The sequence below is a fragment of the Rhinoraja longicauda genome, chromosome 26 (assembly GCF_053455715.1).
Source record: "Rhinoraja longicauda isolate Sanriku21f chromosome 26, sRhiLon1.1, whole genome shotgun sequence".
Taxonomy (NCBI): domain Eukaryota; kingdom Metazoa; phylum Chordata; class Chondrichthyes; order Rajiformes; family Arhynchobatidae; genus Rhinoraja; species Rhinoraja longicauda.
The window spans coordinates 18,494,883-18,745,231 of NC_135978.1; the positions used below are offsets into that span (position 1 = coordinate 18,494,883).

Consider the following 250,349-nt stretch of genomic DNA (forward strand, 5'->3'; position numbering starts at 1 on the left):
GGAAGATTGAGGAGATACCCTATCAAACATCTTCAGGTGTACGGTAGAGAGCATACTGATTGGTTACAACTTGTGTAAGAAGGATCTGCAGATGCTGGTTTAAACCAAAGATAGACACAGAAAGCTGGAGTAACTCAGCAGGGACAGGCAGCATCTCTGGGGAGAAGGAATGGGTGACGTTTCGGCTTGAGACCCTTCTTCAGATGTATGAGTTACTCCAGCTTTTTGTGCCTATCTTTGGTTACAACTTGGCCTGGTTCGGTAACTCAGACACTGAAGAAGGAAGGAGGCTGCAGAAAGTGGTGTACATTGACCAGTCTATCATGTGCAGTGACCTCCCCACCGTCAAAGGGATCTATCATATGCCTTCTTTACCACTTTATTATGGTCTGGTGATAATTTATTGTGTTATTGATTATTGTCCAATTATTTGTTGTGTTAATGTCTGTAAAGTTCCAGCAAGAAATAATTTCATCGTTCTGTTCCCAGTGCATATGACAATTAAATGCTCTTTATTCTTGACTCGAGAGAAGAGAGCATGGCCTGGATTCAGGTAGATGATAAATGTCACCTTCTTGAGACTCATGTAGATACCTTTGATGGTGGGCAGGGCTGTGCCCGTGATGGACCAATCTATGCAGCCTCTTGCATTTTTGTGCTTTGGGTTTGCCTCACCCTTCTCCCCTCTCTCATCAAAAGCAAAAGATACAAAAGCTTGCAAGAAACATAGACACAAAATGCTGCAGCACTCAGTGGGACAGGCAGCTTCTGTGGATAGAAGGAATCGGTAACATTTCGGGTCGAGTCTGCAGAGGGGTCTCGACCCGAAACGTCACCCATTCCTTCTATCTAGAGATGCTGCCTGCCTGAGTTACTCCAGCATTTTGTGTCTATCTTCGGTGTAAACCAGCATCTGCAGTTCCTTCCGATCAGGGCCGTCTTAACGCATGGGCCTGATGGGCACTTGCCCGGGGGCCCACGAACATAGGGGCCCATGCTGATCTGTGTATGTTAAGTGACTTGCAATAAATAAATACTACTTTAAAAATGTAGGTTCAATAAGTGCTTTTTTCGCAATATTTTCGGTCACTAAGTGCTTCTCACAGCGATCTGTAAGTGCTTTTCGCAACAATGTAGCACCCTAAGTCCATCGCTAAGTGCTTTTCGGTAAGTGCTTTTCACCGGCACGACAGTGGGGGGCTGGTAGGGAAAGGGGGGTGGGGGAGAGTAACGGTAGGGGCCCCAGTACACTGCTTTGCCCGGGGGCCCATAATGCTGTAAAAACGGCCCTGCTTCCGATACAAAAGATTGTAAGCGCGTACCACCAGATTCGCACACCTGACAGTTTTTCCCTGGTGTTATCAGACTCTTGAACATATAAGGATGTATTCCAATCCCCCACTTGTTGTGGATCTTTCACTCTTTCTGTTGAATCTTTGCTGTATTCCCTGTGCAGCTCTAACACTATATTCTGCATGGTTTGGTTGTAATCATGCATGGATGATTTAGACAATAGACAATAGACAATAGACAATAGGTGCAGGAGTAGGCCATTCAGCCCTTCGAGCCAGCACCGCCATTCAATGCGATCATGGCTGATCACTATCAATCAGTACCCCGTTCCTGCCTTCTCCCCATACCCCCTCACTCCGCTATCCTTAAGAGCTCTATCCAGCTCTCTCTTGAAAGCATCCAACGAACTGGCCTCCACTGCCTTCTGAGGCAGAGAATTCCACACCTTCACCACCCTCTGACTGAAAAAGTTCTTCCTCATCTCCGTTCTAAATGGCCTACCCCTTATTCTCAAACTGTGGCCCCTTGTTCTGGACTCCCCCAACATTGGGAACATGTTATCTGCCTCTAATGTGTCCAATCCCCTAATTATCTTATATGTTTCAATAAGATCCCCCCTCATCCTTCTAAATTCCAGTGTATACAAGCCCAATCGCTCCAGCCTTTCAACATACGACAGTCCTGCCATTCCGGGAATTAATCTAGTGAACCTACGCTGCACGCCCTCCATAGCAAGAATATCCTTCCTCAAATTTGGAGACCAAAACTGCACACAGTACTCCAGGTGCGGTCTCACCAGGGCCCGGTACAACTGTAGAAGGACCTCTTTGCTCCTATACTCAACTCCTCTTGTTACGAAGGCCAACATTCCATTGGCTTTCTTCACTGCCTGCTGAACCTGCATGCTTCCTTTCATTGACTGATGCACTAGGACACCCAGATCTCGTTGAACTCCCCCTCCTCCTAACTTGACACCATTCAGATAATAATCTGCCTTTCTATTCTTACTTCCAAAGTGAATAACCTCACACTTATCTACATTAAACTGCATCTGCCATGTATCCGCCCACTCACACAACCTGTCCAGGTCACCCTGCAGCCTTATTGCATCTTCCTCACAATTCACACTACCCCCCAACTTAGTATCATCTGCAAATTTGCTAATGGTACTTTTAATCCCTCCGTCTAAGTCATTAATGTATATTACCTCGATAGCTCACAAAACAAAGATTTTTCACTGTATTTTGTGAAAAATTATAAACCAATCTCAATACAATTACCCAAGACCTTTATCATTGTGGTAAAACGTACCAATATAGTAGAAAGTGAATTAGATCATCTTTCAATATCTTGGAATTGGTCAAGGAAGGTAATAAACTGTACAAAGAAATTTACTTGTGAAATGAAAGCTTCTGCTATCTTTTGGATTGGCACCTTTTGAGTTTGCATATGTGACCATATCAGTTTCCCCCAGGTGCTCTGATTTCCTCCCACATGTCAATGTAGACAGGTAGATTAATTGGTGTAAATGTCCTCCAGTCTGTATACGAGCGATAGAATCTAAAGATAGTCTCCTGAGATGCTGCCTGGCCTGCTGAGTTACTCCAGCATTTTGTGTCTACCTTCACTTTGAACCAGCATCTGCAGTTATCTTCCTACATAGAATCTAAAGGAGTTAATGGGAATATGGCGAGAATAAAGAATGGGATTAATGTGGGATTAGTGTAAATGGGCGGCTGATGGTTGTCGTGGGCTGAAGGGCCTCTTTCTGTGCTAGATGACTCTATGACGTTTCTAAGGACATTTAGCATGTGTCCAAATCTCTTATCAATTTCTACAGATGCACCATTAAAAACATCTCCCGGTGGCCGAGCACTTCAACTCCCCCTCCCATTCCCAGTCTGACCTTTCTGTCATGGGCCTCCTCCAGTGCCATAGTGAGGCCCACTGGAAATTGGAGAAACTGCACCTCATATTTCGCCTGGGCAGCTTGCAGCCCAGTGGTATGAACATCGACTTCTCCAACTTTACATAGTTCCTCTGTCCCTCTCTTCCCCTCCCCCTTCCCAGATCTCCCTCTATCTTCCTGTCTCCACCTATATCCTTCCTTTGTCCCGCCCCCCTGACATCAATCTGAAGAAGGGTCTCGACCCGAAATGTCACCCATTCCTTCTCTCCTAAGATGCTGCCTGACCTGCTGAGTTACTCTAGCATTTTGTGAATAAATACCTTCGATTTGTACCAGCATCGGCAGTTATTTTCTTATATTAAAAACATCCTATCAGGATACACCGCAACTTGATTTGACAACTGCTCCACCTAAAGAGGCAAAAAAATTGCAGGAGTTGTAGACATAGTCCAGTCCATCACAAAAACTAGCCTTCCCCACATACTATCATAACTCACCCCACCAACGCACTCCCATATCGACTCCGTCTTCACTTCACGCTGCCTTGGGGAAGCAGCCAACATAATCAAGGACCACTAAGACTAATTCACATCTTGGTCATTCCTCTTTACTTCATTCCCATCAGGCAAAGATGCATAACTTAAAACACGATCCACCAGGTTCAGGAACAGATTCTTCCCCACTGTTATCAGACTTTTGAAAAGACTTCCCAAAAGTAGGGTTGTAGTCCAGATCTCCCAGTCTCTTGTTGTGGCCCTTGTACCTTTTTGTCACCTGCACCTTCTGCAGCTGTAACACTATATTCTGCATTCTGTTTCCTTTATCTGTATACACTACCCATTGTACTCGGGTATAGTTTGATTGTGAAAATGTGTAGTATGATTTGCCTGGTCGGCGCACAAAACGTTTTTCACTGTATCTTGGTACACGTGACAATAATCAGCCAGTTATTGCAGAGACCACAAAACGAGAAACAAACTCTTTCAATTCCAGCTGCTTCACTCCGTGCGGACAACAATTTTTTAATTTATAAGCATGAGAAATTAGATTAATCAGACAACAGCCAGTAGAATTCAGTCAACCTGGAGTCTGCGTGGGATTGTATAAGAAAGAACTGCAGATGCTGGTTTAAATCGAAGGTACACACAAAATGCTGGAGTAACTCAGCGGGACAGGCAGCATCTCTGGAGAAGTCTGAAGAAGGGTTTCGACCCGAAATGTCACCCATTCCTTCTCTCCAGAGATACTGCCTGTCCCGCTGAGTTACTCCAGCATTTTGTGTCTGCATGGGATTGATGGTTTAAAAGAGGGATAGTGAGATGATAAATGTACATGAACTCCCTAAAGGCATTTAATAAAGAACCACATGTACCTTATTGTGTTGTGTACAATAATGGGTTTGTGCTGGATTTCTGCAGTGCTAGTTTACACGCAGTTAACCAGCAGAGGGAGTCGAGAGCAGAAAAATAATCAAGACTGTTACATGAGGTGACCGAGCATTATCACAAAGACGATGATTACAATGACAGCATTGTAAATCTTGTAGTTGGAGAGACAGTGGTCTTGTAAGCATGTAATTGGCTAGGGGTTAGAAATTTGTGTGGTGTTGTTTCACAGACTGCAGGGAAGTCTTCAGCTGTGTGCTGTAGAGGTCAGGAACAAGAACTCTGCCTTTTTAATGAATTTTAGTAGCCAGGTCTTGGGTCTCGGGGGCATAATTTGAAGACGGAACACAGTAGGAAACCTTAAAAAGGTTGTAAACAGTGAAGTGGCGAAAGACTTGTGAAGTGCTCGATCAGACTGGGGTTAGGCAGATTTAATTTAACTGGAGAATTGGACAATACATTTTGGGGAGGGGGGGGGAGAAATAAAAAGAGGCAATATAAAATAAATGGAACAATTTTAAAAGGTTAACAGGAACAGAGAGACCCGAGGGTGTGTGTAGACAAATGTTGACTCTGGCTGGACAAGTTGAGAAGGCTGTTAAAAAAGGTATTGGAGAGAGATATTACTGAGAAATTGATTCCTGCCTCAAGAAATGTTCCAAAGCAGCATTGTAGCAGTTTCTGAATTAGGGTCCCGACCCAAAATGTCACCCATACATGGCCTCCAGAGATGCTGAATTACTCCATCACTTTGTGTCCTGCAGCACAGTAGTAAGCTTGTTCATACTGGTTCACAAATAAATGCAGTACTCCATTGGAAACATGTAAACAGTTCTCAAAGTGAAAGGATAGGAGGTAAAGTGCTGGGAAGGGGAGAGAGGGAGGATGGGGGGGGGGGGGGGGGTGGGGAAGGAGGAGAAAGAGTCACATGACATAGTTCGGTTAACTCATGCAGTGCACAGCAGATCCCAGAAGGACAATTGTCGGATTAAAACAGTGGAAAATTGGCCTTTCCTCATAATGAGCAGATTTGGAAAGCACCGCTGATGGCTGAATACACCACGGGGTCCTTAAACCAGTCTTGTCTCTGTTCAAAGCCAAACAGAATTTGCCAAATAGGATGCTGTGCCGTCAGCCACTTGTTGCAGGCAGTCATTCAACGCCCATCATTAAATGATAAGACATCAAACGGAAAGACCGTGCTGAATCAGAACTGCTAAACAATGCTCCCTTGCCCAATTAAACGCCCCAGATAATGTCTGGCATTGAAACATAACTTCAGTGAATCTGTAACTGGTTTTAAATGAATAAATATTCTTGGTGTGGAGGAGAGAATAGTATTGGCCACACTCGTGAGAATAAGCTCCTTGCTCAGTTGATCAAATGATAAGCTTAATTGGAACTTTGCATCCAACGAATACCAAACAGTACAAGGCAGTTAATCTGCAGTAAGGGACAGAAAGTGCTGGAGTAGCTCAGCGGGTCTGGCAGCATTCCTGAGGAAAACATGGATAGGTGACGTTTAAGATCATATCCCTTGAAGTAGAGGCCTGACCAGAAATATCACCTATCCATGTTCTCTGAGGGTTCTTCAAGGGTCCCAACCCGAAACGTCATCTATCCATGTTCTCTAGAGATGCTGCCTGACCCGCTGAGTTACTCAGCACTTTGTGCCCTTTTGTCTAAACCAGTTTCTTTGTTTCTACAGTTTATTTGCAGTGATTGATGATGGTTGTGAGTGCAGTCATATTGGCACAGGGGGAGAGGGTCAGCCCAGTGTGTGGACCAAGCGCAGGCTCGGCAATCGTTTCATTGAACACCTCCGCTCAGTCTGCCTAGGCCCTAGTGATCTCACGGTTCCTAAACACTTTAAATCCCCCTCCCATTCCCATACTGATCTTTCTGTCTGTTTTGTAATCAATCCATTACAAAGTATTAGGTGGACCACAAAGCATTTATTGAAACCCATGCAGAGTGAACAATACATAATATAAGAAAATAACTGCAGATGCTGGTACAAATCGATTTATTCACAAAATGCTGGAGTAACTCAGCAGGTCAGGCAGCATCTCGGGAGAGAAGGAATGGGTGACGTTTCGGGTCGAGACCCTTCTTCATTCCACATTCCACATTTTCTAATTTCTGAAGAAGGGTCTCGACCCAAAACGTCACCCATTCCTTCTCTCCCGAGATGCTGCCTGACCTGCTGAGTTACTCCAGCATTTTGTGAACAATACATAATGTTGCACTCCTCGTATCAGCTTACAGACTACCAAAACTAAAGGGACGAGCAGGCTGTTATCAGTGGCTGCCATCCTAGTCAAGTCCCGGACTGGACTATATGGTGGAATGTGTATCATGCATAAGATATGTGGCGAAGGCCATATTGACAGAGATAAATGTGGTTGATCTACACTGTCCTGGGTGTCCTCCACTGTCAGAGTGAGGCCCAACGCAAATTGGAGGAACAGCACCTTATATTTTGCTTGGGCAGCTTACAACCCAATGGTATATTGACTTCTCTAACTTCAAGTAACCCTTGCTTTCCCTCTCCCTCTATCACTTCCTCATCCTTGTTCTTCGACTAATTTCACTGTCCTCCTGATTACATTTTACTGATTATATGCCTTGTTGTCATCTTCCCCTCCACTAACAATTTCATTCCACATTTTCCTTGTTTGTCGTCCTCTTTGATCTCGTGTTTACACACCTTACCCTTCCATATCTCTATGTCTCCCTCTCCCCTCTCTCTCAATCTGAAGAAGGGTCTCGACACGAAACGTCACCCCTTCCTTCTCTCCAGAAATGCTGCCTGTTCCGCTGAGTTACTCCAGCATTTTGTGTCTATCTTCTGTGTAGGCTGAGCAGATCATCACTGACAATAATTCCATGTTAAAGAAAGTCAGAATTACTTACTGAGGACTATTAATTTGACAACTTAGTGAGAAGTTCTGGAATGGTAGAACACTGACAGTACAGAAGGAGATCGTTCGGCCCATTGCCCCTGTGCCAGTCAAGAAGCAGCACCTCAGCCTAATCCCATCTTCCAGCCGTGGCTCTGCAGATCACAATTCTTCAAGTTTATGCACCTCAATTAAGCCCCCTTATCCTTGCCTGATCCAAAGAAAACTATTCCAGTATTTCCCATCTACCCCCCAGTGCTCAATTTTCCAGTCTTGGCAAGATCCTCATCAAACATCTCTGCACCCGCTCTGCTATAATAAATACCTGGGAGTCCACATCAAAGAGGATCTGACTTGGACAACACACATTGCCGCACTGGTGGGTAAGGCAAAGCTGCGCCTTTACCACCTTAGACAGCTGAGGAAATTCAGAGTGTCTCTGAGGATCCTTCATTGCTTCTACTCTGGGGCTGTAGAGAGCATCCAGTCCGGCAACATCACAGTCTGGTTTGGGAACAGCTCTGCCCAGGAGAGGAAGGCACTGCAGAGAGTAGTGTGTTTGGCAGAACGCACTATGGGAACTACACTCGCCCCCCTGCAGGACCTATACATCAGGAGGTGCAGATCAAGAGCAAGCAAGATTATGAGGGACCCCTACCACCCCAGCAACGGACTGTTCCAGCTGCTACGGTCAGGCAAGCGCCTCCGCTGTCACGCTGTGAAAACGGAGAGGACGAGACGGCATTTCTTCCCACAGGCCATCAGGACTGTTAACTATTATAACTCCAGGGACTACATTTTCTTTTCTGTATTAATTTAAATTTATATGCTGTAATTGTAACTTTTTTTTGCACAATCCGCAGGCATTGCCACTTTCATTTCACTGCACATCATGTATGTGTATGTGACAAATAGACTTGATTTGACTTGACTTGATCTTTGCTGATCCGGTGGTGACCGGCCCTGACACACAGCATTCAAGACATGGCCTAACTAGTGTTTTATACCAAATAAGCTTTCTACGCATATTGGTGACACTGCAGCTAATAAAGTAGCCTACTTGGTTTTGCAAACTGTTTCTGACTTGCCCTGCTAGCATTAACAATGGATCTCCACTCCAAAGGCCATCCCTTCCTCCACACCACTGGATATCCTCCCATTTATAGCGCGATCCCTTGTTGTTGTGTACCTCTCTGGTTAGAAATTATATTTCATTCACAGAAACTCCATAACTCTGGCACACCTGGGACTTTGGACCTCCTAATATTATTCTACTAGTGTCATTTTTTAGATGTTACAAAAGAGAATAGTATTTACAGTGAACCTGTAGGAAGATGGATCTCAACCCGAAACGTCACCCATTCCGTCTCTCCAGCGATGCTGCCTGTCCCGCTGAGTTACTCCAGCATTTTTTGTCTATTTACAGTGAAGCTGATAGGTTTAAAGGGAAGGCGGGAAAGGTTTCCTTCTCCTGAGATGACTTCTGTCTGTAGTCAGTAATCAATGGCTGTTTCTCCCTCCCATTGCAATTTCAGCTGGTAGTTGGGGCCAATTAGGTAGATAGTAGTACGATGATTCAGTTGCCTGAGAACAGCTGGGAAAAAACCCATCCCTGAATCTGGAGGAGTGCGTTTTCACACTTCTGTACCTTTTTGCCCGATGGGAGAGGGGAGAAAAGGGAGTGGCCAGGGTGCGACTTGTCCTTGATTGTGCTGCTGGCCTTGCAGACGCAACGTGAGGTATAAGTGGAGTGTGAGGAGGGAGGGAGGTTGGTTTGTGTGATGGTCGGCGCTGCGTCCACAGTTCTTTGCAATTTCTTGAATACTTAAATACTTTCATAGTTTAAGCCAAAATGATTTTGGTCTGGAATTTCACATTTTATCCTTTCTCAAGACATGGGAAAGGACACGTTGTCTGAAATACCAGCAAACAATTTATGGCAATTATATTCATTGATAGACCTCAGTTCCATTAACCTCTCCTCAGGCAAACCACACGAGGCTCTGGCCTTTCAAACTGACAGGGAATGAGATTCCACAGTGGAAAGAAACAGAATTGTATTATATAAACTTATTTTACATCCTCAATACATCACAAAATATTTTACACCTGACTGAGCACTTTGACGTTTGGGGAACATTGCCTCTGCAAACAGTAAGATCGCATAAACAGTAGGGAGATAAATGACAAGATAATTGTGGTTTGGCTGAGGGATAAATATAAATCCAAATGAGGCAGGTCTCTGCGTCAATGGATATTTTTAAGGCAGAGATAGATAGATTCATGATTAGTACAGGGGTTCAGAGGTTATGGGGAGAAGGCAGGAGAATGGGGTTAGGAGGGAGAGATAGGTCAGCCATGATTGAATGGCAGAGTAGACTTGATGGGCCGAATGGCCTAATTCTACTGCTATTCCTTATAACCTTATATGGTGTCACGGAATCTTCTACATCCACCCGAAATTAGTGGAAAGGGTGTCGGGTAAAATATTTGTCAACACTACGATATGACGCAAATGTCGGGAATGTAGAAAGAATGTTTGCACAGTTCCTGTTTTGTACATATTTTTTACTCTGAATAAAGCTTATTTTGATTTTTTTTTTTTTAAATACATCCACCCGGGAAGCCTGTGCCCAACAGTTCTGCTTCTAAATCTTTACTCTCCATGCACCTGTCTAAATGTCTTTTAAATATTGTATTTGTACCTGCCTCCACTGCTTCCTCTGGCACCTCGTGCATATACACAGCACCCTCTTGTGTATAAATCATTCCCCTCGTGTCACTTTTAAATCTTTCCCCTCTCACCTCACATCTATGCCCTCTAGGCTCTCGTAGCCAGGCAAAATCGCTGTGACCATTTACCTTGTTAATTAACCCTTCATGAGAGTGAAGATTTAGAGGGATGTGGGCCAAATGCAGGCAAATGGGACTAGTTCAGGTAGACTTCTTGGTCGACATGGATGAGTTAGGCCAATGAGCCTGTTTCAGTTCTGCGTAATTTAGGGATTTTAATTAGGTTTTCTCGAGATTGAGTGCTTTGTGAACCAGAGTCTGGTATTTACATAGTGCGCTGAACAATGCCCCCATCTCAATGAGTTCCGGGTCCTCCACGATCTAGAGCTTTTCTTCCGTCACTTCCGCGCCTTTTTCTATGGGAAGAGGTCCTCACCACCCAGTGATGACCCCTTCTCCCGTCTCCACCGGTCCCCTGCTCTTGGACACCCCTGAACGGCCTTCTACCCTCTCTAGACCTTTTTATTTCTAACTGCCGGTGTGACATCAACCGTCTCAAATTTTCCACTCCCCTTACCTACACTAACCTCACTCAGGAAGAGGGGTCTCGACCTGAAACTTCACCCATTCCTTCTCTCCAGAGATGCTGCCTGTCCCGCTGACTTACTCTGGCCTTTTGTGTCTATCTTCAGTTTAAACCAGCACCTGCAGTTCCTTTCTGCACAATGCATTTTTAGTTGTCTATGCCTGGCCTATTTGTTCATTCTTGCAATGTGCTGCAAAGATTACACGGTGCCAACATATTTGGATACAAGCCTTGGAAACAATTTTGTGTTTCTCTGTTATGCTTGCCCGTAGAGCAGAGAATCAGCCTTGCGATTGGATACCGGAATGATTGAATGAGTCATTACAGGTCATTAGCACTGGCCTCACCAGTGGATGGATAAACCTCCACAGCAACACTCTACGGGTCAGGAGGTATGTTCCTGTGTAATCCTGAACCATGTTGTGCCTCAACCAACACCTACAGATTGATTGACTTTTCGTTCATTTATTAAGTATTTGTGCGATCTTGTGTTTACAAGTTGGCCACTTCACACAATGGGAGTAATTGACCGGCTATGAACACTTTATGACAGAAGTCTGAAAAGATGATGATCTGGGTCTGTTTGACAGTCATCTCCAAGGATGTGAACTCAGGGGACCTGAGCTATAGGGAGAGGTTAAGTAGGCGAGGTCTTTATTCCTTGGGACGCAGGAGGATGATGGGTGATCTTATAGGGGGTTTACAAGATCATGAGGGTATTAGATAGGGTGTTTACCCAGAGTAGGGGAATCAAGAACCAAAAGGACATAGGTTTAAGGTGAGAATGGAAAGATTTAATAGGAATCCGAGGGGCAACTATTTTATTTACACAAAGGGTGGTGTGTGTATGGAACAAGCTGCCAGATGAGGTAGTTGAAGCAGGTGCTATCACAATGTTTGAAAGATGTTTGAACAGGTACATGGATCAGATGGGTTTAGACGGATATGGACTAAACACAGACAGGTGAGACTAGTGTAGATGGGGCGTGTTGGTGGGTGTGGCCAAGCTGGGCGGAAGGGCCCGTTTCCACGCTTTATGACTTTGTGTGATTCCCCCCCAAGGCCTATGGCTTCCTCCCACATCCCAAACGCAGGTTAATCGACAGCTGTAAACTGTCCCGTGTGTAGATTGATTGTAAAACTGATGAAATGTGGGGAAAATAGGCAACAGGGAAAATTGATGGAATACTCAGAGAGCTGACATAGGCTTGATGGGCCAAATAGCCTCCTTCTCTGTTGTAAGTCAGAATACTTCCATATCGCATTAAAATTGACTTCAGTCATTGAATGTTAAATAGCAACAGATAATTAGGTTTAAATAGTAACAGAGTTAGATTTAGCTTAGGGCTAACGGAATCAAGGGATATGGGGAGAAAGCAGGAATGGGGTATTGATTGTGGATGAAAAAAACAACTGATTGTGGATGGAAAAAAAAAGATCAGTCTGAAGAAGGGTCTCGACCCGAAATGTCACCCATTCCTTCTCTCCTGAGATGCTGCCTGACCTGCTGAGTTACTCCAGCATGGATGATCAGCCATGATGAAATATGGTATGGGGAGAAGGCAGGAACGGGGTACTGATTGAGAGTGATCAGCCATGATCGCATTGAATGGCGGTGCTGGCTCGAAGGGCTGAATGGCCTACTCCTGCACCTATTGTCTATTGTCTATTGATCATATTGAATGGCGTTGCTGGCTCGAAGGGCTGAAAGGCCTACCCCTGCACCTATTGTCGATGTTTCCATGCTTCTATAATTCTGTTGTTAGTTAGTTGAACATTCTACTTCTAGTTAAGGAATTGAATACAAAAAAACGTTTATATTGATCGCACAAGTTAAAAATATTTAATCAAAAATCATGCAAAACCAGACCCACACATATCAATACATTGATCTTCACCAAAAAGTTGAAAAGAAAATAACGCCCTGGTCTCATCTTCGTCTCTAGTTTAAAGAAACCAGGATTTCACATATAAACGACCCAACAGAATTCATTTAAACAAAGTTCCATAGTTGGCACAAATTAAGGTGGGAATTAAGAACCAAACCCAATTAGAAAAATTAGATATGTAATAACAGGCACACCCATAATATGAGAGCCTGCAAATAAGATGTCAGCCTGGCCTTTGAGAGAGTATCTGTTCACAACATTGTTCAGAGAGGGTGAACCTCCTGTTGAACCCATACCAGACGTATTGCATATAATTTTGATCTCTCTGCCCAAGAATCTAGTTTCCATTTAGCAAACGCACCAAAGATTCACTTGACTGCTTCCAGGAGTGGTTCGTTTGTTCTGTGAGTAGAGAATGAGTAACCTGGAACTATATTTCTTTAGAATTGAAACAAAATAATCTTAAGAGAGCTCAACAGGCTGGATAGGGGGAGGGAGACTATATCCTGGATAGGGGGAGGGAATACGTTCAGGCCCAGGAGTCAGTCTCCAAACAAGGGAGAGGCCATTTGGGACCGAACCAAGGAGAAATTTCTTCAGAGGGTGGTGACTCTTCAGAATTCTTACATTGGGAGACAATGGAGGCTCACTATTTAAAACTTAGAGCAAATTCAGCAGGAACAGGATTATTTTACTTGCTCGAGTCAGAGTAACGTCTGAGCAAAGATTGAAATACCTTCCACAGAATGTTGCCTTGCATTCCCTTCAGAGACAGCAAGAGGGAGCTGCACATGAAAACACAGTCCGTTACAAGCAGCAAGAGCAAGTTGTTCTTTTGTCCCAACTGTCTATCAAAACCTCCCTAGCCTGTGTCCACCTATTACCTGCCACGCTTTGCCCAGTTTCTCCACTCCTCCAGCTTTCTTCCCACTCCCCTGCAATCAGTCTGAAGAAGGGTCCTAACCCATAGCAGCACCTATCCATGTTCTCCGAGAGGCTGCCTGACCCGCTGAGTTACTCCAGCACTCTGTGTCCGTTGGTGTAAACCCACAGAGGCTGAGACAAGCCCACCTCAATCGCCACAGTGCGTACATGGCAAGGTTAAGCTGCCACACCTGCGACTGATCATTTTGGGAGCTTTGCGAGCCAGTTTTGACGGAGCGGTTCAGCACCTGAAACATTAACTGTTTCTCTTTCCACAATGCTTTGTTTTCTGAATTTTCTGCTTTTATTGTAAATTAGTACATTGACAACATCCACTGGCAGTACACAGTACTGCACAAAACACCTTTTATTCCCCCTATAGCTAACAAACAAAAACATTTCCCAGAGGAAAACTGTAAATTTTTGTTTTAGTCAAGATGAAGACGTTCAGACTTGTCCAACTGCTTCACGCGTTTCAGACCTGCAACTAACCTGCACAATTGCCATTACAGAGACGACAACCAGCTTTGGGGAGACACAGCCCCAAAGCAAGCTGCACCTTCGGCCAGCTGCACGCAAGGTAAACCAGAAGTTCACACAGTTATTGGAGTTCTTTTGCGAGTTAGGCAAAAGAGCAAAACGTACAAAGTATTGGGAACTCTGGGAAAAGTATCTGTTCATTAACAAGTTTGTGACGAAAACAAAGTTTAAACAGCATCAATGATTTCGGTTTTCACAGAGTGCGAGTAATCCTGCAGAGGGAGTGTTGGCTGCAGTGTCCAATCGGTTTGAGTCTCTTGAGAAGCAAGCAGCTTCTTCTCTCCAAATGCCACTTGAATACCTGGAAGCAAAAAGGATATCACTGCAGCTTAAAGTCATGGAGTCATACTGCATGAAAACATCGGCCCAACTTGCCCACAAGTGTTGTAACAGAGTGGAACTATTTCGATACGAACCCCATTAAAGGAGGTCCCCAGGTTACTACAGGGTTCTGTTCCCGAGAACTGCTCCTGGCTTAGAAATGAACAGGAACAGTGTTTGGGAGATGTTCACAGTAACAGCCGTGACAGGAGAGCAGTCAGGTGCCGTCAGCCAGACTCATTGACTCAGTGAGTGAATGAGCGAGTCTGCTCATTCCTCCCAGCTTTGCTCAGCTCCACCAAGCTCTCCATCGTTGTGGCTCTGTGGAGCGGTGGAGAGAGAAGTCAAGTGGAACTGTCTCTTTCCCACCAGGCAGAAGATGCCTGCAGCATCCATCAAAACCATCCCCATCCATCCCAGTAGTCTCCCAAACGCTTGATCATAGGGACTGGGTGCCAATAAATCTGGCACTCGTAGATCAGGGAGGGCCTTTATATTTGGACATGTTGAGATCACAACTGGCGTACAGATCTGGTCTCTTTGCCTAGAGCAAGGATTTGCATGCCACAGGGGAGGGGTACAGGAAAGATTATCTAGACTGTTTCCAGGGAGAGTGGGTTTGCTGTGCATTGAGTGGTGTGGGACCATAAATATTTTAGCTGTTCCAAGGAGAGATCACATTGAGCATAAAAATCTTAAAAGAGCTTAACAGTTTTGTTTTGTTTAGAGCTACAGTGAGGAAACAGGCCCTTCGGCCCACCGAGTCCGCACTGTCCAGCAATCCCACGACATTAACACTATCCTACACATGCTAGGGACAATTTACACTAATACCAAGCCAATTAACCTACAAACCTGTACGTCTTTGGAGTGTGGGAGGAAACCAAAGATCTCGGAGAGAACCCAAGCGGTCACGGGAAGAACTTACAAACGATTCCGTGCAGATAGCACCTGTAGTGGGGATTGAACCCGGTCTCCACCCCTACTCCACTGGAGTCAGGGATGATATTTGCCTGGCTGAGGAACACTAGATCAGGGCTTAGCATCAAGATAAAGGGTAGGCCATTTAGGGCTAAAATGAGGATTAATTTGGGGATGAAGGTACTGTACATCTACATTCCCAGCCATGCATCCCTTCAGCCGGATCGTCTCGACACGAAACGTCGCCCATTCCTTCTCTCCTGCCTGTCCCGCTGAGTTACTCCAGCTTTTTGTGTCTATTTTCGGTTTAAACCAGCAGCTGCAGTTCCTTTCTACACAGATACAACCTTGGTCATTCCTATTCAGTCAGAGAGTTGTGAACCTGTGGAATTCTCTGCCTCAGAAGGCAGTGGAGGCCAATTCTCTGAATGCACTCGAGAGAGCTAGATAGAGCTCTTAAGGATAGCGGAGTCAGGGGGTATGGGGAGAAGGCAGGAACGGGGTACTGATTGAGAATGATCAGCCATGATCACATTGAATGGCGGTGCTGGCTCGAAGGGCCGAATGGCCTCCTCCTGCACCTATTGTCTATTCCTCCACAGGGAGTAAGAAAAGAACTCCCTCTACTCCAGTGTCAGCTTAACAAGATCACAACTGGGAATTAAACAAAAACTAGGCTTGATTTTAATATGCCCCGAATGTTGAAATAGCAGTGGCAGAGGGGAACCCATTGCTCAGCCTGACTGACACAACTTACCAACTGTTCTGACTTTGGGTTTGATTGTGGTTTGAATTTTCTTGTTGTGTAATTGATTCACTCCACAGAATCTGTTCACTCCACACAACTGGTTGCCGAGTCTGACAGGTGTGCGGTTGATCATGCCGCCCGTGCTTGTCGACCGCCTGATCTTTGAAGATGGTGGGCAGTTGTTCGTAGAGGGGACGTTCGCGGTCAGGGTGCAGCCGTCGCTCGAGCTGATCAAGCTGGACGTCCCGTTGGCGTTCTTAAAGCTCTCTTCGTCAGTGGTCTCGTGGATGGTGTACATGACCGAGGTGCTGGCGTCAAACAGCTGGTGTATGACCTGCAACAGCAGAGACAGGGTTAACTATTCTGTCACTGAGGGGGGGAGGAGAATAAAAAGTTCAGTGTATTTTGAGAGAACGGGTAGGGATGGCAGTACTGTTCTTTTTGGGCCTTCTGTAGAAGTATTCTGTGTTCTGATCCGCTTGCTGGACGGACCCGGACATTCGGTGGGCTGGCCGGCCGTCGTGTCCATTTTCAGCTTTTGCCTGAGAAAAGAATAATGAAATTATTTTTATACAGATGAGTCAACTGGACTGACAAAGAACGTGCAAGTACAATATTAGTTGAGAGCAACTGCTTAACATTAACAATTTATCCATCCGAAATTTTCAATGTGTTACAACAGGGGGGCACAGTGGGTGCAGGGGGAGAGTTGCTGCCTTACAGCGCCAGAGACCCGGGTTCCATCCTGACCTCGGGTGCTGTCTGTGCGGAGTTTATACGTTCTCCCTCTGTCCACATTGGGTTATTTTGGGTGCTCCGGTTTCCTCCCACATTCCAGACACGCGCAGGTTTGCAGGTTAATTTTCTTCTGTAAATTGCCCCTAGTGTGTGGGATCGAACTAGTGTACGGGTGATTGATGGTCGGCGTGGACTCTGGGCCGGCTTCCGCGCTTTAGCTCCAAACAGGGCTGGAGCCAGAAATCTGCGCAGCCATTAATAATCATTGATCCATCTCTCCCTCATGATGAGGTTAGGCTCTGGGGTTACATTCAAAGGGAATATGTCAGATGTTCAGGCCCCCTTCGGACCAGAGGACTGGGCGCATCTTTGCACCCAAGGAATACGGGATCCAGGCCTCAAAGCAGAGCTGTGTGTTGGTGGAAATCTCGCAGCACTGGTGTTGCCAAGGGATGCCTGGACAGTCATCCAACCCGAGGGATCGCCAGCCCGTCTATCACCACCCCCACATCTCAATCCCACTGCCGCCCACGGCTACTGCCAAGGACAAGATTCCCGACCTTCCTCCACTGGTTTGACACCCCCCCCCCATACCAATCCCCAGCTACTGCTCCCCAACTGGCCCACGTATCCTTCTCCGTCCCAACTCTTGCCCTCTGCTTGCCCCCTCCACAGCCCGCACAACGCAAGGAAACCAGCAAACCACACAAAGTGCTGGAGTAACTCAACAGGTCAGGCAGTATCTGTGGAGAACGTGGATAGATGACGTTTCATGTCGGGAGCCTTTTTCAGTCGAAGGGCCGAAGGTTCACCTCTCCATGTTCTTCAGAGATGCTGCCTGACCCGCTGCGTTACTCCAGCACAGTGAGTCAACTTTTTTTGTGAACCAGCATCTGCAATTCCTTTTTTTCTATGAAGAAACCAGCAAGTTGGTCACAAACTTGGCCACAGTTTAAGAATAAGGGGGAGGCCATTTAGAACGGAGATGAGGAAAAACTTTTTCAGTCAGAGAGTTGTAAATCTGTGGAATTCTCTGCCTCAGAAGGCAGTGGAGGCCAATTCTCTGAATGCATTCAAGACAGAGCTAGATAGAGCTCTTAAAGATAGCGGAGTCAGGGGGTATGGGGAGAAGGCAGGAACGGGGTACTGATTGAGAATGATCAGCCATGATCACATTGAATGGCGGTGCTGGCTCGAAGGGCCGAATGGCCTCCTCCTGCACCTATTGTCTATTGTCTAAAAGCAGCTGACCAATAATAGGTTGTAGAATGTAGAGGTCCACTCTGTTTAATCATTAGCCGATATGGCCGCCGTCGCCCAACCGCGTTCAAACTCCAACTGCCAAACCCTTTGTTCTCCTGGCACACGACGGCCCGCCCCCCCGACCGCGTGATTGGTCGGCCCAGATCACGCCCGGTCCACGCGAGAGTTCCAGCCCGACAAACGAGGTTTCGACACCAAAGTGGCTCGGCCCACCACATCACCCCCCCCCCCCCCCCCCCCCCAGAACCAGAGTAATGGAGGCGGTCAGGCTGACGAGTCAGGCGGCCTGATCGCGTGTACGCATCTCCTGTGTTCAAGGTCGCAGCTGGCAGAGCTTAGGGCGGGTGCGGTCGTGACGGTGGACGGTGGGGCTGTGCCACCTGCACCGACCGGTTGGTCAATGTCCAAGTGTGGCGGCTTAAGATGGTCCACGGAGACAGTCTCGTGCCAGTCGCCTGTGTTGATGACAAAAGACGTGGTGCCGTGTTGCACTACCTGGTCCCTCGTAAGGGCTTTGCAGTGCCACACGGTGGGAATCGCAGCAAAGGAAGACGTACTGGCAGTCCTGGACGTACGTGGTGGTGAGTCCCTGAGTCCGTGGCGGGACGTTGGGACTGGAGAGAGCGTGCCCACCTTCTCACGGAGGCGCGTCAGCATGGCCGTGGCCGGTTCCTGATGTCCACGTGCCGCCGGGATGAATCCCCCTGGGACCGTAAGCAGGCCGCACTACACCAGCTTGGCCGAGGAAGTTACCAGTTTCTCCTTCAGGGCAGTGCGTATGCCCAGCAGAACCCACGGCATCTCGTCCATCCAGTCCAGGCCCGTGAGCCGTGCCTTTAGGGATGCTTTCAGGTGCCGGTGTAAATGCTCCACGTGACCATTTGCTTGCGGGTTCTGGGCCTTCAGCTTAGTGCCAAGCAGCCGGGCCATTGCTGACCACAACTCGGCGGTGAACTGCGCACCTCTGTCGGAGATGTCCACCGGCACACCAAAGCGGGCGATCCAGTGGGCAGCGAGAGCACGTGCACACGTCGCAGTGGAGGTATCCGAGCGGGACGGCTTCCGGTCATCTTATGAATCGGTCCATGATGGTGAAAAAGTGGGTGACGCATCTGGATGGAGGCAGCGGTCCAACGATGTTGACATGGATGTGGTCGAAATGCTGGTGCGGCAGGGCCACATTCTGCAGCGGCGCCTTGATGTGTCGCTGAATCTTTGAGGTTTGACAGGGGATGCACGCTCTGGCCCAGTTGCTGACCTATTTGCGCAACCCGTGCCACCTGAGCTTGGCTGTCATCAGTGCCTTTGTTGCCCGGATGGAAGGGTGAGCCAAACCATGAACCATGTCGAAAATCCGGCAGCGCCAGGCCACGGGGACGATGGGTCTTGGCTGTCCAGTAGACACGTCGCAAAGGAGCATGGTGTCAGCGGGCCCGAATCACACATCCTCCAACAACAGGCCTAAGATGGAGGTGCAGTCGGTGAGCATCTCCTCATGCTCTCGCTGGGTGGCTGCCACGGCCGTGTAGTCGACACCCGGGGCCAAGGCTTGGATGGCATTGATGGCGGTGCGGGACAATGCATCAGCGACCCGCTTGCACTTGCCTGCGATGTGCTGGACGCAAACCGTGTACTCGGGGATGTACGCCAAGTGACGCTGCTGCCAGGATGACCAGGGATCGGGCACTTTGGCAAAGGCAAACGTGAGTGGCTTGTGGTCGGTGAAAGCTGTGAAATCCCTGCCCTCGAGGAAGTAGCGGAAATGCCGGATGGCCAAGTAGAGCACAAGGAGCTCCCGGTCAAAAGCGCTGTATTTCTGCTCAGGTGACGACTGAAAAAGACGGGGTGCTGCCAGCTTCCATTTATCAGTTGTTCCAGCACTTGGCCCATGGCTGTGCCAGATGTGTCAACAGTGAGAGCTGTTGGCGCGTTGTCCCACGGATGTACCAACATCGTCGCCTTTGCCAGCGCCTCTTTGGCGTTGTTGAACGCGGATGTGGCTGCATCGTCCCAAACGAGCTCTTTCGGCTTGTTGGCCAGGGCCTTGAACAGCGGTTGCATGATCCTGGCGGCTGCTGGCACCAAACGGTGAGAGAAATTGACCATGCCGACAAACTCCTGGAGTCCCTTCATCGTAGAGGGTTTGGGAACCTTGGTCGGGAGCGAGCTGGTTGATGTGGTGGCCGAGGAAGCTGATGGAAGTGAGGCCAAACTGACACTTGGCGAGGTTGATGGCCAGGCCATGCTCATTGAGCCGCTGGCAGTGCAGCCAGAGGAGTGCGTGGTGTTCCTGGCAAGACCGGCTGGCGACGAGGATGTCGTCGAGTTAGATGGACAGGAAGTACAGCCCGTGGCCCACCGTGTCCATGAGCCGTTGGAAAGCCGGGGCAGCGTTCTTGAGGCCAAAAGGCATCCGTAGGAACTCAGAGAGCCCAAACGGGGTGATGAGAGCCGTCGTGGGGACGTCATCCGGATGGACCGGAATCTGATGGTAGCCACGTACAGGTCGATTTTAGAAAAAACCTTGGCGCCGTCCGGATTGGCCGTGAAGTCCTGGAAGTAAGGGACAGGGTACCGGTAGGCCGTTGTGACGTCGGTGGTCCCCACAGGGTCTCCAGCTCCCAGACGCTTTGGGGACCATTAGAAGCGGAGATGCCCACGGGCTGTCCGGGGTCGGTGAAATCGTCGTCCACGAGGAGCAGGCGGATGTCCTCAGGCATCTGCTCGAGAAAAACCTGATCGAGACGGAGGCAGGTATTGTATCTGTCCATCAAGGCTGGCTGTCCTGTCGTGGCGGCTGAGACCGAAAGTGCGCCTGAGGAGCGTTTTGAGGCCCTCGTATTTGCCACCGGCTGGTGGCTGTCGAAGGTAATCGATTATGCGCCCAGCGGTGTCCTGGTCCAGCGCACTGACCACATAGTAGTATTTGGTGGCATTGGCGGTGGGCCATGGAACTGGGCTGTTGAAACCACATGTGTGGCTGTGATGTCCAGAAAGTGGGCAGTTTGATCGAAACTGAGTGCTGCTGGTCTGGGTTGTCGGCTGCAGACATGATACAATCCAAAATAAGCCGTTTTGGATCGTCGGAGTCACCACTGTGGAGGTCCGCGCGTTGTGTAAACACTGTTTAATCATTAACTGATACGGCCGCCATCACTCACCCGCGCATGCCCGAGTTTCAACTCCAACTGCCAAACCCTTTGTTCTCCTGCACACGACGGCCCGCCCCCCCCCCCCCCCCCGACCGCGTGATTGGTCGGCCCAGATCACGTCCGGTCCACGCGAGAGTTCCAGTCCGACAAACGAGGGTTCGACACCAAAGTGGCTCGGCTCCACCACAAGGTGCTGCAAACACTCAGCAGGTCAGGCAGCGTCCAAAAAAAAAAGAGTTTTAGGGCTAGGGTTAAGCCGAAACATTAGATCTTTTTCCCCTCTCCACAGATGCTGTCTAGCCTGCTGAGTATACCTAGCATTTTCTCACTTTATTTCATACTGCCAACATTTGCAGCATTTTGCTTTTCAGCTGTTTCCTCTTCTTCTTATCGAGTCCACAAGATTAGAAATTGTTCAGTCAGAGCTGAACACACTTCTCAGCATCTGCATACAATGCGCCTTGCGCTTCTTGTGTTTCTTGTGAATGGTGGTGGAAAGATTGGTGGAAACTGGGCCCCGCGACGTGAACGCTCTTTCCTTGACCGCTTTCAGCTGTTGACCAATAAAATTAGAGCCCAACTTGCCCATGACGCCATATTGAATGACTGAGAGTCTCCACTGCTTTCTTTTAGAAGGAATGCCGACCACAAGCAAAATTGGTTGGCGCAAAATTTAAACTTGACCAAGGTCAGCTTACTGACGTCAGTGGGAGGGTCAGACACAGTCTTTGGACTCCTGGGACACGGGGCAGTGAGTGTGCACGGGTGCCTGGTCATACAAGAGAACGTGCATATGTTGGGATGGCATTCTCTAATTGTGTGAAAGAGGATCTCAAGATAATTTGGAACAGGAATGGATATCAGGATGCAACTTTAAAAAAAGCAAAATCTACAAAAAGGATTAGCTGAGCCAAACACCACGGGTGCAGAAAGTGAAACAGAACTGGCTGGAATTAAACTGGGGAAGTCTAAAAGAGCATCACCATATCCAAATCCAGAAAGTACAATAGACCAGGTCAGTGAGCTTCGGTGAAAAACAGTTACCTGGAATTAGAATGCTAAAGCAATAACAAAGCTAAATATATAGTTCAGTGCAGTTTAGTTTAGTTTAGAGATACAAAGAGGAAACAGGCCCTTCGGCCCACCGAGTCTGCACCGACCAGCAATTCCCACACACTAACACTACCCTACATGCACGAGGTACAGGTTACATTTATACCAAGCCATATTGTCTACACACCTGTATGTCTTTGGAGTGTGGGAGGAAACTGGAGTTTCTCAGAGAAAAACCACACGGTCTCAGGGAGAACGTACAAACTCGTTACAGACAGCACCCGTGGTCAGGATCGAACCCGGGTCTCTGAGCAGCAACTCCACCACAGCCCCACCTTGCCGATTAGCATCACACAAGAGATTTAGAGATGCTGGAGAATGAATCTGTGGGGCAGCCTTCAGGCCCTTGGTTCATGTTGACCAAGTTGGCAGTCTGGTCCCATTTGCCAGCATTTGCAGTATGGTCATACCTTCTTTACCAATGTAGCTACCAGGCTTGGCACCACACAGCTGAGGCAGTGGTAAAAGCAGGACAGTTGCGGGAGGAAATCTCATCCATTACACTGGATGTGAGATTGCAATTGTCAGGGTTGTTGTGGGCTGAAAATAAATGTTGGGTTACTCGCCTGTTCCATGAAATGCAGGTGGCAAAGAGAAGGGGAACAATCAAGTAAACCACGGAAAGGGGAAGGCGGAACTGGCAGCAAAACAAGTGAAACTGACTGGATTAGGATACGAGCAGAAAGCAGCACTAACGAGTCAATGCAAGAGGCAGAATAGGGAAGAGAATCAAGCAGGTCTAGTCTCAAGAAAGAACATTCCACGTCTCCCACAAAGTTGTTGGCATTGCTTGGTCCCAGACAACTCCCACAGCAACACCTTTTATCTGCATCGTGTATGACCAAGTTCACCTTTTGGCTCCAGAGTGAAAACATGTACGATCAGGTAGAAGGAATCTCAGTCGGGCTCTGTTTGAGAAAGGCAGAAAGGGATTTCCACCTATTCTGACGCAGAACAGAGGTGAAGGGGTATTTTCTGTACAGGCCACTGAATATAATCCAAGATTGTCCAACCTATCCTTATAGCTAATGCTCTCGAATCCAGGCAGCATTCTGGTAAACCTCTTCTGCACCCTCTCAAAACCTCCACATCCTGATTATAATGGGGTAACCAGAACTGTACACAATGCTCTAATTGTGGCTTGACCAAAGTTTTATAAAACTGCAACATGACCTCTCGACACTTATGTGCAGGAAGGAACTGCAGATGCTGGTTTAAACCGAAGATAGACACAAACAACTGGAACTCCCCGCCAAAGTGCGCTATGGCAACACCTTCACCAGAAGGATTGCAGTGATCCATGAAGACAGTTCACCATCACTTTCTCAAAACGCAGTAAGGGGAAGGGAACTAAAGGCTACCTTGTTTGTGATGCCCAGATCACAAAATACAAATAATTACAAAAATACTCCTAGGACTCTCATGCTATTCTAACTCCAGGAAGCCTCAGATATTTTATAGCCACCAAACAGTAGAATGATAAATAATAAATCTGCACCCAGCAAGCTCCCGAAGGAAGCATTTTAAATACAGCAGAAATACAACAGACACTGGTCGAGACAGAAAGACAAAATGGGACTTGCCAAGTAGAAAACTTTAACAAGGGCAGAGATAAACTTTACAACAAAAGGGAAGCGAGAAATAGAAATTAACTTTTCATTCCCAGCGGTGAATCATGGACCAGAGGACATAGGTTTAAGGTGAAGGGGCAAAGAGTTAACAGGAATTTGAGAGGGTAACTTTTTCACACAAAGGGTGGTGGGTGTATGGATCAAGCTGCCAGAGGAGGTAGTTGAGACTGGGACTGGGACTATCCCAACATTAAGAAACAGTTAGACAGGTACATGGATAGGACACGTTTGGAGGGATATGCACCAAACGCAGGCAGGGGAACTAGTGTAGCTGGGACATGTTGGTCGGTGTGGGCAAGTTGGGCAGAAGGGCCCGTTTCCACACTGTATGACTCTATTTTCATTTGTTTCGAATCTTTACATTTCTAACAGCAACACTTTTGGGAAATCATAAAAATTACCACCTGAGACAAAAAATTACAACTTCCCAATTTGGCCAAAGAAACCTGTCATTGCAAAACAATGAAATGGTCACCTCGGTTCAAAGGCCGACTTCTCAGCCTCAACTGTACTTCAGCAGGTCACCACTCAGGGGGAAATTAAATGGTAATGTTACTAAGCAGTATCATCCCACTTAAGTTAGACACAAAATGCTGGAGTAACTCAGCGGGTCAGGCAGCATCTCTGGAGAAAAGGAATGGGGGATGTTTGGGGTCGAGACCCTTCATCATCAGACTGAGGTTTCCCACTTACATCTATAAACATGGGGTCAAATTTACAGAAATTGGGGTGAGGGGGGAGTCAGGTGAATTTGCAGCCAAAATAAACATTTAGAAAGTAGGAGGGTTAATTAAAACCTTGTAAAAATGGTCTCCACAACTTCACATTGCAAAGGCATTTTGAGCCACAATGCACTGAAAAAGGAGGGGTTTAAGTAAAACATTCTGTTTTTCCTGACGGGAGACATGAAACAAGTGTTGTCCTGGGACTTCCCAGTTCTGCTCCAAACATGTGCTGCTGGAGCAACGTTTACAACCCGCTTCTGGTGGGGACTCAGCGGCAGTGCGGCACCCCCTCAGTGTTGGGGAGCATCTTTGCCTCAAGTCTTGGGGCTGGGACTGTCGTCTCTGGCCCACCACTGTCACTGGCCCCTCACTGAAACTTCGGGGTGGCACAAACACAAGCTCGCTCGCCCCCACCCACCCACCCCCAGGGAAGGTAGACTCAGATAGAGCAGGCCACGCCGGCGCAAGGCAGGGAAGGCAGGGTCTCTCCCGTGTAGCGTGGAAACCGCACAGCCGTGGGAAGAGCTTCCCACCGGGCTCCAAGCAAAAGAGTCGGACCAAAGGTGTGTGGGGCGCTACCTGTGGGGCGGCTCCTTGTCCTCCTCCTCCTCCTCCTCCCCTTCCTCCTCCTGCTGCCACCGCTTCTTCCTCAGGTGATGCAACAACAGCACTGCCGACATTTCCCAGCTCCCAGGCTGAACAATATCACCAGCCCACCCACCGTCTCTCGTCACTTCTGGTGCACGTCGGCGCGGCCACTGACTGCCTGCCTGCCTGCCTGACTGACTGACTGACTGCGAACTCAGCTGCTATTGGGGAAGAGAAAAAAAACCGAGATGAGGATTTAATTTTCGTTCCACAGGAATGAAATTATCACCACTGACGATCGATGTCACAATTGCAAAGAAAGAAGAATTGACTTAGGTCGCTGTTGCATTTGAAAACCTTCCACGAAACAAAAAGGGGCATCTTTGCAAATTTTTTTTTGCCAAAACAAAATAGTGAATTGCAAAAATTCAATGGGCTCCCAGTTGCAATATTTGCATTGATTCTGATGTTGGATTAATAAGCTGGAGTTCTGAAAGTGGCGGTCACCGCGAAGTAAATAAGTTTGCGGTGGCCGAGTAACGATGGGGGAGCAAACAGGACCTCCCATGGACGGGCTCGTAATGCACTTTTGCCATTTGCAGCAGTTAACTTTTGCAAATCTAGTTTACTTTTGCGTAACACCGGCAAAGGAGAGGCAAATGAAGAATGGATCGCGAGGAAAGAGGGAACATGGGGATTGGGAGAGTTGTAGCCTCCGGACGAGGGAGAGACACGGGAAGGGTCAGGATGCACATCCTTTCCCAACTAGCCCACTGGGCAGATGGTGCTTAGAAGCACCAACACAACTACCAGCCTTGGAGGGCATCTACAACACACGATGCCTCAGAAAAGCCACCAGCATCCACTAAGACTCTTCACACCCCTGAAACAGTCTGTTCGAACTTCTACCATCAGGCAGACAATACAAGGCCTTCTACGCCCGCACCTCCAGACTCAGGAACAGCTTCATCCCCAGGGCCATAGCTGCTATGAACCGGTCCTACTGAGCCGGATGGTCACATCACACAGTGAACCGGCACAGATCTACTTGCACTTTATTCTGTTTTAAAACTGTTCTAATTTGTTTCATTGGGTTGTTTAAATTAATACTGACTAGCTAATTAATTTATTGCATCGTATGGAAGGCGCATTCCCAATCTCGTTGTACCCCTGTACAATGACAATAAAGATATATTGTATTGTATTGTAAGTCCAGAGTGGTCGGACACGCTAACGATAAGTATGCATGGAGGCCAATGCCTACGTAAGGAGGGCCGGCTTTCTTTGTTACTGAAAACTAAAATGTTTTCTCTATTCCAAAAAAAGCAAAAGACTGGAGGAGTCTATAGACTTCTTCAAGACTTCAGACCGAAGAAGGATCCCGACCTGAAACGTGGTCTGTCCATCCCCTGCACTTTTGCAGCCTGAGTCGCTGAGTTCCTCTAGCATTTTTTTTCCTCAAGATTCCAGCATCCACAGTCTTTTGTGTCGCCATGTTTTCTCTATTTCTCTGTTCTGTAAATTTGACCCGGACCAGAAGCATTCACTCGTTTTCCCTTTCCCCAGATGCTACTGGACCTGCTGAGTGTTTCCATCTCTTTCTGTTTTTATTTTATTACGGCACCTAATGTTTTTTCATATGCGCCAGTGACCCAGATCTTGATCTTGGATGCTGCCTATGTGCAGTTTGCATGTTGTCCGCTATTACTTCTCAAATGGTGATCCGTAACTCGCTGGAATTTAGAAGATTGAGGGGGGATCTTATAGAAACTTACAAAATTCTTAAGGGGTTGGACAGGCTAGATGCAGGAAGATTGTTCCCGATGTTGGGGAAGTCCAGAACAAGGGGTCACAGTTTAAGGATAAGGGGGAAGTCTTTTAGGACCGAGATGAGAAAGTTTTTTTTCACACAGAGTGGTGAATCTGTGGAATTCTCTGCCACAGAAGGTAGTTGAGGCCAGTTCATTGGCTATATTTAAGAGGGAGTTAGATGTGGCCCTTGTGGCTAAAGGGATCAGGGGGATGGAGACAAGGCAGGTACGGGATACTGAGTTGGATGATCAGCCATGATCATATTGAGTGGCAGTGCAGGCTCGAAGGGCCGAATGGCCTACTCCTGCACCTATTTTCTATGTTTCCATGTAACCTAACTTGCGAGTTCACCATAATTCACCCTGTTTCCGTAGTTTAAAGATTGCAAGTAATTAAGAGTAAACTACTGGCCATGGATATATTCTTCTCTCCCTCAAACTGAACGTAAAATGTAATTTCTGAAGAAGGGCCCTGACCCAAAATGTCACCAATCCATGTTCTCCAGACGAGAATGATTCCAGGAATTAGTGGGTTAGCATATGATGAGCGTTTGACAGCCCTGGGCCTGTACTTGCTGGAGTTTAGAAGGTTGAGGGGGGACTTCATTGAAACTTACAGAATAGTGAAAGGCATAGATAGTTGGCATGGAAAGGATGTTTCCACTGGTGGGAGAGACTAGGACCAGAGGTCATATCCTCCGAATTAAAGGATGCTCTTTTAGAACGAAGCTGAGGAGGAACTTCTTTAGTCAGAGGGTAATTAATCTGTGGAACTCATTGCCACAGAGGGCTGTGGAGGCCAAGTCAGTGGATATTTTTAAGGCAGAGATAGACAAATTCTTGATTAGAACGGGTGTCAAGGGTTATGGGGAGAAGGTAGGAAAATGGGATTAGGAGGCAGAGATCAGTCATGATTGAATGGCTGACTAGACTCGATGGGTCAAATGGTTTATTTCTACTCCTAGAACTTGTGACCTGCTAAGTCACTCCACTACTTTGAGTCCACCTTTTGTAAACCAGCATCTGCAGTTCCTTGTTTCTAAAAAAAAATTGAATTTTGATGGCTGATATCAAGGGCACCTTTATTATGAGATCATCAAGTAATCCTATATCTCTGAACAATATCACTTCTAGCAAACCTGCTCTCTTGTTGATTCCAGAACGTGCTCTTTTAAAAAATGATCCAGGAAATAGTACGCATTCTGCATCTAAACTCCCTTTTTACCTTCCCGGCGTGTGTTTGGATTAAAAAATCCCCCATGATTATTGTCAACCCTCTTTCCACCATTTCTCGTCCTGCCACATGAATAGTATAAGGGGTCTTGTACATCACATCTACTAATGACCAAATGCTTTTATTATTTCTCGCCTCCAACCAAACTGTTTCTACATCCTGGTTTCTTGAATAAGTACATCCTTCTCCATTGTGTTAAGACAATCATTAATAAACTCTGCTCCCTGACCTTTCTCCAGCTTCCTGTCCTTGATAAATGCTGTGTACCCTAATGTATTCAGGAAACAATCTACGTCACCTTGCAGCTATATCTCCACAATGGTGACCCGGTGAGATGTCCAATTGCACTCAGATTAATCTCCAATGCCATATGGAAAGGGGGCGTGGCTGTGTTCTGCAGCTGCGGCTCACCGGCAGTCTCTCTGTCTTTTTTTGTTTTTTTGTCTATTGTCATCGTTTAATGTACGTTTTGTTCTATTTTTAACTCTGTATATGTGGGGGGGTGGTGGGGGGGTTGGGGGAAACCTTTTTTTCTAATCTCTTCCTCAACGGAGATGCGACGTTTACCGTGTCGTATCTCCGTTCGCGCTATGGCCTAACATCGTGGAGTCGGCGGCCTCCAGCTGGGATCGACCTTGAAGACTCCGGTCGCAGGGCCTGGACTTACCATCTCGGAGGCTTCGGCCGTGGGCCCTGCAGACCACAACATCGGGAGCTCGCAGGTCCCTGGCTGGCGACCGGCTTTTGGGAGCTCCAGCCGTAGCAGCTTCGACCGCCCGGAGCGCGAGGTACGATCGACCCACTCGCAGGCCCTTCATCGCCCTGTGTGGCCCGGCCGCAGCACTTTCCATCGCCCGGTGGGGGCTCAGGACCTTCATCGGCCTGCTTGGCTCGGCCTTGGGACTTTCCATCGCCCGGTGGGGGCTCAGGACTTTCATCGGCCTGCTCGGCTCGGTCCTGGGACTTTCCATCGCCCAGTGGGGGCTTCAAAAAGTTGGGAGCCTCGATCACCTCGTGGCACCACGGGAGAAGAATGAGGAGGAGATAAGACTTTTCTTTGCCTTCCATCACAGTGAGGGTGTGCCTAGAGCAATCACTGTGATGGCTGTTTGTGTAAAAATTGTATCTGTGTGTCCTGTGCTTTTTGTTGTCTACTGCCGGACCCTGACGTGAGAGGACGCTGGCGTTGTTTATTCGCCGCTTTTCCGTTAGGATAGTTTGTCTGTTTGTTTTTATGTTATGATTGTCTTTGTAAAGCGCTTTGAGCACACGATAAGGCGCTATATAAAATAAATGATTATTATTATTATTATTATATGCATTCAGGTACAAAGCCGTTGGTTTTGTCCTTTTTATTATTAAATTCAGCTTTGCTGATTTAATCCTAGATTTTTACTCTTACTATCCAACCTGTCAAACATGTTAAAGTCTTTCTTTCTGGCCTCATCGCTACTTTTTAATTTGCTGCCTTGCCCATACCAATGCAGTTAGATACTGCATTACAGTGGTAATAGGATACTTGGGAGAAAGCTGTCCATTACGGGAATGCGATTGTAGAGCAAACCTGTGAGACAAAACATTAGGCCAACTGGGAAAAGTTAGATTTAGCTCTTAAGGCTAAAGGGATATGGGGAAAAAGCAGGAACGTGGTATTGATTTTAGATGATCAGCCATGTTCATATCAAATAGTAGTGCTGGCTCAAAGGGCCAAATGGCCTATTCCTGCACATATTAACTATGCTTTTATGAACAGACCCTATGAAATAACCCCTCGTGAGGGAAGAGCCAAGTTTAATGACAGATACCGCAAATTAATGGTTCCTTCGGCCCAGAATCTGCCCCAATCATCCAAACTAATCCGATTTTGTTCACCCCTCCCCAGTTTCAATCACTCACAATGGGGGAAATTTAGTGTACAATTAATCTGCCAATCTGCATGTCTTTGGAGACGTGGGAGGAAACCCATGAGCTCACAGGGGAAACATGCAAGCTCCACACAGACAGCACCAAGATTGAACCCGAGTCATTGGAGCTATGAGGCAGCAACTCTACTAGCAATACCACTGTTGCTGCCCATTTTGAATAGTCTACATTCAGAGAATCACATTGAAGGCGTTACCATATTTAGAGCATGGCAGTCCTCGAAAACAAGCAGTTGTGCCATTGTTCAGACAATTTTACAGATAAACTGGAAGGCAAGAAGTTCAGTGTGGAGGGTTGAGTTAAATTATTTTAATTAAATCAGATGATGGTGCTGCAGTGGAAGTGGTTTCTGCTGTTCACAGTTACTGATCAGGCTGAATCAAGATCATATTAGGCTGGATCCCTTGAAGGAGTGATGTACTTCACTGTTGGGTGATTCAAGTGTATTTTTTAGAGATACAGCGCGGAAACAGGCCCTTCGGCCCACCGTGTCCGCACCGAGCAGCTTTGCCTGTATATTAGAACTATAAGTGGGAGCATTGATCAAAAATACATTCATTTATATTCAGGAAGGCAAGATGCAAGACAGAGTGAGAACAGAGATGCTTAAGATGAAAGTAACATAGAAAATAATATGGTTGTCCAAGATGTTTAGTGATATATTGGAATCAGTGCACAATCATAACTGGATAAAATTTATAGTTTAAAGAAATAAGTAAAATGAATGTTTGGCTATATCTTTATATATTAGGTATTTATATCTGTCTATGAGTAGTCAATTCTACAACTCAATACATGTAAATAGTTACTGCTAACATATTACGATAATTGTCAATAATTGATAATCCACATTGGTTTATTACTTAAGGGGTGGCTGTCCAGGAGTACCTTTATGAACTGTGGATACCATATGGTTTCACCGTTGACATATTGTTATACCAGTCACTACTATGAGTTGAATATTAACTACCTTATAATGAAAAATGTTTTGTTGGTCACTCTTTACTTGGTGTTCGCCTCGGTGAACGAGAGGCTGGGGATTGTGCCCTTCCCGACATCCAAAAGTCGGCCCTTCAACCCAGAGTCCGCACCAAACAGGCCCTTCAACCCAGAGTCTGCACCAAACAGCGATCCCCGCACACTAACATTATCCTACACACACTACGGACAATTGACAATTATACCAATCCAATTAATCTACAAACCTGGAGTGTGGAAAGAAACTGGAGATCTGGGAGAAAGTCAGGATCGAACTAGGGTCTCTGGCGCTGTAAGGCAGCAACTCTACTGCTACGCCACCGAGGAGCCCCAATCCTGATATATCTCTAATTGCTGAAGCAACTTAACCAAGGCTGCAGTGGTTCAAAGAAGATGGTTCATCATCAACTTCTCAAAGGTAATTAGGCGTGGGCAATCTTGTCAGTACAACAGATTCTAAAATGATTTCTGGTTTTTAACAGGAAGAATAGTGCACAATTGAATTTCTTCACAGCTCAATAAAATCAATTTATTGTCCCAGCAAAGACTGCAGGGTGGGAGCTGCTTTACATCCTCGTCATCTGTAAGATTTGAGAAGTTTTCCCTCATTCTGAAAGCAACACCAAACCAAAGAGCTGCAGTTTGGACATTTTAAACGGGAGACTGGGGCTGATAGCGGAGAAAGGCTGCGGTCAGTTTACCAAGGGATGTCACAATCTGTGGGTCCTAAAATGGCCGCGGGACCTCGTGACCAGCCACAAGAGCAAAAACCTTACAGCCCAGTCTCTAGGTTTCTGCAAAACCACGGCCAGAACAATGGATGGGTATTGGCTACGCAGAAACCTGCGAAACCAGGTCGAAGTCCAGACACTGGGGCGCTGACATCAGCATACTCACAATGCCCCAAGCCGACCTACACAGTTAATCTCGTTAAGGGGGCACAATAGCCCATAGAAAACTACCTGGTAGGTGATGGGAAACCAGTTAAACCCATCACCTCGCAACGAAATACCAATTAACACCGTCTGGCCATCCCCGGTACCCCCGGACATAAGCGCAGATCAGAGAGAAAACTCATACATATCTTTTAAACAAAGAGATCCCAAGATCTGGCGGGAGATAGGACGGGTCAGATTAGTATAACTGGCCACGACTTTTGGGTTTTAAACTCATGCAAGAAACTGAAGTCAAACGGATGCAGGAGGAAGAAAAGACAGGCAAGAAGAAGCGAAGTGCAAGAGAGAGGAACCGGCACGCAACTCGAGAAGAAATACTGCAAGAAAACCTGCAAGGAACGCAAGAAACGGAAGAAACTCAGGGGACAAGCACGACCGTCACGGAAAGCAGCGGAGAAGCAGCACGAACAGCCAGTAACCCCAGTAATAGCCCCATGGTGAGCATGTACTCCGAACCTGCACATCCTGGACATAGTTTAGTGTAGAGGGTAGGGTGGTTTGAATAAACGTGGATGTGTAAATGAATGTGTGTTGGTCAATTTTGCGATGTGTCGTACGTTCCCCATCTTACAGTCGTGTATATGTCTTGTAGAACTGTACGTTTTAGAATTCAGAGTAAAAGGTATTCATGTATATGTCTTGTAGAACTGTGCACTTTATGATTCATAGTCAAAAGTATTCATGTAATTCGGTATGTGTCTTATAGATATGTCTTATAGAACTGTGAAGAGCATTTATGTACAATAGTCCCAAGCGCTCAATAAAAGCCTTTTCCATTTAAACCCTGGTCTTCAAATCTGGTCTGGTTGAATTTTTCTGCACTATCAACGCTCCTGCATCTAAGTCCAGTGTCTAGAACTGTAGGGGGTGAGTGGGTCGAACCACTCACGGGGAACCAGTTTGTGCGGCCTGGTCAAGGGATCAGAGCAAGGCACGGGAACCTTAGGTCGGACGAAAGCTCGGCGCAGAAACCCCTTACACATCCACCCTGGGTAGTTATACGGAACTGGCAAAATTTGCAGCAAAGCGTTAACTATGGGACTCTGAAGCGCTAATTGCCACTTTTGATTGTTGTAGTAGACATACGAAAGAAGTTACGACTGCATCTCAACTAATCCATTGTTTCCTTGGGCAGCCTTCCACATTCCAGTCTATAAATGGTCTCAAATGATTCCATTCACTATCCTGTGTAGGAAAATAACTGCAGATGCTGGTAAAAATCGAAGGTATCACAAAATGTTGGAGTAACTCAGCAGGTCAGGCAGCATCTAGGAGAGAGGGAATGGGTGACATTTCAGGTCGAGACCCTTCTTCAGACTCAAAGGACTTCTTCAGTCTGAAGAAGGGTCTCGACCCGAAACGTCACCCATTCCCTCTCTCCTAGATGCTGCCATTCACTATCCTTGCTGATTTTAATTTCTACTTTACCACTTTTTCACATTTAAAATTTGCATCCTGGTGTTTAAGAGCCTGACAGATTTTATCCTATCCATTCCTCGAACATTCTTCTGAGCTGAGCCTTTCCATTGCTGTCCTCGCCACCAATCCCATCTCCTCTTCCTCCTTCCTAGTTATCTGAACTCTTCCCAGGATTCAGGCTTCTTGTGCATCTCTGCTGTCATTTGCCACACTAATAACAGCCATCCTTTCAGTCCAGAATAATGGAACGTTTAGAACATAGGAAGCCGTTCAGCCCATTGTGTCTTGTGTCAGTGAAGAGATTTTCAGCCGAATTCTTTATTGCTATTTCATTGAAATACATTACAACATGGAGACAGGCCCTTTGACCCACCAAGTCCACTGATCCCCATTCACAATGTTTCTGTTATCCCACTTTTGCATCCATTCCCGACCTACTCCGGACAATTTACAATGGCCAATTGACCTTCAAACTTGCATGCCTGTGGGATGTGGAAGGAAACCAAACAAGGGGAGGAAATCCACAGAAAGTGCAAACACCACACAGACAGCACCTAAGGTCAAAATCAAACCCATGTCTCTCACATTGAGGCAGTAGCTCTATCAGCTGCTCCAGTGGGCTGCCCACAGATCCTGATACCAAGTAATCAGCGATCATCGTTATCTTCATAGGTTGGTCTATTTTCCCCAAGATCATGGTTTAAGCCTATTACAAACATGCCCAATTTTCTTATATTTTCCAAAAATTCCTCATCAGTCAGTATAACGCCATTAATGCTAAGAGGCTACTTTGTTATCCGATTCCAATTTGCCAGTTATTGCTGACTTCATTAGGAAATGTGTGAACTGTGTTCCCTAACCAAAAGCCTTGAATGACGCAGGAGGTCCACAATCTGAGATCCAGATCTCGAGCAGTCAAGTCTGGTACTGCAGGGTCATATAGGAACTCCAAGTAGGCCCTTGATAAGGCCATCAGAAAATTAAAGAGGTACATTAAGTCTAAACTGGAAGATCAGTCAGACATTTGTCAGCTGTGGCAGGACTTGCACATCATTACTTCCAACAAAGTGAAACCCAGGAGAACACTTGTTCTCCCTTCAAGTACCTTCTCGGGTCCCCATAGTCGACGACATTGCAATCAGTCACCAAGGTCAACGTCAGAAGGTCCTTCGCAAGAGTGAACCGTTGGAAAGTATCCTTCCCCACATGTGCTTAAAATCTGCATGGACCAGCTGGTTGGAGTTTTTGTGGATGTCTTCAACCTCTCAAAGCACTCCATCATGAACGTTAATGCCATAGTAGTTCTGGAGGCATGTCACCTTACCCTTGGGCACTGCTACTACTGATGTCCTTCTAAAGCAGATGGGAACCACGGACCATTATTAAGGTCACATTTCAGAAGGACCTCAATAATATCAGTACCCAAGAGCAAGGTGACATACCATCCAATGGCACAAATGTCGGTAATGAAGTGCTTTGAGAGGTTAGTAATGAAGCATATCACCTCCTGGTTTAGTAAGGACTTGAACTCACTACAATTCGCCTATCATTACAACAGACCAACAGGGAGGCAATCTCACTGCTCTTCCTCTGCACTGGATGACTTGGACAATAAGAATACATATGTCAGGCTGTTCGTCAGAAAGATTGAGGCCACGTCAATGGCTATTTTTAAGGCAGAGATGGATAGATTCTTGATTAGTATGTGTGTCCGCAGTTATGAGAAGGCAGGAGAATGGGGTTAAGAGGGATAGATCAGCCATGAGTGAATGGTGCAGTAGACTTGATTGACCGAATGGCCTAATTCTGCTTCTATCACTTATGAACTTATTACAGTTGCGTGTTCAACACCATCAGCGCTTCCAAAGTGAACAAATGCAGAGAACTTGATCTCTGCTTGTTCCTATGTAATTGGATCCTCTACTTCCTCATCGGCAGACTACAATCAGTACAAATTGAAAACACTTGCTTCTCGATAACTGTCAACACAGGTGCATCTCCAGGCTGTGTGCTCAGTCCCCTGCTCTATTCTCACAAAAAAAAAGCCCAACATCTTCAGTTCCTCAGAAGATTGAAGAGATTTGATATGTCAACAAATATTCTATCAAACTTCTACAGGTGTACGGCAGAGCATACTGACTGCATCACATCCTGGTTTGGCAACTCAAAACACTGGGAATGAAGGAGGCAGACCATTGCCTGGTCCATCACAGGTACCTTTAAATAGTCAGTTGTGCAGCAGAGAAATGAGCTCTTTGGCCAACCTGCCTATGAATTGAAATGAATACATTTTATTAGCCAAGTATGTATACATACAAGGAATTTGCCTTGGTACTTTGCTCGCAAGTAACAACACGATATACAGTAGACAATTAAAAATAAGACATTATAATTTAAACATGTGAAGAATGAAATAAAATACCAGAGCAAAAGGAGCTACAGACTTTTGGCTGTTGAGTAGAGCTACTGCTCGTGGAAAAAAGCTGTTTTTATGTCTGGCTGTGGCGGCTTTTGACAGTCCGGAGTCATCTTCCAGAGGGAAGTGCTTCAAAGAGTCAACCTTTATGTACATTTCCACTAATCCAGTTTGCCCATATTAGGTCCATATCCTTCAGCCTTGCCTATTCAAGTGACTAAATGTCTCTTAAATGCAGTGATTGAATCCAACTGCTCCACCAACTCTAGCAGAGGTGCAGATATCAACCACTTAAAATTTCCACCTTAAAACTCACCCCTACCCCCAAATCTCATGAAAAACATTCTGACCACGTACCCGATTTTATATACCTCTATGTCACCCTTCAGCGTCCTTCATTTTAATGAAACAGTCCCCATAATCAAGACCACCATACCAGGTGAATCTCCTCTGCACTTTCTACAGCATAACGACATCCATCCTAACTGCACACAATATTCTAAGTGCAGCCAAACCAGAGTTCTAAAATAAATTGCAACATAACAGTTCAACTTTTAGATTTTATGCTCCAACTTTGAATTTAAACAAACCAGTCTATACCCTCGTTGCCAATATCAGGGAAAAAACGGGTTAAACTCAAAGTCCCTGTGATCATCAATATTCCTTAGCATCTTACCATTCACAGCACATTTTCTACCCTGTATATTACTTTCCAAGACGCATCATCTCACACTTGTCAGGATTAATTTCCTGTTAATGGTAGGAGCCAAGGTTCTTGATACTCTACTTACCTGGTTTATTTCTGCTGCCCGTCAACATTAACTATCCTCCACGCTTCTGGTACCTCACCAGTGACTAATGAAGATGCAAAAGTCTCCAGAGCTATCTCCCCCCACCCACCTCCCTTGCTTCCCATAGCTATATCCTGATATATCTCATCTTGCCCATGGCATTCATCAACACTTGTGCATTCCATGACATCTAACACCTCCTCTTAATTGTGTGAGAACATTAATTAGAGGTGTTGAGAGATATCTAGGTGCTTCCTGTAGAAGTAGAAAAATGTTCAAGAGCACAGATATCTTGCAGTGCACAAGGATTTGGTATCCTTCCTCAAGGAAAGATACACTTTCCAGAGAGGCAGCACAAAGGTTCACTTGACAGATAATTGGAAAGTGTGTTGTTTTAGGAGAGGTAGACACAAAATGCCAAGTAACTCAGCAGGACAGTTAGCATCTCTGGAGATGTCTGAAGAAGGGTCTCGACCCGAAACATCACCCATTACTTCTCTCCAGAGATGCTGCCTGCCCCACAGAGTTAATCCAGCATTTTGCATCTACCTTCAATTTAAACCAACATCTGCAGTTCTTTCCTACACATTTTGTTTTAGAAGAGTATCGGCTCATCTTGCCGACTCAAATGTAAAATATTGCAGCAATCTCAGCAATGTGGTATTGTTAGGGGACTTAACAATGCAGCTGATGCGAGAATGTTTTATCAGGTGAGCACTCTACAATTAGAGAACATAGCCTCAGGATAAATGGATTGATTGCTTAAGATTCAGATGAAATATCTCCACAGGACAATGGATCTTTAGAATAGTGCCCTAGAGGGCCACAAATATAAAATCATGAGTATATTCAAGGCTGAGATATAGATTTCTGGACAATAGGGGAAATTGAGGATTAGAGATCAGAAAGCAAAGTGAAATAAGCACCAAAGACCAGAATTAGCTATGATCTTGCTGAATAGCAGAAGCAGCAGCAGCTTTAACCAGCTGCTTGTGGCAAGAATCAGGCACAAAACAAAAGCAAACAATTTTAGAGAGGATTTAAATTTATGAGTTGCTTTGCATCACCAACAATTTATCAGATAATGTATTTGAAAGAGGGGAAAAAAATCACAGGATGCAAGTATTGCATATGCCAACTTCAGATTCTCTGTAGGTGTACATTTATTTGCACTTACAATGAAATGCATGGTAGCAGAATAATCTTCAGTGGAAGTTTAAAAAACACTTTGTTGGAGAAATAATGCTTGTAATTTAATGACAATTTTACATCTGCTATGACGATTGAGTTTTAAAAATAGATAGCAAACAGACATAGCTGCAACCAACACTAAGCAGCCACGAGTGTTGGAGGATGCAACAGGCTGAAGTTTTCCTCATTCCATACATATCAATACAATCAATTATTTGCTTCGGCTCTTCACAAAGTCCTCGCCTTTCTTTATGGAAGCCTTCAGTTCGCCCATAGCTTCTGCTACAAGCTTTTCTTCAAAGGCAGATAGTTTACCCAGCCCAAGGTTCTTCTCTATGCCACTTTTCTAAGGAAAAATAAAAGTGAAACACACCAACTTCAGACATTTTCTGAAAGACAATTTAGAGCACACTAATAATCTGGGTACAAATGTAGGCGAGAGACCAGAAGTGGAGAATTCCAAGTTACAAGGTCACAGCCTTATTTCTAAAGAAACCGACCTCAGCTCAAACATCTTGATCCCATTATTGCCGCGATAAGGATGGTGGAATTTTGAAAATAGAGAAAGGCGAGGAAGCTTCAAAGTTATAATGACTGATTTAATCTCTGCATAAGAGGGCACAGCTGAACTCAACTGCAATTCCCTGCAGTGACAGCACACATCACCCGCTTTCACATGAGACACAACTCTTGGGAAAGGTCGGTGGCAGACTGTTCCTCTCCAAGAGCCAACATCTTCAATCTGGTGGAGTGCAAGAAATTTGCAGGCTTAAAATTGTCAAAAGGCAATCCTCCATTATAGAATTGACTTTTTACACAGTTGCTTTGCTTTCAGCTCAATGTGTATCATTAGGAACACCAATGGAATCAGTATAGACAAGGGTTATAGCTTTATTTTGAAATGCTGAGAGCTAAACACAAAGTGCTCAAGGAACTTAGCCAGTCAGGCAGTATTAGTGGAGGAAAAGGGCACGGTCAAGACTGCTCTTCAGACTGATTGTACTGGGCGGGAGAGGGGGAAGGGAAAAGAGTGCAGGGAGAGGTTGGGGCAAGATAAACCGGACCCACTGAGTTATTCAAGTCGTTTATTTTTGTTTGTAAGTCACGTCTGCAGTTCTTGCGTCTTTTAAGGATTAGCCACTTGCAACTTATAATTGGGGAGGAAACATTTGAAAGCTGAACAATCTGCCCAGATTTACAACTCACCCCAAGTAGTAAAGGCGTAGCAAAGTATGGAGATTCAGTTTCTTCAGACCGGACAAATGCACATTCCACCACTCCTTCTTTACCGTTCATAGCATCCAAGAGTGAAAAGACAAATCTGGCGCCAGCATAAGCCATTGAGAGGGTGGCAGAACCTAAATAGCCAGACAGAAAAGACAGAAACTGCATTGAATATCTACAATGCATATTAATTTAACAGGGATTTTTGGCAAGAACTGAACACAAATCCATTTCCTGGTTAAATATAGAACAAGAATGGAAAAAAAAATTCATACAGTAACAGCATTAGTAAATCAAATTTCACAAGCTAAAGGAAATCCTCCACAGTCCCTTGTGAGAGGGTGCTTCTGTTGGTTATATAACAGGTGGAGATTTGAAGGACAGCATGTTGGACAGCTACTCTAAATCTACCAATGAAGCCATTTGACATGCACTTCTCACAATCCCAACTACTAATGTTTCAAATCTTCAGCCCAACTCATCCATACTGACCAAGTTGCCTAACAAGTTACCCAGCAGTTGACCAATGCAACCTGGCCCAAATTCCTCCAAGCCTTTCCTATTCACATACCTGTCCAAGTGGCTTCAGCAACCATCTCCAACCAGGTTGCCACTTTCACAGAACTATGTACTTGGACCCCAAGGTCTGTTCTCGACATCACCCCCCATGTCCCAAATTCTGCACTGCTGTCTTATCAAAATGCAGCAACTTGCATTTAATCAACTTGCTTTTCTAAGCCCATTGGCCCAGTTGATTAAGATCCTGTAACAATCCAAGATAACCTTTTTCAATGTCCACTATGCCACCAATTTTAATGTCATCTGCAAAATTACAAACACACCAGCCACATTAACATCCAAATCCTTAAATAACAATCAACTGCAGACACAGCACTGATTCCTATGGCATACCAGCTATTACTGGCCTCCAGTCTGACAAAACAACCCTCTATCACCACTTTGTTTCCTACGATAAGGAGAGAAAAGACAAAAGGTGTAGAACCAGGCAAACTATTAACCATACAAGTAGGGAGCAATGTTATAGAGTCCTCAGTAAACTAATTGGAATTCAGTTCAGTAAACTAATTAAAGAAGAAACTCTGAGTGATGGTCAGTTTCAGGAACAAGAAAAATATGGAGATGAATGAAAAACTTGACGTGGATTCTAACTATTGCAGAAAGCTAAAAAGGATAAAAGTATCAGAGACAGCTCAATCAATGGACTCAATCACGTTGGCAAGTTTTTTCTCTAACCTCCCAACATGGGTGAGAAGTTAAGCAAATGGATAGCAGTCAAATATATAAATACATTTTGCAATATTGATCAAGTCTTCAGTATTATTAATTGCAATATCCAAATAGATATGACAACCAATAATTGAAAACTTGATCACCATTGTAAACTGCACAAGCTACTGAATTAATGCTTGCATGGAACCCAATACGATTGACATTTGTTCAAGTAGTCTTGCATGTAATTCAGCTGTATTCAAACATGGACGCCCACGGTCACGCAGAGGTAGAGTTGCTGCCTTACAGCGCTTGCGGCACTAGAGACTCGGGTTTGATCCCAACTACGGTACGTTCTCCCCGTGACTTGCGTGGGTTTTCTCCAAGATATTTGGTTTCCTCCCACACTCGAAAGACATACAGGTCTGTAAGTTAATTGGCTTGGCAAATGTAAAAATTGTCCCTGGTGTGTGTGGGAGTGTTAATATGCGGAGATCGCTGGTCGGCACAGATCCGGTGGGCCGAAGGGCCTGTTTCCATGCTGTATCTCAAAACTAAACAACCCAATAACAAAGATAGCCTGATCAAAAAAAGTAGAAACTGAGAAATTATGAACTAACTCCTACAGTGGCCAGCAGGCAGAGGATTTAAAAAAATAAAAATGGTAAATATACCTGCTCCAGCCTTGGCCTTGACCACTTCTGTGCCAGCCTCTTGAATTCTTTCTGTCAATGCCTGCAACTTATCCTGAGGGATTTCCACTTTAGGATTGCACTGAAATCAAAACAGAAACCAAAGTTGGCATTCAAATGCTCATTTTTAGATGCACAGGGCCAATTGTAAATAACCCATTAAATATATGTTTAACTGTATAAAAAAAAAAAAAAACCCCAGCAAAACATATTTATCTGTCTTCAGATGGTCAGCAATACATTTTCTTGGTTCATCATTTAAAAATTTAAAAATCCTACATTACAGGATACAGCAGAGCTACTAATATGAGAGAAGGGGTTCACACAATCAATACATGCAATAGAGAATGGAGGAAAATGTCTTCACCAAAATAAGAGTGTTCTGAAATTCACTGCTTTAGTGTGTAGTGGAGCCAGGTAATCTTATCTATTTAAAAGGCTACCTGGACAAATACCTGAAGCATTGCAACTTGTGAGTAATGGCAAGAGCTGGGAAACATGTTAGGCATTTGACTGGCAGACGCAATAGGTCAAATAGCTTCGTCCTGATGTGACAATTCTACAATTCTAAATGGCAAATTTGCTAATAACTGTGCAAATGTTAAATTTTCCTACTCAACCACATTCTCCTGTCTTCCCCCTGTAACCTTTGACACCATTACTAATCAAGAACATATCAATCTCTGCTTTAAAAATATGCAGTAACTCAGTCACCACTGCTGTCCCTAGCAATGGATTCAACAGATTCACCACCCTCTGACTAATGAAATGTCCCTTCTGGATTTTGGACAATCCTCAATGATGTAGCTTTCAAAAGTGGTGAAATTGAAATGTAGTAATTCCTATTTACAGAACAACGGCACACCAAGTACTAAACCATCTACTGTTTTGTCTTTGTCAAGCCTATGTACCTGAGAGATCAGAGGGATGATGGTCTTTCCAGCATGGCCTCCAATCACTGGTACAGACACACGCGCAGGGTCAAGGCCCTGCAAAACAAATAGAATGCAAAGTTCCATGAAAGAGGCAGGAACAATTGTCCAGCAACTGTTAAGTCTTGTAGTCAGGAGTACATTGGCTGCATTGAACGTAATGTGCACTTCTTGGTGAATGTCCACTTTCATCCAATTCTTCCAATCTGCAAGGAAAATCTCAGTATTCTTAATTGTCTTCTTTACAAAGAATTGAACCACCAAGAAAGCATCCTGTAACTTGGTAAACAGCTAATAATAGGAAAAGATGTACATAGTTAATTCATAACTAACAGCACACGTTTTGATTTTTGGCTGACGTCAATACATTTAAAAAAAGCTGAGCAAGAGATATCAGCAAGGGGAGGAGCCAGCGCTGCCGTCGCAGCTGCGGCTTGCCTGCAGTCCGTCTGTCTTTTGTGTTTTTTGTTGTTTTTGTCTGAATTGTAGTTTTAATATGGTGTAGGGTTGTATGTTATGTTTTGCGGGGGGGGGTGGGAGGGAACGGGAACTGTAACATTCTCTCTCCAGAACGGAGACGCGACCTTTGTTTCTGTGTCGTGTCTCCGTTCCCGTTGCGGCCTACCACCGGCCATGCACCTGGGACCACCTGGGGCTCTGGTTCGCAGAGCCCGCGGTCCGGACTCACCACCTGCGGCGCTGGCTGCATGCGGATCCTGCGGGAACGGCTGCGACTCGTCTCCGGAGGCTCCGGCGCGGGCTGCGTGGACGTCGGAAGCCCGCAGGCCCCTGGATGGGGGCCGACATCGGGAGCTCCGGCAGCGGCAGAGGCAACGTGTTCGCCCGCCCCGAATCGCGGGGCTTGGGTCGGCCCGCCGCGGACCTTTCACCGTCCGGCGCGGCCTGAAATAGGCCGTGGACCTTTCACCGCCCAGCGGGGGCTTCAATATCGGGAGCCCCGACCGCCCCGACGTGGCAACTCCAACAGCCTGACCGCGGGACAAGACGGCAGGGAAGAGAAAATGACATTCTGGCCTTCCATCACAGTGAGGAGGGACTGGAGGAGACTCACTGTGATGGATGTTTCTTTTTGTTTGGTGTTAGTTGTGATTGTATGTGTTATTGCATTTTTATTGATTAATCTTATTGGTCTTATTGTTCAACTGCGGGTAATGTTTCATTTTACTACACATTTATGTGTATGTAACAAATAAACGACTATTGACTATTGATCAGACAGACAAAGCTTACCAGCCCCTTAAATAATACAAACTAGCCCTTTGTCTCCAAATATTCAAAATTACATTCCTTTCAGTCAGGGCTAACTTGCCATTTTTGGAACCCAAAATGTTTTGGGGACTTGACTGCAAAAAAAAACTATGCTGTCTTCCTTGTACATTAGTCATTAACTTTGAATCCAGTCCACATTTAGAAATTGATTTATTGGAAAAAAAGATTTTCAAATTTTTCATTCCGGTTGCTATTTTTTAAATCCAGAAGATTTCTAAATTTGGTTCTCACTTCAAACGTGGTGCATTCTACCCACACAAGGTGGGTTTATTTTCAACTGTGTAAAAGTCAGTTTTTGGATCAGATTTAGATAAGACTAATGCCAAAAAATATCATTTCGCACAATTCACTGACTTAGAATATAACAGCTTATTTATTATGCAAGCAACTTCAGTTAAAATTAGATACTTATCCGAAACCAATTCCAACATGGATCACAAAACCAATAACTAATGAAATGGAAGAGTCTATAACAAAAGTAAAATAGAATAAGAAACCAAGGGGTTAAATAAGAGTTCTCATTTTGATTAGGAAAAGAAAACCAATGTATTCAGGTCCCCCCAAACACTGCAGCAAAACATTTGATACATGACACTGCATCAGTTCACCACCAGTAGTTTATGTACCCCAAACATTATTCAACTGCAAGATGGACTAGTACTAGGTCTTTTCAAAGATTGTCTTTCCCAAAAGAATTTGTGCAAGGGAAAAAGACAAAAGTAACACTGATTCATGTCAAAGGATTAAAATAGCCACAAATAGGGCTCTGACCAGGGTGCAGACCATTCAATTTCATGTTTACCTTAAGATTAGCAACAAAGGTGTTGGCTCTGACCACATCCAATGTTGACACACCAAAGATTTTGTTCGGGTTATATACTCCAAGTTTCTTGAAGATCTCTGTTGCAATTGGTATTGTGGAGTTCACCTTGGGAAAAAAAATAGATGATTTAATATCAGAACAAGAGAGAATATCAAAACAAACTGTCCTGTACAAATTCTGTACAATTTTGCACTTCCTTAGAAGGACCTGTGTACTTTGTAGATTGACATTTATTCTGAAATGTTTTCTTTCTGTAATACCATTAAAGACCAAACTACAATTCAATTGGTATAAAAACTCGTCACTCAAAAAAAAAAGCTTACAAGGTCCAGTCGTGCAAGTGCAACTCAAAGGATTTTTGAGGCAACCATTTCTTGCTCATCCAGTGATAAGAAGCTTATTAGGCCAATCCTAGGATGCAAAGGTTGCCCAATCACATATGACTAAACACATTGTGTGCATTCTTTGGTTTAGAAAGGCTATCTTACTTAAATTTACATGATCCAAAAGGGGGAACGTCAATGTAGATGTTTACATTTTTCTACTAATGGGAGCATTTCAATCCAAGGGGAGGGGGGTGGGGCAGGAGGGGGCGGGAAGAGAAGGGGGGTTGAGGGGATGGAGTGAGGGGGAGGGGAGGAGGAGAGGCTGCTGCACCATTGCAGGAGAGGTTTGGGCCCCAATGGGTCCACTTGATCTAGTCAATGCTATTTATCAATAGCCAGTGTCCGGTATTTTTCAAAACAAGGCAAAACAGTTTTTAAAAAGCCCTTTTGACATAGAAACATAGAAAATAAGTGCATGAGTAGCCATTTGGCCCTTTGAACCACTGCCACTTTAGGCAGCATTTTGCAATATCATTGGATGAGGCACGACATAAAACAGTTTTCCACAGCATATTTAACCAACTTCGGACCAAGAGCAGACAAGTTGACCCCTTCCGCCTGTTCCACCAATACGCAAGACTATTTGCTACCTCAAAATATTTCCTCTCTCGATTCTGTTAATATCCTGAAATCAATTTCTGTTTTTAAATGTAACCATCACAGCCTTCTGAGGTAGCAAATGACAAAGACTTCCAGCTCCGTAGATGACGATGCACAAATATAAGTGTCAAATTGTTACTTGTGTAGGACAGGCATTACCAGCTTATAGAACTCACTTACAGGGTTGGCGATGACGCAAATCATTGCCTCCGGACAATGCCGGGCACAAGCTTCTGTTAGATCTGCAACTATTGAAGCATTTGTGGTAAACAGATCATCTCGAGTCATGCCTGAAATCAGAAGTAATTTAAATGTTTATACTACATCTGCACCATAGCACTCTTATAATCATAAATACAAGCTGTAAATAAATCCCTCCATGTTCCCTAGCTCCACAAATGAACGTATTTTTTCATATTTGAGTGATAATGTACCCCACTTATTGGAAACTTATGTTTTAACTGTGTGCAAGCCTAATTAATACAAGCAAAACAGCAGCATTGGCATGAGAAAAATGTGTGTTTATATTTTAAATCAAGATATGCTTCTTCAATAAAAACAATAAACTTTTAACCACCAATTATAGGTAACCCAATCAAATATGCTTTCCATCTCAGTTATCTGCAATGATTTGCTGGGACTGCTCTTGTTTGTGATATAGATTGAAACAACTTAAATCACTAAACTTGGACTCAAATGTAGATTGGTTGGTTGGCAGGTTTCCCAACACCACCAAAATTAGAGGAGTTAAGAGTGCTTTATTGTCATGTGTCCCAGATAGAATAATGAAATTCGTACTTGCTGCAGCACAACAGAATATGTAAACATAGTACACTGTAAACTATATGATAAACGAGAAAAAAAATTCAATGTGTATATATATATATATATATACACACACACACACACACACCTTATACACACAAACATATATAACATTATATATAAATACATATATATAATATATATACACACACACAAAAAACAGACAATAGTAGTGCAATAATAAGTCTATTGAAGTTCAGAGCTTATTTGAGGTGTAGTGTCTTCTTCTACTTCTTATGAACGCCCTGGAGGGCGTTACATAATTTCTGCTGCCTCAAACGCAAGAAGATGTAGTGTTTAATAGCCTGATGGCTGTAGGGAAGAAGCTGTTTCTGAGCCTGGACTTTAAGAGTTTTCAGGCTCCTGTACCTTCTTCCCGATGACAGGGGTGAAATGAGTGTGTGGCCAGGATGGTGTGGGTCTCTGATGATGCTGGCTGCCTTTGAGACAGCGACTCTGATAAATCCCTTCGATGGTGGGGAGGTCAGAGCCGATGATGGACTGGGCAGTGTTCACAACTTTTTGCAGTCTTTTCCGCTCCCGGGCGTTCTAGTTGCCGAACCAGGCCATGATGTAACCAGTCAGTCAATGTGCTCTCTACTGTACACCTGTAGAAGTTCAAGAGAATCCTCTCTGACATACTGAATCTCTGTAATCTTCTCAGGAAGTAGAGGCATTGATGTGCTATATTTATAATTGCATCAGTGTGCTGGGTCCAGGAAAGATCTTCGGAAATATGCACGCCCAGGAGGAGGAGAAGTGGAAACACAAGTAGACAGAGTGGTAACAATGGGTGGTATGCTTGCCTTCATTAGTCAGTGCATTGAGTAGAAGAGTCAGGGAGTCACATTGTAGCCTTATAGAACTTTGGTTAGTCTACCTGTGCCGTTCTGCTTGCCCCATTACAGGAAGGTTCCAGAGGCTCTTGAGAGGGTGCAGCAGAGACTTACCAAAATGCTGCCTGGATTGGAGGGTATAAGCTATCATGAGAAGTTGGGCAAACTTGAATTGTTTTCTCTGATGCGTCAGAGGCTAAGGAGAGATCTGATGAAAATATTTACAATTATGAGAGGCATAAATAGGGTAGAAAATGAGAACTTTTTTCCAGGGTGGTAATGTTAAAGATCAGATGGTATAGCTTTAAGATGAGAGGGGCAAAGTCTAAAGGAGATGTGCAGGGCAAATCCCCCCCCATAAGAGAGAATGGCAGATGCCTTGAAGACGATGCCAGGAATGATGGCGGAGGCAGATTTGAAAGGGGCAGTTTAAGAGGTTTTTAGATAGGCACATGAAAATGTAGAGAATGGATGACATACAGGAAGAGGAAGGTATCACAAAATGCTGGAGTAACTCAGGTCAGGCAGATCGAGGAGAGAGGGAATGGTGACGTTTCGGGTCGAGACCCTTCTTCAGACTGTCTGAAGAAGGGTCTCGACCCGAAACGTCACCCATTCCCTCTCTCCTAGATGTTGCCTGACCTGCTGAGTTACTCCAGCATTTTGTGATACCTTCGATTTGTACCAGCATCTGCAGTTACTTTCCTACAGGAAGAGATTAGTTTAACTTGCATCATGTTTAGCATGGACATAGTGGGTGTGCAGAGTACGGCCTGTCCCTGTGCTGTTCCTTTAGATGAAACAGGAACTGATGAAAATTACATTACTTGGGTTGAGGTTGCAATGCAAGTTAAAACTAAATAAAGGATTCTTTAGAAGAATAGATTTCTTTCTTACAGCAAAAGTTTTTTAAAAAATCAATAAAATGTAAGTTAGTGCCTTTACGAAAGAACATTTGATTAGTACGGATGTCAGGGGTTATGGGGAGAAGGTAGGAGAATGGGAGATAGATCAGCCATGATTGAATGGCGGAGTAAACTTGTGGGCCTAATTCTGCCCCTATCACTTATGACGTTATGAACATAACACCAGAAACAAATCAGGAATAAATCATTCTGCGACTCACACGCACGGTGTAATTCATCAAGATTATACCTAATTTATTCAAGAACTATTTCTGTTCTCAACACCGTAGATCCTCAATTCTCTTAATATCTGAAACCTCTCAATGTTGGCCTGAACACTCAAGTGAACCTTCACTGTTGCTTTCCAAAGAGAATGCCAAAGCTCCATTTCCTATTCAAAGAAATTTCCGCTCATGTGTCCTGGATGACAGTCCCCTAGCTCGAGACACCCCGACCAAATGGAAACAACTTCACATATTTCAACAAGATCACAAACTTGAGAGCACAAACCTAACCTGCTGAATGCCCCCTCATTCTACAACAGCACCATCTCAGAAGCAAGTTTAGCAAAACTTTACTGCACTCTTCAATTGAAAGTACATCCTTTCCTCAAAGGGATCTACAGACAATATTCCAGATTTGATCTCACCAAACTCTATATGAATTGAGCAAGATGTCTCTACTCTTGCATCCCTGTTCACTTTTAATAAAAGTCTTCATAATTGAGTAAAGCTTTTGATAAGGTCCCTCATAGTAGACTGATCCAGAAGACCAAGATGCATGGGATTCACAGCGACTTGGTCTTATGAATGCAGAACTGGCTTATTCATGGAAGATAGGAGGGTTATGGTGGAAGGAAGCTATTCTGGCTGGAGCTGGAGGTTTGTACATCAAAATTGGAGGCTTTGCAGACACTGAGGAAGACGATAAAAATGATTTTAAAGTATCCCCACACTCAAAATAGTAATTGAAAATTACTCAGTTATGATGAAGGTCCTTCACTCTAAAAGGTTGGCCATTTGCTTCTCCCACAGATGCTTGCTGCCTAACCTGTTGAGTGATAATATTCTGCTTTAAATTTATGATTTCTAGTGTTTTGATTTTCCCTCTCCCTCCCTAACAGAATGCTGTGTGACCCATATAATTACATCTTTGCTTTTAACAAGCCATTTCAAAGCAGGGACATATTGTCAAGGTTTGAAGCGTCTTTTCAAGCAAGTTGAGATTTACTCAATGACGTATTACTCCAGGATTTAAGTACATACCAGGTTTCCTCGGTACTCCAGCAGGAATAACCACCAATTCGCTTCCTTTTAAAGCATCAGGCAGCTGCTCAGCACCCATATAGCCTGGGCAAAAACAACATTTCTGTTACAATAGGGAGAAACAAATTTACAAAGACTTGCAATTACATTGAATAAGTTATAGTCATTAAACTCTGCAAGGTACTCCACAATACGTTGTCTTTGAAATATAACTACCAATACATTGTAGGAAATACGCCAGGCAATTTGCATTGGCAAGTCTCTCAAACAGTAAAAAAAAAAAAACTACGATGCATAAAATTAGTACAGGCCATCCTCAAGCTATGGATGAGTTCTATTTCAACACAATTTAGGGGAAAAAAAACCCAAAAGCACTTGATATGGAAGCATTATTTACACAGTACTGCAATGAATGGTATTGATCAGGACCAATTAATATGAACATTTATACGTTGGCTACCCGTGCCTAGATATAATGGTAGAGTCAGGATGTCCCATGCTAAGTGGCTGGTTTCACTGGGCTGGAATTGTCAATGGATGGTATGGTTAAAGAGCATCATTCCACAAGTATCAATAGAAACAATTGCTTGTTAATTTTCAAAGCAACTTGGATAGAGTGGATGTGGAGGGGACATTTCCACTAATGGGAGAGTCTAGGACTAGAGGTCATAGCCTCAGGATTAAAGGAAGGGGACGAGGAGGAATTTCTTTAGTCAGAGGGTGGTGAATCTGTGGAATTCTTTGCCACAGAAGGCTGTGATTGGCCAAGTCAATATATTTTTAAAACAGAGATAGATAGATTCTTGTATGAGCGTCAGGGGTTATGGGGAGAAGACAGGAGGGAATGGGGGTAGGAAGGATAGATAGATTAGCCATGATTGAATGGAGGAGACTTGATGGGCTGAATGGCCTATTACTGCTCCTATCACTTATGGACCTCTTTTCAAGCTGTACTCACCAGTTACTTTTGCCCTCGTCTCAATGTGACCGAGATCTGCTGCGACACCAGGCGTGTGAGCAATGTCATACAGCGAGAGCTCACTTACAAGAGGACTGTTCTTCAGCAGCAGAGAGAGAGGCTGTCCAATGCCACCTGATGCACCCAATACTGTCACCCTGGCATTGCTCTGCACAAAAGAAAAAGTGAAAGATTACAAGTATGATTGCAAAAGTCCTTAGTAGGGATGAACTAGAAAATAAACTATTCTATTTGTAAGCTGGATTGCTATTTTCTAATGCAATTTATTTAAAATCACTTCTTCCAACCATTCAACCTACAATTAACCTGGTTAATATTAAGATTGCAGAAGTGTTGATTTTCCCATCATTCCTCCAAATTTAATCTTGAAGTCACAGCTATATCTCACTTTCTAACAAAAGTCTTCAGTCTGAAGAAGGGTCTCGACCTAAAACGTCACCCATTCCTTCAAAGCAGAGATGTTGCCTGTCCCGCTGAGTTACTCCAACATTTTGTGTCTATCTTCGATTTAAACCAGCATCTGCAGTTCTTTCCCACACCTCTCACTTTCCAACTTTAGGTTTTCTTCAAGGGTCATTGGTCAACCCATTACACTTCCTGCAGACTAGTATTCAACCCTCTTGCAATCTTTTCCTTTACTCATCTCAGTGCCAATGAAAATAGCAACATAAACAGTTACTGGCAATACTTCAACAGTCCATGTTGCTACTTGGTATCCTTATGAAATTCCTCTGAAACATCCCAGAATGTATAAAGAAACACTAAAGCAAAATGAAAATCTAGCTACGTTTAGGTTGATTGACTGCATACAAATTAAAAATGGTTGCAGTGTACAAATTGATATATTCAAGAATGCCACAAAAACATTACATGGAAGCAAGTCACTTGTTCAGAAGTGTTAACACTATGAGCTACTGTCCATGCCCCACTCAACTTTTTCGCTTCATTTGCTACAACTATAATTTTAACTTGCTCCAAAACTTGGTGACCTCAGTTTCAATATCTAACTTCAGTAGTGCGTTCCATTTTCAACCCCACACCCACCTGAATACCAGGCGAGATTGCAGCAAACTGGACATTTCCTTCCTGGAGGGCACAGCCTACAGCATTTAAATGTAAACGATACTAGTTCTATTATGTATCTCAACCTTAGACTCTAAATTGCCAATAGGCTTAATACAATATTGCTAGTTATTAATGGATTTACATAATTAGATACAGAAAGTGAAACAATACTTCACTCCAGTTGGCTCCTCTGTGCAAGATGGAACACAGCGCAGCAAAGTGTATGGTCATGTACTTTGGAAGAATTAAAAAAGGTCTAGACTGTTTCGGAGGTGCAAAGGGACTGGACTGGTGCAGGATTCTCAAAAGGTTAATTTGCAGGTTGGATTGGTGGTAAGGAAGGCAAATGCGTTGCTAGCATTCATGGAGGGGAATATAAACACAAGGATGTAACGCTGAGGATTTATATAGCACTGGTAAGGACACATTGTGAGCAGTTTTAAGCCCTATATCCGAGGACGGATGTATTGGCATTGGAGAGGGTCCAGAGGAGGTTTATGAGAATGATCCCTGGGATGGTTGGGCTAATATTTGAGGAGCGTTTGATGGCATTGAGCCTGTGCTCGCTGCAGTTTATGAAGATGAGGGGCGGGGTGGGGGAAAATCAGAGGCCACAGCCTCAGAATAAAAGGACAAAACTTTAGAATGGAGATGAGGAGGAATTTCTTTAGTCAGAGGGTGGTGAATAGTGGAATTCATTGCCACAGACAATTGGGGATTTTTAAAGCGGACCTGGTTGGTTCTTGATTGGTAATGGCATCAAAGGTTACAGGGAGAAGGCAGGAGAATGAGGTTGAAAGTGAAAAAATAGACCAGCTATGATCAAATGGCAGAGTAGTTTTGATGGGCCGAATAGCATAATTCTGCTCCTATGCCATACGAATGTTACAGAAGGCGAAGAAAAAAGAGACAATGTATTAAATATTTAAAAAATCAAAATGCTTGAAATACTCAGCAGGTCTGGCAGCATCTTTGACAAGAGAAGAGTTAACATTTCAGGCCAAAAGACCTTTTGTCAAGAATGCAGAGGAGGCAGCCATGCCTGACTAGTCCAAGGTATTTTGGGGCAGGTGTGGGAGCAAGGGCAGCAAAAACCTTACCAATATCACAGATGGACAACTGATGCTAGCAGAAAATAGCTAGTTCTCATTCCAACTCTGACAAATCAGTCTGCAGCCTCCTGTACTGTTACATTCAATTAGATTGAATAGGAACCTAAGGAGCAACTTTTTAACTCTAAAGGTGATGTGTATATAGAACAAGCTGCCTGAGGTGGTAATTGAGGCAGGTACTATTGCAGCATTTGAAAGCACTTGAACATGGATAGGAAGGATTTAGAGGGATATGGGTTGATGGGCCCATTTCTGTATTGTATGACTCTATGACCCAAATGTCAACTTTCCACTGCTCCCTGCCCGACTGCTGAGTTCTCCCAACTTCTCTCCATTTTGTGTTAACTTAATTTCCCCATCTGTATCAGTTGTCTGTGTGATATTGGCTCAGCGTTTCAATTTTTGCCAGGCAAGTCTAGCACCTACAAGTCTTTGTCTCTCTTCTTTTGTCCACTCCCAACTTCCATTCACCAGATAATCTTGATTAGTTTATCCCCATGATCAACCCAGTTTTACAGAGAGACATCCCTCCTTAACTTAACAGCCTTAAATGCCTTCTTCCCCAAACTTGACAAAAGGTCTTCGACCTGAAACGTTCATTTTCCCAAGGATGCAACCTGACCTGCTGAGATTTTCCAAATATTATTTTATGACAAGATGGTCCGAGTCGATACAAGACAAAGAATTAAAGAGATAGGTGACGTGACCAAAGCTGGTCAAAAAGGCGTTTTAAGAATGCCATTTCATGATTACAAGATGCTGTCAGCCACCAAACTAATATAGAAACCATACAACTAACCTTCACAATGCAAACTCCCATAAATAGCAGAATGATTAAAAATAGAACCATGGCTGGGAAAGTATTATGGTGGAGATCATAAAATGTCAAAAGAAAAACCACCAATGATAAGACAAAAAGTGTGATTGTACAAAAAACAACTAAGAGAAGTGCATATGTGGGGAAACGTAAAACTGCATCAGTGGTTACAATTGTCAAGTTGGAGGCAAAAATAACATTTCAGATTAATGACGACCTATAGCATGCTGGCAGTAAAAGCATAGGTATACAAAATAACATTTCCAACAATAGGCACTCTGTTAATGCCATTCCAATAACCTTCGACAACTAGCATTACTTTTGTAGGTCAAGGAACACTTTGGTTAAGGTCATATCAGTCCTATTGTGAGAGAGATCCAAAGTGATCTTCTATCTGCTAATGTTTGACATGGAGCACAATGAACAGAATTTTATCGAAAGGCATTTTAAAACTAAAGTCAGATGACAAAATGATGGTACCTTACACAATTAAGAGGCTTGTGTTTCAGAGTACAATAATTCCTGATTTTGACTTTTTTTTAAAATAACAAATCGCATTGTCAGCCAATATTACTGCATCAATGAATTCCAGCCATGCCTGCCTGGAGTCCAGGTTAATACACAAATTTATATTATTAAATTGGATGCTGGTCCAAAAGATAATCGTGGCAAAAATGCAGTGCATTGTATTGTATCCCAAAACTAGCACATTCAATAGACAATAGGTGCAGGAGTAGGCCATTCGGTCCTTCGAGCCAGCACCGCCATTCAATGTGATCATGGCTAATCGTTCACAATCAGTACCCCGTTCTTGCCTTCTCCCCATACCCCCTGACTCCTATCTAGGTCTATCTAGCTCTCTCTTGAAAGTATCCAGAGAATTGGCCTCCACTGCCTTCTGAGGCAGAGAATTCCACAGATTTACAACTCTCTGACTGAAAAAGTTTTCCCTCATCTCCGTTCTGAATGGCCTACCCCTTATTCTTAAAACTGTGGCCTCTGGTTCTGGACTCCCCCAACATTAGGAACATGTTTCCAGCCTCTAACGTGTCAAATCCCTTAATAATCTTATATGTTTCAATAAGATCCCCTCTCATCCTTCTAAATTCCACCGTATACAAGCCTAGTCGATCCAGTCTTTCAACATACGACAGTCCCGCCATTTCTTTTGTGCAGGAACTGTAGATGCTGATTTAAACTGAAAATAGACACAAAAAGCTGGAGTAACTCAGCTAGTCCATCGGCATCTCTGGAGAAAATGAATAGTTGACATTTCGGGTCAAGTCCCTTCTTCAGGCCGAGTCAAGGAGAGATACAGCAAATTATTTTCACAGATAAGTAAAATTTCTCTAGTTTTTCCTTGGTGTTGAATGTAGATCACATATGCTGCTCCTACTTAGTTGCAAAAGACAATGTAGATAAACATTGCTCTGAGAGACAACTCATTTTGACAAACAATTACTACATTTCAAATGTATTATATAATTCTGTTAAAACTGTAGTAAATACACCCTGATAATGGTGTAATATGCAGCAATTTAAAAAAAAATTACAAACTGACATCAGACTCAATCTTAAAAGTCACAAGCATCTGGCTCAATGTAATGTTATCTGCAACAAGTGTTTGCCATTGCTTCTTTTAGCACCGGAACGTGGCTCACTGGCCACTCCACACCACTGGCCACTGTTCAACAGTATTACTATTAAACTCTGCAGCTCTCCTGAGAGTCTATCCTGCCTCCCATTGACACATGTTAAAAGTAAAAGGCAATGGAGTAAATGCAGATATGCTACACCAGTTGGATAAAATCCAAGGGGGGAAACGCAGTTTTAATGCCCTGGCTGTGTAGATGACAGTAGGTAGGTGAAAAATCGATTATTGCCATTTCCAAAAATTATTTGCAGAGCGCACATTAGATCCTGTGTTTAACTGTGCAATACCAGATGAAACATCAAGGACAGACTATAGATCCCAATTAGGCCGTGAATGGTATCTGAGACAGTAACCCGCTACGTTTAACTGCACTGCCGAGCAACATCAACTTGCCTGCGGCCGGGGAGCCTAAGTGGTAGTGAGGCAAGAGGGTCTAGCAGGGACTCCATTATGCAAACGCACAGATTCTCGACCCTCCCCCATCACCGATCGGTGACCCCCCGCCCGCCCCCGCCCCCGCCCGCGCCCGCAGTCTTGATGCAGAGCCCGAACGCGGGGGGGACGGGGACTAAACTACCAACCGACCACGCCAATCGGTGTAGCTCTGCCTTGTACCTGTGAGGAGCTGGAGAAACTCCTGCTGAGCCCGGCAGCAACAGGCCTAACAACACGGGACAACATCTCAGGCCGATCTCCGAACCGATGTGACTCAAACGACCTCCAGCAGCCAAAGGACTAAAGCGAGGACGGGCCCGCATCCTAACTTGCTCTCCTTGCGCAAAGCGACCAATCCGTTTCCTCCGCTTCCCCTTTCCCTCTCGCTGACTGGCTGGCTGGCGCCCCCGCGACGTCACGAAGGCCTTGCCCGTGCATCACGTTAGGGTGCGGCGCAGAGCATGCGCATTCCGCAGTTAGTCGGCGGCGCTGCACTCAAGAAGGGAGAGCGTCTGCGCCTGCGCCTCCGCCTCCGCCTCAACCCCCACCCCACCCCCATCGACGTCACTTCATGGATACCATTCAACAAGAACTGTAACTAAGGAAGCCCTGGGCTGTTCAATGTGGATCAAGCTGGAGTGTTGGAAGGATTTAATAGGCACCAACCCAAGACTTGTTGATAACCCTTGTCATGATAAATATTATATTTTGTGATGCAACAGAGCTCTACAATATGCTGAATCAAAGCACAAGGTATTCCAGGCTGACAGAACCAATTTATCTCTATTTAATTGGTGAGTAAAAAGAGCAAAGTTTAAATAAAGGGAGATAATATAATAATATTATAATAATTTATTTGTCATTCGAACATATCAGTATACATCTGAACGAAATGTCGTTCCTCACCTGCGCCTGAGGTGCAAGGTGCAAAGTGGTTGATATTGATGTAAGGTGCTAGTGCAGCGCGCGTGTGTTGGATGATAAAGAGAGAGGAGGCCCACCTTCCTGGATTTTCTCAGTTTCTCTGGTGCCACCATTTCTCTTCTGATGACAACGCCTTCCACGCCAGTGCTTCTGAGATGTCTCTCTTCTTACTTTATCGTAGCTTTGAATCAGTGAAATGCAATGGTGGGGATAGGTGACAGCAGTCGGTGGGCAGCCATCCTCTTGGGGAGAGCTGGGAGATGGTCGTGGAGAAGGGTGCTGTGGTGGGAGAAATGGGGAATAGGGGTGGAAAGGAAGAGGGGAGGTGAGTGTGGAGGGGAGAGAAGGAGAAAGAAAGGACCGGAATGGCGGGACTGTCATATGTTGAAAGACTGGAGCGACTAGGCTTGTATACACTGGAATTTAGAAGGATGAGAGGGGATCTTACCGAAACATATAAGATTATTAAGGGGTTGGACACGTTAGAGGCAGGAAACATGTTCCCAATGTTGGGGGAGTCCAGAACCAGGGGCCACAGTTTAAGAATAAGGGGTAGGCCATTTAGAACAGAGATGAGGAAAAACTTTTTCAGTCAGAGAGTTGTAAATCTGTGGAATTCTCTGCCTCAGAAGGTAGTGGAGGCCAATTCTCTGAATGCATTCAAGAGAGAGCTAGATAGAGCTCTTAAGAATAGCGGAGCCAGCGGGTATGGGGAGAAGGCAGGAACAGGGTACTGATTGAGAATGATCAGCCATGATCACATTGAATGGTGGTGCTGGCTCGAAGGGCTGAATGGCCTACTCCTGCACCTATTGTCTATTGTTTATTGTCTAAATAAGGGGGAAAAGGAAGGGTGGTCCAGATGGAAGAGGTAAAGTGAGGGAGGTGGAAAAGAATTCTATGTCAAGTCAAGTCAAGTCAATTTTATTTGTATAGCACATTTAAAAACAACCCACGTTGACCAAAGTGCTGCACAACTACACGTGCAGCAGAATCTGGTCTCCATCTAACTAAGACTACCCTACCATTGTAATTAGACTACACTCTGTCAAGACAACAAGGTAACTGAAGTATAATAGCCATCTCACTTCAGAAATGGAGAGGAAGCAAGTCTGCGTGCAATGTGGTGGGACTGCCTGAGAAGAACAGGAATCCCTGAAGAAACTTCAGAAGAATTTGCAGATGGGAGAAAAAAAGATTCTCTTTAATTTGAAAGATAAAATGATCACAGAGTAGTTAACTGTGCTAAATGCTCATCGGTGGGAAGTAAAAGTTTTGTTCTAAAGTCTCTAGTGTCACTATCACGTTAAGGTACAGCATTGCAAAGTTAAACATGCAACATTGCAAAAAGCATGCTCAGGTAGTTTGGTATCATTTATAGAAATCAACAGACTTCCTGATACTCCTAGCTAGTCTGAATGATTTATGAAATATTTCATAATGCAAGAAAAGCAATATGATTGATTATTACAAAAATCAGTCTATATTTTCAGGACCCAGATGTAACACCAAGAATGCATTGAGACCTGCAAGTCCAAATTTCCAGCACTGATTCCTTTGGTAACCTGAATAGTACCATTTATCAGGACTATAGTTCTGTGCGCTAGCTAATCCAATTTCCATACTGTTATGTCATGAGTTCTTGCCATGTGTAGCAAGTTTTTATGTGGCATATTTTTCAATGCCAACAACCTCTTTTGTTAGATGTCACTTTCCATTTTACAGAATTTCCTGTGGCATTTCTGACCATTACTTTTTATTAGAAACCTGCTGTGTGCTGCCAGGACCCCAGCCTGGATCACTCAACCTGATATATGCTCTATGTAATTCTGCTATGACTCAGGACAAATCTATATACTAAAACTTGTTTGTTTGTTTGTTCCTGAACTGCAGCCAAAATGGTACACGATAGCGCGACAATTTTAGGCCCACCTTACTCACCGTCGTCCCTTTGGTGCTAATGGAAGAGGTTTCATTGAAAACGATGTTATATTTTTAAAATTATTCACATTTTAAAGTTTAAATCTATCTCCTAAGGAGGGAGGGAGGGGGGAGAGGGAAGAAGGGGGGGAGGAGGAAGGAGTGGAGGGGAGGGGGAGGGGGAGGGGAGGAGAGAGGGAGGGGCGAAGAGGGGGGAGGTTGGGTGGGGAGGAGGGAGGGAGGGGGGGAGGGGGAGGTTGGGAGGGGGAGTTTGGGAGGGGGGAGGGAGGGAAGGGGGAGAGGGGAGGGGGGAGGAGAGGGTGCTGCATCAATGCAGGAGAGGTTTGGGCCTAATGGGTCAACTTGGTCTAGGTGCTTTATAAATATTGTGCATCTTAAGTTTTAAATATTATTAAAATGGTTCTTCTGAGAGTGCTCTGGTAACTATTAAAGACAATGTCACTCAGAATGTTACCAGAAGTGAATTTGGCCAAAGCATTAATGTTGAAGTTATTTGGGTGAGCTAAATCTCAGAAAAGCAGCATAAGAGTACACACAAATTGTGTGTCATAATGTTGATCTTCTGCTTATAACTGCCACTTAACTGCTTTCTATCTTCCACTTTTGTATGAAAAAATTGGTGGTCACAATTTTTGTCCACTGAAATTCTTTTCTGACATTGTAGAGATGTATTTTAAGGCAGTGTATCGTCCAGCTCACAATGATCAATCTCCAAGAAGGTTTACTGATATTAACCATGAAGCCCAGCGTGTGCATACACTTGCCTTAAAAAAAACAATAAAATGATTTCCCTATTGGTATTTTAAAAAAATACAAATTGCCAGCCACAAAAATAGTAACTTATATTAGGGTGCTTTAATGCTAAAATTGAGTAATGAGTGTGATATTTGATAGCATACACTGCAAATATTAAATATTGGACATTTTAAGAAGTAACTAAAAATCTCAAGCATCCTTTAAACATCTAATACAACGTAACACATTCTATCCTTATTGTAATATAAATTCATTTTCAATACAGTTTTAAAAAAAATCTATATTTACAGATGTACGGACCAAATATCAATATGATGAAAGTCACGTGATAACAGCCAAGAGAGCAAAAAGGGTAATATTTTATATTTATGTTTGATAATAGAGGAAATAAGTTAAATTTATATAAAGTCTATCCTCATGAGTTCTCAAATTGCTTTAAAAGCAATTGAAAAAGTATAGTGAATATTTATATTGGGAACCATTTGGCCCAATGCAAGATCCCATGTACAGTGAATGCCAGGTTGGACTGAAATGTTGGTCTTATATTTGATCGAAATCCCTGTAGTTGCAGTGTGTAAAAAGTACTCTTTCATTCACTTGAGTAGGCAGGTGAACCCCAGTTTAACATATCACACAAAATGCATGGATTGAGATGCATACAGTGCATTTTTGAACATGCATACAGTGCATTGTGCACTACAATGCAGTGCATTTTTGAAGCTTCCAATGACCAATGTTTTCAAAGCCTGGGATGGTTGATTTCTGATTCAAAAGGAAAAGTGCTACAGCAGAACCAAGCTGAAATTGAATAGAATTTGACATATCATCACCAAGGTCCATAATATGTCACACCGAAGCATGAAGTTGCACAGTTCAACAAAAGCATAAGGAAATACAATGTTGTATTGATATTCAGATGGTCTGCGGCTTTTTCCCTGAGAAACATAGAAACATAGAAAATAGGTGCAAGAGGAGGCCCTTTGAGCCAGCACTGCCATTCATTGTGATCATGGCTGATCATCCACAATCAGTAACCTGTGCCCAACTTCTCCCCATATCCCTTGGTTCCACTGGCCCCCAGAACTCTAACTCTCTCTTAAATCCATCCAGTGATTTGGCCTCCACTGCCTTCTGTGGCAGAGAATTCCACAAATTCACAACTCTCTGAGTGAAAAAGTTCCTTCTCACCTCAGTTTTAAATGGCCTCCCCTTTATTCTAAGACTGTGGCCCCTGGTTCTGGACTCCCCCAACATTGGGAACATTTTTCCTGCATCTAGCTTGTCCAGTCCTTTTGTAATATTATATGTCTCTATAAGATCCCCCCTCATCCTTCTAAACTCCAGTGAATACAAACAAGCCTAGTCTTTTCAATCTTTCCTCAGTCAGGCCCGCCATCCCAGGGATCAATCTCGTGAACCTACGCTGCACTGCCTCAATTACAGAAGACCTAAGAATTGTAGTCTGAGGAAGACAATTTAGGTCTCAGAGAAATTTCTTAACTCATGAGGATATGAATCATTGGAATGCTATGCCACAATTGATGTTTTGTCAATGAGTCTGTTCGCCATTGAGATCAGTGGATTTCTGTTTGTTAATAAAGTAATTAAGTTTCCTGGAGAGTGGATGGGAAGCTGCCATTGATGTAGCTGAACCACAATCATTGAATAATAGAGCAGGCTCAAATTGCCATATTTGCCACTCCTGATTTTATTTCTTTCAGCCTAGTTCCAGTTTAAGTGTTGGAAATAGGTTAACTCAGGCAGTTCTGGCCAGTGAACTATAAGCAATATAATTTTCAGTAACTAAACAGAATTAAAATTGATGTACACTTGATGAGATCTCGCCTAGGAGGAAGGCAAGAGTGGACATTTCTGGAGCTTTTCTAATGATCTTTGTATCCTCTCAGGCTACGGGAAGAGGACTGGAGAGTGGTCAATTTTGTTCCTTTATTTATAAAGGGCAATAAGAACAAAGGCTAGTGGCAGGGAAATTATTGGAGAAGGTTCTTGGGGAACAGATTAATTCACATCTGGAAAAGCATAGGCTTATCAGGGATCGTCAGTATGGCTATGTGCAGGGGAGGTCATGTAGGACAAAACTTGCTAGAAATTTTTGAGGAGGTGACGTTGATGAGGATAGGGCACTGGATGTTACCCGTATGGAGTTCCAAAATATTAATTTGTGGCTATCATGTGGCAGAAGACAGAAAGGTGGAGGAGTGGTATTCTGATTGGAGATTTGTGGCCAGTGTGCAGGGATCAGTGCTGGGGTCTCTGTTGTTTTTGATTATATATAAATGATTTGAATGAAAATATAGGTGGGCTGATTAGTAACATTTGGAGTTGACACAAAAATTGGAACAGTTCCACAAAGGGTAGTGGGTGCATGGAACAAGCTGCCAGAGGAGGTAATTGATGCTGGGATTATCCCAACATTTAAGAAACAGTTAGACAGGTACATGGATAGGATGTTTGGAGGGATATGGACCAAGCGCAGGCAGGTGGGACCAGTGTAGCTGGGACATGTTGACCAGTGTGGGCAAGTTGGGCCGAAGGGCCTGTTTCCACACTGTATCACTCTATGACTCTGAATTGGAGAAAGCATGCAGCAAGATATAGACAAGTTGTGAAAATGGGCAGAGAAATGGCAAATGAAATTGAATCTGGATAACTGTGAGATATTGCACTTTGTGTGGTCATATATAAGAGGAAAGTATACTGTAAATGATAGGACCTTAGAAGCATGGGTGTATGGAGGGATCCTGGGGTACAACAGCAAGTGGCAACACAGTAGATAGAGTGGTAGAGAAGGCATATAGCATACTTGCCTTCTTCAGTTGTTGGGGCATTCTGTACAAAAGTAGGGAAATGATGTTGCAGCTGTACACAACTTTGCTTTGGCCACATTTGGAGTATGGTGTGCAATATGGACTATTGTGTCACTGTATTACAGGAAGAATGTGGAGGCTTTGGAGAAGGTGCAGAAGAGGGTTTTTTGAATCTTGTGAGGATTATTTATGATTCGTGAATGAGCTTATTAGATATAAGGAGAGGCTGGATAAGCATGGAATGTTCTTTTCTAGAGTGTCAGAGGATGAGGAGAGACCTGTTAGAAGTACCGGAGGTCCCCAGGTTATATAATCAGTTCCTGAGAACTGTATGTAATCTGAATTTTCTTTAAAGCAGAAACAATTTCCCTCCAAATTGCAATTTGAAATCTCCATCTTTGACAGCCCTAGGGGTAGGTTAGCGTATGTGTGAGGAGTTGATATCAACAAGTGAACTGTGATAAATGTTTGTCTGAATGCAGCCCAGGTGGATTGATGGGGTGAACTGATTTGCTAATCAGCAAGAAAACTCTTGGCAGTCTAATAACAGATAGTGTGACGTAGTTCGGGGTTCATAATGTTTGAACTTACCAAAGGGAGAGTTTGGAGAAGGCATTGGCTTTCTCAGTGGATGATCTCTGCTTTGTAACCAGGCGATGTGACTAGACTACAGTCTCTGAGAGGAGAGTCTTAGCTTAATTTTCACAATCCAATCTTTTGTAATCTAGTGGCCCACTATATATAAAATTACAATAGGCATGGATAGGGTAGACAGCCAGAATCTTTATCCCAAGGTGGTGATGTCAAGTGCGAGAGAGCCTGGCTTGAAAGTGAGAGGGGGGAAAGTTGAAAGGAGAGTTACAAGGCACATTTTTTTGCACAGTAAGTGGTAGTTGCCTGGAACATGTTGCCTGGGGAGGTTGTTGAAGCAAAGAGAATACAATTGTTTCAGAGGCATTTAGACAGGCATATGGAGAGGCAGGAAATGGGGGGATGTAAACCATGTGCAAGTATATGTTTAGTTTTAATTACCATTGTGGTAAGTACAGACATAGTGGATCTGTTCCTGTGCTGGATAGTCACAAAATGCTGGGTTCCTTTGCTACACTGTTCTGCATTTTCTTTGTATGATTAAACCGACAATACAAAATAAAATCTATTAAATATTACCAGTTAGCACCTAACAACAAAGATATAGATGATTTTTTAAAAAATGTTTCCTTTATAATTCTTGTCGTCTAGTCTGAAATGGCAAGCCGGTTAGAACCCAAAACAAGTTTTTGCTAAAGGCTTTGTGCCAAAACTAAATGTTCAATTCTTAGAATGATAAAGCATACTGATTAATTAAATATTATACTCTTCCAATTATGCTTTTTATTTGTTAATTTGCAGGACAAGTATGGAAATTATTTGTTGCCAGATAATGTAGAGCTTGAGTGTGTTAAGTATTGTGTGGTTTATGATGAGCACACAACCTCACTGAACGCATCAGGTAAAGATACGCTTAGAAATTATAGTTATGACAATATACTTAACAGCATAGTAATAATAAAAGATTACACATTCATTTTGAGCATTTGTGAAAAATTTCGTAATAATTTAAAATCAATTGAATAGAACTGCTGGCTTGGCCATTATTGCCACTACATTACAGAATTGTAGAATTATTTTGGTACAGAAAGAGGCTATTCACCATATTGAGTCCATGAAAGTTTGCTTGTATCGCTAAACCATTTGCTATTATGATTACATCATTCACTATTTCTCACTTGAGTGGCCTAACTAGAAGATCAGCGTCATTCCACTCTTCTGAAGATTGCAAAATGTCCACCAAGAACCTTACCCACATCTTCTACGTAGGTTATCTTTTTAACCCTGAATGATGCTCGATCAATACTTGGTTATCCTACTTCTGTTTGTGAACTTACAAAGCCTTACTGGATTTCCTTTGACTTTACTATTCAGAACCTCTTACTTTCTCTTTCAATTTCACTCTTGCACATTTGGTACTCTTCCCAGCCTTCTGCCGTATCGAGGTCTTGTGTCATCTAAGCAGCCATTTCCAGTCCATTTTTCCTAAATCATTCTCAATCTAGTAAAATTGACCTGGGCCCAATTTGGATCTTTTACTACTATTTTATCTTTTTTTCTACAACAGTCTGAATCTCCCAGAAGTATGATCACTTCCACAAAAATGCTCTCTCACTGATAGTCCTTCCCCTGGCCAGCATCACAAGAAGGCAAGTTTCATCTTGTATATTGTAAATATTCCCCTTGCTTGAGAATCTCCATCAATGAAATGTTCCCTTTGGATCTTGTGTGTTTCATTAATCCCACCCCTCATTCTTCTGAATACCAAAGAATGAAGATCTAGCTTCATTCCTTAAAGCTAAATTTGTTCTTTGAAGATGCATAATTTCACACCAATGTGTGTTAACTTTCATCTGCCGTTTGACTGTGCAGTATGTCACCCTTTTACAGTGCTCTTCCAACATTTGACAATCCTTCTCTCGATTTACTACACTGATGTTGTCTGCACATTTATATATCTTACCCCATTCTTATCCAAATTGTTGGAGTGTATAAAATATGCAGTAGTTTAAGCACTGACCCTAGATTTATGTCTCCCATCCTACAGCCTAACGAACAACTGCTTACTATAATTCCCTGCTTACTGCCTTTTAGCCAATTTCCTTTTCATGTGGCCTTTGTTCATTATTTTATGCTCACAGTTTAACTCAGCATCCATTGGATTTCACTAAACACTTTCTTAAAACCCATGTTGATGACACTACATTTCTTCTTCAATCTTCTCTGTTAATTCATCAAAATATTCAATCAGGAATAATGGATTTTGACTCACAAGGATTTTGTTTTCAACAAACTGTTCTGAATCTCCTTTCTTTCATGGAAACATTTCCAGCTTACTTGCTTATTCTCTGATTGAAATCTGTAAATGTTTCCTTGCAATTGACTTGAAAAATGCCAGGCATGCCTCTACAGGCTTTTTTGAACAAGGGTATAAAATGTCATATTCCTCAGTTCACTGACTCCTCAACAGTATGTCATTTCCTAAAGTAACCCAGTATGCAACCAATCTTTAACCGCCACTAGCTTTTTGGGAACATTAATAATAATAATAATAATAATACATTACATTTATATAGCGCTTTTCATATACTCAAAGACGCTTTACAAGGATTTAGAGAACATAGGGAAGTGAATAAATAGATAAATAAGTAAATAAGTAAACGAACAGAGAAAGGAGACAGAGGGTGGGGTGACCTTCAGTGGTTGAAGGCAGTACTGAATAGGTGAGACTTCAGTGATGTTTTGAATGTGGTGAGTGTGGAGGAGTCTCTGACGGTTTGAGGTAGTGAGTTCCATAGGGTGGGAGCAGCGATGGAGAAAGCCCTGTCCCCCCAGGATCTGAGTTTGGTCCGGATGTGGGGGGATAGGAGATTGGCAGCAGCAGAGCGGAGGGTGCAGGTGGGAGTGTGCCTGTGGAGGAGGTCGGTCAGGTAGGATGGGGCCAAGTTATGGAGGGCTTTGTAGGTCATGAGGAGGATTTTGTACTGGATTCTCTGGGGGATGGGGAGCCAGTGGAGTTTGTAAAGGACGGGGGTGATATGGTCACGGATCGGGGTGTGGGTGAGTAGACGGGCAGCGGAGTTTTGAATGTATTGAAGTTTACTGATGATTTTTGAGGGTGCGCCATAGAGGAGGCTGTTGCAGTAGTCCAGACGGGAGGTGATGAAGGCGTGGATGAGGGTTTCTGCAGATGTGGAGGAGAGGCATGGACGGAGACGGGCAATGTTTTTGAGGTGGAAGAAGGCTGTCTTTGTGATGTGTTTGATGTGTTTGTCGAAGGAGAGGGTTTGATCAAAGATGATTCCAAGATTCCGGATGTGAGGGGAGGTGGATACTGGGAGACCATCAATGTTGAGGATGAAGTTTTGGGTGGATTTGGTGAGCGTTTTTGGACCAATGATGATGGTTTCAGATTTGTTGCAATTGAGTTTGAGGAAATTTGATTGAAGCCAAGATTTTATTTCAGTGATGCAGTTTGTCAGTGTAGAGTGTGTGGTGGGGGAGATTGACTTGGTGGAGATGAGGAGCTGGATATCATCGGCGAAGCAGTGGAAGTTGAGACCATGACGGCGGATTAATTGACCAAGGGGGAACAGGTAGAGGATGAAGAGGAGGGGGCCAAGGACTGAGCCTTGGGGGACACCTTGGGGGAGGGGAGCGGTGGGGGATTTACAGTTGTTAATGGAGATGAACTGGTGTCTGTCAGAGAGGTAAGATTTGAACCAGGATAGGGCTGTGCCGGTGATGTTAAAGGAGGTTTCAAGTCGGGTGAGGAGAATGGAGTGATTTATGGTGTCAAAGGCGGCGCTGAGGTCAAGTAGGATGAGGATGTTGAGGTTGCCAGCGTCGGAGGAGAGGAGAATGTCGTTTGTGATTTTGAGGAGCGCAGTTTCAGTACAGTGGTTGGAGCGGAATCCGGATTGGAAAGTTTCATACAGGTTATTGGTAGAGAGGTGGTGTTTGAGTTGGGAAGCTACAGCACGTTCCAAAACTTTGGACAGAAAGGGTAGGTTGGAGATTGGTCTGAAGTTGTTTGGGGTGTCAGGGTTTAGATCAGGTTTTTTCAGAATGGAGGTGACAGCATCGATTTTGAGGGATGGCGGGACGATGCCAGTGGACAGGGAGGAGTTTATTGTTGCAGTGATAAGTGGAGAGAGAGCAGGAAGGCAGGCCTTGACAAAGCTGGAGGGGATGGGGTCCAGAGAGCAGGTGGCAGTTTTTATTCCTGTGAAGAGGTCAGAGAGGTCGGTGGTGGAGACTGGGGAGAACTGAGGCAGGGGTTGACAGGATAAGGGGGGGCAGGTGGTTTGAGGAGGAGCAGGTGCGTTGGTGGTTAAGGTGCTGTAGATGTTGTCTATTTTGCTTTGGAAGAATGAAAGGAAAGTGGTGCATTTGTCAACTGTGAATGATTGGGAGATGGTGTCCAGGGGGCTGAGGAGTTTGTTTATTGTAGAGAAGAGTGTTTTTGGGTTACCGGAGCCAGAGTGAATTATTTGAGAGTAGTAGGTGGAGTGGGCGCGGGAGAGGGCATCTTTGTAGTGCTGCAGGTGGTCTTTGTAGGCTTGGGAGTGAATTGTGAGACCTGTTTTGTTGCGGAGTCTTTCAAGTTGGCGGGCATGAGTTTTCATCATGCGGAGTTCAGGGGTAAACCAGGGAGCAGAGTGGGTGAAGGAAACTGTTTTGGTTTTTATAGGTGCAAGCTGGTCGAGGCAGGAGGAGAGAGTGCAGTTGTAGTAGTCAGTGAGGTCAGATGGGTTGTGGAGGTCAACGAAGGGAGAGGCGGACATTATTTCAGAGAGGGAGGATGAGAGCGAGGTAGGTGAAACAGAGTTCAGCTTACGGAAGTTGATTTTGCGTTTTTGCTTTGGAGCTGGGGTGGGAATGTTGACAGACATGGTGATGGCTAAGTGATCAGAGAGGGTGGGGTCGGAGCCAGAGAGGTGATGTAGATTTAGTCCAGTGGAGCAGACAAGGTCCAGAATGTGCCCACGGTTATGGGTGGGAAATTTGACGTGTTGAGTGAGGTTAAAGCAGTTGAGTATTTCAGTGAAGTCAGCGGTTATTGTGGAGTCAGTGGAGTCCATATGGATGTTGAAATCACCGAGGAGGAGGATTGAGGGGGAGAGAGAACAGAACTGGGTCAGAAAGTCAGAGAAGTCAGAAAGGAATGATGGGTGTGGTTTGGGAGTCAAGTCAAGTCAAGTCAATTTATTTGTATAGCACATTTAAAAACAACCCACGTTGACCAAAGTGCTGCACATCTGACTAGGAAAAAAATGTGCTATAGGAGGGCGGTAGACAACTGCCATGACTAATTGTGTGTGGCCAGAGAGTTTGAAAGCCAGGTGTTCAAATGAAGGAGCAGATGAGATGGAGATGAGGTTGATCATGAAGTCCTGTCGGTGAATTACGGCAATCCCACCACCTCAGCCTTCCGAGCGTGGTTTATTAGCAACTTTTATCCCATTGACCACTGACTCCCATAACTATAGCTATCAAGACTACACTTTTTCCCACCCTGCTTCCTGTAAAGACTATCCCCTACTCCCAATTCTTCTGTCTACACTGCATCTGCGCCCAGGATGAGGTTTTCCATACCAGGGCATCAGAGATGTCTGCACTCTTTATGAATCGGGGGTTCCCCTCTTCCATTATAGATGAGGCTCTCACCAGGGTCTCCTCAATATCCCGCAGATCTGCTCTTGCTCCCCCTCCCCCCCTTCGAGCCAGCACCACCATTCAATATGATCATGGCTGATCATCCAAAATCAATACCCCATTCCTGATTTTTCCCCTGATTCCATTAGCCCTAAGAGCCCTATCTAACTTTCTCTTGAAAATACCCAGTGAATTGACCTGTCGCTTTCTGCGACAGAGAATTGCACAGATTCACAACTCTCTGGGTGATAAAGTTTTTCCTCTTTGTTCTAAATGGCCTACCCCTTATTCTTAAACTGTGACCCCTGGTTCTGGACTCCCCCAACCTCGGGAACATTTTCCCTGGAAATCCCTCAATAGGGCTGCTGGAAATAGTTCTACTTCATGGATTAAAACACAAAGTGCTGGATTAACTCAGCAGATCAGGCAGCAGGGCATGGATAGATGATATTATGGGTCCAGATTATTCTTCAGCCTGAAGAAGGGTCTATCTAATCAAAATGTCACCTGCCATGTCTTCCAGAGATGCTGCCTGACCTGCTGGGTTACTCTTCCTTTTGAAAACCAGCATCTGCTGTTCTTTGTGTCTACACTAATTGGATTAAGATATTGTTTTACATTAAAATTTTGTGATAATGTGCTTTTTGCATAAATGTTTATGTTATTTTTACATTTGTAATTTCTAGGTTATGCAATGCAATTTGCAAAGCTTTTGGAAGATGTTTGCCGATATCCAATTAGAGTCCTAAATGGGGGATATGAACTTTTCTCTGCTTGCTATCCATTCTTCAGGACACAGAAAATATTTTACATGCCACAGGTAAGGACACGAGTTGTGTTGAACAGGAAGGGTTGAATAACGAAGAAACTTTGAACCATGTGGCTTTGCCCAGCAGAAAGCAACTTCAATTTTCATAAGAGCAACGCACACTTGTGTTTTCTAATTTGTGTGCATTTGATGTCATGTGTTTTTTAAGAAGAGCCATGTTTGGGGTGTTACTCAGTACGTATTGATGGACATCACAGTACAAAAGCCTGCACAGAGTGCACCTTTATTTAAGAAGGGCTGCAAGGCCAAGTCAGGGAACAACATGCTAGTGTTCTCAACATCAGTGAAGGTAAAGTTACTGGAGAGGATTCAGAGAGACAGGATCCATCTGCATTTGGAAAGGCAAGGAATGATTGGGGAGAGCCAGCAAGGTTCTGTGCGTGGGAAATCATGACTCGCGAATTTAATTCAGTTTTTTGAAAAGTTGACTAAGAGGATTGACAAGGGCAGGGCAAAGTGCATTGTCCACATGCACTTTATCATCGTTTTTCCAAGGTCCCACATGGTAGACTGGTCAGGAAGCAGAGATCACATGGGATTCAAGCTGAGCTAATCAATTGGATATAAATTTGGTTTCGAGGAAGGAGTTAGAGAGTCATAGTGGAAGGTTGTTTTTTCAGGTTAGAGGCCTGTGACCAGTGGTGTGCTGTGGGAATCAGTGCTGGGTTCTCTATTGTTGGTTATGTATAACAATTTGGATTTGAATGTACACGCCAAGATTAGTAAGTTGTGGATGGCACCAAAAGTGGTGTTGGACAATGAAGAGGATTGTTCAAGATTACAACATCATCTAAATCAATTGGGAAAGTGGGCAAAGAAATGGCCGATGGAATTTAGGGCAGCACAATGGGGCAGTGGTAGAGTTGCTGCCTTACAGCATCAGAGACCTGGGTTCCATCCTGACTATGCGTGCTATGTGTATGGAGTTTGGACATTCTCCCTGTGGCTGTGTGGGTTTTCTCCGGGTCCTCTGATTTCCTCCACACTCCAAAGACGTGCAGGTTTGTAAGTTAATTGGCTTCGGTAAAATTGTCCCTAGTGTGTAAGGGAATGCTAGTGTATGGGGTGATTGCTAGTCGGCGCGGACTCAGTGGGCTGAAGGGCCTGTTCCTGCGCTGTATCTCTACATTCTATATTCTAAACTCAAGGCAAGTATAATGTGATGCATTTTGGGAAGTTATACCAGGGCATGATTTACACAGTAAATGGCAGATCCCTGGGGAGTGTTATAGAATGAGGGACCTGGCGCGTGCATGTACAAAGTTTTCTAAAAGTAAGACAGAGGTAGACGAGGTGGTGAAGAAAGCATGTGGCATTCTGACATCCATTGAACAGGACATTGAGTACAAAGGTTGGGGCGTAATGTTATGGTGTGCAAGAGGATGGTGAGACCGCACCTGGGATATTGTGCCTAGTTCTGGTTGCCATTCTGTAAAGGGTATGACTAAACTACAGTGGGTACACATGAATACTGGAGGGCATGAGTTATACGGAGAGACTAGATGTGCTGGGACTGTTTTCTGTGGAGTGACCTTATGGAGGTCTATAAAGACATGAGGGGCATAGGGATGGATGGTCAGAGTTTTTTTAATCCAAGATATGGTTGTTTAAAACTAGGAATAGATTTATAGTAAAAGGAAAAAGATTTAAAGGGGATGTGAGGAGTGGGTTTTCCACACAGAGGGAGGTGGGCACATGGACAAACTGCCAGCTAAATTAGTAGTAGCGGGAAGATTTACAATGATTAACAGAGATTTAGACAGGTTAATGGAGAGCAAAAGTTCAGAGGGACATAGACCAAATGCAGGCTCAGGAAGGTACCTTGGTCAGCATAGGTGTGTTGGGCCGTACCATCTATTTGCGTAGAGTATAATTCAAATGGAATGCATCATAACCGGTGCTAAGGGTGGGAATATCATCAGTTTGGACATTTATCTTAGAGGCGGTATGGAAATGTTGTGTACCTCAAATACTAGTGGAAATTTAAAATGGTAAGTATTAAGAATTGTATCTCGTTCTTTGTAAAAATTAATGTCTTTGTAGACTAAATGTTTAGTCTAAAAGGTCACAAATTACGAAAGGTAATTGTAAAAGATTGATAAATTGTCCTTTAATAGATAGGGTGATTAAAAATTAACTATTTGGTAAATAGCAACTTGAAATAATTGAACATATAAAACAAGATTTATTAGAAATAGCAAGATATGTGATGTGTTATAGCATTTGGGATTTGGTAAAGACCTTTAATGGCGATAGCAATTACACCTGCATTAAGTGCTTACATTTTGAGGAACTTAAAGGATTTCAAAGCAAAAAAATGCTGAAAAAACTCACCAGGTCAGAAAGCATCTATGGAAACAGAAACAGAGTTAACATTTTCAATCAACGCCCCTTGATCAGAACTGAGGAAAGAGGAAGGGGTTTTTTGAACCAAAGGGAATATCTCTTAAGGGTGAGGCCTCTTTAAGGTTTTTATGGACATAAGTTGTAGACATCATTCGATCAATGCATTAATGGGAGCAGTTAGAGAGGGAGAATACAAACAAAGCAAAGCCAACTAACTGGCCAACTCTGATACAGATAGAAAAAACAAATTCACTTAAATTGCAAAATTTGGTACTGAATCCAGAAAGATGCATTGTGCCTCTCTGGAGAATACCTCAAGCTTGCAGTAGGCTCATTATAACAGCGCACCAGGCTACAGATTGACATGGATAAGTACCATTAGATGGGGAGATGTAGGTGGGATGCAAGATTGGACTGAGCAGTAGGAACGGGTTTAGCCCTTTTGAAATGCTGAAAGTTGAGAGGAAGGAAAGGTGGTGGAATCTTGATGGAGGTTGCAGAAATTGCAAAAGATGTACATTGAATGTGGAGAATGGTGGGATGGAAGGTGAAAACCAAGGGATCTTGGTTCTTGCTCTCTCCAGGAGGAGAATAAGAGAGAATAGAGGTGTGAGTGTTTGCAATGATGCAATCAAGGGTTCTGTCAAGTATGATCGAGGGGATGCCACAGTTAAGGAAGAAGATAGATATCTCAGAGGTAACTGTGTGGAAAGTCCCATCATCATGGAGTCATAGTTTCATTGAGCTAATGAGTATGGAAACAACCCTTCTGACCACCTGATCCATGCAAACCAAGTTGACATTCTGGGCTTCTCCCATTTGTCCGTATCTGGCCCAAAGCCCTTTAACCCCTTCCTATCCATATATGTGTCTAAATGTCTCTGTAAGTCATATTTGTATTCCTTTCCAAAGCTTCCTCTGGCAGCTCATTCCAGATATGGATTACCCTCTGAGTGAAGTTATCCCTGAGGTCTCTTAAATATCTCTCTTTCATCCTATGCCCTCTAGCTTTTGAATCCTCATTCCTTGGAAAAAACTAAGGTGGCGCAGCGGTAGAGTTGCTGCCTTAAAGTACTTGCAGCACCAGAGACTCGGGTTCAATCCCGATTTAATGGTGCTGTCTGTACGGAGTTTGTACGTTCTCCCCGTGACCGCGTGGGTTTTCTCCGAGATCTTCGGTTTCCTACCTGGTCTTCTCCAAAGACTTACAGGTTTGTATGCTAATCTGCTTGGGTTTGAACACTTGGTATAAGTGTAAATTGTCCCTTGTTTGTGTAGGCTTGTGTTAATGTGCGGGGATCGCTGGTCGGTGCGGACTCAGGCTGAAGGGCCGGTTTCTGTGGTCTATCTCTAAACTAAACTATGAGTGTTCTCTTTATGCATGGCCCTCATGATCTTCCACCTCAATGAGATAACCCATCAAAGCAAACACAACAGAGATGAAGGAATTTGCAGAGTCCTTACAGGAGGCTCAGTGGGGGGAGATACCTTCCTGAACTGTGGCTCTGCCTCTGCCATAACTGTAGGGCTCTTGACTGCATGTCATCCAATTCTATGCTCCTCTGCTCCTCACCCTCCACCCCACAGGCCTCCACATTCAACAGATCATCCGATGCCATTTCTGCCAGCTCTAACTAGTCTGTCACTTGCTGGTTTGGATTTTGTGGCTACAAGTGACAAATATTTTTCATAAAAGAGTGGCCAGGAAACATTGGGCTTCTCGTTCACACACATCTGGAGAATTCCTTATTCTCACTCTTGTACCAAGAAATACCCACAGTTTTACAAGGAACTCCTGTTACTTTTCTGAAAAATCATGCTCAGTAAGACATGTCAATTATTCTGTATTATATATTGCCTATAGGAGTTGGATGCCTTTGAGCCCTATCCAATTGAGATTTTGCCAGCCAAACTTTACATGGGCGACTACAGACAATCCTGTAATGTACAAGTTCGGAAAGATCTGAAGATCAAAGCATATCTCAATCTCTGCCATGAGAAAGTGATAACGTAAGTTATTGTGAAGATGTTCTTTACTCTCTTTCAACATGTGCACATTCTGAGGCTTGTTACGTAGAAAGTCACTGATTTATGTCTTGTACTGCTGGTAAATCATTACTGTACAAAAAATAACTGGAGTAGACAATGATGGGGTTTGAAATGTAGGAACCTTGCAGTATCTTTGAACATATGAGCCTTCAGATTATCCACTGAGGGTATCTACTTACACTTGAGAATCAACAGAAACCTCTGCAACCTTCCAGGTATCACAAATTGCTGGAGTAACTCAGCAGGTCAGGCAGCATCTAGGAGAGAGGGAATGGGTGACGTTTCGGGTCGAGACCCTTCTTACACCTTCTTACTCCTCTGCAACCTTGCATGTCGGAGACCCAAGACAAAAATGCAATAGATCCTCATCGGGGAGTTAATTCAAGCGTCCCATACAATGAACTCCTCCAGCAGGAAATTGAATGATCCTGTGATGTCTGTAAGAGTTTGATATGATCATAAAGATGAGCACCATAGCCCAGGATGCAGATGTGCCATCATTATGTTGGTATCGGCAAGATACTTTGTTTGCCTCCCACTTCCAAAAGGTGTACCGGTATCTTAATTGGTGATTGCAAATTGGTAATGATTTATTATTGTCACATGTACTAAGATACAGTGAAAAGCTTTTGTTTGTGTGCTATCCAATCAAATTAGATAATACTATACATGAATACATTTAAACATACACAAGTGCAACAGGTAGAGCAAAGAGAAAAATACCAGAGTGCGGACTATAGGTTTTCAGCATTATTGCATAGCAGTTCCACAGAGAAAGTCCAATGTTCACAATGAGAGAGATTGCGAAATCGGGATTGTACCCTTGCTTACGGAATGACCTTTCAGAAGTCTGATAACAGAGGGGAAGGAGTCTGATAGAACGGCTTTCAAGTTTTCACATCTTCTGCCCAATGGAAGCGGCGTATAGATGGAATGACTGGTGTGGAAAAGGTCCTTGATTTTGTCGGCTGCTCTCCTTAATGTAGGTAAGTGGCTGAAAAAATGGAAAAGAGAGTGGTAGATATGTGAGAGAGAATAAATTGGAGGGCTCCCAGGAAATTAGGAGTGGGGTAATCGGACTAATGGAATTGATTTGCTGGGGCCTGGCATGAACCTGATGGGCTGAATAACCTCCAGCTTTAAGGGGAGCATTTTGCCTCACAGCTGTCAGAACCAAAGATTAAGTGTGAGCTTGGGTGCTATTTACATAGCGTTTTGAATGTTCTCACAGTGACCAAATGGGCTTCCCCTGGTGCTCCAGTTTCCTCTCGCATTGCAAATCTGTGCAGCGAGGCAAGTGGCAAAAGAATCAAAAGGGGAATTTGCAAGTCAGCAGTGGGGGCAAGGGGGAAATTGCACTGATGGGGCTGCTGTGCAGGGAGCTGGCATGGGCTCAATGAATTGAACGTATTGTAATGTGTATGTTTGTCAGAATGACCCAACAACAACCTGAAAGAGAATGGCAAACTGTAGGTCAATTGAGCCCACAGTGTTCCCTTTTTATCCTTGATGTTAATATTTGACCCCAGTGCAAGAATGTGTTTGATTCCACAGAGTCAACAACACTCATCTTTTGAGCTAAGCATTTAAGCTAAACTTTTGAGCTAAGCATTTTGAGCCGCCCACTTCGTAGATGCACAATCTAAGGAAAGCAGGGTCATGCAACTGTACACATCAAGAAGACGTTTGACTCATTATAAAACTATGAGGAGTATAAATAGGATTGGCAGTCAGAACCTTTTTCCCGGGATGAAAAATCAAATATTAGGGGGCATAGGTTTAAGGCGAGAGGTGCAAAGTTTAAAGGAGACGTGCGGGGCAAGTTTTTTTATTGAGGGGATGAGTGCTTGAAATACACTTGCCCGGGGTGGTGGTTGAGGCAGATACGATAGTGGCATGTAGGAGTTTTTTGGATAAGCATAGGGATATGCATGGAATGGAGGGATATGGATTATGTGCAGGCAGATAAGGGTGGGCCATGCATCATGTTCGGCATGGACATTGTTGGCCAAAGGACTTGTTCTTGTATTGTACTGTTCTGTAATTAGATATCTATAATACTATTGGCTCGTGATGTATTTGATCATGGTCTCAATGGCAACAAAAGGTCTTCAATCTGTCTCGGATTACCTGTAAAAGGCAAGAGGAAAATTGGTCTGCTAAAATAATGTGGATTACTATGTAAATATGATTATTGGTGATATAAGAAAATAACTGCAGATGCTGGTACAAATCGATTTATTCACAAAATGCTGGAGTAACTCAGCAGGTCAGGCAGCATCTCGGGAGAGAAGGAATGGGTGACGTTTCGGGTCGAGACCCTTCTTCAGACTGATGTCGGGGGTGGGACAAAGGAAGGATATAGGTGGAGACAGGAAGATAGAGGGAGATCTGGGAAGGAGAAGGGGAAGGGAGGGACAGAGGAGCTATCTGAAGTTGGAGAAGTCGACGTTCATACCACCGGGCTGCAAACTGCCCAGGCGAAATATGAGGTGCTGCTCCTCCAATTTCCGGCGGGCCTCACTATGGCACTGGAGGAGGCCCATGACAGAGAGGTCAGACTGGGAATGGGAGGGGGAGTTAAAGTGCTGGGCCACCGGGAGATCAGTTGCGTTAATGCGGACCGAGCGCAGGTGTTCAGCGAAGCGATCGCCGAGCCTGCGCTTGGTTGAGCCTGGCATCAGCTCTGTCTGCCCACACTTGATATTCACACAGAACGACAGCAGCATGGGAGCGATATCTCTGCATGGTTGATTGGTACCAAAAGTACTTATTGGGAAAGTGATTTTTTTTAACAAAAACATATATGACCATGTGTTGATTTATTCATTCATCCTAAGACATGTCCATGTACTTCTATTATTAACATACTGGTCATACGAACATATTAATAAATTGTCCTAAAATTCAAATATATGTGTACAACCTCAATTCACAACATTAAGAAACAATTGCTTCACTCTGTTTATCTTTTTTAGCTTGGGAGAAGATTCAAGCATTGCAGTTTTACACATAACTTCTTCAAATTCCACTGATTTCTCTGTCCATTTTCCATTGATCTGTAATTTTCTGGGTGAGTTAATTCATAGCTCTGCAAATTTTGAATTTATTTTCCAGCATGCCAAGAATATATGTTAATACAGGGAATGTTATACCCTTTAACTTAAACACATTTTTTATTCTTTTGATTGATGATGAGCCCTGCAATCTATGTATCATAAAACTAATCAGTAAATTTGGGAAGATGCGTTAAAACAGAAACTGCTAAAGATTGATCAGCAAGGCAGGAGGTATCTGCAGAGAGAAAAACAGAGTTAATATTTCAAGTCAATGACCTTTTTCATTACCTCTAATTTCCGGCTTTTTGCAGACCTCCTTAATGTGCTGAATATTTATGAATTTTCTATTTTTATTTTGCATTTCCAGCATTTGCTTTTGAATTATGGAAGTTAAACGTGGTTTTCAAGCCAAAAAGCTTAATTCGAGCTATTTATACGTTGCTCGTTTGTGTGACAATTTTTTGTGCTCTTCAGTGAGATCAGTGCCAGGGGATAGGATGTTAATCATTGCATGAACCAAGAACTATCTCATGAAACTTGAAAAAGGACTGTAAATAATCCCAGCAATTTTACTGGACTTAATCCCATAATTTAAGAATTTAAGTTTATATTTTCACAGGAACGTTTTCAAGAGAGCAATATGTTTTTGGGCAAGTAATATTTGGTGTTTGAACATTCACCAGATATATTCATTCTAAGGCTGATAATGTAAAATAGTTTGTATTACATGGGTGAGTAGGATCATTTTGATCCTTCTTCTAAGAGATGGTCATTTTGTGACAGTTGCATAACAAGGTCATGCCATTGGTGGCAAAGGCTGATTCGTTATCAGTGTGTTGTGAACTTCGACACATTTATGGAATTATCTGCAAATACTTCTGCTCCTATTCTTGTGGCAGGGGGCAAATCTTCAAAGAGACAGCTAAAAGTGACTGGGCTGCTTTCTCAATATCTAGGATGAATGCTTGCCACTACTTTAGCAAATTGCTCCAACATCTACCTTTGCATCAATAATGTACTGAGTGATTCTATGGAGCTAGAGTAGAGTTTTGTTGCCAGTGAGGCCATGAAATTTGGTGTGAATACTTAGATTCTTTCATTAATAACCAGGGCATTGCACAAAAGAATGATATATATATGTATTGTAGTAGCTTCTCGGGATCTTCTGATCTTCACAGCCTTGTACCATACATCTAAACGTCTTGAGAAGTACTGGCACAATGTTTGGATGCATGGTACAAAGCAATCCATTTGTGTACTAGAAGAGCCCTGAAACATCGATGTGGCATTGTTCAAACAATCTATATTTTTAAAGTAAAGTAATATTGGATTAATAAATATTGGCTGCAAAGATCATCCCCAAAACATCTTCAAAACAAAATGCAATGATAACCCTTAAACTCGCCTGAGAATGTGTCATCCCTTACAAAGAACATGTCTGACAATCTATATTCTCTGGCTATCATGTTTAAAATATATTATTATCACAATGTTTAAAAGACAATTTATAGAGGTGTACAAGATCATGAGAGAAATAGATAGGGTAAATGCACTTTTTATCCTGAGTAGGGGAATTGAGAACCAGAGGATAAAGGTTTAGGGTGAGAGGAGAAGGATTTAATAGGAACCTGAGGGGCAACTTTTTACACAAAGGGTGGTAGGTGTATGGAATGAGCTGATGGAGGAGGTAGTTGTGGCAGAACGTTCAAGAAATATTTGGACAGGTACATGGATAGGAAAGAATTTGAGGGATAAGGGCTAACTGCAGGCAGATGAGACTAGTGGAGATGAGGCATATTGGCCAGTATGGGCAATTTGGGCCAAAGGGCCTGTTTCCATGCTGTATGACTGTGACTCTAATGCAGTACTGAAGGAGTGCTGCAGTACAGGGCCATATCTGGATTATTGAACTAGGCCCCCACATTCGTCTGACCCTGAGACAAGCGATTACTTGTAAATCAAGCACAAACCAGACCACTCAGAAATATAGATTTGATACTTTTGTTATGAGGAAAGGTAAACATTGCACAGTTGTAGCAATATTTAGACAATCAAGCACATTAATAATAATTTGTTTCAGTGGCATACCAAATTCTAAATGTTTAAACAAGTTGTCATGGAAACTGTTTTCAAATGGGAATTCACCCCCACCCTCCCAGACCACTAAACCCAAATCATTGTGGAAGGAACTTAATTGCAGTCTTTGTCAAAGCAGGGAGATGGCTCCTGCAGAAGCAGAATCTATGTAATCTGGGCCTTCTCATTAAAGTCACCGAAACCCTAAAGCACATCTCTCTCTGCCTTTGATGGCTGCTTTCTATTTTAAAACACTGAGTTCTCGAGGACCAATCATTAGCTTAGCCTCTTACATTTCATACTGGCCTCCAAGCATATTGTGGGTCCCATTAAGGTGGAAAAAGCAGAAGCATCCAATGTGTCACTTGCTCCACTTCAACCATCCCAGAGGGAAGTACTGTGCAAGTTACAGCTCAGCATTTTATACAGATTTCATCTTTGGGTCCTAGTGGGGCATCTTGATGTTTAATGATACGAACAAGTAACTTCAGGATCTATAATTCTACTACTCTCCAAAATGTGTGCTGATGATTTTTGAACTTTACAGTTATAAAGTAAGTTTGCATTAAGTAAACATTGCAACTATGTGATACCTGATTTCAAGAGGTTCTGGAATGACACTTTGTTACTTTCTTATTACACACAGATGAGCACTTGAGTAAAGGTGTTGTGTGCGTAATCTCCACAATAGGTATAAGTCGCTGTTGTACTGCAGTGATGGCCTACCTCATTCATTTTCAGAAACTTCCACTAAAGGTAAATGAGAGAATTGTATAAAAGTCATTGATATGTTGGAACCAGCAGTCACCCTGAACTCTGAGAGCGATATGACAGAACTGCTGTTAAACTGTCTGAATAATCATGTTATTGCTGCCGTCCTGATGAAGGTGGGGTTGGCAATATTTGCTGATTATCAGGTCAAAATAAAAATGAAAATTAGACAAGTCACCAATTTCTGTTCAGTTCAGGTGAAGAATTATTGATCTGAAACAATCAAGTTTCCCTCTCTTCAGACCCTGACTACTGAGTATTTTCAACATTTTTATTTTATATTTCTGGAATTGGCAGTTTGTTTACTTTCCATCACTAACAATGCTGCTCCATCAGACCATGACCTCAGAACTATTTTCCTTTTGGTCATTGTGTGTATAAAATCCTTTCTGAACTCAGCATTTCTGCCCAGCAGATAGAATGGCTGATTTAGTACAGGGAAAAGCATGGTGGAATAGGAAAACAAAATCATAATCTTTTCTCCAAAAAAGTGCAATCTACTTTCGTTTTAGATGCTTTCATGAGATACAATTATTTTGTGATAACTGGTTCTCCAGATTAAATGCTTTTTAATTGGAACCTGGTTTTTTTAAATCCATTAATCCATCGAGGGAGTAAACATTTCTTCTTCTTTCTACAGTTTGAGATTGAATTTCCATTTTCCTTTTTAAAATATTTGTAATCTCAAATCCTCTTTGTTTTTCAAGATGGAACTAAAGGACTTAGTGATAAGGAATTGAGATCAGTGAATCCTGATAGTCAATCCCTACAATTATTTTGTTCAGCTTGACGATAGCTTGTTTGCGGTGCTTATTTGAAACTATGTCCACCTCACTTCTAGTTGAATTCTCACAAGTCTGAGTAAGCATCAGCATTTGAGGTCTTATCAGGTCTATCATTGACAGAGTGGGTTGAGACCAGCATAAGATCGTGGAATCACGCAGAACCAAATGACTGATCCAATTAGAGGAATTAGCTGTTTGGACAGATGGCCAAAGAAAGTTTACAATTTAAAGAAATATCACTAAATAATAATTATCTGTGGTAAAGGTTGCAGGTGCGCAATTTACTGCACTCTCCATTCCTTCCCCCCCCCAATCACAAATGAACCCCCACTATGGCTGCAAAGAGGAATAATGAAGCCTCCACAGCTTTCTTAATAGTTTTGAGAAATAGGCAATGTACTTTGTTTTATTGCTCTCTTTTGAAACCTGCGTTTGCAAGTATTAAAATGTGCCTCAATATTCCTTTTCCTTAGGATGTATGGGCACAAGTGGAGGCGTGTAAAGCAACCATTCGGCCACATCGTAATTTTGTACATCAACTTTCCGCGTGGGAAGAATTTATCCTAAAGGAAAAGATCACCGATGTCTCTGATCCTTATTTCTGAAATAGTAGACTATCATTGTCAAAACAAGACTTGGAAATATTTCTGTTTTTTTTTTAATGAGTCAATAATTTAATAGCTTGAAAAGTACCTCCAATATTATCTAATTTATAATGCAGCTGTAATTTAAATTCCCTTCATAATTTCTAATTGTATTATCACTTATTCCCACAATTTATTGTACTTTGAATTTACATATTTACTGCAGATTTTACAGTGTAAAAGAATGGTTAAAAAAGGCATATCTTATTCAATGTCAACATGTTGGGTAAAACTGCAGTGAGCAAGGTCTATTCAATCTATAATCTCCCTGACATTCATACATCCATAAGTATTTTGGTGAGGTATTGCAGCAGGTGTGGGATATCACACCCAAATTGGGACACACACTGCTTGCTACGAGTCTTTCTCTGATATTGGAACACTTGCATTAAAGTTTACCAGCCTATGATTCCTAGTAAAAAACAAAAGCAACTCGGAGGTCAACCTGCCTTGAATATTTTCAATGACTCCGTCCCCAAAGCTTTGAGAAAATGTCCCTCCTCATCTCCATCTTAAAGAAATGAGCCCCTATACTGAGTCTCTGTCACCAGGCCTAGATAATCCCACCATGAAACTTCTCAGAAGCCACACTGCCAATATCCTTCAGAATCCTAAACACATCCTTTACCAATTGGCTAACGTTGCAAGAGTCAGAAATGAACATGGATTGCGAGCAGACGGTGTCGGGGATAGATTTATGTCAGTGTTTAACCGTGAACACAACTGTATGTGGTGCACTGAGGTGGGTGCGTAATTTCAAGGCTGATCATCCCATCTCGATGATCATAGATTCTGCAGTTTCATATACCTCTCTTACCAACCCATCTCAGTGCAACTCATCATTGCAAACATCTCTCCTGGTGGTTGTCCTCTCGTGTCTGGATTTCTTCCCTGTTTTCCCTAACTCGTTCTACTGAGTTTCCATGAGGCTCTGTGAGGTAGGTGCTGTTGGGAGCCAGCTTTAGTTCATCTGGATTTTTACATTCACACATTTTATCGTGGCAGGTACAAGATCTATCTGGGATCTGTGGTTACTAACAATAATAATCACCCATTTATTAGTAGCAGTATGGGCATGTGATCAGTTCCAGATGTCATTAGATATGTGCCATTGAAAACAGAATATCACCAAAATGGCAACCATAAATGGCATTGGCATGCTGTAAAATCCACTTCCACCCACAATGCACATGTGACTGGTCTCCCTTTGCGCTGTTTTAAGTTAAGCCTAATTTTTATTAAATAGATAAATTAGCTTATTTTCCATACTTCACCAAACTCTTGTAACTTACATTTGGAAGAAACAATACACCATGGAAAATCTGTGATGGCAGAACGTGTGTAGACTACACCAGGATCCAAGCTCCGAGACATCAGCTAGTAATTTGTGTAATCAGTTTCATATGACCACCTAATTAACTGTGAGTCAGGCAGCCTAATACTCCAATGTAATGGCCAGTTGAAGTTCGGAAATTTGAAAACTAGGAGCACCCCACAAGCCTTGCCGTTTCAGAGATGCACTGACCCAGTCATCTGGCCATAACAATTTGGCCCTTGTCAAAGTCGCTCAGGTCTTTACTCCTGCCCATTTCTCCTGCATCCAACACATCAACTTCAAGAACCGACTGTTCACTTGCTGCCTAATATATCCCACCCCTGGACAGGTGCCATTGTAACAAGATAATCAATGTTATTCACTTCACCTGTCAGTGGTCATAATGTTTTGGCTCATCGGTGTATATAAGCGAAGAGAAAATAGATTGAAAAAATATATAAGCCTCGCAGTCAGAAGCAGGGGAATCGACAATGGGCAACAAAAAAAAATGACAGATCAATTGAACAAATACTTTGAATCTGTTTTCATGAAGGAGTTCACAAGTAAACATTTAGAAATGTTAAGCAACCTAGCATTTACTGAAACAGAGTTATAAAAGGAATTCTGTATTAGTGAAATGGCCTACTCCTGTGCCTAATTTCTGTATTTCTCTTTAGTTTATGCAATCCATCTTCACAAATCAAGCATTGTAATCCAAATATTATTCCAATAAATTTGCTGCATGTATTCCATTATTTCCTGTGGCATGATGCCCAGAACTATACAGGTATGAACATATCACAGCATTAATAGCTCTAGCACAACCTCTACCTTCCTGTGGCCAAGTTCTCTAGATATAAAGTTGAATACTTCCCAATCATTATTTCACGCTGCTTTATACTTCCTGGTTTGAGCCAAGCAATGCTGTGTTCGTGCCTCGATCTGTTTCAAAGATACTAGCAGAGCAAGATGGACCAGTCCGTCAAAATCGCCTATACTGAAGTGTAGTACGCAAAGGAGCGGAACGTCCGCCATTTTAGTAGGCAAAACCCGCCGCTCGCTATGCCTCTTGCAGTGTAATCAGTGTTGTGGGGGAACAGTATGTGTGATACCATTAAAATGCAGAAAATATCTCACCTATCAACTCACATTTTTTGTTATTTTTATTTTTAAATGTTTTCCCCCTGCTTAATTTCTCAGATTTTATTATTTCTTACTGTTTCTGCCCATTTCCCTCCCATCCTTCCTCCCAGCCCCCTCTTTTGTAGTTTCCCTTGTATTGATCAAACACACACTGCACAAATTTATATATATATATATGTATAAGTGTATATATATAAAAGTGTATATATGTATTTTTATATCATATCATATCATATATATACAGCCGGAAACAGGCCTTTTCGGCCCACCAAGTCCGTGCCGCCCAGCGATCCCCGTACATTAACACTATCCTACACCCACTAGGGACAATTTAAAAAAAAACATTTACCCAGCCAATTAACCTACATACCTTTACGTCTTTGGAGTGTGGGAGGAAACCGAAGATCTCGGAGAAAACCCACGCAGGTCACGGGGAGAACGTACAAACTCCTTACAGTGCAGCACCCGTAGTCAGGATCGAACCTGAGTCTCCGGCGCTGCATTCGCTGTAAAGCAGCAACTCTACCGCTGCACTACCGTGCACATGTGTGTGTGTGTGCGTGTGTGTGTGTGTTTGTGTGTGAGAGGCTAGAGATAAATAGATCTCAAAGTTCCTTCTCATGGATCAGAAGCAACTTTGATTTAAAGCAACGCTCTATTTCTCTGTTCATCTTATTTTTCACATGATGCACATAAACCATAATGGCGATTTGACCTTTATGGTTTATGCATACACACACACACACACATATATATATATATATATATATATAATTTCTTTATTGATTTACTCTAATTATTTGTTTAGCAACCTTTTTCTCTCACACTCGCTCTCTCTAAAATCAGTCATGCACACACTTCTCAGCACATGGTTCTCCCGATCGTGATGACTGTTCTCTCACTTACATTTCATTAGGGCCTACCCATATACATTCGCAATCAGTGACATCAAACTTAATTCCAGAAATCCTAATATTGTGAATAAAATAACTAAGAACACATGTCAAGATATTTTTTCATTCTTTTCATTCTATATTAGTGTAATAAAATGTAATGCATACATACCTACACTGATACAGAAGTGCTAGCTTTAGATATGAATAATGTACATTACTACCATAGTTTAGTTTTGAATTTAACATATTATTGAGGGGGTCAGTGCAATATAGTGCTAACCCTCACTTTTGTGAAAAATGAGTTATATGCATTAACACGATCCTTACCCATTACGCTAAAACCTGTAAAAAATTAATATTTAAATTCAACCGATAAGTTGGTCAAACTACATAGGCACCTTGTTTTTTTGTGATTTATGGATTTTTCAAATGTGAATATCTCATAATGACATATTTATGGGTTAGCAGTATATTGCACCAACTCCCTTCAATTTTACATCATTCAAAAATGAATTTCATAAACAAGGATAACACTTGTTTCGCATGAATGACAGGAATAAAAAGTGTTATCCTTGTTTATGAAGTTCATTTTTCTCCAGAGATGCTGCCTGACCCGGTGATTTACTCCACCACTGTGTCTATTTGAATTGGATTCATGCTTCTGTACCACATCAGGCAGCATTGGTCATTTTAGTGGCTGTCAAGGGTTTTTAACTAATCAATTTACCAATTCAAATTTTCTTGGCTCTAAGTATAAAGTTAAATGTCTTTTCAATTATATTGTGGATACAGTAGAGTTCTATTGTTTGCAAATGCCTAATCTCTGCCTCCATGACTTTTAAAAATAAAACAAAAAGAGATACAGCTCGTGGAGGTGAAATTAAAATTAACAGAGAAAGCAAAGAAGAGCAGTTCATTAAATATGATCAATTGGCCTGATACAGAGTGGATCTCGATTGAAAATATTCAATCAGTAACATCCACAGTTTAAAGATCAGGAAGCAGCAACTCTTCAAGAAATAGTTATAAATGTCAACTATCAACTTATCCAAGAAGTTGAACAAAAAGAATTGTTTGCATTTTATATACGAAGAAATCGCAGTTGTGAACTGCCCAGCCTAGCACACAGAATCTGCCTACTAAAATGGCACTGAAATTTACCCATGACCTACTACAGTTTTTAGAATCTTGCTCCTCTAGTATCTTTGATCTGTTTGGCCAAGAAGCCTTGCTAACTAGCTTGCAGATACCACTTATCCCCTGTAGAGGTCTCGGCACTGGAAAGCAAACTGGATTAGAGAAAATCTCCACTGAAGGTCACAGAGTCTGGACCTTCCGTTGCCCTTCGCTGCAAAGTAATTTTTAGGCGGTAATCTTACTCAAGTCAGTTTAGTGGCTTGTCGGGGTCATAGCATACATTCGAATGGGACACCCACCATTTGTCAGCTTTCCAATTTTCGTATAACAATTTTAAATAGCATGCCTAGGATTTATCACAAGCAGGTCAATAATTTGCTTTCTAATCTATTTTATAACCTCTTATGTGGTACCTCAATGCAAACTTTCTCAGAGTCTAGAGATTCCCTAGTCTAATACTTTATTACCTCAGAACATTCAATCAAATGTGACCAAAGTTTTATTAACGAATTCTGGCATTTCAAATTATGACATTTCAATGTGATCATATTTTCTCCCCTCATATATTTCAGTAGCTTCTCCAAAATAGTTGCTGTACTAAACAAAACGTTTGCTCTTTTCCCTTAAATAATAAAATCACAGTGGCCACATTTCAATGTAATTTAACACTTTCTGAAGCTACATTGATTGCTACGACAGATTATAACTGAAGAATCTCCAATTTACAAACCCAACTTTTGTGATACCTTCGATTTGTACCAGCATCTGCTGTTATTTTCCTACACAACCCAACTTAAATGTCTGGTAAATGCTATCAGGTCCAGGGACCTGGTCAACTTCAGTACTGATTGATTTTCGAATATTTTTTTGCTTGGGTTAATTTTAGCGAGTTCCTTTCCATGATTATTATATTAATATGTTTAATAGAATAAAATGTAAATTGTCCATATGCTCCAGTCTGACAATTCATTGTAAAGTCTGACATAATTTGGCTTGCAAATCAAGCTGTATCTGTCACTGATCAATGCTGCTCTGCCAGCCAGACCAAATGCAATAAAGAAAAGCTAACCCCAACTTGCAAACATTCAACCAGCGATCAAAATATGCAGAATTTTATGGCAGATTTATTTTCTTTTGCATTTATTTCAGTTACTTCAATCCACACTATCTTTTGTACTTTGTCGTTAGTGATATTTCTCATCTCTTGCTGACCATCACTGTTTTGTTAAGTAGTTTATAAACTGTGAGAATTAATCATACCAAAATCAGATAATTTGTGGTGCTTCACATTCCTGCTTGTTTGCACTCATCTCGTGCTAATGTAAGACCAATGAACTGATTGCGGACTTTGGAAGAGGAAGGATGAGGACCCACAATCCTGTTTATATCAACAAGGGCTGTTTATATTCGCAATGGTGGAGAGAGTCAAAAACTTCAAATTCCTGGGCTTGCATATTTCCAAAGATCTTTCCTGTACCCAGCACACTGATGCACATAAAGATAGCACATCAATGCCTTTACTTCCCAAAAAGATTACAGAGATTTGGTATGTCAGAGAGGATTCTCTTGAACTTCTACAGGTGTACAGTAGAGAGCATATTGACTGGTTGCATCACGGCCTGGTTCAGCAACATGAATGCCCAGGACCAAAGAAGATTGCAATAAGTTGTGAATACTGCCCAGTCCATCACCGGCTCTGACCTCCCCACCATCAAAGGGATTTACCGGAGTTGCTGCCTCAAAAAGGCACCCACATAAACGGAGACCCACACCACCCTGGCCACCCACTCATTTCACCCCTGCCATCGGGAAGAAGGTACAGGAGCCTGAAAACTGAAACGTTCAGGTTCAGGAACAGCTTCTTCCCTATGGCCATTTGGCTATTAAACAGTCCACCTCAAATAAGCTCTGAACTACTACACAGACTATTATTGTCATTATTCTGCTATTATTGTTTGATTTTTGTGTATGGATGTGTGTGTATATTATATATATATTATATATATATATATATATATATATATATATATATATATATATATATATATATACACACACACACACACATACGTACACACAAAAAATCAAACAATAGTTTTTATATTAACTATATGTGTGTGTGTATTTGTGAGTATGTGTATGTATACACACACTGAATTTTTATTTCTTGTTTATTATATTGGTTACAGTGTACGATGTTTACATATTCTGTTGTGCTGTTGACTCTGTTGACTAATGTGGGATCTGATCTCACCGGCCCTCCACAACCCCTGGTTGGGTGGCAAGAACTAAAGCTATGCCTTGAAACTTTAAAAAAAATCAATAACATTGAATTGATTGATTGATACTTTATTATCACATGACATGTCACAGTGAAATTCTTTGTTTTGCATACATACAAAAGCACTGAAATGCCAAACATTAAATTAAAGCAAGATAATTTTTTAAATCACTCGCTGGTCTGTCAGTTTTAGGATCAGAAATGAGATATGCCAGCATAATGCTGGGAAATCCCAGCTGCTGGAAGCCCAATGTGAACTGCTGACACCAAGCCCAGCAAAATTCATCCCATGAATCTAAAGTTTCATATGTTGATACACAAGAAAGCTTGGAGTACAGTTCAGCACTGCTTAATAAATCAGCCTTGAGAATTGCCCAATGGAATTGTCTTTCATTTATTCAATCTTATGGCCCATGATGCTCTCCAAGGGTCAGCAACAGTGTTCCAATTCCAATTCCAAACTAAACTCAATTGTGGGGCAGGCAGATACAAACAGTAAAAATGCAACACTATTTGCAAATTTAAGCTGCTGTGCAATGCTATCTTACTGTGAAGAGTGAGTGGAGGAAGTTCATTTGAATGATATCATCCCCTCCAGTGCAAAGCTGGAGGATTTCTAACACAGACCCCTAACCCAAATTAAATAAACTGTGTTCATCATTTACAAAATCATTTTGCATGTTTTTTGGAAGCTCAATACATCAAAATTCCAAATGTGTTTGTTTTTATTGTTCAAAGAAAATCTAAATCCTGTACAAGTTTTGGTTTCCCCCAAACTTAAGGTATTATCCATACAATCTATATACATTTCTAGTTAATAAGAATAAATTATATTCTCCAGTGTAGATAAAATGACAGATTACTAAAATCCATTCAATCATATGAATTTTGTCTACTCGGTACTCAGCAGAACTAACCTTCATTTCTCTCCCGCCGTGGAAAAAAATTAAATCCTCAAAATGAAAATAAGTTTGATTACATTGTACTTTTGATTAAGGAAGTGAACTTTATTTTTATCTTATTTTTTTAACTCTGCTCCGGACCCAGTTACTTTATGAAATAAACAATGCATCCAATGTTATTACATTCAACACTTATTATTGAAAATAATATTTAATAAAAGCAAAAATATTTGCTTTAAACATTTTGAAATTATACATTCAACGAGATATGCATTTCACATGTAAATATACCTTGATCACCAGTTTTTAAGGAATAAGCTACATTTTCTAATTGATTTTTTGAAAATCACATCAGCAATTACACTTTTGTAATAAAACTGCTTTATTACAAAATGAAGTTGAGTAAAAGTGAGCACAGGCACCCAGTTAAAGTTTTGCATTCTTAATCTAGAGAGAAAACTGATCCATATAAGCATAGGTCCTTTCAGCACATTTTCCCAATATAACTTTAAGTTTAAAAAGACAGATTGCAGCGGATCCTGAAAACTTGTTAAAGAAAATTGACAGGTAGTCTTTTATGTTTCTGCAATGAGTTTAATTTAGAGCATTTACAATACGATTTATTAATTCTTTAAAAAATGAATTGGAATAAAATGCGTGCAAGAGATATAAACAGGAAAGGAGATCTATGCACTGGACAGTATTTAATCTTTGCCTATTTTTCATGAATACATTAATCAAAATACAAATGGCAATTCAATAAATAATGCCACAAGTATAAAATCACTGCAGGTAACCTGTCAATTTTAAGGGGCAAATATTTCCTTAGACTGCTGAAACAGAATGGTAACATCTTTGTGTTGAACGCTGTTACAGCAGAGTACCTGGATTCCAGGAAAAAACAGAGCCCTGTAGACTGGGATACCAGCTCCACAGCCTAACAGAGTGATGCTCAGCATGATTCGAAGATAAAGTCCCTGTTGTTTTTCTAAAAGCCATCGAACGAGTGAAACCACAGGCATGGCCAGATAAAGCACAGAAATCAGCTCATATTACATTCTTCTATAAAATGGATAGGGGCTGCAGAATTGTACAAATGCAATGTTCCTTCCCCTTTAAAGGGATGACCCCCTATAGTATCTTGGCCTGTGGAATCAATGGGATTTGTTTTACTTTCATTCTCTATAAAAATAGAACTATTCTTCTGCTTCCCCTCTATTAGTGAGCACTTGAAAGCAATGTATAAGGCACTTCAGGCAATATGAAATATTCAGAAGTTCAGGAATGGGAATGGGAATGAAAGTGGGAATGAAAAGGGAGAAATGAAAATTTCTTCTCTCCTTCAAAAATGTCCTGTCCACTTTTCCCAAGCTTCTGCTTTGAAAGCAAAGCAGCAGAATCCTTGTCACTTCAAAGACACAAATTATTTTTAAAAAGGCAGGAGCTGGGAAAAAAATCTTGACACATAATTTTTTTCAAAGATGTGTCAATTTGTAAAAAACACGAATCAGAGATAATTAGATTAAAGAACATTAATCATAGAAAAGGAAGGGAAATATGACCTGAAAATCCATGGATCAACAAAAAGGATATTATTTTCATTGTCAATTTTCATTTGGAGATTGGTATGATTCAAAAGCCTATTTGTGGAGAAGGCTAAACTCAAGGTACATCTTCAGTAGTCTGTCTATACCCCATGCTTATTTGACAGCATTTTTCAACAATAATGCTTTTGCATCTTTTATTCTAGAAAGCAGATATAATCCAAATGTAAAAATATACAAGCTGATATCAAATAGTATAAAATTAGATAAACCTGCAAATGCAGTAATTTGCCCAAATTGCAAAAGGTAACAAAGGCATTCTTCATTAAGACTTATTTCTATTGCAATAGCTTTTACACTAATTACTTTGCACAAATAAACTTGATGTTTAAGTAAAATGGGTCCAATAACAGTGGCCAAATGGGAAAAGCCTTGAGGAAATTCCATCCCTCGTCCTATTATATTAAGAAGCCTTCACTCCAGATATTATACTGCATTCACTTTGGTCCATTCTCGCAGCAGCATCACGTAAATTTCAACACGACAAAAGGAGAATGAATTGGATTATTTTGTGTGTTTGAGACACATTATTTAGAGAATGGTGCTCAGAGCAGCAAATTCTCCAGCCCAATATACTAGATCTATCAAAAATCCATGCATTAGAGTATTTACTCGATAGGTGGGACAGGCAGAGGAACAAAGTGTGGGGGGTTGCTAGACAGAGAGGTTAGGGATGAAAGAAAATGTAAAGTGGAAAGCCCGAATATGGATTGCAGAATTAATCATAGATTAATCACAGAATTATGGGCTAGTTCAAAATAGCACATATTGCAGAGGAGATGATTATGTTGCACTTCTTCCCGTTAAACAATTTATCATAAAGTATATAATATAAATAAGACATGGCAGAATAACAGTTTCCACCATCTTAGAATAACAGGGGATATTTTGTTACCCAGGTGGAAAGCCTCTTGTAGAATATTTTTAATGAGACCAATATACATCTGTTTTTGGTACAGGTGGAAGATGCGAGTGGTATAAAGAGTCAAATTTTGATACATCTAAGCACTATGACCCTTCAAAAGATAAATGTGAGGTTATCCACTTTGGCGGCAAGAACAAGGAGGCAGATTATTATCTCAATGGTGTCAGATTAGGAAAAAGGGAAGTGCAACGAGACCTGGGGATCCTTGTACACCAGTCACTGAGTGTAAACATGCCGGCAGTGAAGAAAGCTAATGGCATGTTGGCCTTCATAATGAGAGAATTTGAGTATAGGAGTAAAGAGGTCCTTCTGCAGTTATACAGGGCCCTGGTGAGACCACATCTGGAGTATTGTGTGCAGATTTGGTCTCCTAATTTGTGGAAGGACATCCTTGCTATTGAGGCTTGTAGGTTCACAAGGTTAATCCCCGGGATGGCGGGACTGTCATATGACGAAAGATTGGAAAGACTGGGCTTGTGTTCACAGGAATTTAGAAGGATGAGAAGGGATCTTATAGAAACATATAAAATTATAAAAGGTCTGGACAAGCTGGATGCAGGAAAAATGTTCCCAATGTTGGAGAGTCCAGAACCAGGGGCCACAGTCTAATAAAGGGGAGGCCATTTAAAACTGAGATGAGAAAAAACATTTTCACCCAGAGAGTTGTGAATTTGTGGAATTCTCTGCCACAGAAGGCAGCAGAGGCCAATTCACTGGATGAATTTAGAAGGGAGTTAGATCGAGCTCCAGGGGCTAGCGGAATCAAGGGATATGGGGAGAGGGCAAGCATGGATTACTGCTTGTGGATGATCAGCCATGATCACAATGAATGGTGGTGTTGGCTCAAAGGGCCAAATGGCCTCCTTCTGCACCTATTTTCTATGTTTCTAAAAGGTTTGTATAAATGTAAACTCGATAACCAGGACTTCAACAGTCATGCCCTCCTCCAGTTATTGCGTTCAAGATGCAAGTAATACCATCTCAAAACATCAATGGTCAACTGCAGTTAAAAAAAAAGTGAATTAGAGAAAAGGTTTAAAAGGATGGGATAAATTTAAAGGAAATCGGTCAAAAACACAGCTTTTTCCTGAGAAAGGAGGAAACAGTGGACATTTTGATGAACTAAAATTGCAATGCTGCATCACTGGAGAGCACCAGATACAGTGCAATCAATGGTCTAAAGATATTAAACAGATTTATTATATTTCAACTATTAGTATCTTATATTATTTGCATATTAAAACCCTGACCAGCGAAAAAAAAGTGTATAAATAAGGCTACTTCAAGGCACAACATTCTTCAATACAAACCACAAACATTACATAAGATGCCAGAAATGTTCTTTTGTGTTGATGGAAGATTTAAAAGGGAAGTTGCCTTAATTTCAATTCAGATGATGATTGGGGTATGACTGCAAACTGAAGGAAACCAGCATCTGAACAACAAGCTAGAATTAATATGAATATGAGTGCTGAATATGAATGAGAAATGAGTGCTGGCATTGGTCAATCGCAACTGATTTAACAAAGCACAATTTCTGTTTTTTGAGTGTTTTTTGACCTTTAGCATTCTTAGTAAAGTCAGGTTGTAAACCTGCAATATTGCACTGGAGATAAATGCAAATTTAAAGATCAACAGACTGGATTTAAAATGACAAATTGTGTTTACTTTTTAATTTATGCATTTCTACTGATCTTTAGGCATACTATGAGCTTCAAAATAGGAAGATTCTGATTGCAGATTTTGATTGCACAGAACTGTATAAATGATATGGAACCATGCATCTTTGCGTGGTTTTGTTTTTAAGTTTGAGGTATAATACAATGAAGATGGTGCATCTTATCAACCCAGTATGACTGATACATGTATGTGTGATGTAAGCAAAGACTGATTTTGCCTTGCATTTAGGTGTGTGCAGGTTGTAATAAGAATGTTTGCTTGGATTTAGTCTATGAAATCAGGTAGGCATGGCAGAGCTTAGTTTCAGCTAGAAGTAACAAATCTATTCATATACTTTCATTATAAAATAACATGATCCTGTAAACTTTCAATCATCCATCAGTTCTTATTCATTTTAAAGCAATTATGTCTTTGCTTTATTATTTTCTCAACATAGGCTTCCATTACTTGGAGATGCACTGCCCCCTTCTACCACCACCCACTCTTACTAACCATTGGCAAAAACTAAATGCACAATTTATAAAGTGTCTTCAGTCTTATGTTAAACTTTGAGTGCTTAGTCCACAGGCACAACATCCTTCAAAAATACTAATTCCCTCAAAAAGAACCTGGTTTAATGTTAAGAATCTCTGCTTTTTGTCCTGCCTCCAGCAAACTGCACTCATGATCTGCCAACTCACCATTCCTTCATCAAAAGGCACGTAAAACAATGAATACCTGGAGTAACTGTCACCTCCCATTTTCAGGATTAGTGACATCCTGAGAGAGCTCAAACAGAATGGCATTCCATGGGGCAGCACATGGCTTTTAATAACCATGCTTTACTTGGGCTTATACTTTTCCTTCCAATCCCATTTCCTTCATTCATTTAGACCCTACTTTTAAAAAAAATAATGCAAGATGTTGAGGTTTCGTAAGTTACTCTTTAAGCAAAGTCAAGGCAAATTGATATTATGATGTAAAACTTTCTGATCAACTAAATGGTGTTTTCAGTGAGTGAAGTAGAAATGTGTTAACTGTCTTACTGGTAGGAAAAGTGAACTGAAAGGTGTTAATCAGCAGGATGGGATCTGGGTTGTGAAAATGCACTTCTCCATTCAATTTGATATGGTTTCATAGTAGCTGTAGTTACTTAAGATCTGAAGACATGCACGGCCCTTATGACAAACTGTCTACAAATTGGGCATTCACTCATGCGCTTTCCACACTTAGTACATGTAACCATATGGCCACACTCAAGTAGCACACAGTCAATTGGAGAGTCCATGCATATTTTACAGAGGTTCTCTTCACCCGAAGTTCCTGTTCCACCTACACAAAATAAAACAGCAATCAATAATTACGCACCAGAGAGAATACTGGGAAGTTACTGAGAGAAAACAAACATAGCTTGTGGGGACAAATAAAAACATATTGATATTGATCAGAGTTCAAAGAATGAGGGGAAATCATTGAAATATAATGTGATAAGGGGCATAACAGGCTAATGTTGAAATGTTTCCATGAGTGGAAGGTGTCTTAGACAGGTGTAACTAGGAGATAGGAGCAGGCTCCTTGTGAGATAATAGGGCATTTAAAATCGAGTTACATAAGAATTCATTCTTGTAGAGCTGGTGAATCTCTGGAATTTTCCGACCCAGTGGATTGTGAAGGTTGCATCAATGCGGGTACTCAAGGAAGAGGTAATCAATTTTTGAAAGATTAGAGGATTATGCAATTGGCATGGATGAGTAGAGGTCTGGAGCAGATCACTGGAACGCAGGTCAGGCTTGAGGGTCAAGTGACCTATTCCTGCTCCAGAATTTCTAGCATTCAACAATAAACTGGTTATTGTCCAGAATATAACATTACAGTTTAGAGGTTAAATTCAGAATATCAGTGTGAGGGAATGAAATTCTTATCATTTTAGTATATAGCTCGCAATATTAGCAAACTCAGAACATACAAGAAAAAGGGAACTGTTTTATAGACAATAGACAATAGACAATAGGTGCAGGAGTAGGCCATTCAGCCCTTCGAGCCAGCACCGCCATTCAATGCGATCATGGCTGATCACTATCAATCAGTACCCCGTTCCTGCCTTCTCCCCATACCCCCTCACTCCGCTATCCTTAAGAGCTCTATCCAGCTCTCTCTTGAAAGCATCCAACGAACTGGCCTCCACTGCCTTCTGAGGCAGAGAATTCCACACCTTCACCACCCTCTGACTGAAAAAGTTCTTCCTCATCTCCGTTCTAACCAGGGGCCACAGTCTTAGAATAAAGGGGAGACCATTTAAAACTGAGGTTAGAAGGAACCTTTTCATCCAGAGAGTTGTGAATTTGTGGAATTCTCTGCCACAGAGGGCAGTGGAGGCAAAATCACTGAATTAATTTAAGAGAGAGTTAGATAGAGCTCTGGGGGCTAGTGGAATCAAGGGATATGGGGAGAAGTTGGGCACAGGTTACTGATTGTGGATGATCAGCCATCATCACAATGAATGGTGGTGCTGGCTCAAAGGGCCGAATGGCCCCCTCCTGCACCTATTTTGTATGTTTCTATGTAAATGATCACACTCCACAAATGTAAACGTAACTCAAGCTAAGGGTAAAGTCAAATTTTGAACCCCATGTGTTCAGACCCCTAGGTTTTGGGTTTGAAATTGGCCAATATAATGGGATAAAAATCCAATTCTTCCTTACAGTCTCGGAGATCCTCAAGTGGAATCGCATGTCTGAATACAGAGGGAGGAAGGTCAAGAAGGGAATATTATTCAGAGATGGCGGGATAGGTGACGTGTTACATCTGCTGCTTTCTGAGGCCCACTAACTCTGCAGCACGTAGTTACAATTTGAATTTTGCTTCAGAACTGTTGGCCATAGTGCAGTAGTTCAGTAATTTAACATCGATTGGTATTACAGTGCCCCCCATAATGTTTGGGACAAAGACCCATCATTTATTTATTTGCCTGTACTCCACTGAGTTTCTCAATAGAAAAAAATCACATGTGGTTCAAGTACACATTGTCAGATTTTATTAAAGGGTATTTTTATACATTTTGGTTTCACCATGTACAAAATTACAGCTGTTTTTATACATGGTCCCCCCATTTCAGGGCACCATGATGTTTGGGACACATGGCTTAACAAGTGTTATCAGCACCTAGTCTTTCCTCCAGTCTTTCCATCACCTTTGGAAACTTTTATTGCTATTTATCAACATGAGGACCAAAGTTGTGCCAATGAAAGTCAAAAAAGCCTTTATGAGACTGAGAAACAAGAATAAAACTGTTAGAGACATCAGCCAAACCTTAGGCTTACCAAAATCAACTGTTTGGAACATCATTAAGAAGAAAGAAAGGCCAAGGAAGACCTCCACAGCTGATGACAGCAGAATTCTCTCTATAGTAAAGAAAAATCCCCAAACACCTGTCCGACAGATCAGAACACTCTTCAGGAGTGTGTATTTGTCAATGACTACTGTCCGCAGAAGACTTCATGACTTCATGAACAGAAATACAGAGGCTACACTGCAAGATGCAAACCATTAGTTAGCCGCAAAAATAGGATGGCCAGGTTACAGTTTGCCAAGAAGTACTTAAAAGAGCAACCACAGTTCTGGAAAAAGGTCTTGTGGACAGATGAGATGAAGATTAACTTATATCAGAGTGATGGCAAGAGCAAAGTATGGAGGAGGGAAAGCACTGCCCAAATATAAAACATACCACCTCATCTGTGAAATACAGTGGTGGGGGTGTTATGGCCTGGGCATGTATGGCTGCTGAAGGTACTGGCTCACTTATCTTCATTGATGATAAACTGCTGATGGTAGTAGCATAATGAATTCTGAAGTGTAAAGACACATCCTATCTGCTCAAATTCAAACAAATGCCTCAAAATTCATTGGCCGGCGGTTCATTCTACAGCAAGCCAGTGATCTCAAACATACTGCTAAAGCAACAAAGGAGTTTTCCAAAACTAAAAAATGGTCATTTCTTGAATGGCCAAGTCAATCACCCGATCTGAACCCAATTAAGCTGCCTTTAATATGCTGAAGAGAAAACTGAAGGGGACTAGCCCCCAAAACAAGCATAAGTTAAAGATGGCTGCAATACAGGCCTGGCAGGGCCTGAAGACACCCAGCAACTGGTGATATCCATGAATCGCAGACTTTAAGCAGTCATTGCATGCAAAGAATATGCAACAAAATACTAAACATACCTACTTTCATTTACATGACATTGCTGTGTCCAAAACTTCATGGTGCCCTGAAATGGGGGGACTATGTATAAACACTGCTATAATTTCTACATGGTGAAACCAAAATGTATAAAAATACCCTTTCTTAAAATCTGACATTGTGCACTTTAACCACATGTGATTTTTTTCTATTACAAATCTCAAATTGTGGAGTACAGAGGCAAATAAATAAATGATGGTTCTTTGTCCCAAACATTATGGAGGGCACTGTACATATGTACTCACTCAAATGCCAAAGTACTTAGAAATGGTAAACTTGCACTGGGACAGCAATACTTTTTTACAAAAGTCAGCCTAAGGAGACATTAGGCAGGTTGGGAGGTTATTTTAGTTAACTTGAGAAATGTTTTAAAATAAACTTGGGTAAAAATACTGAAAATAATTAGCACCAAATTCCTCATCTGGCTGAATATTGTGCTCCTCAGTAAAATTTGAGCATCAACTAGAAGAAAGTTTTCAAAATGCTGCCTTAGGTACCATTTACCTCCTCCACAATTCTGAGATCTATTTGGACACATCGGGTTATATTAAAGGGGATGGGGAGCACGCTTTGTTTAACTGACAATTTTCTGTGTTCTAAATATGCAATATAATGAATATTTGTATACTTTTTTAAAAAGCCGCCGAGTTTTAATATAAAGAATCTTACCGTCTTGAGATTTAAGTTCAGCAGCTGCAAAAATAAATTAGAACAAAGTTATATCAAACATTGATATTAAATGCCAATTTTAATTATCTATCTCTGTATAAACCTTGCCTACCATGATTCTGAAGATTTATTTGTTCATTATATAATCTTGTCACTCGCTCCATTAACTCCCATTTTTCACAGCACCCTTTGTAATTTACAAAGTTCCGAGCTAGTATTTCTTTTAGCTGGCGTACTGAGAGACCATCAATATCTTCCACACAAGTCAAGTCCGATAATGACGCTCTACGCCGGCCTGGGACAATGATCTCCTCTGAATTGACGGACTAGAACAAAGCCAAACCAAGAGAGATTAAAGATAGATGGACATGTCGTACCAATACATTTAATCAGTTATTCCACACACTAGATATAAAAATGTAGCGTGTGTGTAGAGTTTTGTACAATGACACACTACAATTTTTACAGCACATTCTCCAAACAAATTTTACACATCTCTCATTTTGGGTAATGAAATTAATAATAAATGTATGTTTGTCTAAGCTACTTAATCCTTTCCTTCATTACACAGGGGAACGGGCTCAATTGTAACCACGATTTCCGTTAATCTAGTGATTTTGGTCTCAAACTTTCATTTATACAACCACATTCTCATGAAACACCGCATTTGTTTATCCAAAGGATAATTTTTGCACAATTTTGTACAGTGGATTGTAAACAACTGGGGAGCATATGGTACAATTGACTGAGCTGTTGCCTCAGTCTGTGTAGAGTTTGCACGTTCGTAGTTCATTATGCTGCCACTGCCAGGACGCACTCGGTCACCGTGGGGCTTCCTCATTTCTCATCTGCTGACGGTTCCATGCGGCAGTAAGTCAACGACGCTGGGGGAGAAGGAGGAGGCAGCGGCGGTGGAAGGGTAGGAGAGGTCGAGTGGACAGAGGGACGGGAGGAGGAGGGGGAGCGGCGGAATGAACAAGGCAAAGGAAGAAGCGGCAGCTGGAAAGAGGGGAGGAAGCCCCACGGTGACAAGGTGCGTCCTGTAGGTGATGTCAGCCGAAAGATAGAGCTGTCCGCAGTGGCTACAACGTGAGCCGCAACAACAGCCGTCTCACCAGACCGTGTGGTTCGTGAAGACTGGCTGACTGGTCCATCTGCTATAACCAAAATCCATTATATAGGGGTCCAATAATAGAGGGTTTACTGTATCATCACCTTTAGAGATAATTTCATCCATGGCAGCACTATGCTCTTTAATATTCAAAAATTGCATTAAAAAATAAAATCCGTTCAGTTAAACAGTCAAATTTCAGTGTGCCAATCTGCCAGCTGAAAATTAGTTTCAATTAATTTTCTTCACCACAGATTTATTTCCCAAAGTGCAATTGGACAGATTAAAAAAAAAATTACATATTCTGTTCGAAAATAAAACATTATGTAAAAGGTAAAAGAGTACCCTTAGAACTTGGTACAACATAGTCTCTCTGCCTCCTATAATTTTAACAAAATTATATTAGTTCATGGGAATTGGTACTTACTAAACTTGCACAAATATTGTGAATGCCGTTTAATACTCCCTTATTATGCTCTATGGAACGGAGTTAAATGAACTAAACCACAATAAAAACAGACTAATTTTGTCTGAACATTTATTCACTGAACACTTAATATTATTGATCACATTGGAAAACAAGGTGTCGTTTGTTGAATGCTAGAAACAAAAGAAAACTACACTGTGGAACTAGGGGTAAATATTCAACTCACCTCAGTCTCATCGTCATTTTGTGCTGAAGTCTCATTCTGATTTCCTCCACTCACTTCTGCGTTTGCCTGCAAATGCAGACCAAAAAAATGATTCAATAATTTAATACTTCACATTCACATTGCAAAACCCAGCAAATAAGACATTTTTTGAATAAAGCTGAAAGGATGTATCATTTTAAGAATACAGAAAGACTGCATCATTTATAATTTGAGTTCACCACTAACTAGTGATTTTGAATTTCTCTGCAGCCAGTGGCACAAGCCATGAATAATTAAAAACTAAATTAACCTTGTCTCTTCCTAACTCCTTCCTAAGACCTCTTATTGAAAACAACATATATACAGCAAGTTCTGACATTCTCCATCAGAGACAAAACTCAAATTATGAAAATTTATTTCGTCTTTGCAATTAAAACTGACTTTGGTTTAAGCATGCATTTTTGTTGCTCTGCAAAGTGTTGCATTTAATAGCCAATGATGATTGTTAGCACCTCAATACTGCTGACTTATGAATGCATTAAAAACAACCAAACATCACAAATAGGTTTATTACAGAGGAATTAATAAGGAATCTTTTTACTGTGGACATGTGACCAATACTGTAAATTCACTGGAATTTAAATAGGAGCAGGATTAAGCCATGCTATTCCTTCAAATTGCTCAATCATTCAGTAAGATTGTGGCTAATCTGATCATTAGCCTCAACTCCACATTCCTTTGTGTTCCCCATACACTTGGATTTGCTCACACAAAAAAAAAATCTATTGATCATAGCCCTGAATGTAATGAATGATATTCAGCCTAAACAGCTCTCCAGGAGTAGGGGGGGGGGGGCAGAGAATCCCAAACATTCATGATCCTCAAGAAAAATCCCCCCTTATCAGTCTTCAGTGGACAATCACCTTTCTGAAACTTGCCCCAGTTTGAGATTCTCCCACTAAGAGAAACATCTTCTCAGCCTCACCCTTAAGAATCCAGTGTTTTTTTCCATCAAAACATCTTAACTCCATACTCCCTGGTCCACTCGTCCCTTCCTACCCAAACCACCCCTTCCCCAGGCACTTTCCCCTGCAACCGCAGGAGATGCAACACCTGCCCCTTTACCTCCCCCCTCGACTCCATCCAAGAACCCAAACAGTCTGTCCAGGTGAGGCAGAGATTCACCTGCACCTCCTCCAACCTCATCTATTGTAGCCGCTGTTCCAGATGTCAACTTCTCTACATCGGCGAGACCAAACGCAGGCTCGACGATCGTTTCGCTCAATACCTTCGCTCAGTCTGCCTTAACCAACCTGATCTCTCGGTGGCTGAGCACTTCAACTCCCCCTCCCGCTCCCAGTCTGACCTTTCTGTCATGGACCTCCTCCAGTGTCATAGTGAGGCCCACCGCAAATTGGAGGAACAGCACCTCATATTTCGCTTGGGCAGCTTATAGCCCAGTGGTATGAACATTGACTTCTATAACTTTAGGTAACTCTTCTGTCCCTCTCTTCCCCTCCCCCTTCCCAGTTCTCCCACTGTCTTCCTGTCTCCACCTATATCCTTTCTTTGCCCCGCCCCCTGACATCAGTCTGAAGAAGGGTCTCGACCTGAAACGTCACCCATTCCTTCTCTCCTGAGATGCTGCCTGACCCGCTGAGTTACTCCAGCACTTTGTGATACCTTAACTTTCTAAACTCATTCAGAAATTCCTATTTCTTGAATCAATATAAAACTAAAGCTCAAAATTAAAGACATCCAAATCAATTTTAATAACATTAACTTGATGTTTCATAGGCACTTTTCACAGATTTATAGAAAAACATACCAAGCTTGGTTCCTGAGAAATTCTTGGGCTATTTGGGTTGGCCGCTCCATACGGTGGGGGAGCATCATGAGAGGTAGATGCTGTTGTCCCTGCGGGTGCATTAGACGTAAAGGTCTGCTGTTCAGATATATCCATTCTATAAAGAGGAATATGCACCTGACTAGATGGTACAGGCTGAGGTTGCTGCCCCATTACCAAATCTACCAGATCAGATTTCTCTCGGCACATTTCCATTGAAATTTCATGTAGTTGTAGGTAGTCACGCAATTCTTTCACTTTCAGTTTCATCAGTTCTCCCCGGTGGAAGTCGGTGGTGCGAAATCTCTGGCAAGTGTGGCATATTTTGGGGCTATTTTCAGATTGGATTGAACAAGATGTGCAAAAGCTCTTCTTACAATCTACACAAACATGCTGAAAAGAGAGGAAACATTAATGGCAGTGTGCCTCATTTAACACAGTAAATTGAATTAATGTGGAATTCCTTTTTGTGATGATTTTTTGTTCTCCTATAAAAAGTCTTTATTTTAAAGACGCATTTTATTTCCATCATAAATGTAACAATTGACCTCTCACGTAATTGTTCACAGTAAATTAGATGACATTGTGTTGTTTTACAAGGATAATAGTGTTTGACTAGATCAAGTGGACCCGTTGGGCCCAAACTTCCCCTGCATTGGTGCAGCACCCTCTCCTCCCCCCTCCCTCCCTTCCCCCTCCCTCCCCCTTCCCTCCCCATCCCTCCCCCTTCCCTCCCCATCCCCTCCCCCCACTCCATCCCCCTCAACTCCTCACACTCCCTTTCTTCCCCCCACCTCCAACGCCTCCCTCCATCCCCTCTCCCCCCCAGGAGATAGATTTAAACTTTAAAATGTGAATAACTTTTAAAACATAACACTGATTTCAATGAAACCTCTTCCATTAGCACCAAAGGGACCATGGTGAATAAGGTGGGCCTAAAATTGTCGCGCTATCGTGTACCATTTTGGCTGTAGTTCAGGAACAAACAAACAAGAGTTTTAGTATATAGATATGCAGTTTGCAAGAAATTACTTTGCTTTTACAGTATTCTGTATCCATTTACAGTAACAAAAGTAGGGGAGTGTCAATATAGAGGGCACAGATTTATAGCAAAAGGGGAAAGATTAAAAAAAAACAAGGGCAACTTTTTCTACAGAAGATGCTGTGTATAGGGATCAATCTGCAGAGGAAGTGGTAGAGGGAAGTACAATTACAAAATTTAAAAGACACTTGGACAGGAACATGTATAGGAAAGGTTTTAAGGGATCTGGGCCAGGCACAAATGACTGAGCCAGGCATAGAATGGAACCAACTGTGTGAGGCACCTCAGTCGGCCTGGATACCTATTTAGCGCTCCGCAGCATTACGACTCTACCATTTCTCTGCCTCTCATAATCGTATATACTTCTATCAAGTCACCTCTGGAACTGCTTTGCAACAGGGAAATCCTGCCCAGCCTCTATCCCTACAATAGAAGCCCTTCATTCCAGATAATATCCTGGTGAGTCTCTGCATTCTTTCCGGCACAACCACATCCTTCCTTTAGCATGAAGATAGACACAAAAAGCTGGAGTAACTTAGCGGGTCAGACACCATCTCTGGAGAAAAGGAATAGGCGACATTTCGGGTCGAGACCATTCTTCATACCAGTTCCTTCCTACATGCATCCTTCCTTTAGTGTAATGCACAAAGTCTAATATTCTGTACCTTGAACAATGAAAGCAAGCATGCAATTTGCATTCTTCATCACCCCATCGATCTGTGTTGCTATTGTTTGAGAACCATGAATTTGCATCCCAGGGTCTTTCTGTTCATCAACATTCTTTAGTGTGCTACCATTTAATGTATATGGTCTACCCCTATTAGACTTCAAAAAATGCACTCTCATTGGGATTAAATTCCATTTGCTAATGCTCTGCCCAATTTCCATCCGATCATTATCAGACTTTCATCTTAGATAATCTTTCTCGTTATTCAGAACATAACCGATTTGTCTCATCTTCAAACTTGTTAATCACACCTGCTACATTCATGCCTAATTCATTCATATATATCAAGTGGCAAAGATTGCTGTACATCAGTGGCCACAGATATCTAGTCGGAAGAGCATCCTTTCACCACTACTCTCCGTCTCCAATCACGCCAATTTTGAATCCAATAAGCCAGTTCACCTCGGATCCATGTAACTTAACCTCCCGGTCCAAATTACCGTGTAGGACCTTGTCAAATGACTTGCTGAAGTCCATTTACGCAACATCTATCACCTTGCCTTCATCAATCTCCATTGTTACCACCTTAAAAAACCCATCCCCAGCACAAAGCTATGTTGACTATTCCCTATCAATCCTCATCTTTCCAAATGTACATTACTATCTTTCTGAATTTTCTACATGAATTTCCTTACTAGTGGCAAAATGCTCACTAGCCTATAGTTAACTTGCTTATTTATCCCTGACTACTTACTGAAATAAAACACTGTTAGTTATCCTTTAGTCTTTGGTGGCAAATAAAGATGCAAAAATCTCTGTCAAGTTTCCAGCCTCTTCCATTGTTTTCCCCATACCATTCTTGGATAGATCTCATCTAGTCCTGGGGATTTATCCAATCTTTTGTTTCAAGACATCTAACACCTCACCTTCTTAATACTGACATGCTCTGGCCACTCAATGTTTCCCTGCACTCATAAACTCAATAAACTGTATTTCTCCTTGGTAAATACAGATGAGAAGTAATCATTTAGGACCCCACATCTCCTACCTTCACTCATAGATTTCCTCTTTGGTCCTCAAAGGGAACTACATATAGAATGACTGATCTTATAGGTCCTTAGCATGATTTCAGTCTTTTAGATCTTTCCTAGTGACGCTGAAAAGAATGGACTTAAAAATCATGACATGGCACTCTTGATTATGGTACCTATATTTAGATATAATGACAAACTATGGTGTTTTTAAAATATGTACTGGATGCGTAATTCTAACATACCCACCCCACAACTATTTCGGGGATCACTGGGCGGCATGGACTTGGAGGGCCGAAAAGGCCTGTTTCCGGCTGTATATATATGATATGATGATATTCCATTGTAAACATTTAGAATTAGCCAGTTAACATTAAAACTCTGCATTGGGTAGCCACCAATCTAATAAGCACAGAGAAATGCTTCCTTGGATGAATATCTGGAGCAAATGCTTTCGTTTTAGGTATCCCTTTCCTGCCCTGAGGTATCGAGAATATTAAGCTTGGTTATTTGAATGAAAGCCCATCATTATTATATAGTATGTGCCATGGATGAAGTAAACATGAAAAGTGAAGAAAATGAAAAAGAGAGAAAGAAAAATCAATGTAGTGAAAAAAACATAGAATTCAGACTTGTATTTATATCGCACCTTTCATAAATTCAACATATCCCAATGCACGTTAATTAATGAGTTCCTGCAATAAAGAAATGTGGTAACCAAAATACACAAAAGGATCCCACAACAACAAAGTGACGTTTTTCTCTAGTGAATTGTTTGAGTAATAAATATCCGTCAGGAAACCAGGGAGAACTGCTCTATTCTTCTCTGAACAGTACAATTTGGTCTCTTATGTCCACCTCTGAGAACACATGGTGCTTGACTGATGCACCTGATGCAAAAATGCAACAGTCCCTCAGTATTTCACTAGATTTCAGCCTAGATTTTGATCAAAGCAAGATATTGGTGGACACATGAATCTAGGAATTTTCTGTTCAGCCTCAGCCTTTTAAGGTAAACACCTTTCAGTCTTTGTCTACAATATACATATTCATAATGGATTCATTAACTTTGGTTATGTCATATTCTCACATTTTCAAACACTGCTTACAATATGGCTCATAAATGATCCCAAGGAAACTGACACCGTTTTATAAATAGAACTTACAAACAGCATGACGCAAATAATTTAAAATGGAATTTTTTAAACTGAACTCCAAACTGGAATAACAGGTTTGATCATAAGACACTTTTTTTCTGAAAGAAGACATGATTCACAGGTATGTTTGAAAATATTTCATGACTAATAAATGTCTTCTTGAAGGTCAATAGCTTGGACATTAATCTTAAATGTTTTCAGTGGTTTCATTCAGCACATTAAATAGATACCAGTAACTAGTTTTTACTCGAGATTTAGAAGAATGGAATGCCTCATGTTATTTCTAAGTATAGCTACATGAGGAGTTTGGGAAGAAATAATATTTTTTGACAACTAATTAATCAAGCAGATGAAAAGTGTCAAAAGTAAAATAATTAATGGATATATGAATAGACCGTATAAATTTGAAATAAAGATTGACAACTTATATTTTTTACACTAGCTGAAGTATTTCCCCAAAAGAATCAAGTTCCTGTTTAAATTATGAAAAATAGTTATTGATATTTCAGTTAGTTCTCCAAAGTAAAAAAGCTCAGCATCATCCCATTAATTTTGTGAATAAAAGCATCATGTCAGCCTTTGTGAAGAAAAAACACCCAAAAGTTCCCCTTTAAATCTTTCATGTCTTACCATAAAACTATCCCCTTGTTTTTGATATCCTTAGAAGAAACATATTGAGTTTCTTTTCTACTCCTCTCAATCTTGTATACTTTTCTCAGGTCACCATTCAGTCTTGACTTCATGGAAAGCAAGCTCACATGACAGAGAACACTAAACCGTAGAACTACCAAGCAGTATACTCTACAACAGTACAATCTTGATAAGATATGCAAAAGAGGAGAACATTTGCAAGTTTTCACCTTTGTTGCCTCAAACACAATTTCCTAGTAGGACAATGTAATCAATTTAGGGGTATTGAAGTCCCTTCATCTGTCAAGAAAGTTGCATATCTGCTTCACAGGACTTTGGTGAGGCTGCATGTTGAGTATCGTGTGCAGTTCTGGATCAACTTTAAGGAGAGGTTTGACAAACTTGGATTGTTTTCTCTGGGATGTCAGAGTCTGAGGGGAAACCCGGTAGAAGTATGTTAAATGATGAGAGTAAAAGATAGGGTAAACAGCCAGAACCTATTTCTCCCAGGCTGAAAATGTCAAGGTGCTAGTGGCATTAAGAGGCTTTTGCATATTCACATAGATATGCAGGGAAAGGAGGGATATGGATCTATAGACAGAGGAGATCGGTTTAACTTGGCATCATGATCGGCGTGGACATTTTGGGCTGGAGGGCCAATTCCTGTGCGGTACTGCTCAATGTAATTTTAATCTCCATCTTACAATATGTACTTACCTTCCGTGAGGCATTTTCAAACTGAGAACCGCACGCTCTACATGTGTTTTCCAATCTACTTGGAGGTGACTGAGAGTTGTAGCCCGCGTTAGTGTACGCCTGCCTTCTAGGGGTGTATTCAGGTTCATCCATCGTCTGGTTGTCCACGCAGAACCAGTTGCAGCAGGAGGCCCACATCGCAGTGCCGTCTGCATTAATGACAGAAGAGCGTTTACTCCATCTACATAATACATCCAACCACACATTCAAAAATCATTCATGTTATTGAGTATCTTCACTAAGGTTAGCATTTATTGCCCATCTGATTTGTTCTCAAGATGGAATTGAGCTGTCTTTGAGTTTCTTCAATCCTTACGGTGAAGATACTGTTAAACTGTGTCTTGGAAGTTCCAACATTTTGATCCAGTGATACTGACAGAATAGTCAATCTGGTTCCAAGTCAAAGTGGTGCATGACTTGGAGGGAACTTGGAGTAGGATTTCCCGCCTGCCTGCCTGCTGCCTTGTCCTTCTAGGTAATAAGGGTTGAGGGCTTGGCAGGTGCTTGTCGGGTATTGGGAAGTGGAGAGTTTATAAAGACTCCTAAGACGTACAGGTATGTAGGTTAATTGGCTGGGTAAATGTAAAAATTGTCCCTAGTGGGTGTAGGATAGTGTTAATGTACGGGGATCGCTGGGCGGCACGGACTTGGTGGGCCGAAAAGGCCTGTTTCCGGCTGTATATATATGATATGACTCTTATGGGCTCTGATTTTGATAGATTTGGCAATTTCAGCAATAGCGAAATGTTAATGGAAAGTGATTGGACACTTCCTTGTCTGACATGCAAATGGCATCAGTTACTTTTGATTTCCTAGCCCAAATCTGATCTTGCTGCAGGAACCAACTGCCCCGACATCAGTCTGAAGAAGGGTCTCGACCCGAAACGTCACCCATTCCTTCTCTCCCGAGATGCTGCCTGACCTGCTGAGTTACTCCAGCATTTTGTGAATAAACTGATTGCTTAATTACATAAGGAACTCTGAATCCTTCGACACTGTAATGCTAACATTCTCACTCTGATCTTATGATGCAGGGAAGGTCATGAATATAGATGTCTACAATAGTGGGCCGTAGGAAATTCTTGCAGCTTTAAGCAAGAGCTGCATGACTGACCCTCTGACAATCATCCCCTTTTCTGCCAGGGTGCACTGTAAATATTTACCTTTGACTTCAATTCTACTGGGGGTGTTTGATATCAAAGTAGCCTTTGTGATATTTGGAATTCAAATATTTGACCCATATTTGGTCGTCAGATAAAAAGTTAAACTTGCTTTCTCTAAAGTGGGTGTAGAAAATTCTATGCACAAATTCAAAAAGGCTTTTAGGAACACTGACGATCAGTCATTAACAAATTGTTGTGGGATTTTGCTGGGTAAAAATTGGCTGCCTTGTTATTACAACAGTAACTACATTTCAAAACTATTCTGAAAAACTATTCTGTCTGAAGAAGGGTCGTGAGCCCAAGAGATACTGCCTGTCCCAACCAACTCCAGCATTTAGTATCTTTTTATTTCAAAATAATTTAACTTGGTTCAAAGTACTTAAGGATGTCCTGAAAATATGTGACGGGCATTAGGTTAATGACAATTTCTATGTTTGGATCAAGATTGTAAATCAGACCGATGAGATTTGTGCTGGCCAAACCAAACTGGAGCACGAGGAGCTGGTCATCAGGTGCTGTTTGGCACGTGTTTGATACTAGCTCCCTTCACGGCTCATGATGGGTAGGAATTGGATGGATTGGAGTGTACTTTTTGTCGAAAGGCACACCTCGATAATTCACAGATTTGTTAGGTTTGCAAGTGTTGTTGCTATAATGGAACAGTCTTAGCCAGAGCATTGTTCTGGGATACAAATCTTCAGTACAGTAGCCAGGCAGCTGTCTCGCTTATTTGCTCAATCTACTGCACTCCGTCAATTCTTGACAGCACAGTGATTAAATTAACTGAACCATCTAAATCAGTATCATTTTCAGCCAAAGTACCAAATATTTGATCTGCAGAAGGATGCTGGTGTAGATTAAACAGTCAGTATTTCTGGCTGAAAATGGCAGTAGATGGTTCAGTCCTTTCTTTTGCTCTCATATAGCAAGCTCCTCAATCCGAGGGTACCATGTTCATTCACTTAGCGTGGCAGCACTGCAGAGCTTTGATCCAATCCAGTGGATGTGGGATCACTCAGCACTGCCGGAGTGTGCTTTGTCTGCAGTTTAGCATGCATTTGCCCTTTGATGTAGCTAGCCTCACCAGGTTGGCACATTACTTACACCTGATATTGTTCTGGATTTGTTCTTTTATTCTTTGTTGAACCGTAAACACAAGAGTAAAGATTATACTTTATTGCTTCATGTTACAAAGTATAATATAATGCTGCTGCTTATAGCCGTGGCCTTTCATTGACACCCAGCTTTATGCTGTTTAATCAGTTTTCAACCTATCCTAATTTGCATGGAGGTGGCTGCTGCAAATATGGTTTAGCGGGACAGGCAGCATCTCTCGAGACAAGGAATGGGTGACGTTTCGAGTCGAGACCCTTCTTCAGACTGGTCTCGACCCAAAACGTCACCCATTCCTTCTATCCAGAGATGCTGCCTGTCCCGCTGAGTAACTCCAGCATTTTGTGTCTATCTTCAGTTTAAACCAGCACCTGCAGTTCCTTCCTACACATTATGGAATTAGCCTTCATTTCCACCCGCATTGTCCAATGGTCAGTGCCCAGAGAGCAGATCTGTAGCAAGTTGACTGGTGAAAGGAAGTCATTTATTTTCCCTTCATGTTGTACATATCTTCAGATACAAATTCATTCTAGCAACTTTACTGTTTGGGACACAGCCAGGTTGGTAATAGTGGTGGTACCTGTCATTTTTGATTATGGACACTGAAGTCAAAGAGCACATTCTGCATTCATATTATCAAATGCTCATTCTAAGCAATGCTCATCAAGGAAGACAAATGTTTCATCAAAGTCAGTCTAAAGGAGGAGCCCGACCTGTAATGTCACTATTCATGACCTAGAGATGCTGCCAGACCTGCTGAGTTACTGCAGCACTTTGGTCTTTTTCTTTGTAAACCAGTACCTGCAGTTCCATGCAACTCTCTTGATTGATCAATAGAGAGGACAATCAGCAGATTTCTTTGCCCATGTTTAACCCACACCACTCCAAAGACGTACAGGTATGTAGGTTAATTGGCTGGGTAAATGTAAAAATTGTCCCTAGTGGGTGTAGGATAGTGTTAATGTACGGGGATCGCTGGGCGGCACGGACTTGGTGGGCCGAAAAGGCCTGTTTCCGGCTGTATATATATGATGATATGATATGATGAAGGTATCACAAAAATGCAGCAATTTTCTTTCCCTACAAGGAATCACTGTCATGATAATCAGGTAACTCTCACAGTTACATCAGTATTTTAATTTTGGGCATAGTTAAATAAATTCGCAAAGTGTCAAAATGAAATTGGAGGTTACTTTTGGATTATTAATATTGTCCACCATAATGTACTAAAAGTAAAAAAGCTGCACTTTATACATTCAACTATTTTGATAGTGTACTTGTCACAAGAACTAGAATCAGATGGGTTTCAACTTCATAAATATCTCTGCATGAAATGTCATGTTTTATTTTCTAGTTTTTAAATTATTTTACTAGATTATTCTGCATACATTTCTATCATGCAAAAAAAATTCATCTGTGACATAACATATTCATAACAAGTAATAAAGATAAACATCAATTCTAGGGGGAAAACGAGTATTGATTAGTAAACACAGAAGGAAGACTAAAACAGCCATAAATATGTACCCAAGAGACATTACATTTTGTATGACTGAATTCAGGAGAATGCATGTGAATATCTAGAAAATATTAAGATGCTATGCCTCCATTTTCATAGAAATCTATTTACTCTGCAATTCTACTTATTCAGATGTAAACCTGGAACAATTCATAATTTGCTCTAATGCTAGAACATAATAAGAGCTCTAGATGCAACAACTAGGCCATAAAAGACATGTAAACAAAAGGATCATGCAAGGTTTCCATTAATACCAAGTGAAATTTATTTTCTATTTTAAGCAGAAATAACAAGCTTATTTTTTCTTTAAGACTACTTCGCATACTTAACAATGTAATTTCACGTGTTTTATATTCCGCTGTGGAATATTGAATATATTGTGAATATTATGGAATATTGTTATTAGCAAAGTATAATTTCTTATACATCCATATTTGTCCACAAGAAGGTGCTTTTGGGTGCTGCTTTTGAAGCTGCTGTGATAAACTGCTGCAATTGATCTTGAAGATGATCCTCATACCAGAGCCACAACCAGTGGGAAAGGGAGTGAATATTTAAGGAAGTGAATGGACTAATTGCTTCAGGGTGATATCAAGTTTTGAAACCGATTGGAGTTACTTATCTCGGCAAGTGAACAATATTCAATTACGCTGCTGCTGTTATCAGGCTACCGAATCGTCCTCTTTACCAGCTAGAGCGCAGTCCTGATCGCCCCACATCCACTTCATTGGAGACCTTTGAACTATTTTCAATCGGACTTCATCTTACACTAAATGTTGTACCCTTTATACTTTATCTGTACAGTGGATGGCTTGATTACAATCAACTATAATTTTTTCCTTGACAGGATAGCACACAAAAAAAAGCTTTTCATTGTACCTTGGTGACAATAATAAACTTTATTATTGTACAGGTGACAATAAAAAAACAAAACTATTTCTGACTTGTGCCTTGCAGGTGGTGGAAAGATTGTAGGCAGACTGGAGATGAGTCACTAGCTTCTAATTATTTATATATATATATATATATATATATATCCATAAAGCAGTTAATATCCATACAATATCCATAAAGCAGTTAACTTTCTGATTAATAAGGGCCTCAAAGTATGGATGGAAGAAGCCAGGCAACGGCAATGTTGCTGCCTATTGAAGGAAGTTGTTGAAGCCCCTCACCACAGCTGACACTTGTATGGTATCTTTTATGAACTGATGCACGAGTGTTGTCCAGGTCCTGTTAAAAGCAGGCAGGCTTCATCTCCCAGATGTGACCTTGTGGTGAAAGGTTATTTTAAGCAGTTGAAGATGCTTCAGATTAGATGATCATCCTCAGACTGAGCTGAATATCTTCAATAATTACAGTCATCTTTTATGCAAGGAATAGCCTCAACCAGAAGGCAGCTATAAACTCATTGATGTCAGCATTGACTTGCTGAGTAGAAACACCCTACAAACTGCATTTCAATATCTTTAATGCAATCATACAGTCAAAGTAAATTAGCAGCACATACAGTCTTGTTCGCCAAGGTAAATTTGGTTCAACAGGTAAATTTAAGTCCTTGGACAGTTATTTCACAATAGTCCGTTGAAAGATCTGGATGGTCCATGTTATTTTAGAAGATCAAAATATCAAAAGAGATGATAGACACTTTTGGATACAAAATTTAGTTCAAAACAGAATAAACCAAATCTAATTTCCATGTTACTGTTTGATTGAATGTTATCTAATCAGCCAAATGATATCACCTTTTTGATATCATCTTTCTGATATCAAACAACACCTGGCTTACTTTATCAGGCTAAGAAAAATATAATCACACAGAGTAAAAGAATTTATTAATAGATGAAGCTGCTGAAGGAAACAGAGCAAGAAGAACTTAAGCAGGCATTAATTACATGACAGAGATAGAAGATATATAGATAAAATAAGAGACAACACTCCTGAAGAATAAACTGACACAAGTTATCTGTGCTTTAATTTGTAAATAATCTGTTAAGATTTTTTTTATAAACCATTGAAAGGTAACCCTTTATGGTACAATATGTTGAGAAGGAATTCACAAAATCTCAACTACAGAGATCCTATTTAAAAAGTGTGCTTTTCGGAGTACTAAAGCAAATATATATTTTTTAATTCAGTAAAGTATGATAATTTTGTGAACTTATTATACATTATATTGATTTATAATTGGTACTTATACTGAGATACAGCATACAGTTTCGTTTTACATGCCTTCCAGGAAAACGATGCACACGCATATCAGGTAGAGTGAAAGTAAAAATAAACAGAATGCAGAACATAGTGTTACAGCTACAGAGAAAGTGCAGATAAAAACAAGTGCCAGGGGTGCAATAGGCAGATTGGAAGATCGGAATTCACCCTCAGCATATGCAGTCTGTCCAAGTGGATAACAGTGGGGAAGAAGTGTTCTTGAAACTGGTGTTGCATGACTTCAAGTTTTTATATCTTCTGCCCGACAGGAGAGGGTAGAAGTGAAAACACTTAAGGAGTGAATGGTCATTGATTATATTGGCTGCTTTCTCAAGGTAGCATGGAGTTGATGGGGAGGGAGGCAAAGGGTGGTGGAGGCTGGTTTGTGTGATGGTCTTGCGTTTATAATCCCTGCAATTCTTGAGGCCATGAGCAGAACAGTTGCCATACCAACCTGTGATAACAGTCAGATAGGATGCTTTGTGTAGAAAGGAACTGCAGATGCTTGTTTAAACCAAAGATAGACACAAAATTGTTCTCCATTGTTCTCCCCCTCCCTCACCATAGTCCCCCCACACCGGGTCCTCCATTGTTCTTCCACCTCCCTCACGGCGATCCACTCACACCGGATCCTCCATTGCTCTTCCCCCTTCCTCACGGCAGTCCCCACATGCCGGGTCCTCCATTGTTCCTTTCCTCGGCAGCGGCGTCCTCACTCTATGTGGTCCATCCTCGTCTGTCGGCTGGTGCACCGACCTCTCCATTATCGTTGCCGGGTCCTCTCCGGACGCCTCCGTAGCGCCAAAGCAGCACTAGAGCATCCAATATTTGTGTAACTCATTTCCTAACAACTAACAAGCTGCAGACGCAGAAAGCCGTGTCAAGTTCAAAAAGTACTTGCAAGTTTACTTCAAGAGCTGTAGGGTTACTGAGTCATAATTGAACTATGGCAGTTGGAAGTGTTTTTTTCTGGTGGCAGAGCTAGATGACATGAAGCTGGGTGGCAGTGTTAGCTGCGAGGAGGATGCTAGGAGGCTGTAGAGTGACTTGGATAGATTAGGCGAGTGGGCAAATGCATGGCAGATGCAATATAATGTGGATAAATGTGAGGTTATCCACTTTGGCGGCAAGAACAGGAAAGCAGAGTATTACCTGAATGGTGACCGATTGGGAGAAGGGGAGATGCAACGTGACCTGGGTGTCATGGTGCACCAGTCATTGAAAGCAAGCATGCAGGTGCAGCAGGCAGTGAAGAAAGCGAATGGTATGTTGGCATTCATAGCAAGAGGATTTGAGTTTAGGAGCAGGGAGGTTCTGCTGCAGTTGTACAGGGCCTTGGTGAGACCGCACCTGGAGTATTGTGTGCAGTTTTGGTCTCCTAACCTGAGGAAAGACGTTCTTGCCTTAGAGGGAGTACAGAGAAGGTTCACCAGATTGATCCCTGGGATGGCGGGACTTACATATGAGGAAAGACTAGATAGACTGGGCTTGTGCTCGCTGGAATTTAGAAGACTGAGGGGGGATCTTATAGAAACATATAAAATTCTTAAGGGGTTGGAGAGGCTAGATGCGGGAAAATTGTTCCCGATGTTGGGGGAGTCCAGAACCAGGGGTCACAGCTTAAGGCTAAGGGGGAAGTCTTTTAGGACCGAGATGAGAAAACATTTCTTCACACAGAGAGTGGTGAGTCTGTGGAATTCTCTGCCACAGAAGGTAGTTGAGGCCAGTTCATTGGCTATATTTAAGAGGGAGTTAGATGTGGCCCTTTTTGCTAAAGGGATCAGGGGTTATGGAGAGAAGGCAGGTACAGGCTACTGAGCTGAATGATCAGCCATGATCATATTGAATGGTGGTGCAGGCTCGAAGGGCCGAATGGCCTACTCCTGCACCTATTTTCTATGTTTCTATGTTTCTATCTGCTGTCTCTCAGCACCAGCGACCTGGGTTCTATTTGTGTGGGGCTTAGACAACTTCTACCGTAGCATCAACTTGATAACATGTTCATAAATGCATCACTCTAGTGGTCATACATCACTAACAACATTGATATACATGTTGTCAACATGATGCAAAGAAATTGAAAACTAAAAGGATAAGTCTCCAAACTAATTTAGAAGTTCTAAAGCATGTTACACATTTTAATACAATTACAAGACCCAGATATCTCTTCAACAATAGACCTGAATGCGATAACAATAATTAATATCCAAATAATAATACAACATTTATGGAAACATTTGGACAGTGAGTTCTCTTTTACATTTTTTGATCATTTACCTATTTACAGAATTCTACCTAGCTCTGAATCTTCAACATGCAGTATTTTAGACACAATAAATATAGGCTATCCACGTTAAGTGTATTAAATACTATGCAAGAGATGTAGGTTAGATTCAGGAGGTGATTCTATCAAAGCTGCATTAAAATTAACCTTAATAAGTGCTTAGCATTTCTTACCCAGATTCCAACACTTCATTATCCAAAAGATCTTTCACATTAAAGTACATTTTAACAGAGGACTCATCAAATTTCTGAATCTCAAATGAGTATCACAATCTCATATGATTGTATAATACAGAATTTAAAAAGCTGTGTATTTATTATAATCAATCATTTAGACCTTCTGTTTTTTTGATATATTAAAAAGATTTAAACAATGTTCTATTTAAACAGAAAAAAATAGCCGAAATAGAGGATGCTTGTGGAGAATGGGGATTCCAGAAATCAATTCTCAATGGTGAAGGCGCTACAATAGGTAGCAACCCAAAAATGTAATTAAAGGGCAAGACGCAGTCTGCACTAAAATCATACATACAATTTAAAACAATTCAGGGTGAAAACAAAACAAAAAGTTATATTAATCGACTATTAAATGGAGAAACAAATTGAGATTTTAGTCTGCCAATAGCAGGCAACAATTTAAGATTGATAATGCAATCATTCTGCACAATGGCAGTTTAAACACGTACTATTACAGTCTAATAACTGCGAAAAAATTAATACTTAAATTTTGGAAAAAACCAATAACCCCCACAATTAAAATGTGGACTACGGAAATGACAGAGACCCTGCATTTGGAAAAAATAAGGTTTGCCTTAATCGACAAACCTGAGTTGTTTTTAAAAATATGGTCTCCATTTATTGAATTTTTAGAAAAGTAAATGGGTTTGGCACAGGACTAAAATAAAAAATTTAAATTAAAAGTTGAATCTTGAGTTAGGGGTTGGATGTACAACTGTGGTTATTGTCTCCCGGATCTACTCCCGTTAATTTTTATTGTTAGATCCTTTTTTTTAACCCTCTTATTCTCTCTCCCAAAGTTTATAGTTTTTTATTTTTATTTTTACTTTCTCTCTTCAAAATTTTTTAAATTGAAGCTATGTAAGAACTTTGTAACAAATGTGTTTTTTTCTTATTTCTATTTGTACATATGCTTTTCAAAAATAAAAAATATAAAAAAAATAAAATAAACACGTACTATTATCACGGAGGAGCATGCATATAAAAGAGACTGAGAATGATTATGGTATTAGAGACTATTATACCTTGGTTTCGAAGGGAGGGCCAAGATGAGAATACAAGTGTGAGAGCAGCTGGAAAAAAAGAAACATAGTCCCCCCCCCATTTGGGTAAAATTTGTTTGGAGAATGTGCTGTAAAAATTGTATATTAATGGAGAGAGTGACAAGATTATATAATGAACAAAGAGATCTTAAGAATCATGGTAGGCAAGGTTTATACAGAGATAGATGTGTAGAGTTTTGTCATTGTACAAAACTCTACACACACGCTACATTTTTATATCTAGTGTGTGGAATAACTGATTAAATGTATTGGTACGACATGTCCATCTATCTTTAATCTCTCTTGGTTTGGCTTTGTTCTAGTCCGTCAATTCAGAGATCATTGTCCCAGGCCGGCGTAGAGCGTCATTATCGGACTTGACTTGTGTGGAAGATATTGATGGTCTCTCAGTACGCCAGCTAAAAGAAATACTAGCTCGGAACTTTGTAAATTACAAAGGGTGCTGTGAAAAATGGGAGTTAATGGAGCGAGTGACAAGATTATATAATGAACAAATAAATCTTCAGAATCATGGTAGGCAAGGTTTATACAGAGATAGATAATTAAAATTGGCATTTAATATCAATGTTTGATATAACTTTGTTCTAATTTATTTTTGCAGCTGCTGAACTTAAATCTCAAGACGGTAAGATTCTTTATATTAAAACTCGGCGGCTTTTTTAAAAAGTATATAAATATTCATTATATTGCATATTTAGAACACAGAAAATTGTCAATTAAACAAAGCGTGCTCTACATCCCCTTTAATATAACCCGATGTGTCCAAATAGATCTCAGAATTGTGGAGGAGGTAAATAGTACCCAAGGTAGCATTTTGAAAACTTTCTTCTAGTTGATGCTCAAATTTTACTGAGGAGCACAATATTCAGCCAGATGCTGAATTTGGTGCTAATTATTTTCAGTATTTTTACCCAAGTTTATTTTAAAACATTTCTCAATTTAACTAAAATAACCTCCCAACCTGCCTAATGTCTCCTTAGGCTGACTTTTGTAAAATAGTATTGCTGTCCCAGTGCAAGTTTACCATTTCTAAGTACCTTGGCATTTGAGTGGGTACATATGTACAGTGCCCTCCATAATGTTTGGGACAAAGACCCATCATTTATTTATTTACCTCTGTACTCCACAATTTGAGATTTGTAATAGAAAAAAATCACGTGGTTAAAGTGCACAATGTCAGATTTTAAGAAAGGGTATTTTTATACATTTTGGTTTCACCATGTAGAAATTGTAGCAGTGTTTATACATAGTCCCCCCATTTCAGGGCACCATAAAGTTTTGGACACAGCAATGTCATGTAAATGAAAGTAGGTATGTTTAGTATTTTGTTGCATATCCTTTGCATGCAATGACTGCTTAAAGTCTGTGATTCATGGATATCACCAGTTGCTGGGTGTCTTCTCTGGTGATGCTCTGTCAGGCCTGTATTGCAGCCATCTTTAGCTTATGCTTGTTTTGGGGGCTAGTCCCCTTCAGTTTTCTCTTCAGCATATTAAAGGCAGCTCAATTGGGTTCAGATCGGGTGATTGACTTGGCCATTCAAGAAATGACCATTTTTTAGTTTTGGAAAACTCCTTTGTTGCTTTAGCAGTATGTTTGAGATCACTGGCTTGCTGTAGAATGAACCGCCGGCCAATGAATTTTGAGACATTTGTTTGAATTTGAGCAGATAGGATGTGTCTTTACACTTCAGAATTCATTATGCTACTACCATCAGCAGTTTATCATCAATGACGATAAGTGAGCAAGTACCTTCAGGAGCCATACATGCCCAGGCCATAACACTCCCACCACTGTGTTTCACAGATGAGTGGTGTTTTGGATCTTGGGCAGTTCCTTCTCCCCTCCATACTTTACTCTTGCCATCACTCTGATATAAGTTAATCTTCGTCTAATCTGTCCACAAGACCTTTTTCCAGAGCTGTGGTTGACCTTTTAAGTACTTCTTGGCAAACTGTAACCTGGCCATCCTATTTTTGCAGCTTGCAGTGTAGCCTCTGTATTTCTGTTCATGAAGTCTTCTGCAGACAGTGGTCATTGACACTTGACTCCTGAAGAGTGTATCTGATCTGTCAGACAGATGGTTGGGGATTTTTCTTTATTATAGAGAGAATGAGCTGTCGTCAGCTGTGGAGGTCTTCCTTGGCCTGCCACTCCTTTGCGATTAGTAAACTCACCAGTGCTTTTTTTCTTCTTAATGATGTTCCAAACAGTTGATTTTGGTAAGCCTAAGGTTTGACTGATGTCTCTAACAGTTTTATTCTCGTTTCTCAGTCTCATAATGGCTTCTTTGACTTTCATTGGCACAACTTTGGTCCTCGTGTTGATAAACAGCAATAAACGTTTCCAAAGGTGATGGAAAGACAGGAGGAAAGACGAGGTGTTGAGAGCGCTCTTATACTTGTATTAAGGAGGCAATTAAACACACCTGAGCAATTACAAACACCTGTGAAGCCATGTGTCCCAAACATTATGGTGCCCTGAAATGGGGGGACTATGTATAAACACAGATGTAATTTCTACATGGTGAAAGCAAAATGTATAAAAATACCCTTTAATAAAATTTGACAATGTGTACAGGTGATTTTTTCTATTACAAATCTCAAATTGTGGAGTACAGAGGCAAATAAATAAGTGATGGGTCTGTCCCAAACATTATGGAGGGCACTGTAATACCAATCGATGTTAAATTACTGAACTACTGCACCGTGGCCAACAGTTCTGAAGCAAAATTCTTTTTAATTCCTAATTGACCTCATCCCTCTTCTTATTACCCATTTTATGTTTGTAAGCCTGAAGATAACATGGAAGTGAATCCAACAAGTTTTCAATCTACTTTAACGCATGCTTTTACTGCCATTTCATTTTTCACTTCTACTCTGAACTTGCTCTACTCCGTGTTGCTATCCAAACTGTTCCATCCTACCACATCATGTTTTGCATGGTGATGGACACCTAAACTGCCTAATGGAGTTAACAGTTCCAAAAACAATCCCATTCTTCCATTTGCAGCCATGTTCAGCCAGTTGCACAGAGGTATGGGTGGATGATTCATCTTGGCTTCTTTCTCAGATGCCCACAATCACTGTCTTCAAACAATTTGATTTAGTTCACTTAATATCAAGATAAATGTGAGAGTACAAGATTTAGCAAATTTTATGAGACTGGATATCAACACAGCTCTAGTGTCAAAGATTTGTGCTGCAGAACTTATCCCACAATGTTATTCTCGAACAGTTACAAGTGACATGCACCTAATTACGTAAACATTTTCCCGATAGGTGTTATTTAAAGAAAGCAGAACAAAACTAATCTGACTAATTCCGACTCAGTCTGGTCTCAGTCATTAGCAATATTATTGAAAGTGTAATATTGTCCCACCGAACTTATTTCCACCTACCTCGACTCCATCCAATTCCCCCTGGTCAAATCCCTCCCCACCTACGTCCAAGACACCTCACATGCTCTCCATCTCCTCGATAACTTCCGGTTTCCAGGCCCCCACTCCCTCATCTTTACCATGGATGTCCAGTCACTCTACACTTCCATCCCCCACAAGGATGGTCTTGAAGCCTTCCGTTTCTTCCTCGACCGTAGAACCAGCCAATCCCCATCTACTAACACTCTCCTCCGCCTAGCAGAGCTGGTTCTTACCCTTAACAACTTTTCCTTTGACTCCTCCCACTTCCTCCAAACCAGAGGCGTAGCTATGGGCACTCGCATGGGCCCTAGCTATGCCTGCCTCTTTGTCGGGTACGTCGAACAATCCCTGTTCCGGAATTACACCGGCCCCATCCCCGAACTCTACCTCCGCTACATCGACGACTGCATTGGCGCTACCTCTTGTACCCATGCAGAACTCACTGACTTCATACACTTCACTTCCAATTTCCATCCTGCTCTTAAATATACTTGGACTATCTCCGACATATCCCTCCCGTTTCTGGATCTCACCATCTCCATCACAGGAGACAGACTAGCGACTGACATCTATTATAAACCCACTGATTCGCAGCGCTATCTGGACTACACTTCTTCCCACCCTGTCTCCTGCAAAAAGTCTATCCCCTACTCCCAATTCCTCCGTCTATGCCGCATCTGACCCGGGATGAGGTGTTTCACACTAGGGCATCAGAGATGTCCTCATTCTTCAGGAAACGGGGATTCCCCTCTTCCATTATAGATGAGGCTCTCACTAGGGCCTCTTCTACATCCCGCAGCTCCGCTCTTGATCCCCCTCCCCCCATTCGTAACAAGGACAGAATCCCCCCTCGTTCTCACCTTCCACCCCATCAGCCAGCGTATCCAACAAATCATCCTCCAACATTTCCGTCACCTACAACGGGACCCCACTACTGGCCACATCTTCCAATCCCCTCCTCTTTCTGCTTTCTGCAGAGACCGTTCCCTCCGTAACTCCCTGGTCCACTCGTCCCTTCCTACCCAAACCACCCTATCCCCGGGCACTTTCCCCTGCAACCACAGGAGATGCAACACCTGCCCCTTTACTCCCCCCTCAACTCCATCCAAGGACCCAAACAGTCTTTCCAGGTGAGACAGATGTTCACCTGCACCTCCTCCAACCTCATCTATTGTATCCGCTGCTCTAGATGTCAACTTCTTAACATCGTTTAAACCAAACGCAGTCTCGCCAATCGTTTCGCTCAACACCTTCGCTCAGTCCGCCTTAACCAACCTGATCTCTTCAACTGAGCACTTCAACTCCCCCTCCCACTCCCAGTCTGACCTTTCTGTCATGGGCCTCCTCCAGTGCCGTAGTGAGGCCCACCGGAAATTGGTGGAACAGCACCTCAAATTTCGCTTGGGCAGCTTGCAGCCCAGCGGTATGAACATTGACTTCTCTAACTTTGGATAGTTCCTCTGTCCCTCTCTTCCCCTCCCCCTTCCCCCTTCCCAGTTCTCCCTCTATCTTCCTGTCTCCACCTATATCCTTCCTTTGTCCCGCCCCCCCTAACATCAGTCTGAAGAAGGGTCTCGACCCGAAACATCACCCATTCCTTCTCTCCTGAGATGCTGTCTAACCTGCTGAGTTACTCCAGCATTTTGTGAAATAAATAACTTTGATTTGTACCAGCAGTTATTTTCCTACACGTACTATTTAGAGGTACTTATTCACTAATCTTTATTTTGGATTTTCCAAGACCACACAGTTCAATATTTCATCACAGCCTTAGTTTAAACATGGACCAAGAAACTAAATTCCAGAAAGGAGGGAGGAGAGGGTGACTAACCCAGATTTTGAGGCAGTATTAACCCTACTATGGTGTCAATGAGCTCTGGAAAAACAAATTTATGGACCAAAAGAAGAAAACATCCAATGGTTGAAGTCATAAGTTGTACAAAGGAAAATGCATGCGATTGCTAAAGCTTGATCATCTCAGTCCTAAGCTATCACTGCAGAAGTTCCTCACAGTAATGTTCTGGGCCCAACCACCTTTCAAAGATCTTCCTTCCATTACAAGGTCAGATGTGGGGATGTTTGCTGATGATTGCATAACTTTCAATTCCATTACAACCTCTCACAAATTAATTTATAGCCACATGCTGCAAGATCTGGACAACATTTCGATATGGACTAGTATCATGCAATTAACAAATGGGCCACAGAATAAGTAGACAATGATCATCTCCAATAAATGAGACACTATTTGCCCATCATGAAAATAAATGCAATAACATTTGCAGCCTCATCACCCACACCCTGTGGTGCCACCAAGGATCAGAAACTCAAATCAACCTGCCAGACAAATACCATGAATACAAGAGGTCCGAAAGTGGGTATCCAGCAGTGAATGGTGCACCATCTGATGCCTCAAAGTCTTTCATGTCTTACAAGTCAGCCTACTTCTAACTCATCAGGTACAAAACAATCTGTTTTCCTTGCAGTCCAGCTAATACTCTGAGCATTTATTATCTCCATCAAGCTCCCACTTTGACTGCAGTGTGCACGATATACAAAATGCACTGCAGTTACTTTCTTAAGCTACTTCAACTGCACCATGGAGCAGAGCACTGCACCATTATCCAGAGAACTCTAGCTTTCGTTGCCTTACTTACCCCAGTCATGCAAATGCATCCAAATGAAATCTATATTGATTATTTGATTACAGTTTTGTTTTGCAGTTTTGATTATAATTGACTCTGGCAAGTTTAAAAAAAAACTTTTCTCCATTTAAGTATTTTTGCTCCATGTCACCGATTTCTCCAACTAGAACTTCTTCAGTCCATTTGTTGATCTAGGCTCCTTTGAGAAATATAGAAACAGGGAACTGCAAATGACGGCTTAAAAAAAACAGAGAGCTGGAGATGCGTGTCCATGTGGGGCAAAGGGGAGAGAAGGTGCAGTGAAAATAAAGGGGCTAGTTGTTAGTTACCTAAAATTGGAGAATTCAATGTTCATACTGTTGGGAATACAAATACTGTTCCTCCAGTTTGTGCGTGGCCTCACTCTGGCAATGGAGGCGGCCCAGGACAGAAAGGTCGGCATGGGAATGGGATTCTGAGCCTCCTAGGTCTCTTTTCTCCTCTTTCTAACATGGGCCTTCCATTCTGTTAAATGTAATTTAGCTATGGATGTAGGCAACGCGGCTTGGGAAATGAGTCAATGGCATGTGTCAGGCCAATGTCCTGAAGTGAAAATGCTGTTTACTAAGTGGCATGACTGAATGGTCGATCATTCAGTTGTGACTCTTAGTAAGCGATATTTTCACTTCAGGACAATGTCATATGACTGAAAGGCATTGCACAAATCATCCATAATTAAGCATAAAGTCAGGGCAGGTGGAAGCATTCTTACTTAAAGAGTAAGAAGGTTGTGGGGTCATACCCTAACCCAAATTCAAACATATAATTCAATTTGAATTTCCAATGCATTACCAAAAAGGGAACAATTTCAAATCAAGGAACAGTCTACCTGTCCTGCCAATTGCTAAGAATTCCATGGCACAGTTCAGGGTAGGGAATTCTTTGTGCTCTCCCAAAATTTATTTTTCAACCAACATCACTTAATTCATTAAATCTCATCCATGTCCAAATCAGATGCTGCATCTAACTACACAAGTGATCACTTACAAAGTAAGCACTTTGAGATACAAATAAAGTGTTTATTTTTCCAAATGTTGCATTAACACATTTTGAAATGAACCAACATAATAGCTCCACATAATAGAAAATTGTAAGCAATTTTCTTACCACTAATTTCTGGGTTTGCACAGATTCAAGCCTGTTTTGCACACAAAAAATATCCATTTTATTAGTAGTAAGTATAAGATTTAATATATATTAACTCGTTTAAGAATGATCAAGTTTATAAAAGAACTTGTTGAATGATCAGTTGATTATTCTAATATAATAATGAAGTATTTCAACACATGGGCATTCAGCACATCGCATTTTTCATACTGGCAGAAACAAGACTTTTAAATGTATGCATAAAAGAGGTCCATACCATATGGTGGAACTAAACAATGCTTCATTGTGCATTCATTAAGCCATCCTAATTTGAAACCCTAACCTAGAAGTATATTACCCTCAGGAACCCAGCTACATGTTGGTTGCCTTTATAAGATTCTCAAGATTTCTGAAATTGAAGGGGTATTGGTCTTCTAGCTCTGGCTACAGAATACACAAGAGATATTTACAGAATTATCTGCATAATCACAGAAAGTGAAGGCTGCATTGGACCCATTTACCTGATCCAACAAATAATCTACTTTGGCGAGGACCAGAGCAGGCAGCACGCACTCACCTGAATTGGCAGCAGTCTTCACCTCACCTTTGGGAGAGCGATCTGTAATTACACACCACAATACCACTACTTAATGAAAAGATGCTATTACTATCCATTTCAATTTATCTAGATAATTACAGTCTTACAACCCTGGCTACTCAACTAAAACAGATGGAAACTACATAAAAATTAAAGTATATTTGCAAGCACATTATCAGAATTTCATTTAAAAATGTATACGTCATGTTCACTGTAAGCACTGCCATTTGAAATAAAGGGGTTGCTGAAATCTGTGAACGTGGTCTAACAAAAAGTCAAGAATGGGGATTCCTTAAAAAAACCCTCTCAAATTGTCACATATTGTTTTCAATCCATCAAGCTCTTTGGCCATATTTAAACCTGTCATTCCCTGCTCTAATCAGTATCTCTTTCGTGAGCCAGTTTGTGTTTTTTTCTAGTTCAAAGCTTGTAAATGGCCTACTTTCGGCTTAACCTTAAAATGCTCAGAAATGTTAAGAACAGAATGCTCAATTTCTCAGTTGGCACATAGAATGCAAAATTAATCAACCGATCCACACAAGTTAATATTCAAATTTTCAGAAATATCTGAATGTTACAAATAGTTTTGAAATTTAAAAGTACTTACTGATGCAAAAGTTCTTCAATTTAAAACAAAATAGTTAATGATTATTTTTTTTTTAAGATGAGCAACCACATGGTAGAATTAATGAATTATTTTAGCAAATTGCAATGGAAAGTCTTCTTGAAAATGATTTAAAAAAAGACAGTGCTGGAGGAACCCATTGGGTCAGGCAGCATCTCTGGAGAATATGGATCGGCCAGATTTCACATATGGACCCTCTGTTGGCAGTTTAAATGTTAATGAAAAGGCATTGGCCAAAAACAAAGAACGCTGCGAGCAAGGAGGAAGTTTGTAGGGAGGACAAAGTTTTACAAGAATAGCAATTGTATTCACATATGTGCTATTAGTTCATGGTTAAGGCGCAATGTATTCATAGAAATGGAAAGACAGACGGTTTTATATTGATAACTAAAGAAATAAAGAGTTAACATGGAGAACTGTAGCAGATACACAGCTGAAAATGATACACAAGAACAGAAGCAGAAGTGCATTAACAGTCAGAGGAGCCGAAAATTTTGGGTGCATATTCACATGGAAAAGGTTAGAGAGTAATAGAGATTTTCACAAATATCAAGACCTGACACAATCTTCAGATTTATTGCAACTGAATTAATCCTTCCAAATCATAGGTGTTTATCACAAACACTGTCATTAAGTCATTCACAACTTGTGTGTCTTTAAAATTGCACTGATTGTCGAGGCATTTTGTTTAAAACATGGATTACAATGTATGTGAATACAATTGCTATTCTTGCAAACTTTGTCCCCCCTACAAACTTCCTCCTTGCTCGCAGTGTTCCTTGTTTTTGGCCAATGCTTCATTAGAAGCAATTGGGAGCAAACCCACGTCTTTAAATGGACCTGCTACCCATCTCATTTTCAATTGAGTCCCAAGACTCAATTCACCAATTTTCTATCTTCTACAATCTCCCGAACATTTATATCTTTCCTAATGTACATGTACTCATAAACATACGAGTTTACATGCATGAATTTAAAGCTCATGAACATCATAATATCCACATGGGTCCAAAAAAAAAGAAAATCTAGCCTGGTCACCAGCCAAAATAGTAAATGGCACTTAAAAATAAATCAATAAATGAAAACATCCACTGGAAACCAATTACAATATTTCTACCACTGCCTCTGTCAAAATCAGTAAACAAGACAGGGATCAAGATTCAACCGTGTACCATACTACTTCAGAGATTAAAACAAAGATAGCAAGATCCAAAGAAAATAGGTTGACCTTCACCAGTTGTAAACAAAGCACTAACAAAAGATCACAACATTCAAGGATCATACAGTGTGGAAACAGGCCCTTTGGCCCAACTTGCACACACCAGCCAACATGTCCTAGCTACACTAGTCCCATTTGCCTGCGTTTGGCCCATATCCCGCCAAACCGGCCCTATCCATGCACCTGAAATTAACACGGGTATTTTGGGAAAAAAAAACATTCAGATCTAGAGTATAGAACTATTTGCCATTAATTTATTTCAAAGCAGATATGAAACAGGCAATTCCATAGTCCCTTGTTTACGGGCAAAATCTTTGCGATTCTTTATGAACAAGAAGGACAATGAAACACTCATTCCAATCAATTCCAATTTGCCAGGTAAGGCAAAGAGGAAGAAACCAACCTTACTTGGGTGTCAGTTTAAAAGAGAGCACAAGAATAGTACATTTTGATGTGACCAGTTAGAACGATCAGTGCAATGTTTTTTTTATATAATGAAAATGAAATAAATATAAGATTTTTAGAATGAAGCAATTTAATTTGTTTTTTGGCCTTATCTTGGGGGTAAATCAATTTATCTACCCATAGACTGAAGGTTGATAAGGCAAATACAAGATTCACAAAATCCTGTTTATGTAACAGGCCATTTCATTGTTACATTCCCCTGGTGATGCCATTGTATTTATAGACATTGAACTGCAAAAACAAACCACCCATTGTAACAACTGTTGGTTGAAATAAACGTGACAAAACATCAAAATGAAAACTGGTCAAATCAATGAGCAAGAACTCTTACATCAGAAACATTGTACAATATTTTCACTAAGCCTACTTTTTGTTACAAATTTTAAACACAACCACACACATGCAGAAGGTAAAACCTGTTGCTAAAATCCATTAGCATTCAATATATTCTGTCAGCTTGCGTAATAGACTACTTTCCTCAGCCTTCACAGTGTAACTAAACCAGACAAAATGAAAACTCTCACATTTGCAGTTTTGTAAAACACCCATGGTCAATTAGTATTCACTGCCAACCATAGCTAAAACTATATGATTGTTCCCAAAATCCTGAAGGGTATTTGTCCTTTAGCTGTACACCTTTAACTATACTGGTAGCAACTACCCTTCAGCCCTTTAGTAACAATCATATTCTCCTACAAACTTCCAGCTCCGGTTCACTAGATACAAGAAAACAAGTATCACTGAATACCATTATTCTGTACTTGAAGAGTAACACCAATCATATATTTTTATTTAAACAAAACGTACAACAGGTTAACAAATAATTCAAGTTGTAGTAAGAAGGCATCGGCGGATTAAGTTGAGATATGTTTTAAAAGTCTGGCTGGCATTTGGTAAATATAGAGAAGTATGTTTGAGGCAGACCCAGCGCAGGTTAACTTCCTTGTGTGGTAACGTACACCATTCCCACCATACACACCGGTGTCAGCAACTTCCTTACCTACGTTACGCGACTCGCCCGTGTTCCTTTTCCAAAACTTTTCCTTACATCGTTTCATCAGCAGCTCCGTACTACTTTGGACATGCGATGGTTGTAAATGGGAAGGGGGGGGGGGGTGGGCTAGCGGATGGCGAAGAGAACACACAGAACAGAAAAGCAGCACCAAAACAATGGGAGGGGGTGGAGGGGAAAGTGACGAGCCCGCACCCAGTGACCCGCGCAACCTTCCGCCTCGGCTTCCAACCGACACCGTGCGCGCGCGCGCCCGCCCGCCCGCGACGATCAACGCCGTGCGTGCGTGCGCGCGTCGGGCCGGGCTGGGAGCCCCTCCCCCTGGCGCTGGAGGACCATCTCCGACACACTGAACGCGGGGGATGCTCTTGGCGCAGTGTTGATGCGTCGTTGGCAAAAACCATCGGCGCAAACCGCGCCCCCTGAACGGAGGAATAATCCGGTGAAACGGCGCATTCCGACGTTAGGTGAGAACACGCGGCATTTCCGACTGATCGCACACAGGTTGATATGTTTTGAATAGTTTAACGTCAGTTGAATGCTATCGTGTTACGCGCACACTCCCCCCCCCCATCTGTTGGCACTGACGGTTGTCAGTGACGTCGCGACGGCGCCCACCCAGCGTGCTGACGTAGGGCGCGTTGCGCGGGAACTGTCGACATGGAGACGGCGGGCGGCGCGGACCCGGAGCCGGCAGAGTCCGAGGGGCCGAGCGGCAGCGCCGCGGGGCCGAGCGCACCAGCTACGACCACTTACGAGCTACCCTGGTGAGCGACGGCGTCCCTCGGCACGATCTCAGGATCGTGGGCTACCGTTGTAACGGGAGTCGAGCAACCGCCATTTGAACAACAAGATCCCACAGGGTAGCAGCATGAGAAGGAGCAGATTATTATTGTCGTGGACTCATACAGCAGGGAAACAGGCTCTTCGGCCCAACTCGTCCATACCGACCAAGATGTTCACCTAGTATCACTTGCCCACTTGGATCATGGATATGCGTTTGACTCATATGTCTCAAGAAGAGTCCTGATCCAAAGGCCATTTACCCATGCTTTCCAGAGATGCTGCCAGACCCGCTGAGTTACTCCAGCACTTTGTGTCTTTTTTCCCCTATCTGTCGTTTTTGGGCATCCTGACGAGATCAGGCCAGTGTGGGATCTGCAGGTTCTGCCACAAATCAGGCCTCCTGGATGGACTACACCTAAGGTTCTGAACACAGGAGACTTAGTACAATTTCTAATGAAGTAGAGTTTTGAATGGCAGGTTTATTGAAGGTAGAAAATGGGATGGAGATACAAGAGACTGCAGATGCTGAAACCTTGAGCAAAAGACAATGCTGGAGGTCAGGCAGCATCTCGGGAGAGAAGGAATGGGTGACGTTTCGGGTCGAGACCCTTGTCTGAAGAAGGGTCTCGACCCGAAACGTCACCCATTCCTTCTCTCCCGAGATGCTGCCTGACCTGCTGAGTTACTCCAGCATTTTGTGAATAAATCGATTTGTACCAGCATCTGCAGTTATTTTCTTATACAATGCTGGAGGTACTGGGCAAGTCAGGCATCTGTGGATTCTTTTTGGGATCCTTCTTTAGACTGATGGAGTGGGGGGGGGGGGGGAGAAAGCTGGAAAAGAGACAGGGAATGGGCCGCAGCCTGGCTGTTATTAGGGGATACAGGTGAGGGGGTATGATCGAACGATGGGTGGAGATAATCTTACTGAATGGCACAGCAGGCTGAAGAGGCCCAAATAGTCTAGTCCTGCTCCTAATTCATGGCAGCTTTGCATGTTACAGTGTCAGCAGTGTGGGTGAGAGACAACATTTTACTGGCGTTCAGATGAAGGTAATGCTGGCAAATCCAAGCTTAGTGGAATGTGACATTAAAGACTTTTCTAAAACAGTTAAATTAATACTTTAAAAAACTAGAGGTTAGGTTATGACATAAAATTTCCTCAGCTGCAACCTTTTCTATAGTATACTGTTTTAAACTTTTGGCACATGTGCTGCATTTTACTTTACAGATTCCTATAATAACATTTCAAACATTGTCAAGTCCTTTTGTTAAATCAACATGTATTTCTCCCTTGCTCTGAAAATCTTTTCATTTAAACATTTTAAGGCAAGTTGATGAAATACAAACTTATCAGGGTGCCAAAACTTGGATTCTAAAGTACAATGATTTTTTTTTGTTGCTAAACAGGGTTGAGAAGTACAGACCTTTGAAACTGAATGAAGTTGTCGGGAATGAAGAAACAGTCAGTCGACTGGAGGTAATTTTCTAGCATTTTTCTGCAGCTTTGTCTGCAAACACAAAGATCTTTTCTCGGCTGGCAAGGATGTCGGTTGGAGGGTGTGGACCTAGATGTCAATAGCACACGGTAAAACTCGGAAGGAGGTTTTACTATGAAATTATGAGAACGTTAAGGCAAAATTGAAAAGCAGAATCACAAAGGTGATGATATCCAGGTTATTACTTGAGCCAGGTACAAATCAGTTGAGGGTAAATCGGAATGGAGAAGCAAGTGCGTGGTGGAAGATTGGCATGGAAAAATAGCTTCTTGTTCATGGGACGCTGGCACCACAAAATTTGGAAAGAGAGCTGTTGTTCTGCGGGATTTCTCTGAACTATGCTGGTACCAGAGACCTGGAAAATGCATGGTTAGGGTTATGGACAATTAGAGAGGGTTGGATTCAAATGTTGGGATGTTTAATGAGAAGTGAATGAGTGGTGGCACGAAGTAGCAAATTAACCAGAATAGTAAAAATTGAATGAAATCAAATTAGACAATAGACAAAAGGTGCAGGAGTATGCCATTCAGCCCTTCGAGCCAGCACCGCCATTCAGTGTGATCATGGTTGATCATCTACAATTAGTAACCCGTTCCTGTCTTCTCCCCAATCGCTTGACTCTGCTATCTTTAAGAGCTCTATCTAACTCTCTCTTGAAAGCATCCAGAGAATTGGCCTCCAGTGCCTTCTGAGGCAGAGAATTCCACAGATTCACAACTGAGTGAAAAAGTTTTTCCTCGTGTCTGTTCTAAATGGCCTACCCTTTATTCTTAAACTGTGGCCCCTTGTTCTGGACTCCCCCAACATCGGGAACATATTTCCTGCCTCTAGTGTGTCCAATCCCTTAATGATCTTATATGTTTCAATAAGATCCCCTCTCATCCTTCTAAATTCCAGCTTATACAAGCCCAGTTGCTCCATTCTTTCAACATACGACAGTCCCGCCATCCCGGGAATTAATCATGTGAACCTACGCTGCACTCCCTCAATAACAAGAATGTCCTTCAAATTTGGAGACCAAAACCGCACACTGTACTCCAGGTGTGGTCTCATTAGGATCCTGTACAACAACAGAAGGACCTCTTTGCTCCTATACTCAACTCCTCTTATTATGAAGGCAAACATGCCATTAGCTTTCTTCACTGCCTGCTGTACGTGCATGCTTACTTTCAACGACTGATAAACAAGGACACCCAGATCTCGTTGTACTTCCCCAATCTGGGTCTTGCAATTGTCCCCTTTTCCTAACTTGGCACCATTCAGATAATAATCTGCCTTCCTGTTCTTGCCACCAAAGTGGATAACCTCACATTTATCCACATTAAACTGCATCTGCCATGCATCTGCCCACTCACACAACCTGTCCAAGTCACCCTGTATCCTCATAGCATCCTCCTCACAGTTCTCACTGCCACCCAGCTTTGTGTCATTTGCATATTTGCCAATGTTACTTTTAATCCCTTCATCTAAGTCATTAATGTATATTGTAAATAGCTGCGGTCCCAGCACCGAGTCTTGTGGTACCCCACTAGTCACTGCCTGCCATTCTGAATGGGACCTGTTAATCCCCACTCTTTATTTCCTGTCTGCCAACCAATTTTCTATGCATGTCAGTACCCGACCCCCAATACCATATGCTCTAATTTTGCCCACTAATCTCCTATGTGGAACCTTTTTGAAAGTCCAGGTACACTACATCCACTGGCTCTCCCCTGTCCATTTTCCTAGTTACATCCTCAAAAAAATCCAGAAGGTTAGTCAAACATAATTTCCCCTTCGTAAATCCATGCTGACTCGGACCAATCCTGTTACTGCTATCCAAATGTTCCGCTATTTCATCTTTTATAATTGACTCCAGCATCTTTCCCACCACCGATGTCAGGCTAACTGGTCTAAAATTCCCTGTTTTCTCTCTCCTTTCTTAAAAAGTGGGATAACATTAGCTTCCCTCCAATCCACATGAATAGATCCTGAATCTATAGAACATTGGAAAGTGATCACCAATGCGTGCATGATTTCTAGAGCCACTTGCTTAGATACCCTGGGATGCAGACCATGAGGCCCTGGGGATTTATCGGCCTTCAGTCCCATCAGCCTACCCAACACCATTTCCTGCCTAATGTGAACTTCCTTCAGTTCCTCCGTCCACAGGCCCCTCAAGGCATTGCCAAATGATATATTAAAGCATAAATGGGAAATATTGAAGGCATGGAATAAGGAAACAATTATTATTGAGTGATTTTTAACCTGCACATTGATTGGACTAACCAAACAAGGGGGCTGTGGAATGCATCAGGGAGCCAGGGATTATTTCTTGTAGCGATGGGTTACAGACCCCCTCCCCGAACAGACTGTTTTAAATTTTGGTTGAAAGATACAGGTTGGAAACGGGCAATTGGCTATTGAATCCACGTTGTCCATCGATCATCTGTTCTCATTTGTTCTCTGTTACTCTACTTTCACATCCACTCCCCACCGGGGGAAATCTACAGGGGCATGTCTTTGGGTGTCAGAGGAAACTGGAGCACCGGAGGAAACACGCATGGTAACAGGGAGAACGTGGAAAGTCCGTACAGACAGCACTCGAGGTTAGGGTTGTACCTAGGACTCTGGCGCTGTGAGGCCGCAGTTTTACCAATTGCTCCACTGTGCCCCCGAATGAGAAGGAGATCTTGAGAATAAGGATCACAACATTCCAGATATGTGTTGTGATCACAACATTCCAGATATAATTTCAGAGTGAACAGTCCTGATATAAGACTTGAATCCTCAAGTTAAATAAGAACATTTACAAAGGTATGAAGGAAGAATTGATCGTGGAGATGCAGAAAAGTATTGTCAGCTTTTCAAGAAATTATTTTATAAAAGTCGGCAGATATTTATCTCAATCAAAAAGGGACATGAGAAAGAGGTCAAGGCAATATTAAATTAAAAAAACATGTACCAAGTGAGAAACAAGTTACTTAGCTTAACTTATGTTTGGAGGATGCTGGAATCTAATCAAGGTAGAAATAGCTTTCAGAAAAGCTTAATGCAGTCAAACCACATGAACATGGTTTGAAAGGGAAATCATTTCATAAATTTGTTGGAGTTCAAGGGTAGAGAGGAACCTACAAACGTCACGTATTTGGGATTTCCAAAAGGCATTTGAGAATGTGCCAAGTGCAGTAGATCATTATAAAGTATTGGGGGAATTCCTAACATGGATTAAAATTTTAGAGGACATAGAAGAAAAAGAGAGAGAATAAATGGGTAATTTTTCAGGCTGGAAAGAAACATCTACGGAGAAACTCCAAAAATTAGTTGTAGAACGGCACAGTGGCGTAGCGGTAGAGTTGCTACCTTGCAACGCCAGAGACCCAGGTTCGAACCTCACTCCGAGTGCTGTCTGTAGGGAGTCGGTACGTTCTCCCTGTGACCATGTGGGTTTTCTCCAGGTGCTCCATTTTCCTCCCACATTTCCAAAGACGTGCAGGTTTGTAAGTTAATTGGCTCTAAAATTGTCCCGAGTGTGTAGGATAGAACTAGTGTACGGGTGATGGTTCGTCGACGTAGACTCGGTGGGCCGAAGGGACTGTTTTCATGCTGCATCTCTAAACTAAACTAATAGGCGCTGAATATTTACAAACTTTTATACAGAATATAAGGTACTCAAGTTTTCCGATGATTGAAAAATAGGATGGGGGGCATGTGATGAGGATATTTAGAGTCTGCAACAGGATATAAATAAATTGGCTGAGCGAACGAAAACTTGGCAAATGAAGCTTAAAATGGGGAAGTCTGTCATGCACTTCAGTTTGACAAATTGAAAGGCAGCTATTATCTGACTGGAGAGAAACGGCGAATGGTTGGCATACAGAGGGATCTAGATGTTTTGTTTTGCATGAAGCACAAAAAAGATTGCATGCATTTGCAGCAAATACTTAAGAAAACAAATTGCATGTTGCCTTTATTGCTTGCAGGTTAGTGTTTAGAAAGAGGGAAGCATTGTCACAATTGTTCAGTGTGTTAACGAGGCCATGCCTGGAGTACTGTATACAATCTTGGCTCTTTATCTTAAAGCTATCATTGAAGGCAGTATGGAAAGGAGGGAATTTACATTGGCATAAATAGGGAACTCTGGATGACAATTAGGACGGGGTTAAAAAAGGTGGCATGGGCCAGGTACAAGCTGCTGGGAAGAAATGAATGGCTGGAGGAGTTTTGGGGATGCAGAGGTATACCTAAGCAAAAGGGGGCATGAGATAGCATTGACTTAAAAGATTAAGGAGGACACAAAGGGACTTTATACATATAATAAGGGAAAACAAATAACTAGGGACCCTGAAAGACCAAAGATATATGCATTTGGAAAGATAGGGGTTGATTTGGGATAGTCAGCACAATTTTGTGTGTGACAGACTGTGACTCATTAATTTGATTGAGGGTTTTTTTTTTGAAGAAGAAGTAAGCAAGAAAGTTGATGATGGCAGGGTGACGGAAGTAGTCTAAATGGACCAGCTAGGCTTATGATAAGGTTAAGCATGGTAGTTTTATCTTGGGTTAGATCACATGGGATCCAGGGAGAGCTAGCTAATTGGATCCAAATAGAGCCAGCTAATTTAATCCAGGGAGAACTTGCTAGTTGTATACATCATGGCTTCATGATAGGGAGTGCAGGGTGATGGAGGAAGGTTGATTTTTGGACTGGAGTCTGTTTAGTGGTGTGACGTGGGTCGTGCTAGGCCCATGGTTATCAACTTTATCAACGACTATGAGAATGTGCAAGGTAAGGTTAATAAGTTTGCAGAAGTCACTAAAATAGGTGGTATAGACAGTGCAGAAAGCTATAAAGAATTACAGAGGAATCTTGATCATATAGATACATGGGCCAAGGAGATGCAATCAGATAATGCAAGGTGTTGCAATTTGGAAAGTCGAACCAGGGTAGAACTTTCACAGTTAACTGTGTAAGGGCCTAGGGTGTGTTGTTGGCCAGAGGGTCTTGGAGTACAAACACATAGTTTCTTGAAAGTGGCGTCACATGTGGACAAGATGGTGAAGAAAGCTTTTGGCATGCTTGCCTCCATCAGCAAGAGCATTGATTATAGAAGTTGGGATGTTATATTGCAGTTGAACAAGATGTTGGTGAGAGTGCACTTGGAGTATAATGTTCAGATTTGGTTACCCTGTTTTAGGAAAGTTGAAGTTAAGGTGGAAAGAGTGCAGAGAAGCTATACGAGGGTGATGCCAGTACTTAAGGGGCTGAATTATAAGGTGAGATTGGGAGGCTGGGTCTTTATTCCTTGGTGTGTTGGGGATCGAGGGATGATCTTGTAAAGGTGTATAAAATCATGAGAAGGTGAATGCACACTTTCTTTTTCCCAAGGTTGGGGAATCAAGAACCAGAGAGCAAGAGTCTAAAGTGAGAGGGGAAAAATGTAATAGAACCTTTCATAAACATTTGGGAAGCAACCTTTCCCCTACAGGGTGTGGAAAATTGAGTAAATGGAATGAGCATAGAAACATAGAAAATAGGTGCAGGAGTAGGCCATTCAAGCCAGCACCGCCATTCAATATGATCATGGCTGATCATCCAAAATCCGTACCACGTTCTGGCTTTTTCCCCATATCCCTTAATTCTCTTGGCCCTAAGAGCTAAATCTAACTCTCTCTTAAAAACATCCAGTGAATTGGCTTCCAGTGCCTTCAGTAGCAGAGAATTCCACAGATTCACAACTCTCTGGGTGAAAAAGATTTTCCTCATCTCGGTCCTAAATGGCCTGCCCCTTATTCTTAAACTGTGACCCCTGGTTCTGGACTCCCCCAACATCGGGAACAATTTTCCTGCATCTACCCTGTCCAATCCTCTAAGAATTTTATATGTTTCTATAAGATCCCCTCTCATCCTTCTAAATACCAGCTAATACAAACCCAGTCAACCCATTCTTTCATCATATGCCAGTCCCGCCATCCCTCGAATTAACCTGGTGAACCCACACTGCACTGCCTCAACTAATGTCTTTCCTCAAATTAGGAGACCAAAGTTGAACCCAATACTCCAGGTGTGGTCTCACCAGGGCCCTATACAACTGCAGTAGGACCTCCTTGCTCCTAAACCCATATCCTCTCGCAATGAAGGCCAACACGCCATTAGCTTTCTTCATTGCCTGCTGTACCTGCATGCTTACTTTCAGTACAAGCACACCCAGGTCTTGTTGCACCCCCCCTTCTCCTAATCTGACACCATTCAGATAATAATCTGCCTTCCGGTTCTTGCTACCAAAGTGGATAACCTCACATTTATCCACATTATACTGCATCTTCCATGCTTCTGCCCACTCACCCAACCTATCCAAGTCACCCTGCAGACTCATAGCATCCTCCTCGCAGCTCACACTGCTCATCCGCAAACTTAGAGATGTTACATTTAATTCCCTCGTTTAAATCGTTAATATATATTGTAAACAACTGGGGTCCCAGCACCGAGCCTTGCGGCACCCCACTAGTCACTGCCTGCCATTCTGAAAAAGACCCGTTAATTGCTTTGCTTCCTGTCTGCCAACCAGTTCTCTATCCATGTCAATACCCTACTCCCAATACCACGTGCTCTAATTTTGCTCACTAATCTCTTGTGTGGGACCTTGTCAAAGGCTTTTTATAAGTCCAAATACACCATAACCACTGGCTCTCCCTTATCCATTCTACTTGTTACATCTTCAAAAAAATTCCAAAAGATTAGTCAAGCATGATTTCCTTTTCATAAATCCATGCTGACTGTGACCGATCCGGTCCACTGCTTTCCAAATGCGCTGCTATAACATCTTTAAGAATCGACTCCAGCATCTTCCCCCCGCTACCGATGTACAGCTAACTGGTCTATAATTCCCCGTTTTCTCTCTCCGTCTTTTCTTAAAAAGTAAAGTTACATTGGCTACCCTCCAGTCCACAGGAACCGATCCAGAGTCGAGAGAACATTGGAAAGTGATCACCAATGCACCCACGATTTCTAGGGCCACCTCCTTGAGTACTCTGGGATGCAGACCATTAGGCCCTGGGGATTTATCTGCCTTCAGTCCCAACAGTTTACCTTACACCATTTTCTGACTAATGTGGATTCCCTTCGGTTCCTCCCTCCCACTAGATCCTCGGTCCCCTAGTATTTCCGGGAGATTGTTTGTGTCTTCCTCAGTGAAGACAGAACCAAAGTGCTCGTTTAACTGTTCTGCCATTTCCTTGTATCCCATTATAAATTCACCTGTCTCTGACTAAGGGATCTACATTCGTCTTCACTAATCTTTTCCTTTTTACAAACCTGAAGAAACTTTTACTGTCAGTTTTTATATTCCCCGCAAGCTTTCTTTCAAGCTCTTTTTTCCTCCTCTTAATTAACCCCTTTTCCTCCTCTATTGAGTTCTAAATTTCTTTCAGTCATCTTGTTTGCCGCTTCTTCTGGCCAATTTATATGCCTCTTCCTTGGATTTAACACTATCCTTGACTTCCCTCGTCAGCCACGATTGAGCCGCCTTCCTGGTTTTATTTTTTCGCCAGACAGGGATGAACAATTTTTGGAGTTCATCCATGCAGTCTTTAAATCTTTGCCATTGCATCTCCACTGCCAACCCTTTAAGTATAATTTGCCAGTCTATCCTAGCCAATTCCTGTCTTATGGCTTCAAAGTCTCCTTTATTCAAGTTCAGGACCCTAGTCTCTGAATTAACCGTGTCACTCTCTATCCTAATGCAGAATTATAGACAATAAACAATAGGTGCAGGAGTAGGCCATTCGGCCCTTCGATTCCTCAAGCATCTTGAGGAAGTGATTGTTGAAGGTACTAAAACAACATTGAAGGAACATTTAGATATCTACATGGATCGGAAAGGCTTAGAACATAGAACAGTGTAACACCGGCCCTTCGGCCCACAATGTCCGCAGAGGGATATGGATCAAACACTGGCAAATGGAAATTGCTTAGAAATTGCATCATGATCACATGGATGAGTTGGACTGAAGGTACTGTTTCCGTGCTGTTTGACTATAACAAGCTTGTTATCAAGATTGAGGTCTGCAGAATGACAGTGGTTGTCATGGATTGGATTGGCTAAGTAATAGTAAACAGTATGATAGTAAGAATTGTTTTTCCACTGTAAGAAACTCCCCTTTTTCCAGTAGAGTTCCCCAGGGAACGTTACAAAAAACATTGCTTTTCTTTATTGTGTACTAATGACTTGGACTTTGTCATTAGTGTAAATAGGTGATGTATCAAATTATATGGAGGATAATAAGAAATAATGAAGAGATATCAAAAGTCAAGTGTTGACTTGTCGCATGTATCGACAACGGAAATATCAAATGCTTGCTTGCTACTTTACAGGCCCACTAATGCAATAACATACCAATAAATATTCCATTATCAGTAAACTAATAATCAATAATACTTGGACATTGGGTATTTTTAAAGTGGAGATTGATACTTGGATAAATAGCAGATGACATTTAATGGTAAAAATGTTCTAATATTTTTTGTAAGTGGAACAAGGTCAGAATATAAACCAAAGGGTACATGTCTAAAGGGTGTAGTCACAGATCTGGGGGAATATGGTGAAACAGGCTGAGAGAACCCTAAACAAGTATATGACATCCCACACTTTATAAACAGATATGGAGTAGTACAATAGCAAGGAATTTATGATCCTTTATATCTAATGAGAAGGATCCTAGGAGAAAGTTGAATCATCTAGTTAACAAAGGAGGTCAAGAAAAATATTAGACGCAAAGTGCTGGAGTAACTCGGTAGGTCAGTCAGCATCTCTGGTGACGTTTTGGGTCGGATATTCTTCTTTAGACTGATGGTGGTGGGGGGAAAAAAGCTGGAAGAGAGAAGGAGCAGGCTTAACTGAGGTAGCTGGAGAGTGTTGTGAGGTCAAACAATAGGAAATTAGTAAATTTAAATGGATGATGGTTTACAGGGTAAATTAATCTAGGCTTACCTCATTATATGATCGAAGCTGAAACATGCCACATTTAAGAAATGTCTTGGTGTGTATTTGGGAAATATGACAAGCAAGGTTTTGAATTATTTTACAGGCCATTTCCTCGTTACAGCTATTTGGGTAAGGGAAATACGCTGGGGGGAATGGGAACACGGACTTTGCTCTCTCAGCACTTATTTGAATGAAAAAGTAAATACAGTAAACACAAAATCAATGTTTTTGAAACTAATTTCTTGACATATCTGCAGATGATGTGCTTTCGTATTAAGAAAAATCATTATATCAACCATTTTCTCGGAACACAATCCTCCCCAGGAGGTCGTCTGTATTGTAAACAACAAGAACTTTTTTTCTGTGTGGCTGAGGCAACCTTATTGTCAGTGTTGGAATGTCTCTGGAGATGTTTTGATATCTCCCACAAGCTTCCTTCTGTAAAGAGCCAAAAGGACTTGGATCCTCTTGGAACTATGTCGACAATATGTGCTCGAGCTCTATTTCTTTATATAGAACATAGAACAAACAGGCTCTTCGGTCCACAATATCTGTGCCAAACAGCATGCCAAAATATTATGTTTGTTGCACAGGTGAAGCTTCCACTATGGGGCTAGAAGTTTGAGCTTCACTGATGTTCTGAAAACATCTACAAGCACTATCTGAATACGACGAGGGATTATTGGAGAATGAACAATGGACTGAGTGGCAATGGGAGAGATGGAATGAACTAATTTTGATCAACCATCAAAGTAGGAATGAAGGAGGTATCAAAGAACCATACTGACATTTTTCTTTTTTTCCAGTTAAAACTGGCTTAACTTAATGACATTTCCCAAATGGTCAAGCAGATAGAGTGCAGGATGATTTTTTAAAAAAACTAGAGTCATCCCATTCAATTGTTGAAGAGCAATTTGTCATTATGGGCTTGTACAATGCAAAGCCTGGAGACATGTTAATTCTGTAATTAAATATTGGTTCAATGGTACTTGATTGTCATATGTGTCGAGATACAGTGAAATTCATTTTTGTATACAGTTCAGTACAAGTATCACTGTACATAAGCACTCAGACGCATTGATTGAGATTTCAATTGCCAGAGCTTCAACACCATCTTTTCACAAAATCGCGTTTGAACTACTTCCTGTTTGGCCTTTGTTTTTTTTATCCCAGTTCCTGTACCTGTGCTTCAGAAAGTTGATGATGGGTAGGATGTAATAAAGAATGGTTGTAAAACAAATGTAATAAAAGAATGTAATAAAGAATGATTGAGGATATTTTAAACTCTGCTCACTGAGAAGGTGGCATGCTCAGACATGGGAAAATTAGCAAAGATAATGAATGTCAGTGATGATTGTTACAAATGAGAAAAGAGAAGTTTCATTTCGTGCTGATCATTGCTTTAGTTGTAGTATGTGCCAGCAGTTCTCCGACATAGAAATAGAAAATGACAAACATTATATTCTCTGACATAGAAAGAGGCAAGCACCATTTGAGTGGGCACCATCATAGCTGAGCACCCCAACGCTAGTCAGAGTTAGCTCTTCTCACGTTGATTAGTAAGGACCACAAAGTGTATTTTATTTGTTTGGTAAATCTGTTCAGAGTGCTTCGCATCTGGAGTGTCTTTTAAACAATTTATTTCTTTCATTAGTATCCAGGCCTTGTTCCCTGTGCATTGATACAATATCCTCTGGAAAATGTGAATATTTGAAGTCACAGTTGAAGGGCTGTTTTTACACATTTTGTTCCACCCTAATGGCAGTGGATGGACAGTTAAATTAAGTTGAAGCTTGAAGTTTCTTTGGCAGAAGCTGAAAGTGAAGTAAGTGATGCAATCTATGCAATTCTTCACAGCAGCACCAATTACTTTGTGGACCGCAAATATGTGGAATTGCATTATATTCTTGTCTCTTGGGAACAAATATATTCTTGTCTCTTGGGAATACTGAATTTAACGACCTTTTGATTATCATCTACTTCTAATTATGTTCTGTATTTCTAATTATTCTAATTTGTGAGAAAAATAATTGTTTTGGGATGTCAGAACATTTAGATGCAAAATTTGTATTCCCAAAGTCAGGCCAGCTAATTGCTTTTGCTGTGTAAGCGGAATGTGCAAAAGTCTGCTGACAGTAAGTTCTGGTTCTGTAGAGAAGCATTGGCTAGCTGTGGTGCAATAGTGGTGCATTCTGCACTTTCATGCCCGAACTCTGCAATGTGGAATTGCAGCACTGTGTCCAACTTTTTTTTGCAGTTGGATGGAGTGGTGTTTCCATTACATCTGATTCTGAGGGGTAGTGTGTACTTTGTTCCTGGCCATAAGATATAGGAGCAGAATTAGGCCATTTAGCCCATAGATTCGATTACGGCTGATCTATTTTCCCCCCTCAACCCCATTCTCTTGCCTTCTCCCCATAAACTTTGATGCCCTTAGTAATCAAGGACCTATCAATCTCCGCTTTTTAAAAAAAACATTGTCTTGGCCTCCACAACTTTCTGTGGTAATGAATTCCACAGATTCACCACCCTCTAGCTAAAGAGATTTCTCCTCTTCTCCATTCTAAAGGTATGTCCTTTTATTTTGAAGCTGTGCCCTCTGGCTCTAGAGTCTCCCATCTACCTGCAAAGCCACTTTCAAGGAACTATGTTCCTGCACTCCTAGATTGCACTGTTCTACAACACTTCCATGGGCCCATCATTAATTGAGTAGGTCCAGCCCATGTTGAACTTCCCAAAATGCAACACCTCGCATTTCTCTGTATTAAATTCCATCAACCTTGCCACAGCCCTCAAGATCCTGCCGCAATTTCTTTGTTCCCCATTGCTACTTCTCCAGCATCATTTTCCACCGGGCTCCCATCCACTTTTGCCTCTCTTTTACTCTTTGTAAATCTGAAAAAACTTTTAGTATCCTCTTTTATATTATTAGCTAGCTTACCTTATGTTTCATCTTTGCTCCATGTATTGCCTTTTTAGTTGCGTAGCGCCACCCATGGCTTACGCATCCAGCAGGGCCTTATTAATATGGAGTTTGCTGACCTTCAATAAAGGTTTGTTTTACTTTTACCCAGAGAGTTGTGAATCTACGGAATTCTCTGCCACAGAGGGCAGAGGAGGCCATTCACTGGATGCTGGTTTATACCAAAGATAGGCACAAAATGCTGGAGTAGTTCAGTGGGTCAGGCACCATCTCTGGAGAAAACGGATGGGTGACGTTTCAGGTCGGGACCTTTCTTCAGAATAAGCCTTGTCCTAATCCTCACTGTTTTCTGGCGATCATCTATGTGTGTACTGAAGAAATATAATTCTGTGTCTTCAATGAGGCCACGTTTGAGTATTGTGTTCAGTTTAGGTCATCCTACTGTAGGAAATATGCCACAGCTGGAATGAGTGTCAACGGTTACGAGGAGAAGGCAGGAGAATGGAGTTGAGAGTGAAAGATAGATCAGCCATGAGTGAGGATGTTGCCACTAGTGGGAGAGTCTAGGACTAGAGGTCACAGCCTCAGAATTAAAGGACGTTCCTTTAGGAAGGAGATGAGGGAGAATTTCTTTAGTCAGAGGGTGGTGAATCTGTGGGAATCTTTGCCGCAGAAGGCTGTGGAGGCCAAGTCAAAGACGGAGATCGATAGATTCTTGATTAGTACGGGTGTCAGGGGTTATGGGGAGGGCAGGAGAATGTGGTTAGGAGGGAGAGACAGATCAGCCATGATTGAATGGTGGAGCGACTTGATGGGCCGAATGGCCTAATTCTGCTCCTATCATGAACCTTCTAGAGAGAGTTAGATATGGCTCTTTGGGCTAACGGAATCAAGGGATATGGGGAGAAAGCAGGAACAGGGTACTGATTTTAGCCATGATCATATTGAACGGCGGTGCTGGCTTGAAGGGCTGAATCACCTACCCCTTCTATGTTTATTTGAAAGTGCATTCACTTTATTTTAAATTTTATACATTTGCTTTAGTTTTTTAAATTATTTTTTCAGCTTCGTTCTTTTTCTATTTGTCTCTGTTCATACATACTTGGTTGCTGCAGTGTGAGTGCAGGACCTTGATGTCTGCTGTTTCTGGCCTCGTTGCAGCTTGCATTTTGCTCGTGTGAGTGAGATTAGCACAACCATGGGCATTCAGTATGAGGCAAACTCAGTCCAAAATCAACCTTTTATTTGTGATTATGACTACATCTTTTTGGAACTAGACCCCAAGTTTGATGATAGTCTCTTTACTCAGCAGTGACATTTTGAATTTTTGGCTTGCTAGGCATTGCTAGTTTAACATCCCATCACCATATATTTGGAAGTGTTTGATCGTGCAAAATAGTTAATGGTTGAATTGCTAATAAATACTAGTCGCGGTTAATTAGGTAATTCAATTGCATCATTTTTTACAGGTCTTCGCAAGAGAAGGAAATGTACCAAACATCATTATTGCAGTGAGTTTTCCTCATCTATTTTATTTTCTTCCTTGAAGATTGCGATTATTTTGTTCATCAGAAAAAGTGATGTGACCAAGCAAAGCTGTTTTGTTCATAATTAATCTGAATTAATAATTCAGAATAATTATGTGTGATGCTTTGATAGGAAAAGTAACTGCATCAACGTTATACATTGTGGTATTTATTCACAAAATGCTGGAGTAACTCAGCAGGTCAGGCAGCATCTCAGGAGAAAAGGAATGGGTGACGTTTCGGGTCGAGACCCTTCTTCAGACTGATGTCAGGGGGGCGGGACAAAGGAAGGATATAGGTGGAGACAGGAAGACAGTGGGAGAACTGGGAAGGGGGAGGGGAAGAGAGGGACAGAGGAACTTTCTAAAGTTGGGGAAGTCAATGTTCATTCCGGTGGGCCTCACTATGGCACTGGAGGAGGCCCATGACAGAAAGGTCAGACTGGGAGTTGGGAGGGGGAGTTGAAGTGCTCAGCCACCGGGAGATCAGGTTGGTTAAGGCGAAGGTGTCGAGCGAAAAGATCGCCGAGCCTGCGTTTGGTTTCGCCGATGTAAAGAAGTTGACATCTAGAGCAGCGGATGCAATAGATGAGGTTGGAGGAGGTGCAGGTGAACCTCTGTCTCACCTGGAAAGACTGTTTGGGTCCTTGGATGGAGTTGAGGGGGGAGGTAAAGGGACAGGTGTTGCATCTCCTGCGGTTGCAGGGGAAAGTGCCCGGGGATGGGGTGGTTTGGGTAGGAAGGGACGAGTGGACCAGGGAGTTACGGAGGGAACGGTCTCTGCGGAACGCAGAAAGGGGAGGGGATGGGAAGATGTGGCCAGTGGTGGTAACATTGTGGTAAATTTGCTTATTGCATCCATTGTTGTAAGCTTGCAGCACCTTTTCTCCCGCTTCACCTTTGTATTTATTGTTCCTGCTTTTGGATTTCTGAAGTGCTGATTGAGCATGGTTATTTCATATGGTGCAATTCACACACAATGGTTTCACTGGTTCTTATGGGATAGATAAGAACGGCTGCCATTTTGACATTCATCACATTCCGATTGATTAAGAACATGTCCGTTTCCTTCAAACGGTTACGCAAATTTTACCAGTAGCCAAATTACCCAAATTGGAGGGGCCATTGATAGTGACTTAGTAACTAGATTGTGTCACCGATTTAAGAACTAAGAAACCAACGTTCTCCCCAAGCATATAAACTTTTCTTGATAATCTAAAGCATTTATTTGTATGTAACTCAAATGTTTGATTTCCAATGTTGTGAAATCAATTGATAACATTGATGGAAAACCATTGTTGACTTTTCAGATATATTGTTTTTTATTGGGTAAAGATCTTAAGCCTCTAATATCTTTAGTGTGCTGTCATTGGCCAATGAAACAAAAATGTCAGAAATCTCACTTTGCCCGTTAGCAGTGAGAAGAATTACCCACATTTGTGCAGAAAATAAGCATTGGGGAAAGCTGATTACTTTTGGACGGAAACTTCATTTTTAATACAGCAGGAGGCATTTTGTGGTATATTTACTCTGCATCACAAGTCTGTACAATTGAGACCAATTACATTGATTTGTTAATTGTTTTTTTCCATCTAATAAAACATATGGTTTGAATTTTTATTTGTTCACTGGATGTGGATGTTGCTGGCTAGGTGAACATTTATTACCCATGCTAAATTACCCCTGAACTGAGTGGCCAGCCAGGCTAGTTGGTACTTAGTTATTAATCTGCGGTGATGGTGGTTGCACAATCTCTTTTGAACCAGGCAAATTTAGCTGATTTCTTTCTTGAATGGATATTATGAATTAGAGTTTTTATATTGGTCAGTAATATGTTTACTGTTTACTTCAGATCTGTTTACTTCAGATCCATTACCTTTCCTGGCAATTACTGCAGAATTTAAACTTGTAAATCAATTATTGGACCAAGCCCCTGCAGTGACATGTCACTAACTTGAACACTATGCTGCCATATCTAAATCATGACCATGTTTGTCTTGCAACTAACATTTTTAACTGACATTTGCAACTAACATTTTAATATTTATTAAGAGAAGTGGTTGTTGCTGAATGTGCTTTCTCTTGGCTTCAGTGGTGTAAATGACTTTGTTTTAAGTAAACTGTTTAATTTCTTGCTTGCATTCAATTGTTAATCATTTATATGTATCTTTATCCAGGGCCCCCCTGGGACTGGAAAAACAACCAGCATCTTGTGCTTGGCTCGAGCACTTTTGGGTCCTGCATTAAAGGATGCTGTTCTTGAACTCAATGCTTCAAATGACCGGTGAGATTCCTGTATTTTGTTTTGATATTGGACGATGTCCACTGCTGACAGTAAATCAGATCAGGCAGATACTCCTACACATCTGGCTGAGACCACAGAGTAAAGATAGGTAAAGGAAATTAAATAAAAGACATTCTGATGTCTTATCATTGGTTGTCTTTAGCATTATTGGTAAAAGGGGTGGAAAGTGAAACTAGCATTTAACTAGTTAGCTCATGATCCCTTTGGGGAATACTGAAGTGCTTTATAGCCAATGAAGTTCTTGTGAAATGTAGTCACTGCTCTAATGAAGGAGATGTAGCAGCCAATTTATGTATAGTAAACCATCACAAACAAGGCTCTGATACTGTCCAGAAATCAAATGCAGAAAATGTTATAAGTATTTGCTTGTGTTTCAGGGATAGACCTTTGCTTGTGTTTCAGGCTTAGCACTCGCCTTGTAACTGATGGTGCCTCCATCATTTTTTAAAAATTGCTTTGTTTACATATTAGTATTTTTCACAACTTACCGTCTTTTCAGAAGCAGACACACTGAAATCTGGCTTTATATAATTTAATTTGCTAAATATGAAAGATTGAATCAATAAAGATCTAATGCATTTCATCAAATCCAGATATTTTGCTGATGCCTTGTGTATTTATAACTGCGACAAAATGATACAAATACTGTTAATTAACTGTAGTCTCAAAAGCTGCTGGCCTTCGGAAGGTGCTATGAAGAGAAATCAAAGGAAGCATTTTTAATAAGGAGCATTAAATGTTGTTTGGAAAGTTTCAATCTATGGTCTAGATTTGCTGCTCACTCGTCTTTTTGTGTTAATTCCTCATCTTACTTTGTTGTAGTTAGTCTGATGGTTGGTACAATGACGATGGCGTTGTACTGCCAAAATCATTCTTAAATGTGGAAATGAATATATTCAAAACAGCTTTCCTTGTGCAACTAATGTCTCTTGCTGTTCAACATTTACATTTGAAATGAACAATGGATTTTACAACTCTGAACAAGTACACTCTGTGCATTTGTGCTGCGGTGGGTGGTAATGAAATCAACTTTATTGGCTGCTCTGAAACGTTCTCACAACGTGTAATGAAGAGAGTGGTACTGCTGGTGGTGCTGAAGTCTCAGCTCCAGTGACTTGAGCTCACTTTTGACTACTGGTGCGGTTCGACTGTATTTGGAGTTTGCACGTTGTCTCTGTGACTGCATGAGGTTCCCCTGGATGCACCAGTTTCCTCGCACATCCCTAAGAAGTGCTGGTTGGCAAGTTAATTGGCTATTGTAAAAACAGTGTAGAAGGCTGGTGGAAGAATCAGAGGCATCAACGGACGTGTGAGAATGAATAGATTTGGGGAAATAAATGGAGGGATGGGATTTTTTGGGATTTCTCCAAGAGCTTGAATATCTCAATGGACTGAATGGCATCGACCAATATAGAAAACATTGCAAACTAAAATGAAAAATATCTTATTTGTGTGGTCCATTTCATTTGCTGATGTGATAGACATTTGATGTTTTGTAACGGTTAAAATACCGATCTCATTTTTGCAAGACTCTATCCCCTAGTCCAAATTCCTCCGTCTACGCCGCATCTGCGCCCAGGATGAGGTGTTCCATACCAGGGCATCGGAGAGGTCCTCATTCTTTATGAAACAGGGGTTCCCCTCTTCCATTATAGATGAGGCTCGCACTAAGGTCTCCTCGATATCCTGCAGCTCCGCTCTTGCTCCCCCTCCCCCCATTCGTAACAAGGACAGAGTCCCCCTTGTCCTCGCCTTCCTCCCCATCAGGGTCCCATACAGCATATAATTCTCCCAACATTTTCGCCACCTCCAACGGGATCGCACTACTGGCCACGTCTTCTCCTCTCCACCCCTTTCTGCTTTCCGCAGAGACCGTTCCCTCCGAAACTCCCTGGTCAACTCGTCCCTTCCACCCAAACTAGCCCCTCCCCAGGTACTTTCCCCTTTTCGCAGGAGATGCAACATCTGTCCCTTTACCTCCCCCCTTGACTCCATCCAAGGACCCAAGCAGTCTTTCCAGGTGAGGCAGAGGTTCACTTGCACCACCTCCAACCTCATCTACTGTAACCGCTGTTCCAGGTGTCAACTTCTCTACATCGGCGAGACCAAGTACAGGCTCGGCGATCGTTTCGCTGAACACCTCCGCTCAGTCTGTCTTAACCTACCTGATCTCCCGGTGGTTCAGCACTTCAACTCGCCCTCCCATTCCCAATCTGACCCTTTTGTCCTGGGCCTCCTCCATTGGCAGAGTGAGGCCCAGTGCAAATTGGAGGAATAGCACCTCATATTTCGCTTGGGTAGTTTACACCCCAGTGGTAGGAACATTGACTTCTCTAACTTCAGATAGCCCTTGCTTTCCCTCTCCATTCGCTCACTTTTCCCAGTTCTCCCAACTGTCTTCCTGCCTCCAACTACATTTTATCTTTGTCCCGCCCCCTCCCCTGACATCAGTCTGAAGAAGGGTCTCAACCTGAAACGTCACCCATTCCTTCTTTCCAGAGAAAGATGCTGCCTGACCCACTGAGTTACTCCAGCATTTTGTGTCTTCCTTCGATTTAAACCAGCATCTGCAGTTCTTTCCTACACCTCTCATTTTTGCATACTGATGACGTATTCGAACAACAAGAAGCATAACCAGATAATCTACTTTGTGTGATGTTGCCTGGAATGTTGGCAAAGTTCATCTACATTTTCCAAATGCTACTGTCCAATCTTTTATGGCTAGAACAGTAGGTGATGCTTTTATTTGGATCTCATCAGAAAGATGGTACTTAGTGCAGCAGAGCAGAGCTGCACTGAATTGTCAACCGAGATTGCCTACTTGGCAGTAGACATTGGCATGAACCTGAACACTTTTGACACCAACCAAAAATTATACATTGATATATTACTGACATTCTAGTATTGAATGGGTATTCATCCGTACAAACACAATTGAGTCAGGAAAAGCTTTTTGATGTTGTCAACACTGGATAGTGTAATCTTATGCCCTGCCCTGTAAGTGTGGTTAATATTTTTTCCAGAGAAAGCTATAAAAAACAGAAAATTTCAGTGATTGTTCAGATCCCCCATACTAACTGTAAATCAATGCATAAAATTCAGGAAAAATATCTAGTATGTCCAGAGATCGTGAGGAATTTGTGACCTCTCGTTTCAGAGGACTAACATGTTTACCATATTCACTGGTTACACTGGTTATCTGTTCCAGAGGATACAATCTCAAAAAAGCTACCTTTGTTGAATAAGTGTGAATTTTAGCATTTTTCTACAGCAGCTTCCCTTAGCAAAATTCGAGATTGGATCTTCCATGTTGCTAAATACTTGTAATTGTTTTTGATGCTTCATGTCAAATATATTTCAAATACTTGATATGTGTTGACTTAACCTAATTGTGACTTGCATTTATTACAGAGGTATTGATGTGGTTAGAAACAAAATTAAAATGTTTGCCCAGCAGAAGGTTACATTACCAAAAGGTCGCCACAAGATCATCATCCTGGATGAAGCAGACAGGTGGGAGAATTCATGTATTTAATGTAAAATGCTATGTCTTGCTTTGTGGTATAAGTGAGGTAGCAGCCATACCTGGGCATGGAAATTGGAGTCATGTTCTTATTGCTCTTACAATTGTGTTTATGACAGCATTTAAAGCCTTGATGAGTTAAGTAAAAATAAATGTTTAAAAAACTGGGTTTAGAAAGTAATCCTGCAATGCTAGTCGTAGTTCTTGACACTTTAAAGACACCTTGTTTACGTCATTGGGATGCTGTGTGCGTCATGGTGGCACAGTAGCTAGTCTTACTGCTGGCAGTACAACCATAATTAACAGCAAAATAAATGTGCTTTGAGTGAAGCAGTCATCAGCATATTTAAATAACTCGCATTTGAATAACCAGTGCTGTATCTGAACACTAAATCTCTCTCCAGAAGTATTTGTCTCATTGTTCTTGCAGATAGGCAGGAACTGAATATGAGATGAGGAGAATATATTCATGCTATATTAAGTTCTCTATATGATTTGCAGTATGACAGATGGAGCCCAACAAGCCCTAAGGAGGACAATGGAGATTTACTCTAAAACCACACGTTTTGCACTGGCATGCAATGCTTCAGATAAAATCATAGGTAGGTTTGTGAATGGAATTATCTGTTACTAAAGGCATTTCCAGGAGAAATTAAATTGGCTGTTATTGTGTTTCTGGATATATTGCCCATTTTTTTTATGGAAAGAATTTCATTTAGTTTTAATCAGGGATTTTAAAAAGCAATGTTATGTCCTTGCCAGTTTATATATTTATCATATAAAAGTAAGTCAGTCAGCAGAGTGTTGTGAAATGATTGAAAAGATAAGAGTTTGAAAAGCAGGTTCTGTTCTGGGCTGTGGGCTTGTCCTCTGGCAGATTGAAGGCCCATTGGATAAGCTTGCCCACCTGCCTTTACCTGAGCTTTTTTTTTTGTCTTGCATTTAACAAGAAATTAGTAGTTTTAAGTAATTGCTTAAAATATGATAGCAACAATGTAGGGTGGTAAATTATACAAGTGTATCCACTTCTAGAGCTGATCTTATAATTTATTCAGCTGTGTCACCTGGCTTATTTTTAGTCACTCACCATTTCCTGAACTAGATACTCTCCACCACGAGATGAATCAGTCCAGCAGTTATTTTCGTAGAATGTTCAGATTGGATCCTAGCCAGGATCGATTGCATCATGCGAGGTTGGCAGACGATAGCAGTGAGCTTGAAGAATTTTTTGTTTACAATGAGAAAAGTGAAAGAGGGTGCCTTTACCAGTTGACATATAATTAAATAATTTTTTAAACGTCTGTTTTCCCCCCCCCCATTTTATATTTGTATCATGCTAATCTTATACAACACTATGTATTTAGCACTCAAAGTCATCGAGCTGTATAACACGGAAACAGGGTCTACGTCCATCATGTATGTACATGCCGACCAAGTTAGCACACTCGTCAAGTCACATTTACCTGCATTTGGTCCGTAGCTCTCTAAACCCTTGATATCCAAGTATTTGTTCAAGAGTCTTTTAAAAGTCATAATTGAAAGTATTCAAGTCATCCTTTATTCATGTCCCTCATTATCTTGTGCACCTCAATAAAGTCACCCTCAGCCTCCTATGCGCCGAGGAAAAATATCCCAGCCTGTTCAACCTCTCCCTCTAACTCAAGCCTGCAAGCCCAGGTAACATCTTGGTTAATTTATTTTGCACCTTTTCCAACTTATCGGCTTCCTTCCTATAGCTGCATGATCAGAACTGCACACAATACCCAAGTATGGTCTCACCTACGACTTGTACAGCTGCATCGTGGTGGTGTTGTACCGTTTGTACTCGATACCCTTCTCGAAGGCAAGCATGCCTTCTTCACCACACTATCCATTTTACTCGACACTTTTAGACAACCATGCACCCGTGCTCCCAGATTTCTCCAGAAGTCTCCAGGGCGCTCCCATTTACTGTGCAAGTCCTGCCCTGATTTAACATACCAAAGTACAACGCCTTACACTCACTTGAATGTGGTTAATTATGTACATTCTGTGCACTTGAGATGAATCATCAGACAAATGTTATTTTATCTTAAATTTCTTAAAGATTTGTCTTGTTTTCTTTGCACTGTATTCAGTTTCATTGTGATTGCCAACTTGCTAAAATTTAGTATTAAGCTAATACTAACGTGATTACAGAGAATGCTGGTTGATGAGATACGTCAAATAAAGGCAAATTGCTGTCTATTCGGTGACAAAAGATTCTTACTGATATGACCAATTCCCTATCACCCCTGGCCATTCCAACAAATTACCAGAATATTTTTTAAGCTAATATAAGAGGAAAATATGACCATGGCTTTGTGAGAGTGGATTCAATGCAGCGGATTGTAATTGTTTTCTGTTGTAATAGGTGATGAGCTTACTTTATTTCTTTGATGTATTAACAGAACCTATCCAGTCTCGTTGTGCTGTTCTACGTTACACAAAGCTTACTGATGCCCAGGTCCTTGCACGACTAATGCAGGTGGTTGAGAAGGAGAATGTCCAATACACAGATGATGGACTAGAAGCTGTCATCTTCACAGCACAAGGAGACATGAGACAGGTAAAAGCACAGTTAAATGTGACGTGAGAATGAGGATATTGATTGTAAGATCCTGTTTAGCAATATATACTAGCAAGGTAGATGTGGTGTGGTTTAGTTTAGTTTCGAGATACAGCACAGAAACAGGCCCTTCGGCTCACCGAGTCCGCTCCGACCAGCGATCTCCATACACTAGCACTATTCTTTGGACTAGGGACAATTTACATTTTTTACCAAAGCCAAATTTAACCTACAAACCTGCACGTCTTTGGAATGTGGGAGGAAAACGGAGCACCTGCACAAAACCCACGCGGTCACGGGGAACGTACAAACTCCGTACAGACATCACCGATAGTTAGGATCGAACCCAGGTCTCTGGTGCTGTAAGGCAGCAACTCTATCACTGTGCCACTGTACCGATGTTTGTTAAAAGGTATTTGTACAATAAAAGCTATTATTTTTGGACTTGTATTGCTTTTATTATACAAATACCTTTTAACACAGTAAAAGATTCCAATTTACTTTACAGGAGTATTAATCAAACAGAATTTAGTACTGTGCTATGTCAGGTATTGGGAGATTTGGTAAATATTGATTTGAGCACAGTAGTTTTATACAGCATCGTGCAATAGTGAGTTATGGTGTTGCAGACATATCTAAGGTTGTAATTTCACAGTTTTAATAAGATTAATGTTGACAAAAGTAACTGAGCATAGGCTCATAGAAACTTAGTCTTGAAATGAAATACCCTGAAGTCTTATTCATCAAAGCCAGGAACTTCAATTAGGGCAACCTCAAGAGGGTGTTACCAATATACTATCAACATGTCTTCTGTCCGACTCAAAGCCCAAAAACCCTCGATCGTTGGGAAACAACCACGCTCGCATGCATTTTGGAAAATCTGATCATCAAGCTGGACTCCTCCTCCATGCTTACACAAGCAGAAACGGAAGCGTGAGGATCCAGGGCTGGTCTGAGGAAACAGATGCGCTCCTACATGACTGCTTTCAGTCAGTAACCTAGTCCACATTTAAGGCTCACAGCCATCCTAAAGAAGTACACCATTGCCATCGTAGAGAGAGAACTGTGGCAAAGAAGTCAATCCTGCACTCATTCCTGGAACATCTGATTAAAAAGGACGCATGTCTACAATGACTCTCACCAAGTTGCACAGATGCAGCATAGAAAGCATCCTAACAGGATGCATCAAAGCTTGGTATGGCATCTGCTCTGCGCAAGAATGGCAGCAATATCACAGTGTTGTGAATGCAGCCTTGTCCATCATATAAACCAGCCTCCCCACTCTCACCACACATAGACTGCATTTATACTACAACCTATCTTGGAAAAGCAGCCAACATAATCAAAGACCACTCACATCTCAGTCATTCACTCTTTTCCCCTCTTCTGTCGGTCAGACGATGCAAATTATATTCTACAGCCTGCTTACTCCGTTTTTTGCACTGCCTGATGTACTCGTGTGTGGTATGATTTGCCTGGATAGCATGCAAAACAAAGTTTATTACTATCTCATACATGTGCCAACAATAAACCAATGCCATTTGAAGATATTTCTCTTTACTTCCCTAGTTTATCGCCAATTGAAATGGAACCTGTGAAGATTGCAATGCATTTTTTTATGCGGAGTGAAATATTAAATGAATATCAGAGAAATAACATTGAAAAGCATATTGTAAATACTCAGCGGCTAATATGTTATTTATTTATAAAACTTAACAGGCTTTGAACAACTTGCAGTCAACGCATTCAGGATTTGAGTTTGTGAACAGTGACAATGTTTTCAAGGTAAGTGCAATCGATTCTTGTAGAAAGAAAGCGTAGGATTTGTGCAGCATCTTTTACATCCCCTGAACTTGCATTTGAACAAATCCCTCACGTCCATTTGTGTTCAGAAATTTATCTTACTCCTTCTGTGGTAGAGATTTCCATAGGGTCACTGTCTTCTGTGTGAAGAAATATCTTGTCATCTAAGTCCGAAAGATCTTGCCCCATTTTCTAGGCTGTTGATATGCCCCCAGCTAAGGGCAATATCATTCTTCCCCAGTCAGTCAAGCCTTTTAAATTTTGTATGTTTTAATGGGATCTCCCCTCGTTCTTCTATTTTCTAACAGATATCATAGATCAGTTTAGTTGACCCAATTGTTCATCATTTGACAGTCCGTGTATCACAGGAATCGGTCTGGTTAACGTTTGTCTCACAACATTTACAGCAAGTTTATTCTTTCTTGGGCACAGAGACCAAAACTGCACGTAATACACCAGGTGAGGTCGCACTAAAGCCCTGCATGGTGTAGTAAGAGCTCCTCGCTTTAAACCTTCTGCAATGATGCCAATCTACCATTCACCGCCTTCACCTGCATATTTGCTGTCAGTGACTTGGCTTATAAGGATACTTGGATCCATTTCTGCATAAACAGTTACCAATCTACTCGTGTTTTTCCTACCAATGTGGATTTATCCATGTTATACTACATGTATTTGCCTACTTATTCAATTTGTTTAAGTTGCTTTGCAACTTCCTTGCATCTTGCTATCTCAAAGGTTTTATTGTCAACCAATTTAGAAATTATTCAAAATATAATTTGCCGACATTTCCGCCATCTTCAACGTGATCCCAACACCGGTCACATCTTTCAATCACGACCCCTTTCTGCTTTCCACAGAGACTGTGCCCTCTGCAGCTTCACTCATCCATTCCCACCCAAACCACCCCCTCCCCAGGTACTTTCCTTTGCAACCACAGAAAATGCAACACCTTTCCCGACACCTCTCTTGCATCCACTGGAGCCCAGCAGCCCTTCCAGGTGAGACAGAGGTTCACATGCACCTCCTTACTTCATCTACTGCATTCAAATAGACCAAGCGTAGACTAGGCGACCATTTCTCTGAACATTTATGCTCAGTCCGCCAAGGCTTGTTGGATCTCCCGGTTGCTAACCATTTAACTCCCCTTCCCATTCCTATACTGACCTTACTCTCCTGGGCTGCCTCCATTGCCAGAGTGAGGCCACATGCTAACCGGAGAAACAGTACCTCATATTCTGCTTGGGTAGCTTACTACTCGTGGGTATGAATGTTGAATTCTTCAATTTTAGGTAACTTACTTACAAACACCTTTCTGCTCTTCTATTCTTATCTTGTTGTCTCACACTTTTTGTCTTTTCATCTCTGGCCTTTGTCCAACCATCCACTAATCCAAAATTCTCCTAACCGATATCCACTTAATACTTTCCGGGCAAAGAAAGACACATGGTCCTGGAGTACCATAGCAGCTCAGGCAGCATCACTGAAGAACATGGATAGGTGATATTTAGGGTTGGGATCCTTCTTTAGTCTGATGTTCCATGGAGCGGCATGGTGGTGCAACGGTAGAGTTTCTGCCTTTTAGGTGTCAGAGACCCGGGTTCGATCCTGACTACGGGTGCTATCTGTACGGAGTGTATACGTTCTGCCCATGACCTGCATGGGTTTTTTTTGGATCTCTGGTTTCCTCCCACTTTCCAAAGACGTGCAGGTTTGTGGGCTAATTGACTAGGTACATATGTAAAATAGTTCCGAGTGTGTTTCGGATAGTGTTATTGTGCGGGGATCGCTAATCAGTGCAGACTCGATGGGCCGAAGAGCCTGTTTCCGCGCTGTATCTCGAAACTAAACTAATGTCCAGAGAGGCTGCCTGACCTACTGAGTTACGCCAGCACTTTGTTTTTTTGTAAACCAGCATCTGTAGTTCCTTTTGTATACAGATTGGAAAATATTTTATTCAGTTTCCTCATCCAAATCATTTCTTCACATTGAAAATAGCTGTGGCCCAAGCACTAATATCTTAGAATATGGACGAAGATATTATATTCTAATTAATTTAACTCATTATATTATCCAACTATTTCAAATCAGTTAAATAATTTGATCCATGCCAGAATATTGCCCTAAATCCTATGTGCTTTAAATATGTTTTCTAACAACCAACATGGGACTTCATCAAAGGGTTTCTCAATGTCAAAATGCATCACAGCCAGTGGTTGTCCCACTAGCACAAATATCCCCACTGCATTGGTATAACCTGAGGAGCTTGTATATTTTGATCAAGCTCCCTCTCAACTGCTAACCAGTAGAAACATTACAGGAAAAAAACACTAAATATATCCAACATTGATTTTCTTGTTTCTGTTGTTATTTCTTCTAATGCATTGTTTTTTCCCAATAGGTGTGCGATGAACCTCATCCTCTCCTGGTAAAAGAAATGATTCAGCACTGTGTTAATGCAAACATTGATGAAGCATATAAGGTAGGTTGTACAGAGGATCATTGTCCAAATTCAATCAAATTTAACATGTACCAGTAAGGAGAAAGGATAAGGATGGTAAGGTAATGGAATTGAACGACCAAAGGGGTTGTAAACTTGGACAAAAATAAAAAGGAAGCGTTTGTACGGTTTAGAAAAATGAAATCAAACACAACCTTTGAGAAGTATAAAGTTAGCAGGAAAGAACTCAAGAAGCCAATTAAAAGAGCCAACGGGAGCCGTGAAATTTCATTGGAGAATCAGATAATCCCAAGGCTTTTTATAGGTACATTTAAAACATGAGGGTAACCAGGGAGAAGATAGGCCTGCTCAAGGATAAAGGAGGGAATTTATGTTTGGAGTGAGAAAATGTAGGTGAAGTACTAAACGAGCACTTTGCTTCTGCATTCACCAAAGAGAAGGACGTAGAGGATAGTGAGATGGAACATAGAACATTGAGAGGAATAATAATATGCTAGGGCAGTTTGAGATCAAGAAGGAAGTGGTGTGGGGCTCTTGAAGAACATTAAGTTGGATAAATCCCTTGGGCCTGATGGGATCTATCCCAGTTTATTGAGAGTGGGATATAGTTCAGCTACGGAATCAATGGGAAAACAGTTTAACCCATGCAAGTGTGAAGTGTTGAGCTTTGGGAAAATGTACAGGGAAAAATACAGTTCTCTGTACTTAGCTCTCTTTAATCTTTTGCTTGTTTTAAAGTCTCCAAAATAGTGTCACTGTCCTCTCTCTAAATAGTATTCCCTCTGTTCAGGCTGCAAGTAACTTTTTGTGTTAATCTATTTCTTTATTTAGCCATCTAAGAAATGTTTGTTTTATCCCCTGTGATTGCTGGCATTGCACAATTGAGGGTTTTTATCGGTCTTTCCTGATAATCTCTTTCTACATCTGTTATTGTCATTGTTAGGTTGTTGCTCATCTTTGGAAATTGGGCTATTCTCCTGAGGACATCATTGGCAATATTTTCAGAGTCTGTAAAACGTTCCAGATGCAGGAGTACCTGAAACTGGAATTTATAAAGGTAAGACGTGCTCAAGTGTTAAACCCAGGTTTTCCAATTGGAAATACTTTAAAATAAGTGGTAACCATTGATTTTTAAGATAATAAACCTGAGAAAATCACTGTGTAATAGTGATCTTGACTTGCTAAATTGTAATCTTGGCTGGAGTTTTGGGATTTGACTACACGCCAAGACTTGAACACATAGTAAGGTGTACAGTGTTTTGTGTACTGTGGTGGAGCAGTGGTTACATTGCTAGACCATTAATTGTGAGGTCTGGATTAAGGTGGATGAATTAAATGTGGAGATAGTTATTAATGATTATGATATAGTTGGGATTACGGAGACATGGCTCCAGGGTGACCAAGGCTGGGAGCTCAACATCCAGGGATATTCTATATTCAGGCGGGATAGACAGAAAGGAAAAGGAGGTGGGGTAGCGTTACTGGTTAGAGAGGAGATTAAAGCAGTGGAAAGGAAGGACATTAGCTTGGAGGAAGTGGAATCGATATGGGTAGAGCTACGAAACACTAAGGGGCAGAAAACGCTAGTGGGAGTTGTGTACAGGCCACCTAACAGCAGTAGTGAGGTTGGGGATGGCATCAAGCAGGAAATTAGAAATGCATGCACTTAAGGTGCAGCAGTTATAATGGGTGACTTCAATCTACATATAGATTGGGTGAACCAAACTGGCAGGGGTGCTGAGGAAGAGGATTTCTTGGAATGTTTGAGAGATGGTTTTCTAAACCAACATGTCGAGGAACCAACGAGAGAACAGGCCATTCTAGACTGGGTATTGAGTAATGAGGAAGGGTTAGTTAGCAATCTTGTTGTGCGAGGCCCCTTGGGCAAGAGTGATCATAATATGGTAGAGTTCTTCATTAGGATGGAGAGTGACAAAGTCGATTCAGAAACAAGTGTTCTGAACTTAAAGAAAGGTAACTTTGAGGGTATGAGGCGTGAATTGTCCAAGATAGACTGGCGATTGATGCTGAAAGGGTTGACGGTGGACATGCAATGGAAGGCATTTAAAGGTCGCATGGATGAACTACAACAAGTGTTCATCCCAGTTTGGCAAAAGAACAAACCAGGAAAGGTAGTGCATCCGTGGCTAACAAGGGAAATCAAGGATAGTATTAAAACAAAAGATGAAGCATACAGATTAGCCAGAAAAAGTAGCATACCAGAGGACTGGGAGAAATTCAGAGTCCAGCAGAGGAGGACAAAGGGCTTAATTAGGAAAGGGAAAATAGACTATGAGGGAAAACTGGCAAGGAACATAAAAACAGACTGCAAAAGCTTTTATAGATATGTCAAGAGAAAAAGATTAGTTAAGGCAAATGTAGGTCCCTTGCAGTCGGAAACAGGTGAATTGATCATAGGGAACAAGGAGATGGCAGACCAATTGAACAAATACTTTGGTTCTGTCTTCACTAAGGAAGACATAAACCGTCTGCCGGAAATAGCGGGGGACCGGTGGTCTAATGAGATGGAGGAACTGAGGGAAATCCAGGTTAGTCGGGAAGTGGTGTTATGTAAATTAAATGGATTAAAGGCAGATAAATCCCCAGGGCCAGATAGGCTGCATCCCAGAGTGCTTAAGGAAGTAGCCTCAGGAATAGTGGATGCATTAGTGATAATTTTTCAAAACTCTTTAGATTCTGGAGTAGTTCCTGAGGACTGGAGGGTAGCTAATGTAACCCCACTTTTTAAAAAGGGAGGGAGAGAGAAAACGGGGAATTATAGACCAGTTAGCCTAACATCGGTAGTGGGGAAAATGCTAGAGTCCGTTATTAAAGATGTGATAGCATCACATTTGGAAAGTGGTGAAATCATCGGACAAAGTCAGCATGGATTTACCAAAGGCAAATCATGTCTGACGAATCTTATAGAATTTTTCGAGGATGTAACTAGTAGATTGGATAAGGGAGAACCAGTCGATGTGTTGTATCTGGACTTTCAGAAAGCCTTCGACAAGGTCCCACATAGGAGATTGGTGTACAAACTTAAAGCACACGGTATTGAGGGTTCAGTTTTGAGGTGGATAGAAAATTGGTTGGCGGACAGGAAGCAAAGAGTAGGAATAAACGGGTCCTTTTCGGAATGGCAGGCAGTGACTAGTGGGGTACCGCAAGGCTCAGTGCTGGGACCCCAGTTATTTACAGTGTATATTAATGATTTGGACGAGGGAATTGAATGCAACATCTCTAAGTTTGCGGATGACACGAAGCTGGGTGGCAGTGTTAGCTGCGAGGAGGATGCTAGGAGGCTGCAGAGTGACTTGGATAGATTAGGCGAGTGGGCAAATGCATGGCAGATGCAATATAATGTGGATAAATGTGAGATCCACTTTGGCGGCAAGAACAGGAAAGCAGAGTATTACCTGAATGGTGACCGATTGGGAGAAGGGGAGATGCAACGTGACCTGGGTGTCATGGTGCACCAGTCATTGAAAGCAAGCATGCAGGTGCAGCAGGCAGTGAAGAAAGCGAATGGTATGTTGGCATTCATAGCAAGAGGATTTGAGTTTAGGAGCAGGGAGGTTCTGCTGCAGTTGTACAGGGCCTTGGTGAGACCGCACCTGGAGTATTGTGTGCAGTTTTGGTCTCCTAACCTGAGGAAAGACGTTCTTGCCTTAGAGGGAGTACAGAGAAGGTTCACCAGATTAATCCCTGGGATGGCGGGACTTGCATATGAGGAAAGACTGGATAGACTGGGCTTGTACGCGCTGGAATTTAGAAGACTGAGGGGGGATCTTATAGAAACATATAAAATTCTTAAGGGGTTGGAGAGGCTAGATGCGGGAAGATTGTTCCCGATGTTGGGGGAGTCCAGAACCAGGGGTCACAGCTTAAGGATAAGGGGGAAGTCTTTTAGGACCGAGATGAGAAAACATTTCTTCACACAGAGAGTGGTGAGTCTGTGGAATTCTCTGCCACAGAAGGTAGTTGAGGCCAGTTCATTGGCTATATTTAAGAGGGAGTTAGATGTGGCCCTTTTTGCTAAAGGGATCAGGGGGTATGGAGAGAAGGCAGGTACAGGCTACTGAGCTGGATGATCAGCCATGATCATATTGAATGGCGGTGCAGGCTCGAAGGGCCGAATGGCCTACTCCTGCACCTATTTTCTATGTTTCTATCTATGTTTCTATGAATCCAGAGTTATGAGTGCAAACCCCATCATGACGTGGCTCCAGTATTTAAGTTTTATTTTCAAAAGGCACAGCTACACAAAGCCGCAGCAGTGGCATAATATGCCAAACTCCTAAATTCACTAATCTGCAGGAAAGGAAACTTGCCATCTTTACCCAGTCTGGCTTTCATGTGAGTCCAGGTCCACCCATGTGGTTATCTTTTAAATGTCCTCTGAAATGGCCAACAAACCTCTCAGATTAGCGACAGTTAGGAATGGACACAGGGAGAAGATGCAAACTCTACATAGATACCGATCTTGGGCAGAATTGAGGCCCGGTCGGTCTCTGGCACCGTGAGACAGTGATTTTTCCCATGTCGGTGAGAGGCTCTGGCCCCACTCTTACCTTCTTTTAAAACTGAAGCAAAAACCTTCGAATAATTTTAGCTAGCAAGAGCTTTTACCTCATAAATGGCACAATGTTCATTTCCCATTAGTTGATTTGCCAATCATTTTGTATACATGTTTTTGACTCTGACTTTTCACATTTCTAGTAGCTTGTATATTTTTTTATTCTCCTTCCATTAAAATGTATTTTTGGAGCACGTTCTTCATTTATCTACAAATTCTCAACATAACACATCTAAATTATGATTTAATCGCTTCTGACTTCAATGCCTATTGAAAACAGATAAAAGCTGTTCCAGTTTGTTATGTAATGCCTAATTAGAAACCCAAAAAAACAATGGAGATTGGCCTTTGCAACTAAAATGTAACTAGCCAGCTGACAAATGAATGAAGAAAGCAGAAACTGCAGATGCTGGTTCAGGCAACATTCAAACAAATGATAATTTAAAAATAAATAACAATGTAAATACTTCTTTTTTTCTTCCTGTAGGAGATTGGGTACACTCACATGAGGATTGCAGAAGGAGTGAATTCCTTGCTACAAATGGCAGGGTTACTCGCTCGACTTTGTCAAAAGACTGCAACTCCACCTGCAAGTTGATCCATGAGTCATTATCTCCAGATTGCTTTTGTTTATAAAGGCTTGTATGTGAAATGAATGCATAGACTGTCACTAGATGCACACGATCACTTTCCTGTATTTTCAAGGTTGTGTAGATCGGCTCCTAGCTTTTTCTGGAACTTTTTTAAAAAAACGTAATAAATGGAACAATCAATGTTTACCAAATTGGTATGGTTGAGTTGATTTTGGAAACATTTTCAGACCAAGGTACTACTTGACATTCATTTTTGCAAAATGTTTGAAGATCGCTACTTTTTTCTACTTGAGGCAGTGGTTGCAGTTCTAACACTGCAGTCTTGCATTTGATGTTTCAACATAGATAGGATCTGCATTTGTGGGTTAAGGCATAGAAGATGTAAATCAGAGTGTATTGGTTTTAAAGGTCATGCGAGCCTCGGTAGTCGCGCTGCAGTCTGCAAATGATGCTCTCGTTAGCACAAGCTTGGAGGTCGAGCTTACTGAAGTGGATAAGAGGATGGGCCTTGCAGTCAATCTGGAAGGTAATGCTCCTCAACCAACTTGCCCCTGTGGCGCTGCACTGCCATCTGACAATAAAGATTCATGATATTTCCTAAGAATCCATGCACCACTTTCCATATTACAGGATGTCAAGATCTCAAAGCTGGTACAAAAGCTATGGACTACCATGTAGCATTGATCCTGGCCCTTATAAATGCTTCAGGGCCTCAAGATGCTGGAGAGACACACCAAATTCACAAGAGGAATGAGTGACCAATGTCAGTTTCTGGCCCAGGCTAACATCCCGGGCATTCAGGCCCTCGGTACACTTGGTGACTACACCACTCAGACCACATTGTTTGCACGACCAACACCAAAATCTCAAAACAGGCTCTGTATTCCAAGCACCATAATGAGAAAAGATTATCATTTAGTCAAAACATCAGATTCAAGGTTGTGCTCAGAGAAGGAGTTCAAAATCCCTGTTGATTCCTGGGAAATACTAGCCTATGACCACTCGAAGGGGAGAAGGAGCATTCAGGATTGTGTGGAGAACCCCCAGGCCATGCATCAGGAGAATGCAGTAACCAATAAACAGCAGGTGTGTACCAGCGGGTCATCTAACGACCCACCCGCTCGCCTGATCAGGCACCTCTTGCCCCATCTGTGGAAGTGCCTGAAGTTTTTAATCAGCTACCTTTAAACTCACAAAACTGGAGTAGAAGCACATCATCATTGATCCCAAAGGACAGCCCAAATGGAGGCGTTTTTAATTTGCATGCATTCATTTCCGTTGCGGTAATAAGAGAAGCCACAAGGTGTGGATATGAAACAATGGAACGTCGGGGGTTGAATCCAGGTTACAGTCTGCTTGTTTTAATAGGAGATCCTGACCTATTTCATGAATGGGTTCTAATCTGTTAGTTTCTTAGTCGAGTGCTAAAATTCTGATTCCTTGGCTAATAAGATTTATTGCAGACAATTGCTTATGACTATTTCTTTACCAATCCAGCTCTTCATGAAATTAAGTTCATGTTGATTTTGGGTAATTAACAATGAATTAGCAAGAATTCACTTGGCAGATTTCCACGTATCATTGCTTTTGTTTACTTCTAAGGACCTGATTTCAATTACAGCTTGAAAAGGGCCTCTTGTGTAATTCAGTGCCCCTTGAGGCCTCTTAAACTCCTGGCAAATCTGCATGCTCGATTGCATGTCCTCACAGTCATGACCAATCTCTGTGGAAAGAAGCATGTGCTGATAGGTTTTTTAACCAGTAAATATGTTAAAGATGTTCTTTGTACTGTCACAATATTAATTATTCAGATACTCACGGGATTTACTTTAACATGTCTGTCGACACGAGCAGATGAACAGTTCTGGAGAAAAGCAGCCAATCTAGGACGAATGTGGGAAACATGTACAAGCACATGCAATAATGAAAATTAAAAATAAGATGGACGCTGGAAACCTAAAAGATAACTAGAAAATGGCCAAAACATTCACAACGTCGGGCAGCTTTGGTAGAAAGAGAAACAGTTAATATCTCCGATCAAAGAACTGCGGAAGAGAGAAATTTAGTTAGCAGAGAGGGTGGAGGAGGGATTTTCATGACAGTGACAGCCACACTCAATCTGAGCAGCCACACCCAAATGCAGTGGTGAAGAAAAAAAAGGCAGCCTCCCGCGATCCAAATGGTGTGTGCCATATATTGTACCTGAATGATCTGTTCCAAGATCACTGTACTCAGAAACGTAGAAAAATTGGCCCTTCGAGCCAGCACCACCATTCAATCTGATCATGGCTGATCATCTAAAATCAGAACCCCACTCCTGCTTTTTCCCCATATCCCTTGATTCCTTTAGCCCCAAGAGCTAAATCTAACTCTCTCTTGAAACACTCCCCCAAACAGACTGCTTAAGTAAAAATCTAAAAAAAAATAGGGATGCTGAAAACCTTCTATTTACCAAAACTCTTGTTTGTTTGTTCCTGAACTGTAGCCAAAACGGTACACGATAGCGCAACAATTTTAGACCCACCTTACTCACCGTCGTCCTTTTGGTGCTAATGGAAGAAGTTTCATTGAAATCGGTGTTATATTTTTATAGTTATTCACATTTTAAAGTTTATATCTATCTCCGAGGGGGGAGGAGGGAGAATAAGGGGGGTTGGGAGGAGAAGGGGTGGAGGGGGGAGGATAAGAGGGGTTGGGAGGAGAAGGGGTGGAAGGGGAGGAGAGGGTGCTGCCCAATGCAGGAGAGGTTTAGGCCCAATCGGTCCACTTGGTCTGGTAGGAAATAAAATCAGAAAATGCCGGGAATATACAGCAGATCAGGCAGCATTTACGGAAAGCGAAACAGGTGTCGGGACCAAAACTGCAAAAAGAAACTGGAAAAGAGGAAACTGAAAAATTTTCAGTGGAAGAAAAGTTGATGGCAAGATGGGTAGAATAAAGGTTGTATTGCCGATAGAGAGAAACTAATGCATTAATCTAACGGGTGCATTTTGTGCTGATTTGTACAAGTTATGTGTTGCTGATATCAGGACTGCGGGACATGGCTTGCATGCTATAACGGGCTACAAAGTAAAGTCGGTCAGTACTGCTGGAAAACAATGCAACCCTCTCCGACAAGCTCAATGCATTTCACGCTCACTTTCAACAGGAAATCAGTGGATTAATGTCGTCCACCCCCACTGCCTCTTCCTGAGAGTGAAGCCACAGAAAGCAACTGGCCCGATGGAATCCATGTCCACGTCCTCAGGACCTGTGCAGACCAGCTGGCAGGTGTATTCACGGACATCTTTAACCTCTCTATTCCGTTCTGAGGTTCCCACCTTCTTTCTGAAGACCAATGTCATTCCAGTGCCAAAGAAAAGCAAGGCAGCGTGCCTTAATGTCAACTGTCCAGTGGCTCTGTCATCCACCATTATGAAGTTCTTTGCGCAGTTTGTCATGGCGCATATCAACTCCAGACAGCCTTCATCCACTGCAGTTCACCTACCTACACAACAGGTACAAGACAGACACCATTTACTGGGCCCTACACTCATCGCTGGAACATCTGGTCAACAAGGACACTTACATCAGACTCTTTTTAACTAGCTCCACCTTCAACATCATTGTCCAACCAAACCAGTCTCCAAATTCCATAGATGACAGGCAAAAGTGGCCAGTTCTGATATAGATGGAAGGAAGCTTGACATAAAAGCCACTCAAAGTTAGCTCCTTGAGTGTCAAAGAAACATCATAAGTTTGAAAGGTAGACCATTCATTTAACCCACCCCATGGATGGACCACCACCAAGTCACCCAAACAGGAAAAGATCTTGATATATTGTTTGAAGTTGTGAACAAAGATTAACATGACAAGGGTTCGATAAAAACAGATTTTTTTACTGGTCCATAATAGCTTAAAATATTTGAATTACATGAAACGTGAATTGCAGATGATTTTGGGGAACAAAGGGTTATACTGATATATCGAATGACTTACTATAAAGCATAGTTTAACACAAAATTGAAATCATTTTTATCAGCATTCAGAAACTTTAAATCTATTGAAAGTTTGGCTTTGAATGTACATAAATGTTAAACTTGACAATAGATACAATAATTTAAAATACTATAATAACAACCCTAAACAGAAAAATGATGGCTAGTCTTTTGGAGCAATCACAATATGAACGGACTTCCGTCATAAATGTTTTCTTTACTAGTAATCCATGTGATTTGGATGAGGTCTCGGACAACTGAATGGAATGCAGAAGGTGCAGACAGACAGCACTGAAATCTTCCAGTTTGGAGGAAACCATGTTATATGCAGTAGAATATCAGTTTGTCTGGGAAACTGTTTGAATAGGATTATCTTGCAGTAATAAATTAATGGAAACCTGGCAGCTCCATGTCCGTGACATTTGAGACTTGAAAGTATTCTTAGCAGAATTAAAACACAAAAGAGCTCTGTATTGAGTAGTTGCAAGGAGTTCTCCAGAGGTTTGCAGAATAGCTTTCTACTCAAATGGTTCAGCTGAATGCATAGGACAATAGTTGCCATCATCTGCGGAATATTGTTTTTTTTCATGTCTGCAGAATGAAATAATGTGGTTAATTGTTCAGTGTGTCGACTTGCTCATTTATAAACATGCTTATATCAAATTAATAATTACTAAACTCTAAATACAGTATAACTCTGATAATCTGGCACCTTTGGGACTTTGGGTGGTGCTGGATTTTCTGGACCAGTGATATTACTCTTAACGCGCAAACACTTATTTCATTTAGTTATGAATTTTCAAATGAACCCAGTGAGCTTTAAGGGAGTGTGAAACTGAATCTGGTGAGTTTGAGCTTGCAATTTTTGCCTTATTAAAGCAAGCTTAAACCTACGATCCGGACTAACTACAGCTCTGGCTTCAAACTAAAGGTTTATCCTTTGGTATTCTCTCATTAACCTTGCCTGTTTCTCCATCTCCCAGTCAAGGCTTGGCTTGTCAGTCTTTTGGCCTATTCCTGGTATTTCCTTTCAAAAGCAAAGGAAAATCTGTGGATGCCAGAAATCTGGATTTTCATTTTCAAAACGTGTCATAAATACTCAGTAAGTCAGGCAGAGTGGAACAGGTAGCTAGAATCTCCTGTGGCTGAATATTCTTTTTTTCTGATGCTTCTGAATTGGCTTGCAGAATTTCTATATCATAGATACTATTATAGAAAATTATACAGTGCTATAATAACACATTGTAGGTGCCCTTTTACTATATTGAATCAGGAAGTCATCGTTCAATTCTGAGTTGATATGAAAGTTCACCTCAGATTTATTATCAAAATATCAGAAATATCAAATGTCTTCTCTTTCAGACACTGACAATGTGCATAGTTTTCTGGCGTTTCAATGCAGCTCGGTTTGTTCGGTTTCTGAAGTGAGGCTCCAAAATACTACAGATCTTTTGTACTGAATTTCAGAAGTACACGCAATCTTTACCACATTTCATATTTTCTTCCAACAAAGGAGGCTGTTTGGTCATCGTCTATGTCTGCTTTGAGGGATATGGGCCAAATGTAAGCAAATTGGACTAGCTTAGATGGGGCGTGGGTTGTGCTAACGGGCATATTGGTGAAAAAGGGAGCATGACAAACATCACCTTGTGGGCCAGGTGCTGAACCATCCAGACTTTCAATAGGCAAATATGGATCATCAGTGTTTTACTACATTTAGTTAAATTCTGAGCAACTTTCTTACCTTTACAGAGATGGGCAAGGGACTGTGTTGACATAATCAGGCTCTTCGTCATCTTCATCATCATTTTCACCTGACATTTCTGAAAGTTAAGTAAATTGTGTTAGGCAGTTTGTTGATAATTTAGTTGAGAGAATAGGGCAATGGGGAAGATACAGAGTGCAGAATATAGTTCTCAGCATTCTAGTGCGTCAGTTCCATAGACACAGTGGGGTTGAGATAATTCGTGAAGTACCCCAGCTCATGTAAGGACCATTCAGAAGCCTGATAAGAGAGGGGAAGAAGCTATTCCTGAGTTTGGTTTGAGAAGTTTCAAGCTTTTCTACCTTCTGATGGACAGGAATAGGGATAAGGTGGAATGACCGAGGTGGGACAAGTCTTTGATTATGCTGGCTGCTTTCCTGAGGTAGCATGAAGTGTAGATGGAGTCAACAGTGGGAGGTCTAGTCTGTGTGATGGACTGGGCTGCATCTTCAACTCTGCAATTTCTTGCGGTCGTGGGCGGAGTTGGTCCCAAACCAAGCTGTGATGCAACCCAACAGTGTGCTTTCTATGGTGCATCTGTAACAATATGCTTTCTGTAGTACATACCAGCTCTCCCACTCTTTCTTAGCTGAGCACTAATGTCCATCAGTATTCTTGAGAAGCTCTCCAGGGCTCTCTCCCCATTAATCTCCCTTCTCAGTGGTGGGAGACGAGGGGGAGACTGACTTGTGCAATCTGTCTCCCTTTAGAACCTTTCCAGTGAACAGCTCTCTCATGTCCTTTCCCCTAAAGGAGCATATTTGTGTCTATTAATCACTGCTCTGTCTGCGGCCAGTGAATCAGTTTGTTTAATGTCCACGGAGTCCATTGAAGTTGCCGTGGCATGGTCCACCGGTTCAAGCTGCTGCTCCTAATCCCGCAAATGCTGCCGTTTTACATGTCGCCCACAAACACGGTCCTTACCTTCAGGTTTCTCCTGAGTCTTCCACTTCACAGCGTATTCACAATTCTCATAGCTTCCTGCAGACACTACTACAATTAGAAATAGCATAGCTGTAAGCAGATATCCTGAATGCATCAAATGCTGAATATCACAGGAACCACATAATACACCTACCAGATGTCTGGCTTTCGGCTTTATTGATCTGCACGTTTTCATACGAATTTGAATCATCATCATCTTCAAGCAAAAAGAAAACAAGCATACATTATAAACATTTCACAGCAATCTGAAAAAACTTACTAGTCTTTAACAACTTTGGTGATGATGATGCAGTGATTATGTACTGCTGTGCAATCCAGTGCCCTGGAGTAATAAAACAAGGAATTTGTTTTCATATCCCACGATGACAGATGTGGTAATTAAAATTAATTAATACTTTGAAATTAAAGAAAATGAACCATTGGTAATGATGACTATAAAGCAAAACTACCAGTTAGTTGTAAACCCATCTGGTTCACTAATCTGTCATCCTTGCCCCCTAATAGTGATTCCAGATATAAAAAAATGTAGGTGACCTTTCGTGTCAATTGGGGACAACTAATGAATGCTATCCTTGGCGGTGATGCCTAGATTCTGCAAAAATGAATAAATAAAATTTAAAAAACACATCAGAACCAACATTCAGAATGATCAAAGTTATTTGCAATATCAAGTAAAATGTGTGGCTGCTCTTTTTCTTTTTGTGTCTGAGAACAATCTTAAATCTGTTCCACTGTTTCTTGGCCGCAGGGTGAGATGTGGATTATTAGCATAGGCCTTCTCAGTGAAGGCCGGTAGTTATGCCCACAGCCCCAGCCTTGTGCCAAAAAACCGGAGGATGTTTGGCCTTCTTGAAAGTCGGTGGAATCCTGAATTGGTAAATTGCCCAATTTTCACCAGTTGGCAAGATGCTTGCATTTAGCAGTCGCCTGTCGTTAAACCAATTGCTGATGGGGCTCTGTGTAGGGCTGGGCTTTTCCAAATGAAACTTGAGCTTTGCCCACAAACAAGTTTGAAAGTTGTTGAACCGGCTCTCCCAGTGATTACCGATTCTCAATGCCACCAAAGAGATTGTTTGTTCGAATGTAAAATAATGATCTTTTTAAAGTCAAAGATAATAAAAATTAAATCTGTTCGAAGTAATATCAAACCCAAGGAAACAATCAAAATTTAATTATATCAAAACAATCAGAGTACGTTTTACATTCCACATCCATTTCTTTCCACTGAAGGTGATGAGAGTGCTGGACTTGCTCTGGTGAAACCTGATGTAGGATCTACAAGTAGCTTCCCAAGCCCACGTGCTGCAGATTGTGTAGAAGTCCATGGTCCTCTTGCTGAGCCCCATCACAGACATGGTATCCCTGGAGTGACAACAGCTCAGCAGTATTTTGGGAATTCTGCCTTAGCTTGAAAGTCTACACAGATGGGTAAAACCCATGTGATCCAGCCATCAAATCCAACAGGGAAGCACATTCCCAGCACTAAGTCGGGAAAATCAGTCTGCTGAATCTGTGCTAGGTTGTTCAGGCACAGGTCCGTAGGGATCATTCAATTTAATTGGGAAAAACAATTGCAGACAGGTGTAACAAACAATCTGCTAGACAAACTCAATGGGTGGAGCAGAAACGGGGGGGGGGGGGGGGGGGGGAGGAAAGGAATGGGAGTCAGATGCAGGGTTTTGTCCCAAAGAGTGGACCATTCCTTTCCCCACAGATGCTAATCTCCTAGACAGCCACATACTTCATTTCTCGGGGTGGTCTTCCCTCCGCAGCCTCTGGGGTAGAAATGTCCCAGTTCCACACTACCTCTTACACAAAAATGCCACAGCAAGACAATGGTTATAGGGAAGTGGGCTAAACGCAGGTAAGTGGAACTGGCTTATATGGGGCATCTTGGTTGGCACAGGAAAGTTGAGCCGAAGGGCCTGTTTCCCTGCTCTTTGACTAAGAGGGTTGGAGAGAAGACGGAGATTTGCTTGGTCCCAGTCTCCATCGGATTGGGCTGCTGTTGACCTGATGATTTGAATCTCAGCTTCCTTGACATTATGTAGCATACATTGCGTTGGGAGAAATTTCTGAGAGCTACCAAATTGTGAGGATGGATGGCATATGGAGAATCAAACAATGCCTTGTGTAATGATTGACAATGCCTCTGCATTTCTGTTGGGCTTGCTAGGTGATGAAGATTGTCCATTGAGGGTCTAGATGGACAGAATCCACACTACAGTTTGTGGGGATGGCAGCTCTTTGACCACTGGATGAGGGGTTGAGGAAGATCCCTGTGGCAGACAGGGTCCCTCTGGAGTTACCAGAGTCAGGTGACTTTTCTTGATAGGGGTTAGGACTGCAGCTTCCCTGAGATTCCCTGGCAAACTCACCTCTTCCCAGGTGAGGGAGAATGGGTCACGGATTTCTAGCAGCAATATTCTCCTTCATTTTAGTACCCTGAGTGGGTTTTCATTTTTTCCAGGAGCCTTCATCTCTCTTAAGTTTTTGGTCTTTTCACTCCTTTGTCGGGCTGGAATGGTGTTGAGGATGGTAGTGGAGGGAATCAAGGCAACTTGGGCCATTAAAGTGCTTCTTCCATTGGGCACTGACTGCCTCTGTTGTGGATGAGCTGGCTCAGTGTGCTGAGCTCGCCATCTAATGGCAGGACACAGTAAATCATCGAGTGGGGATGACTAACAGATGTGTGGGGCATTTTGGTGTTTACCTCTCAGTTAGGAGACATCAAAACTGTGTTGAGAATTGATAATTCCCCGAAAATTCAGTGCTTTAAAAAATGTTTGCAGTGTTAATCATTATCTGTTTAGATTACAACAAAAACTGCCAGAGATGCACTGAATGACAGATGGTTGCTGCCTATGCTTGGATTTATACCGGGAACTTTGATGTTCTGATACATTCTCACCGCCTCTGGTTGCTCAAAGCAAAAATAAAACACTCATGATGTTATTTTTGAATCCAGCGGCCATGTCTCGGGAGCACCTATGTAACTTGAAGGAGCGCGTCACTGCACAAACTACCCACCACCTGCCCCTCCCGCCACCCCCTGCCCCATCTGTAGAAAGGTCACCAAGTCCCACAATGCAACAGGCTCATCAGCTGCCCCAGAACTGACAAAACCATAGTGGAAAGAAATCGCCCTCAATACTGAGGAACTATCTAAGATGATGGTGGTGGTGGTGGTAAAGATGGTGATGATATAGGTGCCCTCACAGTGAACGATTATCTGCCTACAAACCAGTCCGGACAGTGTCCATTTGATACAGGAACACAAGAAAATAGGAGTGAGAATAAGCCACTCGGCCCCTCCTGCCATTCAAGATGTTCACAACTGGTCTAATCCCTGATCATTACACCTCTCTCCTTCGTCCAGAGGCACTGAAACTAATTGAAGCTGGTCCAGCTGCTGCCCTGGATATAAAACAGAAAATGTAGCGCGTAAGTGGAATCAGACTCCAGGCTGTGGATTAGAACCTTTCCAGCGCTCTCTGGAGAGTCTCCAAGGCTCAGGAGAATTTGACCCATGGCACAACCTCAGACTGGGCAGCTTCTAACTGAAGTAAAACAAAATGGGTTTGAGCAAGTACCGGGTATTGAGATAGCAGCACTGGCTTGATACTTTTATGGGACCAAGAGTCAAACTAGCACTGGTCAAATGGACAAGAGTTAAACTGGCAAAGATCAACAGCAAGGTGTAATGTCCCGTCATATCTGTTAGTCTTGTGTCATGTTCTGTGTTTAGATTCTCATTTCAGGTCCCTTGACTTCCTGCCATTGTAATTGTGAGCCCCGCCTTGATTGTTTCCACCTGTGTGCCCTTACCTCATGTCATCATATCATATCATATATATACAGCCGGAAACAGGCCCATCGGCCCTCCAAGTCCGTGCCGCCCAGCGATCCCCGCACATTAACACTATCCTACACCCACTAGGGACAATTTTTACATTTACCCAGCCAATTAACCTACATACCTGTACGTCTTTGGAGTGTGGGAGGAAACCGAAGATCTCGGAGAAAACCCACGCAGGTCACGGGGAGAACGTACAAACTCCTTACAGTGCAGCACCCGTAGTCAGGATCGAACCTGAGTCTCCGGTGCTGCATTCGCTGTAAAGCAGCAACTCTACCGCTGCGCTACCGTGCCGCCTAAGTATAGTCCACGCCTCCCTTTGTCCTGTGCCAGTTCGTATTGTGATTCATGTGCTCTGATTCATGTGCTCTCGGTCGTAGTACAGCTAGTAAGTAATTTTTGTAACTAATGTTTTTGTAGCTGAGTAAGTTTAGAGTTTTTGGTTCGAATCGCAGTGTTCTTTAATGTGAAAATTAAAGAACGCCTTTATTTTCTCCAAATTGACTCTTGTGTGTGAGTCGTGCGTTTGAGTCCAGTTCCTGTGTGCCCCAGAGCATAATAGAACGAACTGGCCATAATATGGACTCAGCCGACTCTAAGATTTGGAAATCAGCCCTTGCCAACCAGGGCACTAAGATCCAGCACCAGGAGGAGCAGCTGCGCTCAGTCAGTCACGGGGTGCGCGAGCTGAACGATAGACAAGGCGAGTTCCAGTCATCAGTGACGCCCCAGATTAACCACTTCGCTGTACAACTCCATCAGGTTCTGGCTCGTCTCGACCCAACCTCGGCAGCTTCTCCACTGGCTCACGTTGAACCTTCAGCCGGCCATCCGCCTGCTGTTCCGGCCACGCCTGCGAACCCCACGCTGATTCTACGCCTGGCTTCACCAGATAAGTTCTCTGGAGACTCTGAGAATTGTAGATCATTCCTTGTACAATGTGATCTCCACTTCAAGCATAACCCTGCACACTTCCCCTCAGACCAGGCCAGGGTAGCATTTATTGTGTCCCATTTGACGGGTGAGCCGCAGCATGGGCCACTGCGGAGTGGTCTCGGGGCTCCACGGTCTGTCAGGATCTAGACCTCTTCCAAAGAACATTTAGCAGTATTTTTGATCACACTTCCTCTGCTAAGGAAGCTTCCCGAGTCTTACTGCAGCTAAAACAGAACACTCGCCCAGTGAGGAGTTGGCTGCGCCTAACGGCTGCGGCTCTCTGGCAGTCTGTTGTCTTTTTTTCTTTTTTTTTTGTTTGTGTCGGTGTTGGGATGGTTTTTGTTTCTGTTTTTGGCTGTGTATGTGTGGTGGGGGTGTGTGGTGGGGGTGTGGGGTGGGGTGGGGGGGTGGGGCGGGGGGAAACCTTTATTTTATTAGGTCTCTTCCCCGGGGCGCGGCTCGGCTGCGGGCCTTAACATTGCCGGCGCAGCTCGGCTGCGGGACGTTTCAGTGCCCGGTGCGGCTCGGCTGCGGGCCTTAACATTGCCGGCGCAGCTCGGCTGCGGGACGTTTCAGTGCCCGGTGCGGCTCGGCTGCGGGCCTTAACATTGCCGGCGCAGCTCGGCTGCGGGACGTTTCAGTGCCCGGTGCGGCTCGGCTGCGGGCCTTAACATTGCCGGCGCAGCTCGGCTGCGGGACGTTTCAGTGCCCGGTGCGGCTCGGCTGCGGGCCTTAACATTGCCGGCGCAGCTCGGCCGCGGGACGTTTCAGTGCCCGGTGCGGCTCGGCCGCTGGACTTAACATCGCCCGGTGCGGCCGTGGGACGTTTCAGTGCCCGGTGCGGCTCGGCCGCGGGACGTTTCAGTGCCCGGTGCGGCTTGGCCGCTGGACTTAACATCGCCCGGTGTGGCCGCGGGACGTTTCAGTGCCCGGTGCGGCTTGGCCGCTGGACTTAACATCGTCAGCGCTGTTCGGCCGCGGGACGTTTCAGTGCCCGGTGCGGCTCGGCCGTTGGACTTAACATTGCCCGGTGCGGCCGTGGGACGTTTCGGTGCCCGGGGCGGCTCGGCCGGGGGGCCTTCCATCCCCTTGCGGGGGCTGTGCGTGTCGTTTGCCTCGGTAGGGGTCGAGCTGCCTGTCCGTGGGTGCGGGGGGAAGAGAGGGGAAGTTTTGTTGCCTCCATCACAGTGAGGGGGTGTTTGGAGTCACTGTGATGGATGTTTGTGTTGGGGTCGGGTGTCCTGTGTTCTTTTCTTTTTGCTGTATTTTGTGTGACTGCTGAAATTTCGCTCGGTGTTGTGCCGAGTGACAATAAAGTGTTGTTATGTTATGTTATGTTATGATAGACTATGCCATTGACTTCCGAACCCTTGCAACAGACAGTGGGTGGAATATGCCTGCACAAGTGGATGCATTCATGAATGGGTTGTCGGAGGCTATAAAGGACAGACTTTCACCTTTTGAGTTACCCAGTGATCTAGAGACATTAATTACCAGGGCTATTCGTGTCGATAACAGGATAAAGGAAAAGGAAAGACACCAGGCTGCTGATCGTCCTCCCAATCACCAGGGGCGCTCCTCCGGGTCCTTCACACCAAAGAAGTCATCGTTCCCTGTCCATCGCTGGCCGGAGAAAACAGCGTCCTCTCAGCCGTCGGAGGAAACCATGCAGCTAGGACGAACCAGGCTGACTCCGGAGCAGCGACAGCGCCGCCTGAAGGACGGAGCCTGCTTTTATTGCGGTCAACAAGGACACCGTCTGGCCGACTGCTCGGTAAAAGGGGTGGCTCACCAGTGAAAAGGAGGACACTAGTGAGCCAATTCCCCGTTTCGGACTTACCTCCTCGACCTCTGACACAGGCCACCCTCACTCTGAATCAGCAAATTGTGACTCGGGGGGTTTTGATTGACTCCGGAGCCGACGAGAGTCTCATGGACTGGACTCTAGCTCGATCGTGTAAGGTTAAATCTGTGCCCTTGTTGCAACCTATTGTGGCGAGCGCTTTAGATGGACGTCAGTTGTTTGAGATAACTCATCGTACAGAACCTGTCAAAGTCATGTTCAATGCTAACCATGTGGAGATAATGTCTTTTCACTTGTTTGACTCAGCTCAACATCCCTTGGTCTTTGGTTTCCCTTGGCTGCAGAAACACAATCCTCAGATTGATTGGCGATCTGGTAAGATCAGACGATGGGCGGTTGAGTGCACACAATCATGTCTTGTTGAACCAGTGAACAAAGGGGTGAGTTACAGGAAGATCGGGGCGGTTTTGGGAATAAATGTTCTTAAATCTGAAGAAATAAAGATTTCTAATGATGATGATGGCTATCCCGATCTGTCGAAGGTTCCACCATGTTACCATGAACTGAAGGAGGTGTTCAACAAGTCCAGGGCCACCACCCTACCTCCTCATCGACCTTTCGACTGCGCTATCAACCTGCTGCCGGGGGCCCCTATTCCCAAGGGGCGACTGTACTCCATATCCGGCCCCGAGAGGAAGGCGATGGATGAGTACATTGAGTCCTCCCTGAGGATGGGCATTATTCGCCCGTCCTCCTCGGCAGCAGGCGCGGGGTTTTTCTTTGTGGGCAAGAAAGATGGGTCACTTCGTCCCTGCATAGATTTCAGCTTCCTAAACGAGATTACGATCAAGAATCGTTACCCACTTCCTTTGATGTCTTCTGCTTTTGAACTGTTGCACAAAGCCAAAGTATTCACTAAACTAGACTTAAGGAATGCATACCATCTAGTGAGAATCAGAGAGGGGGATGAGTGGAAAACTGGGTTTAACACCCCTAACGGGCACTACGAGTATTTGGTGATGCTGTTCGGGTTAACCAATGCCCCCGCAGTCTTCCAAGCTTTTATGAACGAGGTCCTCAGGGAATTTCTCAATGAGTGTGTTTTTGTCTACCTTGATGACATTCTTATCTTCTCTCCAGACATACAGTCTCATGAGCGTCATGTCAAGTGTGTGTTGCAGAAGCTCTTAGCTAACCGTCTGTATGTGAAGGCCGAGAAGTGCGACTTCCACGCAGACACAATGTCCTTTCTGAGCTACGTTATATCGGCCAACCACATCCAGATGGACCCTGGTAAGGTCAGTGCGGTGGCCAATTGGCCCACCCCCACTAACAGAAAGAAGGTGCAACAGTTTCTCGGATTTGCAAACTTTTACAGACGTTTTATTAGAGACTTCAGTGCTGTTGCTGCTCCTCTGCACTCTCTCACGTCTTCCAAGACCCAGTTCCAGTGGAATCCTCAGGCCGAAGCCGCCTTCCAGCGCCTCAAAACATTGTTCACCAATGCTCCTGTTCTGACCATCCCAGATCCCCAGAGACAGTTCATTGTGGAGGTGGATGCCTCCAACGAGGGGATTGGGGCGGTACTTTCCCAGAGAGCGGAGAAGGACAACCGGATTCATCCCTGCGCCTACCTGTCACGTAAGTTGACCCCCGCAGAAAAAAATTACGATGTCGGAAACAAAGAACTGCTGGCGGTCAGAGCCGCATTGGGGGAGTGGAGGCACTGGCTGGAGGGGGCCGAGCAGCCTTTTCTGGTATGGACAGATCACAAGAACCTGGAATACATCCGTAAAGCCAAGAGACTCAACTCACGTCAGGCCAGATGGACTCTGTTTTTTAGTAGGTTCAACTTTTCTCTGTCTTACAGGCCCGGTTCCCAGAACACAAAACCAGACGCCCTGTCCCGACTTTATGACCCTGAACCTGATACCAGAGAACCCGAACCCATCCTGCCACTTAACCGTGTGGTAGGAGCGGTGTCTTGGCAGATCGAAACAGATGTGAAGCAGGCTAATGATGAGACTCCAGCACCGAGTGGCTGTCCTACTAACTGTTTGTTTGTTCCTGTGACATTGCGCCCCCAGGTAATCCACTGGGCTCACACGTCCCTGCTCACATGCCATCCAGGTGCCAAGAGAACTGTTTTTGTGGTTAAACAGCGTTTTTGGTGGCCTTCACTTGAGAAGGATGTAGCTGAATATGTGGCTGCCTGCCCTGTCTGTGCAAGGAGCAAGCCCTCCAGACAAGCCCAAGCGGGCCTGCTGCACCCACTTTCAGGCCCTGGTCCCACATCTCCATTGACTTTGTTACTGGGTTGCCGGCCTCCAAAGGTAACACAACTGTCCTGACGGTGGTAGACCTATTTTCAAAGATGGTACATTTTATCGCTGTGGCCAAGCTCCCCTCTGCCAAAGAGACGGCGGAGGTAATGATGTCTCACGTTTTCCGTATCCATGGTTTCCCTACAGACATTGTCTCGGACCGAGGTCCTCAGTTTGTGTCCAAGTTTTGGAGTGAGTTTTGTTCCCTCACAGGTGCCACCGTCAGCCTGTCTTCTGGTTACCATCCGCAATCCAATGGCCAGACTGAGCGGATGAACCAGGAGCTCGAGACCTGCTTGCGCTGTCTGATCGCGCAGAACCAGACCACCTGGAGCGACCATCTCATCTGGGTCGAGTACGCACGCAACACGCTTCCTACGGCTGCCACGGGACTCACACCCTTCCAGTGTGCCTACGGCTACCAGCCCCCCTTGTTCTCGGCTTATAAGGGTGAGGTGACGGTGCCTTCTGCCCACGCCATGATCCGACGCTGTCGCCGAATCTGGGACGGAGCTCGGAGGGTTCTACTCCGGGGTCAGTCCCGGATGAAAGCGGCAGCCGACCGCCACCGCAGATCCGCTCCGCATTATCGCCCAGGCCAGAAGGTATGGCTGTCTACAAAGGACTTGCCACTTCACGTCCACGCCAGAAAGCTGGCTCCAAGGTTCATGGGTCCATTTCCTATTTCGAAAGTCATTAACCCTGTTTCGGTCCGTCTACAACTCCCCAGGTCATTAAGGGTTCACCCTACATTCCACGTTAGCAAAATAAAACCGGTCAAGGAAAGTGCACTCGTGCCCGCCTCCAAGCCCCCTCCACCCCCCCAGCTCGTCGACGGTGGTCCGGTCTACACAGTTAAGGCACTTCTTGCAGTCCGCAAGAGAGGTCGCGGTCGCCAGTTTCTGGTCGACTGGGAAGGCTACGGTCCTGAGGAGAGGTGCTGGATTCCTGCCAGCTTCATTTTGGACAAAACTTTGATCAAGGACTTTGACAAGACTCATCCTGACCAGCCTGGACCGTCAGGAGTCGGTCCTAAAGGGGGGGGGGGTACTGTAATGTCCCGTCAGATCTGTTAGTCTTGTGTCATGTTCTGTGTTTAGATTCTCATTTCAGGTCCCTTGACTTCCTGCCATTGTAATTGTCAGCCCCGCCTTGATTGTTTCCACCTGTGTGCCCTTACCTCATGTATATATAGTCCACGCCTCCCTTTGTCCTGTGCCAGTTCGTATTGTGATTCATGTGCTCTGATTCATGTGCTCTCGGTCGTAGTATAGCTAGTAAGTAATTTTTGTAACTAATGTTTTTGTAGCTGAGTAAGTTTAGAGTTTTTGGTTCGAATCGCAGTGTTCTTTAATGTGAAAATTAAAGAACGCCTTTATTTTCTCCAAATTGACTCTTGTGTGTGAGTCGTGCGTTTGAGTCCAGTTCCTGTGTGCCTCAGAGCATAACACAAGGGACCAACAATTGTGGGAAAGGTGCAGACAATGATCCAGACATATTTTGCAGTGTGTTCCAATTCCTCATCTTGCCAGGGCTCTTTCTGTCTCAATATGTAAACCGTTTGCAGTGTTTCTCGACAGTTCTACAACAGCCTTGTTTCAGCGTGTTATGTCTCGAGGACAGAGTTGATCTAGAACTCAACTTATCACAGGTTTGCAGAATGGGGCACTTTCCTGGCATGAGAGCTGCGTCAATATAATGCAATACATACACAGCTGGATCTAAACTAATGCCATTGTGCAACTTACCATCAGCAGATTTGATGCATTCACAAGGGGTGCAATAATAGTCTGCAGACAACGGGTTTCTGTCAGAAACAATGCAAGATGGAAATTAAACATGAACATAAACCTCCCATAATATTTAGTTGCTGTGGACAAGTGGAAGGGCAGCACACTGCACAGCTGCAGCTTCAAAGCTCCAGTAACCTGGGTTCAATCCTGACCTTGGGCGCTTTCTGTGTGGAGTATTGTGTGTTCACCCTGTGATCCCATAGGTTTCCTCTGGGTGCTCCGGCTTCCTCCCACATCCCAGATACTGAGTTGAGCTACTGTAGAGCACCCAGTGTTTTGTGAAGCTGACGCCAGAAAAGAGGTGGGTGCAGACGTCATTTGCAAGCTTGGCGAAGAAGGTTGTTGTGTAAGGCAAGTGGTAAGTCAGTGTCCCTTTCAAGAGGATTTGAGTTAGATAGTAGTCCTACTTCAAATTTGTAGCAGCTTTCTGAGACGATACCTGAGGTAGTGTGCACAGTTTTGTTTATCTTACTTAAGAAAGGATATACCTGCCACTGAGATAATGCTGCGAAGATTTACAAGGCTGCCCGGGGGGCAGAGGTGCTGCCCGAGGGGAAGACTGCGAGAATGTTCTTTAGTGTTTGGAAGAATGGCTCTTGATCTCATTGAAGCTTATAAAATTCTTTCAGGGGTTAACAGGGTGGATCTTTTCCCTGGCTGTGGAATCTCGACCAAGGTGAGAGCCTCAGAATAAGGGGTCGGTTATTCAGTGGGAGAAGGAGAAATGCCTTGGCGCAGAGGGTGGTGAATCTGCAGAATTCTGCACTCCGCAGGGCTATCGAGGCGCAGTCACCTAATTCAATAGGTTTCTAGATGTTATGAGGATGCTGGGATGGAGGACAGTGCAGGAAGATGGCCCTGAGTGAGATCAACTGATGAATCTCAGCTCAAGCTCAAAAGGGTAGGTGACCACTCCTGTTACGATCTCTAATATTCTTATGTTTTAATGGTAGCTGATAAATGTGGATGGACTAAAGGTCAGACGAGATCTAATTGAAAGGTTGAGGGAGTTAACAGTCTATTCTGATTCCTGTGCAGCTTCACCATCTCCTTTTTCTGTTGAGTTCAGTGAGGGAAGGAGTGGATGTTACCATTGTCTGGCTTAGCACAAAGCATTGGGCAAGGAGATTTATCCAACCCTACTTCTCCCACTGCATCCGTGTAAACGATACCAACTTCTGCATCATCTTTCACTGCCTTTCCGGCTGCAAGATGGGTGGGAACCCCACAGACACTCTGCTTCGCAACACATCACACCAGCCTGGTTCAACAGATATCTCGGTTTTCCCTGGGCCCAGCGCACTTCAGACCTTGGACAATGCACTGAGCACAAGATCTGTCCACCAACGGACAGCTTTGAGATCGCGTTAAGAATGTGGAGAGCAAGGTGGTGGCACATCAGAAATTGGAATGGGGGAAAACACTCTCACTGTTTCTTAGAATAGGATTTCTGCAATAGAGATTGCAAAAGGAGGTCCCTTATAAGTAAAATTGTTCCCTGGATTTCCTACTTCTCCACTGTACAGTAAAACTTAAGGAGTCCACTATCCAACAATTCGGAAATTCCCATGGTCAGCATCTGGTTCACCAGGGTATGGTACTGTGATCCTGACCATTCATTTGTTCCCAACTATGCTTGAAATTAACTGGGCTCTCTGGGAAGTTCGTTATGATACCATATAACAACTAAAAATAATCACAATTCCCATTATTTTCCTAATATTGGGTAATTTTGGGAATAACATCAATTAGTCCTGAAATTCTGCCTATCCGGCATCAAAGAGCCGTGCACGCTGAATTATCAGTGTTTTACTGCGATTGGTGCAGACACCCAGGGTCTGCCCCGGCTCTCAACTCCATCAGTACGATTGAGGTCATTCTGACCACATTCAATGAAGAGGGAGCAAGATGAAACAAATTGTGACTTACATATAGTCCTGGTCCAGTCGATGGTTGTTTTCTGCAAAGTAAAGATTTTGTTACATTACTTGAGTGATTTCCGCAAAACCATACTCAACAGGCCCTCGACGGCCAATTCAAGAACAGGCTAAATTGGATAGGAAAGAAAGGTCTGAAGAAGGGTCTCGACCCGAAACGTCACCCATTCCTTCTCTCCAGAGATGCTGCCTGACCCTGCTGAGTTACTCAAGCATATTGTGTCTACCAGGCAAAATTGGATGTGTGTCGTGGAGACGATGGCAGAGGGCAGACCTTTGTTGAAGTTCACCCTCCGAATACCATTGAAACCAGTAAAGTGTAGACTTTGATTTTCTTGCTGTTTGTCCTCTAAATACTATAGTTTATTTATTTATTCGTGTCATCACACAACTGTTTGCCAATAGCGAACAGATTTTAGTGCCACGTCGTTGGCCTCTGCAAGACCCTTTACAGTGCATGTGTCATGCAGCATGTCACAGCTCAGGACATGTTCCATAGTCTGAAGGCCCCGTCCGCACTCGCAGTCTGCCGCATCTTCAGTATGTTCCCACTTCAGCACGTTCGATTTGCTCCTCCCCATGCCTGTCCGCAGTCTGTTGAGACTGCGCCAGGTTATCCACAGTTGGTCGGAACCTGGTGGGAGTTTCTCAGAGGGATCGATTGCCATGTGAATGTCTTCCGGAGATTTCTCTACTCTCTCTTTCCAGAGTTTGAGCCTGCTGGATGATGCATTGCAGTCCAGGGGATGGACGGAAGAGAGGAAACCTCTGCGTGATTTCAAACGCTGAGGTAGCAAAGGGAGGTCATGTGCTATAATGAATACTATAATGAATCTGGCATTCTGATCTCAGAATGATGTATGAAGTGAATAACTAAATTAATACGTTCACTTTGAGTCATTGATTATAAGCACATAAAAATAGTTCCAAATAGTTAGAAGCATTGTACTAAAGAATGAATCACTCACAGTAATGCCAGGCAACGCGGACAATCTCTGCTCCACCTCCAGGCTCCCCACAGAGAGCAGTGGCTCTCCACATTTGCCACCAGCCATTCAGCCCGTCAGTTCACACTGCTGACCGCTGGCAGTTCAACTCATTCTCAACACAGACCGAGGGGTTGCTGACTTGAAGAGGTCCATATAACCAATATTCCACAATCTAATACTTATGGCCTCCATTCAGGTTCCTCAGGCATAACCAAAAATGTACCGGACAATGCTGGCTCTCTCCCTCAAAGCATCTAAGAAGAACGTCTTCATGATTCTATCCTAAATTTTAATAACTTTTTGCAACAAAAATTATGTAAAGTGGTCTGTAAACTTCTGTTTCCTTTCTCAAATAATGAAATGACACATGCAATTAGTATTGGGAGTCGCTACACAGGCAATCTTCGTCTTATATTAAGAGCGGGGTGGTTCCTAGGAAACTGCCCGTAACACAACGTCACATAACGCATAGCCGTATTATCTGCGTATGTGTCAAAGAACATGAGCGGAAAAAAATGTTGTGTTTATTTATTTATTTGTACCATACAAATTTTGTGAGAGTGAATTTCATGCCCATTTACTGGGTTGAGATTTGGACGGATTTCCGTGACCCAAACGGCTGTAACGGGTACTTCCCCCATTCCACAAGTGTTACCATCTCTTATAACCAAACTGCTGGTCTGATGAAGGGTACCTCATCTGAAACATTAATTGTTTCTCTATCCGCAGATACTGCCTGACCTGCTGAGTATTTCCAGATTATTATTTTTTTTAATTTCAGATTTCCAACATTTGCAAAGTTTTCATTTTTACTTACCAATATTTAGGTTCATATAACTTGGTTGAATATCTGTTGGTAAAACGAGAAGAGTTTAAGATTAGTTGCAGTAGGTGTTAATACATCACATTCCCCGCCACATGAATCCATCCTGGAGGAGCTGTCCTTGCTACTGCACTGCCCTGTGGACAATGGCTGCCCTCCTCCAACTGCCCACTCTGCACATTGAACCCCGCGACCAGCATGGGTGGCAATTCAACAATGTGTGGCATCACAGCCACAGCAAATGTAGGTCTGGCTCTTGCAGGTCACAATCATACGTGGGATTTCAAAGATGTTGTAAAAGAAATAGCTGTTGAGTATTATAGGCTTTATTGGGTCAGGAGACCCCTCAGTCCATTCCCATAGATTGAACTGAGGTCAGTTCTTGACTTACCCGCCTTCCTTCAATGGACAGTATGGCCAAGCATTTGCACAGGAAGGAATCAATCAATTAACGTAGGATGAGTAAATGGACAGCACCATTTGGTGGGCCAGATGACCAGATGATTCTGCATCCAGTTTATCAGTTCTCCAATCAGATTATTTCTACTAAACTCTTGGGCATGTCATCCGAACAAGGGTAACTCATCACAATTTAATCCTTGGAGTTGAGGTATAATTCTAATAAATCCATGCTGCCTTCATAAGTTCATAAGTTATAGGAGCAGAATTAGGCCATTCGGCCCATTAAGTCTACTCCGCCATTCAATCATGGCAGATCTATCTTTCCCTCTCAACCCCATTCTCCTGTGTTTGCCCCATAACCCCTGACACCCATACCTGCCTCATGTGTGGCGTCCTGGATACTCAATGATTGTTCCAACCAAAGCCTTTCAAACCTGCGTCCCAATTGTTCTCCAGATCCCACAATATAAAGGCCTGTGTTCCCTCAGATTGTGCTCCTGCCCATAACATGTCGGTGATCTATGTACATAGACTACCACGTTTCAGCAGATCTCAGGTTTCATCATTTAGAAAGTACTTTGTCCTGTCTGTTTTACAATCAAGCTTATAGCCTTAATTTTTGTACAGATTGAAATCTTTCCGTAATAGTTTTGTCCACTCAGTTAATTTAGTAATACCTCTTTGAAACATAATGTTTCCATCCACACAGTTGATAGAGCCTACTGCATATGCATCTTTGGCAAACTTGGGCAACATTTCTGTCTGGTCATCTGATGTGGTGAAGAGCTATGCCCAACACAAATCCTCAATTACACCATTAGCTTGGTCTTACTGCCCATACTGCCAACAATCTGTTTCCTGCCACTCAAAAAAAATCCCATTTAATGGATCAATTCCCATCTCCATTGAGGGACTTTATAAAATGCCTTCGAGAGGTCCATATAACTAGCATCCATCAATATTCCACAATCTAATACTTCTGGCAACCATTCAGATTCCTCAGGCGTGAACTAGTATTTACCCATCCATGCTGGCTCTCTCCCATCAACTAAGAAGAACGTCTTCATCATTCTGTGCTTAATCAGAAATTTTAATAACTTTTTGCAACAAAAAAATAACAACTGGTCTGTAAACACCTGTTTTCTTTATCTCATCTTTCTTAAATGATGAAAGGACATGTTCAATTTTCTAATCTGAAGAAATGGGTCCAGAATATAAAGAACCTGTGTGAAAGGAATGATATTTTTCCCTGACTTTTCAAAGATTACTAACTTAATTGCTCTTCCTGAGAGATCAAAGGCATGGGCAGGAGGCAGAGAAAGAGGGCAAGAAATAGGAACAACATGGCAAAGAATAGATTTATTAGTCAAGTCGAGTTTATTGTTATGTGCACAAACACAGTGAGGTACAGGTACAGTGAAAATCTTGCTCACAGCAACGTCACAGGCACATGGACTCAGACAACACACAGAAACACAAATTATACATACACTACACATAAACTCTGCAAGACTCTGAAAAGAGGGATTGTGCAACAACAACAAAAACATTAATGCAAAACACTATTAGAAAACAAGTCCAAGGTAGTGCAAGATGTGGTCCACAGTGTTCCATTACCAAGGTAGAATTAAGATTGTGCAGGTCAGTTCAAGAACCTGATAGATGTAGGAAAGTAGCTGTTCTTGGTGTGGGACCTCACACTTCTGTACAGTAGCAGCTAGAAAAGGCAAGACCAGGATGTTGGGGATCCTTGACGATAGATGCCACCTTTTTGAGGCAGTGCCTCCTGTAGATGATTTAGAAGGTGAGGAGGGCTGTACATTTGATGGGAAAAGAAATTGAGAGTAAGCAAGGTAATCAGAAACAAAAAACACAATAATAATCTGAAAGAAAGAAATTCTAGGTTATATAATAAAGCAAGCTTGAGGATAGAGGAGAAAAAGAAATTATCCATATGATAGAAATAATATGTATTCAAAAGACAAGCAGGGACTAGGAGGCAGGAGTGGGTATAATACATTTTCATTATTTGAGTAGATGAACTGGAACGATCAGATGCCTATTAAAGAGGCTCAGCAACTGTTTCAATACCAACCTGGGCAATCTGGTGAAATGACAACATTTGAGGCAGGCTCATTCCTGAAAGAGACGAGAAAACATTTAAATTAGAATTAATAGACTTCCTTCCTGCACTTAACTGAATCTTAAACCCATGCACACTTAATATCTCACATCTGTCCAGTGGGAGTGGGGGGAGGTGGGGTGGGGGAGTTGTTTAAGGTATGTTTTTTTCACATAATCAATCAAATTTTATGTGATGTTTCTTACTCAGCCTCTGGCTCCGGACTTGGTTTTTGCTGTGATCGTGACACTGGAAAAAAGTAAAAACGACATTTTACCACATTTTTACTTAATAAAAAAAGTTAAAGTAAAACAAATTGTGTGCTTTGTATAAATATCCACTTTACTAATTTAATTTGGAGACACAAATACAAATGCTGGTTTACAAAAATAGATACAAAGTGTTGGAGTATCTCAGCGGGTCAGCCAGTATCTCTGGAGAACATGGATAGGTGAGGTTTCAGGTCAGGACCTTTCTTCAGACCTAATTTTATTTGTTGGTTTATCGTTGTTACTTGTACCCAGAAACAGTGAAACACTTAGTTTTGCGTGCTATCCAGGCATATTATATACATTAGTTCTATGATTTAGATTTTAGATTTAGAGATACAGCGCAGAAACAGGCCCTTCGGCCCATCGGGTCCACGCCGCCCAGCGATCCCCGCACACTAACACTATCCTACACCCACTAGGGACAATTTTTACATTTGCCCAGCCAATTAACCTACAAACCTGTACGTCTTTGGAGTGTGGGAGGAAACCGAAGTTCTCGGAGAAAACCCACGCAGGTCACGGGAACGTACAAACTCCGTACAGACGGCGCCCGTAGTCAGGATCGAACCCGAGTCTCCGGCGCTGCATTCGCTGTAAGGCAGCAACTCTACCGCTGCGCCACCGTGCCGCCGTGGGTAGGGCAAAAAGGAAAGTGTGCAGAATATAGTTTGCAGCCACAGAGAAAGTGCAGCTATATTTTAAAAAAATGCAAGGGCCCCAATGAGGTAGATTGGGAATACATCCTGAGCATAGAAGAGGTCCACTCAAGAGTATGATAACAGCAGGGAAGAAGCTGTTCTTGTATCTGGTGGCACGTGCTTTCAAACATATGTATCTCCTGCTTAACAGGAGAGGAGTGAAGAAAGAATGAGTGGGCTGGGAGTGTTCTTTGATTGTGTTTCATTCACATGAGGCACCTTCCACCTCCCCCCCCCCATTCCATTCCCCTGATCACATTGTGACTGATCACACCTATTTCCCACCCAAACTTTGTCTCTGACCATCACATCTTTTTTAATTAATTTCATTAATAAGGTTTATGCCACTCTGCTAGGTTATTCTCGGCTCTCTGACAGATTACTCAAAAGTCCGCCGGTGTGTAAAACCAATGCATGGAACAACATGAATAATGAAAACATTGCCTTTCAGAGACTGGAGAAATGGGTAGGATGAGACAGACAAAAGTTAATGGAAAACTGAGGTGAGTTTATATGGGCATGGTGATATGAATGACATCATGGAAAGATGTTTCAGCAAAAAAGAGCAGGAAATGCACACAATCATTTTTTGTAGGTGACAAGATAAATTTTAAAGATTATCACGATTATTGACATTTATTCAGGCTATGCTAAAGCTTCCTGTAATACAGATTGGACCCTGTCGAGAGTAGAGTGCTTATTTCTTGGCAGCACACTTTGTCAAGGTTTGTAAAGCTTCAGAAGAGATAAACTGGATTGATGGTCATGGTTGTTTATATGGAGGAACTGGTGAAGCTGGGCTTGTATCCACCGGCTAGAAGAGGCTGAGAGGAAATTTCAGAGATCAATAGGCAAATAAAGAAGATGTGTTTCTGGTGAATGTTTAATGTGATGGGTAGAAGAACATAGGAATCTACGGAATCCCAATGATCTGGGACACACCACCTAAGAAGATGTGGATAATCAGGTTCATGTTAACCCTCAAAATCAGGAAAAACATGTAGATCTTTGAGAAAAGAGCAGTGGGCATACAATTATGTATCTCCAAAGAACTAATACGGGTAACTAGAGGCTAAATCATGTTTTTGTTCTTTAGGACTCTGTATGTCATTTACCTGTAAATGATCTCACAACTTCAAACCCTTTCTTGTCATCATTCCTGAAAAGAAAAAGTGGATGTTTACTTGTTTTAAATCTGAACATGGCTGGTGCATTAATTCTTATGTTTAATTCTCATGAATCCAATCTCTGTTACAAAATGATTCATGTTCACACGTGATAGGAATAGAATTAGGCCATTTGACCCATCAAGTCTACTCCACCATTTGTCTAACTCTCTAGACTGTCTGAAGAAGGGTCTCGACCCGAAACGTCACCCATTCCTTCCCTCCAGAGATGCTGCCTGTCCCGCTGAATTACTACAGCATTTTGTGTCTACCTTCGGTTTAAACCAGCATCTGCAGTTCCTTCCTACACATTTGATTAATGGTAACCAGAATTCTAAAGGCACAGACTGTCACATCGACTCCTCCCCACCAAGCTGCAGAGGGCGCTATAAATGCCGCGGGATGTAAATGAGGTGATGTTGCTACAGGTCACAGGCTGGGCTTTGCGCCATGAATATTTCGCCCACTTGACAGCTAGTGCAGATTCGACAACAGTCAAAAGAGACTTGACACTATCCTAAGCAGTGCAGACCACACGAGAGGCACCAGAGTTTAGAGGTAAAGAGGCCTTTTCGCTGACTGAGTCCACACCAACCAGCGATCACCTGCACACTAGTTCTACGTTTTCCCAGTTTTGCATCCTGCACACGAGGGGCAATTTATACGAGCCAATTAACCTACGAAACTTGCACGTCTTTGGAATGTGGGAGGAAACCAGATCACCTGGAGAAAACCCACGCGTCTCAGGGAGAACGTACAAACTCCGTACAGGCAGCACCTGTGCTCAGAATCACACATGGGTTTCTGGCGCTGTAAGGCAACAACTCTACTGCAATACTAGTGTGCCACCCACTACTTCCTTGAGTTTAAGCATCCACGATCAGGCAGCAACTGAAAGGGGAGAAATTAATATTTCATTTGCTTTTTCCAGTTCTGATGAAAGATGATGGACCTGAAACATTCACTCTGTTCCTCTCTCCACAGCAGCTGCCTCGCCTGCCAAGTACTTCCTACAAAAACACACACAAAGTGCTGGAGTAACTCAGCGGGACAGGCAGCATCTCTGGAGAACATAGACAGGCGACATTTCTGGTTGGGGCTGTTCTTCAGATTCTTCCCCTTATTTAACCTTCAATGAAGTGCTTCCTACGTTTTATGTTTATATCCAACTGATTAATAATGTATCAATCTCATCAAAACATACTGCACAACATAATTACTGATCAATATTATGTCAACTTCAGTCTTGCATATCAATTGCTCCCTCATCAATTTGGTGCATGCTATCAATTGCTTGGTCAATATGTCAGTTTTGGACTGTATGCAATATATTAATCCCTTACTTATCAAATGTGTGAATTTCATTGGAGAGGGATCAATAACTTAATGATCCAGAGTTAATGATCAGTTGTGTGGCTGTTTCAGACAGTGCCCTTGTGTTAACTGGGACAAGCTTGCTTTCCACCAATGCCCAACACACCGCCCTGTTACCCTCTACTCACATCTGAACACTTTGCGTTTTTCTCCTGGTCTCTTCTCTGATTATTGCTGTGAATGCAAACGATACGTGTTAGACAAAACTATCATGTGAAGAGTCAACTTTGTAAAATTACATGAGGTTGAAACAGCTTCTGGTAATTTCATTTCATGTTTAATACAGTGAGATATTCCAAGATGCTTCCCCAGTTCAACAAAATTTGACACAGAGCCACAAGGACATGCTAAAAAAAACACAAATTCAATGGAACCAACTGGTGGAATCTGAGATAACAATGAAACTGCAGATGCTGGCACCTTGAGCAAAACACAAAATGATGGAGGAACTCGGACAGGTCAGGCAGCGTCTCTGGAGGAAATGGACAGATGATGTTTCAGATCGGGACCCAAACATCAGTCTGAAGAAGGATCCCGACCAGAAACGGCATCTTTCTATTACCTCCACAGATGCTGCCTGAACCGCTGAGTTCCTCCTGCAGTTTGTTTTTTATTTCCAAAGCATACATAGTAGGAAATTGAGTGTGTTGCTAAAATTGAGTGTTTGACCTGCATTAATCAGAATAAAATGTCTCCACATTTCTTTCGGCAGATTCAGTTCAGGATCCCATTGACTTACAACTTCGAAGGAGAAAATGGAGTTGGATTGGACACACACCTCAGAAAACCTGCCACAAACATCACCCGGCAAGCCCTGAAACAACCGAGTGAGGTGGAGGACATTTGTCAATGGCCTATGCTCCCTAGAGGAGCAAAGGGCTTAAGAAGAAGAGATTCAGTTCTAAAACTCCAAACCAACAATCAATGTGTGAATAAAAGTTAAAATAAATCTTTCCTAAAGAATGAATTTCTAGTAAGTGAACAACACTGTAAAGAACAAATGACTGATTAACTTCTAACCATAATCATTGATAACTAACTAGGTGCACATGAATTTTTCCAGCGTTTTGACGAAGTCTGGATTCTGTGTCTCACTGCTGTGGACAAATCAAGACTTGTCTCTCGGAGGTGACGAATGATACGGTTACGGTAAAATCCAACATATGAAAACTGATGCTTTAGGTGCAGTTCTATCTTGTGCCAAAGGGATCATATCTTTAAGAACTTTGTGCATATTTAAAACCAAAAAGTCTCCATTGAAGAAGTGGTGCGAGCAATGAGGCCCAGAGCTGTGACCGTACATCCCTGAGATTCAGAGAGGGCCACAGCACGTAAACAGGCCCTTCGGCCCACTAAGTTCATGCTGACATCCAAGCACCGTTTTACATTAATCTATTTAATTCCCCGCCTTCCACATCAAGCCCTCACTACTCGGCTACTGGAGCTGTGGGATAGGGGCTCTACCTGCTGGGTATTGAGCCGTTCTTACTTCTCCAGTGCCATAGTGGCTCCCGTCCATTCACTGCTGAGATAGCATTGACTGTATCTACTCTAGATCCTAAGGCAACACTCGTGGGAGGTTTTGCCATAAGATTTCTTTCGAACTTGGAGTCACAGAGCGATACTGCACAGAAGCAGGCCGTTCGGCCCACCGAGACCACGCCCACCATCAAGCATCCATTTAAATCAATCCTATTTTATTCTCCCCACATTTCCATTAACCCACCCTCCCAGAGTCTACCATTCATCTATATACTTGGAGCAATTTGTAATGCTCATTAAACTACCAATTAGCATGTCCTTGGGATGTGGGAGGAAACCCATGTGGTCACAGAGAGAACATGCAAACTCCATCCAGACCTCACCAGAGATGTAAACTTTATATATTTCATATATTACAAAACAGTAAAAAGCAATTTACGAAACCATTATCAATGAAAATTTCAAGCCGTGTGACATAAGAAAGTGGAGGTCTCAAAGAACTATTTGAAGAAGGAATGGTGGAGATGCCGTGACAAGGTTCCAGCGTTTGGGCCTCAATGGGTGAAGGAACATTTTTACGGACTTCCTCAATAGGTTATCGACTAAATACAGCTCGTGAAGTGGAATCCACACCAGCAATGTTACTCACTGGACCAAACTGGCCAGCTCCCTGGAACAGTAGCACAATTTCACAGTTGACTGGGTCTCATGGGATGAGAAGACTTCCATCTGGATTCCCTCTCGTGACACGTGTTGGAAGAGTTTGATGTGCGGGTGGCATTTGGAAAGAATCGGGCTTCCTGTCTCACCCGGCATGAGCCACAGCTCAGAGGAGGCCATCCTGCCTCCGAGTTAGATGGTTGCAGCTTCAAGTCCCGGTATGTAAACGTACTGGCTGACATTGCTGTGCATTGGGAGGGAGAGCTGCCTTTCTCAGGAGACAAACTGTGGCATCATCTGCCCTCTTGGGGAGGCACAATCTAAAGCAGGTGCTATCTTGAAGAGGAGCAAGTAATCTCCTTTTAATGCCCTGGCCAAACATACATTAATTCCTACGAATGCCAGAACTAGGTTCCTCTCACTCTCCACTTTTAATCATTTTTCTATTTTATGTGCTTTTGATCCCATTCATTACCACAGTGTGAGGGTCTGAGAATCAGGGACAAAATCGACTTATAAGTGTGTGTAAAAACTGAACCGGTTTGTTACCCTGGTTCAGCATGTAAATGTCCTCAGAGAGGGATATCTGCTCTCCTTAAAAATCCCTTTGCCTGTACATTACTCCAAGCCCATCAGTGAGATTGACTCAGAACTTCTCTCTGATATCACTTTCAGAGGAACCCAAGGAATGAGCAATAAATGCCAATCTTTAAAATAATTCCCCACCCCATGAACAAGTAAATGTAAATAAATTAAGGTTCTGATATGTCAATCTTATCCAAATGTGAATTTTTATTTAGACTGACATTAGAAAAAACACTCGTGAGGTAGTTACTAAAATGCATTATCATGTTCCAATGTTCTTCATGGAAGAGAACCTGTCTCCTCCCACCCACAAAGACTCCATTCCTGATAATTAGGAATGGATGGTAAAATGTGGGCCTGCTGAGATTTCCCCACATACCAACCACAAAAAATAATATTTTATGTATTCAGTCCAGAGTAGAGCTGCTTCCTTACAGCTCCAGAGACCTGGGTTCGATCCTGACTATGGGTGCTGTCTGTATGGAATTTGTACATCCCTCCCCCCCATGACCTGTGTAGGTTTTCTCTGGGATTTCCGGTTTCCTTCCACATTCCAAAGACATACAGCTTTGTAGGTTAATTGGCTTGGTAAAATTGTAAATTGTGCTTAGTGTGTGTAGGATAGTGTTAGTGTACGGGGATCGCTGGTCAGTGTGGACTCTGTGGGCCAAAGTGCCTGTTTCCACACTGTATCTCTCAACTAAATTAAACTAAAAAGGGACAAGCTAAAGAATGTCAAAAGAAAGAATTGGAGGTAATGTGTGAACATCAAAAAGTGAATCACATGCAGGCACAGACATACACACAGAACGAACAGCACTATTTGTGGAAGAAGCAAGATTTGCTTCTTTCAATTGATTTCCCACATTATCACAGCTTTGATCAAGCGATGGAAAAATATGAAGCCAAAACTTACTATCATCTGTGAGCCACCCCCACATGCCACCCACATTCAGAAAAAAACAAAACGACTTTCCTTTTGAGGATTTCCTGATGAAAATTTGCCAAAGTGCAAGCTTTGAATTTTACACGGGGAGGCCATGCAGTTGATGCAGTTACAGAGTTGGGACCCAACATATCAGGCCACAAAATGGCTGAACAGCAGCTGCAGTTCCCTGCGAGTCCATTTCATTCTACAATCCTTGATTAATCAATTTAGTGGATTCTCTCTCATTGCTTTTCTTTTTTTTATAAACTTCTTTCCTTTAAATTTTTTCCAATGGTTTCGGACCTTGATTTAGTCCCCTTCCTTACGTTGTGATGACAACACCTGGATATTTCCCTGTACTTAGAAACATAGAAAATAGGTGCAGGAGTTCAGCCCTTCGAGCCAGCACCGCCATTCATGGCTGTTCATCCAAAATCAGTACCCCGTTCCTGCTTTCTCCCCATATCCATTGATTCCATTAGCCATAAGAGCTATATCTAATGCTCTCTTGAAAGCATCCAGTGAATTGGCCTCCACTGCCTTCTGTGGCACAGAATTCCACATATTCACAACTCACTGGGTGAAAATGTTTTTCCTCATCTCAGTCCTAAATGGCTTCCCCTTATTCTTAAACTGTGACCCCCTGGTTCTGGACTCCCCCAACATCAGGAAAATTTTTCCTGCATCTGGCCTGTCCAATCCCTTAAGAATTCGAGATGTTTCTATAAGACCCCCTCTCATCCTTCTAAATTCCAGTGAATATAAGCCTAGTCGATTCATTCTTTCATCATATGTCCCGCCTTCCCGGAATTAACCTGGTGAATCTACGCTGCAATCCCTCAATAGCAAGAATGTCCTTCTTCAAATTAGGAGACCAAAACTGCACACAAGACTCCAGGTGTGGTCTCACCAGGGCTCTGTACAACTGCAGTAGGACCTTCTTGCTCCTATACTTAATTCCCACCCTGTTCCTCATAAGTTGTAGGTGCAGAATTAGGCCATTCAGCCCATCAAGTCTACTCTGCCATTCAATCTATCTTTCCCTCTCAACCACATTCTCCTGCCTTCTCCCCCTTGACACCCTTCCTAATCAAGAACCTATCAATCGCCACCTTAAAATGATCCATTGACCTTGCCTCCACAGCCTTCTGTGGCAATGCATTCCACAGATTCACCACCCTCTGACTAAAGAAATTCCTCAACTTCTTTCTAAAGGTACGTCCTTTTATCCTGAGGATATGGCCTCTAATCCTGAACTCTTCCACTAGTGGAAACACCCTCTCCACGTCCACTCTATCCAGGCCTTTCCTGATCAGTTCCCAGGCCCAGATGAAGCAAAACTCATGCTGGATGTTTTACAGAGAGTTACAGCTGGAGACGATGGAGCAAGATTCAGAATAAACACCAGTCATACAGTAACAGTCAGAGCACACGATTGACTACTGCGCCCCAGTCTAACACCCTCGTGTGCAATACCCAAAATAAGTTTGATGAAGAATTAATGTGACAGACAATTGGAAACTCAAGATCACCCTTGAGGACTGATCAAAAGTGCTCTGCAAAGTAATGAACAATCTGCATTTGGTTTCTCCAATGCACAGAGACCCACATTGTGAGCACTGAGTACAGTACACTGGATTACACGTGCAGGTGAATGGTTACCTCACCTGGAAGGAAGGACTGTTTGTGTCTGTGGAGGGTGGGAAAGAAAAAGGTGAAGGGGCAGGTAAACTTTCCCAAACTGCTCCCACCTCCAGCATTGGCCCGGTAACCCTCAAGTTGTGGCGCGCTGGTACAGTTGAAACTTAAGGAGAGTATTTGCTGCCCGAAGGTGTGAGATTGGCGGGTTCCAGAATTTCTCTCACCTCCCCTCTATTATTCTACCAACTGTATTTAGCCCCTCTATTAAGATTCAGAGTTCCTTCCTATTTACACTATTCATGCCTTTCACAATTTCCTGCATCTCAGTTAAGCCTCTCATTGATCTCCTCTGTCACAAGCACCCCAGCCCATCGGTCTTCACGCAAAGCTAGTTTTCTATTCTTGCAACATCTTCACCAATCTCTTCGGTGCCCTCTCTAGCAGTTGCACCCTTCCTGTAATGCAGTGACCAGACCTTGCACACAGTGCCAAGCTGTGACCTGACATATTATACATATAATTCTAGCACCATATTATGCTCTTATATTTTATACTTTAAACCAAAGCATTCCCACATGCCTTTTTATCCTACTTATTGACATTTTTTTCTCCATTTAAGGATTTGTAGACTCCAAGGTCCCTCTGTTCTTACACACCACCCAATCGCTCCCAATCTTTTGGTTTAGTTTGGAGATACAGCACAGAAACAGAGCCTTTTGTCCCACCAAGTCCGCGCTGACCAGCGATTCCTTCATATTAACAATATCCTACACATACTAGGGACAATTTACAATTTTACCAAGCCAATTAACCTACAAACCTGTACATCTTGGGAACGTGGGAGGAAACCGGAAGACCTGGAGAAAGCCCCTTGCAGGTCACGGGGAGAACGTACAAACCCCGTATAGACAGCAACTTGTAGTCAGGATCGAACCCGGGTCCTGGCGCTGTAAGGCAACAACTCTATCGCTGCGCCACCGTATGGCCTTGCCTTGTCTTGCACACGTTCATTACCTCACACTGCATTGGATTAATCTCACTTGCTGCTACTCTGCTCAACTGACCAGCCCATCTCTAACTTCCTGCAGTTTAAAGCTTTCCTTCGCTCTGTCATTGTTGTATTGTGTACCCCTTATTGCCCCCGGAGCACATTGAGTGACTATTCCTGAATGAGAACGGGTTTTATCAACACGGAGCGAACATATATTTCACAGAAACCAGTCACAATGCAGCAAAACTCTGATCTGGACATCAGTCCAGAATGCGATACTTGTGGTTTAGTGGGAAGACACCCACAAGATTAATGTCCAGTGTTCCACTCAAGAACAGGCATTGACATGCGAGCCTACCTCTTGCTGGAGTTGATAGAACGGAACACGTAAAGAAACTGAAGCAAGGTGTAAAATGCATGAGCAAAAAACACAAAGTGCACGAGGCACTCAGCAAACCAGGCGGCATCTGTGGAGGGAAATGGACAGTCCGTGTTTTGGGTTGGCACGCTATTAATTTCCACCATGGTTAAAACACCAGCATCATGTTGTCTGAAGGGCATTACCTTCCTGTACAATTCAATGACTTTATGACTCTTAAGTACTCCGAAACTCTTCAGTGTTGGATGCATTGGGCAGGATAAACCACTCAACATCAGGCTCCTTTCCCAGGCCAACATCCGCGGCATTGGAGCCCTTGTTAACATTAGACTGGCCACATCGTACACATGCCTGAGTTAGACATTTCTGTTCTCAGCTCTATCATGGAGAAAGATGGCCAGGCAGACAAAGGAAATATGAATTCAAGGATAGACACAAAATGCTGGGAGTAACTCAGCGGGACTGGCAGCATCTCTGGAGAGAAGGAATGGGTGACGTTTCAGGTCGTGACCATTTCTTCTCTCCAGAGGTGCTGCCAGTCCCGCTGAGTTACTTCAGCAATTTGTGTCCATCCTCGGAGTAAACCAGCATCTGCAGTTCCTTCCTGTGTATAAAATCAAGGAATTGCTCTAGGATTCCTTGGAAGTACACAACATCCCCAATGGCTCCTGCAATCTCTGGCACGTGACTGCGCAGGAAGGTATAGAGAACCTCAAAGCCCCTCACCGAGAGAGCGCACACACACACACACGCCCAATGTGAACGGTGGAGGGAGCACTCACCTCACCATCCCACGACCACCCGCCTGTCCCGTCAGGCCTCTCCTGCCCCATCTGTGGAAGAGGCCGCGTTTCCACACTGCCCTTATCAGCCAACTCAGGACTCACAAGACCAGAGTAGCAAATCACCTTCCATCCCGACCAGACCAGAGTAGCAAACCACTTTCCATCCCAAGGGTCAGCCCTGGTAGTAGAAGGATGAGGGGGGGATCTTATTGAAACATATAAGATAATTAGGGGATTGGACACATTAGAGGCAGGAAACATGTTCCCAATGTTGGGGGAGTCCAGAACAAGGGGCCACAGTTTAAGAATAAGGGGTAGGCCATTTAGAACGGAGATGAGGAAGAACTTTTTCAGTCAGAGAGTGGTGAAGGTGTGGAATTCTCTGCCTCAGAAGGCAGTGGAGGCCAGTTCGTTGGATGCTTTCAAGAGAGAGCTGGATAGAGCTCTTAAGGATGAGGGGGTATGGGGAGAAGGCAGGAACGGGGTACTGATTGAGAGTGATCAGCCATGATCGCATTGAATGGCGGTGCTGGCTCGAAGGGCTGAATGGCCTACTCCTGCACCTATTGTCTATTGTCTATTGTCTATTGGAATGGCCTGGGGCAGTTCAAAACCCGTCAGAAATGTTAGCTTGTATCTTTGGCCGAGGATGTGGAGGCGGGTGTGCGGAGGAGCAGAAGTAGAAAATTTGATGATGGTGAAATTACTGCAATGGTTTCATCTAACAGGATGTGAAGAAAGACCTGCTCCAGCTGCGGCGGTTACTGCTGTTTGGTGGTCAGATCTGACTGCTAACCTTTTGTAAACTGAATGCAGCAGTCTGCTTGAGGATTCCCCAGGCACAACGAACGATTTGAAAGCGTTACAGGAGAGTGGTGAGCTATCATGTCTAACAATCGTTTCTTCACACGTCAGTCCTGGGCCCTCCCTCCCGCGAGTCCTGGACCTCTTCACTGCACCTGCCCTTCCACTGCCTGCTTGGAAATTGTATCAGTCTTCCTTAATTCAGCAATCTTTTGCCAAGCCTGGAAATAGAGTCATAGAGTGATACAGTGTGGAAACAGGCCCTTCGGCCCATCTTGCCCACACACACCAGCGATCCCTGTACACTGCGCTACCCTGCGGCACGGTAGCGCAGCGGTAGAGTTGCTGCTTTACAGCGAATGCAGCGCCGGAGACTCAGGTTCGATCCTGACTACGGGCGCTGCACTGTAAGGAGTTTGTACGTTCTCCCCGTGACCTGCGTGGGTTTTCTCCGAGATCTTCGGTTTCCTCCCACACTCCAAAGACGTACAGGTATGTAGGTTAATTGGCTGGGTAAAAATGTTTTTAAAAATTGTCCCCAGTGGGTGTAGGATAGTGTTAATGTACGGGGATCGCTGGGCGGCACGGACTTGGTGGGCCGAAAAGGCCTGTTTCCGGCTGTATGTGTATGATATGATGATATGATGATATGATGATATGATGATATGATGATATGATGATATGATGATATGATGATATGATGATATGATGATATGATGATATGATGATATGATAACACACACGAGGGACAATTGACAATTTTTTTTCACAAAGCCAAATGAACTTCCAAACCTGTACATCTTTGGAGTGTGGGAGGAAACCCATGGGGTGACGGGGAGAATTTAAAAGTCCGTACGTACAGCGCCCATAGTCAGGATCGAACCCGGGTCTCCGGCACTGTAAGGCAGCAACTCTACCTCTGCGCCACCGAGCGGCCCGCCACGTCTGAGAGAAGCTGGTCGTTGAGCTCTGGGAAATGCTCCACGTGCTTTATTTGTGTGCATGAATCTCACAGCTCATGGTCAATCCACACCACACGCTGATCTCAAGCAGCAAATGCTTCAGGGAGGGCGGGGGGGGGGGGGGAGGGGGGGGGGCTGCCGTCTTGGCCCATGCAGTTTCACTTGTGTCCGGACCCACAGGAATGTGGTTATCTCAACTGGTTTCTGAACTGAACTAGCACACCTACAGAATTCAAAGACAACTGAGAGTGGACGTCGCCAGTGACACCCCATTACAACCAATGAATAACTAAACCTTGAATTAAAACAGAAAATGCTGCCAACATTCAGCAGGTCAGGTCGTGTATGCGGAAAGAGAAACGCAGTTGTCGGTTCAGGCCAAAGCCTCTTCTCTCCATGTCCTCCGCCCATTATCAAATGAAAATCTGACAAAGGGCCTTGACCTGAAACGTTAACCCTGTTTTTAAAAACTTTTCAAAACACGTTCTGCAGTTTGGTTAGATTGTCCTCAGTTCAGGCCAGGCCTTGAAACAACTCTACGAAGCGCTGGAGTTACTCTTATAGAGAACCAGCTTGGAGATAATGGGCAGAATGTCCTCCTTCTACCTGGTGACCATTCCATGCATCTCTGAACAATCCACACGTCTGTATATTGGTCCAGTGGTTGAACCATAGTGAGTGGATGAGGTCAGCCCCCGTGTCCTGCCCTGTTAAACAAATTCCCAATCAATTTGAAATCAACGCTATCACAACAAGTGCTCTGCAAGAGATTAGACTCCGGAAAAGTTCATGTCGAAAGCTTCTTAAGTGCCAAATGCAACTTCCTGGAACATCTGCCAGAGCCATTGGCATTGATGGTCTGACGTTATGGGAACCACAGATTACTAATGAGGAAGCATACTGCTTACAACAGCCCAACAGCATATGAGGTATGGTTTAATAATCCATGTGAAAGATCGAATTGTAGAAGCAAGGAACTGCAGATGCTGGTTAATAAACATAGAAACATAGAAACAAAGAAACATAGAAAATAGGTGCAGGAGGAGGCCATTCGGCCCTTCGAGCCAACACCGCCATTCATTGTGATCATGGCTGATCATCCACAATCAATAACCCGTGCCTGCCTTCTCCCTGTACCCCTTGATTCCACTAGCCCCTAGAGCTCCATCTAACATTCCACTGGCCCCTGGAGCTCTATCCAACATTCCACTAGCCCCTGGAGCTCTATCTAACATCTAGCTCTATCTCTACACAAAAAGACAGGTCTGAAAAAGGGTCTCAACCAGAAATGTCACCCATCCATGTTCTCCAGAGATGCTGCCTGGCCTACCGAGTTACTCCAGCACTTTGTGTCCTTTTGTGAACGATTAACTCGCTAGTTTATGCACAGAACACAAAGGCAACGCCACAGCAGCTAATGGTGATCAGTATCTACAGTGAAAGAAATCGGCCAATCTGCCCAGAAACAGCAGAGTTTCATTGTTACTGATTGGGGTTTGTGATACCAGTGCCTGGCACCCATGGGGAATCTGGGTCAGATTGGATGACAGTCTGAGGAGGCTGTGCAGAACAAGCTAGCGATCAGCTAGGTGGGGGGGGGGGGAGAAGAGGACCCTGACCCCAGCCCTTTTCAGCAGATAATTCATCACTGCAATTCCTACTACCTTTCACCTACACAAGCATTTTCATATTTTCTTGTGCCATAAGAGGAGGTCATTTGGCTCACTGGGTCCATGCCGGGTTCAGAGCGATCCCATTCCCCCTCTTACATTCCCTGCAATCTCTTCACTCAAGCACCCATCACTTCCTCCAGATCGTACCACTCACCTACACACCCAGAGACACAGCACAATGGCTGATTTGATGCCATTGGCATCAGAGGTTATGGGGAGAAGGCAGGAGAATGGGGTTAGGAGGGAGAGATAAATCAGCCATGATTGAATGGCGGAGTAGACTTGATGGAGCGAAAGGCCTAATTCTGCTCCTGTCACTTATGATCTTATGATCTTGTGATCTTTGGAATGTTGGAGGAAGCCCAAATGGTTGCAAGGCGAGCATGCAAACTCCACACAGACTGCACCCTAGGTTAGCATTGAACCCGGGTCACTGGAGCCATGAAGCAGCAGCTCTGCCCAAAATACTGCTACGCTGCCCAGGGTTTTGTGACCTTCCTCCTTGTTGCACCCCTTGGTTTCAGGGTGCATCTTCAAATCCCATCCCTCCCAACTACTGCCCACTGAGTGCATCAGCAAATCCCACCCTGCAACTATTACCTCACGGACTCCATCAAATACCATATCCCAACAACTGCCCCATTGGGTACATCGTCAAATCCTTCCCCCGACAATTATGCAAATGAGTGCATCACTAAATTCCACCCCCCCAATAACTGCCTCACTGAGTGCATTAGCACATTCTACGCTCTAACAATTGCCTCGCTAAGTTACAGTAAATTAACTGGGGTTAGACGCTGCAGAATTTGTTATCTCAGTAGACCACTGTGAGTCCTGCTAAGCTGCGTACCTATGCTTTATAAAAGGTGGCACTGAACTACTTGAGGTCTTACTTGGGTATAAAAGGGCTTTTAGCAATGTTGAGTGTTTGGTACATTAAGCACTGCCGGATAGAGCATGTGAGAGGCACCCCCACCAACAGTGTGAGCTGGAGGAAAGAACGAGACGCTCTTAATATTTTACAAATTTTGGAATGCACTGCAGCTTCTTATCTTCCTTGCCTTCTCCCCAACGACATTAACATTGAGCAGAGGAGTGGGTAGTGCACAGGCAGTTTCACAGGAACATGTTGATACACTTCAAACATTTCCTAACTCTTGATGACACCAAGCTCAGCGTCTGCAGACAGACGCCTGCCAAGAAACTATCTATTTCAGAAAGTTTAGTTAAACTTCTGCATTTTGTCAACCGAACCCCATGAAATTTCAGGGAATTTAAAAAAAAAAATCTTGCAAATAGCCTGTGTCTGCTTGATGTCACTTTGCATCATGTATTCTTTTTAGACTTGAAGAAGATGGCAAGATTTCACTGCAGATGTATCATTCACAAGATAAATCTAAACAATAATTTTTTTGACATTTATTAGAAGAGCACAAAATACTTCTCGACAAAAATTCTAAGGTGCATTTTGGAACTGCTCAGAACTAGGAATACAGTTAACTTTCACAATTCTGATTCAACTTTGCATCCTGGGTTGGAAATGAATGTTAATGACTTACTTGTGGCAGTTCAGTTTATTTGTCAAACATGTTAGGTCTTAGAATGTTGATATTGATAAGTGTTTCAATGCAGAAACATGGAGTTATACAAGACACCACAATGTTTTGTTTATGTAAATAGCATTATATTCATTTTTTAAAATATAATGCTGAACTCTAGCCAACATATCTCCAGTTGGGCGGCACAGTGGTGTAGTGGTAGAGTTGCTGCCTTATAGCAACGGAGACCCAGATTCGATCCTGACTGCGGGTGCTGTCTGTACAGAGATTGTACGTTCTACCCGTGACTGTGTGCGTTTTCCCCGGATGCTCCGGTTTCCTCCCACTCTCCAAAGACCTATAGGTTTGTAGGTTAATTGGCTTCGGTAAAAATTGTAAATTGTTCCTCGTGTGTAGGATAGTGCAAGTGTATAGGCAATTGCTGGTCGGCGTGGACTCCATGGGCCGAAGGGCCTGTTTCCCTGCCAAAGTCTAAAGTGAAAGTCTAAAGGGAAAGCTGTGCCACGGAGCAATGTGTTTGGCAGAACATGGTTAGGAAGGCACTCTCGGTGGTCAAATTGACTCTGTGTTCAGTGTGGAGTTTGCACTGTCTCCCTATATCTGCATGGATTTCTTCCACATCTTAAAAACGTGCGGGTTGGTATTTTAATTGCTCACTGTAAATTTCTTCTAATGTGTGGGTGGGTGGTAGAATCTGGGGGGAGTTGATTGAATAAAAATTGGGATTAAAGTACGATTTGTATAAATGGGTGTCTGATATTCACTGAGGGCTTGGTGGGCTGAAGGGACTGATCCGTGTGGCTTCCATGTGTCTCTATGGCTATGATGATAAACACGCTCCAATATATGAACCGCCGCCAGGGCTTTAGAAATTCCCTGATAAGCGCAATGCACACCACATGCATTCACGTGAAGATAAAACGGCAACTTACTGCGGCTCCTAGATTGTCTACACCTGGTGCAGAGTAACACAAGGATCCCAAGTGGAAGAGTGAAGAGGATGGAGAGCCCGGCCCACCATAGCTCTGCTTGGTTCATCCCTCTACCTGGAGATCAAAAGACAGAAGCATTTTAATGAAGTACTGGTGCTATGTTACTGTCACCATGTTCCGACATTGACTAGACCCTTGATGAGGGCAGGAAGATTGCGAAGAAGCCAGTTTTGCCCACATCACAATTACAGGTGAGAAAGCCCATTAGTTAACTCTTAATTCACAAAGATCCCTCCCTTTTTGCTCTATCCCAATGACTCTTCAAATGGTTCCATGATTTTCACCCCTCATCTCCTCCCAGATTTTGATTGCATACATTATCATCTCTGCGCGTCAACCTCCTTCACTGGTCAGAATTACATTTACATTTTACATGCACAGGTCTGGATAACCAATTGCTGGATGTCCCCTTTCAGGCTCAAGATCGCAAACTTCCTTCATCTTCTCGATTCCAAGGACCAGGCTCCTTAATCCTCCGGGGCTACTATATTTTCCTTGAGGCTTTGGAAATGATGCAGATTGATCAGAGCTTTGTCAATTAACATTTTACCCACTTTGTTAGCTGCTGCTCTTTACTGATATGACGTTAAGGCCCTTTCACTTTCACCACGCTTAGTTCAGCATGAATGCCACTGACTCGAAAAGCTGCACGCCTTATTGCATTCTTCCTCCTTCCCCAACTGCACCCACTCATGCCCTTGGCCTCCCTGGTGACCCACACCATCCCATTAATGACTTGACTCAAGTCTTCATACTCCTAGTTTGCTGTCTTTGCCATTTGTCATCTGCATTTAAACTCTTTAGCTTTTCACAATGTGCACTTCGCTTTTTCTACAATGTGGTTTAATGGCTTGCGGATTTTTTAAAAAACAATTATAAATAGATTAAAATCAAAGGCATCACGTGTTGCAGAATTATAAAAATTACTTGCCCAAAGTTCAGTGAAAAAATAGTCATCTAGTGGAATCAGCAATCTGAGATATCTACGGGAATTCATCATATCACCCTGACAATCAGTCACACAATGCTTGAAACAGAGAACTGCAGATGCTGGTTAATTCACAAAAATAGACAAAGTGCTGGAGTAACTCAGCAGGGCAGGCACCATCTCTGGAGCACATGGATAGGTGACGTTTCGGGTCTCGACCCTTCTTCAGACTGAAGAAGTCTCGACCCGAAATGTCACCGATCCATGTTCTTCAGAATGTTGTACATTACTGTGACGTCCACCATGCAAAGACATTTGGAGAGAAAGCTGGATCCAGCTGTGCCTGGAAAAACCATTGGTGGCCACTCACAGGACAATAATGGCTCACCAATCCAATGCCTGTCAGATGAGCCACTGTCTTTTTTTTTTCTGACCCTTGTTCTCAAATGACACGTTCCCATGTGACTCAACACCACGCCAAACCAGTCAATGACACTGCCGGCCCTCTACACCAAGCCCAGCGGTGCACACTGCCTGATCCCTGGTTCCCGAGGCCCAGGTCTCCAACCTGGGCATCTGCCCTTGCCATCCCTGAGGCCATCAATAGAGACTTGGGTCTCCAGTCCCACAATCAGCATCATTGCTTAACACACCGTTGGCCTACTCGATGATGTGGATGGTGCCATGCTGTACATATTTGGGTGCATTCGAATTTCTAGGGCAGTATGTCTAAAAGTCCAATCCACGTTAGTGGAATATGTATAAGTTCAGGACTTCTGCATAACCAACACAACTTCCCATTGTACCCAAGGTCATCAAGCCCATGTTCCATCCATCACTTGGACGTGGCACCACCACCGTACACCTTGGCTGCGGATTCAGGAACAAGCTCATCATGGCTTCTTTGACAAAACCTTCCAAACCCAGGCTTTCAAAACAAGAGCTAAAACAACACAAGTGCCAGATATACAAAGACACCGCCATCTCTAAATTCTCTAAGCCGTATACCTTTCTGATGTCGGACCATAGCTATCATTCATTCACAGTCCTTGGGACAAAACCCTGAAATTTCCTATTGCTCAGCAATGACCTTTACATGGTCAATACACAGTTCATTACATGGACTGCTGTGGTACAAGAAGGAAGATCATCTCTCCCTCAAGGTGGTGCAGCGGTTGAGTTGCTGCCTTACGGTGCTTGAAGCTCCAGAGACTCAGGTTCAATCCCGACCACGGGTGCTGTCTATACAGAGTTTGTACGCTCTCTCCGTGACTGCATGGGTTTTCGCCGAGATCTTCGGTTTCCTCCCACATTCTAAAGACATACAAGTTTGTAGGTAAGAGATATAAGAAAATAACTGCAGATGCTGGTACAAATCGATTTATTCACAAAATGCTGGAGTAACTCAGCAGGTCAGGCAGCATCTCGGGAGAGAAGGAATGGGTGACGTTTCGGGTCCAGACCCTTCTTCAGACTGATGAAACCATCAGTCTGAAGAAGGGTCTCGACCCGAAACGTCACCCATTCCTTCTCTCCCGAGATGCTGCCTGACCTGCTGAGTTACTCCAGCATTTTGTGAATAAATCAAGTTTGTAGGTAAATTAGCTTGGAATAAGTGGAAATTGTCCTTAGTGTGCGTGGGGTAGTGATAATGTGCGGGGATCGTTGGTCGGTGTGGACCTGGTGGGCTGAAGTGCCTGTTCCTGTGCTGTGTCTCTAAACTAACCTAAACTAAAAGCAACAAGAGGTAAAATAATTGAAAACCTGGAAGAGCACAGTCAATGGTCCAAGGAAGGTTTAATTTGGGTATTTGACCTCTGGAGCCCAACCCACCATTAGAATCGATAATGGCCATTTTAACAAATTAACCCACCCTTGTTCCACATTGAAATCTGATTTAAAATTCTGGACACCTCTTTGATCTACTCGGTATTAAAAAGGGTTGCAGTGCTCGTGGGCTGGGGCCCTCACAAACTGTCCCACCAATAAAGCATCTTTTCCTTTTGGTTCACTGTTGGTAACCTGTCAGTGCACAGTACGATCCCACCAGCAGGAATGTGATGGATACAAGAACCAGCTTGACGAGACCATGTGAGAAATCTCTTCAGGAGAGCATCAGAGATGACTCCACTGCTCTCAGGAAACATGACATTTTCCACAGTTTAAAGTTGGCTTCATATCTGGGGACATCATGGTTTCTCCCAGCAAGCCGAGGCCAACCTCATCCGTTTTAAAGACCGATGTCAAATGACCCCTGGAATTGTGAGGTAATTAATTCTGGGAGAGTTGAAAAGCAGAGGAAAATGTCGACTTCATGGGAAAGCCTTCAAAAGGGGCAAAAAGACTTAGAGACTCAGACACACAAATTATTACATGTTAATGGAAAAACAAGCAATGTGTAAGAATGATTTTAACCCAACCTGCCTAGTGAGGCAGAGTGGGGTCGAGTCTCTAGAGAGAAATCAAACTGGGCTGGCACCTGTGCTACAGTTATATCGTTACTTAAACATTTATAAATAAAAGCATCAAATACAAAAGCAGAGACAAACCGACTCAAATTGTTAGTCAGACTGCAGCTGAAAAACAATTCAGACCAAAGTGACTCATTGAGATGTCACCAGTAGTGAGAGGCGTCAGTGTTGAGAGAAACCAAAGGAACTGGTGTTCTTCACCTTGCCGGATAGTTAAAAGCAGAACGTTTTAATAGGAGCAGTATCACAGCACAGAGAGACCACTAGAAACAGTGGTGGAACAAAATGCTAAGCGGCTTTTAAGAGATAAGTGTTTAAATACGAGTAAAGGGAAACATTAAAAAGCGAGACCTCTTTTAAAACCCAATCTATGTGAGCAGGGGAATATGGTCACCATTGCAGGTTTTGTTAAATGTAATTGATGTCAAACAATGTCATCCTTTGTTGCAACGACGCTACACACTATCTAATTAACGTTGCGCTGACAATATTCATTGTCATTCACTGACAAAAAATTCCATTCTAATGTCGAATCCAATTTTGCAAACTTCAGAACAAATGACGCAAGTAAGTATTGATAACGCTATTTGGTTTAACATTTGGTTTAATATGCCCGTGTACATTTCTTAGAATCGCAAGGTATTTTTCTGAATCTTGCAAAGGGCACAAACATGAGCCATGGCCTGTGTCATCTGCTCCAGGCACTGAGCGATATGAACAGACCGTGTTTTATCCATCTCACCAAGGAATCGATGTGCCATGGCAGTCACATCACGTGTCCAGTCCAAATATTGCCACCATCACGCGAGTGGGGTCAGATTTGACCAGCCAACCTTTCCCAGGTCAATTATGCCCCCACGTTCCATTCACAATCTTTCCACCACACTCTACAAAAACAGAGCGGCACAGTGGCGCAGCTGGTAGTGCAGCTCTCTCACAGCACCAGAGACCCGGGTTCGATCCTGACCTCAGGGGCAGTCTGTATGGAATTTGCATGTTCCCCTTCTGACCCGAGTGGGTTTCCTCTGGGTGCTCGGGTTTCCTCCAACATCCCAAAGACTTGCAGGTTTGTAGGTTAATTGGCCACTGCAATTTGCCCCCAGTGTGTAGGGAGTGGATATTGAAGTGGGATAGCATAAAACTAGTGTAAACGGATGATCGATGGTCAGTGTGGATTCAGTGGGCCGAAGGGCTTGTTTCCATGCTGTATCTCTAACCTAAACTAAACCCACTTGACCAGCTGAATCTTGACCTCTTCTGGACTATCGTGACATGACTTTTATCTCTCATCACCTCACAGATGGGCCATAAGCAAATTAGAGACCGTTTTGATTTCACAGAAATAATGATGAAGCCAATCCACATGTTCCCGATGTTGGGGGAGTCCCGAACCAGGGGCCACAGTTTAAGAATAAGGGATAGGCCATTTAGAACGGAGATGAGGAAAAACTTTTTCACTCAGAGAGTTGTGAAGCTGTGGAATTCTCTGCTTCAGAAGGCAGTGGAGGCCAATTTTCTGGATGCTTTTAAGAGAGAGTTAGATAGGGCTCTTAATGATCAAGGGATATGGGGAGAAGGCAGGAATGGGGTACTGATTGTGCATGATCAGCCATGATCACGGTGAATGGCGGTGCTGGCTCGAAAGGCCGAATGGCCTACTCCTGCACCTAGTGTCTATTATTATCTATTGTCACTCAGAAAATTTAACATCAAATTAGCCAGTGATGTGCAGCCAGGTGGCAGACTCCCAATTTCTGTAATGTGATGGCAGAAATTTAAAATTATTTTCTTGCGAAGGTGAAAGCTGAACAGATTTATCACCCATGTGTCCATCAAGCTCAATCTTCTCACATTGTGCTTTGCATTTCTCTTGCACCAGTGAGTAAGGGGGCAAATGCCTAGTGTGCCTGCAGAGAAGTGGGTGGTGCGGAAAACAAACCCAGAGCAGGACCAGCTATCTACACCACTTGTCTGACTCAATTCCTTCATCCCACTCCCCCCGCCCCCCCACCCCCCACCCCCTACCCCTCCTTGACCACGAGGATGGAGTTAGTTTGTTGGGATGCCAATGTAGCAGGTGAAAGGTCATGTGGTGAAACCTCCCAGAATATGTTGACCAAAGTTGCTGATCCAACCTGTAACACCTTTGTTAATCTATGATACATGTCCATGAGTTAATCTGCTTTATAGATCTATTTGTACATCAGCCACATTGGGTGGATACCGTGTTGAACCTACACAGGTGGAGGCCAATCACCCACTGGTCCATGCTAGCTTCCAGGAAAGCAGTCCTATCAATCCTTTCCTCCTCTGCTTTCTTGTACAAATGTATACTCGCTCACCTATGCCCATCAGCTCCCTTTTGATTGTTGTTCTGCCACTTATCTACACAGCAGGGGTAATGTACAGCAGCCATTAAAATTCCAACCTGCCCAGCTTTGGGATGTGGGAGGAATTTGGAACCGCCAAACGCCCACCGGGTAAGCATGCAACTCCACACAGACAGCACCCGAGGTCGGAATCAAACCTGGGCTGCTGGAAGTGTGAGGCAGCAGCAGCAGATGCTGTACCACAACAACCTGTGAGAGAACTTTCACTTTACAATAGGCTTGATAGGAAGCTTGTTTTCCCTCAGATATTAAAAGTTCTTAGTTATTTTTAAGGACCTGTGCTTTCAAGACGCTAGAGCAGGAAGATATTTTGGTCAATGACAAAAGAGGCTTTCCTTTGAGTGCAAAAGGAACTAGAAGTACAATATTTTCAAACCTGTCAAATGTCTTACAACTTCACTAAATAATTGCGTTGAAACCACACCTTGGAAACCAGCCAGTGAAAGCAAATAAAACTGCAGAAATCTGCAACGAAATATAAAAAATGACTGGCAAAGTTCTTCCAGCATTTTCTGCTTCTGTTTATAAGCAAACCATTTGCTCAGCCACTCTGCAATATGCTTAACTTGCTATCAATTTCAATCAATTTTTCACAGCACAATTATTCCGACTATTGCCCCATTCAATAAATGTTAGGGTTTGGATTAATGGCAACATATAACTTAAAGAACAGCAAGAGCACCCTTTCTATTATCAAAGCAATCTATCGCTACAGACAGTATCACACACATCAAGAGTGCCCTGAAACAATTTGTCCTTTTGTGGGACAGTGTTCAAGTTCTTACAGATTCGATACACAGCCTTCATTTTTGCTCGGATTCTGAGAACTACATGAGGGTGGCAGGGTGGTAGAGTTGCTGCCTTACAGCGACAGAAACTCGGGTTCAATCCTAAGCACGAGTGCTGACTGTACGGCGTTTTTACGTTCTCCCTGTAACCACATGGGTTTTCACCAGGTGCTCTGGTTTCCTCCCACACTCCAAAGACATGCAGGTCTTTTAGGTTAATTGGCTTTGGTAAAAATTGTATATTGTCCCTGGTGTGTAGATATTTGGCAGTGTACGGGGTAATCGCTGATCGGCACAGGCTCGGTGGGTGGAAGGGCCTGTTTCTGCGCTGTATCTCCAAACTAAACTATACTACATTTAAGAACTCTGATCTCAGTCAGAATAATAATTATAATAATAATGTATTTTATTTATATAGCGCTTTTCATATACTCAAAGACGCTTTACAGAGATTTAGAGAACATAGGGAAATTAATAAATAGATAAATAAGTAAATAAATAAACGAACAGAGAAAGGAGACAGAAGGTGAGGTGACCTTCAGTGGTTGAAGGCAGTACTGAACAGGTGAGACTTCAGCGAAGTTTTGAATGTGGTGAGTGTGGAGGAGTCTCTAACGTTTTGGGGTAGTGAGTTCCATAGGGTGGGAGCAGCGATGGAGAAAGCCCTGTCCCCCCAGGATCTGAGTTTGGTCCGGATGTGGGGGGATAGGAGATTGGCAGCAGCAGAGCGGAGGGTGCAGGTGGGAGTGTGCCTGTGGAGGAGGTCAGTCAGGTAGGATGGGGCCAGGTTATGGAGGGCTTTGTAGGTAAATAGGCAAAACCATCTTAAAATTGGAGCTTCAATAACTCCAAGTGAAATCAGAAAATTTTCCTTTCACACAAAGGTGAGTGTAAATCTACTTGTAAAACTGCAATGTTGGGTTGATCAGGTCTAACCCAGTCACTTGGCGTAAAGGACGAGGTAACTTCAATGAATTTCAAAAATAATTAATAGAATTACATAGCATGGGATGACACCATGTGGCCTGCTACACCTGGCCTAGTTATTTGAAGTCTATTAGTTTCTGTTTCTTATGCAAATTTGTTCCCTTGTAGTCTTCAAGTCATAGAGCTATACAGCACGGAAACAGGCCCCATAGCCCAATTTGTCCGTGCTGATCGACATGATGTCACATCGACACTAGTTCATTACATTTTGACTACATTTGCCTGCATTTCACCCATATCCCTCTAAACCTTTTCTATCCATATACCTTTTAAATGCTGTTGTAGCATCTGCCTCAACTACCTCCTCTGGTAGCATGTTCCATATACCTACCACCCACTGTGTGAAAAAGTTGTCCCTCAGATTCCTATTAAATCTTTCCCTCTCACTTTAAAACTACGTCCTCTGGTTCTTGAATCCCTACCCTGGGTGAAAGACTCTGCCTATCAGTTCCACTTCAACGAGTTGTCAAATTCCCTTTGGAAGTTGCCATTGGGTCTGTTTCTTCAGACCACAACAGCCAGATCACAACAGCCCGTGATCTCTTCATCTCTAAACTACGTGGAAGTAGTTTGCAGAACCTTCCAGTTCCTCTGTCTGTTCTATCAACACCCCTCACTCTCCAATCACCTCTGTTAAATCTGCACAATCTAGTCCAATGCAAGGAAGACAATCCCAACTCTTCTAGTCATCATTTAACGGGAGATATTGGAGCTCCATAAACATTTCCTCTATTTCCCAGAAAGCAGAGAACCTGTCCAGGGTTTTGACTTGCTGTCCTCTTCATATCATCATCATATATCTACAGCCGGAAACAGGCCTTTTCGGCCCTCCAAGTCCGTGCCGCCCAGTGATCCCCGTACATTAACACTATCCTACACCCACTAGGGACAATTTTTACATTTACCCAGCCAATTAACCTACATACCTGTACGTCTTTGGAGTGTGGGAGGAAACCGAAGATCTCGGAGAAAACCCACGCAGGTCACGGGGAGAACGTACAAACTCCTTACAGTGCAGCACCCGTAGTCAGGATCGAACCTGTGTCTCCGGCGCTGCATTCGCTGTAAAGCAGCAACTCTACCGCTGCGCTACCGTGCCGCCTTGTTTGGCCCAACTCCAATAATGCATACGTGTTTTTCCATTGGGAGCTTTTTTTTAGATCACTGGTTCCTTTGTGTAATGGTGGTCACTCCTCACTTTCTGCCCCACATCTACCCACTCCAAACACAGCGTTAGATGTTCTTTCAATTTGCTTTTTTTTCCATTCGGTAACACCGATGATGCATTCCAGTTAAGTATTTGAAGAGTTTTATAAATAACTATGAGTGACCATTCTGCTCCTTCATTTCAGACTGTTGTTCAATAAAATGATGACTAACCTGCAGCTCATCTCTATTTAACATGCGACGAAGAACATACAACAGTACAACACCAGGCCTTTCTGCCCACAATGACAGTGTTGATGCACAATGACTCTAAACTAACCTTCTCTGCCTGCAAGTGCAAGTGATCCACATCCCTCCATATCAATGGGCCTATCGAAAAGCTTCTAAAGTGCCTCTATCGTCTCTGCCTCCACCACCACCACTGGAAAGTAGTTCCAGGCACCCACCACTCTCTGTGTAAAAAAATGTTTTCCCTATCTGTACATCTTATTATTTTATATATTTCTAATCAAGTTTCCGCTCAGCCTTTGACGCTCCAGAGAAAACAATCCACGTTTGTCTAAACTTGGTGCTAAAATCCAGGCAGCATTCTGGTCAGTCTCATCTGCACCCTCTCCAAAGCGTCTGCATCATTCCTGTAATGGGGCGACTAATACTAGACAATAGACAATAGACAATAGGTGCAGGAGGAGGCCATTCAGCCCTTCGAGTCAGCACTGCCATTCAATGTGATCATGGCTGATCATTCTCAATCAGTACCCCGTTCCTGCCTTCTCCCCATACCCCCTGACTCCGTTATCCTTAAGAGCTCTATCTAGCTCTCTCTTGAATGCATTCAGAGAATTGGCCTCCACTGCCTTCTGAGGCAGAGAATTCCACAGATTCACAACTCTCTGACTGAAAAAGTTTTTCCTCATCTCAGTTATAAATGGCCTACCCCTTATTCTTAAACTGTGGCCCCCTTGTTCTGGACTCCCCCAACATTGGGAACATGTTTCCTGCCTCTAACGTGTCCAACCCCTTAATAATCTTATACGTTTCGATAAGATCTCCTCTCATCCTTCTAAATTCCAGTGTATACAAGCCTAGTCGCTCCAGTCTTTCAACATATGACAGTCCCGCCATTCCGGGAATTAACCTAGTAAACCTACGCTGCACGCCCTCAATAGCAAGAATATCCTTCCTCAAATTTGGAGACCAAAACTGCACACAGTACTCCAGGTGCGGTCTCACTAGGGCCCTGTACAACTGCAGAAGGACTTCTTTGCTCCTATGCTCAACTCCTCTTGTTATGAACGCCAACATTCCATTGGCTTTCTTCACTGCCTGCTGTACCTGCATGCTTCCTTTCAGTAATACTGCACATTATACTTCACATACGGCCTGACTAAACCCTTATTAAGCTGCCACGTGACTAATATATTAAATGCCCCGACTGATAAAAATAACCATACCATACACATTCTTTAACTTTCTATCTACTTGCCATTTTCAGGGAGCTCTGGACCAGGACCCACGATCTCTCTGTACAACAATGCTATTAAGGGTCTTGCCATTAACTGTGTACTTTCCCTTTACAATCGGCATATTGCTGCAGTGGTAGAGCTGCTGCTTCACAGCACCAGAGACCCCGGTTTGATCCTGAATCCAGGAGCTGTCTGTATGGAATTTGTGTGTCCTCCCTGTGACCGTGAGGGTTTTCTACAGGTGCTCCGGTTTCCTCTCACATTTCAAACACGTGCAGGTTTGTAGGTTAATTTGCTTCTGTAAATTGCCCCTAGTGTATAGGAAGTGGATGCGAAAGTGGGATAACATAGAACCAGATCAATGGTAGGTGTGGATATGGTGGGCCGAAGGGTCTGTTTCCACGCCGTATCTCTACACTAAATTAAACTAGACTAAACTAATCCATGTTTCTGCCCTTTCTCTGTAAACATTTCCTCATAGTTTTTCAAAATAATGAGAGAGTTTGTGGAAGAAGATAGAGGAAGTTATAAACGTTGCCAAGTGTCGTAATAATCAGATGAAAAAGAAACAAAATAATTGTTAATAATCCAGCAAACAGATGTGGAAAAATCTTTACACTCAGGACAGTTTGGGGATTCTGAAACCGTTCTGAAAACATGATGGAGACAGCGTTCTAAAATACAAGAATTCTACAAATATTTGAGGACAAGAAACGTGTCATTTTTCCTTATGGAAAAATAAGGATGGGGATCCAAACAATGGTCTCCATTTGTTCTAAATGTTTCACTGAACACATCAATAAATTCAGCAGAGTCAGTCCCAAGATATCTCAGAAAAGCCATGGTCAAAAGCAGGATGGCACGGTGGCATAGTGGTAGAGCTCCAGTCTTACAGCGCCAGAAACCCGGGTTCAATTCTGGCTATGGGTGCTTGTCTGTACGGAGTTCGCACATTCTTCCCGTTACCTACGCGAGTTTTCGCCGAGATCTTCGGTTTCCTCCTACACGCCAAAGACGTCCAGGTTTGTAGATTAATTGGCTTGGTATGAATGTAAAATTATTGTAAAAATGTCCCTCGTGTGTGTGTAGAGTGTTAATGTGTGGGGATCACTGATCGGTGCGGATTCGGTGGGTCGAAGGGCCTGTTTCCGCGCTGTATCTCTGAACTAAACTAAACTAAACAATGATAGTGCACTAGGAAACCCAGCACAGTGAAGTCAATCGGTAAATACCAGCAACTTACCACAGGAAGTCAGACAACCTGAAATAGACTGAGAAACCCAACATTGCAGTAAAGAAAACCCTTCCCTAAAACATCTCAATGTAATGACAAAAATTATGAAATAAACCTCCCATTGCACTTCACCCAACATGATGATGCAATATAATTATGCAGGTTGTACCCCACGACCTGTGCGTATGTGGACAGAGTGGAGAAGCTGGGCAGCTCTCTTTGGCACAGAAGGGAGAGCCAGGAGATTTGACAGAGGTAATTAAAATCTTAAAGTGTTAGGACAGAAGAGATGGGAAGGGCCGGTCGCCCAATGTAGAAGGGCCAAGAGCTCGATGTAGGATGAACGTGATTCAGACAAGTGGCACAAGGAACTTATTTTTCTCACAAGCTTGTAGTCGATGTCTTGAGCAAGGGTAGTTGTGGGCACAGATTCAAGAACGTTCAGAAGAGGGCAAGATAAATATCTAAAAGGATAGAATTTGCAGAGTTACGGGCATAATCGTGGGAGTGGAGCTAGATGGTTGTACATGTGTGGAGCCAGCAGAGAACAGACAGGCTTAACACAGGCTTAAAACACAGACAGGCTTAATGGTCTTTGTGGATGCTGTGACCACAACTTTTCAGTTGTACAGGGCCCTAGTGAGACCGCACCTCGAGTACTGCGTGCAGTTTTGGTCTCCAAATTTGAGGAAGGATATTCTTGCTATTGAGGGCATGCAGCGTAGGTTTACTAGGTTAATTCCCGGAATGGCGGGACTGTCATATGTTGAAAGACTGGAGCGACTAGGCTTGTATACACTGGAATTTAGAAGGATGAGAGGAGATCTTATCGAAACGTATAAGATTATTAAGGGTTGGACACGTTAGAGGCAGGAAACATGTTCCCAATGTTGGGGGAGTCCAGAACAAGGGACCACAGTTTAAGAATAAGGGGTAGGCCATTTATAACTGAGATGAGGAAAAACGTTTTCAGTCAGAGAGTTGTGAATCTGTGGAATTCTCTGCCTCAGAAGGCAGTGGAGGCCAATTCTCTGAATGCATTCAAGAGAGAGCTAGATAGAGCTCTTAAGGATAGCGGAGTCAGGGGGTATGGGGAGAAGGCAGGAATGGGGTACTGATTGAGAATGATCAGCCATGATCACATTGAATGGCGATGCTGGCTCGAAGGGCCGAATGGCCTCCTCCTGCACCTATTGTCTATTGTCTATTGACCATGCAGATTCCTGTACTTACAAAATACCTACTCCCTTCAGGAGAGCAGTGAAACAACAGTGGCAAACATATCGAGTCGGAATGTAGAGCGGTCGGGGAAACTGGGAAAGGAGATGTGCGGAACGAGTTTTTTTTTTACAGAGAGTGGTGGTGGAAGCAGATACAATTGTGGCATTCAAGAAACCTGTATACAGACAAATGGATTCGCAGGAATCACGGATCACGTCCATGTCAATGGAGGGGGAGGGGGGGTCACGGTGAGGTGGAATGGTGGGAGTTTTAGGTTTTGCAGCAAAGGAGGGGAATAGCAATATACGCGATGATGGGGCTGCACCCGAGGAAGAAGTTTTTTTTTAGATTTTAGAGATACAGCGCGGAAACAGGCCCTTCGGCCCACCGAGTCCGCGCCACCCAGCGATCCCCGCACATTAACACTATCTTACACACACTAGGGACAATTTTTACATTTACCCAGTCAATTAACCTACATACCTGTACGTCTTTGGAGTGTGGGAGGAAACCGAAGATCTCGGAGAAAACCCATGCAGGTCACGGGGAGAACGTACAAACTCCGTACAGACGGCGCCCGTAGTCAGGATCGAACCTGAGTCTCCGGCGCTGCATTCGCTGTAAGGCAGCAACTCTACCGCTGCGCCACCGTGCTGCCAAGATGCAGTGGGAGGGCTCAATGAACAATGAGACGTGGAAGTCGGGAAACAGCGAGAGACAAAGGGAGGTCGGCAGTGCAGCATGGAAGGAGCGATACTGGTGAAGGCGGAGGAAAATGCAGTGGAGGAGAGAAGGAAGAGAAAGAAGGGAAGAGGGAAGTGGAGTGCAAAGGGAAGAGGGAGGTGGATTGATGGGTACTAAGATGCCGGGGAAGGGCAAAGTTGGAGTAATTGGAAGAAAAGTTCAGCGAGGAAAGACAAGTCAGCAATAAGAATTCTTAAGGCCTTTTGCACCAAAATTATTTAGGCCCCCATGATATCCCATCCTCCACTTCTGTGCCCGACTTTTAAGGGAGTGACTGCTAAGGGTGAGAGATTGGTCGGCAGCCACAGTGCCTAATGGAAAATAATCTGTAGTCTCAGTTGAAGTGGTTGTCAGCTAGCAGATTTACAAGCAATGAGACAAAGTAAGGTCTTGCAAAATGGCAGTTATTTTTACAAATTTCACAAGGCACTAATGAACCTGCAGGACGAGAGGCCAAGATGAAAAGAATAAACCGAGGATCAGCTCAACTTTCATTGTGGAAATGTTCACGTGGCTGGGGTGGAGATGGTTTGGAAGGTAGGTGTTTGACTCCGGTATGTGTTGTGCGCTGGGGCTGGGGGCTCCCAGGGATTGACACAAACAGTATATCCTATGGTGTTAATGTTGGTTTTAATCCCTTCCTGCTCAAGAGTTTGACGACATTTGGGACAGAGGTGGTAAAGCATGTGGTAAAGCCTGCCTTCCTTTCTAGAACTTGCTGGAGTTTAGAAGGATGAGGCGGGACCTCATTGAAACTTATCGAATAGTGAAAGGCTTGCATAGAATAGAAGTGGAGAGGATGTTTCCACTAGTGGGAGAGTCGAGGACTAGAGGTCATAGCCTCAGAATTAAAGGAAGTTCCTTTAGGAAGGAGATGAGGAGGAATTTCTTTAGTCAGAGGGTGGTGAATCTGTGGAATTATTTGCCACAGAAGGCTGTGGAGGCCAAGTCAATGGATATTTTTAAGGCAGAGATAGATAGATTCTTGATTAGTACGGGTGTCAGGGATTTTATGGGGAGATTTCTTCACTTGGAGAGCAAAGAATCCCTGGAATTCTCTACTGGAGGGCTGTGGAGGCTCAGTCACCAAGTATCTCGAGATTGATTATTTGAGTATCAAATGAATCATAGGCCTGAAGTGCTGAGGTGTAAGATCAGACGTGATCTCGCTGACTGATCGAAACAGGCATGCAGGCCTGATAAGCCTTCTGTTGCCTCTACCTTTGTTCTTAATTAAAACGTATGAGAAACAGAAGATAAAATGCAAACATTGAACTCTCTGAATTAGCAAGGGAAAGGTTTCAAGGGAAGCAAAAGGGGCTACTCCTACGGTCACAAAACCTGGTTGGCATGAACGGTTTGGGCCGAAGGACCTGTTTCCGTGCTGTATGACTCTACGATTGTCTTGTAAGGTGCACTGACTGAGAGCGGGAGTTAGTTGCCATTGTTTCAGACCTGGGCTGGTATCCACAGCTGGACAGCCACTGGGTTCGGGTCAACAGAGCAGGATGTAACACGGTGGGCAGTGACAGGGGCAGGAGAGGCCTTCTCAACCTTCCCCGTGGCTGCACCACTGCAGACCATCTACCCCAGATCACCTGGCCATCAACTCCCCCAGTCCCGATGCAAGGTTTGGCCACCAAATGTCCACCATCCCCCTCCCTCCCTCCCTCCACAGATGCTGCCTGACCCACTCAGTTCCCCTGCAGTTTGTTTTTATCGTATCCCTGATCTTTTAAAAATATTGTTCTTAGACAGTCCCCCTAATTTAGGAGATTAGTTTAACCTGGCGGCATGTTTGGGATGGACATTGTGGGTCAAAGGGTCTGTTCAGGTGCTGCATCAGTCCGATCCAAAACATCACCTATCCATGTTCTCCAGGGATGCTGCCTGACCCGCTGAGTTACTCCAGCACTTTGTGTCTTTTTTTTGGTAAACCAGCATCTGCAGTGCCTTGTCTCTACTGTTCCTGTGCTGTTCCATGTTCTAACTTTCCACTCCCTTCTCCTGTATCTCTATGCACTGTAAATGGATCGATTGTAATCACGTATTGTCTTTCTGCTGACTGGTCACTGAGACCCTATTATCTTTGTTGAGCACAGCAGGGGGATGGTGGGCAGGTGGGCTGGATAGTCTGAACCTAGATCCTCTCAGTCGCCAACCCCCCTCCCCCAGACATCAGACAGACCACTACACTCCCCGCCAACTCAAGACCACTTTACTTGCATTAATAATTCGTGAAAGTCTATTTTTTTAAAAAAGTTTCAGCATTAGAGTTGATTTGAAGGGCTTGTCCCCGGTTTAAAGTTCAGCGTCAAACCACAGAGTGCTGGAGGGACACGGCGGGTCAGGAAGCATCTGTGGAGGGGATGGGTGGGCGAAGCTTCGTGGTCGGGACCCTGCTTGGTTCAGATTTTAAAAGCTCGGTATGATGATAGTTTGTTTGAACACAGCGATCCCCCACCTTGCTGTGTAGCAGCGGCTCTGGGACCAGAGCCCGGGACTGGTACAAGTGCCCGGGTCTATTACACAGGTGACCGGTCTCCTGATCTGGGACCAATGACTGGTCTCCGGGACTGGCACAAGCGGCCGGTCTTTAGTAACTTGTCCGTTTCTTTGTTGAACTGAATGAAGGCGCATGTTGCAATCACAAGCGCCTGGACAGTTGGTTGGGCAGAAAACAGCCCAGACTGTAAGATAGAGGAGGGCTGCGCCTCTTTTTTTCACGAGCAGCCAGCTCTTGTACGGTCGGTGTCAAACCATCTACATGACCCTTGGACGTGCCACCTGCCGTTGTTCCTTTCTGTCCATAAACTACCTTTCCATCAAATTCATCCACTTGGAATTCATCCCGGGACTGGTACAAGTGGCCGGTGTCCTGATCTGGGTCTATCCCCGGGTCTATTACAGGTGACCGGTCTCCTGATTTGGGACGAGTGGTCCCCGGGTCTATTACAGGTGGCCGGTCCCTCGGGCTGGGACGAGTGGTGGGTCCCGGGTCCCCGGGTCTGTTACAAGTGGCCGGTGCCCGGGTCTATTACAGATGACCGGTGTCCTGATCTGGGACGAGTGGTGGGTCCCGGGTCCCCGGGTCTGTTACAAGTGGCCGGTGCCCGGGTCTATTACACAGGTGACCGGTCCCTCGGGCTGGGACGAGTGGCCGGTCCCGGGTCCCCGGGTCTGTTACACAGATGACCGGTGTCCTGATCTGGGACGAGTGGTCCCCGGGTCTATTACAGGTGGCCGGCCCCGGGACTGGTACAAGCGGCCGGTCCCCGGGTCTATTACACAGATGACCGGTGCCCTGATCTGGATCGAGTGGCCGGTCCCGGGTCCCCGGGTCTATAACAAGCGGCCGGTCGTCCCCCCCCCGGCTCCCCGGCTAGTCCTTACCTGCAGCTTCAGGGGTTCCTCCCGAGCCCGCTCATCCTGCCCCGACCTCGGCGACACGGACGGGCCCGGCGGGGAGAGGCGGGGAGGGGAGGGGATGGAGAAGGAGAAGCGGTCTCGCTGTAGTTTCCGCTGCTTAGTCTGAGCCTCGGCGCCACATCCGCTCCTCTGAGCTGAGCCTGAGCCTGAGACTGAGACTGAGCGGCCCCTGGGCTCCTGGAGGGTCGGCCTGGCCTGGCCCGGGGGGGGGGTGGAGGGTCGGCCCGGGGGGGGGGTGGAGAGAGACCTCCGCCAGGGAATGACTTGAGCCCCCGCTCCCCCCCCAAGCGCCCCTGCTCTCCATTACACTCCACCTGTCTGAAGAAGTCTCTCCCTCCACAGATGCTGCACGACCCGCTGAGCTCCTCCAGCACTTTCGCTTTTTTTGCTCAAGGTTCCAGCATCTGCAGTTCCTCGTGTCTCCCCTTTTTGTTTGTCCTCTTCGGTCCCGATCCCCAGCAGCTCAAAGCAGAAAGAGTTGCGCTCTCCAGGTACTTTTTTAATATTTTAAAATAGGCTTAATTCATCATAAGTATATCTGACATGCACCTTCTTTACATTTACATAGACGTTTGTATTGTTACATAGGGTTATGTGGTCTTTTTGTAATGTTATTTAGTTGTAGTGTAGAAACAAGGAACTGCAGATGCTGGTTTGCAAAAATAGACACAAAGTGCTGGAGTAACTCAGCGGGTCAGGCAGCATCTCTATAAATGATGGTCAGTCTGAAGAAGGATCTCGACCCGAAACGTCACCCATTCCTTCTCTCCCGAGATGCTGCCTGACCTGCTGAGTTACTCCAGCATTTTGTGAATAAATACCTTCGATTTGTACCAGCATCTGCAGTTATTTTCTTATACTATATAGCATCTCTATAGAACATGGACAGGTGAGGTTTCGGGTCGGGACCTTTATTCAGAACTAATTTATAGTGTTTGCTCATTTTATGTAAAAGGCACCAATGTCTCTGTGCCTGTGGACAGGACACGCTTTGAGTGAGAGACGGTTACGCGGGACCCAACCCCTTAGGGCCCAGTGGCAGCAGCACCTCAGTTGCAACCAAGCTGTGATGCTTTTTGCAATGCATCGATGGAAGTTTGTAAGAGCCGTTGACAACATGCCAAATCTACACAGTCTCCTAAAGAAGTAGAGGTGTCGGTGTTTCATCTTGGCCAGAGCTTCAAAGTGGTTGGTTTACAACAGATTCTTGGTAACATTTACTCTGAGGAACTTGAAGCTCTCACCTACTTCCACTTCTGCACCATTGATGCTGATTGGAGAAAGTGCTTAACCATGCCTCCTGAAGTCGAGAACCAGCTCCATTTTTTTAAAATCAAAAATATTTATTCAAATATTAAAATAATAGATACAATACAATAAAACCAAAACAGAACCCACCACCAGAATACTATACAAACAAATATACCAATTGAAACTATTATACAATTATATTACAATCCCCATCCAGGATACATCCAATCCCCCGCGGTGCCCAGCGGTCCCGGAAATCCTCCAGGATGCCCGTGGACAGCGCGCAGTCCCTCTCCAACACCACCCGGGCGCGGATGTAACCCCGGAAAGGGGGTAGGCAGCTGGCTCGGTCAGAGCCCAGAGAACTAGCTCCATGGTGGTGTTGACAATGAGGGAGACGTTGTGGCCTGATACCACGTTGCAAAGCTCTCTATCTCCTTTCAGTACTCTATCTCATCATTGCTCAAAATCCAGCCCGCCACTCTGGTAGTCATCTGCAAACTTGTAGAAAGAGTTGGAGCAGAATTGCTGCTGTGCACCGCTGGTGCAGTAGAGTTCAAGCTGAGGGGCGCATTGAAGGTGCAGCCCATGTAAGGGGTTAACATTAGGAATGCAGCTGTGTGGGTTTTATTGCAGGAGTGTAAAAGCTCCAGCTCGGATTATATTGCTGGGACATCCTGGGGCATCCTGTTTGTCAGCATGTCACGGTTTATGGCTGATCCATCCTCTGATATCAGCAACCGGGGCGTTCAAAGCTTTGAAGTGTTAAGAAGAACATCTTGTCATGTGGACTGCCCTTTGTTCCCAAGAAAGAAGAGGTCACGATGGACACCGCCGGACATGGAGGTCCCGAAGGACACATAAAGATTTATAGGGCGTTGTAAACTTGCCATATAAGGCAGCGATGGGAAAATACTGGCACATGTATTTAGGGTATAAAAGGTGTGTAAATGTAAGCTTTCGGAGAGAGAGGCTACACTAGCTGCCTGAGCGTTTCTGAACGCTCCGGTGCCTAGGCTCTCTCCTACCTGGGTGAGTAGAATAAAGAGGTTAAACGAATTTGGTTGTCTGACTATTCTGTTAATAGGCCACAAACTACAACACCCACATTAAGGCTCTGTGGGGGACGATCACAGTCTAGGGTCCTCCTTCTGCTGGGCATTGAGGGGTTGCATTTGATGGGGAACATCCCTCAAACTAGGGATGGGATATCACCCACAGACAACATCAGTGGCAAGGGTGTTTTGTGCAAAGTCAGGTGCTAACACCACTGAGTATGACACTGGTAATATGGAACATATGGCACTAAGAATGTATTCAGAATTTTTGCAGGGTTTTAGTTTTGTATGTATTTGTATCACGAATAAAGCTTATTTATGAAAGAAAAATAAGTCCCTCAGCACATACTCCTGCAGGCAGCACCCTTCCCCTGTGGACATCTTCAATTTCCCTCCATTCAGGTCATTTGCAATAAACCCCCTCTTCCTGAGGCAGAGTTTCAGATCAGCATTGTTCTTTGCATAACACCAAGCTTTGTGACATCACTTCTAACTCAAGGTTATTACCCTTTGGGTTGACAAACAATTGTTCAGTGACCAACCTTCGTAAATTATCGTTTAGTTATCTTGGAGTCTGAGCCAAATTTATGCCACAGGAGGTCATTCAGCAATTCATCTACCACAGTCGAAATAGAAGCACTCGGGCTCACCTACCTCCCAGCTCTGGGTCTGCAGTTCTGCTGGTTACGCCACTTCATCTACATTTCCCAGTCAGGTGCGATTCTACCTCAAACACCCTGTCAGGCAGTGAGTTCTTCACCCCGACCTCTCACTGAATAAATAAACTTTCTTCCTATCCCCTCTAATTATTCTACCTGCTACTTTAAACCTGTGCTTAGGTTTTTAACCTCACTGCCTAGGGAATTAGGCTAGTGTATTCACTCCAGATAAGGCCCCACTAATGTTATACACCTCCATTAGGTACTCCACTGAAATGTTGCACCATTCTGCTGTTTTGAACTTGTCACGGTATTTATTGTTGCATTTGTCATTCCTATATGTATATATTTCACTCTGTGAACTTTATATGAGCAAGGAATTCCATTGCACTCTAAAGTGTGCGGAAATATATTAAACTAGAGGCACAAGAAACTATAGATGTTGGGGAAGCTCAAGCAAAAAAACAAAGTTGGAGAAACTCAGCAGGTCAGGCAGCATCCATAGAAAGATGGATAGACAACGTTTTGGATCGAGATCCCTCTTCAGACTGATGAAGCAGGGGAAAGAAAGTTGGAAAAGAGAGGTAGGGTGGGACAAAGGCTGTCATGTGATAGATGGATATGGGTGGGGGGGGGTTAATTGGAAGATGGGGGAAGTGTGATAAAGGCTAGAAGAGAAAAGGAGACAAAAGGATTTCAGGTAAGGAAAGAAGAGGAGTGAAATGTAAAGTTGGAGGGAGGGTGGAAGGGAACAGGGGAAGAGGGGAGGTAAAAGGGAAGTCGGGAACACAGGGATGGCAGATAAGTGTAATGGAAGTGGATAACGGAGCAGGGTGACCAGGGAGGTGTGAGATGGTGAGGGAAATGTGTGCACATGGGGGTTTGGCAAGAGAAGAATGGGGTGGACGTAGAGGGTTATTAGTTAAAATTGGAGAATTCAGTGTTCATATTGTTGGCTTGTAGGCAAACCAGGCCGGATATGAGGTGCTTTATTCTGGTTTGCGTGAGGCCTCCCACTGACAATGAAGGGGGTCAAGCACAGAAAGATCAGTGTGCAATGAGAAATTTGCATTCAAACACAGATGACTTTTAACTAAGTGTTTTATTGGCTGTAAAGATTCTTAGATGTTGTGACAGGCACTATATTAATGCAAGTCTTTTACATTTCCATAGAACCAGCCAGGAAAACTTCAATACCTTTGCCCTGACTTGCCTCTTTAAGTTGCCCTGATTACTTTACATTGCCAGCACTTGGTTTGTTCAGGATTGAATCAGCAATATTCAATCATTGTGTCATTGAAAGGTGAGGAAAGTGTGAAAAAATAATCTTCAGCCTCAAGAATTCCACGAACACAATCATTTGAATTTGGGAATCAAATAAACATGTGTGGTTCTTTTGCAGTCAATGCCTGAATTATATGGAATCTTGACCTGCTGAGTAACATAAGAAAGGAGTACACTCTGTCCATTGACTACACTAGATCTTGCAGAGACACTTCAGAGTGCCATCTCTGAGCTCTTACACCCAATTCCTTATCTAACCCGCAGAGATGTGAAGAAATTAGATTGTTCTCTCATTCATGATGTCTGACAGAGCAGATAATGAGATAATGTTTTCATTGGTGTGAAGATACGTAACTTGAAAACACAATTTTATGTTAATCGACAAAAGAATTGGAGGGTAGATACAAAGGTTTTGATGCCATTGTTGTGGTGTGCAATGCGGTCCCTAAAGTGCAATGGAGGAATATTCAGTTGTATCTTTCAGAAGGAAATTCAGGAAATACTTGAGGGGAAGAAACATTTCACCTCAATCTTTGGATGTGTGAGAAGAGGTGAATCCTAAAGTGGTTGATTCTTTCGCTCCAGATGTCTACGGGAGAATTTATAAACTGAGGTAGAGATTAGAAAACCGCTCTGTGCTCTTTTCAGAGAGACAATAGACAATAGGTGCAGGAGGAGGCCATTCGGCCCTTCGAGCCAGCACCGCCATTCAATGTGATCACGGCTGATCATTCTCAATCAGTACCCCGTTCCTGCCTTCTCCCCATACCCGCTGACTCCGCTATCCTTAAGAGCTCTATCCAGCTCTCTCTTGAATGCATTCAGAGAATTGGCCTCCACTGCCTTCTGAGGCAGAGAATTCCACAGATTCACAACTCTCTGACTGAAAAAGTTTTTCCTCATCTCTGTTCTAAATGGCCTACCCCTTATTCTTAAACTGTGGCCCCTTGTTCTGGACTCCCCCAACATTGGGAACATGTTTCCTGCCTCTAACTTGTCCAACCGCTTAATAATCTTATACGTTTCGATAAGATCTCCTCTCATCCTTCTAAATTCCAGTGTATACAAGCCTAGTCGCTCCAGTCTTTCAACATATGATAGTCCCGCCAGAGTGAGTTTATCTGAAAGGAGTCGCCATCATTTTTGTATCAAGGTCAGGATGTAATGATGTTGTTTGATAAGGGTTACCGACCGCATCTACAGGCAGAGAATTTCTACCAATGCAAGGGTGAAGACATAACCTACAGCCTGTCCAGACCCTGACTGGAAACACATTTTCAGCAGTTTATTTTTTATTCAGGCTTGCAGCATCTGCATCTCGTACATCTCCAGACAGCCTTTTGGAGGGTCTCAAGTAAGTCTTGTGAAACAACCTCAACCATGTCAACAATTTTAGCATGTGTCAGGTTGTGAGAAGGAGGTGAATGCAGATGCTCCAAGCCCTATGGCAGTGGTGCCTGAAATGTTTTGGGCAAATAGCCCAATCGACAATCCAAACCACTCCAGAGGGCCACCAGCAAAAATAATATGTTTTCAATCAGATACAGAGTGTACAGGTTGCCTTCGGATGATGGCTGGCCACATTGGAGCCCTTGATATGGCTGTTTGAAACCCCAAGATGTGCACACTGCTGTTATAGTTGCACTCTGTAGATGGGCTGAATGCCCTCATGGTAAGCAGCTCCTTCCATCCAACAACCTTGCAGAAAACTGGCTGAAGTTTACAAATAGTGAGCATACTGCTGAGAAGTGATGTCATGGCAATCTGAATTCTTTGTTAGAGTGATGCCAATCCCAAGTGTAACAGGCCAACCCTGATCCTCCCAATGGAAGAATAATTAACGTCAATAACTGGATTATTTCATATAAGAGATGAGGCTGATAGAAGAATTGGTCTTACTGTTTTCATTTTTTAGATTTAGATTTTTTACATTTAGAGATACAGCGCAGAAACAGGCCCTTCGGCCCACCAGGTCCGCGCCGCCCAGCGATCCCCGCACACTAACACTATCTTACACACACTGGGGACAATTTTTACATTTGGCCAGCCAATGTACGTACATACCTGTACGTCTTTGGAGTGTGGGAGGAAACCGAAGATCTCGGAGAAAACCCACGCAGGTCACGGGGAGAACGTACAAACTCCGTACAGACAGCGCCTGTAGTCAGGATCGAACCTGAGTCTCCGGCGCTGCATTCGCTGTGAGGCAGCAACTCTACCGCTGCGCCACCGTGCTGCTTTTGAGAGCTTTCACATGAGCGGTAGTTCCAATGAGTTCCAAAACAGGTAAGAGTGGGTTAAGGGTAATCCTCAATGCCAGTGTGGAGATTCTGTTGATGCTGACATCTGAGGGCCTGACCTTTGCCTGAGGAGAAGGGTAGAAGATAGAACTGGTGTGGGGAGAAAGCACCAGGCTGACTCAATGGTCCCCAGGGTTTGTGCTCCATAATTATATTGGCCAATGTAAGAGGCTCAGGAAAGTCAGGATGTGAGGTGAATGATATAGACCCTTCCTCATTAATGGTTTTAATTTCCTAAACCTCTTCTATAGTAATAATACATGAGCCGGCTTTAACATTGAATTAGTTACGATCAAAACCACTGTGTTCATCAGACAGACGCTAAGGTTAGTTAGTTTAACACATAATCACCTCACTCTCATAGAGATAGAATTATTATACTGAACATTTGATTATTATTGTTTGTATACTCCGTAACATGCAGTTAGATGGGGGCTAATGTAGGCTGATGATGCCAAGGGGTCGTGTAAGGGTGAAATAGACAATTTCAGCTAAAATGTGAAATGGAGTTGTCAGCTTAATTAGCAGGGCTGCAATCCAAACCCTTTGCAAACAAGATTCAGACACACTGTTTCCCAGACAAGTGGGAGATAATTTCTGCACCTGTCCATGCCTGAGAAAGTCTGACTCGTCTCAGAGCACCAGCGTTGCTTATCGAAACCACTGTGTCCATCAGACAGACACTAAGGTTATGTTCAGAGTATAACATTTAGTGTTTACTGTGATGTCTTAATCTCAAGCAATGGAGAAATTGTGCCCACCAACTCCTGACTCAATCAACTCAGTAGCAGTAACATCCTTAAAGATGAGTCACTGCTTTCTTTACTTACTGATGAAGGCAAATACTTGGCCTTGCTCTCTCTGCATGTTGTGTAAGTGGAAACTGGTTCATTAGATTACAATAAAGTCAAGCTATAACGAGATCAACACCTTTAAACAGTAATCCTGTTTCCCTATCCAGAAATACACCTTGGATCTAATGAGCATTTCTAGCATTTTCTGTTCTTTGTCAGGCATTTTGTTTCTGGAGGTCAGTTTTAGTTCATCACAGTGAGGAGGGACTGGAGGAGACTCACTGTGATGGATGTTTCTTTTTGTTTGGTGTTAGTTGTGATTGTATGTGTTATTGCATTTTTATTGATTAATCTTATTGGTCTTATTGTTCAACTGCGGGTAATGTTTCATTTTACTACACATTTATGTGTATGTAACAAATAAACGACTATTGACTATTGACTTATTTGAGCATTTCGATTCAGTGCTGGCCGGCAAATTGTCCCTTTTGCTCATTGAGATATTGAGTCATATAGCATAGAAACAGGCTCTTCAGCCCACTGAGTCCCTGCTGGCCATCAAGCACCTGCTTACAATAATCCTATGTTATCTTATCCATATTCCCATCAACACCCCCACCTCCAGATTCTACAACTCATTTAAATGAGAGGCAATTTATAATGGCCAATTAACCCACCTAACCCATGTTGCCACAGTGAGAACATGCAAACTCCACACAGATAGCCCTGGGAGGTAAGGAATGAACTTGTGTCACTGGAGCTGTGATGGAACAGCTCGACCAGCTGTATTATGCTTGAATGTAAAATTGAGATAAAAATGCATTATTCAAGTGCCAATTTCTGAATGTAAATGCTTTCTCATTCAGGAAAAAGTTAGTGGAATTTTGTTTTAATGACCAAACCTCCTCGGTTAATTTTAAACTACCTTATAAACTGCGATGCCTTCTTCCTCTCTCACTGCCCCAGCCTCCGTGTAGCATTACCTCTGTGTCACAGTGCCCCACCTGTAGTTGGCACTAGGCATCCATGAAGGGAACAAATGGATGTGTGCGCCTGCCTTGGAAGGTCTAGGCTCCTTCCTGACTGCTGTATTCCAACCAGGAGCGTCTGTGGTGTGAGAAAGGAGTAAGGAGTAAGAAGTGGAAAATTTTGACAGAGGATGGAATTTTCAACTATTGCAAATGCCCCTAGACTCACCGTGAGATGAGTGCCTGAACCTGGTGTGATTCAAGTCACACTACTATGGTAGTCATCCAGTTCCCCCGATTTTACTGAACACTTCCTGGGAAATAAGTACCGATGGAAGAGAAGAGTATTCTGATTTTCCTGAACAGCACATAGTTAACCAAGTTCTGGAGGTCTGATCAATGGGTCCACAGTGGAACGAAGACCGGATGGGCTTTGTCCGTGGCAGGGACTGAGCAGATGTGATGCTTATAAGTGGACACACAAGAGACTGCAATCTGGAACAAAAAAAACAAAGTGCCAGAGGAACACAACTGATCAGGCAGCGTCTTTGAAGGGAATGAACAGACGAAACTTCGGGTTGGGACCCTTCTTCAGTTTAAAAAGAGCCCCGACCAGAAACACAGGCTACCCTTTTGTAATGTAAGGGTTAAACTGACAATTTCAGCTAAAATGCGTAATGGAATTATAGGGTTAATGTGAGGCGAAATGATGTTTAAAACACCACTTTGCATGCTTGGTCTGATTAAAAGAGGCCAGTGAATCACGGGGATGTTTGCAAGGCCATTAAGATAAGCTTTGTTTTCACACAGACATCCAAGACTAGCTCAGTGTCTGACAGAACACGTAACCCACGCTATTACGACATGGATAGTTAGTTTAACACATGATCACCTCACATTCATAGAGATAGAATTATTATACTGAACTTTAGATTATTATTGTTTGTCTACTCAGTAACATGCAGTTAGCTGGGGGCTAATGTAGGCTGATGACTCCAAGGGGTAGAGTGTAGTGTAAGGGTTAAACAGACAATTTCAGCTAAAATGTGAAATGGAGTTATCAGCTTAATTAGCAGGGCTGCAATCGAAACCCTTTGAAAACAAGATCCAAACACACTGTTTCCCAGACAAGTGGGAGATATTTTCTGCACCTGTCCATGCCTGAGAAAGTCCTACTCTTCTCACACCAGCGTAGCTTATCACATCATTCTATGGGAAAGCGTAGCGTTGGCGAATAAAACACAACAGCAATAGTTGGGTAGACCATCCACGCCCCCTTCCGCGGGCAGTGCAGAAACAGTGCAGACAAGGGGGGGGGGCTTATGGTTGGAGGCAGTGGCACAGTCTGCTCACATAAGAAATGCCGTAAAGGATGTGTTGGGCGCCCTTTCGGTTGAGAGAACCCCAGCCTTGGGCCGCGTCACGACCGGTGCCAGGTGATGGGAAACATCCTGCGGCGTGCTTTGCTGTGTACTCGGGGTTTGCGAGTGCGTACGGGGATATTGGGGGATACGTGAGTGTGTGCGCCTTATTTAGTAGTGTCATAAATTACTTAGTGAATCAAGCTCTGTTGTCCAAATCCGGTGATTGACTGAGCACAACACCTATTCCTTAACAGATGCTGCATGACCCGCTGAGTTCTTCCAGCACTTTGTACTCTTTTTTTTGCCCAGAGATGATGCTCGCCCGGGTTGGCAGGATGTGAGATGGACTCCTCCCCTGCTCCTGGTCTTCTCTTGCATCTCGTCCCACTGGCTCGACAATGTGCAAAGACTCCTGCCGTGCTTCTTCCATCGACTCTCGAAATCCTGAACTAATCCCTCCTGGGCTGAGAGTTCTCCTCGAGTGACACCACCCGCAACTCGCCAAGACTCCTTCGACAGCGCCTTCTAAACCCTCAACCTCCACCAGCTACATGGACAAGGGCAGCAAAGAATGGGGTCACCACCAGCTGAACCTTGCACTCCAAGGAAAACATCACCCTGCCGTGAAAGTATATATCGCTGTTCCTTCACTGTTGCCGGGTCAAAATCCTGAACTCTCTCCCATACAGCGCTCAAGGACAGCAGCACATCAATAAAGCACTTTCTCCAAGGTAATTAGGGACAGGCAATTAAATGCTGGCTCAATGTGCGAAGCCCACATCCCTTCAATTAATAAAAACATCATGCAACCCAATGGTCGTTTTTTTGCCTCCTGTCTGACTGGACCACACAAATGTAAGCATTGTGCAGCAGCACTTCTGAGTAGATATGTCTACTTCTGACCAGGTGCTTTGCAGGGATAGAAACTATGATGCACAATGGCTTTTCTGCTCCTCACTAGTCCCAGCCTCTTCAACTTTAGAGTCTTCTTGTTCCTCCTCCTCCTCATTGTGGACACTGCTGAGCCACTTCCTGCCAAGCCTGCCATGGCGTTGACAGAACCAGGTAGCCCTCAGGCAGGAGGTGGAACTTGCCCGGAGCACATTTCAGACACAAGAAAAGTTTCGATAGGGGAGGAAGTAATACCAAAGGAGGACATGATACTTGCACACCAGGAAGTTCTGAGCCTGTTCTCTTCTGTAAAGGACTGAACTGGCCAATGTCCATGTGCAGGAGATGGACCGAGAAAGCCCTTCTTCTGTCTCTTGTGGCAGATAGTGGTTCCACTCACCCTGGACCTGAAGGCAATGTAGTGAAGTGGAAACCATAATTGATCCAATGCATCTCACTGTCTCAGTGTCTGTGAGAGTTGGGGGAGTGGGGGGGAGATGTGGGCCTGCAGTGCAAAAGGAGGGAGTGTGCCTTGTCAGAGAATTTGGGTAAGAGGGAAGTAAACAGGGAATATGTCCGGCTGCCAATGTCAGGAATCAAGAGTGTTTAATTGTCATAGGCACAGGGATAGGAACAATGAAATTATTATTTACTGCAGCTTTACAGGCACATTAAATGCAACCACATAACAAAACACATATAATAAATAATAATGCAATAAATGGTCAGTGATTGTGAAAACAGAATGGCGGCATGGTGGTGCAGCGGTAGAGTTGCTGCCTTACAGCGTTTGCAGCGCCAGAGGCCCGGGTTCGATCCTGACTACGGCTGCTACCTATACAGAGTTTGTACATTCTCCCCATGACCGCGTGGGTTTTCTCCGAGATCTTCGATTTCCTCCCACGCTCCAAAGATGTACACGTTAATTGGCTTGGTAAATGTAAAAATTGTCCTAAGTGTGTGCAGGATAGTGTCACAATGCGGGGATCGCAGGTCGGTGTGGACCCGGTGGGCCAAAGGGCCTGTTTCCCTGCTGTATCTCTGAACTGAACTGAATGGAAGAAGCATGTAGTGCGATCTTATACAACGTCCATTGGAGTTTGTTGCTAAGATATGGCTGAGGTTAGGATTGTGCAGTGTGGTTCACGATTCTGATGGCTGATGGAAAGTAGCTCTTGAGGTCATTGTGCTCAGGCTCCTCTGTCTTTAGTTTAGTTTAGTTTATTGTCACGTGTACCGAGGTAATAGTGAAAAGCTTGTTGCGTGTTAAGCAGTCAGCGGAAAGACAATACATGATTACAATCGAGCCATTTACAGTGTATAGATACATGATAAGGGAATAACGTTTAGTGCAAGGTAAAGCCAGTAAAGTCCAATCATAGATAGTCTGAGAGTGCCCAAGATAGTAGTTCAGGACTGCTCCCTGGTTATGGTAGGATGACTCAGTTGCCTGATACCACTTGGGAAGAAACTGTCCCTGAATCTGGAGGTGTGCTTTTTCACACATCTATGCTTTTTGCCCGATGGGAGAGTGGAGAAGCGAGAGTGGCCAGGGTGTGACTCGTGCTGGATGATGCCGCTGGGCTGGACGAGGCAGTATGAGGTACTTCTTCCTGATAGTAGCAGCAAGATGAGAGCGTGGTCAGGTGATGTGGATCTTTGATGATATTAGCGGCCTTCCTGAGGCAGCACTACCCATAGATCCCTTAAGTGGTGGGGAGGTAAATACCAATGATTCACCGAGCAATGTCACCGTTCATTGCAGGCTTCTTCATCCTTGGGCATTCAAGTTACCGAACCAGGTCACGATGCAACCGGTCAGTATTGTATCCACTGTAAACCTATAGAAGTTCGATAAACTATCCGGTGACATGCCAAATCTCCTCAAACTTCTGAGGAGGAAGAGGCTTTCTTTGACTGCATCAATATGCTGGGCCCAGGACCGATCATCAGAGATGATGATGCTCGTCCAGGAACCTGAACAATTGAGAGTTGATTCTCTCCACTGCTGTTCCATCAATGAAGACATGTTCACGGATTCTCAACTTTGCCTTCCTGAAGTCAACAAACATTTCTTTGCTCTTGCTAATGTTGAGAGCAAGATTGTTGTTTTAGAATGATTGTATCAGATTATCAATCTCCCTCCTGTACTCTGGTTTGTCGCTATCCATTATTCATCCAACAACAGCGTATTTAATGGCAGCGTTGAGCTGTGTCTGGTATCCAGAGAGCAGAGCAGGGGACTGAGCACACCCTTGATGAGCCCCTGTGCTGATGGTCAATGAGGAGAAAGGGTGTCCCATTATGACACAATCTCTGTGTCCCACTGTCTGGCTGCCAATGTCTGTCTCGCTCTCTGCTCAATGGTGACATGTCCCACCAACTGGTTTCCAGTGCTGTGTGAGGGACTTTTATGTGGGTGCTGATGAGAAGGAAATACTATAGATGGGCTTCACTGCAGAGGGAAGGGGAGAGACCAGGGCTGACTGAATAATAATTACACGTACATTCATTTCATCAGGGTGACGAATTCCATGATCAAAGCTCAAAGTAAATGACTTATTGTTTTTAATTAAACTATTTTAATTATGTTTATTTTTTGTACTAATTTGTATGTTTTTTAAAATTAATTAAACAAATTTGAACAATTGTAAAATGTCTTTACCAAGGACTATATGGGCTTCCTGGGAGGATCCTACTCACATCATGAAGCCTGCCCCACCTCGCATGACACCACTCTGGGAAGGTGGATCCTCATTTGTTACCAGACAGCTGGTCACATCAGATGGCAGATAGAGGCCCAAGCATACCAGCAATATATCACACAAGTTGAACAGTGCACACTGGGCAAATGCCTGGTATCATGAAGTCCTTCAACATGGATTCAGGATCTTCAAGCCCGTGTTGACCATCAAGCACCCATTTGTTCTAATCTCATTCTATTCTCCCCACATTTCAATCAACTCTCCCTGGATTCTCCCCCTTGACTACACACGAGGGGCAATTTACAGTAGCCCCCTTGACGTGTACAATTAACATGCCAATTCAGATGTATGATATGCTGCGTTTAGTTTTATATTTAACCTGCAGTAGACACTACGCTGATGTTTTGCTTGTAGTGAGCAGGTGCTCGTCCAGTTGTAAAGGATACAATGCAATCTTCACAACGTTTTATAGAGCATACTATGTGGTCATTCAATTCAATGCAGGTGCTTGGCGCACTTTGTAAGTGTTGCCCCAAACACTGCAGGAATTCAGTCTGTGCTTCACTGTTAATCCCTGGATCCATCTTTGGCAGGTATAACAACTCAGGATCATCATGGAAATCCAATGATTATCATCAGGTGCAAGTTTAAATGTGTGCTTTCCAAAATCCACACAGTGTGTCTCACAAAATCATTGAATTCTATAATTCAGAAGGAAGCCATTCAGTTGGTTGTACCAGTTTCCTTAAGAGTTTACCACAACATTAAGTTTCTCTGTTGCTTTCCTTTAAAAAAGATAATTATTCACCTAAATTTGAAACTGATTTTATCCAGATTTTATGTGGCAGCCTTGTGGGACAACTAGGTAGAGCTGCTGCCTCACTGTTCCAGTGCTCCGGGTTCAATCCCAACATATATATATATATATATATATATATATATATATATATATGGGTATATATGGGTATATATGGGTATATATATATATATACAGATATATATATATAGATACTATATAAATATATATATATATACACACATATACACACACACACACACAAATGTGTATATATATATATGTGTGTGTGTGTATATATATGTGTGTGTGTATATGTATATATGATTATATATACTGATTGAGAATGATCAGCCATGAACACATTGAATGGCGGTGCTGGCTCGAAGGGCCGAATGGCCTTCTCCTGCACCTATTTTCTATTGTCTATTGGGTGCTATCTGTGTGGAGTTCGTAACTTCTCCTTGTGACCACATGGGTTTCCTCCCGGTACTCTGGTTTCTTCCCACAATCGCAAAGACAATAAATGAGTGGTAGAATTTGGGACATGGTTAATAGGTATGTGGGAAGAATTAAAAATGGGATTTGTACAGGATTAGTGTAAATGGATGCTTTATACTTGCTGCGAACTTGGTGGGCAGCAGGGCCTGTTTCGCCATAACTGCGTGACGCCATAACTTGCAATTCTGCATTAAGCTCCAAAGTTGCGTGTGAGGGGGCGTCTGATCTTGGTTTCAGCCACCATGCAAAAAGGTCTGTGAATTTATAAAAGTGCAGCGCCAGGTTTGTTTGAGGTCGTGGCAAGAACGGTGAACGGATTAGTGCAGTTTTTCACCGGGTATTGCATTATCAAAATGTCCAGTGCTACATGCTGTGTGCCTGTGGATATCTGCTTAAATTACAATAAGAAGGAGGCCAGGAAGAAAAAGACAGAAACAATTAATCGGGGAAGTGAAAGCAATGTAGTCATTTCCAGTGCAATAATACCTCGTGAATGGCAGTAAAGCTGAACACTAATGTGACACATGGAATAGAAAATAGAGTACCAGGTATCCTGGAAACCTGAAGAAAACGTAATGTCTAGAGACGGTCATTGTCAGTAAATAGCTTTGACGTTTCAGGAAGATGGCATATCATCATAGAGCCATGGAGTCTTACAGCTTGGAAACAGGCCCTTCGGCTCAACTTGCCCACACTGGCCAACATGCCCCATCTACACTAGTCCCACATGCTTGTGTTTGGCCCATATCCCACTAATCCTGCCCTATCCATGTACCTGTTTAAATGTTTCTTAAATGTTGTGAAAGTACCTCCTCTGGCAGTTCCATACACCCACCACTCTTTGTGAAAAAGTTACCCCTCAGATTCCTATTAAACCTTTCCCCCTTCACCTTAAACCTATGTCGTCAGGTTCTCTATTCCCACTATTCTGGGCAAGGGACTGTGTGCGTCTACCCGATTTATTCCTCTCATGCTTTTGTACACCTCAATGAGATCATCCCTCAACCTCCTGCGCTCCAAAGAATAAAGTCCTAGCCTACTCAAACTCTGGCCCAGGCTCAGAAGCTAAGTGTTTATTTCTCTCTTCACAGGCACTGTCTGAACTTGAGTCTCTCTTCCCTCAGGAGGAAAAATGATTATTTTTTAATCCAGAAGCCCCCAAAACGCAGAGGATTCTGCCTGGACTGCAAGTCAGTCACAGGAGGCTGCAACAGCAGGTCTCTTGACCAACCTGCAGAATTCTATAGTTAGATCCTGAACTGTTACTCAGAGTAACTGTTATTGGTAATCATCAGCAGATAATCTACAAGTACTGCCTTTCCCACTCAGACGATCGTAACCACAGCTGCTCGCTTATGTTTCGTGCTAGAAGAGAGAGTCTGCATTGATGGGGGAGGGGGAGAGTCAACCTTTACGGGGGAGGGGAGAGAGTCATCGTAGACTGGGAGAGGGGAGTCGCCATTGACTGAAGTGGGGAGAGAGTCAGCTTTAACTGGGAGAGAGTCTGCATTGACTGGGGGAAGAGGAGAGAGTCAGCATTGACGGGGAGAGTCAGCTTTGACTAGAGGGGAGTCAGCATTGACTAGGGCAAGAGTCAGCTTTGACTGGGGGAGTGTCAGCATTGACGGGGAGAGTCAGCATTGAAGGGGAGTGCAATAATGAGTCAGTAAACATGACCAGTACTGGAAAGAGGTTAACAATAGACAATAGACAATAGACAATAGACAATAGGTGCAGGAGGAGGTCATTCGGCTCTTCGAGCCATTACCGCCATTCAATGTGATCATGGCTGATCATTCTCAATCAGTACCCCGTTCCTGCCTTCTCCCCATACCCCCTGACTCCGCTATCCTTAAGAGCTCTATCTAGCTCTCTCTTGAATGCATTCAGAGAATTGGCCTCCACTGCCTTCTGAGGCAGAGAATTCCACAGATTCACAACTCTCTGACTGAAAAAGTTTTTCCTCATCTCAGTTCTAAATGGCCTACCCCTTATTCTTAAACTGTGGCCCCTTGTTCTGGACTCCCCCAACACTGGGAACATGTTTCGATAAGATCTCCTCTCATCCGTCTAAATTCCAGTGTATACAAGCCTAGTCGCTCCAGTCTTTGTAAACATTTGTAAATTTTTTTGACAGTATGAGAGTATGGATGACAGTATGGATTAAATTATAACAGATTCATGTCCACGTTTAGGATTTGCCGTTGAACCTCAGCTTTTCTATGAAAACCTCTGAACCTCTGAACCTCTGTTTATGTTTTAACCACTTTAAAATAGCATCTCATGTAACCTATTGAAAGTGTGTTTGCTTTTGCCACATCAGCATGACATTGACCTTGGGTAGACACTGATGGGATTAGATAGATAACATAAAAACCTATTCTCACCACAATAAATGATGCAGTCTCGCTGATATTGAGTAATTGGGTCCTTGCAGTTAAATAATTGGTTGAGTTTCCACCAGACAAGGAAAATGGGCACAAGGAAGTTGGAGCCTTATGCAAATAATACAAAGTGCTGTAGTAACTCAGCGGGTGAGGCAACATCTCTGGAGAACATGGATAGGCAATGTTTTGGGTCAGGACCTTTGTTCAGACTGATTGTAGAGGGGGAGAAAGCTGGAAGAGAAATAGCGTAGGACGAAGCCAGGTAAGTGATAGGTGGATATAGGTGAGGGGAGTTTTCGGATTGCAGACAGTTGGATAAAAGCCAGAAATGAAAAGACAAAAAGTGTGAGATCAGGATAGAAGGGCACGGTAGAGTTGCTGCCTTACAGCACTTGCAGCGCCGGAGACCCGGGTTCGATCCCGTCTCAGGGTGCTGTCTGTACGGAGTTTGTGCGTTCTCCCCGTGACCTGCGTGGGTATTCTCCGGGATCTTTGGTTTCCTCCCACACTCCAAAGACGTACAGGTTTGTAGGTTAATTGGCTTGGTAAATGTAAAAGCTGTCCCGTGTAGGTAGTATGGTGTTACTATGAGGGAATCGTTGGTCAGTGCGGACCCAGTGGGCCGAAGGGCCTGTTTCCGCGCTGCATCTCTAAACTAAACTAAACTAAACAGCAGAAAGGGAGGGAGTGTTTGCAGGTTAGGTACCTAAAGTTGGAGAATTCAATGTTCATATCGTTGGGTTGTAAATGATCCAAGTCAAAACAGAGATGTTTTTCCCCCAGTTTGTGTGTGGCCTCACTCTGGCAATGGAGGAGGCCCGGGACAAACAAATCTGTGTGGAAATGGGAAAGGGACTTAAAAAGGGTAGCAACTGGGAGATCCAGCAGGCCTTTGCTTTTTTTGCTTAGTATTGTCATTCTCATTGTTGCCGTTGTAATCTTGATACAAATGACCTACAAACATAAAACAAACTGTTGGAGGAACTGATCAGTGTGAAGGAGGGTCCCGGCCCCAAATGTCACTTGCCCATATCTCTCTCCACAGATGTTGCCTGACCCACTGAGTTCCTCTAGCACTTTTGTTTCTCGCTTAAGATTCCAGCAGATGCAGTTTCCTGTGTCAACCAGTGACCAGTGTTTTATTTACTGATAGGTAAAGAGTGAAGTGCTGGATTTAACTCTCTCTGGTTGACTATATTTTTATTTTTGTAATCCCTGTGCAAAAGTGCTTTTTGACAGGAAACCTCAGGCCAGTCAGTGCAGCTGCTGCAGGCAAGGTTCTGGACCAGAAGGGAAGAGGTAACTCTACACAGGTAGTACCCAAGGTCAGGATCTGACCCGGGACTCTGGCGCTATGAGGCAGCAGCTCTATCAGCTGCACAAGTGTGCTGCCCCACTCACTGTATCAGAAAAACAGGTGGGGAAGGAAAGGTGGAAGAATAGTTCTGTTAATAAGAAATGAAATAAGTACAGTTGTCAGAAACAATCTGGCTCAAAGATGTGGAGTCCATTTGGGTGGAAATAAAAGTAGCAAGAAAAAGAAGGAAAAACATCACATTTGCTCAACCTTCCTGACCCAGAGTTAATCCAGGTGTCTGTGGCAGATGGATGCCGCCTCTCATCGTTAGCTGCTCATCGTTAGCTGCTCACCACAGCGTTTGGCTTTATTCGCTCCTTCCATGGTTTTGTGCTGGGAGATAAGGACTATCCACTGTAGACACAAAATGTGGCAGCATCTCTGGAGAGAAAGAATGGGTGACGTTTCAGGTTGAGACCCTTCTTCAGACTGACGTCAGGGGAAAGGGAGATACATAGATAAGGAAGTGTGAAATGTGATGAGGTCACTTCTTTATCTATGTATCTCCCTCTCCTATGTGCAGGTCAAAAAGGATCATGTGTGGCATCTTATGAAGGAGGCTGCATCTGGCCATTTACTTGTGGACAATTTAATAACCCTGAGATTCTCAATGAGCTGACACTTCTCCGTTTCCCCACTGCACTTCTTCAAGAAATATGGGGTTTTTGTTGCAAAGCCAAAGATGAGTATGCAACACACAAGGCTGGAGGCAAGACTTCAGTCAATGCAAGAATCATTATTAGATCCTAACCGCCAAATGATTGGCCAATAGTTAACATTTCTCTTGAGATCCTAATTGGTTTATTATTGTCGTTTCTACAAACACACAGTGAAAAGTTTTGTGTGCTTTCCAGACAAATCATACCATAAATGAGTACAATGAGCAATGCAAAAAGAGAATGGAGACAGAGTGCAGAGCATTGTATTACAGCGACAGAGAAAACCAGAGAAAAAACGTACAAGGGCCTCAACGAGATAGATTGGGAGATCGAGAATACATCCCTTGTTTATGAGGTCTGATCATCTGATAGCAGTTGGGAAGTAGCTGTCTTGAATCTGATGGTATGTGCTTTGAAGCATTTGAATCTTATCCAGTGAGAGAGGGGAGAAAAGAGAATGACTAATGTGTGAGTTGTCCTTGATTATGTTGGTTGCTTTCCTGAGTAGCGTTGTGTGGATGGAGTTGATGGTGGGGAGGCTAGTTTGTGTGATAGATTGGGCTGCAGTTGGGCACCAATTGCACAACTCTCTGCAATTTCTCGTGGTCTTGGGCAGAACAATTGCCTTACCAAGTTATGATGAATCCTGATAGGATGCTTTCTGTGGTGCCCGCCAAAGTGTGTCACAATGGAATAAAAATGATGGAAAAACTCACTTTGACCTGAAATGTTAACTGTTTCTCTCTTCACAGATAGCACCTGATTTGCTGAGTTTTTATTTCACATTTCCAGCATATGCAATTTGTTTTAAATTGTTATTTGTATCATGGTCAAAGTATCTTTGTTCAGCAGACTCCAACATAATTCTTTTAATGAGGGTACATCACTCTGGATCCAATAACTCCAGTTACCAACAGTTCTCATCCAAGACGTAACCTTGTTCCTCTTCAACCAATTTAGCTTTCTAATAAGCTTTGCAAACACCTCAACAGAAAGACGTTTGTCTCGTTGAAAACAACCATTAATGGACCTTCATTAGATTCACGCTAAAGTAATTCCTTTAGTTAATGTCAACTGAAAGCATAATGGGCAACAATGAATTCAGTTAAAGACCAGTCTTAGTGCTTTGATGGATTTGTTCTAGATAGCCCTCATCCCTAAAGCAAACAGGAGGGCAAGGATTACTGCTGCCTTGTCAACCAGGGGCTGGTGGTGGTATTGGTATATTGTTGTGTACCAAGATAAAGTAAAAACACGTTGTTTTGTGTGCTATGTATACAAATCATACCATACAGGTCGTGCTAAAAGAAAAAGGAAACGGAGTGCAAAATATAGTGATGTAGCTACAGAGAGAGTCAGATAAAAAAATAAAGCCACAATGAAGTAGAGTGGAAAGAACGTTTTGTAGGAAGGAACTGCAGATACTGGTTTAAACTGAAAATAAACTCAAAATGCTGGAGTGGCTCAACGGAACAGATAGAAGGAATGGGTGACGTTTCGGGTCGAGACCCTTCTTCAGACTGTCAGGGGAGAGGAAGATACAGAGATAAGGAAGTGTAAAGTATGAAAACAAGACAAAGGGGATGGAGATGAAGGAAAATGTAGAATAGATCATTGCTAGTTAGGAGAAGGTAACACCAAAGCAAACATAGATAAAAATGTAAACATCTAGGACAGTCAGACCAGTCGGAGAACTGGGAAGGGGGATGATGGCGAGAGATGGAAGGCAAGGGTTACCTGAAGTTAGATGAATCAATGTTCATACCGCTGGGGTGTAAGCTGCGCAGGCGAAATATGAGGTGCTGTTCCTCCAATTTGCGCTGGGCTTCACTCTGACAATGGAGGAGGCCCAGGACAGAAAGGTCAGTGTGGGAATAGGAAGGGGAATTAAAGTGTTTAGCAACCGGGGGATCAGATGGGTTTAGGCGGACTGAGCGGTGGTGTTCAGTGAAACGATCGCCGAGCCTGCGCTTGGTCTCTCCGGGGGGAGGGGGAGCAAGAGCGGAGTTGCGGGGTATCGAGGTAGGAGATCCTAATGAGGGCCTCTTCTATGATGGAAGAGGGGATCCCCCGTTGGGAGTAGGGGATAGGGTCTCTACAGGAAGCAGGGCGGGAAGAAGTGTAGTCTAGATAGCTGTGGGAGTCAGTGGGTTTGTAATAAATATCAGTCGAAAGCCTATCTCCTGTGATAGAGACGGAGATCAAAATACGGTAGGGAGATGTGGGAGATGGTCCAAGTAAATTTGAGAGCAGGATGGAAATTAGTAGTGCAGTTAATGAAGACAGTGAGTTCTGCATGGGGGCAGGAGATGGCACTGATGCAGTCATCAATGTAGAGGAGATAGAATTTGGGGATAGGGCCAGTGTACACTTGGAACAGAGATTGTTCGACGTATCTCACAAAGAGACAAAGGGGTGCCCCATGGCTACGCCTTGGATTTGGAGGAAGCGGGAGGAGTCGAAGGAGAAGTTGTTAAGTGTAAGGACCCTAATGTTGGTAGAGGGAAATTGGCCAAGGAAGAAACTGAGGGCTTTAAGACCTTCCTGGTGGGGGATGGTGTGGAGTGGCTGGACATCCACAGTAAAGATGAGGGAGCGGGGGCCTGGAAAACGGAAGTCTTTGAAGAGACGAAGGGCGTGTGAAATGTCCCGGACATAGGTAGGGAGGGATTGGACCAAGGGGGATAGGATGGAGTCGAGGTATGTAGAAATTAAATCAGTAGGACAGGAGCAAGCAGAAACAATGGGTCTGCCAGTTCTGTTTATGGATTTTGGGGAGGAAATCCCCTGTGCGGGGCTGGGGAACGATAAGGTTGGAGGCTGTGGAAGGCAGACAGCCGGAAGTAATTAAATCAGAAATGGTCTGCGCGATTATGGCCCGGTGATCATCTGTGGGATCATGGTCCAAGGATAAGTAGGAGGAGGTGTCTGAGAGTTGCCTCAGTGCAGTAAAGGTCAGGGGGATGGCGAAGACACGACAAGGGTGAGGGTTGTGGTCGCAGGAGGGCAGGTGAGTTGACGGAGGTTGAGGCGAGGTCAGGTGGGGGGATGGTGGGTGTTCAGAGAGGAGGGGGGGCATGAGGAGCAGTGCAAGGATGGGGAGTAGCTGGGGCCACCTGATTAAAAGAGAGGGAAGGGGAAGACCAAGTGAAAGCACCACTGAGGTTCCCTGTAAGGGCGGGGGGGGGGGGGGGGGGGGGAGGGGGGGGGAGGGGGGGGAGCAGTAGGACACAGGAGAGTCAGGCCACTGGAAATAAGCTGTTCTTGAATGTGGCAATGTGTGCTTTCAAGTGTTTGTATATTTTGCCTGATGGGAGAGGGAGAAGAGGGAATGATGGTGGTGTGAGAGGTCATTGATTATGCTAGCTGCTTTCCTGAGGCAGCGTGAAGTGGAGATGGAGTTAAATTTGGGGGGGGGGGGTGCTTGTTTGCTTAATGGATTGAGCTACGTCCACAACTCTCTGAACTTTGCGCCAAGTTTGAGGTCTAGATCCTCAAACACTCTACTGCCAGGACTGTGCTGGCACACTGAAGGAAGTGTTGAATTACGTGAATACCACCTGTCTTTCCTGAGAAGTGCTCCTGAGATATTGGAAATGATCCATGACTTCTGGGATCACACGACAATAATGTGTTTCTGGGTAATGCAGTCGCTGCAGCCTAAGTCTTCACGATGGCATGGAGATTTTGAATGGTCTCCCTAGAAGTTGGAACCTGACCGATTAGTTGTCATAGAACAAAACTGGTCGCTGGAACTTTGGACTGTGCCTTTGTTACCCGTAAGAATGGACGTGATGCTCTCCCAGCTCTGCACAAACTCTTGTGAGTTTGGGGAATGGACTCCTCCACACTCCTCACTACCTCTTGCATTCAGTCAGTCAGGCTGCACAATAAAGCCACCATCTCACCATTTGCCTCCATGTCAAAGTCCTCATCCAATTCCTCCAGAGCAATGCTGACATGTGTAGTCTCCCTCCCGTGAGCCTGCAGCCCTTTACCTCTTGCCTGACTGCAGACACTGGTGCCAGGCATGCATCTATTTCATTCCTTCTGCCCCTTAGCACAAGGGGCGGCAAAGGCTTCAGTTAATTGTTCGAAGATTACGGGGAGCTGAGAAAAATGATTTCACAGAAGTGATGGGGTCTGGGACTCACTGCCTGAAAGGGTGGCGAGGGCAGTGATCCTCGCCACTAATTAAAAGTAACTCGATGAGCATCCAAAGAACCAAAACCTGCTGGACTTTGAAGAGGCAAGAAATGAGATTAACCAAAAGTCCATGTGGACACATGGACCAAATAGTATTGTTCTTTACTGTAAATTTCTTTGGTTTTATATTCCTACCTGTGAAACATTCCCGCTGTTAAACAGGTCCAATGGGTAAATAACAACCGTTTGTTGTCTACGCAAAGAATAGGAGGACAATGAAAGGTTAGAGAACCAGTGCACAGTAAATGAACCCTTTGTGGATAGAGTGGTTAAAAGAAATACACTTCAGAAAATCTAAAGGTTGTTATCTCAACAGACTAATTCTGAAAACTAGTAATGTAGTAATCCTTATTCATTCTACATTTTTTTAAAAAAACAGTTTACTTAATGGAAAGCCCACTTGTTTACGGAACAATCTTTAAACCAACAGGTCAGTAACTAATATGTCGGTAGTTTCCAGGCTCACCACAGCACGAATAAACATGCACATGTTCACGTAATGCAGGCCTTCAAAGACTTCAACCAATCTTTGTCGAACGTGGGGTTGCAGTGGGTGTAGCCATGTGGACATAAAGATGGGAGGCAGATGGATTTTTCGTTTGGTTAAACAAAATGAATTCCAAGGAAGTCAAAGGAGACAGCAGATGCTCTAATCTTGAGCTAAAGCCCGCTGAGTTCCTCCAGCAGTTTTGTTTTTTTTTGCTATCATGGCAAGGAATACCAGCCTCCGGGTAAAAAAAAAATGGATAGCTTCCCGACATTAAAAAAAACCTGCAGTTTTATTTTCAATTTGAAAGACTTGATGACTTGTTCAGTCAGCTGAACATTTCTGATCTTTCAATCTTGATGTTTGACCAAGTTTCGTCAATGTTCAGGCAGCCACCAGGTGGTGCACTACTTGCAAAATCATTTACAAAAATAGAGATTTCCATTCGACCAGTGCCTTTTATGTCCTTTCAAGATATCCCAAAGCAGTCTGAGGCCACAAAGCGCAGCCACCATCATGATGTAGGAGTAGAACAATCAACCAATATGTAGCAAACTCCCACAACAGGCAATGTGACAGAGGCCAGATAATCTGGCCATACGGTGATGTGTATGAAGGAACTACAGATGCTGGTTTAAACCAAAGATAGACACATAATGCTGGAGTCACTCAGCGGGACAGGCAGCATCACTGGAGAACTTGGATAGGTGACGTTTGGGGTCGAGACCCTTCTTCAGACTGATGCCAGGGGGGATGGAGATAGATAAATAAGGAAGTGTTTATGTGTGAAAACAGGGCAAAGGGAATGGAGATCAAAGAAAATGTAGAATCGATCAATGTTGGCTGAGAGCAGGTAACCACAAAGCAAACTGAGATCAAATGTAGTCGAAGACAGTAAGACTAGTCGGAGAACTGGGCAGGGGGAGGGATGGAGAGAGAGGGAAAGCAAGGGTTTTTGCAGTGATGTTCACTCAGGGATAAATATAGTCTAGGACACCTGAGGTAACTCCCTTGCTCACCTGGGAAAGCAGATGGAGCCTCAGTTTAATTTCTGGTGCACAGAATTCACCAGAACACTGACGCACTTTCCCTTAAACACTTTAATGTCAGTCCGCCTTTCTGGAGTGGGGCGTGAAACTGAAATCTGTCATCACAGACGTGAGAAGGCTATCAAATTAATAGTTGACATAAGAGGCAAAGATTCTGGTGAACATTAGGAGTCAGTACACTCTTCAGATGTTGCAAGAAAAATGTGCCATGCTAAGTTGCAAAGCAGATCCTACAGGTGCTTATCTATTGATAAGGATTTAGTCCTGACATACTGTACAAAGGATAATACTTATTTACCGCTTTAAGATCTGAAAGGCAAAAACTGCAGATGCTATAAATCTAAAAATAAGTAAATGTTGGAACTGTTGAACAGTACTCTATTCTGTATGGGGGAAAAAACTTCAGATGCTGGTTTAAATCTAAGTAGACACAAAATGCTGGAGTAATTCAGCGGGGCAGGCAGCATCTCAAGAGAGAAGGAATTGGTGACGTTTCGGGTCGAGACCCTTGACCCGAAATGTCACCCATTCCTTCTCTCCTGAGATGCTGCCTGACCCGCTGAGTTACTCCAACATTTTGCGTCTACCTTCTATTCTGCATGGTTCCATTCAGCATGTCACTCTGATCCCAATGCTGTTCTTCGACTGAGAATGGTAATCTTCAGCAGTGCAGGCAAGGGAGACATGAAGTTCTGACAGTCATAGAGAGATAAGGCACAGAAATCAGCCCTTCCACCTGCCGACTCCGAGCTGACCATCAACCACCCATTTGGTCCCACTTTGGAGTGTTGACAACAAACTCCGATGAGACATTATCGCAGTGTCACTTACTGCAGTTCCAGGCTTTCTTCAGGAATTCTGTAGTGGAATGAAATAATATTACACTGAGTTTGATCACATATCAAAGGCAGTAGCCAGTCATCTGATATGCCTTTGGAATTGAATGCATGATCTTAATACTGCAATGATTCATTAAGATGCCAAATATCAGAAGGACGGTCCATATCAGTCCATGGGATGTGTTGTTATTCAAAATGGTGGAGATGGAGATGGTGGACATGCAGCATCTAAGAAGGGCCTTCAAAATAAGATTTTGTCCATTTGTGGAGATTGATGTGACAAATGGTCTGGTTTCAGAGAATTAGCTGCAATTTCAAATGAGACATGAAGCCTCTGGTGTATTTATGAATCAAGTGAAGCTATGATCAGAAGCAGCTGCTGAAGAATGCCATTGAATCAAGACGATAGAGTGCCTCACTGCTCCAATGATCCAGGTTTGATCCAGATCTCAGGTTTGGAGTGTGGAGCTTTTACATTCTCAATGATACTTTAATTCAATTATACTTTATTGTCACATGAACCTAGGTACAATGAAATGCTATGTTTTGCATACAACCTGGTGAAATCATACAGCAGACCTCTCCCAGGCAGTACACAAGTGCCCAAGTTCTCCCCTTAACTGCATGGGTTGTCGCTGAGGGCTCCAGTTACATCTGAATGACGTGCAGATTGGAAGGATAATTAGCTGGTGTAAATTGCCTCTAGTATGTGGATGAGTTGTTTATTCGGGAGCAAGCATTTGGGAATATGGTGAGAATAAAATGAGATTAATGTAAATGGGTGCTTGGCATGGACTCGTTCAGCAGAAGGGCCTTGAAATGATTTACAAGGATGTTGCCAGGACTAGAAGGTCTGAGCTATAGGCTCAGTAGAGGTTGAGTAGGCTGAGACTAATTCTTGGAGCACAGGAGGATGGGGGGTGATCTTATAGAGATGTTTAAGATCATGAGAGGAACAGATTGGGTAGATGCACAGAGTCTCTTGCCCAGAGTAGGTGAATCGAGGACCAGTTTAAGGTGAAAGGGAAAAAATTTAACAGTAATCTGAGGGGTAACTTTTTCACACAAAGGGTGGTGGATGTATGGAACAAGCTGCCAGAGGAGGTAGTTGAGGCAGGTACATGGATAGGACAAGTTTGGAGGGATATGGACCAAATGCTGGCAGGTGGGACTAGTGTAGCTGGGACATGTTGGGCGGTGTGGGCAAGTTGGCCGAAGGGCCTGTTTCCATACTGTTTCTCTCTATGACTCTAATCAAGGCCTAGTCTTGTGTGGCTCCAGAAGCTTTCTAAACACCTTCAGATTCCATTGTATAGTCATCTGAAACACTGAAACATTCATTAGTGCTTTTGACTTTAATTGTTTTCTAATGGATGATTTGATTAGAACGTTAGGTTTGTAAATGGGAGGATGAGCTTGACTTAAAGACATTGAGTCTCTGAGAATAATTCAAGATTAGTAAGAATGACTCTTGAAAAGTTAAGGCATTAAGGAGTAACAGCCATTACTTTGATATGCTTCAGGCTGATGGCAACTGAACATTCAGTTGGATAATTGTTTTTGAGTTTGCCCTTGTTTTAATGTCTGGCTGTAACCGAAAACAAACTTTTGGCTTCAAATTCCATTGATGAGAACAAAAGTGTCTGTCCATTTTAAACTAAGTAACTTCCTGGAAATCATTATCAGATGTGGTATTGCTATCATGTAAAGGTTAATGCAATTGTGGTTTAAATGACCCTGTAAATGTGTTGAACTGAGTTTGCAACTAGTTTACTGGAGATGGTTATTGTATTGTACTTCCATGGTGTGAATATTCCTGCCATTCTATGTAACAGCCCACACCTGAATGTTGTCTGCTCTTTGCTTTGTGCTGGCAAATCCTGCGTTAGGCAATGAGGCATTGTGCATGGAATGTACTTCGCACAATATTCAGCAAACATCCTCATGCCTAAATTGAGGTTTAAAGTTGTGAGTAATAATCCTGGCAATACGGTATTGGATGGCGTAGAGAGTCAGAACCTTTTTCCCAGTGAGGAAATGTCAAAGACTAGAGGACATAGCTTTAAGGTGAGAGGGGCAAAGTTTAAAGAAAATTGTTTATTTTGATTGTCTTTAGATGACAATATTTTCAAGGCTTCAACATTAGTAAAAAACAGTTCTTCTCTGAGTCGTCCTTGACTTCTTTGTCAGAGTGTTTAGTTCAGTTTAGAGATACAGCAGGGAAACAGGCTCTTCAGCCCACCGAGTCCAAACTGACCATCAATCACCAATCCCTATGCATTTAAAATGGCCAATGAAACTTGCATAGGATGTTGGAGGAAACCGGAGCAACTGGAGGAAAGCCATGAGGTCAGAGGGAGAACGTGCAAACTCCACACAGACAGCACCTGGGGTCAGGATCGAATGGGTCTCTGGTGCTGTGAGGCAGCAACTCTACCTGTGCACCACTGATTAATTTTAAGAGTTGCTTCTTGGTGCAGCTCTGAAATACAGATATTATTTGGATGAGTTTGATGGTAGAAAAACAGTGCAAGCAAACATGAAAATCTCATCTAAAAATGAAGACATTACATTACCGGCTGCCACTAAGACACCTAGGAACATGCACTAGATTGCTTCACACCATGCTGGGGATGAGCAAAGCTGATATGGATGCGCAGATCTGAGGCTGATCAATCATTGTGTGATTGTATGCAACGCAGCAGAAAAGGGTCGTATGGGACGTCTCATGGCGACGACAATGGTCAGACCAAGGGAAGGGCAGGTAGTTATATAACAGCTCACACGTCTGGGGCCTGAATGCCTCCTTGTTCAGGAAGTACCTTGAGAGATGGTGATAGCATCAAAGAGGAAGTAAAGGTATTTAAAAAAAAGACAAAGACAAATAAAGCAGAACCTTGTCAATTGAACATTGATAATATGCATGATTTCCCCACACATAACACTTTGCAGATGATGAACTTAGGTCATGAATTGAAAAAGATAATCAGACAAGTTCTCAACATTCTGACTGTAAAACAATAAAGCTTTATGCCATAATGGTTAAAAATTTTATAAAGTGTTTTTGAACAAGGCTTATCATTAGTCAAAGCAAAATAAGGTACAACACCACTGATTGGCTATGTTTTTTGATGTTAGCCTAAGCTATACAGTATGGTGACTTGCATGTCTTTACTATAATTAGCTCAAGACAGGATATAAACAATCACTTCCAGTCAGTGATAAATTATTTAATAAGCAGTAGAAATTTTTTGCTGCTGTTGAGTGAGGTACAAGTGACGGCTGGCTACCACTGGGCTATCATACAAACCACAGAAAGGTTATTAAAACAGAGTGAGGAGACATTGATACGGAACCCTTTCTGAATATCTAAACTTGAGAGATGGATCCTCACTGAAGTTGCAATGCAGTCACGTGGATTCAGTGATAACCTGACCCACAGCAGATCATCCAAATCTTTTTCCTCTCCAACCACGAATATATGTGAAACACCTCCAAAATCTCCACTTTTTGGAACAGGTAATATTTAAATAAAGGCTGGAAATAGTGGCAACGCTGTGCAAAGGTGGCATGGAGATGATTTGGTAATTGCTCTGTCAATCAAGCTTGCTGAGCAAACTGCTGCACGTAGAATATAGAACGGTACAGCACAGGAACAGGCCCTTCGGCCCACAACGTCTGTGCCTAACATGATGCAATCTTGCTGTAAGTGACCAAGATTGAATTCAAGCACCTATTTTGATTTGTAACTTTCTTCCACTCATTGTAGTTCTCCATGGAAAATACTCCCGTTGGAACAAGTTGTTAAAGTTTTGTCAATCTTTAAAAAGTTATGATAAAATTTACTTTGTTGTATATCGACTATGCTCTCGGTCATATACTTTCTCTTGCTGGTTCAATGCTGAAGCAGTGTTGTCAATGAATATTCAAAAGCAAAATACTGTAGATCTGAAATGATGGCAGAATAATTTGCTGAAAATACTCAGCGGGTACGATAGGATGTGAGAAGAGAGAAACATGGTTAATGTTTCAAGGCAGACCCGATGTGTTTAGGATCCCTTGACAGGGCAATCATCTCATCTCAGGAATTAGCCTTTGAAAACTCTTTTGGATTGCCTCCAATGCTACTATATCCTACCTGGAGTAAGGGGATTGAAACTGTACATGTAAAATACTCCAGGTGCGACCTCAACAACCCCCTGGTGGGGGTTAGTTTATATCTGTGTGCTGGGAGTGGGTGGCAAGACCAACATTCGTTGCCCTTCCCCTTGAGAAGGTGGATATACGATGCCTTCCATACAATATCAGCTTTTTGCAGTATAACCAGTAGCTCCCCCTCAGAAGGACGCATGTCAAAGGGGAAATAAGATACTTCCACAATGTTGTTGAGCATGGAGCTCAATGAAAGAATGAAACAACGGGTTGAATGGCACGTGTTGGTGGGAGAGAGAACTAGAACAGCATAGCACAGGAACAGGTCCTTCTGCCCACGTTGCCTGTGTCAAATGACAAATGTACATAATCCGTTGTGGAAAATAAAACATCCTGATCTATGCACACCTTTCTTTCACTCTCCCCACCCGCCTGCCATTCAGTTCCTTTTCTGTCCTCCATTTCCTCCTTCAGCTCATCACCCACCCTACACCCTCTGGGTCCCCTATTCCATCCCCCACCTGTTCCCATCTACCTAATATCCCTCCCTCTAGTTCTATATTTGACTCCTCGTCTTCATTTCTTATTCTGATCCTACATCTACAGCCCTTCGAATTATCCATTTACTACCACCAGCCCACCTCTTCCCTTCACCTTTTTCTACCAGCTATCTTCCCCTCTTCTACAGACCTGAGAAGGATTCCGACACAAAATGTTGTCTGTCCATTTCCCTCCACAGATTCTGCCTGACCCACTGAGTTCCTCCAGCACCTTGGCTTTTTGAAAGCTGACCATGACTGGTGCCTAGCTTCTGTTAAAGTACACCACATTCATCAGGACCCATGCTGTGAAAAGAACTATGTCCATAACGATAACCTTCAAAGCTTCACCATTCTCTGCTTCAAGTAGCCCGTCTACAATTCAAATAATGTCCCAAAAGAGCAAGACAAATCCAAATAAATAATTACTGCCTCGCCAATTCATTCTCAATCATCATCAAATTGGTGGAAACTGTAAAGTGGCAATTATTCACCATTATTCTCTCATTGTTGACTGTGGGTAACGTAATTTTGTCCAAAAACATGTTTTTGGATGACAATAAAGGCTGTTCTATTCTTAATTTCCTCATAGATGCTCAGTTTGCTTTTCCCAAAATCACTTTGTTCAAGACTACATCGCAACCTTGATCAAAACATGGACCAAAGAGGTGAATTTGATCAGGAAAGTGCGACTGCACTTGGATTAAGGTAGCATGGAGGCAGCAAGAAGCCCTGGTGAAACTGAAGTTGATGGGCAAGGGAAAAACACTCCGATAACTGGAGTCACACCTTGCCAAATGAAAGATGGCTGCGGTATATGGAGGTCAATCGTTCTGGCCAGGACATTGCTGCAAGAGTTCCTCAAACAGAATCTGAGGCCCAAACATCTTCAGTGTTTCATCACCTGCAATGTTGCCTGCAGCCCGATTTGGACCGCATTCACGACAGGACCGATTAGTTGAAAGTAACATTCATTCCACAGGCACTGACCATCCCCAATAAACATTACCAACACAACTATCCCCACCATCACCATCATTTGGACCACAAGTAAGCACAAACTCTACCTCACGTTGCTACAAAAGGAAGTCAGAATCTAGGTAACCGGAGTGAATGACTCACCTCCTGACACCCCAACTAAACATGCAAAAGGTCATATATATTATGCTAATTCCAAGGAGCAATGAAGGCAGATTGCTTTGCCATGGTGCTGTCCTCTGGAGTGTTGTTGTGTGATCATTGTTGACAAGTCTGACCCTTCTTCTCTTTACCGATGCAATCTGATCTATTTCCAGCAATTTTTTAGATTTCTAGATCGGTGGTATTTTGCCTTTATGTTAATACAAAAGTGAAATTGCTTCATTTAGCACTCTAGAGCACAGGAAATGAAAAGTTCTCTTATTTCCAACAGTTACAGTTTTATTTTGTCACTCTCATTTTATACACACTCTTTTAGGATTCCTCATCTGGTTCGATCAATGATGCTGGCACCAGCAAGTGCTAGCCAAGAATACCAAAGTATGGCTGAAGTTGTGTGCTGTGGCTTTCTCCCACATTTTTGGCCCCTGCTTGTCCTACATCTCCCTCTCTCAATAAGATAGAGGAGCAGAGTCTACCATTTGATCACGGCTGATCTAATTTTCTCTCTCAACCCATTCTCCTGCCTTCACCCCATGACAACCTTGCTAATCAAGAACTTATCAATCTCGGCTTTAAAAATAGCCAGTGATTTGGCATCCACCACCATCTGCGTCCATGATTTTCATAGAGTCACAACTCTCTAGCTAAAGAAATTCCTCCTCATACCCATTCTAAATGTATGTCCTTTTATTATGAGGCTGTGCTGTCTGGTCCTAACCTCTCCCACTGCTAGAAGCATCCTCTCCACATCCACTCTGTCTAGACCTTTCATTATTCAGTCGGTTTCCGTGAGATCCCCCCCTCATCCTTCTAAATTCCAGCGTGTGCAGACCCAGTGCCATCAAACGCTCCTCGTACATCAACCCAATCATCCCCAGGATCATTCTCGCAAACCTCCTCTGGACCCTCTCCAATGCCAGCACATCCTCCCTCAGATATGGGGCCCAAAACTACTCACAGTATCCCAAATGTGTTCTGACCAGCGTCTTATAAAGGCTCAACATTACATTCTGGCTTTTATATTCTAGTCCTCTCGGAATGAATGCTAACATTGCATCTATCTTCTTTACTACCGACTCAACCTACAGATTGATAAAAGACCCAAGGGTAGAAAACTTTCCCTCTGGGAAGTTCATAGGCACTATCTCCCTTAACAATCACAGCTGGATTTAATGGTAAATAGGGAACCCATTGGCAGACAGGGTTGTTGAAGA

General features: G+C 43.1%; 6 protein-coding genes across 11 annotated transcripts; 2 read left to right on the forward strand and 4 right to left on the reverse strand.

Moving 5' to 3' along the window:
- Positions 1-12,639: 12,639 nt before the first annotated feature.
- On the reverse strand, positions 12,640-25,473 carry LOC144606236 (uncharacterized). Its single transcript, XM_078422145.1, has 4 exons — positions 25,354-25,473; positions 16,586-16,694; positions 16,162-16,486; positions 12,640-14,463 (listed from the first exon to the last, which is right to left on the reverse strand). The coding sequence occupies exons 1-4, from the start codon at positions 25,452-25,454 to the stop codon at positions 14,330-14,332; spliced, it is 669 nt and encodes a 222-aa protein (XP_078278271.1). The 5' UTR covers positions 25,455-25,473; the 3' UTR covers positions 12,640-14,329.
- Positions 25,474-35,954: 10,481 nt separating this feature from the next.
- On the reverse strand, positions 35,955-55,488 carry mdh2 (malate dehydrogenase 2, NAD (mitochondrial)). The gene is made up of 9 exons (XM_078422175.1): positions 55,332-55,488; positions 50,048-50,216; positions 49,090-49,173; positions 45,439-45,548; positions 44,252-44,377; positions 42,139-42,216; positions 41,210-41,309; positions 39,288-39,439; positions 35,955-38,427 (listed from the first exon to the last, which is right to left on the reverse strand). The coding sequence occupies exons 1-9, from the start codon at positions 55,395-55,397 to the stop codon at positions 38,293-38,295; spliced, it is 1,020 nt and encodes a 339-aa protein (XP_078278301.1). The 5' UTR covers positions 55,398-55,488; the 3' UTR covers positions 35,955-38,292.
- Positions 55,489-55,790: 302 nt separating this feature from the next.
- On the forward strand, positions 55,791-80,451 carry styxl1 (serine/threonine/tyrosine interacting-like 1). Its single transcript, XM_078422406.1, has 8 exons — positions 55,791-55,945; positions 59,063-59,124; positions 62,993-63,092; positions 68,536-68,669; positions 72,889-73,034; positions 76,052-76,146; positions 78,855-78,964; positions 80,238-80,451. The coding sequence occupies exons 1-8, from the start codon at positions 55,843-55,845 to the stop codon at positions 80,367-80,369; spliced, it is 882 nt and encodes a 293-aa protein (XP_078278532.1). The 5' UTR covers positions 55,791-55,842; the 3' UTR covers positions 80,370-80,451.
- A 6,819-nt stretch (positions 80,452-87,270) lies between these two features.
- On the reverse strand, positions 87,271-126,935 carry LOC144606253 (E3 ubiquitin-protein ligase rififylin-like). Of its 2 annotated transcripts, XM_078422170.1 has the most exons (8): positions 126,739-126,935; positions 123,409-123,450; positions 106,012-106,199; positions 100,750-101,160; positions 98,943-99,008; positions 97,291-97,504; positions 97,179-97,202; positions 87,271-93,602 (listed from the first exon to the last, which is right to left on the reverse strand). In XM_078422170.1, exons 1-8 carry the CDS (start codon positions 126,794-126,796, stop codon positions 93,424-93,426), a joined length of 1,182 nt encoding a protein of 393 aa, XP_078278296.1. In that variant the 5' UTR covers positions 126,797-126,935; the 3' UTR covers positions 87,271-93,423. The 2 variants fall into 2 exon arrangements, with proteins under 2 accessions (XP_078278296.1, XP_078278297.1); XM_078422171.1 differs by lacking the exon at positions 123,409-123,450.
- A 427-nt stretch (positions 126,936-127,362) lies between these two features.
- On the forward strand, positions 127,363-160,466 carry rfc2 (replication factor C (activator 1) 2). 2 transcript variants are annotated; one of them, XM_078422049.1, is made up of 11 exons: positions 127,363-127,517; positions 128,947-129,016; positions 142,391-142,432; positions 144,624-144,730; positions 148,163-148,264; positions 148,776-148,876; positions 150,704-150,861; positions 152,581-152,646; positions 155,066-155,146; positions 156,069-156,182; positions 160,192-160,466. In XM_078422049.1, the coding sequence occupies exons 1-11, from the start codon at positions 127,411-127,413 to the stop codon at positions 160,300-160,302; spliced, it is 1,059 nt and encodes a 352-aa protein (XP_078278175.1). In that variant the 5' UTR covers positions 127,363-127,410; the 3' UTR covers positions 160,303-160,466. The 2 variants fall into 2 exon arrangements, with proteins under 2 accessions (XP_078278175.1, XP_078278174.1); XM_078422048.1 differs by lacking the exon at positions 127,363-127,517 and adding an exon at positions 127,526-127,956.
- A 3,720-nt stretch (positions 160,467-164,186) lies between these two features.
- LOC144606261 (linker for activation of T-cells family member 2-like) lies at positions 164,187-218,162 on the reverse strand. 4 transcript variants are annotated; one of them, XM_078422182.1, is made up of 13 exons: positions 218,064-218,162; positions 200,865-200,978; positions 187,612-187,657; positions 186,059-186,102; positions 184,180-184,222; positions 183,947-183,990; positions 181,444-181,476; positions 179,630-179,660; positions 177,656-177,714; positions 167,118-167,180; positions 166,964-167,032; positions 166,019-166,097; positions 164,187-164,865 (listed from the first exon to the last, which is right to left on the reverse strand). In XM_078422182.1, the coding sequence occupies exons 2-12, from the start codon at positions 200,968-200,970 to the stop codon at positions 166,021-166,023; spliced, it is 615 nt and encodes a 204-aa protein (XP_078278308.1). In that variant the 5' UTR covers positions 200,971-200,978; positions 218,064-218,162; the 3' UTR covers positions 164,187-164,865; positions 166,019-166,020. The 4 variants fall into 4 exon arrangements, with proteins under 4 accessions (XP_078278308.1, XP_078278307.1, XP_078278309.1 ...); XM_078422181.1 differs by lacking the exon at positions 218,064-218,162 and adding an exon at positions 217,714-217,921; XM_078422183.1 differs by lacking the exons at positions 166,964-167,032; positions 218,064-218,162 and adding an exon at positions 217,714-217,921.
- Between the last annotated feature and the right edge of the window lie 32,187 nt (positions 218,163-250,349).

Bases quoted from the DNA above. Each gene is read 5' to 3' on its own strand.
- LOC144606261 (XM_078422182.1), bottom strand. From the start codon at position 200,970: ATGAACCAAGCAGAGCTATGGTGGGCCGGGCTCTCCATCCTCTTCACT. The intron at 186,103-187,611 runs GTGAGTAGAGGG...TTTTCTTTTCAG, and splicing joins AAAACGCAAAGTGTTCAGAT to GAATGATGACAAGAAAGGGT. The intron at 167,181-177,655 runs GTAAGTTGCACA...TTTTGCTTGAAG, and splicing joins ATGCATCAAATCTGCTGATG to ATGATGATGATTCAAATTCG.
- rfc2 (XM_078422048.1), top strand. From the start codon at position 127,799: ATGCTTTCCAGAGATGCTGCCAGACCCGCTGAGTTACTCCAGCACTTT. The intron at 127,957-128,946 runs GTTCTGAACACA...GTTGCTAAACAG, and splicing joins CTGGATGGACTACACCTAAG to GGTTGAGAAGTACAGACCTT. The intron at 142,433-144,623 runs GTGAGTTTTCCT...ATCTTTATCCAG, and splicing joins TACCAAACATCATTATTGCA to GGCCCCCCTGGGACTGGAAA.
- mdh2 (XM_078422175.1), bottom strand. From the start codon at position 55,397: ATGTTGTCCCGTGTTGTTAGGCCTGTTGCTGCCGGGCTCAGCAGGAGT. The intron at 42,217-44,251 runs GTAAACATGAAA...TTTGTTTTGCAG, and splicing joins CCTTTGTTGCTAATCTTAAG to GGCCTTGACCCTGCGCGTGT. The intron at 41,310-42,138 runs GTACATAGGCTT...TTTTGATTTCAG, and splicing joins TCATCCCTCTGATCTCTCAG to TGCAATCCTAAAGTGGAAAT.
- LOC144606236 (XM_078422145.1), bottom strand. From the start codon at position 25,454: ATGTCGGCAGTGCTGTTGTTGCATCACCTGAGGAAGAAGCGGTGGCAG. The intron at 16,695-25,353 runs GTAGCGCCCCAC...TTCTTTTCTCAG, and splicing joins GACAAGGAGCCGCCCCACAG to GCAAAAGCTGAAAATGGACA. The intron at 16,487-16,585 runs GTACTGCCATCC...CTGCTGTTGCAG, and splicing joins CAGAAGGCCCAAAAAGAACA to GTCATACACCAGCTGTTTGA.
- styxl1 (XM_078422406.1), top strand. From the start codon at position 55,843: ATGATAAATATTATATTTTGTGATGCAACAGAGCTCTACAATATGCTG. The intron at 59,125-62,992 runs GTAATATTTTAT...GTTAATTTGCAG, and splicing joins CAGCCAAGAGAGCAAAAAGG to GACAAGTATGGAAATTATTT. The intron at 63,093-68,535 runs GTAAAGATACGC...TGTAATTTCTAG, and splicing joins AACCTCACTGAACGCATCAG to GTTATGCAATGCAATTTGCA.
- LOC144606253 (XM_078422170.1), bottom strand. From the start codon at position 126,796: ATGAAACGATGTAAGGAAAAGTTTTGGAAAAGGAACACGGGCGAGTCG. The intron at 106,200-123,408 runs GTGAGTGCGTGC...TCATTAATGCAG, and splicing joins GAAGACTGCTGCCAATTCAG to ACGGCACTGCGATGTGGGCC. The intron at 97,203-97,290 runs GTAGGCAAGGTT...TTATTTTTGCAG, and splicing joins AATAAATCTTCAGAATCATG to CTGCTGAACTTAAATCTCAA.